The sequence below is a fragment of the Dreissena polymorpha genome, chromosome 2 (genome assembly GCF_020536995.1).
Source record: "Dreissena polymorpha isolate Duluth1 chromosome 2, UMN_Dpol_1.0, whole genome shotgun sequence".
NCBI classification, from domain to species: Eukaryota; Metazoa; Mollusca; class Bivalvia; order Myida; family Dreissenidae; genus Dreissena; species Dreissena polymorpha.
Window position 1 is genome coordinate 85,848,395 of NC_068356.1, and position 288,358 is coordinate 86,136,752.

Below are 288,358 nucleotides of genomic sequence, written 5' to 3' on the forward strand. Positions count from 1 at the left end.
CAATCGAGTGTAGACGCACATAATTAACGTTCTGAATTGTGTTCGTCGTACACTGTATTATAAGTATGTGATTTGTATTTATTTTGTGATTGTACCATTTTTAAATATAATCGTTGTTTATTTATTATTTTTAATCCCAAGCGTGTAAATAGTAAAAGGCATTCTACATTATAATATAAAGAAGTGAAACTCCAGCTGCTGGAGCAGTATTGCATTCTCATTATATACAATTAGTTGGTCCTTTATTTAAGGCAAGTGACCTATTGCCAAAACAGTACAAACAGCACAATACAAAAAAAAACATAAACACATATAAGAATAAAGCTGGGGTCATCTCCTTCGAACGTTCAATGCAAAGCATACAGACTAATAAGAGAAAAGTACATCGTCAATGGCCATCAACCGATTGATGTATTTCAATTCATACATATGAGCCACTCTCTCTGGACAAACGGGGCTTATTGCTTGTGCGTAAAGTGTCGTCCCAGATTAGCCGCAAGGGCTTATCATGACCGACACTTTCCGATTAAACAGGATTTTCGCCATGGAGAGACTTTCCTCAAAAGAAACATAATCAAGACCCGAAAGTGCAAATCCAAATGTGCATGTGCGAACTACATAGGCAAATCTGGGACGACACTTGATGCAAAAGAAATAAGTCCATTTTATTATACACAGAAACTATTGAAATATACAAATATCGTCGTATCAATGTATCTGTATCGACATTTAGATAAATTAGATACCTACGATCCAGGAAACAAGTTGACCCATTTATGCCTGGCGTCTAGAAAAAAAGGCCTTGGCATGATGCGGCGTCTCATCAGGGTCTGCGCTGTTTGCTTAAAAGAATATAAGAAATATTCTAAATATAGAAATCAATATAGTAGATTTCCCTAATTTTGGAAATAAACTAATCCAATTTAGAAGAATGGGAGAGTCCACTAGGCATAAATGGTTTACACGTCTTAATTGGAACACTCGATGATTATCTAACACTGAGCCATATAAACCATGCACAGCAAATATGCATGCAAAGTTTGATGAGAAGCTATTTATAACATAAGAAACACATTTTAGTAAGACCTAATGTTGTTTGTCCGGGTTCTAAAGAGTGTTCTATAGTTTTAAGATCATTAGTTCATGTCGTTTGTCAAGAACGAAATCGCAAATAGTTATTAAGTATCAGCGAGTGGATTATCTAGCAAAAGTGTAGCGTCATTTAGTTTAATAACAATTCTCAATAGTTCTTGATTTTAAAATTGATCTCAATGTTTCAATCAAATATAGATAACTTCTCAAGTACCGGTGCCATTGCACTTGATTAAAAATTGATATCCATGTTTTCAATCACACGTAGACAACTTCTCCAGTACAGCTACACTTATCACGAAACCTTACCTTCGCAACTTGACGCCGTTTATGTGGTCATACAATCCAATAAGTGAGAAACAAAATATTTATATTGACTGTAAATTAACCATTATAATCGCCAAAGGTGTTCCATTAATACAGGATCATATTCGTGTCATAAAAATTTGTGAACGAATGTTCAGCCTCGTAAACACTTTAACGCTATAAAAAGCAGCAGACTATTGTTTATTCTGAAATTAGATACACGATTGTTTTAATTGCTTCATTCAGAATTAATACTGTTTGATAAAATTCGACATCATTAAGGTTTATTTTCAATTTTTAATGGAGATTCGGAGAGATCATTGCTCGGGTAATGTTAACTTTTACAGATATGACACAAGCACGTGGCTAAAGGTGTAACAGGTTATTGAATGCAATTCATTCTACTATATTCTTACAAAACGTAAATCACGTGGTTTCTGTATGCCGTTTCTAAGTTTATGAGGTCCTTACGCGCGCTTAAGTCTAGATTAACTGCGGATCACACCACTTCGACCTAATTCACTTACTAGAACAACGAAAATTTGAACGAATGGTCTTGTGTCTGGTACGGTGTGAGGAGCAGGAGTGTCCCAACAATCCTACTTGTAATGACTTCCTGTAATATGTGTGGCCTTGGTGCTGTGCGAGCAACCCGAGTACCGAGAGGAACCATACCACACATTACCGAAAGGGGACTATCAACTTACTCATGGGAGGTGGATTTAAGCTCGGATTTTGAAGAGTGTACTAACCTCTGCGCTAGCCGGACAGTCGGATGAATTAAGCCCGGGTCGCCGAGGTGTGAAGAACATCTTACCTACCGCACAATCGATGGGTTTAAGGTTGTAACGGACAGACCGACGAACTGAACTGGCGAAGTGAATTCCTTAACTAGCCCATCCGCTTCCGACTGGGAATTAATAAGAAACTTAACAGAAAATCAGACCATACTAGTATATAATGGAAAAAGACTGGTATGTTGTACTCCAAATCTTCCAAACGGAAATAAAACGTGAAAGAATTGCACCAAAATAACATCGATATTTGCAAACACCCCTCAACATATAAACAGACAAGCCTTTCATCCTTAAATTGCACCGCACTCTGGAAAACGGATCTTAACCCTTAAAGCGCTGGAGCTGAATTTTAAAGGCCTTTGCAAACAGATTGGATCCAGATGAGACGCCACAGAACGTGGCGTCTCGTCTGGATCCAAACTGTTTGCTATTCTGATAGTATTCTTTGAAAAAAAATTCGAAGAAAATGCTAATTTTAGAAATTCAGCATAAGACATTTTAGCAGACGACAAATTTCCCAGCATGCAAAGGGTTAATTCATGTACATCAAGTTTCTCCATAGATTAGCCTATACAGACAACGCCGGCTTATCAGGGACAACATACAGACAACGCCGGCTTATCAGGGACAACATACAGACAACGCCGGCTTATCAGGGACAACATACAGACAACGCCGGCTTATCAGGGACGACACATACAGACAACGCCGGCTTATCAGGGACAACATACAGACAACGCCGGCTTATCAGGGACAACATACAGACAACGCCGGCTTATCAGGGACAACATACAGACAACGCCGGCTTATCAGGGACAACATACAGACAACGCCGGCTTATCAGGGACAACATACAGACAACGCCGGCGTATCAGGGACAACATACAGACAACGCCGGCTTATCAGGGACAACATACAGACAACGCCGGCTTATCAGGGACAACACATTCTGCGCAATTTTTGTTTGCTTAGAGACATCCTAAAAACGAAAGATACCTTCAAGTGGAAAGAGTCGTCCCTGAATAACCTGCGCGAGAGAAACAGGCTAATCAGAGAAGACAATCTACGCACGTGCATTAAACCCTGTTTTCCCAAAGCGAAGCTAAAATACGACTATTTCATCGACTATTCCGGACGTACCACGATTGATCCAAGAAAGGAGTCAAAACAAAGACTGACACAATGCATCACATTAACCTTTTAATTTACATTTCAAAAAGAAGAAAAAAATCAAAATTCACAATGTTTTACTCTACCAACTATATCGATATAACAATATCGCTCCAAAAACACAGCATCGAAAAGTCAATATAAATAAATATTATAATATATATTAACACCACGTCAACACGACTGAATGAACACTTAAATATTATCATATACGTATGAAACAGAAGTTAGTAAACACTACGAAACAACATGGTCAGACATTATTAGTTGCCCAGATAAGATTTAAACAAATGTGTATTGTCTCACGTTGGATCGTTGTCATCTTAAGGTTACATATCTGACAAAACATGCACTAATATAACGTTTTGCTAAATTCAACAATGAAGTCAATTCCATTATATTTATTTAAATTTACGTTATGTTTCGAAAACAAGTCATGTTAAGGCCAGTTTTTGTGACTTAACCACTCTGCGTTCAAATGTATTCAAAACCAACACATACTGTAATGATATTAGTATGCCAACAGAATAAAACACGGTTGTAGAATATCAAGAAGTAGTAGCATATATTAAGATTTCGTTGCAAACAATGATATATTTTCACAGGTCCCCTATTTAAATAACAATAAAAACGCATTTTAGAAAATACACAACAATGTTGCATAAAGTATACATATTTGTTCTTCTTTATCAACACATTAGTTTAACAAAATAGTACAGATTCTGATAATTTAAGCTTACTATAAAGTTCTGCTGTATTTTTCGTTCTTAAAATACTTAAATGCACAAACACGGACAAGTTCCATAAAAACACTTTTTAGTTAAATAGCCTCATATTAAGGAATTCTGTTTTTTTTGATACAGCTATTTTCTACCTCACCTTATTTTGACATTCTCTGTATTAAATTGTGTTTATTAGAATGCTATGCAACTTCAATGTTTAAAACATTATAATGGAACTACAAATCGATTTTTTCTTGTACATGTTGCAAACACAATATTTTGATATCAAAGTATTTGAGCAAGACAATTCACACTAAAGTCATGCACATTCTCTCATACATACACATATAATTAACCCATTTAAGCCTAGTGGACTCTCCCATCCTTCTAAATTGGATCAATTTATTTCCAAAATTAGGGATGTTTGGTTTATTTATTTCTATATTTAGAATATTTCTAACAGAAATTCCTTTAAGCAAACAGCACAGTCCCTGATGAGACGCGGCATCATGCAGCGTCTCATCTGGGTCTACGCTGTTTGCCAAGGCCTTTTTTCTAGACGCTAGGCATAAATGGGTTAAAGAAAGCTAATAAACGATACATAATTAACTAATGTTCCTTCACATTTACGTTCCGAACGAATGTCTTTGTAAAGAAAACCTTAAATATACAGACAGAAGTCCAAAATATACAAAATTTACTTTACAATTTCAATATGTACATGCACTGCACAAACACTCTTACTGTTATCCATTAAAAAAAAAATTTGGTTCACTGTTTTTCAGTTTCTTTTCTTTCCAATTCAATTGAATGATTAAGACCTGTACATAAACTGAATAGTTGAATACAGGTAAAACGCCATAAAGATAAAAAAAAAAAGCAACAATCACTTTTACAAAAATCTCTCAATGTATGTCACAATGTAAAACACAACCTTGATTTATAACATAAAGACACTAACTTATATGTAAATCAAATTTTACATTTACTCATTTTGTAAATAAATTATATCAACTGTAAAGTTCACTCACAAAATTAAAAGCAGAGTACAAACTGAAACATCTACAGATGCAATATCAACTGAGATATTCAAGATTTAATTTAAAAAAGTGATTTTCAACAATGTGCTTAAATCTTGGGTATATGGGAGGGGAGCAAACTTGCGATTTCGAGCTGGAATGTTTTATAAGAGAAATCACAAAACCATCTGCTTCAAGACAAACACAAAAGTATTTTACACATGAATGAATATTTTTGAAAGAGCAACAACAGTGCTGGACCAAAATCAATCTTTAAATTGAGAATTTAGATTTGTGCAAATAAGAAAACTGAAAAGCTATATTTTTCCAGTAATAACTCAGCTATTAACTGATCAACAAATCAAAAATAAAAATTACACAAATCATAGCTTAAGCTAGAATAAAAACGTTTCTGTTTGATATGTATAACACCAACAGAAATATCAATGATGCAAAAAAGTTGAATGACCTCAAGGATGTAAACTAATTTCTCTAATCGTTGGTATGAAACCAGAATGATTGTTACTTATAAATACTAGATGCTATCATCAACACATCAATCATTCAATGCATTCAATAAAATCACTATACCATGCATTTGCATGTCAAAGTTAAAAAATTGACCTGCACAAACTGTTTATGTTCAACTCTTTTTTTGATTTGATAAAAATTAATTACAACTTCCCTATTTTCCCACTTTCACCCATTAGATTGCCATTTCTCGGGGATTGCCCAAAATAAAATATATGTATCAATTATTTTAATTGAAAAATGTCACACCATAATTTTAAACAAAGCCCTCACAAATTTGTTGGCTGGCAATAAATTGTTTCAGTGTTTCAGCAAAGGGAAATAACTGTTATAAATACTCAAACAAAATACCGACACTAATCTCCCTTGAACTCATGCAGTTTATAACATTGAAAAAACATAAAAGCCATTCAACAGTAAGTGACTCATACAATTCAGTGCATTAACATCATATTTTAGTTATGAAATTATTGCAAAAACAGTATTGCAAAATGATTATATCTCCCAGTTTAGCTAATTCTAAAACAATTAGCTTATTTGCATAGATAGTATTCGTGAACAAAAATATAGTAATTAATCTCATTATTTTTCACAAGGAATAGTGCCAGTGCATTGTATTTACATCTGCTTATATATTGCTGGAAACGAAGTGAAATGTGCCCAGTTAAAGACAGACAGTTAAAGGGAATAAAACTAAGTTTTAAAAAGTGTATAAATAATTATTATACATAAAGAGAATCCAATAAAGTTTTTATACATTGTTAAAAATGTCAACAATATTATTGATATGCTTATCTAAATATTTAGCAACATGACTAAATTATTTAAGTCACTGAAGACCTCAACAAATGCAGTATTTGTAACATCACTCTACCCTGATATAGATATGAAATCAAAACCATGTCATGCAAATTTTTTAAGCCTAAACAAACCACACATATAAAAACAAATTATTTCAGGTCATGTCACAAAATTATCAAGCAGACTTAATACACTCACACTATATAGCAATATCTAAGGAAACCACGCCAATACAAACTGAGACAAAATCATGACAGACAATTTTCTGCTCTGAGCAAATGTAATTGAATAAATTATGAGTAACCCCATGTAACTGCATCATCAATGTTTGTATTATCCTAGTCTATATGTAACCCCCTACAAAGTCTGAGAAAATTGAAATTTTAAAGTAAGCTGAAATTGAAACAAAAACCATGATAACAATTTTTCTTCCAAGTAGTAAAAGTAGTTTTATGGTGGGTAATATTGTTCACTTAGTAAATAGTTCATTAAGAAATGGTAAATTAATATTTTGTCAAAACTATGAATATTCTAGAAATGATGGTGATAAGACATCTAGTTTTTCATCAAGCTATCAAGAGTTTAATAACTGGTGGTGTAGGTAGATAATATCTTAATCTTATGCCACATATTTTGGTTTGAGACCTTTGTCATGTTGCTTACAGTTATAGAAAATATATAATAGCACTTCTTTTGACACATATATACACTTTGCAAAGACTTAGGCGGATACAATATATTTCATACAAATTTTGTTTTTTGCAATCACAGTTTAAGAGGTCTTTTTTTACCTTATCTGACATACCAAAAATAGTCATGGATGAATTTTACATTACCGTACATAAAAAAATTATATACTGATATATATAAGTCTTTGTCAAATGCATATTTTCTATCAAAATGTGTATACCACACACAGTGAACACACTGACATAAAGAACGATTTTGCATTATTTTTGAATAATTGTGCCTTTTTTCAAAACTTAGCAACATATAAATTGCGTGTGCATAAAAAGCTACAACCAAAGAGTAAGTGCCAAAGTGTCATATCTGCTTTACATCTAAATATCAGATACAACGGTTTGCAACTCAGCCTTTGATAAATGAGAAGATTGTCCATCACTTGAAGGCAGTTTAATTGAAGGCAAAAGATTCTGTAACTATGACCATAACACTGATATTGTTCACTGATATCGGCAAAACGGATTCTTTTTAAAGCATTAAGCATTTTTATTTCCTCCTAGTAGCCTATCCCTGAACATCAATGGCATGTTTTATCCGTATGTTAAACATCATATAACAATAAAAGTACAACGTATTATGCTGTCAGTGTAATACCAACAAAAATGCATTTTGTGTATTTATCTTTGTTCTCAATTGGAATAATTAATATGCAGTTTTAAAGCCTATACATCATGCAAGTAATTAAGCAGTGAAAACAGAACAAAACAGCATTATTATAATATTTCTATATATTGCATAAATATAAGTAATATGTACCAAAAATATAAGTAAATATATTATGCCCATCTGTTTCCTGTTATATTTACAACATTACTGTATCAGAAGTATTTCAAAACTATAAAATATTGTGCATGTTTTCATGGTTATTATTTGTAAAGACGGTCATAAATATGTTTCAATTTTTTAAAACTAAGATGCAACATAAAAGAAGGTAATTACTTGAATTAATCTTAATATTGAGCAAATAACATAATTGTACATGTCTTCCTCCTAAATTCAGTGGCATTAACAGGAATAGAAAAGCTGGATTAAGTGAATAAACTTTTATGATTTCAAAGCATTTAGCAATAGGCATAATTCACATTAATTGCGATGTATATAGTTCCACAATAAGACATTTCTTTACATGGATAGTTCCCTTATGCCGCCAGTACCACAGTTGATTTGGATGATTTGCTGCTCATACATTCATTTATTTTTGCTTTTTCAAAGCTTAAATTTTAGAAAAGAATTCTTACATTTTCCTCTGAACAAATTTTTATCTGTTAGATGTATACTAGTAATAAACGTAACAAAAAGCAAATAATTATGCTTGCAGCCAAACAATTAGACAAAACAGCTTTTATGCAGTTTAATTTTTGTGTGTTATGATTTCTATTGCGAGGAAATGTTTTCTAACCTAAAACTGTGACACCATACATTTATCATACAATGATTACACAACAACAGGCAAGTTTTATAATAGAATAGACAATAATAATAACACAAACTTTGTGGGATACCTCTCCCATATGAACATTTTGAGTATATTTCAAATTATCACTTGAATAAAATAAATATACATGATAATAAACAGGTCAATATCTCAAATAACAACACTCATAAAAAAACTAAAATCAACAACACTTAGTACCTGTTATTCCCCCAATATATTTAGGCCTAAAAAAAAAAATCGTTTGTTTCCACTGACATGGCCAAAAAAATTAGGGTAGGTAGGTAGGCAAATAATTTTATTTTTAAAAATAATTTTTTTTTTAGAAATTGTCGTACATGGTGCATTTTCTTCTCATGTTTTGTGTATTACTGTATGTACAATAAATTTGATGATGTCTGTAATGCTATATGACTATATTTAAATGCTTTTATGAAATAAAAACTTGCTGTTCATTAATATTGAATGTGTTGCTTTCCTTAATTCCGAGTTTAATGTTGACTTCTGGCAATGGCTTAAATATACCATTTTATGACCAATAAAAGGCATAAATATAACAAGTCACAGAGAGCTTGACCCTCAGTGTCTATAGGGATTCAGTGTTGTTATACTTTCTGGTCCTTTGGGTTCATGCAGTGTATTCTATATTATTTATTATTTATAATATATTAAATACCTCAAAAGCAGTGCTACGGGAACGCCAGTGGTGTTGCATTTAACATTATCACCATGGAAAGACCCAATCAAACCGGATGTGCTTTTATATTTCTTGGATGCAGTTAATGTTCCCAAAGGACCACATTTTCAGATTATATTATGTACTGGTGGCGTGGGGTCTATCTACCCATGAATTTCAGGAACAGAACAGAAAATTTATTACGACTTGTATTATATACATACAATTACACACACAAAAATCAATAAACAAGCACAAAATCAAATCACACCAAGCACAGAAAAGCAGACATTTAATGCTTCTTGTATCAAACTATACTTATAAATTTAAACAAGAAATGTGTTTGTTAGAAACACCATGTCCCCTACTGCGCCGCTTTGAAGCTAAATCTTTGACCTTGAAGGATGACCTTGACCTTTCACCACTCAAAATGTGCAGGTCCATGAGATACACATGCATGCCAAGTATGAAGTTGCTATCTTCAATCTTGCAAAAGTAATTGCAAATGTTAAAGTTGGGGCAAACAAACAAACAAACAAATGAACCAACATACAGGGCAAAAACAATATGTCCCCCACTATAGCACTATGACTGTGCTTGCCCTGAAAATGATAACATTTTTACTTATTAAATATAACTAGAATTTTGACATGGACAATTATGCTTGGACAGAGACAAATACACTATATATACAGTAGACGAAATGAAAAATGGCTGAACTGTTTGCAGTCAGAAGTCCTACCATAATGATCATCTTTACATTCAGCTGTGAAAGTTGAAGCAAAATTTGTCAAGCAGAGGAGTTGAACACACACAATTTTGTAATAATAAATTCAAAAGTGAAAAAAAAGACAAAGGACCATAATCCTGCCAGAAATAATTCTAGGCAATATTCATTTCTTGGAGATCCAATGTAACAGTTTAGTAGAGATGCACCCAGTCGTTAAAGAGGATTTTAAAACATGAAATCTTTAAACTTTTTATTCCATTGTGGAAAAAAAATTGCTATCTTGAATTGCCAATTACAAAACCATCCAGCAAGCTATTAAAACAGTCAGTTGCAGACCATTTGAATGACTTAAAATTGTCAAAACGTTGGCAAAGACACAAACTGGTATTACTTTTTCCTTCAACAGTACAGTCAAGTTACCATTACCGGATCAGTAGCGTAATTAAGTTGTGCTGGTGAAAAACAATGAACGGTTTGAGACTTCTTTAACACCAGTTTGATTAAAAATTACCGTTGCTAACTGATTCAGCACATTGTCTTATTTTTACACGCAGACAAAATCTTAAACATGAATCAAAACTGAAATGGACTTTTGCATGCCGAAAGACTACTAAATGGCCTTTAAAATAATGGGTAAACTTCTTACTTTCCAACAGAGTTATAGCAAGTGGCCACAAAAAATGTTCAACCTCGATTTGGAAACGATGCAGAAGTCAACAAAGTCGTATATACATGTCAGCAAAACATACCGAAATGTTTGACAAAGAGACGCTCCAATTACGACTCAATCAATGCGTTTAAATAATAGGCCTTGAAGATGCTATGTGCAAAATATCATCTAACAATATCAACTATTTATCGCAAAACGCAGTCTTGAACATCAAAGTGATCCGCTATGCGTAATGATCCGGTAATGGCGCTGGGCGCCGCCATCTTGTTTATGTTGAAAGTTTAATGTACGGCGCCGATAACGTTGAACGCTTATTGAGCGCGCCGAAAAATACGCGGTCCGATTTTTTTCGAATTTTGGGCTCAAAAAAGATTAGGACCGGCGGCAAAAAATTAGGTAGGGTCGGGCCACCGGAAACAAACAACTTTTTTTGTTACGCCTTATACAAAAGCATTCAAAACAAACACAAAAATGTTCAAAAATTCAAATTGGAGCATACATAGCCAAAGAATTGGCCCATTGTAAAATCTGGCAGCCAATGACATTTAAGTATCCTGATGACATCAGAGACAATGCACACGCAAACTGATGATGTCATGGATGTCATCAATTAGGTTACACCTGCGACATCACAGACAAGGGAGGCGATTGCGCTGGTGATGTCATCATTTCTTCAGGTCTCTTTGTCTGAAATTCCAAATATTCGTCTGTGAAAAGCACAATCTTTACATGACACATGCATAATAAAATATAACATAGTTCTATTGATAGATCATAAATTTATAGTAAATTAGTAAAATTCTACCAAAGAGACACACATATATGTACACTTAGCTACGTAAATAAAAACACACCAGAGATTGTGTTAAAACACACAGTTAAATAGCGATGTATGAAAGGAAACACACCACATTGTATAAGAGGTGCTACACACATTTGATACTAGAAGAAGGGAATTTTTGAGTGACAGAATTACTTCTATTCTAATGACTCGCACAGAGTCACTCTTTTGCACTGTGTTAACAAATGCTTACATTTTAAACCACCACAGTTTGCATTATAATTGAGAATGAATATTTTTCAAAAGCTTAATTAATACTTTTTTAATGACCGAGTCATGGAGAAAATAGTTTTTAACACACAGTTTATACTTCAACATTTTAAAAAGATTATTAGAGCAATTAAGTAAAGGAAATGACTTTTTAACCAAATATATGAGACAGAATTGCAGAATTTAAATAAGTTTGTTAGTATGTCATAGATTGCAAGATGGCTTTAATGACTGTATGTCTAAGTAGAATGTATTTTGGGCAGAAGGCCTATAATCGTGTGTTAAATATACTTATGAATTGACAGTGATCATTTCATGTTATTCACTGATAAGTAAAATAATCTTGATTACATTTTTGCACTGAGAATTTGAACAAAACTTTAAAATATAATAGCAAAAGAAGTTTCTCGGTTGAGGGAGCCAAAACAGGACAAGTTCAACAAGTCAAATACTTTATATTAATTATTTATTAAGAGTGTAAGTCAACCATATAAATGTGAACTTGTACAGATACATTGATTTAATTTATATGAAATTCCTATTAATATAAAATTCATAGATATTTAAAGGAATATAATGAAATAAAAAAAAAAAATACTAAGAAAATTTATTGTTTTCAATTGCTGTGAGATATTAATACTTTAATTAAATATGATGTTAATTATATACAACACATAATAAAATATATACACTATGAAATAGAATAACATTATAAGAGCAATTATTAATATATATAACAATTTATGTGCATTATTATGTGCAACAAAACAATGAACTTAGGACAAAGAATAGGAAAAGTAAAAATATAATAAAACGAAAAATGGAAGTCATCAATTCAATAAAAACGAATTGATAAAACTTCTGAACAAATATGAAGAATGCTTGCAAATAACCAAAAGAAAATTAAATGAAAGCACAAACAATCAAAGCAAAACGGTGGCAAGTCATTGTTGCATAGTTGAAACACAGTACAAAAATGTGACAGATCTCCACATTTTCCCAAAAATACTTGACACCTGTAATTTTGTTGTTATATATTTAACTTAAGTGGTGAAGATATAATCAAAGAAGAAAAATAACTGTAAAGAATATCTTTGTTCAATAAGAAAAAATTGTAAGAAAAATATATTATGATTTTTTTTACACATTATTTAAGAAGGGTATTAAATGCAAAAGTTCTATGTGACAAGGGCAAAAATAAATGTAATACTTAGCAAAAGCTTTATGGCAATGTCTTTTTTTTTCAAAACTAAAAGGTTTATAAATTTCATGGAAAACTTAATATACCATCTGAAATTGATCATAAAAGAGTTCCCATGACAATTTTAAAGAATATCATACTTATTTGTATATGGGCAGAATCATGTTTCTAAACAAAAGGAAAGTCGATTGGGCTGTGCTCTGTTAAAAGGGGGTTTAATGCATGTGTGTAAAGTGTCATCCCAGATTAGCCTGTGCAGTCAGCGCAGGCTAATCAGGGACGACACTTTATGCTTTTATGGTATTTACCGTTTAAAGATAATCTCTTTTTAGCAAAACTTTAGTTTAAGCAGAAAGTGTCATCCCTGATTAGCCTGAGTGGACTGCACAGGCTAATCTGAGAGAACACTTTATGCACATGCATTAAACCCTCTTTTCACAGAGCACCGCTCAATTAAATGACTAAACAGGAAAAGGAAGGCTTTTGACTGCTCTATACTTTGAAAGTTTCAAAGAACCAATAGCAATTAGTTTAACATTTCTTTAAATCAATCATTAACAACACTCAAACCTTATCAAAGTTGAATTTAATTTCAGCTGAAAATATACAGGTGTTAGTATTAAGGGAAAATATGGAGGGATACAATTTGTTTTCTTGTCTAATAATCGATGGTCAAGCATGAAACTGTTGTATCCAATGCAAGATTTGCTAGATAAAACAATCTCGCACTCAACTCTCGGAATAGATTAAGCGAGTGTGGTGCACAATCCAATCACCAGAAAATGAAAGTAGAAGACAATAGATAGTTACATGCCATGTGCGATAGCACGATTTTAAAGTGCAAACTTAAAAACCTGTTGGGGAAGGAAGATTGATTATTCACACATCACACAGGGGTAGAATTTCCACGCCCTTTACTGCCATTAAAAAATTAATTCACGCCCTCAAAGATATGAAACCTGTGTTGTGTTTTACCAAACCGAACCAAGGTAACCTTTTACCACACAAACTTGTTTCACACATCCTCCCCTCCCAAAGATTTGTGACCCATGGTAAGTTTTCACGCCCAATCACAGATTGTCTTTCCCCACCACAGACTGATATTCAAGACTCCAAAGGCCCTATATTCGAAAAGTAACCCTTGCAAAAGTTTTGTACAAGGAGTTTTGTCTTCTTGATAACCTCAAAGACATGCAAAGAAATAGTCGCCACACTTGTGTTCGATTCAACCGAAATGTTCAACACACACCGAGTGAGTTGCTTGCACCAGAATCTCATGAGAGTATCACCTATTAAATCACCACGTCAAATCACATCATATCAAGTCACTAAAAATTCCCTTGCTCTCGATAAAACGTTTTAATCAGAACCAAGAAATTATTGCCATACTGTGTTGTTGTTGTTGTTTTGCTATAATTACCACATGATTGAGTATCTGAATTGCGGCTCGACGGCTATTTTGCAGTTTCATGGGCTAACAACTTCGCCCATTTTATGTTTGGCATACTCGATGCGAATGCCCCCACGATCACTGGACAGAAGCACAAACCCCTGAAGCCTAGACATGGCCTCATTTGCCTGCTTTAATTCCTAGCAACACAAAAATGTCAGCCGTCAGATTTTGGTCAAACACCAGGTAGTCGGAATTGTATGCTTTTTTTATACTGCAATAAATTTAGTTCAAGAGTTGAACTATATTGAACGTCGATTAAATTTGAACTGGCTACTGAAGTATTAATCATGTATGTTTAATATATTTTAAATATTCAAATGTGTATCAGATTTTAGACACTGCAGTAAGAAAGTAAACAATCTTTTTACAATCTTTTATTAAGATTTTATTAAAATGTTGTTGAAACATTGTTCTAAAACGTAGTTACGTTAACTGCTTTGCTTTCTTAAATTCGTATTTGTAGACAATATTAACACCATTCCAATTACCTGGTATTCTACAAAACAGACGGGGGATCCATTCTTATTGTACATTTTTAATCTTGAAAACCCCTGGAAGCTGCAATGTTGAATAGATTTGGGTTTAACATACAAATATCCATGAAATTATTAAATATTGGAAAACTTCATTTATCAAATTAAGATCTCTTTTCTTTTGTATATTGGTTTATTGGTTAGCTCCAAATAAACTTTTTTTTAAATTTGGCTTAGAGGTTAAATCTTGATTAAAGAAAAAACAGGCAATTACAGTTCTGTGCTAAAAACAGATTGCAAATGCTTCCCAACATTCCATGATACATCAATTTATAATATTTGCGTGAAATTCTACATGATGTTATCGTGGCTGCACGCCTAGTAGCCTCCCTTCTGGAAAACCAGGCTTAATGCATGTGCGTAAAGTGTCGCCCAAGATTAGCCTGTGCAGTCTAATCAGAAATGTCTCTTTCCACTAAACTGGTTTATCATTTGGAAAGGAATTCCTCCTTTAAATAAAAATACAATAAAAGCAGAAATTGTTGTCCCTGATTAGCCTATGCGGACAGCACAGGCTCATTTGGGATGAAACTTTACGCACATGCAGTAAGCTCTGTTTTCGCAGAATGAGGCTCATTCAGTGACTGATATCAACAAGGGAGACCACTCTAGTGTGCTAAGCATGTGAAAGTGAACACACTAGTTATTTCTGTTTTTGTTATTCCCCCAAACTATTATTTATTTATTCAAGATCTCTAATTATCCTATTTTAACAGTAACCATTTTATAAATAGGGCTTCTTGTGAAATCCATACATCTTACAATTTTTCCCACCCAAAACAAACTAAGTTTCAGATTTGTGCTCCAAACTGCATAACAAACTATGAAATAATATTATAACAGTTGTGTTCCATACACAAAAAACTAAGGACAATCATTTGTAAAATAAAAGTTAAAAGAAAGGGTTAAAAGAAATTGTGATAAAAATGTGGTCACTATTCTGTAGAAAAATTCTAAGGAGTCAAGACAAATTATCATTACATATTAGACATAATGGGGTAATAATTTAGAATTGATGTTAATTTGTTTTTCTTCTTGTATTGAATATACCTACATGTACTAGAGACAATTTACCATTATATTGACTATAAACTGGTCAGAAAATTTCAAAGATTCCATGATATTATGCTAATAAATATAATTGAATTTAATATCCACATGACATAGTTTTAACTTAAAATTAAAACAATTTGCATTTATCTATTAACGCTTAGCCTAACATGAAGTGAGTATCCAAAAACTGATTTGTTGATATTATCAAGCAGAACAAATTGCCAGCTTTAATTTGAGCTCACACAAAAAAATCAATTATCAAATAAAATAGGTCATTGACATCCTTTTTTCTGACGCCTGAATTTCTTTGCCACATACCAAGAAAGGTAATACATGCAAGACTGAAGTAACACTGAATGTTCTTGATTTGAGGGTTCAGCATTAAACTATTGTATCTCATAAATATATGAAAACTATATAAAATAGTTCAGCGCCTAAGCTCGAAAAAGCATTTACAGCAGTCTTGCATCGTGGCAGCCATACTAACCTCCCAAATAAGTCCTTTAGCTCTTGTTCGGATGCAAACTGCCCTAGGTTGGCAACAAATAGAGTGGAACAGGGTGAGTTATTGACGCTGGGAAGGCCTGGGGAAGTAGCAGACCCAGTCATGGCCTATAGATAACAGAACATAACATGTGTGCCAGTGCTTCTCGGTGATATTTGGTGATACTTTGTAGCGTGATGCTTTCAGTGTGTATGTGTGTGGGGGGAAAGGGGGAGGGGCTAGTATTTAGTAGCTAATTGAACATTGTGCTAAACAACCTTGGCTTAATGCAAGTGCAGTCGGCACAGGCTAGTAAGGGACAATACTTTTCGCTTTTATGGAATTTTTTGTTTCTAGGTTTTTTCTAAACCAACTCCACCAAAGGAGGAAAGTGTCCTTCCTGATAAGCCTGTGCAGACTCTGGGTTGACACTTCATGAATATGCATTCATTCTATTGCCTTATTGTTGTGATGCTTTAAGTTGGGGAGGGGGGCGTGAGCGAGGGAGTATCTAATATCTAAATGATTAATTGGGATTTGACTTTTTCAGGAGAATCTGTTTTAAGCCTAGGGAGACCAGAGCATAAAAAATAGGTGCAAGTGCTGGTGATATTGTGATGTTAATGTACTTTTGTTGACAGGGTAAAAATATCTCCTTAATGCATTTATTGAGATTTTTTGGGTATTGTCATCTCGCCTTACAATAGTTCACTGTGAACAGAACATAAACGAATGTCACATTGCCAGAGCTGGTATTCAGTTTGCATTTTTTGTGGGGTGGGTGGTTTATCTAGTGTTTAAAGGTCTTACTTTACATTTCATTTTATTTCAATTTAGCAGTGGATGTTGTAATGTTTATACAGAAGAACATAAGAAAATTGCGGTTGTGTTTCTATACTACGATGGTAATTTGGTAAAGGTGGTCACAGGCAGTCCTATTCTAAGCCACTGTGGACCACAGTCTGTGGTAAATGGAAAAATCAAATATAATTGGCTTTTTGTTCATTGCAAGAACTTATTTTACAAATGTAAGCATAGTATTTAAAAAAAACACACACACAAAATTAATTTGAAGTTAAAAAAATTAATAATTTGCAGTATTAAGTACTTATATAAAATCAATATCAAGAAGTTGCATACTAAATACAAAAGAACTTTATTTTCAGTATGAATGTCTAAGTGCATATATTTAATAACTAAATTTGCAATATAAATAACTAATTTTGCATTAAGTTTTAATGATAACAAATTTTGCAAGAACTGAAAGCAGTGAGTGTGAAACTTGCAGCAGAACTGCGCAACAATGTTAATTAAAAGTATAAAATAACGGCAAGAAATGATGTGTAATGTAAAACTTGTAACAGATTGGCACACAAAAAGGTAAAGAAATTATGACATTACTACGTTTTTCTCGGTCAATAATAACAGTGTATTCTTTGTTGATTAACATATGATATACCAAGTGGCAAGAGCTAATAAGGACAATGGCGTCTTAAAACAATTCCCTAACATTTCCATGTTCAAAAGTAACCCATAAAAGTGGCATCTAGAATCCTAAAAAAGATGCCCTATTCAATTGCTTATTGCAACACAATGTTTAAACGGTCAAGTTAAATTGCGCTTTCCAGATGCCTTTCTTCTGTTCAGATGAGTTTTTTGGGGCAAATTTTCACTTTAGTCTCATTAATGTTAATATTTTTATTTAAAACAAAATTTGAAAAAACAAAAACAAAAAAACAACAACACAACTCCTTCTAACGCTTGGTGAAGACACATACCACCATATTGTAACAATTTTTTCTTCATTTTCAGTTTAGGAAGAACTTACATATCCATCTAATTAGGGTTCTATAGTTCAAATGGGTTCAACAAGTGATCCATGAGCATTTTCTATGACAAAGGGTCACATTTTGGAAGAACATTACTGCTGACATTTATGACTGTACAAGATGTCTTTTTTTACAGGACGAATACGTATCAGTGATGGTTACAAAAAGGTGCCAAAATTAATGAAATCTGGTTATTATAACATACATCTGTACATAGGGAGCAGTTACTGTTTCATTCATTAAATTAAATTAATTGTTCTTGGGTGGATTTATTGTGTATATTTTAGAAACAATCAAACCAATTACATACCCATTCTCTTGCTTGTAGACTTTTTCATTCTTAATACTTGGCAATACTCATGCCATATTTTTTTAGATTGATACTTCATATTTGAAGAAAAAATAAAAGTCTGAGATTCTGAATGAACATATCAGTAATCATGAGATCCATGTGCCTTAACCCTTTGCATGCTGGGTAATTTGTCGTCTGCTAAAATTTCGTCTGCTGAATTTGTAAAATAAGCATTTTCTTCATTTTTTTTCAAAGAATACTATCAGAATAGCAAACAGTTTGGATCATCTGGATCCAAACTGTTTGCAAAGGCCTTTAAAATTCAGCTCCAGCGCTTTAAGGGTTAAAGGTCTATTGACCACACAGTTTATCTACCAAAAAGTGTCAACAAGTAGAGCAAGATACATTTGTATCTGGTTACTGCTACAGGATGCTACAGATCTATGTCATAATCCAATGTCTGTTTGGAGTTAGATGTTAACATAAGCAGTGATAAGTTACCATTGTATGCAAATATCTGGTACCAGCCTTAACATTTAAGCATCACCAAATCTGGTAACGATGACATCAATAATTGTGCCCTAATTAAACCCGCACACCAATTTTTGAGTAGAATGTGTTTTTCTTTCTTCAGATTTATAGGTTATGATCATATATCATCAAATACACATGGATGTAAACTTTGTTGGGTATTCCTGTTCTGTTAAAAATTTCCATACAAAGTCTTGTTCTTGATTGCATAGTGTACATAATTGCATAGGTAGAACGAGCATTTGCATATAATGGTATTAAATAAGGTCACATGCACTATACAAAATAAGCGAGGGAAATAAATGTTAGAACATAAACAAGTCAACAAAAAATTAATACAAAACAAGGTTCAAACGTAAGCAGAACAACTAAAACTATCCTAAAATGTGTGCAAATATTTATTTAGAAATAAAGCTCTATTCTATATAATCATTATGACACATTCTATATAATCATTATGACACAACAATTTTTTTTTGATACCACCAAAGACAACACAATAAAATTTCAATGAAGCAAATTCAAAATGGATTCTGAACTATTACAGACAAAGAACAGAGCGGCATATGCATCATAAGTTATGCTAACACAAAAAAGGGCATTGGACAATATCTTACACTGAATGTTTGCCCGAGGAGTTCAATCATATACACTAGATGTCTTCTTTAAGTAAGGTGAGAAATTTTTCGGACTTGAACTGTGCTGGTTTCTTACCTTTCCGATGGCAAGTTGCATCTGAAGTGGTAAATATTAACAAAATGATTTGATTGGTTGAGAATATTAGCAAATACGTTTTTGATTGGTTGAGAATATATTTAAAAAAAAGAGAATAAAACACAACAATATTTTATTGGTTAAGGCTTATTGCTGCATCTGAAGATGTAAATATTCACACACAAATTTGATTGGGGGAGCATATTCAAAAACAAATTTGATTGGTTTAGAATACTAGCAAATATAATATTGGATTGATCTTGGTATCAAGTTGCATTTGAAGAAGCAAGTGTTCACAAAGATGTGATTGGTTGACAATATTGGCAACAGAATATGATTGGTTTGAAAGATTACTTTTTGTTTAATCGAAGGTTGTGCTAATTTACCCCTCTGCTTTATGCACTTATCCATATTCCTTCAAATTTCATTAATTTTTTAAAACAAAACAGATATGCAAAAAAAGACAAATTACAAATTTGTTTAAAAAGAAATGACTACAAACTAGTAGTAACAAATACTTGTACAAGTATGCAAAGTATATGATGTGCAATTCTACGGAATTCTCAAATAACAATATTTCAAATACAGAGATACAAAACTGTGAGTTTACAAAAGTAAAAACCCAAAAAGCCCAATTAATGACTACGCTGTCTTATACAGCTAATTCCTAATTGAGCTATGCAGGAAGGGTTTCAGACAAATAATCCCCTGAAAATATGTATATTATAGGGAATGCTTGTTTGTTATGTTTTTCATGTGGAAAGGAACAATATACAAACATTTCTAACTTTACCACACTTGAAATACAAAACATCATACGTTTAAAAGACTTATTAATGGCAGAGGCATGAAACTGGTGTTTATTAGCAAATCAGAAGGAGGACAGTCAAGATATTCAGATCAAACGAGATGTGAAATAATGTAACAAATCAGTGTTTGTTGTATAGGCCTGTGTGGTTAGTGTACTATATATAAATAATATGGTGTTTGTTTACCTGTGTGAAGTTACACACCTGTGGTAGACCCCCCAGGGGGCTAGTGAAGATGGGAGTGGCCCCTAGGGAGGGATGACCCATGGTAGATGCAGTCATCATACCGGGGTGGAACTGAAAATAGAACAAATTGGGCCCATGAGCAAAAGAAAAGAAGGGGCCATGAGCTGTAGGAAAAAATAGGGGCCATGAGCAAAAGAAGTAATAGTGGCCATGAGCAATAAACTAATTGTGGCCATGATTATAAAATTTAATGGAAATGTAGGGGTCATTAGCATACATGAAAAGTTGGGGCCATGAACATAAATGCAAATATTGGGGCCATCAGAATAAATGGAAATGTTGGGGCCATGAGAATAAATGGAATAGTTGGGGCCATGAGAATTAATGGAAATGCCGGGGCCATGAGAATAAATGGAAATGTTGGAGACATGAGAATTAATGGAAAAGTTGGGGCCATGAGAATAAATAGAAATGTTGGGGCCATGAGAATAAATGGAAAAGTTGGGGCCATGAGAATAAATGGAAATGTTGGGGCCATGATAATAACTGGACATGTTGGGGCCATGAGAATTCATGAGAAAGTTAAAGCCATAAGAATAAATGGAAATGTTGGGGCCATGAGAATAAATGGAGATGTTGGAGCCATCACAACTAAGGAATGATGAGCCAAAAATAGAAACAGGAGCCCTGGTTATATATAGACATTATGAATGCATTATGGTAAAGTGCAGAAGCTTTCTTCACTTTTAATTGAAAGTTTTACAATATGTTTTCATATCAAAGGTTTAAATTTAGTTATTATTTTATTGCATTTAGATTTGTTAAATATTGTGAACGTTGTAATGATAAATAAAAGGTATTTTCACTTGTTTGGGTAAAGAAGAACGAAGTACGGTAAAATCTGGCGAGGTCTGATAAATTTAAATTTATCGCACCTCATGTCATGTATGTGGGTTTTTTGTTATTCGCATGGGTTGGATCACAGTTGTCATGACAATGAACAAGAAAGATAAAGGTGTCATGTCATGAAAAAGCAAGATAAAGGTGTTATTATCATGAACAAGAAAGATAAAGATGTCATGATCATGAAAAAGAAAGATAAAGGTGTCATGATAATTAAAAAGAAAGATAAAGGTGTCATGATCATGAACAAGAAAGATAAAGGTGTCATGTCATGAAAAAGCAAGATAAAGGTGTCATTATCATGAACAAGAAAGATAAGAATGTTATGAACATAAAAAGGACATTACAAATAATCCTAAAGAGACAATATCAGGTCCATGATTTTTGGAAAGAAAATAGACAACATTATCATAAACAGGACACTGATCAGGGGGTCAAAAATTGCTAAAGAAAATTAGATACATAATTGCTAATAGAAATAAGGGACATGCTGATAAATAAACAGAATGTGGAGTCCAAGAACATAATCAGAAAATAGCGAATAATCATACATATATTGAATATAGCGGTAACAATCACAGACTAATATAAGATAGGGTCATGATTACTCATTGAAAAAACATCATAGCTATTTTTAATTACAAATCATGAAATTTGAAAAGATGCTGCTGTGAAATAACATTATTTAAAACTGCCTTGATTTTGAAAATTCATGTAACTTAGTATTTTTATAATATTGAAAGAAATTTTAATAATATAACAACGGAGGATTTAAGCATTTCCAGATAATAAAAACATATTTTTAACTTTACAAATTTGTATTACACAATTACAAAATTGTATGTGCAAAGTGGTATCTATACACTAAGGTGCAGTTTAAAGCAAGGTGAGTGCTCTGTTTCTTCAATAATTATAAACTTCGTACAAACATTTTTTCTTTTTGGGAAATAGTTACCAAAAAAATTAGAAATTTCAAGAATATTTTGAATATGTTTCCGCTTGTGGTACCTAATGGGTATAGTTCAATTAACATTAAATGCAAGCAATTTAAGTGTTCTTATATTTTGAAATATTAAACATTGATGAGTTAAATCACAATCATGCTTCAGGATTTTTATGGGATGATCATTTCATGGGGAAAAAAGAAATTTACAAATCAAGAGTCACACTGACAATAATACTGTATGAAACAAGGATTTTTTTTTATATAACTTAAATTCAAACTTAGAATGCTATGCCTACTTGTTTTTAATAAATGCCAACAGAAAGGGAGCTGATATAACCCATGATTACAGAATGATTAAACTGCAAATAAAGGCAATATTAAGAGTAATGTTCTTCCCTTTTGATTTTATATTTGAGTCATGCTCCTTGAAAAGGGAGTTTAATGCATGTGCATAAAGAGACGTCCCAGATTAGCCTGTGCAATGAGCACAGGCTTATCAGAGACAACACTTTACCCTTGTTTGATATTTTCTGATTAAAGAAAGTCTTGTCTTCACAAAAATCCAGTTTAGGCGGAAATTGTCCTCCCTTATTATCACAATGAAATGAAAAATTTCATAAAAGCAGAAATAATCCCAGTCCCTGTTTTGCCTGTGTGGACTGCACATTAAACCTCCTTTTCACAGAGCACGGCCCATTTGTATAATCTTCATGAGATATCAATATAGTTTTCCCAAAAAAATATTTACAAGTTAAATTAGAAAGCCTAGATGTTTTAACATAAATCACAGTTGTGTTTTTACCTAAGTATGCATTATTGTGAATAATATGTAAATTATAAGTTACACATATATATGTAGATTTTTTTTCATACCCCAATATTGTATGCTTATAAATGACATGCATTAACAGAAGAGAAGAATACCCTGTCCTGTCGCAGGTAGTAATATTTAGTAAGTTGTAACAGTTAAATATTGGAACTTGCCGGCATGGCTAGTTATGACTCTAGAGGCATAACCATTACTTGCAATAAGTTCATTGAGAGCCATAAAGTGTAACTAAATATAAAACTCTTGGGCCTTGTCGTTTAAGAGGGAATGATTATTTTGTATGCAAGTCTAAATAATTTGACCCCGAGATGAGTGTTGCCACTTTTGACCACATATACATGATTAATTGTAACTAAGTACAGTACTAATATGAAATGTTACATTCCAAATATGACACATTCGGACATTGCAGTTTCAGTAATGTATATTTTTGCTAAAATAAGTCTATATTAACAATAATAATGTAACAGAAATACAGAATAAAGTTCAAAAGTAACATATCTTTTGCTATTTACCATTATAAGGATCATATAAATCGCACATGCACACCTGCATATCATTAGTAACTATATTTAATCCAAGCGCTCAAATTGCCAGACAGAGTTTCCATGGTGATTACAGTACTCCCACTTTTACTTTGTATCAGGGGAGATAATAATAAAATCTCTCACAGCTTTTATCAACAAAATACATTGCTCAACAGAGAAGTAAAAAGTATATAGTATACATGTATAACAAAGAGGTATTGCCCTTACCTCATAACCAATAGGGCTACCAGTCTGCAAGGCTAGCATATTCATGTCTGCAGCCTATAAACAACAAGAGGGGAGGTAATTTACAACAAAGGGAAGTCATTGAGTGTTGTCCATAATCCTGAGGGCTGAAATTTGTTACGTTTCACAACATTGCAGGAGTTACTTATGTGTTTTCTATATATGTTGCCTAAGTCCAAAGGGAGGTTATTTATAAAGTTTAACAATAAGGAACTTAATTGTTTACCATCACATAAACATTTTTTTTATTTTGAAGATTCACATCACATTGTATTTGTTTATTGATTACTCTTCTCATTATCTTAAAGTTGGTGTTTTTTCCAAATATAAACATAAAGGGAACTAATACAGTCATGAAAATGTTTATCATAAAGGGAGCTAATAGTGTTTTCTGATATACACAATAATACATATTTAGCTAATGAACTGATAGAAAAATAAAGAAGTTGTGAATTATTTCTTTGACCTAGTGATGAAATGACGAGTCTTGCATAGATGATAGAACCAAATATACAATTCCATGTAACAATGTCTTATCATCTCCACTGCAGTAGAATAACCATTCAAAGAGAGGTCATTAAGTACATTTATTCTGATTGTCAAAATTTAATAAGACATGGGCTTTCCAACTAATTCTTTATCTAACCTAAGGATTTGATAATATTAGCTACCTGTCGAACAATGTCGAGAAAAAACAGTCAAAATCAAACAATTGAAACTAAGGGAAAGAATATACAGACCCACAGATAAAGTACAGTGTAAGCTACATGTAAGAAATTTTGTGAAATGAAACAAAGGCAAAAATGTCAGATATAATCCAGCCATCACCAGAATAAAATAATTAATCATGACTAAGTTAACGATAAAACGTTGCACATTTCTGAATAAAAATGTTAAAACTTTGAGAGCAAAAAAACCTATAATATATTTTGATATTTTATTCAAGAAGTTTGTTTCTTGGTCAGTAGAGGAGTTTTGTATATGGTTAAAAAATGAACAAGTGTTGCAAACATGGGGTTGAGTTGAAACAAACAATGGAAACAACCAAGTGAGGATGGCAATGTCGGACATCAACCACTTAAGGAGAAAATATGCATCTATTAACTTAGCCTGATTCTGGAAAAACTTGGCTTAATGCATGTGCATAAAGTGTCATCCCAAATTAGCCTGTGCATTTTGTACAGGCTAATCAGGTACAACACATTTCGCTTCTCTGGAATTTCTTATCTAACCTTTACCCACTCAGAAGCAAAGTGAAAATCGCTATGTGCAAACAGCATAAAACCAGAACAGCCTGCAAGTAACTCACAGTCTGTTCAGGTTTTATGCTGTTTGCTGCTCATCAGTAACTATGGATGTGAGAACTGCACAGGCTAATCGTGGACATCACTTTACACACATGCATTAAGCCCAGTTTTCCCAGAACAAGGCTCAGTTGAACACAGAGGACACCTGAACTTTTGATCAAGACAAACATTTATTCAATTTGACTTGTGACATCGATGAATAAAGGGAGATAACATAATCTTTTAATCAAACCTCATTAGGGAATTAGTTTCACCTACTCATTGAATGAAATAAGGTGTTTAAGTCAACCTTTAGTTTATAAGAAAACAAGGGATTAATGATACCTCAGACTTTAAAAACACACAACATTTTCACACTTGCTTAGTGGCTTAAACCTGTTCCAGATGAATACATGGTATTAAAATGAAAACTGTAAACAATTTAGTTAAAATATGACATATTTGCCAGGAAATTCTCATCAGCAGCCTGATTACCTGTTATAATGTTAAATTAATTTCTATATCTAAATCATGCAGTCCAGTTTATAAATTATAATTTAAAATCAATTCACACTTCATATATATTATATAAAATATTAAGTGATGATTAAAATGGTTATTAAGTGATGCATTCATACACATTTTGTCTGCATTTTAACAAACAATAACAGACATGTGTGCATAAAATATCTGTGTGTTGAGCGGCAGTTCAACAGTTACATAATAGTTGCAGTATGTGTGTGTCAGTTGAGCGGCGGTTCAACAGTACATAATAGTTGCAGTACGTGCTACAAAATAGCTGCTTATGCATATTCAGAAGTGACTCCCCAGTGTGTGTGAAGTTCTCTAAAAAAGTGAGCTCGGTACAAGTGTGATGATCTATTATCATTTCAAAAAGTGTGAAGACCTGCCTTTACTGAGACCGAGTTCGAACCAGAAAAAGAGACGGGGTCAGTGAAAAGTGAGGGGCGGGCATATGCAAATTAGTGTACCAAAACTTGCTTTGAGTGACAAGTAGGCGTGGCTTGATATTTAAATTTATATACATACCAAAAAAAAGAAATGTGCTTTTAAACAGAATCTATGGGTGCAAGATAATTATAACTGTGGCAGAATTCATACTTGCAGCGTATTTCTGCTTTACTTAAAACGGGAAACTGTGGAAGACATACAGTATAACATATGAAATATAAAAGTGACTTGACATAATGAAACAAAATGGCAATAACAGATATAAAGGTGAGCTAAATAATTACATTTGTGTAATATTATGAAAAGTGTAAAAAGTATTCTGGTTTAAAACACCTTATCTCAATTTGATGATGGTAATAACACAATTTCTTCAATGAACAGATATAAAGAATTGTTTTTATAAATATGGAGTAAGGTTATTTGAAATAAAGTTTACCCACTTTGAAACACCGAACAAATGAACTAATAGCACAATATGAGAGATACATTAATGACAGTGGTTAAACTAACATCATACTGAATCAGAAATCAACAATTAAAATGTTTAAAAGATATGTCTATTGAAAAGCAAAATGTTTAAAAGTATGTGAATACTCGGATAAGCTCCTTCTAGGCTTTCAGGGAACTAAAGGTTTCCCATAATGTTATAAGTTGAACCTTTTTTGGTTGGAATTTGATGTAGACCAATAAAAAATGTCTTTGAGACATTACACAATTATGCTGTTGAATAATTTTGATGTACATTTACTCTTGTTTTTTCTCTTCAAAACTGCACTGATCGAAGAAACATGATCTAGCTAATTTGCACGGCAACATTTCCAACACCATAACACTGCAATCACGAGTACAATAACAAGGTCAGAAAGGGATGCTCATTAAATGTAATGTTTTCTTGCATATTTAAATATTTTAGAGATTGAATCTAATAAAAGTTATACGATTACAAGTCCCTGATTAGCCTGTGTAGACTGCACAAGCTAATCTGGGACTACACTTTACACACATGCATTAAACCCCCTTTTCACAGAGCACAGCCCAATAATTTATTTCCTTGCTATACAAGTTTGTATATAAGCATTCTTAAAAGGTCAATGGACATATATTACAAAAGCTTTACAGTTTTATGTTTTCTATACTTAAACAAGACATATAGATATTTAGAATGTAATGAATGAACTCAGCAGTGTTCTGAGAAAACTGGGCATAATGCATGTGCCTAAAGTGTCATCCCAGATTAGCCTATGCAGTCCACACAGGCTAATCAGGGACAACACTTTCCGCTTTTATGACATTTTTCGTTTAACTGAAGACTCTTCTTAGCAAAAATCCAATTGAGGCGGAAAGTGTCGTCCCTGATTAGCCTGTGCGGACTGCACAGGCTAACCTGGGACGACACTTTACGTTCATGCATTATGCCTAGTTTTCTCAGAAGGCGACTCAAATACAAATTAGAGGAATCTTTGCAGAATGTCAAACACTCAAAACACAACCGCAACCGGTGTTTGAAGGAAAGTGACTGTTCAAAGACAATTTTGATAGTTGATTTCTTTGTTTAACATTTCACAGCCATGTACCAACAGAATAATCATTATCAACACAAAGTGTCATATTTTGACGTTTTAAGTTAACACTTATGATAATCCCTTTCCTTCAAACGTCAACAACATCAAAATTCCAAACAACAATAATCTAGTATGGCTTAAGTTAGTTGATGTAAATATATTTTTCGACCATGCCAAGTTTATCATAGGCATCAATTTAGCAAAACCCTTACATTAACACACAATACAAAATTGTGATTGCAATGGCACCTAATATGTTAGAAAACTTTGAATACAAATTTCTTTCTTCGCAATGATAGACTAAACATTGTTTCACTTAAGCTATACCGAAATCTACAAAAAAGTCATTGAAATCTCAAAAACAGTTATTGAAATCTCAAAAACACATTGAAAACAAGTCATAGAAATCTCAAAAACAGTGAATGAAATCTCAATAACATCTTATGGTATTACAAAAAAAGACGTCACTGAAATCTCAAAGACCGTAATCAAACTTAAAAAAACAACAATTATTGAAATCTCACAAACAACGACTGTCATTGAAATCAGCATTTTTGCCAACCATAGCCAGTTTTAATAAAATAAAGTAAAAGGCTAAGTGGCTTATGTGCTTATTTCAAATTTCTGATTGGTCCAATATTCACCAATCCATTCGTAAAATTAAAAATATGCAAAAGAGACAGACTGACATAAAGAAATTCTAATGCGTTTGCAAGAAGATTGATCCAAAATCTGTGGGGAAAGTTAAAATCTCATTCATTTATACAACGAGATATCAGTTTAATTTGTCTCTATCTGTAGAACAAGACCCTGCAAAGTTTGGAACTGAGGGCAATGGCACAATTTAGTTGTGCTCTGTTTTCTCTAGGTCAAGCATTGGAGATCTCAAGTAATATTATTTTTTCTCAACCCTCCCTGTCTTTTAGACACCTGATGCCCTTAATTCACCAAAGATATAACACTTATAGAAAGTGGAAATGAGTCTTATCAAGAATAAAACAAATCTAATGAAACTGACTTTAACCCATTGTCTAAATGACACAATGCTAATTTTTGCGGGTGAATTGGTGAATACGACCTTGGAGTCCTAAATCAAAACCAACACTAACCCGCATTGGAAGATCACCAGTCCAAAAATGGGTCCGAGCCCAATCATGTGGTTCCATGAATTCGGGCCTTTGGCCCTAAAAAAAAAAAGAAGAAAAACAAATCAATTTAGACCCCTTCTGCAAAAACACGGCTAAATATAGTCCACGCAGGCTAATCAGCACATACCTTTCTCTTTTGTCTGGAAAAACACCAGTCTAGGTGGAAAGTGTGGTGCTCTGATGAGCCTGAGCGGACTTCACAGGCTAATCAAGGACTACACTTTATGCACATGCAATAAAACCTGTCTTCCCAGAGCAATGCTCAATGGTAAATCTACTGACGTGAATTTTAGTCCAATGGTAAATCTACTGACGTGAATTTTAGTCCAATGGTAAATCTACTAACGTGAATTTTAGTCCAATGGTAAATCTACTGACGTGAATTTTAGTCCAATGGTAAATCTACTGACGTGAATTTTAGTCCAATGGTAAATCTACTGACGTGAATTTTAGTCCAAATAAGAGGCTGGAAAATATGGGCAAAGGAGCCAAAACAGATAAACCTAAACAAATGGTGGGAGTCTACAAAATACTCATGATACAGTCATAGTCATAAACCAACGAATTTATCCGTAAATAGGTGCTTGCAGCAGTCAAAGAAAACCAACCAATTAAGGCAGATAACAAGTATTTTAAAGTCAAACGAATGGATTGGTGGTTATGGATCCTGAAAACTGAGGCACAACAAAAATAGGTTTGCTTCAGGTTAAATTTCAAAATCATTGAGGATATAGAGGTAAGTTTTTTTCTATTTTGTTGAATGGTAAACTTGAAGATGTACAACTTAACAAATATTCAAAACATCATTCAAATTTCATATTTTTTTATTTGTCTGAGCATAGTTTCAATGGAGGGTTTCATTTAGATGCAGGATGTGGGTTTATCTACCTGCTAATTTGACCCAAATACCAAGTAGCTATTTGTTTCAATTTAAGTAACAATCGACTTAAATTATAGTCCTTCTATATGAAATTCTAAACTGACTATAAAACATAATAAAATCCCATGTCGTGTAAATCGTTAAAACCTGAAAGAAACTTATTTTGTTTGGGCCTAAAGGAGGTACAAAAAAAAGCCCAACAACAAAACATTAAGGCAACTAACCCGCATCGGCAACTGTGTAAGAGGGTGTTGCACGAGTGTCGCGTGGTGCAAGGCGGTGCCGGGTGCAAGTTCGGGGAAGGCCAGTGCGTGAGGTGGCGCCCAGGCCTCCGGGCCCGCTGGGAAAAACGCCGCACCAAGGTCCTCTGTAGAAAAATTGTGGAGAAAAAATCGTGAAGAAAAACTGTGGAGTACGGTATGCAAAACAGTACGTTTTACAATGTGGAAACATGTAAAATATTGTGGAGATAAATTGTGGAATGCACATAATACATTGGAAAATGTTGAACCTTATGCAGAAATTTCGTGGAGAAAAATTGTGGAACATACAAAAAAGAGATTGGCATTTTGAAAAACTTGGAACATTTTGTGTGCTGGATAAAACAGTGAGAAATTTTTTGGGCTGATGGGATACAAACGTAACAAAATGTTCATGTAAAACAAATTTGTAAACTGTGAAATGAGTTGTGTTCAGAAGTGACTTGTATTATGTGTATTGTTTTTAAAGTGACTGGTGGAATATGTTATGTGCAGAAGTGATCAGTGCAGATTGTTGCGTTTAGACGTAACTGGTGAAATGTGTTGTAAAAGCACTGAATTTTAAAATGTGTTGTAAAATGTGTTGTGCTAAGAAATTACATGCAAAATGTGTTGTGTAAAGAAGCAAAATGTAATATATTTTGTGTTAAGAGTGTGCAAGTGTGGAAAGTGCTCAATGGTTTTGAACACTTTGCATGAGTTGCAAATCAGTACTATAAAATAATGAAATGTTGATATTGCAGATGCATCTGATATAACCAAATATGACGATTCTGTATTTTCATAAACTGGCATGTGCTACCAAAATGTGTGAATACAATTTGCATTGTCACACTGGTGTAAATTGCCATTAAGAAAACAAAATAACAAATGTTGCAACAAACTAGCATGTAAAATGAAGAATTTCACAAATATAGTGCCACTAAAAATTAATTTTTTACGTGTGTTTGTGTCTTAGATTGGCATTCCAAATATTTAAAAACTACAAATTAACATTGGTAGATATTTGATTAACTTTACTACGACAGCCATAACAAAGACAACAACAAGTAGTAAACTAATTCTATCCCTCTACTTGTATGCACAATTACATTGCAGTAAAAGGTTTCAGGTAATTTAAGGGTTCTTGAGTCACATCTGGTTTGGAAAAATCAAAAGGCTCCTACCAAAATAACTGTGAAAATGTATAATAAAAAAGTGTAACAACAAATGATACAACTACCATTATATACCGCTAAAAAAGGTAGTTTTACCTGCCAAAAATATCATATCAGAGGTGCCACAAAATACAGAAGGGCTCAAACTATTGGTCCCATTTATATAAAATTGTAGTGCACGAGGTTTATATATGTACATAATTTTACAGTGCAGCCTAATGCAAAATGAAAAATAAAATTACAAGAACATAAATAGTACCAATCAAATTAGTGACCTAGCTGTGAGATGTAAGATCTCTCATCCAGCTTCTTTTATGCTCTAGGAACCTCAAAAGTTAGGCAGCACACTTGTGATGCATACAGATGATACCAAATGTATCAATAGGTAGCAACATTCCTAGTTGAAGAGCCATCACTTTAAGCATTTTTTTAAGGAAAAATCATAAAAATTGCACATGCTTAACTTCATATCATAAAAGAACAATGCATTACATTTTAAAAGCTATTGATTGTAAATTATAAAGCATTTAATCAGTCCAGTTTGTGTTTGCAGACAAACAGACAGACACCGACATACTTCCAGGGTGAATCAAATATTCACCACTCTACTTGGTTATAGGGGGCAAAATAGATGACTACCAAAACAAATGCTGCACCTTTCTTAAACATAATAGCAGGCTACCACAATCAAAAGCTGCATATTACACAAAATAACAGACTAAAAAACAATAGCTGCCACTTATGCAAAATATGGGTAAACCAAAACAAATTCTGCCGATTGTTCAAAGATAGGGAACTACAAAAACAAATGTGCCACTTATGCAAAATATGGGTTAACCAAAACAAATGCTGCCAGTTTTGCAAAATTGGGATCTACCAAAACAAATGCACCCACTTATGCAAAATAGGGGACTACCAAAACAAATGCTTCCACTTATGCGAAATATGGGTAAACCCAAAAAAATTCATTTACTTACGCCCTGTGATGGGGTGTATCAAGGTGGGGTGTGTTGCAGGCTGTGGACTCGGTTGTTTGGGTTTGGTCACCTTTGTGTTGCTCTTGGCAAATTCTAGCCTGAGGGTCTGGGGTAGGTCTGGGTCAAACCTTACACCCTGGAAAATAAATGTTATTATATTTTTATTTTTTTTTATCAAAAATATATCTCAAATAAATATTGTTTTATTACAGTATAAGCAAAAAACATAACATTTCCCCCATAAAACCCCCTGAAATTGTATGTTGAGGCTTGAGATTGACAAAACGACAGCCCTTAGGTGGGTGCCTACCCAGTGTCTATTTTCGTTCAAAATCGGGTCCAGAATTCCAGGGTCCCATTCCCAATGGGAAAAAGTATATAATTTTCCCAAATGGGACCTACACATTCCCAATTGAGGTTTGCTTTTTTTATCTCAACAATTTGTTCATCTCCCATCCAGCTTTATAAGTTCAACCTTAGTAAATATAATACTGAAAACACTCTTATTCTCAATTTGTGAAGCATTTTTTTTAGCAAAACAGCAACACTTATTTCCCAATTTAAGTAAAAAAGCTGCACATTTTCACAATGCAAAGGTACCTGCACCTTTCCCAAAATGGTACAAAAACAACACTGCTACCTGGCAGGTAATTAAGGAGACATTATAAATGTTGACAAATGAAAGGCAAAGCTCAACAAATTAAACTTTTCTCTAAATGGTAAGTTTCATTATTTTAAGAACAATGAAAAAACTATAGTCTGTTTTTAAGTTTGTTTCTACTTGTTCACTTTAGTCCATCCTAAGCAACAAAAAGGCCCAAGGCAGGCACCGAAGGTGTTAAACTGTTTTGAGCATGTAGTGATAACAAGCTTTCACAATACCCATCTAAGTACAACTGCTCCACCACCAGCAGGTATTTTATCTAGAAACTGGAGTCATTTTAGCACCCGGCAAACACAGGTGGTTAGCGTGTGGCTATGATATTAATTAGTGAAAACATCATTTTGAATGATAAAGAATCATATTATAACGAAAAATTAAATTTTATGGAAAAAAAAATTCACTATCAAATATATATATATAACATGGCATGCAACTCAAAATCACCCCAAAACGGGGTGCATCGCTTTGAACAGCCATATCTTCATCAATTGTGCAGCGATTTTCACGTTCTCTGTCTTATTAAACGCAGAAATGAATTTCCTTTCTGGAAATGTATATGTCTTGCAATATTTTTACAAATGCTGGGTCAACTTTTAAGAAATAACACGATACACAACTCGCATGACCCAGTTGACAATGATCATGCAGTCTTTAAGACTGAAATCTTCACGGAGTAAAGGGCATCTTCCCTACAAAGGTCATGTACCTTGATACCATAATTCAACAAGAGCACCGCCTTGCGGGTGCAGACCGCTCATCTATTTTCTTTTTAAAGGTGAAGGGACTCTCAATTTCAATCACAAAGGATGGAGGGGTGGAGTGAAGAGGGGTGTATAGTGTGGGGGTGTGGACATTTATTACATTATCTTCCAAAAATGCGAAAAAATGCGAAAAAAAAAATGCCAAAAATGCAACAAAAAAATTGGGGGTGGGGGGTGGAGGTTGGGGGGGGGGGGGAGGGGATTCTTGGGTGCGATGGCTGGACGGTATTTCAAAACTAAAACAATAAAAATAAATATTTGTGTTTTTTAACCGTTTCAAAAAAAAATTGGGGGGTGGGGTGAGGGGGTATAGTGTGAGGGTGTGGTGGTCATTTGTGAGATGATCTTAAAAAAAAAAAAAAACTATAGGGGGGGGGGGAGAATTCGGGGGGGGGGGGGGGGAGGGGGGGGGCACGGGGGATGGTTTGGGTGGAGTATATTGTGGTATGTCAGGTGAGAGTAGTTTTGTCAAAGTATCAATCAAATCTATTCATAAATAAAGAAGTTATGGCAATTTTAGCAAAATTTAATAATTTGACCTTGAGAGTCAAGGTCATTCAAAGGTTAAGGTAAAATTCAACTTGCCAGGTACAGTAACCTCATGATAGCATGAAAGTATTTGAAGTTTGAAAGCAATAGCCTTGATACTTTAGAAGTAAAGTGGATCGAAACACAAAATTTAACCATATATTCAACCAAATTTTCAATTTTCTAAGTATAAAAGGCCCATAATTCCGTCCAAATGCCAGTCAGAGTTACATAACTTTGCCTGCACAGTCCCCTTATGATAGTTAAGAAGTGTTGCAAGTATGAAAGCAATGGCTTTGATACTGTATGAATAAAGTGGACCTAAACATACAACTTAACCAAATTTTCAATTTTCTAAATATAAAAAGGGCACATAATTCTGTCAAAATGCCAGTCAGAGTTACATAACTTTCCCTTCACAGTCCCCTTATGATAGTTAGTAAGTGTTGCAAGTATGAAAGCAATAGATTTGATACTTAAGGAATAAATTGGACCTAAATACAAAACTTAACTAAAATTTTCAATTTTCTAAGTATAAAAAGGGCACATAATTCTGTCAAAATGCACTCCAGAGTTATCTAACTTTGCCTGCCCAGTCCCCTCATGATAGTAAGTAAGTGTACCAAGTTTGAATGCAATAGCATTGATACTTTCTGAGAAAAGTGGACCTAAACGCAAAACTTAACCGGACGCCAACGCTGACGCCAAGGTGATGACAATAGCTCATAATTTTTTTTTTCAAAAAATAGATGAGCTAATAAAACGTATGAAAAAACATTATTACCGTTCTTGTCATTACATTATGCATCAAGACTAACTGTCCAGCGCCGTTTGAAACCTTTGTTTACATACATTTCAACTAACTGACATTTTAAAGACACGAGTGATTTCATTGGTCCAATGCGGAGGTGTGTCTTTAAAACTGGAGATTTCATTCATAAAGACTGCATGATCATTGTCAACTGGGTTATGCGAGTTGTGTATAGAGTTATTTCTTAAAAGTTGACCCAGCATTTGTAAACATATTGCAAGACAAACACATTTCCAGAAAGGGAATTCATTTCTGCGTTGAATAAGACCAAGATCGTGAAAATCGCTGCACAATTGATGAAGATATGGCTGTTCAAAGCGATGAACCCCGTTTTGGGGTGATTTTGAGTTGCATACCTTGTTATATATATATTTGATAGTGAATTCTTTTTTCAAAAAAGTTAATATTTCGTTAAAATATGATTATTTATCATTCAAAATGATGTTTTCACTAATTAATATCATAGCAACACGCTAACCACCTGTGCCGGCAAAGATATCATATGATGGGAATAAAAATGTGGCTTCTTAGCCATGTTCACAATGTCTCACGTTAGCCATGATAGGAAAAATACACAGGATTGAACAAAATGAGCTAAGTAAAAACATATGCGGTGCATTCTGGGCAAACAGGGTTAAAGGCATGTGCGTGAAGTGTTTTCGCAGACAAGCCAATGAGTGTGCAATCTGCACAGGCTTATCAGTGACAATACTGTCCGCTTGTATGGTACTTTATGAAGCTTCTTCTCAACAAAAATCCAGTTTAAGTGGAAAAGTATTGTCCCTGATAAGCGGACTTATGTGCAGACTGCACAGGCTAACCTGGGATGACACGTAACCCTTTGAGCGCTGGGACCACATTTTGAAGGCCTTTGCAAACAGTTTGGATCCAGATGAGACGCCACAGAACGTGGCGTCTCATCAGGATCCAAACTGTTTGCTATCCTGATAGTGGTTTTAGAAAAAAATCAAAGAAAATGCTAATTTTAGAAATACAGCAGACGACATTTTAGCAGACGACAAATTTCCCAGCATGCAAAGGGTTAAGGCACATGCATTAAGCCCATCTGTCAGAGTGCTGCTCAATTATGAAAACTCGCTCCTTACCTGTAAATCTTGTTTTGCAGCTTCAGCCGCGACTCTTGAGCTAAATGTTACAAATCCTACAGGCTGTAACAAACAAAAAAGACATAATTTAGACACAGGGTTCTAAAATTGGCAACAGAAAAGCTTAATTAAGTAACAAAATTGTCTTGAAATAGTCACGCATGATTTATCAAAATCTAATAATAGCTAAATGTTGATTTATAGCATCACTGTGCAAAAAGTTATTTGTCAAGATCTGTAAAATATTATAAGCTGTGAACAATAATTGAAACTATCATAGTATTTTAATTGTATTATTCAGATAAAGATTTCATGCACAGAAAAAAGGTATAGTAAAAGATAACTTAACATATTGCAGAAACTTTAGACAGATTGGTTGTTGGCATGCATGCAAAGAACAAAATGTAAATTTAAAGATATTAAGATACAAAGAGATGTTTTTATATTTGGAAGAACCGTTAAAGAAATGTATGGATCATTACAATAAATAAACAAGAGTTCCGCGGTCGGAGATGACCGCATTGAAGCCGGATTTTTGATTTAAATGACAGGAAAGTACCTTTCGTGTTTTTGTCAATGCAATACTTAAATTACTGAAATATTGTTCAAAGGTCAAAACTTTAACATTTTTACATTCAAGGTCACAGTGACCTTGACCTTAGAATGAATGACCTTGAAATGTCCAGTGGTCATCTAAGTGTGCTTGCAAACCTTCATGTCAAGTTTGAAGACTCTATGTCCAAGCATACCAAAGTTATAACAATTTTAACATTTTAACATTTAAGGTCACAGTGACCTTGACCTTCAAATGAATGACATTGAAATGACCAGTGGTCATCTTCTAGTACTGGCCAATCTTTATTTCAAGTTTGAAGACTCTAGGTACAAGCATACCAAAGTTATAACATGAAATAAGAACTTTAACATTTTTACATTCAAGGTCACAGTGACCTTGACCTTCAAATGAATGACCTTGAAATGTCCAGTGGTTACTTACTAGTTCTGGCCAACCTTCATGTCAAGTTTCAAGACTCTAGGTCCAAGCATACCAAAGTTATAACAACTTTAACATTTTTACATTCAAGGTCACAGTGACCTTGACCTTCAAATGAATGACCTTGAAATGTCCAGTGGTTACTTACTAGTTCTGGCCAACCTTCATGTCAAGTTTCAAGACTCTAGGTCCAAGCATACCAAAGTTATAACAACTTTAACATTTTTATATTGAAGGTCACAGTGACCTTCACCTTCAAATGAATGACCTTGAAATGACCAGTGGTCATCTGTTAATCCTGGCCAACCTTCATGTCAAGTTTGAAGACTCTAGGTCCAAGCATACCAAAGTTATACCATGAAATAAGAACTTTAACATTTTTACATTCAAGGTCACAGTGACCTTGACCTTCAAATGAATGACCTTGAAATGACCAGTGGTTACTAACTAGTTATGGCCCACCTTCATGTCAAGTTTCAAGACTCTAGGTCCAAGCATACCAAAGTTATAACAACTTTAACATTTTTTATATTGAAGGTCACAGTGACCTTGACCTTCAAATGAATGACCTTGAAATGACCAGTGGTCATCTGTTAATCCTGGCCAACCTTCATGTCAAGTTTGAAGACTCTAGGTCCAAGCATACCAAAGTTATACCATGAAATAAGAACTTTAACATTTTCGAGCACGCCGCCACCCCGCCACCCCGCCCACCCCGCCACCCCGCCCGCCCGCCCGCCCGCCCGCCCGACAACATCAATCTATAAGCCGAGATTTTTTTGAAAAAAATCCGGCTAAATATATTCTAAACAATAAATGTAAATCATATGATACCGAGCTGAAAAGAATGCACATAATTAAAGTGGATGCAATGTTATGGCAAAAATGACAAAAGAAATGCAAATAATTTACAAATGTGGACAAAAATCAAAATAACAAGAACATGTATTGAAATAAAAGAATGTCCCTTAATATCAACACTGAAGACTTTTGACAAAATATACCACAAAACATGAAATCTAGGGGAAAAATGCCTTGTTTAAGAGATCATTTTTAAATTTAAAGATAACTTTCTTATAAAAGTCATTTTTGCCATAACTAAAAGACCTGCGCTAGCTAGCATGTGTTATTTCTCCATATGAGTGAATAAAGAACAGTTTTTATAAAAACTGTAAAACTATTATGTATTTTCATTCATCACCATATTGTACAAAGATATGAGCCAATCTATGGAAAAACCAAGAATGTGCGTTAAGTATCATACCAGATTAGCCTATGCTTATCAGGGACCACACTTTCTGATTTATTTAATTTTTGCGGTAAAAGAATACTCTTCTTAACCCTTTGCATGCTGGGACATTTGTCGTCTGCTAAAATGTTGTATGCTGAATTTCTAAAATTAGCATTTTCTTTGATTTTTTTTCAAAGAATACTATCAGAATAGCAAACAGTTTGGATCCTATTGAGACGCCACTCTGGATCCAAACTAGCTGTTTGCAAAGGCCTTCAAAATTCGGTTCCAGTGCTGTAAGGGTTAACCCTTTGCCACTTGACGCGTTTGTTGACACTTTTAAAGTTAAATTTTATTTAAGACCTTTCTTACTAAATTCAAATTTTAAAGGCTTCATTTCCAAACCTAAGATACTGATGAGCAGCAAACAGCACAAAACCTGAACAGGCTGCGAGATACTTGCAGGCTGTTCTGGTTTTATGCTGTTTGCACATAGCCATTTTCACTCTGCTTCTTAGTGGGATAGGGTTAACAAAAATTCAGTCAACCTGGAAAATGTCATCACTGATAAGCCAGTGCGATAATGAACGCACAATACATTAACCCTTTCAGTGCGGGAACCGAATTTTGAAGGCCTTTGCAAACAGCTTGGATCCAGATGAGACGCCACAGAACGTGGCGTCTCATCAGGATCCAAACTGTTTGCTATTCTGATAATATTCTTTGAAAAAAATAGAAGAAAATGCTAATTTTAGAAATTCAGCAGACGACATTTAAGCAGACGACAAATTTTCCAGCATGCAAAGGGCTAAGCTTGTTTTTTTCCAAAGACAGGCTTAATGCTATTCAAATATGCAAACAATTTTCGCCAAGGTTATTTTTTACACAACCATAATCAATCAACACATCATCTGAACCACCCCCATAACCATAACCACATGTATGATGAACTTATTTTGACATACACACAGCCTTTAAAGGGATCTTTTCACGCTTTGGTAAATTGACAAAATTGAAAAAAGTTGTTTCAGATTCGTAAGTTTTCGTTTTAGTTATGATATTTGTGAGGAAACAGTAATACTGAACATTAACCATGCTCTAATATAGCCATTATATGCATCTTTTGACGATTTTAAAACCTAAAAATTATAAAGCGTTGCAACGCGAAACGATTGAATAATTTGGAGAGTTCTGTTTTTGTCCTTAAATTTTGTGAAACTACGAAGATTGCTTATATAAGGTATAAAATACGTCAAGAATGTGTACTCGGCGGAATAGCTCAGTAGGCTAAAGCGTTTTTACTTCAGGACTCTGGCAGGACTCCAGGGGTCACTGGTTCGAAACCTGCTCCGGGCAATGTTCTTTTCCTTTTTTTATTTTTTTTCTTGATTTTTTACTGGAGCTTTTACGATCCAATGTTTACATTTATCAATATAAAGCATTTAATGAATAAGTTAAAAAAAATGCCAAAATCTGTGAAAAGGCCCCTTTAAGAACTAAGAATTATATAACATCCTATAAATTTTTGTAAAATGCCCTTTTCAGCAATTCACTCTTGATTTTTCTCATACAAAATTGAATTGTTACATCTGAATGAATACATGTTTGCTTAAAAAATGCTTACATTGCGTTTCAATTTATTTATAAATATTAAAAAACTAATTTGAAAGTGGCAATAGCAATTACACTTGTAGGGGAGAAAACTCAGTTTGAATCTGAGAATGATTGCTCCGAAATTGTCTAACTTTATTGTTTTGAATACAAAAGTTAGTTATTAGGTAGGTATAAACTAAACTTAATAAAAAATAAATTACACAAACCACCAAGTCACTGAACTTAAACACAAGTCACCACTATAATCACCATAGATATCACATGAAACGTTTCACAGGCAAACAACATGTTCAAACAAAATTCATCTCTGAAAAAAAAAAATTACTTCTAAACTAATCTATAAGTTTTGGATACTATAAATGTTATATCCTTCTAAAATTAAGCTCTTTTATGTATTACTGAACTTAAATTACCAATATAATTGAATTGAAGGTACATTTTATCTTCTTTTCAACTGTCCCAAAAAGAAATCTTAATAAATACAAGTTAAAGTAAGTTTTTGTCTTTTATAATTTTTCAATAAGCAATATTACAAAAATAAATAATGATAAATAATATTACAAGCATAAAGTGTACAATCACAATTTTCATAATTTACCATTTTTTCCCCAATTGACCAGTTTGCATTTATAAACATTTGTAATCCTCAAGTGCATGCAGAGTCTATCCGACTGTATAAAATTAAAAAGGAAAATAAACTAATTACTATCTAAAATAATTTACTTAACATTACTACTCAATGGAGAAATAACCATCTACAAGAAGACCAAGCGTTAGGGGGTAGGCATTTTGCGTGCATGTTATACTTACTGACGTGTTTTTCCCATTTTTATTTGTAACTTTTAATAGAGAACCTTCATATCCCTGGAAACAAAGGTCAAGGTCAAATGGTGAGAACTATCAACAACACACTGTGAGTGTGAGGATACAGGGTGGCCAATAAGATTCTATAAAACAAATCCTTGGCCTCTAATTTTTTTGAAGATAAATTCTAAAGTGATGTTCATTGAATTACTCTTAAAGTAAAATTGTGCATTTCATTGATTATTCTTGGAAGTTAATTTCACAAGTTTGTGGTAAGTTTATTGGTTTTTGTTTTAAGTTAACTTCACCAATGAATAATTTACTTGCATAAGTGAATTCAATGATATTTCTTTGAAAACTTATTTTTCAATGCCATTAAGATTTTGAAGTATAATTCCTCTTATGGTTCTCTTCTTTTCCCTGAACATAAGTACTTAAATTAAGATGGATTCTAATATCCTTCAAATTGTCTTTGATTTGAAGCTCCCCCCCCCCCCCACCTCCACAAAAATTTAATTCAAATAAATTTTCCCACAAATTTAAAATTAAAGTATGTTTTAATACACGTGGCCACCCTGGAATGTGAACATGCTTGGTTATCATGACACCTGGTTACTATGACAACCAATAGTTAAATATCACAACTTGTCCCTATAAACAACCAGCTGATTTCAATAGGTATTCCATAGCAGCATAGATTACTATCAGTAACTATTCAAAGTAACATGTTCCATTGGTTACTATTTTGAGAATTACACTGTCTTGAAAGTCCAAAATTGGCTAGCATTAGTTACAAAAACAATTAGATTGAAAAAAAAAAATAAAATTAATAGTAACCTATGAAATACATTTATAAATTAATTCACAGCAGAATTGCGCTTATATGAATACATTTATGAAGTTAATGGAAATTCAAAATGCTTTTTTCTGCATATGAGAAACAATGGATTGATTAATAGATAAGATAAGAGTGTCTCAAACTCCATTAAAAAAATTGTTAATGCTCATCTTAATCCATCCAGGTCAGAAACCTTATAACAAACTGAATAACATGAAAATAGAATACAAAATCCCCCCCCCCCCCCCCAAAAAAAAATCCATTGTTTCTCAATTTTCAGCCGCGACAGTCAGCGCATGGAAAGTGGACGCAACATCATCTAAAACATTTCTTGCTGTTATTAGAAGCAAACGGCGCACAAATGACTTCAAGACAGGGACACTCGCAGGTTCTCAGCAACAAAATGCAACCATCTTCAAAATGCAACAATAATACTTAGTATTGTATCAGATTGTGTTACAAAAATCTTATATATATGTCCAGAGCAAAATTATAAATCATGTTGAGTTGTTAGTTTACCCCTTTTCATACTGCATTGATTTTTTTAGAGATATTTTCTTTAATTTTGATAACATAGCAGCACTGAATTTATACAATTTTAAGGCACATGAAAAAGCATGATAAACTGTTCCTTTACATGCTAGAGTTAAACTCAAAGAAGTTTTTAACAAAATAAGTCAGATGAAAAGTAGCTAGTGTACTGTTACTGTCCACCTGACTGAATGTGATTTTGCCCTATAATTTACTAATTCGCAAGTGGTCAGTTCTATTGTACCAATAAACTTTAAAGGGGCCTTTTCACAGATTTTGGCATTTTTTAACTTATTTATTAAATGCTTTATATTGATAAATGTAAACATTGGATCGTAAAAGCTCCAGTAAAAAATCAAGAATAACATTTAAAAAAGGAAAAGAACATTGCCCGGAGCAGGTTTCGAACCAGTGACCCCTGGAGTCCTGCCAGAGTCCTGAAGTAAAAACGCTTTAACCTAATGAGCTATTCCGCCGTGTACACATGCTTGATGTATTTTATACCTTATATAAGCAATCTTCGTAGTTTCACAAAATATAACGGCAAAAACAGAACTTTCCAAATTATTCAATCGTTTCGCGTTGCAACGCTTTATAATTTTTAGGTTTTAAAATCGTCAAAAGATGCATATAATGGCTATATTAGAGCATGGTAAATGTTCAGTATTACTGTTTCCTCACAAATATCATAACTAAAACGAAAATGTGCGAATCTGAAACAACTTTTTTCAATTTTGTCAATTTACCAAAGCGTGAAAAGATCCCTTTAACAAGCCTAATTAGTTAAAATATTCCTCAGTTACAAAATATAAAAGTGAAGATGGTTGCATTTTTTTCAAGTTAACAAATGTTTTAAGCATAACTTGGACAACACATTCTAGATTTTAATAATATCAATACAACAGAAGATAAATATTCACAATTTTGCAAAACCTCTGGAAAAAAGTGTATGAATGACATTATTTAAATTAAATTTGTTGTAACCCAATCAAATCCAATAAGAAACAAGACATGATTGATTGAAAACGGTACGCATGTAATGTAGTATGATTGCTTTTTTTCTAAAACCGATTCTTTTTTTAAACATGAAACAATTCTTAGTCTAATGGTATCTAAATACTGATTAAATAAGTCTTCCAGATGTTTTGAATAATGAATCATGTTAATAAACAGGATGTGATTTGTATCATAGGGAATTGTGACATATTCATAGCAACACCGTGATGTCACATGATGGTGATTGTTACTATAGAAACAGCGTTACTACGGCAACCAGATTTTAAACATGTTGTTGTGTCTTAATATAGAACTGCTTTACATAGTTCTGCAGTTTTACCATTTGATTAATCAAACTGCTGTATATTAATTTCGAATCACCCTTATCTTCACATTGAGCGAACATCTACTTTTAGCATTCAAATCTATATTTAGACACAAGATGACAACCTGGTTGCTATAAATAGATTCTACTTACATTATTATTTTTACCAATTGCTTTGCCCATCATTTTTAAAAGGGCATTTTCATAACCCTGAATAACAAGTTGTTCATATAAAAATGATAATAATGAAATTTCAGAAATTTTTATAAATTGTGCTTTCTGTTTACATGCATTATTGCACATGAATTTGATATGATTTCAATAATATCCAACAATAAGATTTCAGTCATTAATGTAAGGTAAAATTGTACATTAAGAGGAAATATATACCAAAGCATTAACTGGCCATGAGCAGATTCATCATAACTTATCTGACATATTAAAGTAGAAAAATAGTATTCTAACATTAACAATCAATCAGAGAACAACGTATGATTAAAAGGAATGGAAAATAGCAGGGATCAAAGGTTCAAAAAGTGGTCTAGCCCATAGAAATTCTGAGAAAACTTATAACTGTAAAATCATTATATTTCTCTGCATAAATTTTGTGGTTTAAATAAAAGAGACTTGTTGTGGACATAAAATTCATAGATTTCTGATTTTTTTAAAAAAGAGAAGAAGACGAAATTATGAGGGTTGTTTTCAGCCGAGTGTCTGTCAATCCACAAAATCAATGAAAATTTATTCACCACCAATAATAATGATTTAACAGTAATTGTGTCCTCCATACATAATGTATTGAAAGAACAAAAGAGAGTATGGCTGAATTGTTAGTTTTCTAACTGGTTAAGCTTTGTCTCTTAATTGACGTCATTCTCAACAACTGCTCTAAAACTGAACCCAGGCCCTTAACGGAAGACAAAATCATAAATCAAGAAACTGTGAAGACTGCTTCTCAGAACATATTGCCCAAGGTTTGTTGTGTCACATTAATTATTCAAGAAGCTTCCAGTTTACATATTGATTGCATTCACTGGAGAAACAGAAAGTGGAAAATGATGTTGTTTCCTAGCCTGACCGTGGGTAATTACAGGTGTAAATAATGAATAGTCAGTAAAACTTGTTTGACCAATTGTTGTTTTAGTTGGGATGACACAAAGTAGTCCTTCTTAGGCCCATAACAAGTAAAAGCCACAACAATAACAATTCATTTAAATTCATTGCCATTAGTTTTCAATCTAGTAATGTGGCGTTTGATTGACCAGTGGTTTATAGCAATTGTGAGTTTAAACAAGAGATGTGTTTGTCAGAAACACAATGCCCCCTAATGCGCCGTTTTTTTGTTGTTGACTTTTAACCTTCAAGGATGACCTTGACCTTTCACCAATCAAAATGTGCAGCTCCATGAGATACACATGCATGCCAAATATCAAGTTGCTATGTTCAATATTTCAAAAGTTATTGCAAAACTTTACTGTAAGATTAAAGTTTTGGGACAGAATGACGGAATGACAGACAGACAGACAGACAGGCCAAAAACAATATACCCCCAATCATTCGATCAGGGGGCATAAAAAAGGCCCATACAATTGGATCTCATTTGACCATGTCATGAGGTATGCATTTAGCCTATCAAATTATGTGCATTAGAGAAAGATCTTCATTTTCAGTCTTTCTATAGTGGCCCATTCTAAGTGTTTTGTACACTGAAAGAATATACATATTAGACATTATACTAAGTAATATGATTTTGATATGAGGTACCATGATTGAAGGTAACAAAAAATAGACGTTGAACCATTGGCATTTTCTAGAATAATGTACAAGCTAGTCTGAGGTAAAAATGTTTTACAGTCATGCCACCTGGACAATTGATGCAGTTATATGTAGCAGTGAATGTTTATGAGTAGAAACATCCATTATATTCTTTGTGATCATTGGCAGATATTATTGAGTTCATAACACTTTTTTTTGATCTTCCATCCAAAGTGTTTACTGTACCATTATTTTTCTTTGTTAAGTTGAAGACAAAAGTCATTATCAATTACAAGCAAAAATGGTTTATGTTATGGTACAAATTGGCTGTTGATAAAAGGTTGTGCCTTTGAACGAAAGATATATTAGTTTTTACCTGCGTTCGTAATAAAATATTCATGTCATGAGTACACAAGTTAGAGACTTGAAAGCAAACATCATGAATAAATGATCATTGCCAAGGTTTAAAATTGCCTTCCTAAAAGAAGGAAGGACAATTTCATTGTTGTAAAATACTTTACAATTGCACATGAAAGAATATGTTATTCAAACGAAGTTATATACTAAAAAGTTGATTTAGGTGGATTTTTCCACATTTCAACGGCATTCCTGGAGTCCTATCATAGTGGTCTATACATACTTCTCCTGGGTATGCTGGGTGCCCTACTCATATTAGAGGTAAGGGAAGCATATCCCTAGAAATAATTTTAAAGCTTCGCTCTGGAAAAATTGGGCTTTAAGCATGTGAAAGGGTCATCAAAGATTAGCCTGTGCAGTCTGCAAAGGGTCTGCACAGGCTAAGCAGGTATACACTTTTTCTGGTTTAAGTTTTTTTTTGTTGCTAAAAAGGAAGTCTCTTACAACGAAAAATCCAGTCTAGGTGGAAATTGTTATCCCAGTGTATGGGGCGCCACTCCACGCACATGTATCAAGCCCAGTTATCCCAGTGTATGGGGCGCCACTCTAGGCACATGTATCAAGCCCAGTTATCCCAGTGTATGGGGCGCCACTCTAGGCACATGTATCAAGCCCAGTTATCCCAGTGTATGGGGCCCCACTCTAGGCACATGTATCAAGCCCAGTTATCCCAGTGTATGGGGCGCCACTCCACGCACATGTATCAAGCCAAGTTATCCCAGTGTATGGGGCGCCACTCTAGGCACATGTATCAAGCCCAGTTTTCCCAGTGTATGGGGCGCCACTCTACGCACATGTATCAAGCCAAGTTATCCCAGTGTATGGGGCGCCACTCTAGGCACATGTATCAAGCCAAGTTATCCCAGTGTATGGGGCGCCATTCTAGGCACATATATCAAGCCAAGTTATCCCAGTGTATGGGGCGCCACTCTAGGCACATGTATCAAGCCAAGTTATCCCAGTGTATGGGGCGCCACTCTACGCACATGTATCAAGCCCAGTTATCCCAGTGTATGGGGCGCCACTCTACGCACATGTATCAAGCCCAGTTATCCCAGTGTATGGGGCGCCACTCTAGGCATATGTATCAAGCCCAGTTTTCCCAGTGTATGGGGCCCCACTCTAGGCACATGTATCAAGCCCAGTTATCCCAGTGTATGGGGCCCCACTCTAGGCACATGTATCAAGCCCAGTTATCCCAGTGTATGGGGCGCCACTCCACGCACATGTATCAAGCCAAGTTATCCCAGTGTATGGGGCGCCACTCTAGGCACATGTATCAAGCCAAGTTATCCCAGTGTATGGGGCGCCACTCCACGCACATGTATCAAGCCCAGTTATCCCAGTGTATGGGGCGCCACTCTAGGCACATGTATCAAGCCCAGTTATCCCAGTGTATGGGGCGCCACTCTACGCACATGTATCAAGCCAAGTTATCCCAGTGTATGGGGCGCCACTCTAGGCACATGTATCAAGCCAAGTTATCCCAGTGTATGGGGCGCCACTCTAGGCACATGTATCAAGCCCAGTTATCCCAGTGTATGGGGCGCCACTCCACGCACATGTATCAAGCCCAGTTATCCCAGTGTATGGGGCGCCACTCCACGCACATGTATCAAGCCAAGTTATCCCAGTGTATGCGACGCCACTCTAGGCACATGTATCAAGCCCAGTTATCCCAGTGTATGGGGCGCCACTCCACGCACATGTATCAAGCCCAGTTTTCAAAGAAGGAGGCTCATTTGATAAGAAGTACAGGGCTCTACCAACTGAGCTAGCTTGCATTATTCTTGTTGGCAATAAGGCATATGTCCAAATAGCTGCTCAAAAATCAGCCCAAAACAGCCTTGGAGGTATCTTGTTTGACCTTTTGCTATTAGGAATGAAGCCCTAAAGCATCTCTACCATCAGCCTCTAAACTGCCCAGACTTATTAACTTGTAGGACTTTTTGAAATTGAAAATAACTCCTCAAAAAAGTGCATTAAATGCAAAATTAAATTGATCAATATCAACACCATATATAATCCACATTTACAATACATTCTAAGAAGAGACACGAGGGAATAGTGGCTTATGACACAATGACCCATTAAAATAATTCCTGTTAAACTGTAAAATCATTATGATTTGTCATCGTAATATTTGTGGTATTTCAAAAAATGACTTAAATGTCTGATTTTGAAAAAAAGAGAGCAATATGCATCTGTTTTTTCCTATGTGTTTCTATTAAATTTAACAAAACTTAATGACCCACAAATAGTAATGATTTTACAGTTCCATTATCTAAGTTTTTACAATTGAGAACATTACCTAATAATGTCTAAAAAATCAGCCCCTACAAACTGCCCTAACATACCTTGTAGGATCTGAAGAGCAGGTAGAGTTCCCTGGGTTTTGCATCCATAGGCAGTCCACTCACAAACAAGGTCCTCACCTGCAGAGAGATGGAACATGGCCATGAACAGACACTACAATAGTTGTCAAATGAGCTTCAGTCTGCCCGGGAAAAATGGGCTTATTGCATGTGTGTCAAGTGTCATCCCAGATAAGCCTGTGAAGTCCACACAGGCTAATCAGGAATGACACTTTTCCTGTCTGTAGTATTTTTTGTTTAAAAGAAGACTCTTCTTTGCACGTGCATTAAAACTTTGCATGCTGGGAAATTTGTCGTCTGCTAAAATGTCGTCTGTTGAATTTCTAAAATTAGCATTTTCTTCGAATTTTTTTCAAAGAATACTATCAGAATAGCAAACAGTTTGGATCCAGATGAGACGCCACGTTCTGTGGCGTCTCATCTGGATCCAAACTGTTTGCAAAGGCCTTTAAAATTCAGCTCCAGCGCTTTAAGGGTTAAAACCAGTTTTTCCACAATCAGTCGTATATTTATAAATTTCTTCTTTAAGAGAAATCTCAAGGTTTGGAAGTTGTCAAATGTTGTCACATAGATGAAACATGTACTTTTATTTTTTAAAGACACATGAAAAGTTGATAAGTTTTCAAACATTATATCATACCCTTTACCTCTTTGATATGTATTTTCATGCATTTGTAGTCCCTTAGAAAGTTATATTTAACACTGCCATCTCAGAAGCAAATCCCTTTATTACTAAATTTAAGTTTTAAAGGCTTCATTTCCAACTCTTAGATACTGATGAGCAACAAACAGCATAAAACCTGAATTTATGCTGTTTGCACATAGCCATTTTCACTTTTCTTCTGAGTAGGAAAGGGTTAGAGTTATGTCTCAGATGAGACTGTGCAGTCAACACAGGCTAATCAGGGTGCACACTTTCTGCTTTCATGGATTTTTTTGTTTAAAGGATGCCTCTTAACGAACATTAAACACTTTCCCCCATAAGAAGCAAAGTGAAAATGCCTTTTGCAACCAGCATAAAACCAGAACAGCCTGCAAGTAACTCGCAGTCTGTTCAGGTTTTATTCTGTTTGCTGCTCATCAGTAATGAAGCCTTTAAAACTTGAATTTAGTAAGAAAGGTATTTAATTAAATATAACTTTCTAAGGGACTACAAATGCGTTAAAATATGTATCTAAGGGGTAAAGGGTTAAAATAGGTGGATTTTTTTTCTCTGATAAGCCTTTGTGGACTGCACAGGCTAAACTGGGACAACACTTTAGGCACTTCATTGAGCCTGGTTAACCTATACATTTGCTCATATAAATGGCCAGAACAATGCAAATAAAGACAAAATAATGTGATATACTAATATGATAAATTCAATATTTGTAAGAAGCATGTCCATCAGTCTTGCACCTAGGTGAATATTACAGGAAATACCAGAGAAATCAACACCAGCTGAGCACCTAAATCAATTGAGTGGTGCGGGACGTTAGAATCACAGTAATTATTGATATCTAATAAAGCTCTGGGACACATTTCCTAATTTTCCTGTCTCTCACTCACAAGGGTAATTCTCACGTGCTCACAAGATTAACTATTCTCACAGGAAGTGTAACGTATCATAGACAATTTACTGCCACTAGGACTCTTGAAAGTGTAACATATCATAGACAATGTACTGCCACTAGGACTCTTGATAATTCTCCGGAAATGACTATGCACATTTTTTACGACTTTATGGTAGTTCTTGAGTCAGAATATGATATACAAGAATAAAACTATAACTGCTCTACAACAGTTAAATTTGGGGACGCAATTGCCACCAATTGGTACAAGTTAATAACAAGATGTTTAATTTATCTTGTAAACTTTTAAAATAAAGATGAAACAGGCAGCATGTTTGAAATTTTATTTACTATTATGATATAAGGAGTTATCTCCTAGAATCATATTATTTTGCATCAATAACGCCTATATATATGTAATTACATATCATCTGAGTAGTTTTTGTTCATTAAATGTATAATAAAAAATACAAGTACAATTACTAACAGAAATGTATAAGACAAGAAGTAAATTTTCGCACATCTTCATGGCGTCAAATTTCAAAAGTTAAATGTATGACTTGAAAAAAACTTGTTGTCGACAAAAGACGACTGATGATTAGAAAAGTACGCGGTTTTTTTCAGCCATTAATATTGCAATAAATTTGTCCCAAATGGGCAAGCTTTCAGTTGAACACTGATGCTATCACAAGGGAGTCTTCCCTTGGTTGACCAGGCGTATCATACCCTACCGGTGGTACATGTTGATGATGTGGCGTAATTGTCACAAATTTACTTACCGCGCTTCACTGCACATACATCCTGGTGTACTGTGCATAAAATGACACTGCAGAAAATACTTTGGAGAGCAATATGAATAAATTACCTCATTCAGAATACTTTATTTTAATTGCAAGTAATGAAGTGAAAAGTTCAGGTTTGCTATTTTCAAATACTTATTTAGTCACCATTTATCATCCCATATAGGGTCTGTAAGAATCCTTCTTACCTATTATATGGTAATTCACTAAAGAAATTATTGAAAAACAGATTTTTCAGACAATTAGCAACAATTAGTATTCATGTATAGGGATTTAACTAATTTTTTGGCTGATCAACATATCATATAATTGAATTTCTATGATAAAAATTGAGAATTATTTTACTGAATGATTGGTGTAATTGTTGGGAATAAAAAATACTCACTATTTTGTATTACAAAAAGGTAAATTAATGGGAATAATAATGAACTGAAAACCTCTTTTCGTACCCCCTATCAATAAATGCAGCTTAAACAAGCACACCACTTTGTATACTGTGATATGAGAATGATTCACATATAGAAGTTAATGGTGCACGACGTTAAATAGCCTGCGAAAATGCTGTGAACTAAAATGTATCACAACCTACACATTTGCAAAGCGATAATTACTCCACTCCATCTGTGAAAGCTGATTTTATTGCTACCCACTTCAAAAGATGTGAATGTGATTGTATCACATAGAGACACTACTGGTTACTTTAAACAGTCGCAAATAGAAGGCAGGGTTCAAACAACATTATATTAGCCCATTAAACACTTTTCAACACAAAAAAGATATTGACTGGCTACAATATCTACTATCCCACATAGCAAAATTTACAATATTTGGTAAAGAAATCTACACTCAAATAAAGTAAAAAAAGTTTGAAGGCACAACAATAATTTTTGTCATTTGCTTCATAATCTATCAAAAAAATAAGCAATATTAAAGAAACAAGAGCACCGCATAACGGGTGCCAATGCTCGGCTGCAGGTGCAGTTTTGAACAAGGGCTGTTTGTAAAACATGCATGCCCCCCATATGGGCTCTCCGTTGTAGTGACAGCCATTGTGTGAATATGTTTTTTGTCACTGTGACCTTGACCTTTGACTTAGTGACCTGAAAATCAATAGGGGTCATCTGCGAGTCATGATCAATGTACCTATGAAGTTTCATGATCCTAGCCATAAGCGTTCTTGAGTTATCATCTGGAAACCATTTTACTATTTCGGGTCACCGTAACCTTGACCTTTGACCTAGTGACCTCAAAATCAATAGGGGTCACCTGCGAGTCATGATCAATGTACCTATGAAGTTTCATGATCCTAGGCGTAAGCGTTCTTGAGTTATCATCCGGAAACCATCTGGTGGACGGACATATGGAAATACATACGGACGGACAGACGCACAGACCGACCGACATGAGCAAAACTATATACCCCCTCTTCTTCGAAGGGGGGCATTATAAATGAAAGCTTGTCAAAATTTATTTTGTTTAGGTCACAGTGACCTTGAGCTTTGACCTAGTGACACAAAAATGGGTGTGGCGTGTAGAACTCATCAAGGTGCATCTACATATGAAGTTTCAAAGTTGTAGGTGATTTGATTTTAGAGCCAATGTTATGGTTTTAGCACGGCGGACATTGAGCTGGCTATGACAATACCTCGAGTTTTCTCGGAACACAGCCGAGCTAAAAATAACCATTTGTAAAACATAATGAGAACTTCTTTCAAGGAAATAAAATATTATACCTCTACTTAAGTCTTAAAAAGATATTGAATAAGAAAGTCTCATAAGCTCTGCATTTAATTTCCTTGAACTCTATTGTATTTCCTAGAACATAATGTCAATTAAATATTTTTTATCCTATTACCAGTAGAAAATCAATAGTATAACAACGATCGTATAAACTTTACTTTTATACTATCGCTATTTTTAGATCAGATTTGGGGTTTTCCAAAAATTGGAGAATGTGTATTTGTCAACTACGGAAATATAAAATCGTCAAAAAATGCATAATTTCATAATTATGAATGGAAAAAGGGAGGAAATAATAGGATAAATAGAATCGGCAAGCATCACGCTTACATGGTTCTAAGCCTCGCACGATAAACTTGATCTTTATCCAAAACTAACATAACATTCTCTATATAACTCAATACAGGCTGATTTATTGTGTTACAAAATGTAAGTTTATTCCATTAAAACACGTCCAGTGTTGTCTTACAAGAACGCTTGCTTCTTCAATTCTCCTCAGTTCTTTTATGTCTTTTAATGTAACAATTCATGAAGATGATGAATTAGGGAATAGCATGTTTGCCCATTTCTCATCAAAATTGGGTTACCATAGATACATTGTGTTCAAACGAGCAGAGATGGACGTCTCACATGCACAATTACTGAGAATTACCAACATAAATTGTTCTGTGCACTTCCCAAGTTTTTACATTCTACATAATGGTCCTTAAAACTATATAGCAACTTGGATGGAAAAAAAATGCGTAGGGTTGTTGTGACGCTCAGAATTAAGTAATATTGCCAGCAGATGATTAACCAAACCAGGTCTTGTGAACTTGTTTATGCTTTATTTTTAACAGAATGTAATTGTGACTTTATCCAATATTGTGACATGAAGAAATTGGCATTTAAATTCAATACTTCTGACATGAGTTGCCATTTCACACACTATTCTTTTTAACATGGTAAACATTTTGTTAGTAAGGAAAAACCAGGAAATGTTTGAAATTGCGAGACTTTTCTTGATGTTGCAACATCATTTCAGCAAAATATAATAACGCTATTTGTCAGTCAAACAAAAAGTATCCGATGAAAACAGTCAAAAAGCTGTATTACATTATCAAATTTTGTTTAGAATTTAAAATTTATATGTCAAAGATAGCAAGAGGAAGCATGTGATAAATATTATTTTCTATATAGTCCAATTTTTTTTTAACAAACCTTCCTTCTTTACTAAATTGTCTTCATGAATACTTTACCACCAGCGTCTCATAAAACAACACTCTTGGATGCCAATCTCTGTCAAAGAATTATTCTTACCTGAAAATACAAAAGAGCGAAAACATATTTATATGTTTGTAAGGCTACATTTAAACAGTTGTTTACATTAATATTTAATCGTTTTTTTATCATTCAAAATCGGGGCAAAATACTTAAAAAATAATTTTCCCAAATGAGACCTTAAAATTCCCAATGGAAGGTTTAAAAATTTGATCAACATTAAACTAACAGCCAGCTCTAAAAGTTGAATCTTAGTGAATATAACAAAAACAAACTTTAATTCTAGATTTCAAAGCATTTGTTAGCAAAACAACAACAAAACTAATTTCACAATTTTAGTCAAAACATTGAGATTTTTTCCCAATCAAAAGAGACCCCCGCCGGGTTCCATTCCTAAAATGGTGGAAAAAACACAGATTATTTACATTCTTCAGATATCAAACATGATTTCTTTGCCATTTTACTGTTCGTAATTTATTTTTAGAAATATAATACTAGCATTCTTGCTCACCACTCTATAAAGAAAAATGTTGTTTTTGTATGTGTGTACATATCTGTACAGAAAAGTTCCACACTGGCATATTTAAGTTCTGACACATACTTTTAACACAGTTATGTCCCTTTTTGAACAAAATTTAGAATTTTTGAATTACTTAAATATTTTCAGTTTGGAGATTTTTTTTTTAATTTATTCAAACGGTAAATGAAGCCAGAAAAATTAAAGCAAACAGTGCATTTCACAAGTAACAAAGAAACTTGTAAAATGAATACAAAGTAAAATAAGTAAAATCTACTAGCTCAGTAGAAGGTCAAGAAAATGAGTCACTGCCTTGTAAACTGCATCGTCATCATTGAATCGAGTCACACATTGAAAAAAGGGGGCTTAATGCATGTGCATCATAGACTATGGTCCTAGATCAGCCTGAAGTCTGCACAGGCTTATAAGGTACGATACTTTCCACCTAGACTGGATTTTCGTTTCAAAGAGAAACCTTTCAACAAAAAAGAAGCGGAAAGTTTCATCCCTGATTTTGCATGTGCGACTGCACAGGCAAATCTGCAGGGACAACACTTCATGCACATGCATTAGGCCTGGTTGCTCAGAGTTGTCTCACTTTGAGAATGAAAATAAGTGTAACGAGCTCACCTGTAAACTGTACACGACAGAGTTGGCCAGCTGGTCCTCTATACTTGACATTGTCAACAATATATCACAGATCCTTTGTTATATATTACACTATACAACACGTCTAAAATCCACAATAGTGCAGTGAACGTAAGACACTTTAGTTTTGCTTTTTTTGTGTCCTTCAATCTCACATCCATAAATTCATTTTATAAACTATAGAATGCTTTATTATATATTAAGTGTTATAACATAAAACATGTTAAATCCCAGATATTGCGATGTTCATTAGCCACTCTTTGTAGACGTTTTTTTTCCTGACCCTAAATTTTACACCCATATGTTCATTTTCTAGTGTCTAATCTCCATTACAAGTGTACCACTAAATTTCTTCCATCAAATTGTTCTAGACACTAAGCATCTTTTTTTCACACTCTTAAATATTTTTTTCCAGTAAATAAATGTTGAGCTCCGCCTGATGAATTGTAAGTAAAATGTGTCATGTGCTGCTGTTTTTTTTAATTATTATTTGTCAGGTACTATTTTATCACAAAATGAATGTATTGCATTAAATTCAGAAAACATACACCCATTTATATTTTTAAAAATAAATAAAATACCTATATTGTTAAACTTCTACCAGTGTTTAAAAATATTAAAATTAAACATGTGTGGATAAAAATTATACCTCAAATAAAATATGCTACATTGAATTTAAGTGTTTAATACTTTCAATGTAATTTTGCAACTTTTAATGCCGTTTGTATGTTGTTTTTGTATGATTTAAATTAAGATATTTACAACATCCTGTTATTGGACATTCATATAAAGATATTCAAAACAAGATTTAAATGATCTGGGTAATCTACATGTACCAAATAAGAAATATGCAGGTGACAGATTTTCTTGCTATTAAAAAAAAACACAAAAGCTAATAAACGGTCCCCAGACTTGAACACTGCAATAATTGTATTTAAATATCAATTTTTAATATACAAACAAACTTGTAATATTACACAATGTAAATGTGCTTTAAAAAGCATTAACCCACTAATCAAGCCCATACCTGCAATTATTATGTAACAGAAATTAGTCCACACTATTATTATTGAGATCTCTAAAATACCTTACTTTGCATAAATCACAATTTATAACATTATAAATTATAATTATATTATGTTACACCATCACAACAACCAAGTTATATATTGTTTAATTCTGGCTAAATGTCCAATATTTAGGAGCTAAACAAGAGCAATCTTACTGAACAAAGGAATATAAAAAATAAAAATAACTAATTAACACCTTCACTGTAGCAAACGTTTTAAAATGCTATCTAAACGTCCAACATAACTGACTTGAATGCAAACATACAGACAATTATCAATGGAAACTATTGGTGAAATATTGATTGCAAAGGAAGCTGTGTGTAAATAATTAATTTTCTATTTAAAAGGTGAATTGATGACAAATTTGAAACTATTGGACAAAATATTTCACACACCTTGTGGATATTCCATCCTCTTTCATTTTTTCTGTACTGTTAGCAGTTTAAAGTTTGTTATATTTTTAATTTTTTAAACAATTTTGTTTAACTTTTTGGAAATTAGTGTTGAGAAGTCTGTTGTATTCAGGAATAGTTTATATTAACTTAATGTAAACTGTTTAAAAGTTTGTGATCCAGATATTTAATGTTTGCACAGTCATTTATTTTTCACTACAGGTAATATATTTTTGACATTTTACACACACACAAAATTATTTGAAAGATCTTGACATTTATTTAATGTTTTTGAGCTTATTTTGTATCGTTTAGAAACTTTAATTTAGTCCCTTATGTAATGCATTGAAGCTTTTTGCAAGCTGCTCTGGCCATCAAACGATGATTGCATACCAAATATGGGTATTCAATTTCCACATTTTCCTGTCAATATTTCCTACATTGGGATCTGTAATTTTCGGCCTGCATTATAATTAATATCAGAGAGAAATATGCTTGTAATGGTTTCTAGCCAATAGTTGTCTCATTGACGCCAAATTTCCAAGCAATTTTCACACATCTATTGGATTGAAATATTTGCCCACATGTTTGGATGGAGGAAAGGCGGTGTTTTTTTGTTTATGTTTGATATTGTTTCTTGTTGTTTTTGTTAATTTTCTTTGTATGTAACTTTGTTTTAGCTTTGGGAAGCAACTGCATCAACATGATTGGCACCTTAAAACTGCTTTAAAGAATTGGGTACAGGCAAATATTACAACAAATAAAAAATATCTACTTCCACAGAAGAAATAACTTTGCTCTTACACCAAAGTGAAACATATTTTTACATGAGGCAATAACATCATATTAAAACAAAATTCCAATGACAACTTTCAGTAAAATGTGTTTTGCAGTAACTTGATCTTTAAATGTGGTTTACATTATTATAATCTGAACATGACTATGAGGTAAAAATTACAACCATAACATTACATAATAACCATTTAACAAACTCATCGTGAACATTGATATCCAAGTTTATAATAATGATCACTAAACATAGTGTTGGTTGGCATCACTTTTCACACAACAATAAACACCAAAGAATTTAGTTCTTTGCACTGCTTAACATTCCCAAACAAAAACATGTTGTTCTTTTGCACGATTCTTTAAAAACAAACAAAAAGTGTTATTAAGTATAAGTCTTTTTACACTCATAATCTTGGAGCTTAAATCCAAAATATCATTTAAGTCCTGTTTAATCAACTCTTAAAAAAATACACTTTTGTTTTCACTCATGGCAAACTCTAAATTCAAATATTGCCTTTCTTTTCCCAAAACTAATTTTCAACACAATAATAAGAGTTCCTAGTTTTTACACTCGGCTTAAAATCCAAACATTCTGAAATTTGCTGCAATGCCCCACTATTAATCATAAGACTTTCCTAAAGATAATGATTTTCTTTTTCATTTTATCTTTAGACTTTCTTAACAATGTTCCATCCACTTCCTTACTTTATAATAAGATTCTTAAAACGGTTGTTTCCTGTAGTAACAGGTTTGTCACTTAACCATCTTGATATCACAAGACTCTGTTAAACTTTTGTTACCACTTTATCACTTAATTCCAAAGGCAAAAACAAAGTGATATAATCGTGGTATCATTTCCAATACGGAACGTCTTACAGACAATGCCAGTATAACTATTAAACATCGACCCAGACATGGAATTGATATAAACATTAACGGTTATTCAATAACTATACACTGCCTGGAACTATTATTAGTCAATCTATCATCTGTGATGAGCCCGGACACTTTTAATAGAAAATGCTGACACTAAATTAACCAAATTTAATCAAATTTTCTTTGAACAAGCTAATTTGTTTGTTAATTATACAATTGCTCTGTAATTTGAATACTTAATGTGGATATCTAATCCAAATGCTTTCAGGTTTTTTTCTGCCTATTTTGGGAAAAGGAGTCTGACCAAATTGGGAATTTTTTTATCGACAAAATTGGCCATTTTGGGAATTTTTGCTTCGATGAAACAGCTCATAATGGAAAAAATTGTGAATTTATCATGCTTAAATAATTCAGTGGTTTAACAAATAAATTTGTTTTTATTTGTTATTTTGTCTTCTTTATATAAACAGATGCAATATTGTGCATGCTCAACGTTTATTCAAGAACTGCAGTTTTGTTTTTCAGTTAACAGTTACTCTCTGAGATAAGAACTGTACAGTCAAAACCTTATAGCAGATATTTGTGACCACCCCAGCGAAATGTTGTTCATGATTTCATGAACACTTCAAGCCAATCAAGAACTGTTCATGAACGGTTCTGAAAAAGTTCCTTAGCTTGGTTCATGAACTTTTGGACATGAACTGTTCTTAAGACATGTTCATGAACTGTTTATGAATTATTGTTGAACATTTCAAAGTTCATGAACAGTTCTTCATCTAACCATAAATACTTAGTGATGAACATTTCATGCACAAGTATTTCTAATGACTTTTCTGAGACAGACTTTAAGAATCCATCATGAATAATTCATGAATTCCTTTGTGCTAGATGTTTCATACATATTTTTGAAAGTAATATTGAAATGTCTAGCATACAAATCTTGTAGATTTGTGAAACCTGTGAAGTTAGTATGAATATGCACAGTACTTTCACCACTGTAAGTTAGAGTTCTTGACCTGTTCTAGCGAATTTTAAGAACATTTGTACAAGAACTGTTCAAGAACTGCCTTCAGGAACACTTCAATAACTTTTTAAGGACCTTTCCTGTTCTTGAATTATTCTTAAACTATTCTTGAACACTTTAAGAACTTTTTTGAACAACATGTTTCCTTCTGATGTTCTTAAACAGGTCTACACTAGGTTTTTGAACGTATGATGGACTTTTTAAGAATACAATATGTTCTTAAAAGGATCTGTCATTGTTCTTGGAAGACTTAAAAGACAAGTTTAAGAACGTTTTAAGGACATCTTATTTCAAGAACAGTTTAAGATGATATCAAGAACTCAATGTACATTGCATTGCTGTTTTTACAAAGAAAGAATATTGTGTGCACAGGAAGTTGAAACGGAAGGCACATGGTTTATGTTATATTTGAAAATGTAAGTCTTTAATAAATTACCGGCTGAACTGATCAGCCATTGGTTCCATTTCAAGTTCTTTGGCACTGTAAGTGTAACCATTTCAGGGAAACCATTGATTAGTAAATGATTCTTGAACTGAAAATGAGACTATTCATAATCTTTTCAATACATGAATTATTCATGAACATATAGTGCAAAGTTGTATTATGAAATTTAAAGAGTATTATCAAACCACTTGTATCTCAGTTATTAGTGTTATATTTAAATTATTGTTATATGTTGCTATCAATATGTTAAGTGGTAATACAAGACTTGTTTCTTCTTACCCTGACCTGTTTGTTGAGCTTTAGTAACACTTATGATAACCTTTGCATAAATTGACAAATTCTTGTTCATGAATAGTTCATGAACACTTCATGCCACCTCAGTTCATGAACTCTTGAAGAACTATGGTTCATGAACTATTCACTTACAGTTCGTGAACAGAAAATGAGCCATTGAAAATTAGAAGGAAAATGTTCATGAACTGTTCGTGAACAGCAAAACCCTGAAGAAATTTTCAAGAATTGTGTTGTTCATGAACTGTTCAAGAACACTTCATGCCATTGATGTTCATGAATAGTTCGTGAACATTTCATGCCATAATGGTTCAAGAATAGTTCATGAACACTTCATGCCACACGGGTTCAAGAATAGCTCATGAACACTTCATGCCATTAGGTTTCAAGAATATTTCATGAACACTTCATGCCATTAGTGTTCATGAACAGTTCATGAACTAAAATTTCAAGAACTTTTTCACAGACATGGCTCATTTTCTGTTCACGAACTATTCATGAACAATTCATGAACTCAGTTCACGAACAGTTCATGAACTGTTCACGAATTATTCGTGAACTGCAGAACAACATTTCGCAGGGGCAAAACAAATACTGGTTTGTCACACAAGTTATAAGGCACTGCATTCTTCACCCCTGGCTTCTGATACTAAATCCAAATGCTGATAATACTAAATCCAAATGCCATACGTCCCGGATTGTCCAGGATTGTCCCGGAAATGTAGAACGTGTCCTCACTAATCCGTAGCGTCTCCATGGCAATGCCTACCCTAAAAGGTGACTACACTGCGTGTCAAAATCAATCAATTAACAGGGGTCCTGTTATCATATCGATTATCTCACATTCTCAGTCAAACCGAAAAGGTGGCATTGATTAATCTGGTTGTTAATTAGCTTTAATATACTATGTTATAATGTCCTTCTGCGTAAGGGCAAAGGAGTTGTTCACACATCTGAAGTCCAACATCGTTAAGTAGAATTAATTAAAAGCAGGTTATGTTTGCACGTTTAACCGACAAAGAAGTTGAGTAAAAAAATTAAGCATATGTCTTGTTCTAAACCCCCATTAATTATAAAAATACAAATAAAAGTGATTTTGAATTGCGTTCGCAATTGTAAGCACCATTGAGACTTGCCGTTATTGCACTAGATTTTCGGACACTCTTACTTTTCGGACACCCTAAATCGATCCCAGAAAATTTTACTTTTAACTCAAAGTTTTTCTTCCTGCAGATGATGTGACATGTACACAAAAGCAATTTGGTGCTCTTTTCTAACACGAAAAACATGTGCCTTGTATCTAGTAACTGAAGTAGTAATGTTTAATTTGACGATACTAGATCAATTGTATTTCGGATAGGCTTTCAAACTTAGCAATTTATGATGTGAAAAAATAAGCGTACCAAAAACGCATATATGCCTATATTTATCGCTATATGTATACATGTCCCGGAAAAACGGCAAAAGTCCCGGAAAATTTAGCTCAATGTCCCGGAATTGGTCTGAAAATTTATGGCATGTATGCCAAATGCTCTTGAAAATAAATCCGAATGCTGTGCATACTTCAATTCAAACCATTTTTCACCAAGTTGTTTAACCTCCATAACGTATGTTCATGCTTACTAGTAGGATACAAAAATGCACAACTATAGAGATATGTTAGAACAATTCTGTGCTAATCAAATACTAGCTCCCTCTCTTTCACTCAAGGGATGTCATTCTAATCAGCTCTAATCTATATCTTCCTCTATAAAAATGTATTAAAAGATCCTCCAAAGAATATGCAGACATTTGACCCCCAGTTCTCGCTCGTAATTCAATAATTCTGCGCAATAAAGAGATAAGTGATGACCATTTGTTCAAGAAAAATAGCATGATAATGCATCTAGCACTTTTTGGACTATCTGTCTTTTGGTGATATTGATTCACCATTTAGCACAATATTAGCACCTCAATGTGGCAATGGCCAAACTGTGAAATAAGGATGCACTTACGTGCAGTTATATTGTATTTACGCAAACATATTGTTTTTATTGTGTCTACACAAGTCATACTTCACATTAAGTTGCTTGTTTTGTGTCATATACATTACCTTTTCATTATTGTACACTTTATAAGTGACTAAGTATCAAAATGCTTAAAGGTGTTCATCTCCTTTTTTTATTTAATATTTTTATGCATCTTATTTACCTACATTTGTGCTATATGTGGTCTTTTTTATGTAATTTCATTTTTTTTATATCTTAATTAATCTATTTATTGGCACTTCAGATCTTCATTTATTTATTTATGTATTAATGTGATTTATGTACTGATGTTGTATTTATTTGTTAATCAGTATGATTATTGATTTTTGAACCAAACACAAATCATCATAATGAACAAATTCAATGATAAACCTAAAAGTTCTCTCCCTTAGTTCCAATTCGCCCATAAGGTACTTCCCTCATCTAGATTCTACTGTGTTTTCACCGAGTTTTGAAACAAAACAGATGCCACAGAAAACATTGCAACCCTGGGCCAGTAGAACTTTTGATGACCAAACAGGGCAGAATACAGACACATTAATGGCCAGAAAACATCCTGTGCTGTCCCAGTGGACCTTGAGATAATGTTAAGCTAGAGCTTCCTATAAATTGATACCTAGTTTGACCATAGAAAATATTTCCATAAAACCTCCACATTGTATAAATATAGATTGTTAATCCTTTATCACTTAGATGCATATGTATTTAACACTTAACCACTTTAATACGTATTTAACCCTTTAACACTTAGATAAGTATTTAACACTTAAGATATGTATTTGATAGCCAGTTTTATTCTTAGCTATTGATTAATTTTTGTTGTAATATTGGCATTCATGTATTGATTTTGAATGTAAATGATGTTTTTGGCTGCTAATGTTGCCTTGGCTATCGTTTGCATTAGTAAACCAGCATGCAATATCTATACACTTATACATTCTATTGAAATAATATCTCCATCTATTATGTTAAAAATTATTCACACCAGTTTTTTACCTAAAACTTGCACATGGTATTGTTGTATATTATTCCTATATTCCATGTAAAAAGCAAACAGAAAATGATTTTACAAAAACAAAACAAACTTAGATCCAACCCGCGTTACACATCGCTTCATCGACTAAATTTTACTCAAAATGAAACATCAATAGATATATTATTTGTCAGGACTCCATGCTCATTAAACCAATTTATAAACTTCAGCAACAAAACGCATGTTACGTAAAGTGGAATATTTGAGTGAATTGCTATTTTAAATGCAAACAACTTTTTCAATACAAGCTGTATTTAAAATACTTAAATAAGAACATTTTCAAAATGCAACAGACACAAAAAGGGATATAAAACCATGAATTGTGTAATCACAATTTCACAGTGTAGAATGATACAAATAAATCATAAACCATTTGCTAAATGGTGCTCATAAGTTTTCAATATAGAGATTCAAAGCAAAATTTCAATAAAGCAAATTTAAGTGGCTCTACGATAAACTAATAAAATATATATATACAGTATATTACCCGGACCATAATGTACCTTTTTCATTGTTGCGTATCGTTGAGCAAACTATAAACTGCCTAGAGACAGCGTCTTTCCATTAAACCCCGTCAATCGAAACAATTTTACATCTTTAAATCAACCCTACTGCATTGAACATAAAAGCAAACTCCTTTAATTTGAAAAGAGAACATCAAATTTACCCTGCTATGTCTGTAATTTTTCATGCTCATCAAACCATGTACATCTGAATTGAGATGTGTTTTTTTAATTTAAGCTTTCAGGTTCTTGTTTTTTTTAACATTCACTGCTTCATCAATATTAATGGATACATGTGAATGATTTTATTTAGTTTTAAATGTTAATTTATTTTGAAGTTTGAAGTTTGTATACAAACTACTTCAATGAAACTGAAACTTACAGAGCACTTATTATGTATTAACTAGCATTAACATTTACTACAAAAGAGCAATACATAGAGTCATGAGTCACAGTATAAAATAAAAATTCATTTTTTAGATATGTTGTTTTCAGCATTAAGTGTTTCACTTAGTTTAAACTTCATTTGTATTGTTTTGTTTTGTCTGATTTAGCTTTTTACATAAATTGCTTGAACCATCAATGTATCAATTTATAAGGGTAAACATGTAACATGCTTTGAGATTGTTTGTGTGGCAAACCATGAAACGATATCATAAAGAGTGTACAGGAAAATGAAAAAAAATTATAATCATGTTGTACTCTTGAAACTTGTACTTTACATATGTATTAACTTATATTCTCTCATATAAATTTAGTTCATCTTCATTTGAAACTTCCTAGTATCATTTAATAATTTAATAAAAAAAAAATAATTAAAATAACGATTAAATTGGTATGAAAACCAACAATTCACCTCATATGTTAATACTACAGGTAATTAACACATTGTTAACACTTAGTCCATCACTTTTCTTTGCACTTAAACACCCAGTAAACTCTACACTCCTCATTAATCGACAGTGTATCAAAATTCAAAACGTTTTTCAATGTTCGCTTCATTTCAACCGAAAATATAACAACTTCTCGCTGCTATGGTTTTGGTTATGTTATGGTTGAGTGACAATAATATGGATGTTTGATCGACCATCAGCATGTGACTGTGATCTACAAAATGATTACCTGAGTTTAACCCATTTATGCCTAGTGGACGCTCTTATTCTACTAAATTGGATCAATTTATTTCCAAAATTAGGGATGTCTAATAGATTTACATATATATTTAGAATATGTCTTACAGAAATTCCTTTAAGCAAACAGCGCAGACCCTGATGAGACGCCGCATCATGCGGCGTCTCATCTGGGTCTACGCTGTTTGTCAAGGCCTTTTTTTCAGGACGCTAGGCATAAATGGTTTAAAGAGCTTTGAGCAAGTGGTACACTCTTTTTACTTAAGAATTATGAAACTAGCACATTTGATATCTCAACTGGAAACATCAAATCTTTTCAATGCACATGATGTTCAATTTTTCTTTGAACATGATCTGACCAAATAGTTGTGCAAAGGTCTTGTGTCACTTTGATGTTTTTTGTATTTTTCCATTTTCAACAGTATTTCCGTAGTTACATGACTGTCAGTTAATGTATTCACACCTTTCCTGGGTAATCTGTATTAACCAGTACAAAGTGCACTTACTTGTCTCAGTAACTAACTATTATTATTCTTGAAACAGAGGCAGGGTGAGAATGGACATAGAAATTTGTGTAAGCCCAATACATAAACAAGTTCTGCAGGCCAGGTCATGAATCAAATCTTCTATTCTTGGATTTGTTGTCCAGCCCCTACCAAGTGATCCAGAGACTCCCGCATGACTGTTGCTTCTTACCATTTACGCTCTGCACAAAAGTGGGACCACTTTTTGCCGGGTTTATTTGCAAGTTTAAGTACAATTATTGTATTCTTTGTATTGAGGAAAAATATCAGTGAATTATCATGTTGGAATACCATTCACACCATATTCACTTCCGATCTCAAATACATCTCAAAACTAATTATTTTAACCTGACTATCCCAATTAAATCACATAAATTAAATTTGCTTGCACCTTCTCAGGCCAATTTGCTTCAGTTTATCTTAGAAATATAAAAAGACAGAAGCAGTTTCTTGAATAATTCTCAGCTCAGAAGCAGATCCAATATATTTACATCACTGAAGCTCATGGCAGCCCGATTCCCAAGGGAGGTAACTTCTGTAATCAATAACAATTATCTCAATAAAGTTCTTCAATACAAAGGGAGGCAACTAACAGCAATTCCATTTCAAGAACTAATAGGTCTAACATCTCATAGGGGTTGTAACATGAGATACCGAGACATTATGGTTAATTAATAATTATGTTCCCAGACTTAAAAACTATTATTTTAAACTAAATTTGTCAAACTACACGAGATTCAATGCTTAATATGCTACAGACGTCTGTTGTTGTCATCATCATCAACATCATTGTCATCATAATCATCATCATCAATATCAGCAACATTATTATAGTCATCAACATGCACAACTAATATTTTATCATTACAAAATGTCCACCACCACCAGTACAATTGTCATCAGCAACAACAAGACCACAATATCATGAGCATCATAGCCAGCTTCAAGAACCATCATTGCCAAAGCGTGAAACATGAATATTATGTACAAAACCTTTATCATCTCAACATCATCCACCATCACAACCTTAGTACCATATTCATCATCAGATCAATTATAAAAGCAACTACATCAACAACAAGCAAATTAGTTGAATTTATATCCCCGGTCAACTAAATTTTGCTTATGGAAGGGTGCAAATCTCTCTTGATAAATGGTATAGTCCCAAAAAAAAGTGTAGAATAATTGTTTTTATGCATTGAAAGTAGAATCATTTATATCTTTACACCCATGAAGTTTCATGTTGAAATCTTGTCGCTTATCTGAGATAAAGCCTTTAAAATTTATATCATACCAAAACAACAAAGGGCAATAACTATAGACAGTGTAGGGTTATAGTTCTTGCGCATGGCACTCCATTGAAATCTATATACCCATCATGTTGATATCTTATGCAGTGTCTGAAATATAGCCCTTTGTGACAGATGGAATGACAACGACAATTCTCCGCATTTGGTGGGGAATAACAACATAGTGAATACCAACCATGTCCATGACCGTGTTTTGTCATAAGTTCGAACAGCTCAAACCACAACCAGTACCATTATCACCATCAGAACAGTAAAACATGAAAAGTATCATCAGGCAAAACTGGGCCATCTATCTTATTCTATCACAACATGATACGGCAAATTTCCGTCCTGCAATTAAATTACCGAATTTGGTGAGAAACAATACAAGGGGATCACCCGGCCATTTCCATGGAGATTTAAGCAGTTATTGACCCCCAAATTGGCAATATTTCTGTGCCTCAGTGCAAATCCTGCAATTGCAGATGATATGGTTTGCAGTTGAGGGGAGTGTGATAACCAAATGTGTTATGGTTTCATCAACAACAAGGTACAACTGATTGTGTAGCTTAATTGGTTATGATTCATCTTTCAAAAATTATTAAATACAAATACAAATTGCTTGAAATTATAACTGGGGCATGTTATTAACATCATTTATTTTATTTGGATGCTGAAATTAACAAAATATTCAAATTTATTTTCTGTATACATACAATGCAAAGGCAAATTTAAAATCTCGAACAAATTCAGCACCACTTGCCAGACAAAAGATTGATTTGGTTCCATATTCATTTTAGGGCAAAGACTTAGATTACAGACACTCAATAAATTCTAATCCATTTTAATCCAGACTTTTTCCAGGTAATTAACCCAATGGCCTGAAAGTGACCCAAAGCATAATCATTTGAACCCTAAGACAAAATCACGATTTATTGGATTAACCACTTATGAAGGCTTAAACACTCAACGTTATGCAAAATCTTCAATACTAATTTAATATTTTTGAACTTAGTTTGGCAAGTAAGAAATACAACTTTGCTTACATTATTTTTTAAGTTATCCAATTTCTATTGATTATGAGTTACCTTACTAAATAATTTAAGCAATTAAAATCATTAAATGTTAAGATTGTAATTTGCATTTTTTAATTATTGTTTTTTTAACACAAAATTTTATAAATTTAGTTAGTTTGATGTTTTTTAAATAGGATTTGTCAAAGAGAAATAAAAAATGCAAACAAAAGCAATAATATTCTTACTTATTATCTAATTAGCACATGAAATATGTACACATGCACATTGTTCAGAAGTATTACAATGTTGTAAATGCAGGACTTCAATGCATCTTTGAAGTATATGACCTCAAACAACACCATATCAATGTATAACTAAGATTTAAAATAGAATTGATGCCATCATTATGCAATGGAGTGTTTAGTGTAACATTTAATGTACCTTATGAATGTCATATTAATTGTTATATATACTCCAGTTGATTTTGACAAAATCTTATAGGGATATAATCAACTGCTTTATATCCGCCTGCTATTTTATTGCAATAACCAAGAAAAGATACACTAATTCCACAAACAGTGTTACAGAAAAAAGCAATTGTGCATGAAACAAAACTGCATCCTAAAATGTCCTAAATACACAGAATTGCTTTACTCTGCAGTAAATTGCTAACAGTTATCATCCACAATAATGACTTCCATTGTTATTATTATAAAAAAATTGTTTAAACACTAGCAGTTTTGTTCAGGCATTTCCTTATAAAATGTATGACATATTGAAATACATTCTTGTAAATATTCTTAATATACTAATGTGTACCATGGACAAATATGAATTATGTGATAAGACCAAAATCTTAAACTGGGAAATAGTCTTTTCAAAAGGTGCATTTCACAGGTCATTGACTTTTACAAACACTTTCAACAACATTATTTTCACCAAACAATGCCTTATGAACAAATTATCTCATCTTGGCATCAAGTGAAAGGAGCTGGTCTGATGACTTCTCATAAGCTTTCAAACTGCAAGATTTTTATCTTTTTCAAATTGTCAACGGTAAATTGATCTGTGGTAAAGTAGAGTCTTTGCCAACAATTTTAACAGATGACATAAAATTTAAATTGGCTGATGTTAATCTAGCTGAACGGCCAATTGTTTTGGAAACATCCCTTTGTGGGCATCTCAAGACAGTCTTGTCATGGAGCACTAAATGGGAATTTAGATACTGAACTTATATTTTTAATGTTTTCTCAACATTTATTTAATATTAAATGTTTTTGTCCCCCTTTTTAAAAACAAACTTTAAGTGTTTTTTGTGGGGTGGGTGTTGGTTGGGGTAAAACACCAATTATCTGGGATTAAATGACAGCCAACTAAGTCAACAGAAAAATGTAAATGATCATGTTATTAGTTAATAAATATGTATTAAACTATCAGGGTAGGTACAATTGCGTTAAATTATGGCACTAAATTGCTCACACTACTTAATTTACAAGAACAATAAGTACATGAATACAATATTTTACATACTGAAACCGTAACCCTGAAGTTATAAAATAAGTACAAAATTTTATGAAAATATTTTATTTTGCACAAGTTTTAAAAGAAAAGGAAGAAAATACAACTATATGCCGGGCATTTGGAGAAATCTATGATATGTCAAACAATAAATGAGGCATTTTGTTAAAAATTACTCAATCCATTGTCTTTAAAAATAGTCTCAGTCTTTGTTTTTGCCACAATTATGGAAATAAACGCCTCTTTTGAGTTCAACAAACCAAACAATACCCCTAAATTGAGGCACAATTGAGTGAATGGATAAGAAAGGGATAAGAAAAACATGAGTGAACAAGAATTTTAAGAGATATTAGTAAAGCCATTGTCTAAAATAAGGTCTAGTCTTTTAATGGGTCTTTCTTTTCTTGTCATGTTTTTCCGCACTTTGGTGGCAAACAATTTGCGAAATCTTGATAATGAGATCTTGAGATAATCAAAGCACTCAATGGATAAAAAGTTGAAAGCTGATCTAGGGCATGAACATGCAAAAGTATATTACAATACAGTCCATTACAATACAGTCCACCCTTTTGTGTGTTATAGGACTAAAAACAGCAGCTTCCAAATGCACTTTTGAATTATTAACCAAGTAATTAAAAATAATTCAACCTTGAAACACCCACACTCTGTATAGAGCATCATGTATTTGTATTATTTGCTTTGGTTGTTGGGTTTGTTGTTGTTTTTTTTTGTTTATTTTGTATCATCTTACCTGAAACTTCAACATTTTGAGCCGTTTTCATTTGTATCAGGAATCACATTGAAGAGTTTTAGCTTGTCGCCATGGCATAGTGGATACGATGTGTGCCTGGTGAATCAGAGGCCTGAGCTCAATCCCCACAGTGGGAGCATTCTTTAGTTCTTCATTTAATAGACTAAGTACTGGTTCTACCCAAGAAACACACTTCAGAGCATTCAAATAAGTCTTAGTAATTTTATAAGATCGTGCTTAAAGATTAGATCAAATTTAACTACCAGTTTGGAGCAGAAAATTAAAACAAAAATATGTACTTACTTGATTTGCTTGTTTTTACTGCAAGACCTCAGACTTTATGACTGCATGTTTCTAACTGGACCTCAGACTTTATGACTGCATGTTTCTAACTGTTTTACTGCAAGACCTCAGACTTTATGACTGCATGTTTCTAACTGATTTTAGTCAATATCACTAGGATTTGTACACTTCACTTACCTGAAAAGAGATAAAAAACATAGCATGAATCAAAATAAAACTTTACATTTTAAAGAACAATTTTTTGCATTGTCATAAACCATCTTCGAAATAGACTAAACTATCATGAATGGCCACTGCGTTGTACAACTGGCACATGGCTCAAAACCCATGGTTAAAAAAAGTAGGTAACCATGCCTAAGATTTTGAACAAGAACCATGACTAAAACCATGATCATGGCTGCTTATGGTTGACATAATTAAACTAGACGAAGATGGAGGACATGATTGACCAATAGACTCTTTTCTTTGTCAATCATATTTAAATTGGCCTGCAGTATCGTCCAAGCATAGCACTCAGACATCCCTTGTGTTTTGCATTTAATAAATAAAGAATATTTGCATATGTTTGTGATTTTCCATAGTGCACACAGTAGTGTTAGTGATTTCGATACAAGTATTCTTCTCTGAAATGGGGCTAAATGCATGTTTGTAAAGTGTTGTCCAGATTCGCATGTGCAGTCTGCGCAAGGTAATATCAGGAAAAAAACTTTCCGCCTATAATGGATTTTCTCTAAGAATAGACTTCCTTTAAAAGCAAAATACCATAAAGGCAAAGAGTGTTGCCCCTGATTAGCATGTGCACACTGCACGGGCTAATCTGGCATGACACTTAAAACCCATTCATTATGCCCGTTTTGCCAAAGTGATTATTAATTCTTAAACGCTTCTTTTGGAGGAGTTTTAAATGTTCATGGCATTCTCAGAACCGTCTATTACTAACAATTTTGATAATGGTCTCTCAATTTTATCAACTGAATCAAGACCAGTTGAAACAAGAAACCGTCGGAGACGGTGATGCTCCCCAAAGTTTTTTTTTGTCACAATATTGCACTATATATTCAGATAAATGGAAACGTCTTGAGGGGCATAACTTTGGACAAAATAATACGATGGATGGTTTAGCAACTTAAAAATTTCCAAGGGCCATAACTCTCTAAATAAATCATCCAACCAGAAACCACAAATAACATGCGCACCTCCTCAAGGTAGTTAAGCTTTCCATAAAGCTTCATAGAATTCTAGTCAGTAGTTGGGGGGACAAGAATTGCACTATATGTACAGTTAATGGAAAATTTCAAAGGGCCATAACTCTGTGAAAAATCATCCGACCAGAACCGGCTGATAATATGCACATCTCCTCTTGGTAGTGAAGCTTCCCATAAAGTTTAACTGAATTCCGGTCATTAATTGCTGAGAAATAGCCCATACAAAAATTGTGCACGGACGGACGGACGGACACACACAGACAGACGAAGCGGCGACTATATGCTCCCCCCCAAAATGCATAAAAAAATGTAAATGAGCCTCTGAGGAAATGGGATGCATTTCATGGGCGTAGCGTGTCAACCCATTTCATGGGCGTAGCGTGTCAACCCCGAATTGAAATTAAGCAGGTAAATCACCAGACGCTCTCCTGGCAATTTGTATTTAACCCTTCATCACTTACATACGTATTTTGACCCGTTTGTAGTCCCTTAGAAAGTTGAATGTTCTTTAAGACCTTTCTTACTAGGTTCAAGTTTTAAAGGTTTCATCTCCAACCCTTAGATACTTTTGAGCAGCTCCCAAGCTGTTTTGGTTTTAAGCTGGGGGGTTTTAACGTTGCCATGTTTACTTTGCCTCTGAGTGGGAAAGAGTTAACCCTTAAAGCGCTGGAGCCGAATTTTAAAGGCCTTTGCAAACAGTTTGGATCCAGATGAGACGCCACAGGACGTGGCGTCTCATCTGGATCCAAACTGTTTGCTATTCTGATAGTATTCTTTGAAAAAAATGAAGAAAATGCTTATTTTAGAAATTCAGCAGACGACATTTTAGCAGAAGACAAATTACCCAGCATGCAAAGGGTTAAATGAAGTCTCTTCTAAACACAAATCCAGTCTTAGCAGAAAGCACCATCACTGCTGAGCCTGTACAGTCTAGGACACTTTACACACATGCATTAACCCTTTGCATGCTTGGAAAATTTGTCGTCTGCTAAAATGTTGTCTGCTGAACTTTTAAAATTAGCATTTTCTTCGATTTTTTTCAAAGAATACTATCAGAAAAGCAAACAGTTTGGATCCTGATGAGACGCCACGTTCTGTGGCGTCTCATCTGGATCCAAACTGTTTGCAAAGGCTTTCAAATCTCGGTTCCAGCACTGAAAGAGTTAAACTCCATTTTCCCAGAGCAAGCCTTATATTATTTCAGGCAAACATGCACTGTTACAATTCATGGTTAAACAAGGGACAAAATTGTCACAAAACCAGGTTTTCATTGTGAAAAAATTTTTTTAGTCGTGGTGACCTTGACATTGGAGATATTGACGTGATTCTTTCGTGCGACACACCGTCCCATGATGGTGAACAAATGTGCCAAATGATTTTAAAATCTCACAATGAATGACATAGTTATGGCCAGGACAAGCTCATTTATGGCCATTTTTGACCTTTGAACTCAAAGTTTGACCTTGACCTTGGAGATATTGACGTAATTATTTCGCGCCACACACCGTCCAATGATGGTGAACAAATGTGCCAAATGATTTTAAAATCTGACAATGAACGACATAGTTATGGCCCGGACAAGCTTGTTCCGCCCGCCCGCCAGCCCGCCAGCCAGCCAGCCCGCCCGCCCGCATTCGCCAATCTAATAACCAGTTTTTTCCTTTGGAAAACCTGGTTAAAAACCTGGTTAAAAACACTTTCAACGGGAGAAAAATTTTGAATGTGACATCAGTTGCAGCAATAATTATAAGTCATTACAATAGGTTACTGATTTCACATTTATAATGAGAAAACATATGTTACCTCAGAGCTCTGTGAAATGTTTACTGACTAACAGTTTAATAAAGCTATTATTATCAGGTGAAGAAACTCTACACAGTATCATTTAAAACAATTTTTTTTTACTTTCTTTCAATGAAGGGATTTACTTGATATTTTTCTTCATATATTTGTAGTCCTTATTTAAACAACCTAATGTATAGTATTTCCCATAAACATGTCATAAAAAAATCAAATTTTGTCACAAACTGACTTTTTTTAGAAGCAATAATATTTCGATGAACATGTTAAGACAAATATTTGCAATACAATTTGTAATATACATTTCAAGAAGATTTTTACGCACAGATACAAAACCATGCACTTGAATAAAAACTGCTCCACTGCATAACAGATGTGGATAGCCCACAAACGCAGAACAGCACTTCATGTACATTTGATTTTGTTATGCGAAAATTAGACTAAATCTATCCGCCCATTTTTGGGGTTTGAAATAAGTCTTTACTAAACGAGGATACCAGACTAGGGTGAAAGTGTCATCCCTGATAAGCCTGTGCTGACCTCACAGGCTAATCTGGAACAACACTTTCGCAAATGCTTTAAACCCTTTTTTCCCAGAAAGAGGCTAAAATACACTTTTAGTGTTAATACTGCTATATGAGCCGCGTTCTGAGAAAACTGGGCATAAGGCAAGTGCGTTAAGTGTCATCCCAGATTAGCCTGTGCAGTCTGCACAGGCTAATCAGGGACGACACTTAACGCCTTTATTGGATTTTTGCTAAGAGACTTCATTTAAACAAAAAATGTCATAAAAGTGTCGTCCCTGATGAGCCTTTTGACGGCTGTTTACATGCCACTTCAAAGTAAGTTAAGAAACCTCCAATACCTGTATTGTTTGATCAATAATATCCATCACTGGGTTTTCATGCATTCTGTCACACAAATAGTCTCAAAATTATGTCACTGTTTTCCTTTCTTCTACTTAACTCTCTGTCTTATATTTATCTCAAATTAAATCCTAAATAAAATAAACAATTGAAATATATGTTATACCTCACTTTTATATCAAATCATAAATTACAAAATACACTGTTTACAAAAAGCTATTCAAAACCTGAAATAACTATCAACAGCTTTCTACTTTACAATGCAACATTCATGAAGAGCAATACAAGCTGTTGCATTAAATATAGTGCAAAATGTGTAAAGTGAACTTTTATTTAAGTTTTTTGTCAATAATTTACAAACAGGAATGCTTGCATAAAATTTAACCCCAAACAAACTTTCACTAAAGTCAAAACAAAATAAAAGTTTCTACACTAAATATCAGTTGCCAAACCACTAGCTGTGAAGTTAACCACAAAACTGTTTTGAAAATGGGTCTAGATTTCACTTATTTCTTCCCTACGTCCAACGTTGTCAAAACCCTTTAGAAAATCAACGAAGGGTCAAAAGAAAAATTGAATGGACTGCTGGTGCATATCGGTGATTTTAAATAAAGAATCAGATAAACGTTATAAAAAAGCTCTATTGTTTTTAGGCCAGTATGATCAAAAGTGGAAAAACGGTTGTATAGATAGTATTGTCAGTAGTTTAGTACAAATTTTCAAAACAATTCAAAAAAGGAGGCCCGATTTAAATTTTAGTTGCTTCAAAATTTGGAGTTAAAAAAAAAATCATTTATAATTATTTTCACTTAGATAACATTATTCTTAGACTTATTTATTCTTTTCAGTAAATCATTTTTGGCAACAAACATTCTACATTTTGATGTATGATACCGACTTGATTTGGGGGAAAAATGAGAATACATGAGAATACATGGGGTAATAGTGGGTTGTTGCTACATGGGGTAATATTGGGTTGTTGCTACATGGGGTAATATTGGGTTGTTGCTACATTGGGTAATATTGGGTTGTTGCTACATGGGGTAATATATTGGGTTGTTGCTACATGGGGTAATATTGGGTTGTTGCTACATGGGGTATTATTGGGTTGTTGCCTTCATTTCATTCTGGCTCAGAAAAAAGTTCTGGTGCTCAAGTCTCAAATAATGGAGGAATTTTTTTATTAACCCTTTATGACATAGATACCTATTTTGACGCATTTGAAATTTAATTAAATACTAGTACCTTTTTTACTAAAATTCAAGTTCCAAAGCTTCATTTTGAACCATTAGGTACTGATGAGCAGCAAACAGCATAAAACCTGAACAGACTGAGAGTTACTTGCAGGCTGTTCTGGTTTTATGCTGGTTGCTAAAGCCATTTTCACTTCCCTCCTGAGTGGGAAAGGATTTAACACTTTTCAACACCATTTTCACTTTGCTTCTTATGGGGAAAAAGGTTATGGTAGGGTTTGAAGTTTTCATGGGGAATGCAAGATCAAGTGGCTTTAATTGAGATGTGGGAACCCTAATTAACCACAATGATCAAGGAAATTGACAAAGCTTGAAAACAAATATTTTAAAACTCAGTGTCGCACCTCATGGTTTGCAGATCATATCACATGTGAAAGCGAGTAGAGTCCAGTTACTGACAAGTCAATCTAACAACATGCGTCAAAAGGCCTTCTAAACATGCTTAAACGGAGCTTTTGAGTAAAACAGAAAGAAGATATCAGTCCAGATTTAAGAAAACCAATGAACTGGATGGGTGCACAAGAGTGAGATATGAGCCGGGCTTACCTAATGTATGCGAGTAAAGTATTGTCCCACGATAGCCTCGGCAGTCGCACAGGCTAATCAGGGAAGACACTTTCCATTGGGACTAATTTTTGTTTAGAAGAGTTTTCCCTTAAAGGAAAATATTCCATAAAAGCTTCAAGTGTCAGATGATCCTTTACACACATGCATTCAGCCAGGTTTTAACAGAGACCAACTCATATAAATTGCCTTAACTTGTTGACTTATTAGTCCCCTACCGGTTTCACCGGAGGGGACTTATGGTTTGCGCTCTGTGTGTCCGTCAGTCAGTCAGTCAGTCAGTCACACTTTTCTGGATCCTGCGATAACTTTAAAAGTTCTTAATATTTTTTCATGAAACTTGAAACATGGATAGATGGAAATAAGGACATTATGCATGTCATTTAATTTTGTTCCTACGTCAAAAATTCTGGTTGCTAAGGCAACAACAAAAAAATCTGACAATGGTGGAGCCGGTAGGGGACTTTTATTGCTTGGCAATAGTCTTGTTCAAGATAGTTCCAGGTAGCTTTCCTGTTTATTAAAACTGAGCACTTAAAATACTTCATCAACAAAATTAATGAGAATTAATAACCTTAAGTTATTCGGGTTTTTTCGATGTTAATAATTAACATTTCATTACCCTTTTTCACATATAAATAAAAAACAAATATATTTGTATATAATCATTTAATTTATAATAATCTTTACTATATTAACACCCTTTTGGAGCAAATATTATTAAGTTTCAACTTATTACGACATGATCTTTAGCCATTATGTTTCAGCCTGACACATCTGATACAATGCCTCTGTCAGCCTGACACATCTGATAGAATACCTCTGTCAGCCTGACACATCTGATACAATGCCTCTGTTGGGAAGATTAATTGACCACCAAGAAATGACAAAAATAGTATTAATAACGGTCAATGATCAAACAAACAATTTGATTAAATATTAAAATAATTTGATTATTAGAAATCAAATGGCACTTTACCATTGGGGTAAATGTGGCTGGGCCCATTAGATGATAAATTTTAGGAAAACACCAAATTATATTTAACCCTTTACCACATAGATACATATTTTGACGCATTTGTAGTCCTTTAGAAAGAAACATTTAATTAAATTAACAGCATAAAACCTGAACAGACTGCAAGTTACTTGCAGGCTGTTCTGGTTTTATGCTGGTTGCAAAAGCCATTTTCACTTTGCTTCTTATGGGGGAGAGGGTAAGCAGATAAGTATGATTACATCTGCGTAATCTTTTTTTGAAATAAAACATGATTTAACTACTGTGCTACAAAATGGTAAATTTTAATATGAACAAACTGGGTTTTATGGTAAAAGCTGTCATTTTTAAGTTAAGTGCAACTAGCATAGTCAATCTTTGTCTTTAGAGTGGAATTTTAAGAACACTATAGAGATCCATGATAAACCTTTTGAACTGTGGTCAAAAACAGAATTTCTCTTTTTATCTCATAAATTGTCTATGCTTATTTTAAATTCATTTCATTTTTGGACGCCTATTTTTCAAGTGGAACACTTCTTTTGTACAATTTTGGTAAATTATGTAAACAAGTATAGGTTTTGTATAGAACTCATTTTTTATATTATGTAAGGGTGTTAATTCAAGTGATTCATTGTAGCAATGACAATAAGGTTGCCTCCCTTGATGTTAAGAAAAATTATGACATTGACTTGTAACTTAAGTACCTCTGTCCCTTGAAGGAAATCTAACATATTTCATGAAACAATATGTATACAAATTTTATTAATTAATCACAGAAGGTGGAGCTATAAGTGTGTGAGTTTTTAAGTAGCTTTCTGCAATTCATTTGGAAAAAATTGTTGTCAAGTTCATTGGAAGCTTAATTTCAAGCACCATTATAATCTTCATTATAAGCACAACTATCGTGATATAAAATGCAAATGTTTTGTTTTTGAAACTGAATAACAGAGGTTTATAAATATAGGTTAACAATCGGAAACCTATATGCATCAAATAAGCCTTTTTGGTACTTTCAAAGTATTTCAGTTGAGCTTAATTCGGTACAAAGTGATTAAAGTCACAGGATAAAACAGAATATTTGATTATATCGCAATAGGATCTTATTTTATGGTAGGGTTGTGTTTTCTGCCATCCATCAGAGGTTGCATGTCAAACTACAGTAGGGTGTAGTGTTATCTGAAGAGATCTACAAAAACAACAGTCATCACTGCACAAGTAAAGAAGATTCCTAAATCAATTAACCCAGCCGGCCATTCCCACTGCAATCACAAAAAGAACAATACCTCATCAATAATTAAAAGCAGTAACCATGGAAATAGTACAATTACTGGCATTTGGCTGAACACAAAGATGGCTTAAACATAGGTTTGGGGAAAAGTAAGGAAGGGGAGAGGAAATTCAGATCAATTTGGAAATACTGTCTATGATCTTAAGCTCTATTTGCAAATTAGAATATAGGACATATCTGCCCCGAACAATATCTCTCCTAGGATTGTCTTTTCTAGTAAAGCCGAGGACATACCCCCAGCCCTGGTACCCAGACTGTGAAGATTCCCCTGGTTCAGAATTGCAAACATGACACAGGGCTTAACACTAACTTTTTTTTCAACTAGCCCATTCGGGCTTGTAAATGCAGAACCTACTAGCCCTGACCAATCTTTCATGTGCCCTGACCCAAGTTATCAAAACCTTTATATTTATCATTCAACTTGTATTTTCTTGTGCGTAGAGATGCGCAATTATGATTCAATAATTCTTATTTGCGTTACTTATGCTAATGAATTCAATATTCATCTACTTAAGACATCTATTTGTAATCTTCACGCCATTTCGGGAGAAATTTCCTTTTTTTCCTCATACTTTCTCTTACTTTCCTCCTTCCCTTTTCTTTTTCTTATCTGAGAAACCCCCATTCCCACCCTTAAGCCAAACCTTTTTTTACATAGATAAACGCAGATACCGTCTGACAACAAATGGTAATTGAATCTTAGGTTTCGCAAAATAACGTGTTATGGTAGTCCTAACAATTGTACAGGATTAACTCTCTACTAAAAGCTGGGATCGACCATTAATATTAGTTTTGCTAATTGAATTGCGTAAAAAAGATTGTCAAAACACTTCTAATCGATCAAACAAATTACAATTATTTAAAATTGATAAATAACTAATAATTTTATAGTAACTTTGTGTTAATGTCGAGTTGCCTTCATCCACCCCGGACAATCCTGGGCGATCCCAGCTTTTAGATTATAACGTATTTTTATCGAGAAAACACGTCACTACGAGGAAACCAATCAAAAACCATATCTAGCAGAATTCAGTTTAAAAATAGGTACTGACATGTTTTACCAGGAAAGCTGCCAGGGATTTTCTGAATTATCGGCCTCTTTTTGATTGCAATCAGGGGGTTCCAAATCTATTTTGAGATACGATCCGTTTGTTGTCTCCGACTTCACTCTGGGATTTAATTGTCATCTGATCGTACTGTATTAAGATTGTTGCATCTTTGAAAAGCTTATTTAAAATGCAGTTTATTGAAATAGAAAACATAATCCCTCCTAAAATACACACGACCGGTCGGGCATGTTCCTGGGACATTGGCTAGCCCGGACCTAGGTACAGGCAGTGAATGTCGTTCGGACGTGCCTTAGTGTTAAGCCCTGTGACACAATGAAGAAGAAGTCCTTCCCTAACCGGTTCAGGCTTGGATGAGAAAGCATTCATTATTAAATGTAGTGGTTTGGCCAAGTAAATTAAAACACGGCCACTTAAAATTATAATGGTGTTCCTATGAAAAAGAAATGAAATGTGTATAAAACTTTATAACAAAAATCATAAATAGTATAATGAAAATAAATGTGATAGAATTCGACACATTTTCATTCTTGGTGATGGGGAATAATTAATGACTTCAATGTTTAGGCTTAAATAAGACCATGTCTGAGTATTTTTTTTTCATAACAAGTTACCCTAATAGCACTTAAGCAATTATTTAAATTAAACACTGATATGCTCAAAAATACAACAAAAAGGCAACATCGTAAGATATTTTCCAGCAATACTCTTAAAATAATAATTGTTAATGTCCTTATGCTCAGATGACAAAAGAGGAATGTTGCAATTCAATACAAATATGATATAATGATAAATAATAATGATAAAATAATTATTTTAGTTAAAGATGTGTTTGTGAAACACTATGTCCCCCCCCATATATTTGACTGTTGACCTTGAAGGATGACCTTGACCTTTCACCACTCAAAATGTGCAGCTACATGAGATAGACATGCATGCCAAAAAATATCAAGTTGCTAGCTTCAATATTGCAAAAGTTATGGCTTATGTTAAAGTTTGACGCAAACCAACACACAGACAGGGAAAAAACAACATGTCCCCCAGTATAGACTGGGGGACATAACAAAAGCTGTCAGAGGACAGCGGGCTCGACTATTCGAGTGCTTGACAGTATAACGTAAGCCATGATGGGGAAATTGTTCATATTCAATAATTTATTAGACAATCTTTCAAAAATAAAAAAAGGAAAAAATAAAAAATGGGGGGGGGGGGGGGTAGGGGGGTGAGAGGGGGGTTTAAATGTGGGGTGTTGAAATTTATTAGATGTCTAAAAAAAAAATTGGGGTGTGTGTGGGAGGGGGTAGGGGGGTATAATGTGGGGTGTGGTTATTTATAAGATGATGTTTAAAAAAAAAAAATGTTTTTTTGGGGGGTGGGGGTGGGTAGGGCGGGTGGGGGTGAGAGGGGGGTATAATGTGGGGTGGGGTAATTTATTAGATGATGTTTTAAAAAAAACATTGGGGGGGATGGGGGGGGGGTAAGGGGGTGGGGGTAATGTTAGTAAACAAGTATGCAAAATATAAAAGCAATATGTCAAGGGACAATGAAAATAAATGGGGTAGTACGAAAACTTTAACATTTGCTGCATATTCTAAGTGGAAAAGGGGCCATAATTATGACAAAATGCTTGATAGAGTTGTCTGCTCTTGTTTATAGGTTGGGGTCATGTTGGTAAACAAGTATGCAAAATATGAAAGCAATATGTCAAGGGACAATGAAAATAATTGGGGTAGTACGAAAACTTTAACATTTGCACGCTAACGCAGACGGTCATAACGACGCCGGGGTGAGTAAGGTAGCTCCACTATATATATTTCATATATAACAGTCAAGCGAAAAATGAACATGTTGGGGTGATGTCAGGGGGAGGAATAAAATCTGAGGGGGGAATTTGATGTGGGAGATATTGACCCTTAATAATCCTTCTTGTAAATATGTAACGGACATCATTACAAATGCAGCCAGGGTGCAAATATGTCATTGCAGCATAAGTTTATAATAATATTATGCGCTGAATGTTAGAAAAAAAACACTTTTATCTTGTGCTTTAAATTCACTAAAATTAACAGAAAATATTAGTATTGTGAATAAGGGTTTTAAATGATACTTAATTTCATTTTACATTTTATTTTCAAAATATGTTCCAATACTGTTTTTATGTAGAAAACATTTTATATCATAAATCATGATAATCATTTCAAAGAAACTTAAAAAAAAAATGCTCAGAAACTCCTCGGAACACACCTGGTGTTAATGGATCTTTTTTCTTTTGCATATTCTTAGATTAAACCTGAAGAAACAAAGCAACAAACTCATATACAGGAATAACAGTTCTTTGTATTTGTCAGAATTATTGCCCAGTCAATATGAACACAAAGACAAATATGCATGTCTGTTGCTATTTTTTTTGTCTATTTAAGTCGGTTTGTTCTTTATTTTGTATTCCTTCAGTGTTCATGAATGTAACAGCTACCAGAAAATTGTTCATCAATTGATATATGAACAGAGACCTGTAAGAATCAACAGAGCAACAAAAACATTGCATTTATGCCACACCATAAGAATATCCTAATTGCCCACTTATGAATTTCCAAGAATTTATGACCTATGTAGAGTAGGCAAATTTTTAGCACTACATAAACAAGATAAAAGTTACAAGAAACCTCAAGATAACAATGCTTTCAGACAGTTATCATGAAGTTGTGCTATGCAAATTGGATCTTATGCCATATGAGGCCACAATAGCTCCAGCCCAGCCTGCGCATCCGAGTAGTCTGGGGAGGAGCTACCCTGTGGACTCATGAAGTTGACAGTGTAGCTCCTTAACCCTTTCCTTGTCAGAAACAAATTGAAAATGACTTTTGCAACCAACATAAAACCAGAACAGCCTGGGAGTAACTCGCAGTCTGTTCAGGTCTTTTGCTGTTTGCTACATGTACTCATCATTATCTTTGGGTTGAAAATGAAGCCTTTAAAACTTAATTAAATTAAGAAAGAAGTTAGATTTAATTAGATTTTTTTAAGGACTTCAAGTGCATCAAAAGACGTTTATAAGGGGTAACTAGTTAACAGACTAAAGAGAAGCTAATTAGTATGCTGATCGCGCACAGCAAAACACCTATATAACCATGATGCAGCTCATAATAATTTTTTGTATTGTGTATGTACATTACAAAGATTATTCTGCAAGTTGTGTGTTTTGATGCTCTTTACAAAAAAAGTTACAGTTCATTTAAAGGTGGTTTGCTTCTACGCAATTGCCATACATAAATGACTGCAGTGAATATGTATATTTATAACATGTCTGTCCAAAAGTGATCATAATGCCTACAAGTAAAATTTACATTTTATGTTATAAAGTGTAAAATGCAATAAATGTGTTTAAAATTGACTTCAAAATTGTTTGATTACTATATTTACAGAAATACGAACCATACAAACATGACATTTTGTGATAAAAGTTATTGAAAAAATAAAAACACATATAACACTGAAATCTGAACTTGATCTACTGAGACACAAACGAGTGTTAAGTCTACAACAAGCACTTGTCAACATTATTGAGTTCACACTTTCCCAATTAAATCATAACTGTTTGCCCATGTTTGCCACCCAGAAGCCCCTATATTGTATTTATTCCTTACACCATGTTCTCTACAAGAGTGATCAAAACATTGCCATATAGGACACAAAAAAACACAAGGATCCCCCACTGAGAAAGTGTGGCTGTGTCTCGCGTGATAAATTTCATTTACATTGGTTCCCAAGGCAGGACTACATTTTCTTTGATAATTTCCTTCAAGTAACTTGCTGTGCAGTGGATGTCCCAATTGCTGAGGACTTACACACTCTGGGATCAATACACCAGGCAATTACTGCATCATGATTCTGTGAAAAAATACTTATAGAATAATATGGGGCTTTGATTTCGATAAAATCAGAGCTATAAACAATCTACTATTCACTATTAAACAACAGTGAAGACCCCTAAAACGTTTTCTCACATAGTTGGAACCAATACTTGAGACCCAATTCTCTAATAATTTACTTTACTGTTCAGAAACAACGTGCTTTTAATGACTATATTTAATGATTATTCAGTTGTTGTTTTTGTGTGCCTTTTTTGTAATTGACCTTGAATATTGCCAAACCTGGAAACTATCAAATTACATTCACATTATGAGTATAAGTTTATTTAAATGCACAACCACTGTGGAAAGTATTTACATACAAACAAAAAAACTTGATCGTTGAGAAAATGAGAGAACTTATATAGTAACTGATCAAATAACGCAATTGAAAGTATGAAATGTCTTAAAGCAACTTCAGTTGAAACGATGGCACCTTATTCAAATTATCCGATTACTTAGACAGCACGCAGTCTGGCAATTTATAATAAATTGAAAACTTATAAAAGCTATCATGCAGTCATGCCTATAAATTTGATGGACGCTTATCATATGTTCAATTTCACTCAGATATACAATACTCTACTACATTGACATAACAATACATTTTCCCTAATTTTACCGTCATGAAATGTGTCTGGACCATCAAAAGAATTGCCCAGAAAATGTTTGATAATAGCCCAGTATGTCTGGCCAAAGTTTTCTCAATTCTGTACATTTGCACTGACCCGAAAAGACCAAATTATCAAATATTGCCAACTCATTGTTCCGCACCTTACCATGCATATCAAGGTTTGACAGCAAGAATAAATTAACTGCCATTGATTTCGATAAGAGATAGCCCCTTCTGGGGTTCAAGCAACAATACCATCATTTAAGAATAGCCAAACTATGATGGCATTTTTATAGACTAACAGAAATTCAAATAAACTAAATGTGACTGTTTCTTTGTGTTTTGTCCAGCTGTGCTTGAAAATATCTACAAAAATATTAAATATTGTTTACTTTTCAAAGATAAAGTATTTTTCAATTTAGACTTCTTAAAGGGGCCTTTTCACAGATTTTGGCATGAATTGAAGTTTGTCATTAAATGCTTTATATTGATAAATGTTAACATTGGGTCTGAAAATCTCCAGTAAAAAAACAAAAATACAATTAAAGAATTTAAAAAAAGTAACCCTCAACGGGGCTCGAACCACTGACCCCTGGAGCCATGGAGCAAAAGTCTACTGCTCTATCCACTAGACCATCAGCTCTCATACCATGACAAATGTATTTTTTACTTTATATATGCAATCCTCGTAGTATAAAAAAATACAATGACAACAACAGATAATTTTCAAGTTTTTAAATCGTCGAAAGATGCACATAATGGATATTTTAGAGCATGGTAAATGTTCAGTATTACTGTTTCCTCACAAATATCATAACTTCAAGGAAAATTTGCGAATCTGAAAAAACAAGAAACCGTCGGAGACGGGTGATGCTCCCCAAAGTTTTTTTTTGTCACAATATTGCACTATATATTCAGATAAAAGGAAACGTCTTGAGGGCACAGTAGTTGGGGGGACAAGAATTTTCAATAGAAAATTTCAAAGGGCCATAACTCTGTGAAAAATCATCCAACCAGAACCTGCTGATAATATGCACATCTCCTCTTGGTAGTGATCCCCAAACCAAAATCGCAAGCTCTTTTAACATGCTTGCGGCAAGCTTGTCGCAAGCTTGCAGCAAGCTTGCAAAGGATGCTTGCGCAAGCTTAGAATTGGAACCTCGCAGCAAGCTTGCGCGAGCTTGCGCAAGCTTGCTGCTAATTCTTGTTTTGCAAGCTTGCGATTCATTAAGCTTGCGCAAGCTTAGAATTGGAACCTCGCAGCAAGCTTGCGCGTGCTTGCGCAAGCTTGTGCAAGCTTGCTGATGATGTTTATTTGCAAGCTTGCGCAAGCTTGTGCAAGCTTGCAGATTCCATAGAATAGTACTTTCAAGTTTGTTCAACCTTCCAATCAGAAAAAAGTAAAGAGTACAAATGAACAATTTATATTTTACAGTTTGTATAACATAGTATATACATATCTACATAATTAACACATTTGAACATTTCAACAAGTTAGTGCCCTTCTAGCATTTGCACATTTACTGTTAATTATGTCGTTGAAAGCTGAATCGGACAGGCACAGTGTACCATTGTCTTTTTTAAATGCATTTAACACAAAATGTTTCACAGCCTGTGTGGCAACACAAGGCAAACATGTTGTTGATATTAGAGTATTATTGGCCTTCCCAGACCCATTGGCGCTGGACTTTGCAAGTTGTTCCCAGCTGAAAAGGACATCCAGCAGAGCAATTGTTAACTATTGTTGATATAGGCTCAAGCATGCCGTTCTTGTGAAAGTTGCCTCTGAGTAATGTACACTTCGTGTTCTGGATGAAGGTGAACCTTTTAAACACCAGAGCTCTGAAAAAAAGAGAAATCAATACCACTGAAATGTATATAATGTTATTATTTTTTATATCCTTTTATTTCAATAAATGTGACTGCAACCATAATAAGCAGGAAGCAATTTTATGAGTTAAAATATTAAAAGATTAATTGATATGTTTCATAATGATGCTCTGAGGAATCTGCTATTCTGCTTTTTTTATGAAACTCATTGCAAGTTGAAAATTAGCTTTACAGTTCAGAGCTAACAGTTTATTTGTAAAAACAGGGTATAAGCATGTTATAGCATAGTGATATTATTATTTACTTGTGATAAAAGAAAACCTGATAATTTCTACATTACTAGATCATGACATGAAATTGATATGCTACAGAAATCAACAAATATCCGCTTTTAAACAAAAATGTAGGTCAGCTTTGAATTGGTATTTTAACAGATAAGGTCAATGTCATTTGGCAATTTTCAGTTTCAATTTTTTAATATATTCTGTGTGCTTGTTGTTTTACCGTTTCACATTCCTCCCAATGATAAGTCCCTTGCAGACTTTGATCACAGTGGTCCAACTCAAGCCATTAGGTGGAGACTTCATGTTAAACTTATTGGCTTCCACTACACCATATGTAAGCTGTACTGGAGCCGTATTCACCAATGTACGTAAGTCTCAAATCTTAGACTCAGCTCCAGTTTCTCACTCACACTCAGACTCAGCCTTACAAAACTTAATTCACGAAACATAAAATGGTTAGTTTTAGACTCAGACTCAGTAAGATAAGTCTCAAATGCTAAGTCTACAGTGTTTAGACTTACGCCATACAATCATGACGTAACGTCGTTTGAGCGTTTACTTTACAAAATGGCCGCCGCACGAGCTTCTCGCGTAATAATAATAATATTATTGAAATAGTGTATCTAGATCGTACCAACCATTTGGAGATTTATAGGGATATTGAACATTACAGACGGCATCGTTTTACCAGACCAGGAATCGTATTTATTTGCAATATTTGCAAGGAATAGTTTGCAATACGATGCGGAGTCTGCCAGTTCCGGTCGCCCTGGCAGTGTGTATACTTTCCCGAGCAACGTGGCAAGTGGCGACAGTCAAAAATCATAAAAAAGCGACATTTAAAGTTATGGTAGCCAGAACTTTGTACTTGTAGACCTGTGCACAGGTCAATAATATTTTGACAGCTAGAGTGTTGAATTTGTCAAATTTCCAGCTGGTACGACGCCGTTCGTTCGAAACAAGAACTTGGTGCGATCGCTGATACGTGAGTCATTTGCGATGTGTGCATTTTGCAATTGTTCTTATTTATTGTAAACAACTGTCAAATTCATAATTCTCCGCGTTTGTTTGTTTTTTTTTCGTGAAAATAATCTCCAAACTGAATGAACGTGAACATGCACTAATTTTATGGATAATACTTGTTGTTTGAATGAAAAAGTAATAACATATAACTTGCATGTATCATAAACTATAATAATGGATATTCTCTAAATATGGAAACCTATTTGAAAACGTTTACAAGACATTTACTTCGCATAAATTTTGATTTCATTACTATTACAAATCTATTTATAGATGTAGGAATTTACTTATAGATATGTATATGCCTTCAAAAGTTACACTGCCATGACGCAGTTGGTAGCGCATCGGTGCTCCAGATTATATATCACCGACTAGTCGGTGGTTCGAAATTACATCGGGTAATTTTTTTTCTCGCAACATTTTCAATAAAAATTATGACAATTATTTTTTTTATTCTTGGTCTTTAATGTTATGTGAATTAATGTTTATTAATTTAAAAAAAAGGTGCTATAAATAATGTGTATATTATACGCCCTGTTAAGAAGATATAGGGTACACCTGAATCCATATGTGCATCTGTCCTTGTGTCTATCTATGTTGTAATTGAGTTCCAATACAAAATGTATTTTTGCGACAAATGCTGTAGAACGATGACATTAAATTTGATTATCAAGTTGAGACACATCAGCATATTGCATCACTTCTGACATAAGGCAGAACTTTCATTCAATATAATTCACATAAATGCACCGATCACAATCCATTTATATCAATATCTATTTACTTATTAATATCGTAAGTTTTCCAAAAAATGGGTCAATTTTAAAAGATTAACTTTCAAGTTTTCCAAGTACTTTGGGGTGCATTGATTGCACGCATGTGCATATCAAGAAGCCAGTGAACCATGTAGAAGACTACATAGGGCGAAAGGGCATTCCCACCATCAACGATCAGGTATGGCGTTACAGTCAGTTATGTGCAAGTCTAAATGCAATCGCTTTTCTTTGATACTTTATTTTAAACACAAATATTTAATGAAACAACTGTATGTTAATTTTAACAGTTTGCCATTAGCAATATAAGAAACATATCATCAGCATTTTATCAAATACCTAAGAAAAAATGTACAAAAATATGTCTTATTTTGTTAGTGTAATATAACATGTTTTATGTTAACAGGCTGTGTATGACGCCAGCTACAGAATAACGAGCTTCACTCAAGTTCACTGCCAGTTGGCCAGGGCGAAAGTATGATGCCAGGATTTGTTGATGTCTAATTTCAAATTCACATAACTGTATCTATCATTATTCTGGAATTTCATTCAGTTCATTGAATGAAGAATTTTATTATTATTAATGATGTATATCTTGTAAGCAAATAATACCAAGAAGTGTCCCAAGACACCGCATTCAACTAATATTCCTCTTTGAATGTAGAATGTATTTTATCTGTCAGTAACATAATACAATGACCAATGTAATATTTGACCTACATTTCTTCAAGCACACAAATATTGACTGGAATTTTATAAGTACAAAAAGGGACATAATCATATTTTTATCATAGAAATATGAGAATGCCCCTTTTTGATTAAAAAAAAAACTTATTATTTTGTGTGCAACTGCTCCATAACTCTATTATTTCTAATATAGACTTTCTATTTAAGAAATAATAGAGTTTTGAAGTAGTTGCACAAAAAAATAATAAGATCCTTTTAATTACAAAAAGGGGAATAAATCTACTACTAGTATATAACATGTCAGAGTTATAGCACTTGGTCACGTATTGACACTAAACACATCTTTTTCTCCAAATGTATTATTTCAATTTCTACAGTCAACTTTTTTTTTTTTTATTCTATTTTTTCTTAGTCTTTTTCCATCGGTTTCTCTGTAAGTTTTGTTAAGGTATCTCCTTGTGATCTCTTGTCAGTCTTCTTTGTGAGCGCTGCAAAAATGGATAAAAAGTGTGATTTGTATAAATGGACTTGTTCTCATATTATGATCTTCAAAGGTTAAAAAATTAATACATATATATCACATAATCTATGTATGCATTGGTACTATGCATTGGTACTTAGTTTTAACATATTTGATGCTAATTATGTTTCAACCAATGCATGACTTTTGTTGCATATTACATAACAACATATTATACAGTACTCGCTTTGTCAGATGGTATTGTCAGTATAGTTTTAAGAACTGGAATTCCATCCATGCAAGTTAATTATTAACTCTAAATTAATTGTATGCACTGCACTACCCTCCAATTAGAGCTACCTAAGTGATAAGTTTACCAATATTTAAATTTTCAAGATTTGTTCCAGAGAATTTGAAATCTTAATTTAAAGATATCCAAAGCTTACATTCTTTCCACTTCATGCCTCTACTTTCATGACTGGTACACTCTGAAATCACATAAAAATATAGTGTCACTTTAAAAATCTAAATTAATTTAATCCAGTGATGTTTTTAATGCAATAAAATGGACAACTAATGTTAATATACTATACTTAAGTTAATGTATAATAATCCCAGTGTTAACTTTCAAACACAATGTTTAATGTTAATTTAATGCATGTTTTTTTTTCTTTTATTTTGTTTTATATAAGGGTGAATCTCTATTATATTGTATACTGTGTTGAATGTGATGTATACAATATAAGTCATATGGTTTGCATTTTCAATGTTCTATACATATGGTTAATGGTTTGCATATATAGTATTATCTATTTATTTACCATATGTTCTTCTCTGCTGGCTGTTGTGGCACTCTCACTGCTTTGTAACGCATATGAAGAAGCTGCAAAAATAAACCGCAAAAATTAATTCAAACATATAACTTTGTAAAACACTTAGGCACATACGCTTATGCTTATTAATAATAATAACATGTTGCAATTATGCCTAGATTTGATGTATCTGTAACAAAAAAAACAAAAACAGTTAATTCAAAGTTAATTTAGTATGGAACAAGAGATGTGTTTGTTAGAAACAATGCTCCCTACTGCGCCGCTTTGAACATATTTATTTGTTTACCGTTGACCTTGAAGGATGTTACTTTAGGTTTGGCATTTAATGTATTTTGTTACAAAAAAGTGGATTAATTATTATTATTAAAGAGTCGCTATAAATATAAGTCAGTTCAGTGAACATGTTACATTATACTGACTATATATATATTACAAACTCAGAAGCTATAAAATGCTACATAATAAATGCTAAATTATGATAGCCAAAGAAATGTCATTTCAATACAGTCATACACACAGGTATTTTATTACTAGTATATAAAATAAAATAATAATCTACTTGTTGAAGGCTTTGTTAATTTAAAAAATATATATTAATAATAATTTAATATGAACAGACACAAAGACTCTTCCAAAACATATCTCAGATTGGGTGCCGCATTTCTCCGACCTTTTTAATTTCTACATTGGAAGAATAACAAATCATACTGTTTGATTACCAAGAAATACAATGTTTGTATTTGCACTCATTCCTTGAATAAATGAACTCAACAACAAAATTGAAATAGTCAAGAGATTTAAAGTATCTAACAAAAAGGAATAGAAATACTTCCTTAAATGCACAAACTTCATTAGCCGATCTAAAATTAATGATCTTAATGTTTTATTTTAATTGTCCTTATACGGAACCCTGCTATATTTACAACAAACAAAGATTCTGATACAAGTTGCCATTTCATAACATATTTCTGTGAACGAGTTCATGAATATTGTTATTTAGTGTACCTTTGGTGAGCTTACCTACATATTTCCTTGATGGGTTTAATCAATAATCATATGAATTGACAAGTGTCAGATCTTTTTTATAACACTAATTCAATTACGCAAAGACAATTATTATTAAGTTAAATTTAACGAAAAAAAATGAAAATTGTTTTCAATGCGTGACATAGCTGTATATATTCTAGCACCATTTCAGCAAAATAATACAGTATCATAAAACATACATTAACCAATGAAAATGCTCATAAGCTTTTTTACAAATTTTAACAACATAAGTAAGTATTCATTGTGATTATAACACGTAGAAAACACATATTAGGTTCGACATGTAGTAATATTGAAACAAACTAATTGCAATTGATTATAGCTTTCAACAAATTTAATTAAATGAAAGCATAACGAAAAAAAGTAATTTATGACAACTTACACCGAGCCTTGGAATTTTGGTACTTCTTCTGGCACTGTTCACCAGTTTTTGCGACCCCAAATTTTCTGAAAGTTTAATAAAAACAATTGAATGATGTATAGCAGTATTTATGAAACACATTACATTTCATGTTTGCCATAATGACTGTCGATTAGTTTAATATAAACGACATTCAGGGTAATAGTTATCAATGTAAACTTTTAGTAATTGAAAAGTTCGTTTGGAAATGTGCAGATTGTAATCAGATACGAATAAAACACACTTGGGTACGAATCTAACAGGGTACGAGATGAAAACTAAAACAATAGACCTCCTTAAAAGGTAAACTTATCCGTGATATCACAAATATTCATTATTAATACTTAAATAACAATTCACGTGTGCAAATTTTGGAAACAAAGAACATGCAACTGTACCATAAATCATAACAAATGTTTGAAACTAAAACACATTCCACAATCACATCCGAAATCCGTAAGTACAATTTGCTGAGTGGTTATGCCCCTTGTTTACATAGTGCATTATTCGGCGCTAGTAAAAACGACATCGGTAGCAAATCCAACAGTAAGCTATTAAATAAAATATTTCAACTATAAGGCAGATACGATAATAACATATAACTTACACTGATATTCTGCTCGCCACCTCGTCCCATTTTTTTCTTCGAATAACCAAAATCTTTTCGGCACCGATCCCCTTATACTCGCCGATAGAAGGTTCCAGCGGTTCCGAACCAGCGCATTAAAAACAATCTCTGGCTCGGACCAATCTGGACCTTCTGGCGCTTTGTTTCGCTGTCTTCAACTGCCAAACACTCCATTCAATATGTTATATCAAAAATGTCTGCTACTATTTTTGACACTATTTGGCGCGTTTTCCCTACTAGAGAGTTCGCTTAGTCGTGACGTCATAAAAAAACACGATCTTATTGAAGTCTATTTCCAAACGCGTTCGTGAATACCAATCCTGAGTCTGTCTTTAGTAAGTCTAAGTCTGAGTCAAAGTCTGAGTTTGAGTTCAAGTTTGAGTTTATTATTGATGAATACGGCTCCTGTGGTGTTGGTTTGTACACTGTCTGCTTTTGTGCTGCTCTGCTGTTGCAGTCTCCCCTTTTCCCCCCATCCTATGATATGATCTGAAATGTTGTTTTATATAAGTACTAACTATATATTTAATAGCAATATTTGTATTCTTATCTATTATTGTTAGAAATTGTGTTGTTTTTTCTTCAAATTGGCACACAACATTGACTTTCCATGGATCATCCTTTTACATTTCCCACTGGAACACAGTACATCAATATAATTCAAATTATATTATTCAATAATCTAAATTTAAAAAAAATGCAGAAATCAAAATACAAACCTTTTATGCTGTTCTGTAGTATTCCAGCAACACAGGAATTTGGTGAAGAATTCCAAAACACAGTAACCAGCCACTTTGAACCTCTTTTGAAACAAACGTATTGTTCATTTCCACACTGTATTAATTACACAATGTTTTTTCACACAATACTCCCTTGCTATCAGAATTGCATGGCATTTTCTACACTACAATATTGCTTGGAATTATACCTTCAATTTAGGTCAGTCAGTTGTTTAAACACTCTTGATTCAAATACATATAAACAACTTCCTGTGAATTACTAGTAACCAATCCAAAGCCTGTTAACCAGATGGTTTTATAATCCGGTTCTTGTATGAGGGCTCAGCATTGTCAGGGAATATTGGGGCTGCAGAAAACCAGGTCCAGGTCAGCTGGGGGTCAGTGTTTATCTGATTAAACATTGTCATTTATGTATCATTTCATGGAGTTTGAGACTGGAAAAATGTGTTTTAGAAATTTAAACTACTATACATTTCTATTATAGTTTATCATGCATAGAAACTTGATTCATTTTGATAACATAAAAATATAATTAAAATAGTATTGTGTGAAACATTCAAAAGGATGAAAAGCACCAAATCTTGTTATTTATAAAATTTTAAAGAAATAATAATTACAGAAGAACAAAATTAGCAAAAAATAAGATAAATTCAAGGTGAATTGAAATATCAGCAATAACAATGTTTATGTCCCCCAGTCTATACTGGGGGACATACATGTATTGTTTTTGCCCTGTCTGTTGGTTTGTTGATTTGCACAAACTTTAACATTTGGCCATAACTATTGCAATATTGAAGATAGCAACTTGATATTTGGCATGCATGTGTATCTCATGGAGCTGCAATTTTGAGTGGAAAACGGTCAAGGTCATCCTTCCAGGTCAAAGGTCAAATATATAGGTCAAAAGCCTCAAAAGGGGACATAGTGTTTCACAAACACATCACTTGTTTTTACATATATCTTTATTTGTGTCGCATACAATATGGTGGTTATTATTATCCCCCGCCAATGGCAGAGGAATATTGTTTTGGCGTTGTCAGTCCGTCTTTTTGTCTTTCCGTTCGTCCGGCACTTTTGTGTCCGGAGCCATGTCATGGAAGTGCTTTGGTGCATTTTATTGAAACTTGGTATGAGTATATATATGGATATGAGGATGATGCATGCCAAATGGCATTGTACACCATCTGTTATTTACGGAGTTATGGCCCTTTGTATCGTAACACAAATGCTTTTTTAGCTGAGTGTCAAATATAACACTTTTGTGTCCAGAAGCATATTGGCGGGGGATATCAATTCAACGAATTTGCTTGTTAAATATGGAAACATAGCCTTGAATGCAAGTCCTATTTTCAACTTCACCAGACGATGTTGACCCATTTATTGATTTACACAGCAGAGAAACACTGGCCAATTAAGCCTTTGCAAAGAGATCATTTGGAAATCATATCACAGAATGCCTATTCATTTCGAAGGTCAATGTTTCAGGGGGCATTTTCTCGAATTAGCCAAGAGATTGTTTGATGTTATTCATTCAGACATACTGGCGGGACATTTATTTTAAATTTGATTGGCTTCTGAGAAGGTCGTGAAAGGTCAAAATTTATGTCATGATAAACAGCTAGGCCGAAAAAAATGTTTACCTGATTATTAAGATTCTGTGTTTTATGCCATTAAATTTGAATCCCAATATGCTGGGGAAAAAATCACCTTCTTTGCAGTAATGATTTTTGTTAACTTTTTATATTTTTTTGTACTTTGAAATTTTTACTTATTTTCAGCTGACATGCACTACTTTGAAATTTTCAAAGTCCAACAGTTACTAAAAAGCTTGCGCAAGCTTGCATCCAAAAAAGCTTGCGCAAGCTTGCACAAGCTTGCAAAAGCTTGCAGAATTTTGTATTAAAATACTTGCAAGCTTGCGCAAGCTTGCCGCAAGCTTGTACAAAGTAAAATTTAGCTTCGCAAGCTTGCGGCGAGCTTGTCGCAAGCTTGCCGCGAGCTTGCCGCAAGCATTCATTTTGGTTTGGGGAAGCTTCCTATAAAGTTTCAATGAATTTTGGTGATTAGTTGCTGAGAAATAGCCCGGGCAAGAATTGCACTATATGTACAGTTAATGGAAAATTTCAAAGGCCAATACTCTGTGAAAAATGATCCGACCAGAACCCTCTGATAATATGCACATTTCCTCTTGGTAGTGAAGCTTCCCATAAAGTTTCATTGAATTCCGGTCATTAGTTGCTGAGAAACAGCCCGGACAAGAATTGCACTGTATGTACAGTTAATGGAAAATTTCAAAGGGCCATAACTCTGTGAAAAATCATCCGACCAGAACCCACTGATAATATGCACATCTCCTCTTGGTAGTAAAGCTTCCCATAAAGTTTCATTGAATTCCGGTCATTAGTTGCTGAGAAATAGCCCAGACAAGAACTGCACTGTATGTACAGTTAATGGAAAATTTCAAAGGGCCATAACTCTGAAAAATCATCCGACCAGAACCCGCTGATAATATGCACATCTCCTCTTGGTAGTGAAGCTTCCCATAAAGTTTCATTGAATTCCGGTCATTAGTTGCTGAGAAATAGCCAGGACAAAAATTGTGCACGGACGGACGGACGGAAGGACAGACAAAGCGGCAACTAAATGCTCCCTCCAAAATAAATTTTGGGGGAGCATAAAAAATTTCAATTTTGTCAATTTACCAAATCATGAAAAGGTCCCTTTAATACTACATCATGTTACTTATTATGCAGCGTCATGTACAGCTTTTCTCCCAAAATATGAATTGTGAAATGGCTGCTGAGTCTGTCTGACCACATTCAATAGATTGTATTGCTAATGTTAAACCCATTTATGTCTAGTGGACTCTCCCATCCTTATAAATTGGATCAATTTATTTCCAAACTTAGGGATGTCTAGTATATTTATTTCTTTATTTAGAATATTTCTTACAGAAATTCCTTTAAGCAAACAGTGCAGACCCTGATGAGACGCCGCATCATGCGGCGTCTCATCTGGGTCTACGCTGTTTGCCAAGGCCTTTTTGCTAGACGCTAGACAAAAATGGGTTAACATTATAAAATTTGTCTCTGTGTTGTCATTTGGTTTGAAACTTAAGGGTTACATTGCATTACAGTTCTCTAGGGAGAAATGCAAGCCATTTATTTTCCAAAGTTTGAAACCTTTGTCATAAACATATTTACCATATGTTGTCTATCTTGTAAACTATTCCCTAAAAATAGTAATAATTAACAATGGTTGTACCTTGTATTGATTGATGAAAATGCATCTAAATTAATTTTCAAACAACTGGATTACACTTCACTCAATATTTAAGTGTAACCAAATATGAATAACCGGGGTACTCCAGAATGTTGATCTTGTCTCACTCTCAGTAATCACTACATTACTCTCACTCTCAGGAATCACTACATTACTCATGTGTTTTCAGTTTCATCATATGATCGTTATAATCGCCTGTCTCAAAACTTACTTTGATTTCTTCAAAGTGACTTCAAATTAGGATATATGAATCCTTGTTGGGTACTGGTTTTTGAAAATATATCTTTTAACATTGAACATCAAAATTTGTTACACTTTTTTCTAGTGCAATGGTGTGTTTCATCCTCAAGCTACGTTACTGATCCGTTTTGAAAAATTATATTTTAATTAAGTTTTTTTAGTGAAATGACCTTGATCGATTTTTGAATTTTCTGTAGCTAAATTGTAAAATGATTGTCTAAAGCACAGGTGTTGGGCGCGTGGCAAAGTCATTTGAACACTATCAATATGTCATAAAACAACATTTTTTATCATTTTGACAAATAAATAAATTCTAATATAATATGTATTATATTATATCAGATTTTGTTTTTGTCAAAATGATGAAAAATGTTGTTTATTATATCCCTTTAAAAAATATTACTTCCCTTGTAAAAATGATCTGTACCTGCCAAATGAAAAATTATCTTCCTTTAAAGCTTGTTACTTCTCTTGAATTATTTTTTTTTACCTTTGACCTTTAAGGATGACCTTGACCTTTCACCACTCAGAATGTGCAATCAATGAGATACACATGCATGCCTGATATCAAGTTGCTATCTTCAATATTGCAAAAGTTATGGCCAATGTTAAAGTTTACGGACGGACGCACAGACCGACAGAGAGACTGACAGTTCAACTGCTATATGCCACCCTACCGGGGGCATAAAAACTTTAAGATGGACAGATTAAGCTAACAAGAGCTGTCAGAGGACAGCCCGCTCGACTATTCGAGTGCTTGACAGTATAACGTAAGCCATGATGGGGAAATTGTTCATATTCAATAATTTATTAGACGATCTTTCAAAAATAAAAAAAGGAAAAAAAAAAAATAATTTTTTTTTGGGTGGGGGGGTAGGGGGGGTTGAGAGGTAGGGCTGCAACGATTCACCAACAGCTCGATTCGATTTCGATTTCAGACACTCCGATACCGATTTTTTCAATTCGATTCATCTTCAAACCTAGTTTTATCATATATTCACTCTTCTGCCTCAAAATAAACATTTCTGTTCAAAAGTGTCGAATACCTAGATATCTTGTGCATTTGTCAAATTGTGTGTTTGTTTTATATAGTTTGGTTGGTTCAACAGTGTTTTAAAAACTGTTGAAAGTGTGTTAAATTAACATTTGTAAGAAATATTTTGCAAGAAACTGCCAATTGTCTTTCAAACTATGTCAATATTTCAATAAAACACATAAAAAGAATAGCAAATTAGGACTCAATTTTAATATAAAAAACTTCTTACTAGAAGATTGTGTTGAATACACAATAATATAAAATTAAATAAATAATCATAAAAACATCTGGAATCAGTGGAGTGATAGTACTATCACTATTATACTTATATCCAAAACCGCTTCAAGCATGTCTACCATTGTGCCGTGACAGCATCACCTGTTACCTGTAGGACAAAGCACATTCTCTAATAAACTTAACAAATTCCCAACAGAACTACTTTTCTGGCTGGCGACTTGAGTAGTTGCACTTGTGCTAAATCTAAGTCTTGCTAAATCAATGTTATGTTTGCATTCGTGAAGCACAGTTTACACTTTGCTTTATCGGGAGGGCTACCATCCCTAAACCCAAAATACTGCCACACTTTTGATTTTAGCTTCTTAGGCGCATCTGATAATTTCAATTTGTCGGCCACGACTTGTTCAGCCATTTTGACGCTTTTTCCGAAAGTAGACCATAACGCGCTTATTGATTGGATGACTAAAGTAATAAGCAGCCAATCGCACGCGTTGTAATTACAGGTAAAGATAAAACCTACACCTTTCCGTATCAAATAGTCAGAATATAGCGAGCTTTACGTATCTATGTATATATATGTATATATGTTAAAGAATCGAATCGAAACGGTAGGTTTGGTATCGTAATCGAATCGACGCATTTCAAACCGATTTTCGATGCGTCGGATCAAATCGTTGCAGCTCTATTGAGAGGGGGGTATAATGTGGGGTGTGGTCATTTATTAGACGATCTTTCAAAAAATAAAAAAAGGACACAAAATTATTTTTTTTGAGGGGGGGGGGGGGGGGGGTAGGGGGGTTGAGAGGGGGGGGTATAATCACAGGCAGCAGTATCATAAAATAAGCTCGGGGAGGGGGGGGGGCAAATTTATGATACTGCTGCCTGTGGGTATAATGTGGGGTGTGGTCATTTATTAGATGATCTTTCAAAAATAAAAAAGGAAATTTTTTTATTTTTTTTTTGGAGGGGGGGGGGGGCAGGGATTCTGGGTTGGGGCGTGGGGTATTGTTTGGGTGGAATCCATTGTGGTATTCAGGTAAGTGTTGTTTTGTCAAAGTATTTATAAAATCTGATCATAAATAAAGAAGTTATGGCATTTAAGCAAAATGTTCAATAATCTAAGTATAAAAGGGGCCATAATTCTGTCAAAATGCTTGATACAGCTATTTGCTCTTGTTTATAGGTTGGGGTCATGTTGGTAAACAAGTATGCAAAATATGAAAGCAATATGTCAAGGGACATAGGAAATATTTGGGGTAGTACGCAAACTTTAACATAGATTTATCAATAATATGCACATTCTAAGTATAAAAGGGTCAATAATTCTGTCAAAATGCTTGATACAGTTGTCTGCTCTTGTTTATAGGTTGGGGTCATGATGGTAAACAAGTATGCAAAATATAAAAGCAATATGTCAAGGGACTTTGAAAATATTTGGGGAAGTACGCAAAAATGTATGCCCAGTAGTGTTAATCTATACACATTTCTCAAAACAGTTTTTACCTAAAAAGCCGCTGGTTTCTAGCACTGCGTTCGAATCGGCAAATAGTCGGCTTGTCTGTTTTTTTTTCATCTTTTTTTATACAAATAACAGGAATAATTCTTACCTGAAAATAGAAAACATAAAAAAAAACATCAATATGTATACTACTATGAGCATAAACTAACATTTCAAACGCTTCCTACCATATTTTATTTACTGCTAATAAATTGCAGCCTGCACAAGAACCATAAGTTAAATTAGATAATTACCCAAAGAGAGTGGCAATATTATTTAAAAGGGAAGTAACTCATTCTAGGCTCTTATAAAAAGGGATGTTATTAAACTTATGTGCACAATTGTGGCGTAGTGACCCCCCTTGACGCCCGAAATACGCTTAAAACGTCACAATATTCAAATTGAAATTATACGAATGGATTTCATGTCGCATACTAAATAAATGATATGGTGTTTTATGTATTCAGTGCAAACTCGACATCTTCATTTGATCACATCACAACATCCGAAATTGTATAAACCCATCTTTGACATCGCTTAGACGGACCAAGACGTATATAGTCTTTTTTTAATTATAAATACACTGATATATACGATTCGCACATAATAAATGCAGATACGTAAATCTATGCATATATACCCTTATGAAGCGAAAAAAATATCGCATTGATCAAAAATGAAAATATTCTCGGCACTTATTTGAAAGAGAAATCATTAATGGGCCGTGCACATAATACAAACGAACTGAATCAATAGTAATGTGCCGAAACAGGGCATTATAATTCAACATCATTTCTAATTTATAAGCAAATGCGTGACCATACAAATCAAAAATCTAAAATATCATTAAGAATGAAATCAATATACAAGAGCCTCGGTCTATTCACTTCCATTTTAATCTTCAACTCAAAGACGTCCATAGTAGTCACCCCATTTCTTTTCAATATTTTGCTTAATATCGAAATCGATTCAATTCACATTTTCATCATCATAAAAGCATTTGGATTGCACCATGAATTTGGATATTTTTATATATTGCCTTTACAACTGAAATAAAACACGAATTCATGTACAAACAAAACATTTAGAGTAAAATCGAGTATGCTTTAAAACCATATACTTAATTCGATTTCTATAGACTCTGACACCAAATCGAAAAGGCCAACCGAAGCCAATCAACCGGGTGTAATATTTTTATGGGAACAGATTTTTTTGAAAAGCCTGATGCGACACGCAACCATGTCTTATCCAGGTTTTGATAATTCTGTATTTTATTTTGGTGCACGGATGCGTGTGCCGATTTTTGTCTTTAATAAAAATCAGCGTTCTATGGGAAAATGTAGATCTAAGTCTCGTGTACTTTGTTTTCTAATGTGTTTTGTGTGTAGAGCCGTTGCAAGATAAGATTTTTTAGAGTTCGACTGATCGCGCCCATGATCAACAATGAATTGCCATTAATAATCAATTTATTTGTACCGGATATTATATATATATTAATGCCATCTAGTATTATTTTGCGGTTTATTTATTACTGTGCTTACCACCTGATCGACCTCAACATTTCGAAACTATGGCCTTTTTTCATTTTAATTTTTTTCATACGCTTGTGAGACCACACACGTTCAACAATTTTTTTTTTGCATGTTTATAAGTGATTAACACGTGCCGATTATTTGACTTACGGACAAGACAATATGCGTGTGTTTGACTTTCTTAATAATTATGTTTTAATACGGACAACTTCATACATCCGAGTTAATTTAAAAATAATTTATCACCGAGGCGATCCGAAGATGGGTTAATAAAAGCACGATTCTCGAACATCACGATCGGTATCTGCTTTTCCCTGACGATGCGAAAGACTATTACACCCCAATAATGAACAAACAATTTCCCAATGGGGCTATTAAGGTGCTTTATTCCCCGATGTTAAACATGTCTATGTTCAGGAAATACAATATTTGCCCAGCGTTAGCGGATATCGTTTTCTCGGTTCTCTCGTCTGGTCTAAGAATACAGATGGCATGCTTGTTTGCATAGGAACGCAAGTGAATCGATTAAAATCTACGCGTTTCTGAGTTGAGATCAGTTTAATTGTGTAATATTATTCCAATATAATGTATACAGAAGGCTCAAAGACACTCTAAATTAATGTACAGTATCTAATTCCAAATAAATTCCGTTCGTAGTACGTATTATTCTAAAAAGCGACAATTAGGTTTCAACTCAAACTGAATGCAATTTCAATCGTATACAAATCAAATAGGGTGATTGATGTTTCCAAGACAATGCAGTCCGCACAGGCTAATCGGCGACGACACTATTCGCCTAAACTGTTTTATCCGAAAGACGGGACTTCTTTAGACAAACGCGTCCATAAACGCAGAAAGTGTCGTCCCTGATTAGCCTGTTCGGACTGCACAATCTAATCTGGGACTTCACTTTACGCACATGCATTAAATCTAATTTTCCAAGAAGCTCTAAATAACCATACAATAACGACCAGAATTATTCCATTAAATCGAGTCAGTCGTAGCCGACACCTGAAGACAATAATTTTTGTTCAGAATTAGTAGCACAGTTCAGTCGTCAGCATGCCCATTACTATTCAATCGTAGTTTTTCTCTCTCTTTTTTATTTTTTGACTTTGTCAGTAGATATAACGCAGACAAATCCGAGTAAACATCACTGCTGCAGATCTGTCAACTACAAGGGTTTCGAAAAACAGTTAAAATCCATTTATTACTCGTCATGTCTACTAATGTCGCGTAAATCAACCTGTCCTGTTTGTGTGTACAAAGCTTGAAAGTTATGTTTGCCTTCCTACTTGAAATGTTTTTATTTTTGCTTAAATAAATATTGAAAGATATAAACTACAACAGTAGACGGGGGAGGCGTTCAGATGCCTTTATTTCGTAATCGATTAGGGCGAATTTAACACTTCAGCTGTTTTGAACATGGATTTTTGTAGAATATAACTATATATATGTAAAGTTTTTTTCGAAACGCATTGGTAGCGCTTGAATAATGCATAATTTTTAAAAGTAATAATAGTTAAAACACAAATGATTCGGGGAGCATTCTCAGAACATTTGCATACAAAGCAAGTACTGGTTCTTCTCAGGAAACGGACTCAATATTGTCTCAGAAAGCCCTGACGTCATCGATGTCACCTCGTTTTCTTATCGCGCTAAGCAGTTCAACTGCCAAAGTAACAGAGGACAACAAGATGAAATAGCGATAAATGAAGAAAATCAATCGATTTAATAACGTGAATATGTTTGGCGTCGATTTCATTTTCAACCAATGACATTAGTTCAATTGAGATTTTAACGCGATTATCACAATACTACATTTAATTCAGACTTTTTCAGCATGACGTAATATTGTCGAATTCACTTTTTTTAAATCATAATGATGCAATATTGTCGAAGTCACTTAAAAATAATCAGGAATTACCGTGCTCATTCCCGGATAAGGTATATTTTATTAGGAGAAAAAATATGTTCAAAGAATCCCTACGTCTGGTACTCAATTTCGTCTTATTTCGAAAATTCCTGTAAGACCACTTGAAACAAGACAATAATTAGAATCAAGTGTTCCTTACACCAGATACCGACATCCACGTTTAGTTGATCAACTTATCGCGCGATCGGTTGCGCTTCATTTGCAACCAGAATTAACCAGATACCATCCAATGTCATCTGCTATCTCGTCGATTTGAGCAAAGCCAACATTACTGGGAAAATTTTAGTGAAACGAAAACTCTAAACTGGAAATGATAAAAGATAGGAGACGCGCTCTGTGAAAAAGGGGTTTAATGCATGTGCGTAAAGTGTCGTCCCAGATTAGCCTGTGCAGTCCGCCACTTTCCGCATTTATTGTATTTGTCGTTTAAAGGGGCCTTTTCACAGATTTTGGCATTTTTTAACTTATTCATTAAATGCTTTATATTGATAAATGTAAACATTGGATCGTAAAAGCTCCAGTAAAAAATCAAGAATAAAATTAAAAAAAGGAAAAGAACATTGCCCGGAGCAGGTTTCGAACCAGTGACCCCTGGAGTCCTGCCAGAGTCCTGAAGTAAAAACGCTTTAGCCTACTGAGCTATTCCGCCTAGTACACATACTCGACGTATTTTATACCTTATATAAGCAATCTTCGTAGTTTCACAAAATTTAACGACAAAAACAGAACTCTCCAAATTATTAAATCGTTTCGCGTTGCAACGCTTTATAATTTTTAGGTTTTAAAATCGTCAAAAGATGCATATAATGGCTATATTAGACCATGGTAAATGTTCAGTATTACTGTTTCCTCACAAATATCATAACTAAAACGAAAATTTGCGAATCTGAAACAACTTTTTTCAATTTTGTCAATTTACCAAAGCGTGAAAAGATCCCTTTAATGAAGACCGTTCTTGACGAAAATTTAGTTTAAGCGAAAAGTGCCGTCCCTGATTAGCCTGTGCTGACTGCACAAGCAATCTAGGACGACACTTTACGCACATGCATGCAACCCCCTTTTCACAGAACACGGTCCAGATTTATTCTATCAAGTTTACACGATCATCTTAGATTTTTAAACAATAAATTGGTGCAGAACGAACAAAAACGAATGAATAAGCAATACATGCGCGAATCTTACGATAGAATGAAAGCGAGCGATGGATAGATGAACAAATAAATGAATGTTGATGATGACAATAACGACGGGGCACTTTACGATCAAATTAAAAATGTTTTAATTAAAAGGCGGAATTACAGTGGCAATGATATGCAGATCCTTCTGCTGAAGATGATTATTCAAATGATGATGATGATGATTTCGACGATGACGATGGCCGAAATGTCACTAACGCATGTATGATTAAGATGACGATGGAAATTATAGTACGACTATCAAAAAGCGATTAATTCATATATGTACATTTTATTAACGACAAATTAAGTCTTTAATCTGTCAGCGAAGCAATGACGTCGATCACATTTTATTACTTGCAAAAACAAGACAACGACTGAAATGAATGAGTTTGAAACATATATATAATTATTTACATATATATACCACAGCTATGCAAATGGATCTATAGTGATGCATCATCGGATATTTATTTCAAAGGCGTCTCGACATTGTATTCGTAGTCGCAGCTTAATTACTTAATTAGACCTCTCAATCATGACGATGACAAAAACGCTGAATCCTCTTGTCTTACGTAACAAAATCATAAATCGGACAAAACAGCGGACGAAATAATTTTCAATAACGCATACCCAACGTTTTTTGAGCGCCACGTTTTCACGTTTCTGTTTAAAATTGTGAAGACAAAAAGTATTTTCTGGACGCAGGTGTGACAAAAGGCCTTTCATTATTCGCATTTCCCATTTTTTCCCATTTTTCTGTGACCGCATGGAGGTTTAAATAATAGTAAAGTCTGAAGCTCTTATATTTAAGCATTTCTCATAGTTAATTCATTTTTCCTGTTAGATTTTATAGATCAATATTTGTGTTGAACTGATTCGAAGAACGGCAGAGGCGAAACAAACAAAGACGTCGTGGTCGAGGTCGTTAACCCTTTCAGTGAAGGAACCGAATTTTAAAGGCCTTTGCAAACAGTTTGGATCCAGATAAGACGCCACAGAACGTGGCGTCTCATCTGGATCCAAACTGTTTGCTATTCTGATAGTATTCTTTGAAAAAAAAATGAAGAAAATGCTTATTTTACAAATTCAGCAGACGACATTTTAGCAGACGACAAATTTCCCAGCATGCAAAGGGTTAACTATCCGCTAGACTTTGCCCCTGCTCAAAAGATACCACGCGGACGGTTTCAGTTTAAAGTACAGCTTCACTGATAATACTGTTAGTACATTAAATAATCTGACGTTACATATATTATTCCCACGATTGTGGGTACTTGACCAACTCATTTACCTACAGCAGTGAGAATAAATCGCTGCATTAGTTACTTCCCATTCAGTATTATAACATTTTAGATGACGTATATACTATGGTGTTCGTCCACTTCGATCGTGGAGGAAGTGGGATGTTGAATGGTTGTCCTGCTTTGAAGTCCCTGCTCTCTGTTCAGAGTCTTGCAAAAAAAATGGGCAAATACAAAACAAGAGGACGTATAAAAGTGTACTACATGTGTATATTTCACATAACTAACCCATTCTGTTCTATTGATGATAAAAAGACGACTTCCAGTTGGTTGTATAACATTGACAGAATACGGGCTTAGCATAAGTCACTAATAACTATAGTGTAACCTTAATGTATTCGCGGGTGGTTAAATTTGATAACGTCACACCAAAGGCCATAAATGTCCCTTTTCTTAAGGCAGTCGATTCGTATAGTCGCAGCAGAGACATGTAATCAATAGGCAAGCTAGACAAAGCCGATTTTCAGATTTATGCAAGATTACGAAGCAGCTAAACATTTGATCCGTAGACAATACTTTGACGGGATCATGCGGGATTACGGGGTATTAAAACATTTGAACTTTGCAACCAAAAAATATCTGGTCAATTACCGAACTATAAGTATATATTTTTTTGATATCCCTCTAGCCAAACGAGTCAAAACAGTGTGCGTACCAAAGTGTAAACAGTAATGTTAACATCTTTTATAACATTTACCAAACCTATTTTCCAAAAAAAACTAAACATACCTATATCCTGCATGTGTAGATGCAAAAAGTCAAATGCAATCCCTCAAGCATTCCTGAGAAACTGGCTTTCCGACCAACAGTGTGCAATAAAAAACTTTCTCGATAATTGATATAAATGTCAATAAAAGACAACGCACGTTACAATTATTAGAATTTATATCAATTAAGGCTCTTTTGAAGCGCTCTGACATCGTGAAAGATCAACCCGAACTATTCTCCGGAAATTCCCGAGGGAAAATAACGAGCGCGAAAATGTCGTCTGATGCCATGAATGAGCAATAAGGTTAAACAAAGAGACTCAACTGGTAAGAGAAGATATTTGGCTCAATATTTCTCTATGAAATGCCTATAATTCGGCAAGGGAATAGTTTTTGTCAGATGTATGCAAACAGTTTTGCCACTTTCCAACATGATCCTTAAATACGGACACTAAAGATAGGGCGTGAATTATCGCGGATGGGACGAAAAGGCAGACTCCGTTTCGTTGAAGTAACATCATGTTATTTGATGATCGATACACAGTGGCGAAACAGGAAAGTTGGACATTAAACGTTCGATTTTAAAATAATGTTTAGGCAAACTTTAAAGGGACATTTTTACGTTTTGATAAATTGACAAAATTGAATACAAATAATTCAGATTTGCAAATGTTCGTTGAAGTAATGTTTTTCGCTAGGAAATAATAGTACTGATTATCTAAAATACTCTTAAGTATCCATTACAATCATCTTCTAACGATTTAAAATTTGAAAAAAATACAAAGCGAAACGCAAAACGGTTGTATAATTTGGAAAGTTTCTTTTGGTATCGTTATATTTTGTGACATTACGAGGATTGCTTATATTATATATTATATTTATTTTGACCTTGCAGTCAAGAATAACCCATGAAAGTGCAAACACTTATTTCCAATGGGGTCCTTTGGTTTTTGCTGAAGAGACAGCACGAAGAAGAGACAGTAGTGAGATACAAGGAATCCGGGTGCGATGCGAATAGATACCATGGTTCTTTTACGTTCTCCGTGTATAGCACCGATACACGCGAGAATTACATGGGTTTCATACCAGTACATCTCTAGTTGGTTGGGAAATACTTGAAGCATTTTTGAAATTTCCAGTGCCCCGGCCCGGAATTGAACCGGAGACCTCTGAAATGGTAGACCAGTGTGTTACCACTCGACTACCTTATATTACGATTAAAATACAAGCAGTGTGACGTTGACTTTAATGACTTAGTGGTTTAAGCGCTAGACGTTTACTCCAATGGTCAGTGGTTCGAGCCCATGTTTGGTTTACTGTTTTTCTTTCTTTTTGTTAATTTAATGTGTGTTTTCTGCTGGGACTCTTTGTTCCGATGATTGCATTTATCAATTTAAAGCATTTCATAAAAAACTTCAAAACATACCAACATCTGTGAAAATGCCCCTTTAAGGTTATATTTCCGAACAAGTATGCATATTTATGCATGGCAATAAATTCTTCACTTGAAATCCATCAATTTGATTTGATGATAGCTGATTTTAATTTGTTATTTCGTATACACTTCCATCACAAATTTATCACGAGGACTTAAAACAAAGCCTAACATACATAAACAACAACGAAACAACAATCGGATAAACTGTATACATGTGTGTGGCAGAATGCGGACAAAAAACGAATAACGTCAATACTTGTGAAGACCGAATTGCACAATAGATATCTAAACTAAAACCATGCCACATTGCAATTTCGTTTAATTTGCAGAACACGGGCTGAAATTAAAGGTGTCTGATAAAAGATCATCGCATCTTCTGGTTATCAAGACCCTTTGGAGAACATAAAAGCGAGGAAATCGTGTGTGTAATAAGGTTTGTTTCTCTTGAAATTTTACGGAAAATCATGTGAGATATTTTTGTAAAAGGTATCGTCCTCAGTCTTCTCGTCCTTCTTATCATCATCTAAATCATCGTCGCCGTCACCATCATCACCATCACCGTCATCCTCCTCCTCCTCCTCCTCCTCCTCCTCATCATCATCATCATCATCAGCAGCAGCAGCAGCAGCAGCATTTTATCTTCAGAATCCTTACTGTCACATTACTGATTAAAATATTGTGTTTTTTTTTATTTCAGACTCATTGGTGTTCAGACTCTTTATAATGCAAACTGTGTTTAAAGTAGAAAATAGTTATTTCACTAAAAGAAGGTGGCAAAACAACCAAGGGCGTCGAAGTTGTCAAAATTCATACAGGACCGCAAACACATGGAGGAGTCGTGACAAGGCAGTTAAACTTTCCTTTGGTGTGACCGTTTTATTCAAAATATCATTTTTAGTAATTGGACAATTATTTCTTTGGATCAAGCGCAATTTTCTTACACTCAATTGATTCTGTCCTATCCAACAACCATATGTCGATAATTAACAGCAATTTTACCATTATAGAGTGGTTAAATATCTAATTTAATTACATCTAAGACGAACATCGCAATATCTTCTTTATTCCCGCGAATTTCGTCCTGTTAATTTAACAGGTACTTCGGTAGGAACATATGTTTGTAATTGAAGAAACTGAATAATTTATTGCTGTTATCACGACACAAATATATTAACCAGACCACCGCCTCTTAAAAATGGCAGTAGAACATGACGGCATGATTGTTTAATGTCCAGTAACATATGTCTTCGTCGACTTTAACGATCAAAATTTGATTTTTATGCCCTTCTTTCTATTTCGTACATGAATGTATGTACCGTAAATTACACAAGTAGGATTCAAAGGTCAGATAAGGTCTTTATCTATTCGATCTATGAACGTTTATGAACACATTTTGAAATAAGTAAATCAATATATTTAATTAAGTTTTCTTCAAACACCATATCCACTCATTAATATGACGCGTTGACTATAAAATAAATGGTTATACAGTAAAATGCCGAATGAGTAACAGAAACGAAAATATGTCAAAAATAATCGTAAATAAGGCGACCATAACTGACAAGTCATTTAACATACTATATTGCAACTCGAACTATCAATAAAATACCTTCGGTTATGAATTTATGAGCTTATGTAAACAATAGAAGCAAATAATGATGGTTGGAGCCAATACATTCAGACGGATTCGTAAATGAACTGTATAACTGGCAGAGATGTGTTGCCAGATGTATGATCTACAGTCCACTCTCGTTATCTCGAAGTCGGCGGGAACAACAAAAAATATCGAGATAACGAGAGATCGAGATATCCGATTAGGCGTTTTCAAAGAAAAAATGAGACGAAAATTTACCTTGTTTTTAACATCTTAATACCTGCTAAGTTATCTAACTAAAGCCGTCACCGTGTGGCATAATACTCTCTTCCTGATATATACGCGTTTTACGAGGCACGAATAATTTTTCTATTTAAATGCTTAAAATGACGTTTTAAGTATAACAGAATTGCATGAACACATGCAGTTATAATTTTTCTAAACTGTCGAGTGAACGACGGTGTATATACGCAAAAATATTACTCAATGCATTTTGGAATGTTGTTTGTAAAAACAATTAGTCTTTCGGCCTTTCGGCAGGCTTTGTATTAATTGCAGTTAATTGATGTTCAAGTGACACTTAAAGTGACAGGCCTTAATCAAGATTTAATTGCTAACGACATTACACACGTGTGATCATTGATGTAATTAACGGATCGATTTTCTACCGCACAGTATCGGGAGCAGCCGGGCGAAGCGGGACGGTGAAGTATCAAAGAAAAAGTTTCTCACCTTTTGCCGACACTGGGAAAGTTATTCGCACTTCGAGATAAACCACAGTAAATACATGTTAAATCGGGACTCGGGACAAAAATGTATATCGACATATCGAATTATTCGACATAACGAAAATCGAGATAAGCGATGTTTATTTATATAGATAAAGAAGGAAAAAAATGGGACATTGAGCTTACTTCGACATATCGAGAATATCGAGATATCCGATGTCGAGATAACGAGAGTGGACTGTATTTACACATTTTTTTGCATTAGAATATGCCTCATTGTAAAGACTAATCGTGAATATTGTTTACTCTATGGGATTTTATTACGAATAAACAGATGCGTGTTAAGATGTTCCCTTTATACATGTTAGAGCCTCGCTCTGGTAAAACGAGGTTTGATGCATGTGCGAAAAGTGTCGTCCAATATTAGCCCGTGCGGACCGCACAGGCTTATCAGGGACTACACCTTCCGCTGTTAAGGTTGTTTAATTTAAAGGAAGTATCTTGTTAGCGAAAATACACGCAAGACAAGAAGTGTCGTCCCTGATGTTCGGATGTCGTGTTCCCCAGAGCGGTCGTCAACCTCTTTATGTCAAAACGTTACCATGGCGTGCGGTGATTGACCAGCAATAAATCACGTCCTCAACTGTTAATTCACGTACGAAAGTTATAACGTGACCGTAGTAAGGTAGTCGACCCGGTAAAATCCCGCCCTCCGTCGTACACTGAGTACATCAAACGACTGTTAATATGCGAATGCCATCATTAAGGTTTCGCCTCAAACTATACATAAATCGAAAAAGTGTTTATGTTCTCATTGTTTATATGTTAAATTTACTTTACTATTGGAGTTTTTGTATCAGTTATGATTTACTAATAGTGTATACATCTCGCTCTTCTGAAGATCTATGTAGTAAAACAACCCGATGTAAATGTTTTTTATCACTTACAAAATTAATCTCTCCACATATATTTATCCACATCAAAATCCGGCATTTTCAAAAACATTTATCATTTGGAAAAAAACGCATCGTAAAAATGAAACAAAAAGCTTCAACACGTGTTTTCTTTCGGACATCGAACCGAATCGGTGAAACCTCCTGATAAGCCACGCCAGACAGACAAGCAAAACAAACTGTGCAAATGCGCTCAGATAAATCTGACGAGCAACACGGTTCTCCTCTTATCAATCGCTCAGACCAAATAAAACGAAAATCTGTTTTTTTCAGTAACCCGACTTTTGGAATATTTTTAGAGACCACCATTCGTTTTAAAATCTTCACGTATCTAAAGTGATGTTTTTTCCTCAGTTAGTGTATAAAAGTATATTATAATTATAAGGAGTGCACATGTTCGGGCAAAGCTTTCGCACACACGCACAAATCATTCTCGGTAATGCACAGATTTTGGGTTATAGAAGAATATGATATGGACATCCATTGTTTATATACGAACATAACAGGAAAATCTTGTGAGAGTCCATTTATCTTCGAGATGTTCCAATAAGGACATTTGACGGAAATAAACGAACTCACCATGAACTATTTTTAAATTACTGGACACCAGAAAAAAGGCATCGCCTCAAAAATACGTTTACAAAAGTAATGTTATAATTTGTTTATTTGAGTGTGCAACCAATTCAATAATAACCAAATACATCTTTTATATAGTTTACCATGCAATAATGTGATATTCATTTGATTATAACCATGTAATACCAATACCAATAACGTTTTTTATTCAAATCAAATCAATGTCGCCCATGTTCAAATTCAATATTATAATCAAAGTGATGTACTGTTTAATCGACCTCAGAAATCGAGTAAAAACGAAGCATAATCACTGATGTTGTGCTCGAGGCAGTGGTTTATAGCAAGTTTGCACTACACAGAGAAAAGATATCATCATTGACATCACATATCAGATACTAGTCGGAAAGGAGCGGTAGCTACGTGTATTATAATTAATTTTGTGTCGCGTTCTGAGAAAACTGGGCATAATGCATGTGCGTAAAGTGTCGTCCCAGATTAGCCTGTGCAGTCCGCACAGACTAATCAGGGACGACACTTTCAGCTTTTATGACATTTTTCGTTTAAATGAAGTCTCTTCTTAACAAAAATCCAATTGAGGCGGAAAGTGTCGTCCCTGATTCGCCTGTGGACTACACTTTACGCACATGCATTATGCCCAGTTTTCTCAGAACGCGATTTATCTACATTCACAACGAATACGACCATGTTGCAGTACTACTTTATGACACCTATGGGTTGCAGTACTACTTTATGACACCTATGTAAAATAGCGATTTCTTTAAGGAATCTACCGAGCTGGTACAGTAATGCCTTTTTAATACAATTGTTCTGGGTGCAAACAAAAACGGCCATAAGTTAAGCAGATATATTTTTCAAAATGCCATGTGTTGCGGCACAGATCAAAGTTAAATCCTGTTCACTACACGATCATTTCCGGAAATCAACGAAAATGTCCGAATGACATCGATAAAGTATTTGATATGTTATCAAAAATACGAGCTTTTTCTCATCATAAACTCACAAGTATTTACCAGCTTATCTTTAGTGTCTGCTCCATTGCATATATTCATAATCTCGCTTAAACGATATCAAGTACTCATGGTTGGGAATTTTTTTTCTATGTCTATGAAAAATCTGGGCACATTTAAACTATTAAAAGCTTTCTGAACATTCGAAACGCAGATATGTAGCTAGTAAGGTTAGATAAATATATGTGGAACGCATTTGTTAATGTTTTTCATACCATAGTTGTTGCTGCTATACTGATGGCGTAAAACACCTTATTGATTGGTATATGTTGCAATAGTTAATTCATCCGAGCATGATAACGAAGACGAGTATTGTGTTGTTTGTAAAGAAGACGAAGGTGATGATGAGTTAAAACTATTCAGTAAACCAGTATCTTTAAACACGTGTCCGCATTTATCCGACGCACACGCACACACATTCCGTCGCATCTTACCGGGAATTTCAGATCACTGATCAGCGTCCTGTTAAAACAGATCACTATCGATTCGGAAAAAGAACGCGTGTAATTTGCCAACCGAAACTTAAGTCGATTCGGGAAACGGTGCACGGGTTACCCGTGGAAAGTGTGTCGATTTCGCTTCGGTCTAAAGTGCGGATGATACGATATTTATTCCGGTAAAAATCTTTGCTAGGATGACACGACGTTGGAGTAGAATGTGACATTGATATTTGAGGTAGACCGCTAGAATAATGAATTATTTCTAACATATAATCGAAAATGAAATCGCGAAGTTTTTATTTAATTCAATTAACTTTCTGCGTACTTGAAGTTGAGACACGCGTATGATGTCATATTTCTTGTCGTTTGGTCAATGATCATAAAGGCGCTACTGATATTGCTGTTCTTAAAAAAGGACAAAACGACAATGATGATGATGATGATGATTTGGATGATTATGATGAGTTGATGACGATGATGGTGACTTGGACGAACGACGACGACCGCGGTGATGATGATAGCGATGCTGATGATGTTTTATCAACAAAAGTTGTTATTGTTCCTTCATCATTTATCACGCTGTTATAAAATCATTTTATTAATTGTATGCAAGAGGTTGGGAAAACACATAAAATTACCACTTCTATATTCGAGACACAGCTGATTTTTTTATAAATGTATATTAATCCATCATTAACGTGTCCAAAAGAATAGCAATCAACAAAAATGATCTTTAACAAATCATCACAACAAACCAATTAGAAGCATGACTGCCTTTAAACTTTTATAGCGACAATTAAAGATAATTTCATGGAGACGTAACTTGAACGTTACGTAAATTTTTCAGTTCAAGACGTTTACAAATACACACGTTTAACGTTATGAACGTTGACTCAGTGATAATGTCGACTGATAACTAGCGTAAATATATTGAAATATTCATCTAACTTGTTTTCGCAAATTAGCTTGAATTAAGTTTTAACTGTTGGTTTGTGTTAAAGGGCCCTTTTCACAGATTTTGACATGTATTGAAGCTTGTCATTAAATGCTTTATATTGATAAATTAAAACATTGTACCTAAAAATCTCTAGTAAAAAAAGGAAATACAATTAAAAAAGGAAATAAGGTAACCTTCAACTGGGCTCGAACCACTGACTCCTGGAGTCCTGGAGTAAAACGTATCCCGCTTAGACAACTCGACCATCCGTGCTCATGCCTTGAGCGGATGTATTTTTTACTTATCGGCTATAACTACCCCACACTTAAAGGTGGTAAAGAAAAACACCAAAGTGCAGGTGCGTTTTGTTTAACCCATTCATGTCTAACGTCCTGAAAAAAGGACATTGCAAACAGCGTAGACCCAGATGAGACGCCGCATAATGCGGCGTCTCATCCTGGTCTGCGCTGTTTGCTTAAAGGAATTTCTTTATAAAATATTCTAAATATAGAAATAAATATACTTGACATCCCTAATTTTGGAAATAAATTGATCCAATTTAGAAGGATGGGAGAGTCCACTGGGCATAAATGGGTTAAAGGCTGAACTTTCATATCTGTTTCTGTAATTGTTCCGAATAAACAAACCATCTACACAATCCAAGTAATCTCTAGTACTCAGTATTTTATAAATTACGCGAATCCGATTGTTTTCATAGCTTATGTTAGGCAACGAGAGCACATTGTGTTTGGTAAACTTGGTAAAATCGTGATGGCTTCAGAGAAGACCTTTTTTCTGAAACTGATTTTCTAAGCCAAAAAGAAGAGCATATATCCGATTCTGGCAAACCAAAGACAAAATCTGTGTTATCTTGAGTGGCAGTAATTAAAATATTATTCACCCAGTGACAGTTGCATCGATCGATTTTTTTTGGAGTACAAATATACATGAAGTGATTAATTGCGTTAATTGCGTTGCAAGCTTTGTCTGCTGGTGGGATCTTTGTTACTCAAGCTCATTATTTTTTAAATAAATAGAATGTGTATACAAGTAAACACCGTATAGTTATATAATAATTATTTTTTCAGTTAAATCCGCGTTTCTTTATTATCATTATAGACCAAGACAATACTATATTTGCTGGGAATGTCGATATATGACCGAGATAAACAACCACCCTCAATATCTATAGACAAAGGTAACATGTATGTGCATCCATAATTGAACCGCGTTCTGGGAAATCCGGATTTACTGCATGTGCGTCAAGTGTCGTCCCAGATTGGCCTATGCACTCCGCACAGGCTTATCAGCGACTAAACGACACTTTCCGCCTAACTTGGATTTTCGTTTAGAAGAGAATCCATTTAAACACAATATTCTATAAGAGCCTTCGAGCACATGCATTACACACGGTTGTCCCAGAGTGCGGTTCTTATATTTGGGCCGTGCTCGTTGGAAAGGGGGTTTACTGCATGTGCTTAAAGTGTCGACCCAGATTAGCCTGTGCAGTCCGCATAGGCACATCAGGGACGACACTTTACGCCTAAACTGGATTTTTGCGAACAAGAGACTTTCTTTAAACGAAAAATACCATTAATGTGGAAAGTGTCGTCCCTGATTAGCCTGTACGGACTGCACATGCTAATCTGGGACGGCACTTTAAGCACATGCATTAAACCCCGTTTTCACAGAGCACGGCCTATTCATTCTTTCTACTTATTCATGCCATTCGAACTAAAAAACATCTCAAACGTCTGAAGTATTTTGTTTCGCAAAAGCATACTCAATGCTTAAATGTTTGATATAAGAGAAATCGTTTTCCCTTTTATCAAAGAGTAAATCATTTATGAGTGACGAGCGCACGTGTAAAAATACGAGATATAACGGGCAGGATGTGTGCGAGCGCTCGTGTGGTATGTTAGCGTACGTCGTGGAACAAAATGAATATTTAACATTACTTTTTCCGTTGACCTTTTTTAATTCGACTAATTGTTATACCACAAAACAAACCTGGAATCTGTATAGGAAACATATCGTGTAGATAGTTATTTATTAATGTTCCAAAGTTTCATATCCCTGATACTTAGAGTTTACTGCCTCAAAACAGATAGAACATGACAGGTTTGCTTTACAACTTATATTTCGTTGACCTTTTTTAATTCGACTAATTTTTGTACCTCAATACAAACTGTGGAATCTGCATAGGAAACATATCGTGTACATATTTATTTATTCATGTTCCAAATTTTCATATCCCCGAGGACTAGAGTTTACTGCCTCAAAACAGATAAAACAGATCAAACATGACAAGTCTTATTTATATTAGCCTCGTTCTGAGAACACTGGGATAGCACATGCACACGATGTCGTCAATGATTAGCCTGTCCGGTCCACACTGGCTTATCAGGGACAGAGCTTTCCACCTAAACTGTATTTCCTTCAAACGAAAAATACAATATAAGCGGAAAGTGTCGTCCCTGATTAGCCTGTGCGAATTACACAGGCAAATTTGGAACGACACTTAACGCACAGTTTTCACAGAACGAGGATTATATTTATACAAAACGAAACTTGGGAGAAACTTATAATTCCACAGCTGACCATACGGTGTTTTTGGAGAAGTTGAAATCTACTTGTAATTCTCTAAAAGGTAAAATTTTAGTTTCTCGAACTATATACTTATATCGTTAATTCAAACGCTCTACCGCGAAATATGCGATCAAGCCGCTACGAAAACAACAAGAGACTTGGAATGTGTCACAATAGTGAAGAAGAATACCCCCCTCTCCGACGCCTCATGACCTAATATGTAGCATGGCATTATACAATATCTAAGTTGCAAATTGGGCATTACTTTTGTAATATTGAACGAAGGACATTGAAAGCTCTCATGAATAAGACAGGCAGACAGACAGACAGACAGACAGACAGACAGACAGACAGACAGACAGACAGACAGACAGACAGACAGACAGACAGACAGGCAGGCAGGCAGGCAGGCAGACAGACAGACAGACAGGCAGGCACACAGACAGGCAGGCACACAGACAGACAGACAGGAAGGCAGACAGACAGACAGACAGACAGACAGACAGACAGACAGACAGACAGACAGACAGACAGACAGACAGACAGACAGACAGACAGACAGACAGACAGACAGACAGGCAGGCAGGCAGGCAGGCACAGACAGAGAGACAGAAAACACGACGTCAATAGGCATTGCAGTATACGCCACTTTGCTTTGAATAATGAAACTCTATTTATGCAATCAGTAAGTACACGTAATCATGACATAAATAACACTGCAAAATACTTCAAACGAATTGCCATCAAATAAGCCTTTCGGCGGGGAGATACAATACGCGTTATAACGACTGCGATTAATTACGAAAGCAACAAAGATAATTGTAAATTGACCGAATACATCTCTGGAATCGAAATAAATGTCAGGCGTTCCACACGTTTTACAAAGTGCGCCATGCGTCTCTGCGTAATTTCCTCCAGCCGATTCCAGCTTATCAGGTGTAAGAATAAATATTTATATAATTTCTTTCATGCTTTACCTAAATAAATTGTTCTTGTACTTAGCGCTAGAAAGGTTTGCATGGAAATCGCAATAAGTTGGGAAAACTACAATAAGAATATATGAACGGTACAGTATAGAGGAATCTGGTTATGAGATGTTGCGTGCATGATGGTAAATTGTCGAAACCAAGTACGAAGATCATGACGATGATCATGCTGATGACGATGGTGATTTCGATTCTAATGGCGAATATCGATGCGACTGATGCATCGTTTTGCTTAACCCATTTATGCCTAGCGTCTAGAAACAAGGCCTTGGCAAACAGCGTAGACGCGGCGTCTCATTTGAGTCTGCGCTGTTTGCTTAAAGGAATTTTTGTAAGAAATATTTTAAATATAGAAATAAATATACTAGACCTCCCTTATTTTGGAAATAAGTTGATCCAATCTAGAAGTATGGGAGAGTCCAATAGGCATAATTGGGTTAATGCATATTACTGTTGACTGACTATGACGACCATTATTCCTATCGATGTAGTAATTGCCATATAGGACACACGAAAGCACCCCTAGGGCTTTGAATGACAGGAACAACTCGACACCAGTCCAGTAACCACTTGCCAGATAACGTAGCTTAAATTGAACAGCGAGACAAAGGTCTTCACATAGAATTGCATTACATAATTCGCTCTGATACATGCAGTAGTTCATACGTGGTGCACACATACAACCAAGGCTTAACATTCTCGATAGGGGACAACAGGGTTTAATGCAAGTGCTTAAAATGTTGTTCCGGATTAGCCTGTTCAATCCACACAGGCTAATCAGGGACGACACTTCATAAACTGGATTTTCGTTTAGAAGAGACTTCGCGTAAATGAAAAATTCCATAACAATGAAAAGTGTCGTCTACGATTAGCCAGTGCGGACTGCTCATGCTAGTCTGGGACGAACGTTTACGCACATGCATGCAGCTACGTTTTCTCAGAACGCGGCCTTTGATCATTCGCTCTTATACATGTATAAGAGTATATGTGGTGCAATCATACACCTACGACTTTACACTCATATCAATTTCAAATCACTTATATCGCAATCATATCTATGTATCAAAACTTAAACGAATTCAATCCCAAACTTACCGTCCAAATCTGACGGCCCAAACCTGGGATGCGCCTTCACATATCTGATAAACCAATTACCGTAATCGAAGAGCAAACAGCGCGCCAATACATCGACGTTTGAAAGACTGAAATCAAGTGATATTAACTGACATCTCCAGTATTTCTGAAGCGTCGATTTATATTAAAGGCATCGCACAGAGATCTGCGGGTATTATCGCAACTTGGGAAATCATTAATCCGAGGGTACGCGAGTGCGATTTTTGCTACGGTTTTTTTTATAAATATTGATATGCATTTTTTTTATCGTAAGCGATGAGTAATTTTTATCATCGATAGACTCGGTCCGATATATGCGGGCGTCTAGCAAGATGTTTTATAACATATGTATTAGATAGTGGATTATGTTTAGGTGACGTTTGATAATCACTTCTACTGCAATGAACTAACGTAAACAAGACGAAAAAATGCTTGTTTTATGTTACCAGTACTGGCCTAAAATGTCTTATTCATTTGAAAACTAATTTTATAATAAACGCTGCAGTTTTTTTTTGTGTTAACAATGAGCGCTTGTTTGTCATTGTCCAAGCAATCATAGAACTGTTTCGTTAAACATTAACCATTAACATTAACCCATTTATGCCTAGCGTCCTGAAAAAGGACGTTGCAAACAGCGTAGACCCAGATGAGACACAGCGTAGACCCAGATGAGACGCCGCATGATGCGGCGTCTCATCTGGGTCTGCGCTGTTTGCTTAAAGGAATTTCAGTAAGTAATATGCTAAATATAGAAATAAATATACTAGACATCCCTTATTTTGGAAATAAATTGATCCAATTAAGAAGGATGGGAGAGTCCACTCGGCATAAATGGGTTAACACTAAATGGCTTACTGGCTAATCTCCGGACAATTGTTACGTTTTTCATGAGCATGGGATATGAAACATTTCTCTCCCCTCCCCAAAATGATGGGAGTTGCTTTTAAGTAGCCCTAAAAACTTGCTGTACTTAAATCGCCGATCGGTATCTCCAGTTTCCTCCCTCTATCTCCAGTTTCCTCCCTCTATCTCCAGTTTCCTCCCTCTATCTCCAGTTTCCTCCCTCTATCTCCAGTTTCCTCCCTCTATCTCCAGTTTCGTCCCTCTTGTAATGGCAGATTCACGTGCATGCAAAGTGTTTGGGCTAAAGGAACATATTGCGCTTTAAATATCTACACTGAATATTTTAATGAGCCTCGCTTTTTAACAAAAAGGGGCTTAATGCGTGTGCGTAAAATGTCGTCCCATTTTAGCCTATGTAGTATGCTATTCAGGCGAGACTCTTTCTGCCTGCATTGAATATTTATTGAGAAGAGGGTTCCTGTAAACAAAAATCCCATCAATGCGGAAAGTGTCATTCCTGTGCGGACTGCACAGGCTAATCACGGACGACACTTTCCGCACGAGCATTAAGCTAGTTTTCTCCGAGCGAGACTCAAGCGGCCAGTTATAGGCGGGATGTAGAACTAGTTTGATTTCGTTATAGGCGAATAGTTTCAGAAGTCGCAGTAGTGGTGGTGGTGGTGGTGGTGGTGGATATTGCGATGATAAAGAGGATGATTCGGCGATAGTGCATGTAGTAGTTTTTTTAATTAATATGTCTTGGGGATTTCGGAAAAGTAGTCTTATACATTTGTCGTTTGTGTTAATACTGCACTTCAACAGCACACTAAATAAGCGCTTTAACCCATTAATGCCTAGTGGACTCTCCCATCCTTCTAAATTGGATCAATTTATTTCCAAAATTAGAGGTATCTGGTATATTTATTTCTATTTTTAGAATATTTCTTACAGAAATTCCTTTAAGCAAACAGCGCAGACCCAGATGAGACGCCGCATTATGCGGCGTCTCATCTGGGTCTACGCTGTTTGCAATGTCCTTTTTTTCAGGACGCTAGGCTTAAATGGGTTAAATTCAGATTTAGTTGCAAAAATGCATGTTTTTACACATAGTTACATAAGAACGATTGCAAATCTTCATCATTTTAAAATATATGCCGGCAATGTTAGCGATCAAAGTAAGATTTTAACTGCAATTGGATGGTTTTTGCTACTGATAACTCGAATAGACAATGAACCGTGGAAAAATCTACACTATTTGAGAGATTGAAGAAACGTAGTAGATAAAAACAACAACAATCAATTGACAATGACACTTTGAAAACTATATATAAGCTTGAACATTATGAGACAGAAATTTGCTAATAGAGCAATAAACTCGGACACTTCACAGGTTTTACATACTTAAAAAAAAACAGTGCGCCGCAAATGGGAAAGCGTGTAATAGAACAAGTTCAATACAAATTGATTTACAAATACAGAGGTTGTTTCACAAGAACGTAGCAGAAAAAACACACAAAAGTCTTAAAGTCGGGAAACATACTACCATTATCGAAAAGCGACCTTCTTGCTTGTCTTAAATAGCCAATTACCCAAGTCTAGTAGAAATCACCCATCGTGTTTTATAATTGTCTGCCTTTAAAGCAAGAAGGACGTATCAATAGCTTAGGAAAGCTTTCGATAAACGATGTTGCAGCTTAGCTTTAGACAATGACAAGTAAAATTGAAAATGTGTTAAAAACTATAAAGCACTATTGTGTACTGTATTTCACTTCTTAAGAGAAGTTAAGTTTTCGGATATTTATCGGTGTTTGTAGATACGAAAGCATAGATATAGGGGGCAAATTGATATAAAAATTTCAAACGTTGATAAACGATCAACGATTTGTGTTAATGATACCTGAGAAGACGTTGTTTGGTTTTGCTTTAATTTTTGGTATATCAAGACTATGACATAAGTATCAAATGACTTAGCAGTGCTGTTGTTGTTTGTTCATTAAAAATCAGTTCCGGTATTCGGCCCCATTCCCAATTCAAGGTTTCCACAAAAACAAAACATATAATATATATATATATTTATATATATATATATAATTTTTTTAAGATTTCAACATTTTGTTCATCTCCCATCCAGCCAAATCAGTACAACCTTATTAAAAATAATACTGAAAAACACTTCTATTCTCAATTCGAAGCATCTTTTAGCAAAACAGCAACATCACTAATTTCATAATTTTAGTCAAAACACCACGAATTTTCCCAATTCAAAGGGAAGCGGCCCATTCCAAAAATGGTGAAAAAACACTGCTTAATTTCCCTATTTTATATCAAGATAATGACTTATCATGTGTATCAAATGACTACGTTTTCCATTTTTCTTATATCAAGACGGTAACTTTTGATGTTTTCAAATGTCTAAGTTTCTCTTTTTGATATTAAGACAATTCCATAGGGTGTTAATTAAATGATAAACACCCTAGGTTTGTTTCATTCAAAATTTGTCGTGTATCGGGACAATGACTTGTGGTGTATATCAAATGAGCATGCATTCTAACGCTTTATGGCTAATGTTTGACTCGATTTATGTAAATAATATATACGTGTGAATGTCATTAAGAAAACATGTTTATGAGGAATTGGTCATACATTTCGCGGAATCTAACGACAAAGCCAAACATCCGTGCGCGAGAAATGAAAATTGAAATGGTGTAACAATCTGACGACCCAACGAAAGAACCAGTAAACTCAAGATCGGACATCAGCTTATTAATAATTCATTGAACATCTCGCTTTGCCAGGCTAAGAGACACCTCGGTGGCGCGGGAGGGGACATCGTTCTGATTTAGATGGTGAGCCGCGCTCTTTGAAAACGGGGATTAGTGCGCAAAGTGTCGTATTAAATAAGTATGCACAGTCCGCACAGGCAAATCTGGGACGACACTTTCCGCCTAAACTGGAATTTTGTTTAGAAAATAATTTCTTTAAACGACACATTCCATGAAAGCGGAAAGTGTTGTTCCTGATTAGCCTGTGCGGACTGCACATACCACTCTGGGACGAATCTTCACGCATATGCATTAAGCTCGGTTTTCTCAGAGCGCGACTCCTGTTAATTCTCAACGGTCGCTTCCTTTGGTAAATATACTTAGAATCTGAGAGTTGACACTGGACGTTCAACGCAAATAAAACAGGTAAAACAATCAAGACAAAAACAATCAAGACTCAGGTTTACCGTCGTTAGCAAACAATTAATTAAAAAACAAAGTAACGCGATAAAAACAATATCATGCATATTTACTGACTTGATGCTTAGATAAAATACATATTTATAAACGTCAAACTAACATTTTTTAATGCACGTATATGAAGTTGCTGAGGGGACATTTTTCGCGGGCGCGGGGAATAAGCCATCTTCGTGCACTTTACATTTAAATCAATACTGTTTCCATATTCCTATATTTGTGAAATGTCCAATACATTGACAATTCTGCCAAAGTTATTTTAAATTTTAAAATACTGTAATTGATTCTGATAGCTTAATTGCATTTGAAAATGTGTTTTTTGAAGGTTAAACCGCCGCATATAGAGATTGAAAAGTGAAATTCGATAAACAATCGTCCTGCAAGTTTATTGTTAAGAAACGAACAGTTTTAAATGCAATACAGTCCAAATATTGCCGAGTAATGGAAACACGGTGTGGCTTTATTTAAGACCTGTTTTAACTTTTGTCGTTAAATTGTTGCTACTGATGATGAAGATGGTGCTCGTTGTGCTGATAACGACTACGGTGATGATGAAGTAATGATTGCGATGATGATAATGATAATGATTTAGATGAAGATGAGAATAACGATAATAATAGTCATAATCATACGAAGATGTAGACGACGACGCTGTTGATGATTGCGATTACGATGACGATGCTGTTGACGAGATAAATGGGCCACGATAAGGAGAATCAGAAGATACACTTGAAATACGAAGATGATGATTACACTGATGATAAGTATTGTGGTGGTGGTGATGATGATGATTATTATCATTATGATGATAACTACGCGGTGACGAGAAAATAACCATGATAACGAAAAAATATAAGACGGTTCTTTACCCTTGATTTGAAGCAAACCACATGTGTACCAGTTTGCCCTCTGATTGTCAATATCAATTAAATCTTCAACTGTTTGCAAATGCATGTTATACAGGATTATCGATCCATATGACATCGGAATGAAATGCAAGTATTAGACATATACACTGCATTATATCTGTTTGATGTGACGCTTGATCAATTAATATTAAAATGCACCTGTATACGCGCGTGCGGTAGCAGTAAAAGAGAGTTTGAAAACACAACGCGTAGGTGCAAAACATGACTTGTATTATATAAAGCATAAAGTGTATAAAGCAAGACATGAGGTGCACAATACCAAAACATTTAGTGTATAATACAAGCATGTTATATATAATATAAAACATAAACTGTATTATACGAGACATGAAGTGTATAATACAAAACATGGCATGTATGATACAAAACATGGGACATAAAATAACTGTATTTGAAATATACTAGAACTTCGAATAAGAATTCTTTCAATCCTCTACACGGAGTAATCTTTAAAATTTCACGCAAAATACAATCTATGCCAGACATAATAATATTCCTGTCGAGCATTTTGAATGGAACATACGCATAATTGAATTTTAATACAATACCATCTCGGACTGAAAAAATGGAATTGAACGCCAGTCTGTTATAAATACGTTCCGAACAAAAGTTTTTGTCGATATTCAGAAAACCAACTATAAACATCATACAAATGACATCAATTGTTGAGAGCATGGTTCCTATTTAAGAATTTGAAAGAGGTTTAAGCTATTAATTGTTCAAAAATAATTTATGGAAATTAACGCGATTTTCTTATTTCAGCCACGATAACACTGAAAACGGAATACGACTATGGATCGCAGATAACGATTAGTCTATTATCAAAATATACTGACACACAATTTATGAATTTCATTTGACACATTGATGGACAAATTTAGGAAAAATTGGGCGTAAAATATCGTTTTAGATTAGCCTTCGCAGTCCGCACAGGCGAACTAGGGACGACACTTTCCGTCTTAACTGTTAAGAAAATATTTCATTTAAAGGGAAAACATTTTTTAAAGCGGAAAGTATCGTCCATGATAAGCCTGTGCGTACTACACGAACGCACGTGCATTACGCCCCGTTTTCCCAGAGCTTGGCTAATTTACATTAACATGTTGGCGTCCTAAAGATGTGTATGTGGGATCGTGATCACGATGTCGATGAGCTAAGTCCATGGCTAATAATATTAACAATGGATGTAAAAATTGAAAAAAAGGTTTTGATGAATTAATTGATAATGACATTGACGAAGAACTTGATTCGATTAACGAAACGACTATTTTAATGATAACGGTGATATACGTGATGATAATTTTTGATCATACTTATTATAAGGAAAACAATAAGCACCGATGATGATTTTGATGAAGACTATGGCGATGATGATGGTGATTAATATAACGATCGAGCTCATGATGGTGGCGATGGTCATGACGATCGAAATAATTAAGATGGCGGTGCTGATGATGAGCACGACGACGGTTTCGATAAAGGTCCACTCGATGCTCACGAGAAACACACAATACGTGTGTTTTTGCATCGACACGACCGTTATTTGAACAACCTTGCAAACACGCAAAATATAATAAATATTTACAGTACACGTTATTGGGCTACTGAAGGCTTATTTTAAGCCAGACCTGACATGATAAAGACGTTCAAACGCCCAATCATGCATTTTCCAAAGTCCGTTCAGTTAATTTATCATACTTCAAACCTTATCATATATGATTATATGCGGTTGATAACTCGATTTGAAGTTGAAACGTAAAATTCGGTTTAAGAGCGACTACTGAATGCGAAATTTATATCGTGGTTTAGGGCGACGAATTAATATACAACATTGTGCAAGTTTTGAAAACTGCCAGAAGGCATGTATACTTTGAATAGTAAAATGAATAGTGATGTATTAAAGGGATCTTTTCACGCTTTGGTAAATTGACAAAATTGAAAAAAGTTGTTTCAGATTCGTAAGTTTTCGTTTTAGTTATGATATTTGTGAGGAAACAGTAATACTGAACATTAACCATGCTCTAATATAGCCATTATATACATCTTTTGACGATTTTAAAACCTAAAAATTATAAAGCGTTGCAACGCGAAACGATTGAATAATTTGGAGAGTTCTGTTTTTGTCGTTAAATTTTGTGAAACTACGAAGATTGCTTATATAAGGTATAAAATACGTCAAGAATGTGTACTCGGCGGAATAGCTCAGTAGGCTAAAGCGTTTTTACTTCAGGACTCTGGCAGGACTCCAGGGGTCACTGGTTCGAAACCTGCTCCGAGCAATGTTCTTTTCCTTTTTTAAATTTTTTTCTTGATTTTTTACTGGAGCTTTTATGATCCAATGTTTACATTTATCAATATAAAGCATTTAATGAATAAGTTAAAAAAATGCCAAAATCTGTGAAAAGGCCCCTTTAAAGGGTTTATACATTTATACATGTACCTTTAACGTGAGCGAATGATAGTTAAGGTGTGACGTAGTTCGAACTGCTTGTATAGAATCCCACACCTTTGTTTAATGAGTCATTTTTAATTGATGATACGTCAAATCATGCACATAAGTTTAATGTTTAAACCTAATGCTGCCCCTGTACATCTTATGTTGATTATGAAATACCAGCGTCGTAGCAATACCGAGGCACAACGAAGCATCTACCTCGGCTTACATTAACGGATTCTGAAATGTTTTGGTTACATTTAGACTAAATGGCATGGGTCGAATTATTATCAATTTTAATAGGTGTGCCAGCCGTCTTTAAAACGTTCAAACTTATTAAAATTAGTATAATCATATTGCGTATATGAATGAAATAAAGCGTTGTGTGAGCATCGCGATATCAATGGATTCATAAATAAAACTTGCCCTCAAATGCATAATTTGCAATTATTCATATTTTAATATAAACACAATAATGCTTTTATGAAAATACAGGTATATGTATAGAACACGATGATTATATTCTGTTATTGCCACAATGCCGGTTTCAAAATTGGACGCATACGAACAATTGCCGGTGTTGTTAATTAACTCATCCTTACTGATTCAAACATACAACGGATATCCAATTTTTTAAACGCTCATTTGGATGGATTGGCGGCTTAAGTGCAGTAGCGGTATTAATATACAGATATGCATTAATACAGTAATTATTATGCGTCATTTCATGTCCACCCACCCCCCCCCCCACACACACACACTCAACATTAGACTGCCTCTGCTAATATGTGCCTCTGGCTGCGCCAGTGATAACAATAATTTAAATTGAGCCGTGCTCTGTGAAAAGGGGGTTTAATGCATGTGCGTAAAGATAAGCCCGTGCAGTCCGCACAGACAAAATGACAAAATTGATTACAAACAAACCAAACAACAAGCACACAAAAAAAGTATTTAAAAAATACATCCTCATATGTGGTCAAATTAAAGTGTTTGCAAATATTGCCGTTGAAGTAAGGATGGTCAGATAGATGTTTATACCTTTTCCTGACACTTATTTAAAAAAGGTCATTGCATTCATATACCACGCGCATTCTAACGTAAATGAGCAAGAAAGTTTGTTATTGCGAATTTATTATTGCTTGTAAACTTTGTTTTTTTACTCTAACTAGTACAAAGAGAATCAACAACAATAATACTTTAAGGTTTAAGGGGGTACATTGAAGGGTAGATCTGATAGCATGAAACACACATTAGTTAAACTGGGTCTGCTCGAGTCGCACTGCGAGTTCACCGGGGTCCTATGTATTACGCCTAATCGGGGATTAGACGACCAATGCTAAAGAATAAACCTTCTTGTATGAAATACTTGACCACTAACAAGCTAATTGGGAAACTTATACCATCATCTATGCTTGTCAAACTTTGTGAGGCCCGAAACCGTTGGCAATTATCGTTAAATTAATGTTAATAAAATGATACAATTACAAGCAAAAACTCAAGATAAACACAGTTTTGCTCATCCAGAGTACATAACCGTTTGCTTTGAAAATCTATTGCAAACATCAAAATACATATTGAAAACGCCCATAAGCGATAAATAAATTATGCATTAGATATTGTCTTGAACTACATTTCTAAAGAGCGTTATAGTGTGGGTGTGAATAATAACAGTTTGCGTTTTAGCATTCACCCATTTATGCATAGTGGACTCCCCTATCCTTGTAAATTGGATCAATTTATTTCCAAAATTAAGGATGTCTTGTATATTTATTTCTATATTTAGAATATTTCTTACAGAAATTCCTTTCAGCAAACAGCGCAGACCCCGATGAGATGCCGCATCATGCGGCGTCTCATCTGGGTCTACGCTGTTTGCCAAGGCCTTTTTTCTAGACGCTAGGCATTAATGGGTTCAGTTCGTTGCCTAATAATGAATTTAGAAATTGTATGAAATGTTCATCAACTTGAAATTATACATAATCCGATTTATAAAAAAAATGTTGATTTTAATACATATTATGTTCAAATGCACGATTTCAGTGCATTCTGCATGAAACATTTTTTTTAATTTTAAGCAATGTTTTTATGTTGCCTTTTATAGAAATTGTTGTTCCAAACCAGTATGAAGATTTCAATTGATATTTAAATGTCCGATGTATTGGTATTTAAATCTGGCATTGCAAAAGAAAACACGAACATGTTCAACTGCAGTAGTACGCATGACACAAGGAGTATTAAAATAATTACATACATACATGTACTGAAGACATTTCTTCAAATTGTTTCTATCAGTGAACTACCAACGTTGGTAAGTTAACCCATTTATGCCTAGTGGACTCTCCCATCCTTCTAAATTGGATCAATTTATTTCCAAAATTATGGATGTCTAGTATATTTATTTCTTTATTTTGAATATTTCTTACAGAAATTCTTTAAGCAAACAGCGCAGACCCCGATGAGACGCCGCATCATGCGGCGTCTCATTTGGGTCTACTCTGTTTGCCAAGGCTTTTTTCTAGACGCTAGGCATACATGGGTTAACAAAACTATCGCCTTCATCGAGCAAAAAGTTATAACAAAACTGTATTGTGCCGAACACCTATAACGGACACACACGTTGACGAGCACGGTTGATTACGATTACATAAATGTGGATGAGCATTTATACCATGTCTTTCATAATACGAACATGGTTGATGACGATTACATAAATGTGGATGTGCATTTATACCATGTCTTTCATATTACGAACATGGTTGATGACGATTACATAAATGTGGATGTGCATTTATACCATGTCTTTCATAATACGAACATGGTTGCTGACGATTACATAAATGTGGATGTGCATTTATACCATGTCTTTCATAATACGAACATGGTTGATGACGATAACATAAATGTGGATGAACATTTATACCATGACTTTCATAATACGAGTCTTTGAATCACATACGCTTGCTTGGTTGTTTTTGAAGTGCAAAAAGATCGTTTAGTGTACATTCTATGAATACACATTACTTTCATTAAGTTTTTCTTAACTCTTTCAGTGCTGGAACCAAATTTTGAAGGCCTTTGCAAACGGTTTTGATCCAGATGAGACGCCACAAAACGTGGCGTCTCATCAGGATCCAAACTGTTTGCTATTCTGATAGTATTCTTTGAAAAATAATCGAAGAAAATGCAAATTTTAGAAATTCAGCAGATGACATTTTAGCAGACGACAAATTTCCCAGCATGCAAAGGGTTAAGAGCAAACGCAGAGTGCACGGATTTATTGTCGTGATGGACGTCATCTCACCGAGGATTTACCAACCCATTCATTGCAAGCATATATATTAACCCATTTATGCCTAGTGGACTCTCCCATCCTTCTTAATTGGATCAAGTTATTTCCAAAATTAGGGATGTCTGGTATATTTATTTCTATTTTTAGAATATTTCTTACAGAATTTCGTTTAAGCAAACCGTGTAGAACCTGATGAGACGCCGCATTATGCGGCGTCTCATCTGGGTCTACGTTGTTGCCAAGGCCTTTTTCAGGACGCTAGGCATAAATGGGTTAAAGTCCAACCAGTGTACCAAGATTTTATAAATATTTGTAGCAATATGAAAAAAGGATGTATGGCAAATGTTGTCCTTCAAGCATAAAACACAGTCAGGGCATTAAATATGTTAGAAATAATCCAGTTCACATGGGTTTTGAGGAGGCCTGCGTAGCCTTCTAATTTAGGGACGAAATAGCGCTTGGAGAAACGGCATAGTTAGGAGCTACTTTTATTTTAGGGAAAGCAACAAGAATGTAAACATATTTGATGAGTTGCTGTTGTCGGTATATGGCGATAGATATAGAATAAAAATGCCTGGTTCTGGGATAACTTATCTTAATGCATCTGCGTTTAGTCTCATCCCAGATTAGCCAGTGCAGTCCGCACAAACTGATCAGGGACAACCCTATCCGCCTTAATTTAATATTCGATAGAAGACATTGTCAATAAACGAAAAATTTCATACAAGCGGAAAGAGTTGTCCCTGATTAGCCTGTTTGGACTACACAGGCTAATCTGGTACAGCAGCTGCACTTAACGCACGTGCGTTTCGCATAGTTTTCCCAGAGCGCGGCTACAATAAGCTCCGAGTCCACGTACCTCATCCTCTCCGCCAGAATTCACCGAATCCAGCCCCTGATGCATCCCATGTTCAGAGTTCAGTGGGCTGGGTTGCCCACTCGAGCCTAGGGGACTTCCGTTTCCGGTCACAACCGTCGTGTTCAGCTCTCCGTTGTACATGTTCTTCGTTTTGTGTTTTTAGAGTATCTTGTGTTGTTGATATGTGTTGACGTATCTAATGCGACCGTCTTCGAAAAGTTGCTTTGGGTGTCTCGTTTCCGGGCGCTCTTCTGGTTAGTGTATAGGGAAATATATGGGTTAACTAGGTAGTCCGGTTGTATAGCAATTAAGATACGTTACTAAACCTTAACAAATCTTATGTCAGAACTTATAAACTTTACAGACACAAACTTCTCGCTTAGTATTTCTCCGCAAAGTTCTTAACTATGTTGAAATCAAAACAACCCACTACACGTTCATATTCGCGATCGCAAAATCTCTTAAACTCTGATTGTACACAGATATTACAATCCTAATATTACCACAGATATTTTTCTTTAATAAAAATGAACTATGTTACGATTCTTCTAGACATACGTACACTTCTGACAAAAATATCAATAAAAATTATATATGATACGTGCACAATACGTGTTTTAATATCAATTGAACACCAATAAATTAGATAGAAATAATTATAATAAATTACCAAAAGATGTATATATCCAGTTAACGTAGTTAATTAATGACTATACTATTAACGAATATTTATTTCACACAATATCCAAGACTTCTCGACGTTCACTCCTGCACAATTATCACAGTTTTCGGTGTATTACACATTCGTTGATATTCAAATCGCAGTTTATCTCGCATTAAGTTAATATTTGTCTGTTTTATCGATAAACAGCTACGAAGCTCAGCCAAAAATTGTATTTATCAGTTAGATTATAAATTTTACTATCCGAGCTCCTATTTCCCTTTATTGCCTACACGATGTGATGCTCGTTGCATGTACATGCGTATATAAACTATACACGGTTATCACGTGCACGAATATAAAACAGTTAACACAGTTTATGAAACACGTGCTTTGTATGAAACCGTCGGTATCACTATGCGAACTAACTGCTTCTAAATAAAATCCCTGAATGTACGATGTGCGTGCGCTACCTAATGGTGATATACAGTGTACACAAAACTACAATTACGGTGTCCGTGTCCGTTCGTCCATGTGTCTACAAGTGCTAAAACTGAAAGACTTCGGAATGATAATACTTCGTGAAGTAATATTTTTTTCACTAAGTCCGACTCATCTCGTATATCAATTTCCAGACTTATTTTAGTCAGATAAAAACAGATCACGTTTCTGCTATAGCATACAGAATTCCAATGTGCCTTGCCAGCTTTCGACTTTCATTTTTGTTCGGTACTGTTTTCTACTGTTCCATTATTCATTGATGCGGCGCATGTATTAACCAACAAAGCAATCCGATTGGTTTATGCGCGTTAATTGGTCACGCCCCCAATAGATCACATTGTTCAGCTACCGAACTTCTGTCGAAAAAGCGATCGTCTTTGAGACATATGTCACAAGCGCGATAAATATTTAATTCTCAGGCCATATGTAAATAATTACACAGACTGTCCGCGAATTTCCAGTCTATTCCCATGCAGTCAAAACATTCTGTATTGAATCAATTCACCAATATTTATTCTACGTATCGCCAATTTAATTTTTAATCCATTGAAAACCGGGCGATTAGAAAAAGCATTAAATATAAAATCCCGATTAAATGCAGTCAGTCTTCCGTGAACAAATAAAATTAATAGCCAAGTACACTAAATATTTCCCTCAATGATTGAGTATTCAATTTTGTGTAAGCGTCTTGACATATACAAAGAGTTTTTATGAGCATGGCATGAAAAGTTTGATAAAGGGACCGATGTACCGTGACGAACATCGAAAGCCTGTATAGACTGTCTATTGTATAGAAATAACGGGAAATTGGCGTTTTGAGTTTAAATGAGCGCATCTTTTTTGCCCAATACTTATTTGATTTTGCCGTTTTACAGTATATTGAATAGTGAATAGACTACCGCGTTTAAAGGGACTACTTCATGATTGGATTTTGAGCTTTAAAAGGGCGTATGGGTATTTCGTAGCAACGTCGTCATAATTTAAAATTACGATTAAAGCGGCTCAGTGCAATTAAAAAACAACAAAACACCATCCAGACATAATTAGCAACAGAAGCAGCAGCAGCAACCAAAACAGTTCAATATTAAAAAAAATAACAGCATCAAACTATGATTTGTTCCCTTCAACACACAAGGAATCGGAAGTTGTTTTTTTTTAATTTAAATACCGGAAAATTCAGAGAAATATAAAGCTACTAATAAAACAAGAAAGGAAGATTGACAAATTAATAACGGTCATATATCAACCTAAACTTGATTATAAAATAAATTAAGAGACTCGTTCTGCGAAAACGGGGTTTAATGCAAGTGCGAAGGTGTCCAACATTTCCCGATTTAATTAATGGAATTATTCGCTAACAAGACGTCTTTTCTTGGAGAATATCCTGGTGTGAAGTGTCGTCCCTGATTTGCCTTTGCGGATAGCAGAGTGCAATCTGGGAGGACACTCCGTTTACGAAGAGCGAGGCTTATAAATTAAATTATAAAAAATATATATTAAATCCTGACGTATCAATCAAGTTATTGAATTTATAAACTTGATTAAAATTATATCATGTCTGACAAAACATATAGGTGCTTCGTTATTCTAAAGCACCCATTAATTCTTTATTAAAAAATAATCACCGCCGATCGACCATTCCTATGAATCAAGCACGCTAGAGTGATGCCCCTTGAAGCAACAGCTATGGTACAAGAACTACTACGACAAGCGTAGCAATTATTTGTGAGGCATTTAACAATTAACCAATTACACAATATATATATTTATTTATTGACCTGAACGTGTTCAGGGATGGGAAAAGTAGCAGTTTTGCAACTTTTGTTCTCAATTTAAAAAACACTTATTTCACAATAAAACATCGCTCATTACGTTTTGTTTATGTAGAATAATGATTGTACCGGTTTCCGTCAGTCTATACAGCTTATATCGATGTGGTTAATTATACACTGCAGGGGAAAAATATATAAATTTTGAGCAGACGAATATTGTCGAATTTCGGCCCAAAGTAAGCCTTTAAAAAGCACTGGTCTCAAGTGATACTTTTGTTGAAACATTACAAGCTCTTACAGGCAGGTAAAAATGCATTTATAAACAATGTTATGGTATATTGCTCTTTTTTTCCGAAAAAGGCACAGGCTGTAAAATACAAAGCGAAAAAAGCACTGCGTCTTCAACAACTTTACGTGTCGATTTTTACATTTTCCGATATAGTGTGACACAAAGGTTTCGTTTGTACATGTTCATTGAAATTCGCAGCAGTGCCGATAGTAGTTGGAAATATTTTTTGAGAAGTAGTAGTTTCAGTAGTAGTAGCAGCAGCAGTTGTTGTAGTTGTAGGAAATACGTGTTGTATTGAATACAGAAGCTATGATGTTGTTTAACCCATTTATGCCTAGCGTCTAGAAAAAAGGCCTTGGCAAACAGCGTAGACCAAGATGAGACGCCGCATGATGCGGCGTCTCATCAGGGTCTGAGCTGTTTGCTTAAAAGAATATATGTAAAAATAGTCTGAATAGAGAAATAAATATACTAGACATCCCTAATTTTGGAAATAAATTGATCCAATTTAGAAGGATGGTCAGGAGAGTCCACTAGGCATACACGATGATGATGATGGTAATATTTGCATTTTCTATATTTAACAAATAAATGTTTGTGTTGGATGTTTGTTATAAATTAAAATTATAACAGAAAATAATTAATAAATAAAGAAATCGTATTTTTGCAATGCGAATTTTAACGACAAAACACTTCATGCCTTAAACACAAAACAATAAATGAAATGATTAATACATTTTAATTATTAAACGCTTTCCGAAATTATAATTTGATAACAAAACTTAATAAAGGTCAATAAATATCACTCACCAGTTTGTGAACAAAATGTGTACACCTACCTGCAATTATTCGATTATATTTGTTGAACGATCTTTTACGAACCGAAACCGAACATGCACGCTAGAGCAATCGACAATTTCCGGGCATCTCGGGGTAGTTTACGAAACTGGGAGGGTCTTAATTCCCGGAAAGGTGTGGTGCATAAAAGCAGTCAATATTTCGCATTTGAGTAAGAAAGAATCGGTTGCGTTGCTTTGTGTGTTCTGTCCACACAACAATCTAGGTTGTAAAGTGTTTTCAATTTGTATACGATGGAAGGAATAAACATTTTAACATTTTTTTATATAGAAATATATATTATTATATAACGAGTTGTCTTTTCTAGTTTTGATGCTTTTTATATACTTTTGCTACTTTGACAAAAATCGCTGTTGACTTTTTTTTTTTTTTTTTTCTTATCATTTTTTTCAATATCGAAAAAAGCAAGCATGGTTTATGCATGCAAAGGCAAATGCGATAACCGTGCGAATACACGATGTCTACCGCACGTTAAATGTGCGATATCCGTATGAATGTTTAACTTTTGCACCCTTCCCAACAGAGGCATTGCGCCTGGCGTCTTTCTAACGTACGCATCGCGCACGGCGAACGTGCGATGTACGCAGACCACCTAAAACGCTATGAAAAGTACAAACGTGCGTCAAACGTGATGTGACTGTCCGTCGATCGCTCGATGCCCATGCGTACTCAAAAAATTGTCATCAGACGCTTGCGTTTGTCTCGCGATTTTAAAATCGTGCGTCTGGCCTTCGTCTGACGAAGTGAGTTTTGCCCAAAGATCAACATCCAGACAAGGCTCGATCTCAACCCTGTAGCGATGACTTTCGTGAAATATTTGCCAAAACCGTGCGTTGGCATTCCAGCGGACGTGCGTCTGTAAACCCTAGTAGGTGGGACGGCGCTGTATGTTTTGTGCATACAATGATCAGTGTGGCCATACCACGTGGTTTGTGACGTCATTTTGGCTAGCACGCTAAGCAGAAATTTGTCAACATTGGCCCCGCTTAGAAATTTCAAATCCACGTAAGTATCTTATTATTTACTCGTTTTTGACGAAATAAAGCGCAGGCTAAGGGAAAGGTTGAGCACTATTCCCGGTTATATAAATATTTGTCACCAGATGAGTAGTTTAGTCTATCATTCGAGGCGAATTCCTGGTTTTTACGTTACAATGCACGCAAGCACGACAAGCACATTTGAAATCGTCCAAAATATCTGTTTTATATACCTTTTTGCAGTGAACCAATATGTGCGGACGTGATTAATTCCATATAAAATGTGTTTTGTCCGAAAAAATTACCCGAAAACACCACTTTATGACATTTCCAATGTACATCAACACTTTGGCTAATACGACAAGCAACGAAATTCAAGGCAAGCACGGCAAGTCGATATTCGGCTAGCACGACTAGTTGTTATTAGTATAGAATTGGTAACTTCTATGTTGTCAAACAATATCCTTTAATTATTTTAAATGTGTGTGTCCCTTTAATAGTTCGTGTCTATTTTCTGTCTTCGTGTGTTTCTGTGCCCTGTCCTGTGTGCGTTCAGCCGTGTACAATGTATAAAAAGTAAAGTTTTAAGATCTTTAAACAGATCAGATGAACATAATCTGCACGTATAAGAAACTTCTGAATCGAAATTCAGACATAATGTTACCATAAATAAGACTCTTCGTCCGTGAGGGTGAAAGGTCAGTAATTTAATACTTATATTACAGAGAACAGTTTTTGTTAAAACTAATAAACAAGTATGCATTCATATGGAACATAGTTGTGCGAACATAATTATATATGTTTATAGTTAAAGTCACTTAATGGAGATATACTACACTGCCTTTATGCGCTCTACTATCGTAATAATGATTTAAACAAGATAAGATTAGTTTATAACAGTTTTACGTTTCTATGAAAATTTGACTGAAAACTAGATAGAGTATGGTTTAATTTTTACACATACACACTCATGAAAACTTAAAAAAATGCATCAAAACAAAGTTTTTGCGGTTAAGCGAAAACAGTTTTGTATAACCCGACCGATATTGACTTTTGTGCCGACGCCAGCACTTGTGATGTTCCAAGTTGAATTCGCCTTGCAAAAATAGTTCCGTCTATTTTTTTTTCCAATCTACTGTTTCTCAAAAAACACCTTTTCCCAAGTTGTTTTTCATATACAGAAAACATGTTGCCTATATATTTGGAACAATCGCAAAAGTGTCAGTTAAAAATATGGCGACTTACCATGTCTTTTTTTTGCCCCCAACGGGCGGCATATAGTTTTCGTACTGTCCGTCGGTTGGTCGGTCAGACTGTCTGTCTGTCCGTCCGTCACACTTAACATGTTCGCTCTCTAATTCAAGTAGTTCTCATCCGATCCCAACCAGACTTGGTCAGAAGTTGTATCTATATAAAGTCTAGGCCAAGTTCGAACATATATCATGCCGGGCCAAAAAAAGGTCACGGGGTCACTTAGTGCGTTTTAAACATTCAGCATGGTTTCCGCTCTTTATTTCAAGTAGTTTTCATTCGATCTTCGACAAATTTGGTCAGAAGTTGCATCTAGATAATGTCTAGGCCAAGTTCGATCATGAGCCATGCCTGGCCAAAAACTAGGTCACTGGGTCACGTAGTGCGTTTCAAACATTCAGCATGGAGTCTGCTTTCTAATTCGAGTATTTTTCATTCAATTTCACCAAGTTTGGGGCATCCGTGTCGTGTGGACACATTTCTTGTTTGTGATGTAAATACAAAAGATAAATCATAAAATAAACAACAGAAAAAAAAATCAAGTTTATATTTGAACTATGATATTAACTGTATTGTTTTGTTTTCTAACAATAGTTATCTTTCATTTGTAGGAATTATGAGACCAAAAGCGACACTAAAACTCGGAAAGAGAAGCAAACGTACCAAGACGAGACGTCAGCATTTCGAGTGTCAAACGTCGACTTCAAATTGGATAAAAACCGAAGATGAAATTTTCAATCGAGTGAACTATGAACACAAAAATGTTAAATTTTACTCATCACCCAGTCAAATATTTAAAACATTTTTTCAAACTAAATCTACACCAAAGGCATCAACACCAAAGTATAAAACATTTTCTCCATTTAAATCTCCACTTAAGACAACACCAAAGCATAAGAGACTATTAAAAAGAGCAATAACGAGCAAATTCGTAGGTACAGTAGCGTCACTTACAACGCCATCAAAGTCGCCATCCACTAAGAAGGTTCGACGGTCATTATATCATAAAACGGAAGACGGTATTAATCCAAGTTTCGAAAACAATGCGTGTGAGAGCAGTGATTTATTACCGGATGAAATCGACTGCGATGGATTCGAATTACAAAATGAAATAGCTGAGATGTCTGAATTAATACCATCTGTGATGAAAAACCTGGCAGCAGAAGGTTATGACAAACAGTTATATGATTTTTTTAAATTGGTGAGCAGTTCAAACTTCCCTTTGAAAAATATATCTTTTCAGCTGTGGTTGGAAGTTGTGAAATGGTTCAGCTGTGAAAACTCAACTGAAATGCGTTATTCTGAAAATACCAAAAAATTCTGGAAACTAGGATATCGGCTTTTTGGAGGACAATTTTTGCATTTTATGTCGGGTTATAAACATAGAAACAAAGTTGTAATGGAAGAAACGGAGAAAGGTTTATACCCACCAAGACAGTCAGAAATAAATTTTGCGGTTCCGAGCAAAGATATTATCTCTGCATTTACCCCGTACGGACTAGAGCCTAGATCTAACGAAGGTATTGGGAGACAACCAGGATTACTACGAGACATGATTGCAACCGTCGGCCAATCCACAAGCAACAAATCATACTGTTTAACATTCGACGGAAAAAAATTGAAACGTGGACTTACCAGCATATCCGGAGATGTTAATCTCTTAGGATTTGAGCAAGGGCTCTCGCTCACTGAAAGGCAGAAACAACTAGAAGATTTGAAAAAACCAATACAGGAGATGATGAATGTTTTTTTAGAAAGAGATGAATCACAAAATATGAATACGATTATAAACGATGATGAAAGGAAAGAACAAGTTGACAAACTGTTTTTCCAAAGAAAAACTATTTCACTAAACATTCTAAACGCAAGGGAACTGCGCAAAAAGAAGGAGTATGCCAGACAAAAACTAATTGAAAGGGGTGGAGGATCGGACTGGAAAAACGGAAAATATGTATTTGCGATCAGTTCAATGATCGCTTTTGTGCATGATATAGATGAGTATTTGCAACAAAGTATGGCCCTTGTTGATGAAATAACAACATGTATTTGTTGTTTAAAACTTTCAGGAACAAGTACATTGATCACACAGGACGTCATGAATTTGGATAAAAGCCCAAATTATCGAAAAATTGAACACTCCGACAATCCAACAAGCAGACAGGTGAAGCAGAGATCTCTAGAATGGTTTGAACAAAGATCAAAGGCAAGAATAACTGGAAGTACAATGTATGTTGCACTAGGTCTTGATGGTTTGGCCAAACAGAAAGACTATTTTGACGTGACAGTCGGTGGTCTTCATGAAAGAACAAAACCAGAAACTGTTAAGGCAGCAATGGAACATGGGACGCTAAATGAGATTAATGCTGCTGCTACAATGGTTGGAAAAGTGCTTCCCATGATTTGTCCAGAACAAAAAGTGTTTGAAGAAGGATATGTATCCATGGACTCGACGAAATCGAAATCGTTCATGGTAGTATCGCCAGATGGTAGTGTGAGAATAGATGACAACGAAGAAACAACGACTTTTGCCATAGAATATAAATGTCCAATTTATGACGTTCAACACCACTTTCCTGCACGTTATCTGCTTCAGTGCTTATCTGAAATAGAAGCTTTAAACGTGGAAAGTTTGATATACCTATGTTGGCGTCCAGATCTGTCCACTGTGTTCAAAGTTAACAGAAATTCGATGCTATTTAAGAAAGCGTTTGACTTAGCAGTGAATATGTATGATGTGGAAAAGCCAAAACGGCCGACAAAGTTAGCAGACGAGACAAAAATGCTTAAAACTGAAATAAACGAACTATGTAGGACGAATTCGACTGTGGAATTCATTGGGGTCTTTCGATCTCTTACACACAATTCTAGTGCGAACAACATTCACGACGCCGGTAAATTTATTTTACGTCGATTTGATCTCATGTTGACTGAAATGTTATCTAACTACGAGAAATATTATGAATTACAACGAATACCAGCAACTGAAGCGGTTGTGTTTCTATGTTGTGATTTAGATAGAATTTGGGGAAAAGAAACAGTACACAGCGTACCAGTCTGCTGGTTCCCGAAGGGAAGTTCGCTTGATACGTGCACTATGCGGAACATATCGGAGTCAGTTTTAAACACGTGTGCTGAAGCCGGAATTCATATCCCGGCTGTGTCGTTTGATGGACAATGGCATAATATCGCAGTGCGTGATGTAAATGAAAAGCCACTGACTCTATTACAACTACAAAAGGATGTATGGAAAACAGTAGAACGTATGCCGAAAAATGATGTATTGAAAAGTATCGCATCAAAAAATAAGGTTGTGAAAAGGCTAGTTCATACATGGTTCGACGACGAAGGATCCGTGAAACACGCAATTATTTGCACAAATGGTGGAATTGTATTGCCAAAAATATCAGAAAGTGTTTCTTTGCAAAGAGTTAAAGCAAGAAAACAAATCGCATATGCTAGTAATATGCCTGATGAGCAGTTGCAGATTGCTGAAAATAATTTTGTCGAGCCCGACGAACAACCGTTTGAAAACAACGAAAGGATAGAACTGGATGACGGTACCGTAAATAGCGATTCTGTTGACACTGAAGCAATCGGGAAATTAATAATAGAAACGCAAAAACACCAGGCAAAACGCATCTCCTTAACTGAAGTCGACAAAGCCTCTATCTTGACACAATTCAAAGTCGACAAGTATTGCAATGCGAAAGGCCAGTGGGATGATTCCTCTTTGAATAGCCTATCCGTGTACTTCCAGTCAGAACAGACACTTCGAAAGTTTCGTGATACTGAACTACGTGTCATAGTTAGATACATCAACCGAAATTACAACATGAAAATAAAGGAAAGTGAAAAAAAGGAGGCAAAGTTGCAAACACTATGCAACTTACTAAGCATGGAGTACAGTAGCGATCAATCTCATCACCATTCAAAGCGATCAAAAATTCAACAGCCCAAACGTTTGGCAGAACAAGCATTTAAAATAGTGTCAAATCGTTTAAAAAAGAGTGATCTTAATATCATTTACTCTGAGTACCTTTGGCCACAGGAACTACAAATGCGGAATACAGTACACAACACTTCATGCATAGGATTGCAGAAAGAAGAACAATTCTATGTTTCGTCTTTCAGTGAGTCAAGAAAACAATCTGAGGTGAACTGTATAGACTCGTCCCATTTGTTGACAAGAATGAGGCGAAAGAGTGCCAAAGGGGGATTAGACGGCTTGACAAACGAGGCATGGAGAACAGTCGCAAAGTCAAAGAAGACGGCTTTGTCTTTGGGAATGGTTGATTGTATTCTTGAGCCTATGACTGTTTCTGTTGCAAATACGCATTTTAGCCAAGCCGTTGAACATGAAATGCGCCTAAATGGAGATACCAAGGAAGCTGAGCTGTGTGAAGACATCAGAAATTGGTGGTTGGCTGAAGATGAGGCCGGTATTCCGGCTGAACAACGCATTGAGCTCCGCTCTAAACTTCGCTCACGCCTAATGAGTAGTGTGGACTTTTCGAAATTTCCACCTCCGGGAATGTTCATCAATGGATGGCCAACACAGCTATGGGAAGCCGTCATTGCAAGTATCGACGCTAAAAAGATATTGTATAGTCTTGTTCCTACACACAAATACAATGTACGAGCGTTTTCAAGCATGATGGGGGAAACGTTCTTTTCAGAGCTAACGCTTTATGACCGGCGAGGACAGGGCACGGTCACCAGCAGAGAATTCGGCCAGTACATCGATACCACAATCGAAAAACTCCACATGCGTCTTGACCCTGAAAGGTATTTGTGAATGCATTTTATGTGAAATGTTATTTAAATGAGAAAATATAAATATATGTTTACAGGTAATTCATTAGAAATTAAAACTATTAAACATGTTATCATTCCATTATCATATAGTCACTCGCGGATAACAGGCTTATTAGTCGTGTTTATTTCATATTATGCCGTAAATTGACCTCCGATGCATTAAGATTCCAACCCAAACTATTGTTAAAACTTTCAGGCAATTCTTCTATACAACCTCGAAAAAGAATGTGTACAAACTCGTTAGTCAATATAACGTCGATAGCAAAGGTGAAGATGAATCAAAAATCAAGAGCTCTTCCGATATTCGGTAATTTTGTTTGTCCGTAAAGCTTATTTAGTCGTGCACAAACTGTTATTATGGAAATGCATGTCATATGTCCATTCGGAATATTTTTAGTAAAATTAAAAAAAAAAAACATGTTATTTCAACTGTAGTAATGTATTTATTTGTATTTATTTCAATATTAGTGACCACGAGTTTGACAACCCGGGGAGACTGCGTGTGAAACCGAAGGCAAAAGAGGCCAAAATGGACTCGAGTCGAAATGCCGTTGCCAGGGGAACTTTAGGTGTACGGTGGGAATGTGCGAGGAGAAACGAAAGCAAGTTATTGCCTACGTACAGACTTGGACTAGACATGGAAGAAATTTGATAAGAAACCGCCTTTCTGAAGAATTCCGTGTTTTAGTAGCTTGACTTGAGCGAGATATATATAATTATTCATGTGCATAGTGTGTTATTTTTTTCCCGTATTTAAGTTAATTGTGTCGTGTTCTGAGACAACTGGGCATAATGCTTTTGCGCGAATTTGTCATCCCAGATTAGCCTGTGCAGTGCGCACAGACTAATCAGGGACGACATTTTCCGCTTTAATGGAATTTTTTGTTTAAATAATGTCTCTTCTTAGCGAAAATATGGTTTAGGCGGAAAGTGTCGTCCCTGATTAGCCTCTGCTGACTGCACAGACAAATCTGGGGCGACACTACGCGGAAAATGTCGTCCCTTATTAGCCTATGCTGACTTCATAGCCAAATCTGGGACGACATTTTACGCACATGCATTATGCCCAGTTTTCTCAGTACACGACACAATTGTGCTGAATATTTATCTCACTCAAATAAATGCTAATGGTATGTGTTTATTGTCGCCTTTGTGAATCCGATCATAATTGCATGCAAATAATTAATTGAAGCTTTGAACAGCATTGATTCAAACGTTGTTTTAATAACTCTATTTTTGTCCAAAACTGTACAATATTTAAACTGCCCTAATTTAATACTCCATTTTATATTTCGGCATTAAGCATTGTGTGTCACATAGATAATTGAGAAATTTTGGATAAAAGCAAAGTATAATATTACACAAATACTCAGTTGCCTTTGCTTTTTACGTTTGATTTGCTCCATGCAGTTAACGAACAACGAAGATTGTTCAAGATTTTGTTTCAGAAATTAACACAACGCAGTGTATGTTTAATTAATAATTTGAATTAATGAAACAATGTAAAATGGCATCATTGAATCACATGTAAATCACAATCTAAATCACAATTGCTATAATATCAGTAGCGTTAACAAAATAATAAAATACAATAAAAAGAAAAGAAACGCAACAAGTTCACATCGTGGTATAAACATATACGATTTAAATGTTATTTATGCTTGAGAACTGATTATAAAGCATTAATCACAATTATAAAATTACATTTTAATCACAATACAAATCACAACTGCTATAATATAACAGTAGCATTAACAAAACATATAAAAAAAACAATAAAAAGTAAAAAAAACGCAACAAGTAAACATCGTGGTATAAACAGATACGGTTCAAATGTTAATTATGCTTGAGATCTGATGATTATGCTTTTATCGCAACAATTCAATCACGGGTAAATCACAAATAAATCACGGGTAAATCACAAATAAATCACGAACAGGTAAAACCACTGTATACACGTCATTTGTGCTTTTGCCCATAGTGCCTATACAGTGAACTTATATGTTTATAGGCGGCTTTGCACACATGGCAAACGTGTGTTTTTTCCTCGCTGTGTGTTTTGAGATGTTCTCGGAGATGAGCCCGTGTTGTGGCCTTGTGGTTGCATATCTCGCACTCGATCTCTCGAGTGCGCTGTTCCCGGGCCGAGTGGGCATCTAGATCTACTTTCGTTGCGAATTCTTTTCCACAATAAAGGCAAAGATAGTTTTTTCCGTCACCGTGTACATTGCACCTGTAAGCATTCATAAGCATAATAAGCACATGTATCCTACACGTACACTCTTTGCTTCTTATTTACAATAATTTACTAGTTAATGATTTGGGAAATGTGTATCTTATACATCTATAACGCGTTTTGGTTAAGACTGTTTATCACAGCTTTCTAAAGATAATGTTTATGTAGTGAAACTGCAATGTACATAATTCAAAATCTTAAGAATCGCGAGTAAAATAAGACAGCCGACTGTGACTTTTCTAATTACTAAAAGCGCTATATGATAATGACCTGTGTCTTTGTAATTGTCGTCTTGATGAAAACCCAACGCCGCAACAGTTAAAGGGTAACATCCCAGCGTGTGTTCTTTCATGGTAAACCATATTTCGCCTGTGCTTGAACCCTCTGGCGCATATGGCACAAATATATCGCTCTTCGGTCGTCATCATGTGTATCTAAAAACATCAAATATGTTAAATGAAATAAATAATTATGCATTTGTTATTATGTATTCACCGTGCTGTCACCATTAGAGTATTATAATCATATGATGTTTTTGTCATGTGTGTTACCGTTTCAAATATTTCATCTACTTGCAATAAATAATTACAAGACAACGGCGCATTACTAAATCTACATTTTACAACAATTTAAAACATTGTTAACAACAGTATAGTTTATAGGGCTGTCACGATACGCCGTGAGCGTACCGCGGTATATCGTGGTACAGCAACACTGTATCGCGGTACGTACCGCGATATTTTACAGAATATGTATCTGTAAAGAAAACAGTTTACAAACTTAATTAAACACAATAATCAGAAAACACGGGTATCATAGTATGACTAGAAACTGTAAAAGAAACTGTAATAAACTTGATAGAAGTAGTCATTGTTATTGTTATTCGCGTCTTTTTCTAAAATGTCCGCCATGTTGTTTACAATAGCTGTGACTACGACCTGTGTAAATCGAACGCTTCAAGAGCATGTTTACAATGCGGAGTCAGCAGGCCCAGTATTGAAAATCCGTAGCGTTCTGATTCTTCCTCGACTTATTCATAATCTTAAGATAACATGATTTGGAAGTGCCATGCTTTGAACGATCGATATTCTAAAGAAAGAAAATAAGAAATAGAGTAAACATCTTTTGGATAATTATGAACTTATTTGCAAAGGAAATCTAACCCAAATTCAAAAAAAAGGTACGGACCCATACATTGCCGTATTTTAAACGTGAAAGTTAAACATCTACCAGTGGAAGCGCTTGCTTGACCTGGATATTAACGGATTATTTATTTAGCCCTTTTGAATCGCTTCTACAGTTTTCAAAACGATATCTTTATCAAAAGAATTATGTAATGTATTTATATATGTGCTAATATAATAATATTAAAAAAAACCGGTGCGGCAACGCCGTACCGCGGTGCGATTTTTTTCACGACATGCACCGCGATATACCGGTATACCGGTGAATCGTGACAGCCCTAATAGTTTAATCCTTACAATGGCCTTAAAAGTTGGAAAGAACATGGACATAACCTACAGTATGATTAATCGAAAGCCAAGCTAACTGCAACTCAGATCGATATATCACTTGTTATTAATCTATGTGTGCATTGAGTATTGCTTTATCAAAACGAAACGTACATCACTATGCTACTAATCAAATATTACTTATCTAATCCTACCAAAAATACAAGTGCTAATATACGTCAGCATCTGTCACTTAAGGATAAAACGATCAAAGGAACATGTGTTGATATGTTGCGTCAAATGTTGCATTTTATATCAATAAGTTCGGCTCATTGTCGACCTAAAATGGCCCACAAGTCGGCCGGGGGTGACTAGAAGCCTATTCATGTCACCCAGGGCTCGAAATTAACACTCGCACACTCGCAAAATGCGAGTAAAAAATACCGATTGCGAGTTAAGTTTTAAGCCACTAGTATTTTTTTGCGAGTAAATAAATAGTGAAAAGAAATGAGTAGGTATAATGCTGCTCGACATCATGATGGCTAAATCTTTGGTCAATTTATAGAACGGCTGAACGCCCAAGTACCCTTATGCGTAAGCGCGCACCTTGTATGTAGACTGGTATATACAAATACGCGGATGGTATTGGTACAAAGGAAGTGAAACAGTCGACTATTCACACATGTTCATTGAAGCGAAAAAATAACTTGTCACTTTATTCCCACAGACGGAAATAACACAAAATAAACATATTACAAAAGATAAAGCAAAGTTAACCGTTTAGTTAGAAAAAACGGATTTTAAATCCTTCTACGAAAACAGTGAATTAGTGGTAAAAATAACTTAAAATAAGACTAAAACCTGATGTGGGCCGTTATGGTCCAAGGAACATATATCTTTGTATGGTTGCAGAAATAAAATGTGTATACATGTTAAGTACTTTTATTTTGTTTAAATAGTACTAAACTTATGTCCAAGGTTTTTTATGTTTCCATCAAAATTTGCGAGAATGTTTTTGATTTTGCGAGTTGGTATTAAAGCTGCTCTCAATTTTTTGCAAGTAGAAAAAAAAATTAAATGCGAGCCCTGTCACCCTTGGGTGACTTCAAGCCGACACTAGTCATCACCGGGTGACTATAATCGGCTTCATGTCACCCCAGGGTGACATGAATCGGCGTCTAGTCACCCCGGTTGACGAAAGTCGGCTTGAAGTCATCCTAGTGTGACATGAATCGGCTTCTAGTCACCCCCGGATGACTTGTGGGCCATTTCAGGTCGAAAATTACACAATGGGCATCAGTTCGTTTTAACGATACTTGAGTTATTGTGGACCGTTCATCAAAATCAAAAGATTAAATTGAAACCTGACTCGAGAAGGGTGTGTCAGAAATTCGCCACATTTAGTTGGAACTTTTTTAGTATATATACATACAGTATCTCTGTTACATTCCGAGGATTGTTCTCGGTGAAAGTTTCAAATTTGTTTATAGCACTTATGCAAGACAGCATCGCAGTTATTGTCCGACATTATATTTTTGTGTTTTCTGTGCCGGACCAAGAAAATGTTTTGAAATTCTAATTAAATTTGTGTGTATTACCTCAACAATAACATCGCTTCAGAAACATAATTAATAACAACTGGTCGTTCTAGCCGAATATCGACTTGCCGTGCTTGCCTTGAATTTCGTTGCTTGTCGTGTTAGCCAAAGTGTTGATGTACATTAGAAATGTCATTAAGTGGTGTTTTCAGGTAATTTTTTCGGACAAAACACATTTTATATGGAATTAATCACGTCCGCACATATTGGTTCACTGCAAAAAGGTATATAAAACAGATATTTTGGACGATTTCAAATGTGCTTGTCGTGCTTGCGTGCATTGTAACGTAAAAACCAGGAATTTGCCTCGAATGATAGACTAAACTACTCATCTGGTGACAAATATTTATATAACCGGGAATAGTGCTCAACCTTTCCCTTAGCCTGCGCTTTATTTCGTCAAAAACGAGTAAATAATAAGATACTTACGTGGATTTGAAATTTCTAAGCGGGGCCAATGTTGACAAATTTCTGCTTAGCGTGCTAGCCAAAATGACGTCACAAACCACGTGGTATGGCCACACTGAATGATACATCATTTCATTATGTGCCAACGTCGTTATCATGTTCGGATACGTTACACTGGGCAATCAAAGAGAGAGCACCGGTGTGCACTAAAAAAGGTTACATTCCACTAGAAAACGGCCGAAAAAAAAGTTGCAAAAACAGTCGAGTTTGACTTTTGACAAGTTTTTTCTTGGTTCGTACATGACATATCTTTGTTATTGCACAAATCGACTCCGCTTAGAATGGCCTTTAAGAAAAGGTATGGTTATGGGCGTCTCTATGTGCAAAATGTTGCATTTATTTTCGCTCAAAGATGTCGCTTTTACATTGAATTATATAGGGAAACTATTTAGTATATTGTGACCTAACCACGTTTGAAGGCGCTCTCGCAGCTGTTGACCTTAGCTCCATTTTACCGAGATTGATATGCGAAAAAATTGATTTCAAGATAATGAAAGAAATGTCTGATTGTGAATTTAGTAGAATCGGAGTGGAGACCATTGGGGATCGCTCAAGGTTGCGACAAATAGCAACTGGTGGTAGTGATACAGTTCATACAAGCCACAGTAGCACGCCAGCACCATCAGCAACAGGAAATTGTAATCAAGGTTAATTTTACGAAGAAATTTAAATTTGATGTTAAAAAGTTTTTTTTCAATAATTATAATATATGAAAGTTACATCCCTGGTTTTCGTCTAATACTGCCATAATTTGTTACATCCTTTTGTTCTAGTCATTCTCAGGGGCGTAAAAATGCGGTGTGTACACCTAAATACAGCAATGTATACATTTCTACGTAATGTGGCGAAATGAGGCGTAATGCTGTATGAAGAATTTGGGGAAGTTAGTGTAATGTATATATCTGTCAGTTACTGGCCAAGAAATGAAACTAAAGTGATTTCCAACAAATTTATTCATAATCAACGTGCTCATTTCGGTCTCAGATTTTACAATTCATTCTAATGTTCAAGACCTTAGACCTTCTAGATCTACGTAATGTACAAGAAAAAATAACGGATGTCAGTAATTAATTGTTATAAGTTAAGGTATTATTCTTCAAACTTTTAATAGTCCAAATAGATTAATACCTAAATGGTTGTCAATTCATTTTAAGTTAGTTTTTTTCTTTCAAATTTTGATAAGTCCGGGGTTAATTATAGTTAAAGCTACAGCTCCCGCTCCAGCTATCTAAATATATTCATAGAAATATAAAATATATATCACTTATCAGTATAGATCTAGTAGTGCCTTATTAGTATCACACATTTTTCTCATCGTAATATATTTTACTATTTCTACTTTTTCTTGATGAATTGCTTTCACTTTAATTACCTCGATAATAGGCAAAGATTTTACTTTTTTATTTCAATGTGTTATAATGAAATTCATCAGTAGGGGTTATCATATCAATTAAGATAATTGTTTCTATAATATTTGTATAGTTTACAACGTTTTCTTTGCATTTATATTCTGATGAAAATATATTATTCACGGTAGTTTTTTTATAAATTCTATTTACCCGCATGAAAAGTAGCCAACTTGGCTATAGAAAAGGCTTGATAGGGTACATGATATATGTATTGGGATATATACAAGATAGAAAAAAAACTTCTTAACATCAAATTTAAATTTTCTTCGTAAAATTTATCTTGATTACCAAGAAAGAACTTGTCAAAAGTCAAATTCGACTGTTTGTGCAACTTTTTTTCGGCCGTTTTCTAGTGGAATGTAACCTTTTTCAGTGCACACCGGTGTTCTCTCTTTTATTGCCCAGTGTAACGTATCCGAACATGATAACGACGTTGGCACATAATGAAATGATGTATGCACAAAACATAATGTCGTTAGTACAGAACGAAATAGTAAATGCACACAACATAATGGCAAATGCACACAACACAATGACACATGCACACAACATAATGACAAATGCACCCAACATAATGACAACAGGCCCGTACCCAGGCACTGTGCCCAGGGGCCCGGGCCCCCCCAGCTGGCTGTCGAGTTATGATATTTTAATAATGGGTCTACTGCAAATTTTCTCACATGAAAGGGCCCACAGTACACTTCCCTGCAATACAAATGTGCAGATTTGTTTTATTGCCCCTGATACACAAGGGGATTAGCGCTAATTTACTCGCCAGTGGAGATAAGCCCCTAGGCATTGTTTTCTTATCACCTTGTACACACATCCCCGATCTGTCAATTACCCATTGTGCTCAATGCTTCATCTGTTGATGGTGGGTGTAACATGTCTTTTAATTGGACAAGGAAAGAGAAACAGCGAATGGATGGAACTGTTACAGAAGGTCGTAGGTCTGAACGATAATAATGTTTTCTCTTTTGAATTCTAACCTCCTCTAGAGTCATAGCTTATTAAACATTTCTGTGAAAACTGTCTTGTAGATGATAAACATTTTATAATGAATTTACTTTGAAATTTTATATAGAGGAGGTTTGATTTGAAAGAGAAAATACTAGTAGGTTATATGTCAGTTACTGACATATAACCATAGTAGTATTTTCTCTTTCAAATCAAACCTCCTCTACAGTCATACTTTATGTTACATTTCATAATAAAGGTTTTTTAGTTTCAAAGGTTGCTTTTACTTCTTTATAAAGTGTAATACATTTCTGAAATCTAAAGCTTTAAACATGTGTGTGAATTGCACACCAAGGGATCGTTGATAAAGCATGTCACGCTTTTTTTTAAACCATTTTTACCCCGGCATGTCACAAACTGTTACACAATCTTGGACCCCCTTCCCTAAAGTACGTCACAAACTCACACTTTCAAACATTTTTTTAAAATTCATACTTAATTTAAATTTAATCTAAAACTCAATTCACTATTAAACCGTATTAAAATTTCACTTACTGGTAAAAGAACTTTCACATTACAGGCTTTTATAACTGTAGGGTTGTTACGATGAGCAGTATGAATATTTATCCACGTGTTTACCTCTAATAAAAACGAAATTATAATCAAGATTTTCTTTCAACCCTTTACTAACTAAAAATGGAACAGTCCAATTATTTCGTCATTGAAATCTGTGTGGAGGTTGTGCCTATTGAATAAGCCGGCCCAGCCAAGTTGCCTATTAAACATTCGAACAACAGAATCAGGAGATACGCAATTCGTCTTATTTTGACATAAAACTAATTCAAATGTTTCACAAATTTTTGAAAATTATTTTTAAATTCTACTAAAGAAATAATAAATAAATTATACATTTTTTTTTTAAATAAATGTGTGACATCACACATGGCCTGACTCCCCTCCCCCATGTCACAAACTGTCACTTTCTTACTCATCCTCCCCCCACCTGGAGCGTGACATACTTTATGGACGGCCGTAATGGTTAAAGCTTTAGACTTCAGAAAGGTGCTGATTTACTTGTTATATATCCATAAATTTATAACGCAACATATGTTTCTATATGCATTAAAACTCACCTTGAACAGTGCCTAATAAAAAAAAATCTATTCGGGAGGGCCAACCCCTCCCGCACCCTCCCCGTTTGGGCCCCCCCAGTCAACATTTCCTGGGTACGGCCCTGGACAAATGCACACAACATAATGACAAATGCACACAACATAATGACAAATGCACACAACATAATGACAAATGCACACAACATAATTGACCAGTCGCCAAATTATCGATCGCTCCGCCCACATAGTCACGTGGTCAGGTGATTAGAAAACTCCGACAAGCAGATCGCAATTATAGCAGATTACGTGAGGGAAATTCTATATTTGTAATGATGTATTATGCTCTTTTCTATAAAATTAATTATTAAAACCGCACACTAACCTAAACTGCTTTGCAAAACGTTAATACAATCATAAAAACTTTAGAGAGAAATGGCGTAATTAAAATAAATGAGTTAACGGCAGACTGACTATCAGAAACGTTTCTTATACATATTATATAGGGAGGTGATAAAAAAATCAGTTGTAAAAATGAGCATTTATTTCATATTGATTTTGAACTTGTATTCAACCGTCTGACAGTGAACCCGGTGGCTATTCATATATAATTTTGAAAATATTTTTATTAAATGCAAATGACATATCCATATCATGATGTTTTTTTTGTTTATTAAAAATGTTGAGATCTTTGTTTTATTGAGTTATTTTTAAAAAGACACCGATTTTTTTTATTTGGATATAAATTAAATTTTGATTGTAACCATAATTTAATACAGGCCTAATTTCGTGGTTTCATTAACAGATAGTCTAATATGCATTTTATTTCATTAATGTTTAATGCGAACCTGTTACATTTCACTATCAAAAAATGAAATGTTGGTATTACGGTGCTGTTCACGAACATTCGAATTGAATACCTTTAGCATATTATGCATTTGCTTATTTATAACAAGATGACCCTTATATTTTAATTGCAATTTTCACATTTCTCCCCGTATCAATATATGTTGTTTTAGAAATGTTGTTGTTGTATTATAAGCCGTACATTTTACACTTGAAGTCGCTTTAAGCTGGCTAAGCCGCATTGAAATCACCTTTTTGTTGTTTTTACTTTAGTTAAAACAATATTTAAGTTAACAATTTATAATGATTTCCCTTGTTTATGATCCACAGAAAATAAATATATAATTGGAAATCATTTAAGTAATTAAATAGTTTTCTTTTCTTGTGTACAGTACCTAACAATGCCTTAATGTTCCTCCATTCTGAGATCCACGCAACATACTGTTATTTATTAATCATCGACAATTACGCTGAGATTAATAAGCACGTTGGCAATTATTATGTTGCCCAAACTGCTTAATAATATTGTGCATCAATACGGTATAACACGTTTTATAGAACACACACCTGGTGTGGTTAAACTATTTATTGTGTTTGTTTTCTCATTACTCGTTCATATGTTCAAGAAATAAAGATAAAATAATAACCTTTTAAAAAGTATGTATAGCACCTACAATTTTGAATAATGATCGAACAGTAATGATCATGCATTTTTATATAAAATCTGTGTAAACTCTTAAAAATTACGTCCATTCCATATGTACAACACGCTTTGTTTGTCGGACAAAATGGCGGCCAGATAAGCGTTGCTGAAGGGTGTGTGAAAAATCGATATCTGATTGGCTGATCGACAAAATATGGGCGGAGTTGGCGACTGGTCAATTACAAATGTACCCAACATAATGACAAATGCACAGAACATAATGACAAATGCACCCAACACAATGACAAATGCACACAACATAATGACAAATGCACACAACCTAATGACAATTGCACACAACATAATGACAAATGCACACAACATAATGTAATGACAAATGCACACAACATAATGACAAATGCACACAACATAATGACAAATGCACGCAACATAATGACAAATGCACACAACATAATGACAAATGCACAGAACGAAATGATGTTTGCACCTAACAAAATGTCGTTAGTACAACACGGGTTGGTAAATGCACACAACATAATGACGAATGCACAGAACGAAATGATGTATGCACCTAACAAAATGTCGTTAGTACAAAACGATATTGCAAATGCACATAGCATAATAAAAAATGTACAGAACAAAATGATGTTTCTACAGGACAAAATGTAGTTTACACAAAGCAACTTAGTAAATGCACCTAATATAAAGACCAGTGCCATCAGAAGGCAACATTGGCGTTCCATATGTTATCGTCTTAAATTACTTTTCACGATGATCAGTTTGAACATGTTCGTTCGAAAGGCGTGCTGAAGAAAGCGCTGTGTGAACGCCGTATCAAAGTGTTCGGTTGCAAATGAGCGCCGTATCCTCGCCTTGCGATGTGGGTGGTGTTTGTACTTTAAGGGCTAGACGATAGAGGTATGATTTAAAAAAAAAGTCTTCGACTATGCTGAACAAGACTCTGTATCAACCCATGTCATAATTGCGATGGTGTTATTTATAATGGTGATATGCGTGTATTAGCTGCCGTTGGTTGAGAAGATGGTGCCCTTCTCTTTCTGTCTTCCTTTTATTCCGTAAGAACGCCTAATGGGGTTAACTAACGCGATGGGGATTCTGTGAGTACACTGTGTGAGCGCCATGTCATAAAATATTATTTCAAATCACCAGTTTTCACAATGCGTCTTGTTGATACGCTGTCCGGCGCAATAGGTCGTACATCTTAAAACGCCTTGTCTGCAAGAACCAAAATATATGGAATATTGCTAGATATAGGAAACGTCCTGTTTCAGGGACGTCCTCGGCTGTTTAAGTAACCGGTTAATGAATCATGCACACTGTATTTCGATATATTAATGTCTCGTGCGGTAGGATATTTATAAATTGGTCGTAGCGGGGAATCGAACCTTCGATCACTTCATTGTGTATCCATCGGGTTACGCGCGCCCACAAATTGATCGACCTTCTCATCAGATTCATATATCCTTTTATCCGAATGAAATTTGTATGGCAGTCAGTTGCCAAGAATGAAGTGCTTACCACTTTTAGTCCGCGTAATTTTTTACAAACTTTAAGGTTCATTGCGGTTAGCTTGAATATTACTAGAAACAGGTTTTCTCTTGTTGTTTGACCGACTGAAAAGTTATTTATTTGAGAAATGTTTATGTAACGCAATTTAGTCACACAAAAAACAGGTAAGAACCCACAGAAACACTAATAACACAACTTTCTGAAACAGTTCTAATGACCTGAATAAAGTACTATATATTATTTCAAAATGACGGAGACTGTATAGCATAGACGCACGAAACCACCAGCATTTGCGTTGCATTCAGGGTCCATACCACACTCATTATTCTTGTGAATGGGGGTTAATTTTAGTAATTTCTGATAATGTTGGCAATAATTTTTCAAAATAAAATGTAAGACAGTATATTTTGATGTGTTAGAAGTGTATTACCACATAGAACGAAATGTAATTTAATGCAATGTAATTATTAACATTTGACTTTTTTCAGAAAACCCCACTGATTATTTCTAATATAAGACAACTCCATTAAAAACAGATATATCAACTGTTCATTCGATAAACAGGTTTTGATAAATTTTGTATATTATTTTTTATAACTTGCGGAAATGGATAAATGCAGTAGTTTTGAAGAAGCACCATATATGGGCCTCTGGTACAATTGTTTTATAAACGAGGCACTTGAACAAAATGCATTTCTACTTGTTATATCTCTAGAGCGAATTAAAAATTTAAAGCAGCACAATATTGGAACAAGGTGTGTGTAAATCTGTGTGGCAATTGGGGCAGATTTTCTTTCTTGCATTTGATCTACTGCGGAGTGACGCGTAATAAATAATTCAACGATAGCACAAATCTGTCGTAATTGAAATAATTAAATAATCAATATTTCACCTTGATAATTGCTACTATTGTGACCCATCAAATAAATTTGTTGTAATAATAGCTAGTCTCCTGTGTGTCCGCCCGCAATGAAATTAATCAAACAATTAGCGTCTTTGTGTGCTGTTTAAGTGTTCGGCGTAACAAGGTCATGTCATCACGTTTATACCTTATTGTTATGCAATAAACAATATTTTTCAGGCACATGTCATTCCCTCCATAGGACATATATACGACATTTTTAATTAAGTAGTACCATACCGTGTAACCCAGTGGGACTTAAGGTTAAAGCACCTGTTCGTCTGTGTGTATGTCTGTCCTTCCGACTCTTGATGATATGATAATTAAAACGTGGTTACGCTATGTTAATGAAACTAAGTATGCGAATAGAGAGCCGCATTAGGAGAGTTCTAGTTGTTGTTGTTTTTTGTAAGAAAAAATCCAATTTGGATGCAATCAGTACATGTATAGTAAAAAACAAAATTCTGTTTCATATAAGTCCTATAACGAGCGCAGACTACGTTAATGAAACTAATGGGAGTCGTGTTCTTGTTCCGCGAATATTTACCCATTTATGCCCAGTGGACTCTCCCACCCTTCTAAATTGGATCAATTTATTTAAAAAAGTAGGGGTGTCTGGTATATTTATTTCTATATTTAGAATATTTCTTACAGAAATTTCTTTAAGCAAACAGCGTAGACCCAGATGAGACGCCGCATTATGCGGCGTCTCATCTGGGTCTACGCTGTTTGCAATGTCCTTTTTTCAGGACGCTAAGCATGAATGGGTTAACCGATAAGAGACTACTATTTTGTCTGGCTTTTGTTTGTAAAACATCTCTCAATTCGTGAGTTATTTTGTTATTGTACTCATATTTTTGGTTGGAGATACTAATAGATACTTTGGCTAGGTCGATACTTAATGTAACGAATAACTTGGCAATATGTGTATTAATGCGCAATGCAGAAACGTTGATAAATGGAATCTTATAAAAGGAAAAAAACACAATTCGGGTGTTGTCATATGCATGCGTTATTATGTGTTGCTTTGTTTCTTTACACTGCCCTCAAAAACCGGACCATATATTGTTTTAAGAAATATTATCGTGTTACCATTTCGTTAAAATAATTTTCTTTATACAGAACACATTCTGTTGACACTGAGTTTACTTTGATGATGCACGGTATTGTTTTTGGTCTTCATCAAACATATTTCAGATCGATCAATTGCGGTCGCTTTTGGATCCAAAAGGAAAGCACCAGGACATAAGCTTCCACGTTTCATCCATTATTTAAAACTTGCCGATAATGCAATTTTCTATCTGGGAAGGTTTTCGCCAGAACCGGGTACTGAATAATTTATTCTCGAAACATTAACAACGTTATCAGCAACCGATTTGAAAGCACGAACGCTTAAATAATTCATACTCAAGATCTGGTATTGTTAAGTAATGAAGAAGGCGAGGGTTTGGCTAGATGTTCTGTGTGACTGTAGATCACCTGGTAAGATAAATGTGTCTTGAATTTTCCGCGAACTTTCGACTAACATTGTAACAGTGGTAACCGTGTCTTTTTCTAGAATAAACAGTGCGACTTTAGTCAACTACATACCGCATATTGCGTTATTGATAACTATACTACATTGTCTCATCAGATCTTTACAGGACCTTTGCTGTAGTATTATTATACTGACGACTAATCTTCTGTGAACAGTCCTCTTTGTATGTGTATGGTGTCACTGTGAACACTCCTATGTATATATGTATGTGAAGGGCCTCACTGTGAACACTTCTATGTATATGAATGTGTATGGCGCCACTGTGAACACTTCTATGTATATGTATGTGGATGGCGTCACTATGAACACTCCTATGTATATATGTATGTGAAGGGCGTCACTGTGAACACTTCTATGTATATGAATGTGTATGGCGCCACTGTGAACACTTCTATGTATGTGGATGGCGTCACTGTGAACACTCCTGTTTATATATGTATATGTATGGCGTCACTGTGAACACTCCTATGTATATGTATGTGTATGGCGGCACTGTGAACACTTCTATGCATGCATGTATGTGTATAGGGTAACTGTGAACGTTCCTATGTATATGTATGTGTCTGGCGTCACTATGAACACTTCTATGTATGTATTAATGTATGTATGTATGTGTATGGCGTCACTGTGAACACTCCTGTTTATATATGCATGCGTATGGCGTCACTGTGAACATTCCTGTGTATATGTGTATGTGGTCACTGTGAAAACTCATATGTATATATTAATGTGTATGGCGTCAATGTGAACACTTCTATGTATCTATGTATGTATATGTCGTCACCGTGAATACCCCTGTGTATTGATGTTAATGTATGGCGTCACTGTGATCACTCCAATGTATATATGCATGTCTATGAGGTCACTGTAAACACTGCTATGTAGGTAAGGCGTGGATTCTGTCAATACAGCAAACATAGCTAAGAATCAGCCAATTAGGTCTAATTAAAGTTATTGTCAATTATCAATCAGAGCAGATTGTATAAATTGGAGCATATCAACATCACATTAAGCATTTACAGTGTTAGAAGCATCATTAAAAAGATACGTAAGTCTATGTTTAAAGAGCGAAATGCAGATCACTTTCATACGTTTGAAGCGCTGAATATTGGAGACATATCAGTGTAAAGGTGATATACAGACTAAATTCTACTTATACATGATGTATATGCCATCGTCTTTTGAATTTTAGTTTGTACTTGAAACGAGAAGATTTAAAAGAAAAGAAAGAAGTAAATCGAATGTTTGTATTATTCTCATTATACTCAACAGTTGTAAATCTTGAATAGCCCAATCAATAGGGTATTTTGAATTTTCATTCGATAAAGCATCAAAGCATTTCGGCGATTTCAAATGTTTACTATCTACACAAATTACACATTCACGAAGGCCTGTATATACTGAAATGGATTCAATAATGCGATGGTTTTTAATTAATAGTGAAAAGCGCATTGCAAATTAAAGAAATGATTAAATGCATTGAGTACGAATAAATTTCATCGGTGTGAATAGGCGCTTATTGACAGTAAATCGTCAGTCTATTTCAATAATCAGCAATTTCAATAGACGCATTATTTACCCAACGTGTGAACTAGATGTTTTGGACACTATCCATTTATATAATATAATTTTCCGATCTTATTCATAATACAGACCTATGTATGATTAAGTTCGATAGGTATTTTTTATCGATATGCCCAGACAAGACATGCGTGAATGTAGACTGGCTTAATGCTTGTAAACATGTTCAATCGTGTAGGACAAATATAAGAAATAGTCCGAAACTCTTATTGAAATCAATAGCACCTTTCTTCACAACATTGTGTAATTGTTACGCTTTACCGCATACATTGACTTATTATAATACACAAATATAAAGAGGTTTATGCCAATAAAAACGCATTTAAAAATAGAACAGCGGAGCTTTTAATTTAAAACGGTTGGTTATTTTCATCCTTCATTACTGTTTACGTGTTTCTTTTCGACTCATTCAAATAGCTAATTAACCGTGATGAATTCAAGTTAAAAACATGAGCCGTGCTCTATGAAAAAGAGGTTTAATGCATGTGCGTAAAGTGTCGTCCCAGATTAGCCTGTGCAGTACTCACAGGCTAATTAGGGACGACACTTTCCGTCTGTAAAAAATACCATAAAAGCGGAAAGTGTGGTCACATATTAGCCTGTACAGTTCGCACACTTCGACACTTAACGCACATGCATTAAACTCCTTTTTCACAGAGCACGATTCATATAATAGAAAACAGGATTTTTAGGTAGTTTTTGTTAAAAATAAGAGGTGTATTATTATTGTGTATGTTGAATAAAAAAATACATGTTTCAATGAAATACCTAATGCACAGCAATTGTATACACGCAATAAGAGCATGAGTATGTGATCTGAAAATAAAAAGCGTTAAATAAATTGCTTAGTTTCAAAATAATTTTAATTACTTGACCCGAAACAATATAGTAAGACCGTGTAATCATTGTTCTTCAAGCATAATTTCCGATTTATAGTTGTTAATCACCGCGAGTAAGTTTTGGTTCGTACAGACTAATGTTATTCCAGGAAAATAAACTGCTGAAATAATATGGGAAATATAAAGGTCGATCAATATGGACTGTACGTTACTTTTTTTCTTAAAAAAGTTAAGACCGATGCAGTCACTTCTGTAAAAACTTTAATTTATCATTGTCGCGAAACTCTAGTAGATTTACCACAGTTCAAGCAGGTGTTTGGTTTCATATGCCAAAATGCCTAAATCAATTTATTTTTCTTTATAATTTTTCCGTCTTCAACTTTTAATTTTGCTAGTAGCTCAATATCAGTCGAAATGCTTGAACACACAAAATAATCATCACAAAGGTTTAGTTGAATTTAGACCACCATTAAGTGAAGAATAAAAATATATTAAGGAAGAAAACCATTCATTTAGAAACTTATTATTATAATATAATTAGATTTATTAGAATAAATAAAGACATGGAGTAGTATTATTTGTGCCAAAATAAACTTAGATAAATAAGTACACAGTCCGTACTATCAAACATAACATTAAAGCTTCGCTGAAATCATAATGATATTTCTATATGTAACTTTCTATCAGTACAGGACTTTTTGATTTGAGCTCTCCCGGGACGGTAGCATACAGATTTATATTAGTACCTGAACATAAACTACTGAAAAAATATAGGATTGATAAAGGTCGACAAAACGGGACTATCACTAGCAACGTTTCCATGACAACGTTTTGTGAGAGGTCAGAGTACCAAGTACAGAACAGAGAGCGATGTGAGAGCAACACAGTACAATAATTGTGATGAATTATTATTCGTTTAACCCATTTATGCCTAGTGGACTCTCCCATCCTTCTAAATTTGATCAATTTATTTCCAAAATTAGGGATGTCTAGTATCTTTATTTCTATATTTAGAATATTTCATACAGAAATTCCTTTCAGCAAACAGCGCAGACCCTGATGAGACGCCGCATCATGCGGCGTCTCATCTGGTTCTTCGCTGTTTGCTAAGGCCTTTTTTCTAGACGCTAGGCACAAATGGGTTAACCGAAACGACTGCATGAGTCAACTGTACGAAGGAATGAAACCACGACCACATTAGTAATTCGTAAGCCAATCATCTGACCGGCAGAGTTTTTGTCTGATTTACCACACTAAAACGAACATAATCCGAGTGTATGTTATTAAAATGACCTGTCACTATATTTTTGCAATTAAATTTTGAACTGCATTTATTCAGACTGCTTACCGGGCACTTCATCAATTAACCCATTTATGCCTAGTGGACTCTCCCACCCTTCTAAATTGGATCAATTTATTTCAAAAAGTAGGGGTGTCTGGTATATTTATTTCTATATTTAGAATATTTCTTACAGAAATTTCTTTAAGCAAACAGCGCAGACCCAGATGAGACGCCGCATTATGCGGCGTCTCATCTGGGTCTACGCTGTTTGCAATGTCCTTTTTTCAGGACGCTAGGCATGAATGGGTTAATTCTGTGTTTACATCGAGACCACCTACTATATTAGTTTAACAATTGGCTAAACAACAATTATTATAAATATTTAATGAATTGTTGTAAAACCTTTTCATGGCGATGACTGAGATAAACATTCATACATATAAAAGCCAATTTTGCAATTTACATAAAACATATATTTATTGCCTATTTAATCGTTTTACGCTTGCTTTTGCACACAGGTTTTGCACTTTGCAGAGTAGATATTTATTTAAGAATCTCATTGAATTTCTTTTCGGATTTGTATAATTAATTTAAAAGAACGGATTATCATGTTCAATTTCTTGATCAAGATTGCGCACATTCGACTAAATTTAATTAAATGACCCCGTTTGATTATCGATTTAATTAAACTTATGTATTTAACGTTGTAAAGTAAGCAACACGCCAAAACCGTCATATCATTGGGTTCTCTTTACCGCCGTCCCCTTCTCCTCCTCCTCGTCATCGGCGTCTTCGTCTTCTTCGTCGTCGTCATCGCCGCCGTCGTAGTCGTCGTCTTCATCATCATCATCATCATCATCATCATCATCATCATCATCATCATCATCATCATCATCATCATCATCATCATCATCATCATCATCATCATCATCATTTTATTTCTTCTTCTAGACTGTCTACTTAAACTTTATTGAAATAGAAACGTTATATCTAATGATGTTCTGAATATTCATCTTTTTATTTATCGTACATAATATTGAATTGAACGATTGCGTCCCTTCAGAATATTTTGTTTAATGTTAAAATTCTATATATATGTTTCCTTTAATTGTATGGACGCGGTATCATCTAGACTTCGAGTGACGAGAATATCCGAGGATTTAGATTTCTTTTCGTTTTTATTGTGTTTGAATAAATAAAAAAAATGTCTTTATTTCTTTATGGGTGACTTTCTGTTAGCTGAAAAAACACAGGGAAGGGACCGTCATGAATAACTCGGGCATTTTTAACATATTAACTTTAAGGTAAAATGGTTTTGTTGCAAACTTTTCTACTGATGCGATTTCAGTTGATGGCCTAATATTCCGAATAACGGTAATTATACATTTCTTATTGCATAAACTAATAAGTAATTTGTCAAGACGTTGCTGCGGGCGGAAATTATTTCGACGTCAATGTTCGATTCTAACCATATCTAACCGATTTTTTTTACAGCTAACATCGCGTGAGGAATTATGGCTCTATGGTATTATTGAAGTCATTTTCAATGTAAAATTTTGTGTATTTGATGTATGCTAGATCGGATGCTTACATTGACACTAATTGCATCTAACAATGCCATTTTAACATATTTGTGTTGATTCTGTCAAAACAGCAAGATTTGCTCACAATCTTAAAGTCACGTCAAATACCATTAAAGGGGCCTTTTCACGTTTTGGTAAATTGACAAAATTAAAAAAAAAGTTGTTTCAGATTTGCAAATATTCGTTTTAGTTATGATTTTTGTGAGGAAATAGTTATACTGAACATTTATCATGCTCTAAAATATCCATAATATGCATCTTTGACGATTTGAAAACCTTAAAATTTTAAAGCGTTGCAACGCAAAACGATTGAATAATTTAGAAAGTTCTGTTGTTGTCGTTATATTTTGGGAAACTACGAGGTTTGCTTATATAGGTGTAAAAATACATCCGCTCATAGTACGGATGGTCGAGTGGTCTAGGCGGAAGGCTTTTTACTCCAGGACTCCAGGGGTCAGTGGTTTGAGCCCTGTTGAGGGTTACCTTTTTTCCTTTTTTAAATTGTTATCTTGCTTTTTTTACTGGAGATTTTTAGGTCCAATGTTTAAATTTATCAATATAAAGCATTTTATGACAAGCTTCAATACATGCCAAAATCTGTGAAAAGGCTCCTTTAATGTACAAAATGTTAATCCGATAAACAAACAACATCATATGGAAATTAATCTATTCTAAAACATATTAAAATTGAACTTTTTATTATTCATATAAAATATAAGAAATTCTGTTTTTTAAAAGAGCGAATTACAAACAATGTTTGCAAGATTTAGCGATGATGTTTCTGAATACTAAATTCTTGATGGTACACGGCTAATATTTGACTACTAAGGCAACATTTTTAATTGTTCCAATGTAATCATATGTTAGCAGACATTCACAGAGGCACCAACACGTATTGGCTATATACTGTCATGAATGTCATCTTCAAGGTCAAATATTTTATGCATATTCGACCGGTTTCGTTTGTTTTAAAGCCATACGCCGGACAACAATGTCACCCGACAACGGCCTGAGCTAAGGTATTGCATGGCCATATTCCCAGAAAGCATTAACAGTTGCTTGTCTCCGCTTACCCGAACCTCTTTTTTTGGTGCCGACCATAATTTGTTTTTGGTATTCAAGATTGATTTTTCAATCGTTTTACAACATATTTGATGTCATTAAAAACTAGAATTTGTCACAATAGAGTCAAACCATACCGGCCGACGGCGCATGTCTTTATACTTTTGCTTGAAAGGTGTTCTTTTATTTAACGAATTACGCGAAAAATCTCTTTTTCATCCTAAGGAATCATGCCTGCAAGTTCGAATGCTTTGCGTTAAAGGGGCCTTGTCAAGTTTTGGTAAATTGACAAAATTAAAGAAAAGTTGTTTCAGATTCGCACATTTTCGTTTCAGTTATGATATTTGTGAGTAAACAGTAATACTGAACATTTACCATTCTCTAAAATATCCATATATTATATGCCTCTTTTGACGATTTAAAAACCTGAAAACTATAAAGCGTTGCAACGCGAAACGATTGAATAATTAGATAGTTCTGTATTTGTCGTAATATTTTGTGAAACTACGAGGATTGTTTATACACCCATCATTTTACGAGCACGGATGACCGAGTGGTTTAAGTGGTAGACTTTTACTCCAGAACTCCTGGGGTCAGTGGTTCGAGTCTGTTTTTTAAATTTTATTCTTGATTTTTTTACTGGAGCTTTTTAGATCCAATGTTTACATTTATCAATATAAAGCATTTAATGACAAACTTCAATACATGCCAAAATCTGTGAAAAGGCCCTTTTAAATAAAGTAGAAGAACGTCTGCGGACTAGTCTTTGTCAGTAGTTTATTATCCCCGCCGAAATTAAATTTTTGAATGGGATATAGTAATAGTCTCCGTCCGCCCGTCCGTCTGTCCGTCCTTCCGTCCGAAATTTGTACAGAGCATAACTCCAAATCTATTCAATTGATTTACTTTAAACTCAAAATATAAACAGATGGCAAGTAGGAAAAGTGCAGTGACTAAGAACCATAACTCTATCTACCATAGTTTTTGAATTATCTCCCTTTATTTAATTTTAATGTAAATAATTGTCCGGAGCATAACTCTTAATCTATTGAATGGACATAAAATATAAACAGATGGCAAATAGGAGAAGTGCAGTGACCAAGAACCGTAACTCTATCTACCTTAGTTTTTGAAGTATCTCCCTTTATATAAGTTAAAAAAATATTTTTGCCCGGAGCATAACTCTAAATCTACTAAAGGGATTTACTTGAAACTTGTCTTGGAATATAAACAGATTGTAAGTAGGAAAAGTGCAGAGACTAAGTACCATAACTCTATCTACCTTAGTTTTTGAATTATCTCCCTTTATTTATAATTTCAAAGTAATTTTTTATCCGGAGCATAACTATAAATCTACCGAAGGCATTTACTTGAAACTTGAAATATTAACAAATGGCAAGTAGGAGAAGTGCAGTGACTAAGAACAAAAACTCTATCTACCTTAGTTTTTTTTAATTATCTCCCTTTTGTTTAATTTCAAACTTAATTTTTGCCCGGAGCATTACTCTAAATCTACTGAAGGTATTTACTTGAAACTAGGAATATAAACAGATGGCAACTAGGAGAAGTGCAGTGAACATGAACCATAACTCTAAATTATTCCTAATATGAGAAAACCCCATTAATTGCAAACACACACATCAACTGTTCATTCGATATGCAGGTTTTGATCAATTTTCAATATTTTTTGTAACTGGCGGAAATGGATAAATGCATTAGTTTTCGTGATAAAGCACCAGATGTGGACCCCTGTGCAAATTGTTTTATACACAAGGCGTTTAAAGACAATGTAGTTCTACTTTTTTATATCACTAGAACGAATTAAAAATTTAAAGCAGCTCAATATTTAAACAAGGTGAGTGTAAATATGTGTGGAAATTGGGGCAGATTTTCTTTCTTGCACTTGATCTACAGAGGAATGACGCGTAATAAATAATTCAACGATACCACAAATCTGTTGTTATTGAAATAATTAAATAATCAATATAAGCGTCTTTCACCTTGATAAATGCTACTATTGTGACCCATCAAATAAATTTGTTGTAATAATAGCTAGTCTCCTGTGTGCCCGCCCGCAATGAAATTAATCAAACAATCAGCGTCTTTGTGTGATGTTTAAGTGTCCAGCGTAACAAGGTCATATCAACACGTCTATACCTTATTGTTATTCGTGAAGCAATATTTTTCAGGCACATGCCATTCCCTCAATAAGACATACATACTTACTATTCTGTTTTGGTGACTTATAGGCCCATCGGGTCGGGTGCAAAGCATATTTGTATATATATATTAATATGATGTTTTGTTATATTGCACATGTCACGATAATAAACAACTTACTTACTTACTTACATACGATGTTTACTAGAACATTTTATGCGATGACTTATATTTTGAGTATTCCCATACCGTGTATCCCAAAGGGACTTTAGGTTAAAGCACCTGTTCGTCTGTGTGTTCAACTGTCCTTTCAAATCTTGATCAGGTGGTAACTAAATCGTGGTTAAGCAAGGTTAATGAAACCGAGTATGTGAATAGAGAGCCGCACGGGGAGTGTTTCAGTCGTTGTTTTTGTAAGACAAAGCCAATGTTGATTCTACATTTAAAATTGCAAGTCCTTTAACGAGCGTTAACTACGTCAATGAAACAAATAGGAGTCCTGCTCTTATTTCACCAACATTAACCGATAAGAGACTATTATTAACCGATAAGAGATTATTATTTTGTCTGGCTTTTGTTTGTGAAACATCTTTAAATTCTTAAGTTATTTTTTTGTATTCATATTTTTGGTTGGAGATACTTATAAATACTTTGACTGGGCTGATACTTAAATTAACAAATTACGTGAACATATTTTCAATAATGCGAAATGCAGCAACGTAAATTCATGGAACCTTGTGAAGGACAAAACACTCTTCGAATGTTGTGATATACAAGCGTGTACTAAGTGTTGTTTTGTTTCTTTACACCGCCCTCCAAAACCGGATATTATTTTGTTTTAAAAAGTATTCTCGTGTTACCATTTCGTTAAAATAATTTGAGTTATACCAAACACATTATGTTGACACAGAGTTTACTTTCATTTTGCAAGGCATTGTTTTGGTCTTCATCAGAAATATTTTCAGATCGATCAATTGCGGTCGCTTTTGGATCCAAAAGGAAAACACCAGGGCATAAGCTTCCATGTTTCATCCATTATTTAAAACTTGCCGATAATTAAATTTTCTATATGGGAAGGTTTACGCCAGAACCGGGTACTGAATAATTTCTTCTCGAAACATTAACAACGTTATCAGTAACCGATTTGAAAGCACGAACGCTTAAATTATTCATACTCAAGATCTGGTATTGTTAAGTAATTAAGAAGGCGAGAGTCTGTCTATATGTTCTGTGTGACTGTAGATCACCTGGTAAAATAAATGTGTCTTGAATTTTCCGCGAACTTTCGACTAACATTGTAACAGTGGTAACCGTGTCTTTTTCGAGAATTAACAGTTCAACTTAAGTCAACTTCATACCGCTTATTGCGTTATTGATAACTATAGTACATTGTCTCATCAGATCTTTACAGGACCTGACGACTAATCTTCTGTGAACAGTCATCTTTGTATGTGTATGGCGTCACTGCGAACACTCCTATGTATATATGTATATGTATGGAGTGATTGTGAACACTCCTATGTATATATATGTATGTATATGGGGGTCAATGTGAACACTCTTATGTATATATCTATGTGTATGGCGTCACTGTTATCACTCCATGTGTAGGTATGTATGTGTATGGCGTCATTGTGAACACTTTTATGTATATATGTATGTATATGGCGTCACTGTGAAGACTCATATGCATATATGTATATGTATGACGTAAATGTGAACTTTCCTATGTATATATGTATGTGTATGGCGTCACTGTGAACACTTCTATGTGTATGACGTCACTGTGAACACTTATATGTATGTATGCATGTGTATGGCGTCACTGTGAACATTCTCGTGTATATGTGTATGACGTCAATGTGAACACTCCTATGTATATATGTATGTGTATGGCGTCAATGTGAACACTGCTATGCATCTATGTATGTGTATGGCGTCACCCTGAACACTCCTGTGTATATATTATGGCCTCACTGTTAACACTCCAATGTATATATGCATGTCTATGAGATCACTGTAAACACTTCTATGTATGTATGCATGTGTATAAAGTCACTGTGAACATTCTCGTGTATATGTGTATGGCGTCAATGTGAACACTGCTTTGCATCTATGTATGTGTATGGCGTCACCCTGAACACTCCTGTGTATATATTATGGCCTCACTGTTAACACTCCAATGTATATATGCATGTCTATGAGATCACTGTAAACACTTCTATGTATGTATGCATGTGTATAAAGTCACTGTGAACACTCCCATGTATGTAAGACGTGGATTCTGTCAATACAGCAAACATAGCTTAGAATCAACCAATTAGGTCTAATTAAAGTTATTGTCAATTATCAATCAGAGCAGATTGTATAAATTGGAGCATATCAACCTCACATTAAGCATTTACATTGTTAGAATCATCATTAAAAAGATAGTGAGTCTATGTTTAAAGAGCGAAATACAGATCACTTTCATACGTTCGAACCGCTGAATATTGGAGACATTTCAGTGTTAAGGTGATATACAGACTAAATTCTACTTATACATAATATATATGCCATCGTCTTTTGAATTTTAGTTTGTACTTGAAACGAGAAGATTTAAAAGAAAAGAAAGAAGTAAATCGAATGTTTGTATTATTCTCATTATACTTAACAGTTGTAAATCTTGAATAGCCCAATCAATAGGGTATTTTGATTTTCATTCGATAAAGCATCAAAGCATTTCAGCGATTTCAAATGTTTACTATCTACACAAATTACACATTCACGAAGGCCTGTATTTACTGAAATGGATTCAATAATGCGATGGTTTTCAATTAATGGTGAAAAGCGCATTGCAAATTAAAGAAATGATTAAATGCATTGAGTACGAATAAATTTCATCGGTGTGAATAGGCGCTTATTGACAGTAAATCGTCACTCTATTTCAACAATCAGCAATTTCAATAGACGCATTATTTACCCAACGTGTGAACTAGATGTTTTGGACGCTATCCATTTATTTAATATAGTTTTCGGATCTTATTCATAATACAGACCTATGTATGATTAAGTTCGATAGGTAATTTTTTTATCGATATGCCGCACAGGTGGTTAGCGTGTTGCTATGATATTAATTAGTGAAAACATCATTTTGAATGATAAATAATCATATTATAACGAAAAATTAACTTTTCTTTTCTGAAAAAAAATATTTCACTATCAAATATATATATAACAAGGTATGCAACTCAAAATCACCTCAAAACGGGGTGCATCGCTTTGAACAGCCATATCTTTATCAATTTTGCAGCGATTTTCACGATTTCGGTCTTATTCAACGCAGAAATGAATTTCCTTTCTGGAAATGTATATGTCTTGCAATATTTTTACAAATGCTGGGTCAACTTTTAAGAAATAACACGATACACAACACGCATGACCCAGTTGACAGTGATCATGCTATCTTTAAGACTGAAATCTTCACGGAGTAAAGGGCAACTTCCCTATAAAGTTCATGTAGTTCGATACCATAATTCAATAAAACGTATGAAAAAACATTATTACCGTTCTTGTCGTTACATTCTGCATCAAGACTAACTGTCCAGCGCCGTTTGAAACCTTTGTTTACATACATTTCAACTAACTGACATTTTAAACATACGAGTGATTTCATTGGTCCAATGCGGAGGTGTGTCTTTACAACTGGAGATTTCATTCATAAAGAATACATGATCACTGTCAACTGGGTCATGCGTGTTGTGTATCGTGTTATTTCTTAAAAGTTGACCCAGCATTTGTAAAAATATTGCAAGACATATACATTTCCAGAAAGGAAATTCATTTCTGCGTTGAATAAGACCGAAATCGTGAAAATCGCTGCAAAATTGATAAAGATATGGCTGTTCAAAGCGATGCACCCCGTTTTGGGCTGATTTTGAGTTGCATACCTTGTTATATATATATTTGATAGTGAAATATTTTTTTTCAGAAAAGTTAATTTTTCGTTATAATATGATTATTTATCATTCAAAATGATGTTTTCACTAATTAATAGCATAGCCACACGCTAACCACCTGTGATCCGAAGGTAAAGCCTCGTCATTTCGGATGATGACCGAGTGAGGCATATGTAAAACACAACATTGAACTGTATTGAAATACGCACTCGGGCAGGAACGGATTTTTCGAGCGCCCGCAGATGATCATGCCCTCGAAAACGTGTATTATCCCTATATTGAAATCAATACCACCTTTCTTCAATACATTGTGTAATTGTTACGCTTTTCCGCATACATTGACTTATTATAATACACAAATATAAAGAGGTTTATGCCAATAAAAACGCATTTAAAAATAGAACAGCGGAGCTTATACTTTAAAACGGTTGGTTATTTTCATCCTTCATTACTGTTTTAAGTTTTTCTTTTCGACTCATTGAAATAGCTTATTAACCGTGATGAATTGAAGTTAAAAACATGAGCCGTGCTCTATGAAAATGAGGTTACATGCATGTGAGTGTCGTCCAAGATTAGCCTGTGCAGTACTCACAGGCTAATCAGGGACAGCACTTTACGCCTGTAAAAAAAATACCGGAAAGTGTGGTCACATATTAGCCTGTACAGTTCGCACACTTCGACACTTAACGCACGTGCATTCAATTCCTTTTTCACAGAGCACGGTTCATATAATAGAAAACAGGATTTTTAGGTAATTTTTGTTAAAAATAAGAGGTGCATTATTATTTTGTATGTTGAATAAAAAGATAATTGTTTCAATGAAATACGTAATGCACAGCAATTGTATACACGCAATAAGAGCATGAGTATGCGATTTGAAAATAAAAAGCGTTAAATAAATTGCTTGGTTTTATTACAATTTCAATTACTTGACCCGAAACATGATACAAAGACCATGTAATCATTGTGCTTCAAGCATTATTTCCGATGTATAGTTGTTAATCACCGCGAGTAAGTTTTGGTTCGTACAGACTAATGTTATTCCAGGAAAATAAACTGCTGAAATAATATGGGAAATATAAAGGTCGATCAATATGGACTGTACGTTACTTTAAAAAAAAAGTTAGACCGATGCAGTCACTTCTGTAAAAACTTTAATTTATCATTGTCGTCAAATGCGAGTAGATTTACACAAGGGTGTAGCGTTGTCGATTATGTTTTGTGTAAAAGCGATGTACTTAAACTGTTTAAAACATTTGAAATTTACGATCCTAATATTGTGTCCGATCACTGTGTTATCTCGTTTAGTTTAAATATGCACACATTGGATAATTTTGTTGATGTCAAAAATAAAGGGGATCATGTTAAATTGTTATACAAATATAAATGGGATGATAGTAAAAAAGATTTGTACATGAATGTATTAAGCTCGGAAGAAAATACTATACATTTTGAATCTCTTTGTGGAAACATTCTTTTGTCAAACTCACACGAGGATTTGGATTTAAATGTTAAAACTTTTACAGATATATTGGATGGGGTATGTAAGCCTATATTTAAACAAAATTTACATAGTAATTTTTTTTAACCAAAATCACAATAAGGATGGTGTATACTTTGACCATGAGTGTAAAAATTTAAAGAATTATTATTATACTTCTCTTAATTATTACAGAAATAATCCTTGCGATGATACAAGGAGGGACATGGTGGCAGCTAGATCAAATTATAAAAAATGTGTTAGAAATAAAAAATATGATTATGATAAACTGCAAACGCATAAATTGGAATTAGCCAGAAAAAATAATGCAAAGTTATATTGGAAAATGTTAAAAGGATCGGTTGTGGGCAATGCAAGTTCTTTGTCATCAGATGATTTTTTAAATTATTTTAAATCGGTAAATGATCCCGATTCTGTGTTTTTTCAGCCAGATGAAGACATTTTATAATTTAACGAGAGATATCTAGGGGGAGAATTAAACATAATGTTTGAAGAATTGAATAATATTATTACCACGCATGAAATAAAAAAATGTTGTAAAAAACTAAAAAATGGCAAATCGGGTTGTCCAGATAACTTCCTTAACGAATTTTTTAAGTATGGATGTGAAATAGACATGTTCGCGACAGTTCTTTGCACATTATTTAATAAATTTTTTGATTCGGGTTACTTCCCAGAAACATGGTCAGAGGGTTATGTGGTCCCATTGCATAAGAAAGGTGATGTTAATAATACTAATAACTACAGGGGTATTACTTTATTGAGTGCACTAGGCAAATTATTTACAAAAGTTTTAAATGACCGGCTAACAATCTGGGCGGAAAAGTATAATGTTTACATTGAGGCTCATGCAGGATTTAGACAAAACATGGGCACAATAGATAATATTTTTGTATTGCATAACGTAAAACAGCATTTATTATATAAGAAAAAGAAACTATTTGTAGCATTTATAGATTTTACAAAAGCATTTGATTACGTAGTAAGAGATATTCTGTGGTATAAACTGATAAAGCTTGGTATTAGAGGGAAAATATTAAACATTATTCGTTCAATGTATAGTATCGCTAAGTCAATGGTAAAATATGACAATGAGGTTAGCGATAGTTTTACATGCCTGTTAGGGGTACGTCAGGGTGAATCATTGTCTCCATTTTTATTTGCAATGTATTTGAATGACATTGAGGAATATTTGCTGACAAATAATTATGATGGAATAAATCTAGACACCTTAAAATTATTAATGTTATATGCTGACGATATTGTTTTGTTTTCAGAAAGTGAAACTGGCTTACAGATAGGATTAGATTTGTTAAAACAATACTGTGATCGATGGAAGTTAACGGTTAATACACAAAAAACTAAAGTCATGGTTTTTAAAAAAGGAGAAAGACTTAGACAAAATATGAGATTTTTATATAATAAAAATGTATTAGAAATTGTTGATAACTTTACATATTTGGGTTTTGTCTTTTCCTCAGGGGGCTCTTTTTTCAAATCGTTTGATAGTCTGTGTGGACAATCTTTGAAAGCTATTTTTAAGTTAAGACAATATATGTCGAAATTTTATAACATTACAATACAACACAAATTAGAAATATTTGATAAATTAATTTATCCGGTTTTAAGTTATGGGTCCGAAATATGGGGTTTAGAGAGCAATATAAAGATAGAACGAATACATTTAAATTATTGCAAATTATTATTAGGAGTACGAAGGCAAACACAGAATAACTTTATATATGGAGAATTGGTAAGAACGTCTTTATCCGTCAGACATAGCATTAATGTAATTAGATATTGGTTAAAGATAGTAAACACACATGATATTAAATATGTAATACTTGTTTATGATATTATGTTCCGAGAATTAGAAACGTACCCTAATAACAGATCTTGGGCCTACATGGTAAAAAGTCTATTAGATAATTGTGGTTTTAACGATGTGTGGCTGAACCAAGGGGTAGGGGATGTAGAAATATTTTTGAAAATTTTTAGAGTAAGAGTTACAGATATGTTTATACAAAATTGGAAAACCGAATTAAGTGAATCAACTAGAGCAAAAACATACATATTAATATCCGATTTTAAATTTAAATCCTATTTAAGTGATGTAAATATCCCAAAGTACAGAATGGCACTCTCTAGATTAAGAGTCTCTGCACATAAGCTTAAAGTTGAAACGGGTAGATGGCAAAAACCAATAGCTATTCCTTATGAAGAAAGAAAATGTACTTTATGCAATGTCTTAGAAGACGAATACCACTTTGTTATGGAGTTTACATTATATACTGATGTAAGAAAAGCTTATTTAAAACCATGTTATTACGTAAGACCAAATATGTTAAAGTTTATAGATTTATTGACCTCTCAAAATAGCAATATAGTTAACAATTTAGCTATGTTTATTTTTAAAGCATGGGAAATAAAAAATACTTATAATACGTATTATGATTAGGGTAGGACTTTTGTATATACTTATGCACAGCCTCTTGCTGTATATTGTCTTATAAAATATCCAATACTTTGCTTTACATTGTACCGATGTATTTTTGATGTCTATGATTCGAATGACCTGTGACTTTGTGTTTTTGCTTATTGTATTTGATATTTCATGTATACTCATGGGCAAATTGCCTACTGTATTATCTAATAAACTAAAACTAAAACTATTTATCACCGTTCAAGCAGGTGTTTGGTTTGATATGGCAAAATTCCTAAATCAATTTATTTTTCTTTATAATTTTTCCGTCTTCAACTTTTAATTTTGCTAGTAGCTCAATATCAGTCGGAATGCTTGAACACACAAAATAATCACCACAAAGGTTTAGTTGAATTTAGACCATAAATAAGTAAAGAATACAAAAAATATGTTTAGGAGGTAAATCATTCATTGTGAAACTGAATGGAATTATTAGAATAAATAAAGACATAGAGCAGTTTGTTTTTTAACCAAGGTCCTCAGAGAAATAAGAATTCAGTCCCTTTATTTAATTTTACTGTAAATTATTGTCCGGAGCATAACTCTTACTTTATTGAATGGATTTACTTGAAACTTGGAATATAAACAGATGGCAAGTAGGAAAAGTGCAGAGACTAAGTACCATAACTTTATCTACCTTAATTTTTGAATTATCTCCCTTTATTTAATTTCAAACTTAATTTTTCCCCGGAGCATAACTCTAAATCTACTGAAGGTATTTACTTGAAACTAGGAATATAAACAGATGGCAACTAGGAGAAGTGCAGTGAACATGAACCATAACTCTATCGGCCGTAGTTTTTTAATTACCTCCCTTTCTTTCATTTCCATATATTGTATTCTTTACAGCATAACTTTAACACTATATAACTAATTGATCCTTGAAATATAAATAGATGACACAGGTGTCATGTTTTACAAATATTATTCTACTCTCTAAAACAAATGTTCTCATACAAGCAAACACATTTCGGCGGCGATGGCCATGTTAACATCGCTCTTGTTATTATTAGTACTGCATGGACAATGATTTTTCTTAGTTATTTGGAATAGTTAGGATCATGATACGTTATCTTTAAAATAGAAAATGTCAGTTCCTGATGAGCTTTGAATATGGAATGTGGACATGGTTCATTGATTCTTGTTCAGCCGGAAACAATGAACTGGGCTAGCAAAATATTCAATTATGCAGAAATGTGTAAAACAATATGTGGATATAATAATTGAAGTATTTTCCTAATTATTTTGAAACAGGTAAAAGGTCAATTTTAACACTTTTGGAAACTTTATAATATTAAAGATAATTGTTTAAGATGCGGAATAAAACTATTTGCAACAAGTAAGCGTTACGCCTTATGCCATAAATCCCCAGGTAAATTTTCCAATAACGCACCTTTTTCTCAAAGTTGGACTGACTTACCTCCCTTGCTTTGACGTCAGAGCTGTACATCCGCTATTTTTTTAACAGCGTTATTTATGCCGAGACGATCAACTGTATTGCTATTGCATCAATACTTTTATGTTAAATGATGGACTTTTTGACGAATCTGATCATAATGAAGATGGACTGCATGAAATTAGACCGTGTATGTACAGTACACGCTATTTTATCGATTAAAAAAATCCCAATTAGACCAGACTCCTTTTCCCAAAATAGCTGGAAAAAGCCTTAAAGTGTTCGTTTTTTAGATTTTTCATCATCTATCTAAATTATTGTATTCTTTCTTTGTAAATAAATGCAAGTGAAAGAAATCGTATTATTGTAACACATAATTTAACTAATAACAATAATTCTAATCATTTTGCACCCATCAAACGCCTTTCCACACGTAGAGCAAACATAATTCTTTGGCCCATCATGTGCGCTGGCTCTTTGTCGGCGAAGGTGGTAGGCATCCTTAAAACCGGCGAATAAAACTACTTATGTCTTTATTTGTTTAAAATCATGTACTTTCGAACAAGAAGAGTAAATGACCGACAGATCTTAACGTACATTATATGGAAATGCTATTTGTTATTTATAAAATATTTTTATCGCGATCATTTAAACTAACGCGTATGTCATGCGTAATATATATGATAGCTCAATAGGATTTACATAAGAATACATGATTTTCCATAAAAAGTGTTATTGATCCTATTGTCTATAAGTTTTAATAATGCTGTATTATCTTTTTATGCTTATTTAATAGCTATCGTTACGGTCTAATATGTTTACACATTCCTGCTAAAAAACCTGCAACCAGCCGTTCAATAACACTTTTTTATTTTTGTAACAATTATATTCACATGACACCTTGCACAAACAATCCTTACGATTTTGTGTATGAAACACGTGCATTAGTTTGCATTAACAATTCACTGGAAATTCTACATTTTGTAACACTGAATTCTATAAAAACTCACAAGAAAAGGTTTGCCGCAACAGAAATATTTCCCTGTGCGTGCGTGGGTGGCTTTGTGTTTTGAGATCCCCGACTTCGTTTTTACCTCCTTCCCACACTGCTCGCAAACAAATGGCATTCTACAAGTAAGCAAAATATGAACATAAATTATCGACAATCATGATAATTTGGAGTAACATGAACGTCGTGATTATCATATTTTAAGCGCGCAAAACAGTACCAACACGGTTTTATTGACCAACTTTTTCTTTTAGACATACTTAAAATATAATTGACGTTTATGTCAATCTTTCGATTTTCTAGTTTAATTTGTATACCACACATAGCATTTTAAAAATGTGTCCCACACATAGCATCTTTACATTTTAAACACACACACACACACACACACACACACACACACACACACACACACACACACACACACACACACACACACACACACACACACACACACACACACACACACACACACACACACACACACACACACACACACACACACACACACACACACACACACACACACACACACACACACACACACACACACACACACACACACACACACACACACACACACACACACACACACACACACACACACACACACACACACACACTCCGAATCGGATGTATTTGCGCAAAACTACAATGTATGAAGCTTCTCTACGCAGAATTTCAATGTCCGCCCTATTTTTTAAACCTTCGATAATATTATAATGAACGTTTTGGTTGATTGAATAAAAAATATACCACACATAGCATTTCACTTCGTGCGTTTTTAAACACGCGGTTGCACTTTTTGGAAAAAATACTTAATTAATATTGCCCAAACTTAACAAAGTTGTGTAATTCGACAATGACTGGGCACTCATCTTTGTTTTTTTGGAAATGGTTTTGAATTAATAAAGAAATTACCAGAAACGTTACCTGAAGCGATGGTTTGTTTACTATCGGGTGTCCCACACATAGCCGAAAAAGTCACGTGGTTCAGGCACCTTGGTATTGTTAGCAGATATAAACGGAATATATCTTCTTTTCCAAATTTCAACATGTATTTCACACCCATGCACATGCCAGTTTTGTTGTCTTTTTAGACGCCGATGATAAAAGGAAACCGTGCTCGCACCTAGCTGTAGGCTCCCGCGCCTGGATTAGTGATAATTTAATGCTGTTTATGCTTTTCTCAGTTTGTAGCCACGACGAACACATAATTGATTTTAATAATTGCATCATATATGTCTACATGTCGAATTTTAAATGGAAACATAAGGCTGCGACCATTTTGATTTGTCGGTATTTTGTTTCATTTCAGACTCCATGCAGTTCTCAGATCATAATCTCTGTAATTTATAACTCTAACTTGTTCGTTTCTAACCTAGCGTGCTACTGAAAATAGCCAACGGAATTGTGTTTTATGGCCCAAAAGAGCACACAGTGGCTTCGACCCGTGTTTTTGATCCCTATGTAGTGAGTGTGGGAGTGCGGGCACATCATTCAATCAAAGCCGTGGAGGTTTAATTGTATTTATTGACGCTGACCAATATAGCCATGACGGAAAAGACCTTAAAAAAACAATGACACTATTTTACAAACAGAACAAAACGAACGATACTACAAAATATGAATGAAATGAACATCACATAAATTAAACTAATTCACACACATTTCATAATGCAATAATACACAATGTTCGATAAATGAAAACAGTTGAACAGCTCACCAGGTTGGAATATAATGAAGACCACGTGGATGGACTTGCGTCAACTAGACGGTCTTGGCAAATGCGAGCGTGGTCAGTAATTTGATAATAAAATCAACAGGTACAAGTGGATGACCAATGAAAATCATCGGATCAATTCATTATTTTGATTGGACATAGCAATTATTGCATCAGCCTGCATGGGTGAACAAACACGAGAGAGAGGACAGAATTCACACAGAGAAGTAAATGTATGTTATATAAAAAGGGAGATAACAAATTGACCTGTAATACACCTAAATGTAAGATAAGCACGTGCAGTATTAAATATTATGTTGGTCAGTACAAACGGTCTACCGAAAACCGCAGAACGCGTCTTTGTTTTATTGCCCAATCAAGCCCTGACCATCCAATACCCAGTGTATTACGACACACAAACTTTAGATAAGCACGTGCCGTCTGTCAAAACAATGATGTTTATAGATCAGTAAACATATCGAAGTAGCTCACACAGTGAATTCCAGTATATGATCTCGGAAACGAGACTTGCTTAAAACATTTAAAATAACGATATGTATTGTCAAAATAATTTCTAAAAACAAATGACAACCATCCAACATACACCATACACAGACGACACAACGTATAAATAATTTTGACAATTTAAATACAAACAAATGTTTTAATACAGAAACAACTTGTACATGTTATGATATCGAAATATGAATTAAGTTGTTTATTGCTCGTTGCAAAAGAATATGAATTGTACACGATGATTTTTGTTGTGCAATCAGAATACAGTACAATACAAATGTATGCAATTGAAGGTAATTGTTCAATAATGAACGAACTAAAAGAGTGTAACGATAACGATACAGCGTGTTTGATTTTTATTTTATTCAAATGAATTGTCAATGGCAAATAATTCGCGAGATACCCCGGTACTTTAATTGAAATTCACTACGAAACTTTTAATCGAAATATCATCAAATCTTTAAAAAGAAACATATGCCGAAATTCGTTTGATACTTTAGCAAAAATGGAGAAAGTTTGTGTTAATGAAGATGAGCACCGTTTCGTCAATATTTACCAGAATTAATGTTAAAAATGGAAATCGGCCATATACGGAATTATCATAGTTTTGACAGATGACATCCGATGGTAATTGTATGAAGTATGCAGAGAAGCTGGCGAAATGTTAACACAATCGCGCACAAGTAAATATATTGATCAGCGTATTATCTGTATCTGTTTCTAATGTTCGTTAATTTTAAAATTATTCAGCATTTGCTATAGTATACAATAAATATTTGTAAATATTTTTACTCGGGTAGCCGCCGCGTGTAAAGACGCGGCGTGATTCTGCGGATCGATGCCGTGGCAGAAACAGACGCGGCTGTTTGTTTGGAGAAAACTGTGTTTGGAAGCATGGCAAGCAAGACCGATTTTAGTTCACCAAATCTTTTTCAGTGTTTTGTCGTTCGGCAACTGGACAAAAATCACATCATCTTTTCCAGAACGTGATTTACAGCCAAAGGCCGCACAGATAACCATTTTCCATATCAATAAAAACAGAAAAATAAAACCTGAACTCTGAACTATCGCTTATTTTCTAAGCAGACGAGAAAATGCTTGTACAGCTGTGACGTCACAAAACTGGGGAGAACAGGGGAGATAAGCGAATCAACGCTTTGCGAGTTAAGATCATAAAAGTCAACAAAATCATCCTTTTCAGGTTAAACACAACACGCAAACGTTATTTTCCCTATAATTTAATCATATTTCAATGTAAATAGCGTTAACTATAGTGACTTTTGATTTTCTTTGAAATTGACCGTTAAGTGATCTTTTTGGTTAAATAATGACAGTTTCTGAAATAAGGAAATACGGGTCTGGTTCCTTAATTCTTTCCCAGCTGCGAGAAGGGAACGGGGTCACTTATAAATTCAATACGAAACCTATCTAGAACGACAATCATTTTCTGTCTATGTTTTTCATGTCGTTTTTTTTTTTCATCGTATACAGTGTTTGCGTGCTATTAATTTTATTACGGTTTTGGTTACTAACTTACTAATGTGTTTAAAATTATAGAGTATTATAGTGAACTGACATATATAATTGTATAGCCGCCCTAATTATACTTGTAAAATGGTGGGTGATTTGTTTAAAGGTGTTGGCATTATAGGTGAGTGCAAGCCGCTTCAATCCCAGACTCAACAAGAAGAATGCCGAAGCTCGACAAACCGTACAGTGCCATCTTAATTAATAAAAATAAGTCATTTTTGTAGAGCTCAAAAATAGAAAATATAAACGCAAAAGTCCGACAAGAGCCCTTTGGAGCAACACTTTGTTTAATTAATATGAGACCGTTGGCGTAAAATAATTAAAAAATTGAAAGAAACATTAAAACCTTCAAACGTTATATCAAGCATCCCAATTTGAGGACATGTGACATATTTTCATGTAACACGGCAGTTACTTAAAGACTCATCGTCCGAATGGAACGAACTTTAAAATCAGTATCCCGATAGATATGTTACTGTTGTCAATTCGTTCTGGTCCAATGATTTTAAAGGAGTTATTGCGCTGACATTAGAAACTTACTCCACGCCATTATTGCCAGGTCATTTCGTTCCATCCATATAACAGGGAGCGCTCGACCTGTGATTATTTATTAACTCGTTATAATTCCCAAAATATCCATCAACCTTTATAATGACAAAACGCAGTATTGTTGGGCACTCTTCAGAGTTAATTGTATATCTTTGTTGAGAGAAATCTTCTTACAGAAAAATACAGTCCTAGATAACTTGCCAAAGTTCAGACTTGAACTCGACGAAACCTGTGATGTGTTTTTTTTTTCAAATGCAAAAGATAAAACTTATGACATATATTTCGCCGGAGCGAAAACACATTTAATAAGCTGAATTCACGCTAGAAGCACGCACTCATTGCCATAGAAGTGGGGCCTCGGGGGAAATTACGTCGGTGTCTTCTGCTCAGATCGGCCATCTATAATTCAAAGATTCTGTCCAAACTCCACGGTAATTAAATAAGTTCTAAGGAATAATTAAATTGATAAGATGTTCGTAAAGCATTATTTAAATCATGTTGTATTGTACGGTGTGGCTTTTTATGTACCGATATGTATACAAGGATGCGGTCTTATTGGCGAATATTAACCGCTTTACAAATATTACGGAACCAATGCGGGATGGTTTTTTATGCAATTACTTTTGATTGAATTCTTAAATCAGTTTTATCCCCGGTAATTTTGATCTTTGACACGTCATTGATTGGAAGGAACAAAACTAACCATGGGGCTATAAATCAGTGTTTGCAAAGAAATCCCCCAAAACTTGGCATATATTGGGAGTTTATGGTAGAATGCAAAGAAATGAAGATTGGTTAAGATAGAATGAAAACGAAACAGATATTTCATGGGACAATGTTTAATTCCTCTTACAAATCGTGATCCGTGGTGTCCCATAACCAACACCTATCGAAATTGTATCATCATTGACACTCTTTGCTGTATGATGTGACACAAAAAAAAACTACTTCAAAATAGAAGTCTTGGACAACGACACTATTTCAGTCCAATTAAATTAAAAGGTGTATTAAAAGTATGTTTTAGAATTAAAAACAGGTACGCATTTAAAAACATCATGGGCATCTGCGCAGAAGTAATCATTGCTATAAACAAGCTCAGACCAAAAATTAGCGATTGTCTTTGTGGTAAACAATTATTGGAAGAAAATCCATATAGTCTTCGTATGTTCCAAGAGCAAAGACTTCTAACCCCGTAATTATCTCTTAGAGAATAAATCAAGTACTCGGCCACTGGTAATTAAATTACGAAGAGTGTCTAAATAATTGATGAGCGCTCGCGTGAGACAGACTTGAAGATTCGTGCTTCTTCTGGACTATGATTTGTGTTAAATAAAATAAACCGCAGGCGGACTCCGCAAACGTTTAGAAAGGTATAGCGACATCCAAAAATTAAAAGTACGACATAAATTTACTGGATTTGATGTTTATCTCCGTACTAGTAGCTTTCTTAAGCAAAAGAATCAATCAGGACAATCGTTCCAGAACAAATACATTCAGTGGTTAAACAATAGCACACTGCTCATTAAAGGGGCCGTCCAACAGATTTTGGCATGTATTGAAGCATGTCATTAAATCCTTTATATTGATAAATTTACACATTTGACCTTAAAATCTCCAGTAAAAATACAAGAAGACAATTTAAAAAAGGAAAAAAAGTAACATTCAACAGGGCTCGAACCACTGACCGCTGGAGTCCCTGGAGGAAATAGTCTCCCGCCTAGTCCACTCGACAATCCATACTCATGCTTAGAGCGCATGTATTTTTTACCTATATAAGCAATCCTCGTACTTTCCCAAAATATAACTACAACAACAGAACTTTCCAAAGTATTAAATCGTTTCGCGTCGCACGACGTTTTATAATTTTCAGGTTTTCAAATCGTCAAAAGATGCATATAATGGATATTTAAGAGCATGGTAAATGGTCAGTATTACTATTTCCTCAAAAATATAACAAACGAAAATTTGCGAATCTGAAACAACTTTTTTTAATTTTGTCAATTTACCAATCTGTTGGACGGCCCCTTTAAAGGAGCCTTTTCACAGATTTTAGCATTTATTGAAGTATGTCACTAAATGCTTTATAATGATAAGTGTAAACATTGGATCTAAAAAGCTCCAGTAAAAAAAACAAGAATAAAATGAAAGAAAGAAAGAAAAGTTACCTTTAACTGGGCTCGAACCACTGACCGCTGGAGCCCTGGAGTGAAAGACTATCGGTTAGACCACTCGACCATCCGTGCTCATGCCATGACGAACGTATTTTATACTTTATAAAAGCAATCCTCGTAGTATCAAACAATATAAAGACATCAACAGAACTATCCAAATTAGTTAATCGTTTCGCGTTGCAACGTTTTATTATTTTAAAAAGATGCATATAATGGATATTTTAGAGCATGGTAAATGTTCAGTATTACTTTGTCCTCACAAATATCATAACTACACCGAACACTTGAATATGAATTTTTTTTAATTGTGTCAAATAAATCGTAACAACCTACCGGGAGTATACTTGAATAAGGCACACATTTACAGACAATACAAGACAAGAAAGACATTTATTTAAGATTTGCGCGTAGCAAATAATCTTAATACATAATAATCTTACACGCCTTTTGTCACCTTATATCATTTTAACATTTCATTGTACCAAACAATATTTGGTAAACTGAACTAGAATACACTTAAACACGTAAAATAGAGAGTTTTGTGAAAGAAACTATCATGACATGTCACTAAATTAGCATTGAATGATAAGGCCACAACAAATTGATTAAATGTTCGATGGATTTCCCGCACCTAAAAATCGTAAAACGAAATAAAAATATTTTAATTTTTATTTTGCGCCCGCAGCAACAATTTGTGCTCCGCACATATTTGTTCAATGATTTAGTTGAATTTAGCCTACGTATTTTACGATATATACTGTTATAACGGTTGCCGATATTGATTGGGTTATGGTAAAAGAATGGCGGCATCCGTCTGCCTCGTTGTGTCCGCGAAAGATGTTAATGGAAACGTAATTTTTTCGCCAGTTGCAATCAATCATCGCATTACTGATGATTTCTGTGCTTTGTTTCTCGCAGCAGCATCTGCATCGGGATGTCCACTGTGGAACTCTCGATAAATTTGAAAGAGGACGGGAACCAAGCTGCCTTTACCTTGATCAATGATAATCAGCGAGGTTTGCCGATTGAGAAAATTTAGCTTACCCAACCGGACTGGCTCGGGCTTTTACATAGGTCGCAATTGTGAAGAATTTGTTCACGGTATAATAACTTAGACGAGCTGCTTCGCTGAAACAGCATCGTCAAAAACGGATAGGCCGAACTCTATTGACTATTAATTTGATGGTGGTACAGCCAGTTTGATGTTTTTTATTGGTATTTAAACTGGCTTTATGGAGCAGCTTCCCCACCATAGGCCCATTGTAATGTAAACAACAGTTAAAGTTAAGTACAATTCATATTTCTAAAATAATAAAGGTATTTAAGAAACAATTGTTGTAAATATATATTGCATTTTTCAATGCGGAACTATGAACTGTGAACGTCTGACGTTAGTCAATTTCATTGGAAATATTCCAGTGTTGGCTTTTGAATAATGCAATAAAACAAAGTTATTGTAAACTCAAACAAGCTATGTAATTAATATACAGTCATTCAAAACTCACACAATCAATTTAATGTTCTATTATTACACCTTATTTCACGTTCTGTTTAGAAAACACTAACATAATAATTTAAATGATTGCAAAATATAAAAGGCCATTTGATAGTATTTTTTTTTACATAAGTTTGTGTTTAATTAATTTTATTGTTAAAGATAAACTTCATGGCAGTAAATAACAATACAATTATCAAAACAACACTTACAAAAGATGCAAATTTGAGCTGGAGATAGGGATTCTCTTTTAGGAATTTTATTGCGCTACTATTTATTTAGTCTAGAAGATATATTTGTTTGCAGAATGTCTTTTAATAATAGTTTTGCTATTGACAATTCATTTTTGTCCAATCGTAATACGTATAGATAAGATCATCATGCATCTTGTTTAATATTTAACAATAAGCACGCACGTTTGAATTTGTGGCAATTAATGAGAGAAATAAAGTCATGGTTTGATAAATTTATTTTAAAACCCCATTTGAACGACTGATTTTATACATTTAATCACAGCACTGCATACATTTTATGTGTTTCTCCTAAAAACACGTCTGCGTGTTCTTTATTTATTATAAGTTTTTCCATGAGACATATAGTCAAAAACGCGTCCTGCGAAATGTTTGCTATTGTCGCTACATAACTTGTATTCATTTAACAGCTCGTTCTCGTCATGAAGCCATTGTATTAAATCGAGAACTGGCTTGCAGGATTTCGCTTTCTCATCACACTCTATCCAAAAGAGGCGTTCTTCTCCGTTTATGAACTCCTTGACATGTTTTTCTTTCCGAAAGCGCTGTAGAGTAAGGACATCAGTATGTTTTTCAATGGACGACCAATAGTTGTTTGTTTACAAAAAACATGTGGAACATACATTTCTCCACAAGTTGATACCACCTAAGAGGCACCTTGTATCGCCATATTTCTAATATCTTTTCATTTTCCTTTACAATTTCTTGAAAACGATTTAATAAGTTTTCATATGATAAATGTAGTTTATTGTTTTCATAAACAAACAAAAGCTCCTTTCTCCAGTTGCCTCCACTAATGGTGCTGTGTCCAATATTCGATTTCCATTTGCTCCCAAAACCCTGAAATATAGTTATATTTGAGCTATAGCGATCGATAAGATATGGCGATGCGCTATTAAGTTCTTTAAATGTCAGCGGTCAGCATATTAAAGTAAGAAGGTAAACAAATAAAGCGGCAATTGTTGTTAATTTACACAAGTGTTTTGCTTGAGGTGTTTAATGACTTATATATTTTTTGGACGATGAACGCGAAAGGAATTTTTCCAAAACTGGTCACGAGGGTTAACTCATATTCATTTGTTTGCTATATCCTCTATATACAACAGTATGTCAATTTACTTGTTTAGATTCGTCAATATGGTGGAAAAACAACGACAATATCAATATTTTTGCAACAAAGAACACATTGCTAATGTTAAAAACTAAATTTAACTATTTAAATTAAACGCGCGAAACAAAACTGTTAAATATATCGAATTGACATTTAAGAAAAGCTTATTCTTGCTTTAAAAGAAGATAATACGATTTTGTAAAATATTTATAAATATATATCAAATGTGTAAAAAGCTTATAATAAACATATTTCAATATAAATTAAAATAAAAGTTAAGAAGAACATGTGTAGAAAAATGCGAAATAAGCCAGATATTTACTTCTGAAATCGAAAATGTCTGTAAAGTCGAATTTGCCAGCATTTATTTCATGCATGTACGATGTGAATCTAAATTTAGTTTTACGGATCATTTTAATTTCCAGCAACGATATCTATTCATACGACACACGAACACTAACTCCGATCCTAATAAAAAGACGAATGCTTTGGTTATTGTAGGAAAATATGTACGAATTATCATCGCCACAATCAGCTCGGGGCGCTAATTTGTCTTTGCTGCATTTTATGAAATTCGTCTTCAATATATACTTTTTTCTTGCATATTTTGTGTTATTTTAACATATTTTTATCAATATATTACATTTTAACACATGTAAAAATCGTATAATCTCTCTTTGAACTTTTTAATGTAATTTCCCATGTTTATCGACAAAATATGTATATCATTTTAACTTCTAAATATTAAACTTCTGAGCATTACACTTAAATAATAATCTGTTTAGGGAGCAGGTCATTTTTGCGAATACTCATAGAAAGCACATGAAACGATGCAACAACAAAAACAAAACATTTAATTTATTGTCTTTTCAAATTAGGTAAGCGATGTGCAGACGACGTTGTAACATACAACAATAGAACTGCTCTCCTTTTATGACATTGCTAATTGGGAATGGAGGGTACTCGGTAAGATACATTTTTACACGGCTTCAAACGGATACTACACTGTTTCATACAGGGTGGACGTGTTACTAATAATATCTTAAGGCCCAGTCACACAGCGCATTACGGCTTGTAATGCCAGATCATTTACACAAAGTTTTGAAAATCTGTTGAACGTGGTCTTGAGTGTTAATTTCTGGTCAATCTGGTCAATTTTGGCTTGGCTGTGCTTCGGACGTGCTTTGTACTTGGTCGGGTCTTCGGCAGCTGTTCTACTGCTTAAACAATGCTTAAGCACGGCTTAACACTTCCAGCGGCGTGTTAGGTTAGAAAAACGCGGAGAACAAATGCACGCGGCGGCAATATAGCTTCTGGAGCAATGCTGATAACGTGTTTAACACGATCGAAAAACGGGAACTTCACTTCCATTGCACTGTCCAATCACGGCTCGGCCTCGTTAGAAGCACAGCTTGTCACGTATGAAAGCGGCCGCGCACGACTGGTCCTCACAGTTTCCGATCTTTTACAGTCCAAGTTCGTTCGGTGTTCTCAATTTAATAATGCCCACAAAAGGGTTTCCCTGCAATGCCGAAGTCAACGTAGTTTACGAAGATCAATGTCAATATCTTAGCTGGGGATGAGGCTGTTCAAACCTCACAAGCCCAGGTAACGGTTCATGCACAGTCCGAGGTCCATGCATCTCCTAATGATGCTGCCATTCCAAACCCTGGCCCTCTGGCTTGTACTGACCATGCTGCTCCTGTAGAAGAAGAGGCTGCAGTTGATGGTCAGTACATTTTATTGTTATCAATTCACTGTCTTTGCAAATTTAATTTTCGAAGTTTGTATTTAGAAATGAAAATTAGAAGCTAGTAACTAAATAAGTTGTCACCTAATGAACTTATTTTTCATGTTCAGTTGCTAACCCTCCTGCCACTTCCACTGATGCCACCATTACCCCTACCTCTGTTGTCACCCCTGCTGCTGTCCCTGGGGCACACATGGAGCTTGTTGAAGTCACCCTCCAAGCCATTTAGGTGGATGAAACACTCATTGTGGAAAAAGTAATATCGTGTACTCCCCAAGTCGAGGAGGAAGAACCAGTACTCGAACGCAAGGCCGTGGATGGGGAAATGGTAAGGGTAAGACGAAGGCTTCATTAAATGCCCCCAAGAAGGACTGGAGCCTTGACGCTGCTATAGAGCAGGAAGTTCTAGATTGGCGAATGGCTAAATGCTTCCGCTGGATGCGAAGCAAAAAAGGCTACGAACAGAAGAGCGCTGCCTGGAAGATAAAGGCCCAAGAGCTGGGGATCAATGTGGAGCAACTAGAGCAGTGGCTGAAAGGAATAAAGGACTGGTATGTTAGGCTCTCAAAGAAGACCAGTGGTCAGGCGACCAAAATGCTCACGGAGAGGGAGACTTGGGTCCTGAAACACTGTGGCTTCTACAAAGGTCAGTAAATTTTATAAAATGGATTTCCTCTTCCTCTTCTACTTCTCATATCAAGAATATGGCGGGCCTGTATCTGTTGGTTCTGTTGGTGCTGGAGCATAAAGAGGAGAATATCATGGCGTTGAAGGCTGATGCTCACCCCTTGATATCTGGACTGATAAAGTGCAAAAAATCTAAGAAATGTGTTGTATTTATATGCCGAAAATCTGAAGTGATACAGGCGTGATAAGACAGTGAACAATCGTATTTAGCAATTGTTTGAGACATCGTTCAAACGGTCTTTGTGCGCGAAAAACCTTACTTGTCAGTGAAAGTCGCAAAACAAAAGCCATTTACCTTGATACCAACGCGTAACACCCGTCCGATGACTGTGCTCTGCCCGCGACAACCCGCTAAAATGTCGCGTCTGAATGCGTCGTCGAAAGGTGTAATCACTGCCGGAACACGCGTGTTGCATGCGAATGCACGTCTTTACCACGTGTATCACCCGTGGTTTTCCGCGTTATAAAGTTTTGAGCAATTAAAACTGTATACCGCGCCCAACGCCGTTCCGAAATTTCCCCGCGTGCTTCCCCGTTTAAACATTGACATAAACTCGTCATCAACGCGAACAACATCGTCTGCTTCACGGGGATCAATAATTGACGAGTTGTCGCCGTGATTAAGCCGTCAGTCGCTGTGCGACCGGGCCTTAACCTCATACTACAGGGTGCGGTGATGACGAGTTTAAGACTTGCTAATGTCGATGTTCAAACATATTAACTGTTGTTGAATAGTAAGAAAATAAAACAATGTTTTGAGTTACACATTTATTATGCTGTGTGTGGAATACAAACAATGCGACATGCGAGTTTTATCCATCTACGCTAATGTGACTCGTAATTGTTCTTACATGGTATATCTTAATTGTATGATCCTTGCTCAATTCACTGTCACCTTCAAAACAATGAAAACGATCCCATTGGCCGACAAAAGGTGGCATTTAATCGTTTAGAAGAAACCGATTTCTCTCTGTGATTATTAGTCACGCGGTTATTTGCATTATTAATATAATGATATGTGTAGTTTCTTTTAATTTTCTAAATTTTATTACATACATGAAGATGCATTGATCGTTGTATGTTTGGTTTATTTATCTTAGATATATGACACGGCGGAAAACGAACTGCATGCCGAGGAGATATTGTGGTTGGTTGTATTTTTATATTATACATAATGAACTTTTCATTTTAATTTTTTCAAGTATTTAAAGTAGATATTACTCGTAGTTATGAGTAAATTTATTATTCTCTATTCTAAAAATACTTTTACACACTCATCATTATTATCAACCATAATAGCATCATCCTTTCAACATCATTATCATACAAATAATAACCCAAAGACAAATAAGAGTGAGTGCTTGTATTTGACAGGACTTTCGCGCTTAATCTTAAACACAATCCCGTACAATTTTCGCGCTAATCCATTACCATAATCTCTCTTATAAATAACATGTATACAACCATTCTATACCGTATTTATCAAACCGAGAATAATTTGATTAATTTGATAGCCAATGCAAACACAAGCATAAGCGTTTAAATTAGTTTTGCAATAGTACCATGTCAAAATATTTTTTTACTAACAAACATGGTCAATATTTCATATTAATGTTCGAGTCTGGTATTGATGGCTTTAAAGGGGATTTTTAACAGATTTTGACATGTTTTGAAGTTTGTCATTAAATGCTTTATATTGATAAATGTGATTATTAAATTGTAAAAGCTCCAGTAAAAAATCAAAAATAAAATTTAAAAAATGAAAAAAGTAGCCCGCTGCAGGGCTTGAACCAGTGACCCCCGAAATCCTGAAGTAAAAACCCATTAGCCAACTGACCTATCCTGCTAAGCATACATAAGATGCGTATTTTATACGTTATATAAGCAATCTTCGTAGTTTCACAAATTTAAACGACAACAACAGAACTTTCCAAAAGAAATTGCACAGTTTATAACTGTTAGTTTTTAAATCGTCAAAAGATGCATATAATGGCTATATTAGACCATGGCAAATGTTCAGTAATACTGTTACTTCACAAATATCATAACTAAACCGAAAATTTGCGAATCTGAAACATTTTTTTTTCAATTTTGTCAATTTAACAAACCTTGAAAAGATCCCTTTAACATTATGTGGATCATTATTTTGTCTTGCCAATATAATCGCTGACACTGTATGTGTACCTTAGCACACAGTGACTGGGTATGACTTTTCCCGCATATCGTTTCCCCGCGTATCTTTTTCCATTCGGAAGAAAGAGTCGACATCCAAGTTCATTTAATTAGGCAATTATGAGAAAACCTTGGTGGTAAATTTTGCGCAAATATTCTTCATAAGAATCCACATTCTGCGATTTCGAACATGTTAAGATTTCTTTCAGTTATCAAATATACTAATGTGATGAGTTATTTTTGAAACAACAATATTTAGAGTCATATATGTTCGCTATTGAAACCAGTTTGAAATTACGCGATATTCATACTGTATTGTGCATACGAGCTACATAATATTTTTTCTTAATTCAGAATGTGTTCTTTTATTTTTAAATAAAAGAAAGCTGTAAGACTATACTAAGTACCAGCTTATGCATTCTTACAGCTTTCCCAAATTATTGAATCATGCAACAAACTAAGAACGCTGACATAAACCAGCTCAGTGCTAGAACTTAATGTTGAGACAGCACAGAATTCTACGAAACAAAGCAAAACAATTAGCGATGTAGTTTATACGCATGTATAGAACATCTCAGAAATAACACAGTGCTGTAAACTATCAAATACAATGTCTATTCACTTCAAATTCAATTGTTCTGAATAAGCACGGTAACAGTCAGTAGATTGTCAGCAAATAAGTGCATGTTAAATCAAAGTACTGACAGTACTGGTGCATGTTTTTGAAGAGGATTGATATAAAAGCATCAATTTAAGTCTATCTACATCACCACAATTGTGTAGGTGGGTACAAAAATTTGGGTACGAAAACAATTTGGGTACGAAAATTTTGGGTACGAAATACGAAAAAATTATGCCAATAAAAAATTTGGGTACGAAAACAAATTTGGGTACGAAAAAAAAATTGGGTAAGAGAAAAATTTGGGTAGGAATAAAAATGGGTACGAAAAAAAATGTGTACGCAAAAAAATGGAAAAGAACAATTTTAGGTACGAAAATAAATGGGGTTACGGGGAAGTAGTACCCGTGGGGAACTTGACCCATTCGGGAGGCGGGTTACATTCTCGATTAAATCTAAAAATAACTACATTTGGGGTTTTCCCATCGTCACAGCGTTTGAAGTGCCACCTTGCAGGTTAATGTCTGGTTCCTGTCCCGAACCTCTCGATAAATTTAAAACATGACGGGAACCAAGCTGCCTTTACCTTTGTCAATCATAATCAGCGAGATATGCCGATTGAGAAAATTTAGCTAACTCAACCGGACTGGCTCGGTCTTTTACATAGGTCGCCATTGTGAAGATTTTTTTCATGGTATGATAACTTAGACGAGCTGCTTCGCTTAAGCAGCATCGTCAAAAAAGGTGTATGAAAATAACGTGTTATTTCACACATAAAATACCTAATTTGATGTACGCTTGTAGCTTTTTTTTATTCAGAAACAAACTTAGCATAATTAAACGTTTCAGCAAAGGAATTTTTGTTGGAGTTTTTCTCTAAAAAATCGTCCTAAGCTCAACATCTTTAGCAGAGTATTGTTAACTATTTCAATAAAAAGACTCAATATGTAGCATCATATTATTTCAACAGAATGCACAGTTTCAGTTTATGTACAAACAACCAAGTTCAAATTCTTCTCAATAGTAGCTTCTTTTATTGTCCGGAGGCAATGATGAAACGGGTGGTCTTCTGTAAAGTCATGTGCGTACATCAGCTGTGTGAAGTTGGCACACCGCTCAGTAATCGACATCAGCTCAGTAAATTACGAATTCTGATCTGGCATAACACCTGGCTCGACATTTCAGAATAGTGTTCATGTTAAATGTGTTACGGCGAATGTTGAGCCAGTACAACACTCCAGCACGACATTCCAGATCAGCATTCGTTTTAAAAGTGTTAGGGCGAATGCAGAGCCAGCTCAGCACTCCAGCGCGACATTCCAGATCATCATTCGTTTTTAAAGTATTACGGCGAATGCTGAGTCAGCTCAGCACTCAAGCGCGACATTCTAGATCAGCATTCGTTTATTAAGTGTCACTGCGAACGCTGAGCCAGCTCAGCACTCTAGCGCGACATTTCAGATCAGCATTCGTTTTAAAGGTATTACGGCGAATGCTGAGCCAGACTAGCACTCAAGCGCGACATTCCAGATCAGCATTCGTTTTAAAGGTATTACGGCGAATGCTGAGCCAGACTAGCACTCAAGCGCGACATTCTAGATCAGCATTCGTTTATTAAGTGTTACTGCGAATGCTGAGCCAGCTCAGCACTCTAGCGCGACATTCCAGATCAGCATTCGTTTCAAAAGCGTTAAGCTGAATGCTGAGCCAGCTCAGCACTTCAGCGCGACATTTCAGATCAGCATTCGTTTTAAAGGTATATCGGCGAATGCTGAGCCAGACTAGCACTCAAGCGCGACATTCCAGATCAGCATTCGTTTTAAAGGCGTTAGGTTCAATGCTGAGCCAGCTCAACAAGCGCGAATGCTGTGCCAGCTAAGCACTCTAGCGCGACAGTCCAGATCAGCATTCGTTTTAAAAGTATAACGGCGAATGCTGCGCCAGCTTAGCACTCCAGTGCGACATTCTAGATCAGCATTCATTTAAAAAGTGTTGCGGTGAATGCTTAGCCAGCTTAGCATTTTAGCGCGACATTCCAGATCAGCATTCGTTTCAAAAGCGTTAAAACGAATGCTGAGCCAGCTCAGCACCACAGCGCGACATTCCAGATCAGCATTCGTTTCAAAAGCGTTAAAACGAATGCTGAGCCAGCTCAGCACCACAGCGCGACATTCCAGATCAGCATTCGTTTTAAAAGCGTTTCGGCGAATGCTGAGAAAGCTCAGCACCTCAGTGCGACACTCCAGATCCGCATTCGTTTTAAAAGTATAACGGCGAATGCTGAGCCGGCCCAGCAGTCCAGCGCGACATTCCAGATCAGCATTCGTTTCAAAAGCGTTAAGGCAAATGCTGAGCCAGCTCATCACCCCATCGCAACATTTCAGATCAGCATTCGTTTTAAAAGTGTTACGACAAGCGACTAAGCAAGCTCAGCACGCCAAACAACCAAGTTCAACTTCTTCTCTATCGTAGCTTCTTTAATAGTCCGGAGGCAATGATGAAACGGGTGGTCTTCTATAAAGTCTTGTGCGTACATCAGCTGCGTGAATTTGGCACACCGCTCAGTAATCGACATCAGCTCAGCAAAGTACGAATTCTGATCTGGCACAGCACCTGGCTCGACAGTTCAGATCAGTATTCATGTGAAAATTGTAACGGCGAATGCTGAGCCAGTACAACACTCTAGCGCGACATTGCAGAGCAGCATTTGTTTTTAAAGTGTTACGGCGAAAGCTGAGCCAGCTCAGCACTCAAGCGCGACATTCCAGATCAGCATTCGTTTTGAAAGTGTTATGGCGAATGCTGAGTCAGCTCAGCACCCCATCGCGACATTCTAAATCAGCATTCGTTTCAAAAGCGTTGCGGCGAATTCTGAGCCAGCTCAGCACTCCAGCGCGACATTTCAGGCTAGCATTTGTCTTATAAGTGTTACGGCGATTGCTATGACAGCTCAGCACTCCAGCGCGACATTCTAGATCAGCATTCTTCTTATAAGAGTTTTGGCGAATGCTAAGTCAGCTCAGCATTCCAGCGCGACATTCTAGATCAGCATTCGTTTTAAAAGTATTATGGCGAATGTTGGGCCAGCTCAGCACTCCAACGCGACATTTTAGATCGGCATTCGTCTCAACAGCGTTAAGGCCAATGTTGAGCAAGCTCAGCATTTCCAGTGCGAAATTTCAAATAATCATTCGTTTTAAAAGTTTTAAGGCGAATGCTGAGCAAGAACAACACTCTAGAGCGACATTCCAGATCAGATCAGCACCTCAGCGCGACATTCCAGCTCAGCATTCGTCTTATAAGAGTTATGGCTAATGCTTAGCCAGCTCAGCAATCTAGCGCGACATTCTACATCAGCATTCGTTTAAAAAGTGTAACTGCGAATGCTGAGCCAGCACAACACCCCAGCGCGACATTCCAGATCAGCATTCGTCTTATAAGAGTTTTGGCGAATGCTGAGCCAGCTCAGCACTCTAGCGCAACATTCCAGATCAGCATTCGTTTGAAAAGTATTACGTCAAATGCTGAGCTAGATCAGCTCTCCAGCGCGACATTCTAGATCAGCATTATTATTATCAAAATCGGCATTTCTATCAACATTATCACCATATTCATTGTTATAATCATCATAACCATATTCATCAGTATCATATTTATCACTAACATTTTCTTTTTTACCATCATTATTATCAACACCAGCATTATCATTATCATCATCGTCATTATCAACAACGGCATTACCACTATCATTATTATCATTATTATTATCATTAGTATTATCATTACTATTAGCATCATTATCATCATAATTATAATAATCATCATCATTATAATCATCATAATCATTATCATCATTGTCATGTGGCGCTAGAGCTGGCGAAGCATTCACCGTAAACTTTATAAAAGGAATGCTGATCTGGAATGTCGCGCTGGAGTGCTGAGCTGGCTATGCATTCCCCTTAACGTTTATGCAACGAATGCTGATCTAGAATGTCGCGCTGTAGTGCTGATATGGCTCAGCATTCGCCGTGATACTTTTAAAACGAATGCTGTTCTACATTGTCGCGCTGGAGTGCTGAACTGGCTCAGCATTCGCCGCAACACTTTTTAAACGAATGCTGATCTAAAAAGTCTCGCTGGAGTGCTGAGCTGGCTCAGCATTCTCCGTAATACTTTTAAAAAGGAATGATGATCTGGAATGCCGCGCTAAAGAGCTGAGCTGGCTCAGCATTTGCCAAGACTCTTATAAGACGAATGCTGATCTGGAATGTCACGCTGGGGTGTTGAGCTGGCTCAGCATTCAACTGAACGCCTTTAAAACGAATGCTCATCTGAAATGTTGCGCTGGAGTGCTGAGCTGGCTCAGCATTCGCCGTAACACTTTTAAAACGAATGCCCATTTCGAATGTCGCGCTGGAGTGCTGAGCTGTCTCAGCATTTGCCGTAATACTTTTAAAACGAATGCTGATCTGGAATGTCGAGCTAGAGTTCTGAGCCGGCTAAGCATTTGCCGTAACACTTTTAAAACGAATGATGAGCTGGCTCAGCATTCGCCGCAATACATATAATACGAATGCTGATCTGGAATGTCGCGCTGGGGTGTTGAGCTTTCTCAGCATTCAACTGAACGCCTTTAAAACGAATGCTGATTTGGAATTTCGCCCTGGAGTGCTGAGCTGGCTCAGCATTCGCCGTAACACTTTTAAAACGGATGCTTATCTCGAATGTCGCAGTGGAGTGCTGAGCCGGCTAAGCATTCGTCCTAACAGTTTTAAAACGAATGATGAGCTGGCTAGGATTTCGCCGCAATGCATTTTAAAAGAATGCTGATCTAGAATGTCGCGCTGGAGTGCTGAGCTGGCTCAGCATTCGCCGTAAAACGTTTAGAACGAATACTGATCTGGAATGTCGCGCTAGAGTGCTGAGCTGGCTCAGCATTCGCCATAACTCTTATAAGACGAATGCTGATCAACGAATGTTGATCTAGAATGTCGCGCTGGAGTGCTGAGCTGGCTTAGAATTCGCCGTAACATTTATAAGACGAATGCTGATCTGAAATATCGCGCTAGAGTGCAGAGCTGGCTCAGCAATCGCCGCAACGCTTTTAAAACGAATACTAATGTAGAATGTCGCGCTGGGGTGCAGAACTGGCTTTACATTCACCACATCTCTTATAAGACGAATGCTGATCTAGAATGTCGAACTGGAGTGCTGAGCTGGCTCAGCATTCGCCGTCATTCTTTAAAAACGAATGCTGATCTAGCATGTTGCGCTGGAGTGCTGAGATGGCTAAGCATTCAACATAACCCCTTTAAAATGAATGCTGATCTGGAATGTCGCGCTGGAATGCTGAGCTGGCTCAGCATTCGCCAAGACACTTATAAGTCGAATGCTGATCTGAAATGTGGCGCTGGAGTGTTGATCTGGCTCAGTATTCGCCGCGCAACGCCTTTGAAACGAATGCTGATCTAGAATGTCGCGCTGGGGAAGCTGAGCTGGCTCAGAATTCGCCTTAACGCTTTTGAAACGAATGTTGAACTGGAATGTTGCGCGGGAGTGCTGAGCTGGCTCAGCATTCGTCACAACACTTTTTAAACGAATGCTAATCTAGAATGTCGCGCTGGAGTGCTGAGCTGGCTCGGCATTCGCCGTAATAATTTTAAAACGAATGCTGATTTTGAAGGTCGCGCTAGACTGCTGAGCTGGCGCAGCATTGCCATATCTCTTATAAGACGAATGCTGAGCCAGCTCAGCATTCGCCGCAACGCTTCTGAAACGAATGCTGATCTAGAATGTCGCACTGGGATGCTGAGCTGACTCAGCATTCGCCTTAATGCTTTTGAAACGAATGCTGATCAAGAATGTCGCGCTGGGATGCTGAACTGGCGCAGCATCGCCATAACTCTTATAAGAAGAATGCTGAGCTGGCTCAGCGTTCGCCGTAAAACTTATTAGACGAATGCTGATCTGAAATCTCGCGCTGGAGTGCTGAGCTGGCTCAGAATTCGCCGCAACACCTTTTAAACGAATGCTTATCTAGAATGTCGCTCTGGAGTGCTGAGCTAGCTCGGCATTCGCCGTAATAATTTTAAAACGAATTCTGATTTGGAAGGTCGCGCTAGACTGCTGAGCTGGCGCAGCATCGCCATAACTCTTATAAGACAAATGATGAGCTGGCTCAGCATTCGCCGTAAAACTTATAAGACGAATGCTGATCTGAAATCTCGCGGTGGAGTGCTGAGCTGGCTCAGCATTTGCCGCAATGCTTTCGAAACGAATGCTGATTTAGAATGTCGCGCTGGGATGCTGAGCCGACTCAGAATTCGCCTTTACGCTTTTAAAACGAATGCTGATCTAGAATGTCGCGCTGGGATTCTGAGCTTGCGCAGCATCGCCATAACTCTTATAAGACGAATGCTGAGCTGGCTCAGCATTCGCCGTAAAACTTTTAAGACGAATGCTGATCTGAAATCTCGCGCTGGAGTGCTGAGCTGGCTCAGCATTTGCATCAACATTTATTAAACGAATACTGATCTAGAATGTCGCAATGGAATGCTGAGCTGGCTCAGCATTCGCCATAACTCTTATAAGACGAATGCCGATCTGGAATGTTGCGCTGGGGTGTTGAGCTGGCTCAGCATTCATTCGCAGAAACACTTTTAAACGAATGCTATCTAGAATGTCGCGTTGGGGTGCTGACTGACTCAGCATTCGCCGTAATACTTTAAAAACGAATGCTGATCTGAAATGTCGCGCTGGAGTGCTGGGCTCGCTGAGCATTCGCCGCAACACATTATGAGCTGGCTCAGCGTTCGCCGTAAAACTTATTAGACGAATGCTGATCTGAAATCTCGCGCTGGAGTGCTGAGCTGGCTCAGAATTCGCCGCAACACCTTTTAAACGAATGCTTATCTAGAATGTCGCTCTGGAGTGCTGAGCTAGCTCGGCATTCGCCGTAATAATTTTAAAACGAATTCTGATTTGGAAGGTCGCGCTAGACTGCTGAGCTGGCGCAGCATCGCCATAACTCTTATAAGACAAATGATGAGCTGGCTCAGCATTCGCCGTAAAACTTATAAGACGAATGCTGATCTGAAATCTCGCGGTGGAGTGCTGAGCTGGCTCAGCATTTGCCGCAATGCTTTCGAAACGAATGCTGATTTAGAATGTCGCGCTGGGATGCTGAGCCGACTCAGAATTCGCCTTTACGCTTTTAAAACGAATGCTGATCTAGAATGTCGCGCTGGGATTCTGAGCTTGCGCAGCATCGCCATAACTCTTATAAGACGAATGCTGAGCTGGCTCAGCATTCGCCGTAAAACTTTTAAGACGAATGCTGATCTGAAATCTCGCGCTGGAGTGCTGAGCTGGCTCAGCATTTGCATCAACATTTATTAAACGAATACTGATCTAGAATGTCGCAATGGAATGCTGAGCTGGCTCAGCATTCGCCATAACTCTTATAAGACGAATGCCGATCTGGAATGTTGCGCTGGGGTGTTGAGCTGGCTCAGCATTCATTCGCAGAAACACTTTTTAAACGAATGCTATCTAGAATGTCGCGTTGGGGTGCTGAACTGACTCAGCATTCGCCGTAATACTTTAAAAACGAATGCTGATCTGAAATGTCGCGCTGGAGTGCTGGGCTCGCTGAGCATTCGCCGCAACACATTTTAAACGAGCGCTGATCTGGATTGTCGCGCTAGAGTTTTGTGCTGGTTTAGCATTTGCCGTAACACGTTTAACATGAATACTGATCTGAAATGTCGAGGCAGTTGCTGTGCCAGATCAGCATTCTTAATTTGCTTAGCTGATGTCGATTACTAAGCGGTGTGCCAACTTCACGCACCTGCGCACGTCTGCTTATGCTGACTAACAGGTCACGGAAATTCGTCGGTTTGTGATCTGTGTATTGCTGGAGGATGTGTTTTGCGGTTTAGTCGGCTTCTCCGCAGTAGCACTTTGAAAACGAAACTACATGTAAGTGGGATATGTTGCGTTTGCGGTGGTTTAGTCTAATGTGCCCCGTTTGAAGTCGGATTATGATTACATGTTCTAGTATAGTGATGTGAGCTGTCTTCATGCAGTTTCGATCTAAACAGGCACTTGTTGATTGTGTTCATTTATTATAGACGGACTTTGCTCTCCTCTAGCTTGGTGCTCTTCCGCTCTAAGCGCGTTGAAATATGTCTGCACCATCATGTCCATTGTGCAGTGAGATGGGCGCCTCTGTAGAAAGATTCTGAAGCTTTTTTATTTTGTAGAGCTGCCGGCAGATTGTTGTCCATTGCTTATTCGAGGACGGACAAAGACTGTAAGGAAGACTATATTTTTTAAATTTCAAGGCGTAGTTTCTGTGCGGCGTATCGACGCAACTGACTTATTTCACAATCTATCCGGTTTTTAAATATTTATTGACTAAACATAAAGCATGAAAAGTATTTGACCTTTCAGAAGAACATTGACTCCTGAAGAATATTCTAGTTCCAAAGTGACATAGACATGACCGAGTCTTTGACAAGGAAAGAAAGAGACCACTTGTCTGACCTTTTGCAAAATGTATATACAGCAGCGCCAATTTGACACATTTTTCCTACGCTGTTTATATTGCATAATAGGTCAGGTGTAGATGAGGTTTCAATAACTTATCATATCGATGACTTCAACGGTCTTTGGTTCACTTGTTTTTATCTCGGTAATAATAAAATCCAAACGAATTGACATATTCAGATATAAGAATAATTAAACAACAGAAACATTTGATTTAAGTAGAAGATCAACTGAATGTTAGCTCTAATGAGACATTGCCTGATTATTAGAGCGACAAATAATTGATCTAAAGTTACGATTTGATTAAATTGATATCGGATATTGGACTCCATCTCAAATGTATAACTATATCAGACTTAACATTGGGATAATGTGCAGTGACGCGTTTTACATCTATACACTTCTCAGATTGTTGAGATAGTTGAGATTAGTATGAGATTTATTGCAACTAAACGAACACGAAAAATCTAAGCACAAACTTGTATACGAGTTGTTATATGTACGTATGGACACATTTCGTGCTTTTACAAGATTACATGCAAATATTACAATAACAAAATAATTACTGTTTTTCAGCTTACATGTATATGAAAGGTATATTTAACCTAAGAAACTGAATCTGCAAGATAACAAAATTTTATGTAAATGACATAGGAGTCGTATAATAAATGATCTTAAAAATGAATGGAAAAAAGTTCTCCTTATTGAATATACTTAAATGTGTTGTTAAATGTTTTAGAATATTTATATTCTATGATATGACATCCCGTTTTCAATTACAGTTTTTTTGATAATGCTACGTGGTTGAAAAAAGACTTAGCAAAGTCTTTGCAATTGCTAAATATAACATTGTACGTTTTATTTAGTTCGCCTTTTTTATAAAGCCATTCTATGAGTTCATGAATGCTCATTTTCCAATGTCGTCTTTAAGAACTTCCCAGCCGGATTTGCGATTTTTGCGCCTGTAACGATCAATGACGGCCGTTTTGAAATAACTTCGTTGGATCGTAATACCATCAGTATGCTTTTCGATGGACCACCACCACCCATCGGTTTTAAAACAACAAACATATGAAAGAGTAACCGAGGCGACGACTCTGCCTCCAATAGTGGCGCTTTAAATGCCCACAAGTTTATTATTACTTCGTCTACTCCAAAAAGCTTTTTTAGCGTCGTCATGAGGTCATCCTCTTTGATATCATATTTGTCACCATAGTCGACTTCAGCTTCAGGATCTAAGTAGATCCTGTCTTTCCATTTATGCCCGGTGACTGCTTTTGATGGCTCCACGCTTTGTCCATTGGACTGGTAACTAGACAAATTCCCATGAAAAAGACACACGGTGACAAACGTGTGATGTTGGTCAAACGTTGGTATTTAACTGATAAAAACTTTTGTAGAAAACTTCTGACTCTTAATTTTAATCTTCATAAATGTACATGATTCATATTAACAATTAATTTCATATACAACTTTTTTCGGGTGTTATACTTTTCTAAATCTTGTAAAATGTAACACTTTACACTAGAGAAAAGATCAACAACTACATTTTTTCTCAAATATTAAATTTCGTTGCTTATAATGTAGTGAACATATACCATATCAGTGTTTGAAGGCTGTTTCTGTGAGCATAGATGCAACCTGTAAAAGGAACAAGATGTCCATACAAACACAAATATAGAATAGAAATCACTTAAAACGAAGTTTTTACCTAAATAATTCACTATAAATAAAAACGTCATACTATGGCACATCCTGTCTTACCTTAATGTTCGACTACTCAATCAAATAGAGACGTATTAGGAGCCAAATACGTAAAAGTCGCACGAACTTGAACAAACTACTTTATACCGCATGTTTTAATTGACGTGTACAATTGGTTGTGACTCGATACAAACAAATACCAAATCCTACTCGACAGTTAGCTCAATACAAATCTTTTAAAGCTTGCACAGAGTAAAATAAACATACGATCAATGCTCGATTCATGTGTGTACATTTCAAACTTTAATAAACAGCTGCCGTTTTTGTCTTGTTTTAAATACAGATCTCATCAAGGAAGCGTACCAAGGAAGAGTTAAAGAGTTAAAGTGTCTTTTTTTGCAGACTCATACTTAACGCAATCAGTAAAATGTGTCGACCATTAGTCCATACACACACAATTGCATTTCATACACAATTTAGAGTCCACATGATCGAGTTACAATTGAAGATTCTCTATATAAGATGTAACAGTCAATAAAGGATATTCTTGTTATACTTTACTGTTTTTCTTAAACGAGATATGTTATTGGGTTATACCCAAAAAGCAACAACTTCAGTGCATGGTATGGGAAGAGTAACATTGTTTAATAGTTTATTCGATATTTGACAACAGCCACGTTGAGAATGGTATAATTGGTTTGTGGTACAATCGTGTCAATGACATTTACTCGTAGATGATAACAAATAAGGAATGCATAAATCAGGAGCTTTTATAAAAATGTATTGTTCTTATGCGTAACAAATAATTTCGTTAAGTTTAGAAACTTGTAAGCAAACATTGTCAACCAGAACGCAAAATTTAACAAGCTACATACACACTGCTTAAACCAATTCAAGGACACATACAAAACACACGCACAATTAAAATGCTTTTATCATGGGCTCATTTGTCTTAAAATGCTGTGCAAGCTATAGAAAAAAATGTCATTTTATCATGTTTTACAACAAATAATAGGTAACGGTAAACCGGCAGCGACAGTTACTATGGTATAGTATTTTCAAAAACACGTTATAGTCATAGAGTTTTGTTCTTATTGGCTTGCACATAACAGCATGAAAATGTCTTATCTCAATTCAGTTATCGAATATAAAATCTAATCAAATGGTTTGTGTTGGTATATATATATTATATATATCAATACAAACCATTTGATTATATTAACATTAATTATGCAAGCATATATATATGTTTAAGAAATAAAATACATACATTGGTGAAAATCTTGTAATATATTTATTGTTTAGTATTTCAGAAAAATAATTCAAATGACTACCACAACATTGAGTTATGACATACGTATATGGAAACGACCTATATCAAAGCAAGACATGTCTAGTTAAAATATATATAGATTTTCACATTTATACAAAATTAAAAAAAACCTCACCATGGCTATTGAATTGTCTATTTAAGAAAGACCATTGAGGTAATCCGAAGTAATAATTACCTAAATAATTTGATTTGTGTTTGTGTCGAGAAAAGATGGCTCTGCTGTATTAACGAAAACAAGACATACCCTCAGTTCAATAAATGTATGAACAAAATGTTCATTTGACTAACATATTATTCATTTTCAAAAATTCATCGTTTTATTAACAAGTAAATAAGATTATAATGTAAATGTCTACATAGAACTCACTGGCATTTTAAAGGGGAATATCCCTCAATATTCCCTTTTTTCGTTGCAAAATGAAAAAAAAACCATGTATTTATTTCTCATTGTATTCCCCATAAATTTCATTCTGACAAACAGTTGTCGATTTTTGCAAGCACTTCGTAAATTTACGCACTTAATCATCATAAAAACCCTTATCATTTTACATAGAAATCGAAGAACTATGCAAAAGCTATCCCAAGCACTGCGTAGATTTACGAATTAAGTTATAAAAAAAAGTGATGTGGTAGTTTGAATTTCACATATACAATATTGTTTCGAATATCTTTCAACATAAGCTAAACCTTGCGTAAATTTACACACTTATATAAACATCAACATACCAGATAATTTTCCAAACGATTCAAAGTAATACACACAAATTGTCCCTCGCACTGCGTAAATTTACAAACAAATTTATGGCAAAAGATAGCAAACTTTTCAAAATGCAGTTGTCGATTTTTGCAAGCACTGCGTAAATTTACGCACTTAAATCATCATAAAAACCCTTATCATTTTACATATAAGTCGAAGAATTATGCAAAAGCTGTCCCTAGCACTGTGTAAATTTACTAACTATTAAATAAAAGTGATACTTGTTTTTGTCAGCGTTCTAACATACAATATTGTTTATTAAATAAAATTCTCAGTATTGTGGCGCTAATGGTCTTCGAGTAGCCTGTCAACATGTTAGTTGCAATATTTCAACTCTCAGCTCTATAACCAAAAGGGTTGCTGAGAGTTGCAATGCGCTTTCTATTGTCCTAAGGTGCAAAATTTTAACAGCACTACAAGGGCTAAGGAAAAATGATTCTGCAAAAATTTATCAACGTTTACCTGTCTAAAGCACAAACTCATGCAAATGATCTCATTAAACTTAAAGCAAGAAAGAATTGCTCTTTATTTACTTTGTTATTCTTTTGTATTCTCTATCTATTTTACTGGAAAACTGTCGTTAAGTTGCCAACACCAAGTACGTGTGGCTATCACTTAGGTCGCAGTACACCTATCGTTTGCTCATCGTAATTAGATGTAACCTAAGTCGATAACGATGTCGAACAGATGTCGAATATTTACACTGTTCCAAATTTCAACATTAAAATGTCAACAAGAATATTGTTGAAACATCGTCGTGTTTTTTAGGTTGCATGCATAGGATAACATCTAAAGGCTGCCATTCAGGAAAAAAAATAATTCAGGAAAGTATTCCAAACATTGCTTGTTAGTGGGAAAGTGTTAATATTTTTGTCATTTACAAAACATGGGCTCGAACTTATTTCAAGCAAACTAGCGGCAACAACTTTTTAGAACCATTGAAACCTCTTCATTGCAGTGTTAAAAAGGTTCAAATAATGAAATGTATTCGGTTTAAATAATGAATGTATTGATTGTTTTGTTTATAAGCACATAAATTGGCCACAAACAAATCAGGATTCAATAATAAATGCAACAAGGTATGCTCGACCAGGTACCAAAATCCTCTATATTACTACATTGCAAAAATGTTTTTTATCTTCCTTGTGACACTGATATAAGGGCTATTTATGTAACTAAGTAGCATACAACATTATTATGTTCAGCAACAAAATGGCATTCACTAGGTTAACAAAACTCAACATTTTACATCATTACTGTTTTTGTCAAACTTTCAGTTAATTTATGTAAAGAGATTTTCTTCCAATATGTGTGCTCTGGCATTTTTCAGGTTAAAGTTGGAACAAGTTGTTCTCTTCTGGACATGGACAACTACATGAATGATGGAAAGGATACCTGTTTCCATTCTTAAAAAAGTGGTCCACTTTAAAACATATTAAATGGTTTTACATTCGAAATACAAGTATGTAGAAATGTTTGTTTAATTGCTATGTGCTTATTTTATTTTGACTATTGTTACTTTAAGTAACCGTGTATCAATATCTTGCCAAATTGATTTAATGTCTATTTACATACTTTAAGAAATATTTCTGTAGATTAAATATATTAAAAAATGGAAATCAAATTCTTTACAGCCATCATCTTATAAATAATTATTGGCTAAATTGACTTCCTGTTCTGCAAGTTCAGTTGACTATACAGGCCTTTTTCGCCCTATGCCATGGAGCCGATATCGGCCCCATTCCAAATGCAAATCTGGTTGTTTTCCCCATTTGAAAATAAAAATTCCCAATTCTGACTTGATACGATTATCTCAAAAAGTTTTTTTTCGGTCGCTAATAAACGTTTTCGAACAGTATTTTATGACCTTGTTTTAGTAACGAATTTTGTTTACATAGGGTTAATTTTTTGTTGTATTGTTTACATGTGCACCGTAAGATTGGTTATTCAACTTTTATTATGATTCACTCAGCAATGTATCAATATTTTTGTACACCAGTCAGTTAGTTGATCGTGTGCTCTGATTTGGCCATTCCCATTGGCGGACACAGGCTTTGACGCATTGATCAATGTCGCCGCTATTTTGAACGTTGAATTTGACAGGAGAAAGTTGTGTAGATGTTTAACGTTAGCATTCCGATATAATTAGTGGATGTTCAAGTCATCAATGAATGACTGCATTGTAATATTCGTACGTGTTTCGTTTCACTTTAAAACTATTTTACAAAAGCTCTTTCAACTCTGAGTGTCGTCGGAAAGTATGTATCGTTCGACACTTGTTTTCCGTTTATTTCTCGTTAGTATTATCATACCCTTATTAGAAAAACGCACACTTATTTTTGAATATGTTAACACACTGGCTCGGTTCGCAAAACATTGGAACTGCTTTCCAAATAACCAAATTAACAAAACCTAAGTGTCATGCATTGTTTTTAATGTTTGCATCTTGATAAACAATGATTCTATATTGATTTAGTCACTGATTCAATAAGCAATTGAGTAAATGGTCTTTAAGAATTGAGATCTTTTGGAAGTACACTATGTACTTGAGTTAAATATTGATCTGCATGCCAAATTAAATATAAATATTCTTATCATTTTATTCACATAGGTATGGTAATCCTCGAATGTCACAAATAGCTATGTACACAATATTTTTTATAATATTTTAATATTAAAGTAGATCTATTAAATAGTCAAGTGTCACTTTTTTACAAGTCAACAGCATTTTTAGATGTGATATGTTTCACAATTGACCGATTTTTGCGATTATTTTTTCCCAAAATATGAATTATCACGCGAAATTCCCAAAATTCCAGTGTGGCGTTTTCCCAAAATCTAACAAATAAGGTCTGCTATATGCCAGGTAGGGATGCGCTCTTAAATGTTATGTTGTTTATTAACTATGTGTGCTTTTGACGGATAATTTGCTTCTATACTTTTCGCTAAGATAGGTAATTGACTAAGTTTGTGTGTTGACAATACTATTGTTTTGTTGCAATCTTCCACTCTTGACAACTTCCCAAACTGGTTAAGCTGATAAAATTTAAGGGTAATCACATATAGGATTCTGTATAATTGAGGCTAAATTGTCAAATTTTGCATGAAGATTTTTAAGGCGCATGATTTGTATTCATTCAAATAAACTAATATTCATGTCTTTGCGTAACATATCCTGTTATTGCTTCTTTTGTAAACAGAGTCTGCTGTTGTTAAGAACAACATGGTTCTTTCTGACGATGGTGATGTCAAGATGGTTGTGACAGAAGATGACACTGCAAGTTTAGCGTAGCAATTATCTACGCCAGAGAAGCTCTCAAATGTCTGCTCAGAAAAGGACATTGAAATCTGCCAACATTAAAGAGAACTGATATTCACTGCTGTCTACAGCTACAGCATTGATGATGTGGTGGCTACTCAATACTAGCTGTTCTTCCTGGAAAGCAGAAGCGGATCACCTTTGTTGACAAATTTAGATTCGACAGGTTAGGCTTTCCATGCATCTGATATAACAGTGTATAATCGACTTTAGTAAATTATTAATTATTGGAAATAAGTAAAGCCAGCTATTCACTTTGGGGAATTTTGCAATGCAGGTGTAACGTTTTGAGTGTTAAAAATGATAGGAAATTTGTAAAAAGCAAGCATTCTGCTGCGATTATTTTATACCAAGGTAACGTGTTGAGTTAAAGACTGTAAATTCGAAATGAGAAGCAACTTTGAATGCGAGCAATTTACTTTGAGGTGAGATGTTTCAAACTTTGTTACGCTGGCGTAGCAATGTGAGTTTATACAGTAAATCACAAAGTATATTATATTTGTAAAGCTGGCTATTCATTTTGTGTTATTATGTTGAGATTTTTGTGCCGGGATTACGATTTGAGATTGACTTCTATTAATGATAAAGGAATGGATTTTGTTAGCAAATTAACTTTTGAGTTGAAGTCGTTGGAATTTTTCTACTGCAACATTTCATTTTGATTTTGGGTTTGTAAATAAGAAAGATGTTTCATGAGTGATTCACTTTCAGTTGAAATGGGGCCGGCATATCATTTGTAATGATCTGTAAATTTTGAAATGATTGACAATTTGTAATGCAAGTGAATCACTTTCAGTTCAAAAGTGTGGACTTTTGTAAAGACAAGGTTACAATATAAGTTTGGGTGCAAGGAATGAGTAATGATATCAAAATTGTGAGTAATTTACTTTTGTTAAAAGTATTATGCATTGTCTTACATCCTACATCCGCACAACATTTTGAGTTTGGGTCTGCACATAATAAATCATTGGATATGCAAGCTATTCACTTTTCAGTTGAAATGTAAGGAAATTTGTTACACTGGCATAACATTTTGAATTTGAGTTTGAAAAATAAAAATGATAGAATTTAATGCGAGTGATTCACTTTCACTTTAAATGTTTGGAATTGTAGTAACATGGCATTACATTTTAAGATGGGCTGCTGTAAATTTGAAATAATAGAAACTTTGTTAGCTTAAGAAACTTCAGCGTACAGTTTATATAGTATTGACATACTTGTACGCTGAAGCCAACCCAGTATTGAAAGTCAACCAGAGTCGTAACATATTTTGTCACGGTATAAATCAAAGAAAGCTCATTTTCTTGGATACGTTTCTACATATATTGGTGAATGAATATAAATTACTGCATCGGATGATATTTTAATGTTCAAATGTTTCAAATGCATCTTACAATAGATGAAAAAAACTCTCATCAGTCTGAAATTCACAATGTTGACGCCATTGTCGCTTTGTCACGTGACGAGTTTTCATTTGGATATTTTCGAATCGACCTTGACTTTTTTGCTGAAATTGTAAACATTACTTTCGTTTTCTGAAATCTATTATTTGTGATTAACAAATTACGTCATGTGGATTATAAGACTAAATTCAGTGTGAATCAGGTAGTGTAAAATAATATTTACTTTGAGTTTGAAATTATACTACAATTTGTTTACAAAACAAGCCAGACTTATCTAAAATACCGGGAAATGTCATTTTGAATTTGAAAATACTTGAGCACATGGTATGTTACTAAAAATAGAAATAACTTCATATGACCGTGAAATCTCGGGAGATTCGCATTTCAAAAAAGTCTGTCACATCGCTGTTTTTCTCGATATGAAAGAGCAGAAAAGATAAATTTTAAATTTTTAAGATAGTATTTTGTGAAAGAATATATCAGTTAAATGTAAAGAATGTCAATCTGTCCGATCAAGTGGTTGATTTGGGCCAATAATTGCATTTAAAAGCTGTTTTGGACCGGTCTTTGTTAACTGTCAACTTTTCGGGAATTTCTGGTTGACTTTCCTAATGGGGTTGGTCCATAACTATAAAGTCGCATCAGTCAAAAATCATAAAAAGCGACATTTAAAGTTATGGTAGCCAGAACTAAAACTTTGTATGCCAGTCACAGTTTGTTGAAATGTTTCAATTTTGTTAATGTTAGGAAAACTTTTAGAGTTTTAGGCTGTGAATAAGAAACATTTAAAAATGTGAACGATTCAATTTTGAGTTGAAATGTTTTGAATTTTGTTTTGCCGGCGAAAAATTTGAGTTTGGGTCTGTAAATAAGAAATTACTGGAAGTGCAATAGTTTACTTATGAGTTTAAATATTTGAAATTTTGTTACGCCAGCATAGCATTGTGTATTTGTCTGTTAATATGGAATTAATGGAACTTTGTGAGCCATTCACTTTCTGTTGAAATGTTATGAATTTTGTTACTCTTGCATAGCATTTTAGTTTGGGTCTGTAAAGAAGAAATTATTCGAAATGCAAGGGGTTTGCTAGTTGAAGTGTTATGAATTTTGTTACGCAGAGCGTGGCATATGAAGAAAGATAGTTAGAAAATTGTTGTATTTGCAAAATGCAAACTATAACATTACTGTTTTGTTTTACCATGAATTTGTTTGTAAATTTACGCCGTGCTTGGGACAATTGTAGTTTATTATTTTGATAAGTTTGTTAAAAATTTGGTATTTTGATGTTGATTAAAGCGTGTTAAGTTACGAAAGGTTTGGCTAATAAATGTACAAAGCTAGTCAGAAATCTGTTGTTTTTCTGAAATTCAAAGTACAATACAACTCACCTCTTTACAATAGACAAGTTTGTAAAATTACGCACTGCCACTAGAGAAATTGCCAGAGTTTTTATTTTGATTTAAGTGCGTAAATTTACGAAGTGTTGTATATTTGAATTTCAAACTATAATATTGCCATAAAATTGTTGTAAAATTATCATGATTTTAGAGAATGGCATTGTATTTAATGAAACATTAAACTCCTTTCCTGAAAAAGACGGAGTTGGTAAAAAAGGCTGTTCTTTACGTTTGTGTTGAAATTGGTATAATAATTGTGCAAGTTCTATAACCATACGGGGTTGTTCATCACAATTATTGCGGACATAAAAACGTTAAACCAAATTGAATTAAAAATCTATAATTGATATTAAATCTTATCAGCAATACCCATTTTCGGACAACATTAAAAGTGAATGAACAAAAAATGGGCATATAATTCCAACAGAAAGCTTCGATTAAAAGTCCGCTAATGGTGAGTATTTTCTGAACATCTTTTTAGTATTGAAATAAATGATTGGGAATAAAATAGTATGTGCGTGGAATTTAAACTATTTCTTAGGTCAGGAGTCTAAATATGCAAAACATGGTTGATAGTTGTAAATGTTCGGCAGACCGATTTGGATCGCTGATGATTTCGTTTGAAGACCAAGCATCGGGTAATACTTTCTAAAATAAAGCTGATATGGTCACTTTAATGAATGCGAAAAAAAGGTATAATTGTATTACCGTTGCACAATAATTCATCAGAACTACACCTTTAAATAAACGGGCATATCATGTTTATAAACGCACCAAAACGCACACGTTATACTTTACACTAACAAGATAACCAGAATACGGTATATTTCCTCGGCAACATGGTAGTTATATGTTAATTGCATTACCCGCTAATGTTGGTAGTGAAAGAAATATACATAATTTGCCATAAACATTATTACATTAAGCATCACACCACTTTCAAGTCTAAACTATATAAAACATACTTTACAACATTTAATAGATATGTACCTATACAATAGATTATTTGTACAGTGAATACAATAATGTCAATATTTGTTAATGTTACGTGAAATATGTGACCTTTCGATACATGCACAATAAAATGCATGTAAGGACTTCCTCGAGTATTTTTCTGATTTTTATTTATATTTTCGAATTGTCTCCTTTACAGATTATAATTTATTCTAAGAATGTCATTCAATAAATTTTCTGAATAAATTTAAGCATAGGAAGTTAAACCCTTTAACGATTTAGAATAATGACTTTTACACGAGGTTCATTCATTTGCTGGCAAAGCTCGCAATACTAGTGGCAAAACTATATCGTACATTTAAAGCGTTTTTAAACCTTTGTTACGTGACAGTCCGCCTTTCAAGCGGGATCGTCACGGTGAATTGAAAGCATTTTGATGTTAACCGGTTTGACGGCTTGTCGAAAAACAAACTTTCCCTAGACTTAATCACAAATAAAAAGCGCGACTTAATTGATCTCAATCAAAGAAACGTGTGCGCACAGTACAAAAAGAATGCGTAAAAAAGACGTGTACATGTATATGGAACACTGCACATACAATACCAATTAGGAATTATCAACCACTTTTCTTGACATTCCACTAAAATGTGGAAGCATGTCATTGTAGATAGCCTCTATAAGATGAAACTATTCACCTGTCTGTGACATTCCGCCATAAAACTGGCATGTCATAATGGTACCAGGTGTATATAAAGGGTTATGAGACACGTTTCCTTCATAGGTCTTCTTGAAGCTATTAAAGCATTTCTTTTGTTTTCGCAACACGATGGAAAACTGCTCGCGCAAAATGCTTACAATTAGAATACGAATATTGATATTCTTTTTGTAGCTCTTCATTTATCAAAAGCCAGTTTAAGAAATCGTGAACGTTCATTCCACCATCATCTTCATCGATGATTTTTGTTGAACTTATGCTTGTTCCGTTTCTGCAATAATCTTTCACAACAGATTCTTTTTTACTCCGATGAACATTAATCCCTTCTCGATTTTTCTCAATGGACCACCACCATGTTCTTGTCTTGAAGACAACAAACATGTGGAATAAGATAAATTGGGTTATTTGCCACTTAGACAGAGGCCGTTGGTAAGCCCACACTTTATCTATATCCTCGTTATCGCCTACTTTTTCTAGGAGCTCTGTCATTATTCCGCAGTCGCCAACATGACCTCGTATTTTGCCTCCTTCAGTTTCTAGATCGTAAAAGATCTTATAATGCCACTTTCCTCGCTGCTCTACCGTCACGGTTGAGGATGTATTGACTGAATTTTCCTTAAACAAATGCGATATCAATGATTGTTTTGGCATACTTTTTGGCATACCTTTTCAAAATTGGGACATTTTAAAGCATTTGCGTTATGGTTCAAGTTTTGTTTTCGAGGCATGTTTTTGTCACTTGACATAATATAAGGTACTCTAGCTGCTGAACAAGTATTCATCTGCATTGCTGCAGTTTTTTTAAGTCAATTGTAAACTTCAAATGAATAATACAAATCTAATGCATAGATTTTACAAGGTTCCTCGTTATTCCCATGTCAGTGAGAAGTTTCATGTAAATATATTGTCTGTATATGTGTTGACAGGTGAACATAATGTATAGTTATTTTATACATAATTTGAAATAATAAAGATGTATAGGATAAATCCTTCCGAATTTGGACTAGAAGAAAGTTTCTTCTGATACCATTGTTTTCGACTTTATCCATGATATCGTAAATTAATGAAACATTCTATGTTCAGTTTCCCGTTTCGAGACTGCTAAGCTATACTACCATGATCGGCATGTAAAAAATATGAAAATAATAATTATTTTATGAGCTGATCATCATTTACTTATGTTAATAGTTTAACCGGGTAAAATTTGGCAGGAAAGCAGATCCACACGTTATTTTACGTTGACAAACAAAATGTCATTATATTTAAAACAAATGTATGCACAATTTAACGATCTAAAATGGACAATTTTATCATTGTGAGATTCAATTAGAACATGTTTGCTGTATATAATTGAGAATCGATCATGTGTTCATGGGTGATTCCTTTTGCATAGTTCCTTATTCCTTATTCGAATAAGGAATACGGAACTGTTCCTTATTCCTTATTCACGCGTAACATATTTGATATAGCGTTTAAAGAACAATAATGCAAACATTTCTGAAGTAAATAAAAAAATAATTCGAATACATTTACTTTATGTATTACGTTACATATTCATGTTTCTTCTTCGCGCTTGCATAGGATTTCTTGTTTAAACCGAACCGATATTTTCTAATTCGAATACTTCACATCAACAAAACCTAAAGCATATACTATTATTTTACATGTATATGATAAACAAAAATCAAACTTGTACATTTAAACATGTTTGTTTTTATAATCCATTTCTTTATTCGAGGCTGAATAAGGAAAAAGGAACCAGTTCCTTATTCCTTATTCAAGCCGAATAAGGAACTGGCATTTTTTTACTTTAACATCAATAAAATTGACCGAAAATTAACCACATATAAATGAACATATAAATTATTTATATATTGATTATATATGTTAAATTCTAATTGCAATACATTTCTACTAAGTTTTAAGTTATGATTATCCAGTTCCTTATTCAGTGTGAATAACTTGGAAAACATAGTTTGCTCATTAAGATTGCCACTATGTTTGAAGATGATATTATTACAATTAATTGAGGAAACTAAATCCAGAAATCATATAAACATGTGTAATCCGCATATATCATTAAGATTTAACTCAAAATGTGACTAACAGGATTCACAATGTTTTAATATAGACATTTAAATAAACTGCCACCCATTCATGAGAGCCTTGTTTTTAAACAAGCAGGAACTATTTTCAGACTTACCTTGCAAGAAAATGTTAAATGAGAACATCACAAAATCCCATTTAAAACACAAAACTTTGATAATCAAACTAACATTCAATAAACTTTGGGCTTCAAACATGATATATACTCGTATTCATGGTGCCGGACATCAAAGGTCTTTGATGCTGTTTTCAGCTGGGGCCTGTTACACAACCATCACATGGCCATTTCAAAAGGCAACAATAACGAATGCTGTACGAGAACATTACAAACACTGTCATTAGAGTATCAAGTTGCTGATCTTAAATCAGAACAACTTTTCAAGTTGCTGATCTAAAGATAGAATAGATGTGTATTGAGTTTTTTTACTATTTCGACGGTGGGTGAAAAGGATCAGTTGGGGGAAATTTAGAGGGAAGTCATGATTGGTGGTATTACTACATAAAACGTCGAGAATATCTGATCAATTATATACAGATGGCCTTAAACATGTTTGTCACCAACAAACCATCATAATATTGATCATCATCATAATCTTCCTCAGGAAGGAAAAAACATCAACAATTTTGTTATCGCAATTTTACTCTATAATTTTACTCCATATCTTATCAGCGGAATAAATATTAATGCATGCGGGTAATGAATGTCATAATATGCAAACATTTGATCCAGAGCGTATATTAGTAATTTCTTATGAGAGTGTTAACAAGGTAACACTATAGCCACCGTCCCATTTTCAAACTCAACCGAGGTATCATAAGACCAAATGTTCTTTACGATGTTTCATGAAGATTGATCCATACATTTGACTTCTAGAGTGTTACCAAGGTTTTAGAAATGCTTCGCCCCCTGGCGGTCATGTTTTTAAACAGATCGGAATCATTTTTCCGAACTCTTGTAAGATATTATTAGAACACATGTTCTGACCAAATTTAATGAACATTTACTATGAATGTGACTTTAAAGAGTGTTAACACGGTTTTTCTTTGACCGTACAAGGAACAATGCCCCGCCCCCCCCTGGCGGCTATGTTTTTGTTTTTCACCACACCGGAACCATTCTCAAACTCTTTCAAGATATCAATCAAACAAATGAACTGACCAAGTGTCACGAAGATTAGACAATAAATTTGTCCTATAGAGTTTAAACAAGGTTTTACTATAGGCATATTAGCACAACTGCACCGCCCTCTGGTGGCCATGTTTTCAACCAACCGAAACCATTTTGAACCAACAAAGATATCATTGGGACAAATCTTATGACCAAGTTTGATAAAGATTGGACAATAAATGTGGCCTCTATAGTGTTAATATAGTTTTACAATAGCTATATATGGAAAAATGACCCGCTCCCTGGCGGCCCAGTTTTTCAACAGACCGGAACCATTTTCGAACTCTGTCAATATATTATCATAACAAATGTTCTGACAAATTTTCATGAAGAATTTACAATAATTGTGACTTTAAGAGTGATGTAATGGTTTTAATATAGCCATATAAGGAACAATACCCTGCCCCTGGCGGCCATGATTTTCAACAGAACGAAACCATTTTCCAACAACTTTTAGATATCATTTAAACAAATGATCTGACCAAGTCTCATAAAGACAATAAATGTGTATTATAGAGTCTTAACAAGATTTCAATATAGCCATAAATGGCAAACTGACCCGCCCCCCTACCCCATGTTTTTCAACCAACCGGAACCATTTTCAAACTCGTCAATGATATCATTTGGTCATTTCATCTGACCAATTTCATAAAGATTGGAAGATAAATATGGCCTCTATAGTGTTTAGAAAGTTTTATAAAATCCATACAAGGAAAAAACCCCGCCCCCGTGCAGTCATATTTTTTCAACCAACCGGAATCATTTTCGAACTCGGCCAGCTATCATTCGGACGAATTTTCTGTCAAATGTTTCATGAAGTTTAAACAATGAATGTGGCCTCTAGAGTGTAAGAAAGACCAATGTTGACGACGCACGACGGACGATAAACAAAATGTTATCACAAAAGCTCACCATTGAGCACGTTGTGCTCAGGTGAGCTAAAAACATAGATCACTGAGTAACTAACTCAAGTGTTATTTCAACTTTTACTGTTCAAAATTAAATATTATTTGTATAATTCGTCTGCAAAAATACTACGCGTTAAATTGTTCCTTTGTATAAACGTTAATTGTATGATTGTACTCAATGCATGAAGTTAACACTCCTGACATACAATAATATACGGGTTTGCGTATTTCAATAATACTTCACCTCATAAATATATGTATTATGTGTTTTAAACATCAAAATGGTATAAACGTACCATCTCTTGTAATTTATTTATAAACATTTAATAAACGAAAAACCTTGACTTAAGCATTATCCCAATAATTAAAGACAACTTAAACTTAAGTCAAATTAAGAAACAATAATACGTTTCAAAATCAAAATCTAAAAACACAAATTTATATAGACAGTTATTATAAACGATATAATGCCATAAGGTTTACTTACCGAATGTTCTGTTTACAAACCATAACACATTGCGTTACAGTTAAAGTCAGACATAAATCTGTGATTGCAGTACATTGTTATCAATCTAAACGAAATTCAATCACTTGCACGACGGTTACATTACATTCACCTCTGTGTTGGGCTCAGAACGGACTATTGTTATGAAAGCGTCTCATTCATGTCATGATCCAATCTCTTGCATGACGGTCAAATTACATTCACCTCTGTGTTGGGCTCAGAACGGACTGTTGTTATGAAAGCGTCTCATTCATGTCATGATCATTCCAAGCGTTCATCAGTGAGGTTACAGTATACTAAACAATCTCTTGCACGATTTAACTGCATTAAAGAAAACCATCTCATACCATGATATCTTATATCAGTCTTAATAAATTATTATAAAATTGATATGTTTTTTTTTTATGTTAAGAAACCGACATACATAAATACGTCGAAGCAATGCCTAACGTCACTCAATAAAAAATATGTACAATTGTTTACATTTGTGAAGTGCGTGGAATGATTACATCTGTGTAAATGGGCAATAAAATAGTTCCAAAGAGTTGCATTAAAACTCACAAGTTTTTGCACGATTTATCGTACATTCAAAAGTCATATTTCTTAATTAAATGCATGCGATCTTAAATATCCACTCAAATATACATTGTATGCGTTTGTTCGGTTTTAGCTATTTGGTAGACAAAATGGCGTGCTGAGCCTTATGCAGAGTTGTATGTGAGAGCAAGGAACGACAACTCTGCGTGGAGATTGGTCATGATCATACCAAGCGTTCATCATTGAGGTTACAGTATACTAAACAATCTCTTGCACGACGGTTACATTGCATTCACTGCATTAAAGAAAACCATCTCATACCATGATATCTTATATCAGTCTTAAAATTCATTATTATAAAATTGATATGGTTTTTTGTTGTTAAGAAACCAACATACATACACACGTCGAAGCAATTCCTAACATTACTCAATAAACATTATGTTCAATTATTTACATATGTAAAGTGCGTGGAATGATTCCATCTGCGTAAATGGGCAATAAAATAGTTCCAAAGAGTTGCATTAAAACTCGCAAGTATTTGCACGATTTATCGTACATTTAAAAGTCATATTTCTTAATTTAATGCATGCGATCGTAAATATCCAATCAAATATACATTGAATGCGTTTGTTCGGTTTTAGCTATTTTATAGACAAAATGGCGTGCTGAGCCTTTCGCAGAGTTGTATGTGAGAGCAAGGAACGACAACTCTGCGTGGAGATTGAACGCAATTATTGGTTTTGGCAAAGCCATTCAATCTGCATAAGGAACACACTAGCTACTGGTTTTTAAAATACGATCAATAGTGTACAGAAGTTGGTTATGAAATCATTCGTGTTTCCTGATTTAAATCCTACGTATGCATTATCCTGTTCGTGGGTTCAATAACAACAGATTATGATTGAAACTGAATTTTATCAATACCTTATGGGTACTGAATGAAAGAGGTTGAACTCGAAATGTTAGATATAATACAAATTACATATGCACACAAGTTAATCTGATGAACTCGTTGACGTGTACGCCACTGTCTTTGGATTCTATCCACTATGCCATGCATGATGGTCTCGCCAAGGATATGTTGGCAACGTGGTAAATTTAGTTTTTGAACCAGCCGCATCTTTTTTTTGCAACGATTCAAGAATTCAAATACGCTTTAGTTTAATTAAGTGCATGGAAACATAAGACAAAACACACAGTGCTCTTAAATTAATATATTTCTACAAGCTCGTTGAGTCTCAAAATATTCTGCAAACTATGATTACAATGCCATGTTATCACACTTGGCAATAAATAATAGTAGTACGGGTGAACTGGCGTATCAACGGTTACTAAATAATAATATTTACAATTATAGTGATTGCATCTTTAGTTTTATGCAATAAATGCCTAAGATAAAGGTTACAAATAATGAACAATAATTATATGAACTATGTTACATAATTGAAACACTTGACACAACACTTTGTTCAAAATAGTTTTTAATTCTAAATCATTCTCCCATGGCACAGTTAGCTCCATCCGCTTCGCCGCTATAGCACAATGTCGGATCAGAGAGTTGTATGGGCTACTTTCTCGGGAAAAAACAGTGTCTTCCTTATGCCTGTACGGCACTGACCGGTGTCCGGTGGGTCGGACCGGTCATCAACAGATAACAGTCTCCGTTCGGTCACCGGTCACCAGTCCGACCCACCGGTCAACGGAGACCGGTCCGGTCACCGGTCACCGGTCCGACCCACCGGTCAACGGAGACCGGTCCGGTCAACGGAGACCGGTCCGGTCATCGGTCCGAACCACCGGTAACCGGTCAACGGAGACTGGTCCGGTCACCGGTCACAGGTCCGACCCACCGGTCACCGGTCATCTGTAACTGATGGCCGGTCCGACCCACCGGACACCGGTCAGTGCCGTACAGGCATAAGAGAGAAACTGTTTTTTCCCGAGAAAGTAGCCGATACAACTCTCTGATCCGACATTGTGCTATGACCGGTGACCGGTTGGTCGGACCGGTGACCGGACCGGTCCCCGATGGCCGGTGACCGGTCATTGCCCGGACCGGGTCCCCGGTGACCGGTCCGGTACCCGGTGACGTACCGGTCATGACATGACCAGCGTTGTCACCGGATAATGACCGTATGGCGGGTGCCAATTGGTCTGGCATTGGTCGATGTCCTTGACCAATGCCATCAGGCAAAGACCGGCTGACGGTTGTCGCCATATGGTCTGATGTTGATCGACTTTCCGATGTAAAGTACGATCGCCATCTTGCCTGATACCCGGTAACTGATTCTGCAACATGTCATCTGTGGTCTTCAAAGTCACCGGGTATTAAAATCATTATTTGTCCATAATGAAATTAATTAACATTCTCTTATTATTATTGTAAAAGAGAAAGTCAATAGTACCTATAACCTATAATTCGACTGCCGAAGATCGTAATTTAAACAAAGTTTAGTTCAATCAGATGAAAATTCAAATGACCATAATTAAGATTTTCATATGGAAAGTAAAATTGTCATATGGAAAGTAAAATCATTATTGCACACAATGGCAAATGATAAACATTCTGTCAATGTATTAGAAGAACACGCTATGCACGATCTTGTAACACATGAGAAGAATATTTACACAGTACAAATCTTCTCAATTACTTATTGATGAAGATCACGATAAGTACGTGCTCATGTACATAAGCAGGTACAAAACAGACAGCAAAGCTGAAAACAATTAAAGTTATACGCGGTGACTGATGCTGCAATTAATCATCTGACGTCTGCTGTAAAGTCACCGGGAATTCTCATATGATGAAGGTTCATCAGTACGTTTTCTGCTTATAAACGTTCTGCGACGGATTGCTTTCTGCCACGTCGCATCGTCTCACGCACTACAAACAGAGCATTTATGTTCAAATGAACAATTAGTGCATGACAAACAAGTCTTGTGGAAATCCCACGAAGCCTTAATGTGCCCACACGAATCTCTAGTTTGTAAACTCATTCTTATTCTAAAAGTAATAAAAGAAGAGAATCCGCGTAAGAAAACAATGTAAAAAGAACAAAATAACTGAAATAATCAGTTAAACAAAGTATTTACAATGTACAAAATTGTCAATAACTTGTTGACAAAAATCACGAAATCCTCGTGCTCATCCTCGTGCTCAAATCATGAGCACATGGAAAAATCCGGCAAAAAGTCAAAACAATGAATTATCATCAAAATAATACAAGAAAAGGTTTCTGAATGAAGCAGAAACGATAAATACAATTCATCAAGTTCAAACCCAATTCCACTACGCAGAATTGAACTAAAAGTCCAAATTTAAAGCCGATAGAAAGTGGCGATCTGCACGGTGTGTCTCCAGAAAAGTAAGATGAGTTACGGTTCTTGATTTCTGGTTAGGTTACATTGTACTATGTTTAACCTGAATCTGTTTTCAGTGGGAGAGGTGGCCGAATTCCGGCACTTAAAGATTTCTGGAGAAGCTTACCCACCTAGAAAGGTATAGCTAGGGATAGCAGGTATGCATTTATGACATTAAAACTACTGACTTTACATCAATAAACTGTGTGCCATAACAATTTGTGCTCCACTCTTATCAGTCTGAAGGTCTTTGATGTGAGTTCCCAGCTGGGACCTATTTCTAGGGACTAAGGGCTTTTAAGCTGCAAGCCTGTTACATCACATTAACAATTCAGGCACAGTCAATAGAAAATTAATTAGTTGCTGATAAGCGGGTAGATGAATGGGATCAATGGAGAAATAAGAGTGCATTCCTGACAATCCATGCATTCATGATTGGAGGTCAAACAGAATTCCAGTTATATACAGTTGTTTCTCCCCTAAGTAATTTTCTGTGAAATCAATATAACTACTTAAAGTTTTGAGAATATTTAATAAATGGAGATCATGAATATCATAATATGCAAAATTTCATTCAACGTGTACATTGGTAATTTCATAGTAGAGTGTAAACAAGGTTACACTATAAAGCACTTTAAAGCAAAGTTTTTCAACAGACCGCAACCATTAAGGAACTCGGCCTAGATATCATAACAAGATATCCATAAAACCAATGTTAGACCAAGTTTCATGATGATTGGACAAATTATTTGACTTCAAGAGTGTTCTCAAGCTTTTGTTTATTCTGTACAAATATAAGGAAAAAGACTCCCCCCCCCCCTGGCGGCCATGTTTTTTACCGATCCGAACCATTTTTGAACTCAACCGTCACAGTAAGGAAACAAATGTTCCGACCAAATTTCATAAAAATTGGGAAAACAATGTGTCTTATAGACTGTTTACATGTTTTCACTATATACATGTAGAGAAAACTGCCCCACCCCCTGGTGGCCATGTTTTTCAAATGTTCACGACTATTTTCAAACTCGTCCAAGATATTCACATAACCAAAGTTTTGACCAAATTTCATGATGATTAGGCAAAAAATGTGACTTCTTTCTAGAGTGTTCACAAGCTTTTTTACTATATAAATATAAGGAAAAAGACCCCCACGGCGGCCATGATTTTTAACCGTTCCAAACCATTTTCAAACTCAACCGTTGTATCCAGGAAACAAATGTTCTGACCAAATTTCATGAAGATTGGACTAAAAATGTGACTTCTAGAGTGTTCACATGTTTTCACAATAAACATTTTGAGAAAACTGCCCCGCCCCCTGGCGGCCATGTTTTTTCATCATTTTTGAACTCATCCGAGATATCAATGAAGCCAATGTTTTGACCAAGTGATTGGTCATGATGATTGGGAAAAAAGTGTTATTTTAGAGTGTTCACAAGGTTTCTCTACAGCCATATAAGGATTACTGCCCGCCCCCTGGCGGCCATGTTTTTCAACGGACCGGAACAATTTTTGAACTCAACCAACATATCATTAAGACAAACATTTTGACAAAGATACATGAAGATTGGGCATCAAATGTGACTTCTACAGTGTTCACAAGGTTTTTGTTTTGTTTGACATAGTCACCTAGTTTTTGATCCAGCATGACCTAGTTTCGAACTCAGTCGAGGTATCATTGGGACAAATGTTCTGACCAAGTTTCATGAAGATCGGACAATAAATGTGGCATCTAGGGTGTTCACAATGCAAAATGTTGACGACGGACGCACGACGGACGACGGACAAAAGCCGATCTCAAAAGCTTACCATGAGCACGTTGTGCTCAGGTGAGCTAAAAAACTCATTATTGGTAATTAAACTGGCTGAAACAAGATTTTCGAAAAATTATGTCAAACAGGATCTAAAGCATAAGCTGTTAACTTCATACGTTATTGCATACAATAATATATCCAACAATAAAGGAATCGTTGTACAATTTTCAGATGATGTTTCATCAAAATTGAAGACTACTATAAGGGTTTTTGCTATGGATATAGAAGGTACATAAAAGTTTTAGTGTACCTTTATAATGCCTTATTACATGTCTTATACGTTCCAATTACATTGACCCTTGACCTGGTGACCAATCGATAGACTTGTTCCTTTTTTCCTGAAGTAACCACAGTAACCATCACACCATATTGCACAATAGTTGGTCACAAATAATACATACCTGTATAGGTCTACTTTTGTTTTATTCTATCACGTTTACAAATTTAAGTTATTTAATGTTTAATGTCAGCTAAGTACACATTGTTATGTACTCCCCTTTGTGAAGCATGTGGATGAATATGGCATGTGGAACGAACACATGATGCGTGCTTGGATTGAATTTGATAATATTGTCCTTTATGCCTTTGATAATTCAGTCTTAAATAATTAAGAATAAGACATCATTATTTGTTTGAATCTTTAATTCGTGAATCGGTCTACCCAAAAAATATATGAAAATGAATGTCCCATGAATAATAATGGTTTACAGTACATGAGCCCCAGAGCCTGGTGAATACTCACAGATGAGATGATGAAGTTCAGCAGTGCCGTACCGCCCCCAAACACGAGGGAGAGGGTGGAGGTGAACACGGTGATCACGAGGTTCATAATACCCTTCAGCACCGCCCACACTGACTTCAGCACCTGGCAGTGGCAAGAAATACAATAGAACCTGACTCCAGCACTTGGCAGTTGCAAGAAATACAACAGAACCTTACTCCAGCACCTGGCAGTGGCAAGAAATACAATAGAACCTGACTCCAGCACCTGGCAGTGGCAAGAAATACAATAGAACCTGACTCCATCACCTGACAGTTGCAAGAAATACAATTGAACCTGACTCTGGGAAAACATGGGCTTCATGCATGTGCATTAAGGCATTCAGTGTCGTCTCACAGTCATATCAGGGCAACTCTATGGGCATACGAGGAGAGTGCTTTCCATGATTTGCCTGTGCAAACTGCACAGGCTAATCTTGGACAATATTACACACAAACATTAAATCCCCTATTACTAGGATTGATTTTAAATCTTCATTCAGATCCAAACCCCATATAAAGGAATATTAAAAAAAAATTATTAGACCAATAATTTAGATTTTTTGGGCTTCATTTAATGTACTTCCAACCAAAAATTGTGTAGGCTTTCTATGCAATCAAACTAAATGACATTGGTCTAAACTTACCAAAAGTGCAGTGCAATACAATAATAATACTTATGTTGTTGAAAGGAAAACGTTTTTTCTATTTTTAGTAAAATTGATCTTGACCCAACTAGCAATTTTACTTTTTTGAGTTAAAGGAAGCTTGGCTCAACTAGAGTTTTTCTATTTTTAGTTTAAGTGACATTGACCCAACTAGCTCCAAGTACTATCCCAAAAGAGTATTTAAAGTGTCACTAAAAACTGCCAGTTTGACACTGACTGCTCTCCTGCATTCCCTTCCTGAATGCCCTCCCGCCAACCATAACACAATTTATGTACAGAATTGTTTAACTATGCTGAAAACCTGTTTAAAAATATAAACAAAGTGAAACTAAAGGGGAATCAGGCAAAACAGCCTCTATAAAATTGATTTTTATTGACATTTGTTTTGCTCAACATTTAATGTAAAGGCTACTCACAGATATTAAAGTTCCGATGTTTTCCTAAACGAACGTGATAACTGGCATCTCCAAAGTTGAAACCGTCCCCATGGGTGATAACATCCCAAATTGACGACAGGTTAGTTATATCGAACATAACATCTAGGCCTTTCCTTGCCAAGCTTGTGCTTGTAGAGTTCTGAAAATAAAATAAAACCTGCAGTTAATTCAAATGTCAAGTTGTTGTTTTTATTTCAACATCTCCATAATGCCAATGATTATTTACATACAAGTTAACAAAATCAAGTTGCTTGGTGATTTGTAAATGCATATGTTAAACATATCTTTACAAATTAAAACAAAATCTTGACCTTTTTGGCCTGCAAACTAACATATTTATGGGAAAATTATTATTATTATTAACTTAATATTACATGAACAGCAGAATTTGAACTGTTATGTGATCTTAAAAATATTTGAATGTTACTAAATACAGAACCAAGCGTAATACATCTGTCAAACATGTCATAACTACGTATATTGTTGACACAGCTAAAAATGTTGTCACTGCATAAAGACTGTCCCTGCATTAAGTGTAATCATTACGTCTAATGTTGTTGTTGCATTAAGTTTTGTTTTTGGATGTTATAACTTGTCGCTACGTTTAGTTTTGAGGCTTTGTGATCTCTGTGAAAAGTAAAATCACTGCGCAAAATGTGTCACTATGTGATGTGTCATACATAAAGTGTTGTCACAGAGGAGTCTGCCCTTGCTAATCTATAATGACAATTCTATTTAACTTTGCTATAAACAACACTTGTTTAGGCACAGGCTAATCAGGGACGACACTTTCTGCTTTTATGACATTTTTCGTTCAAATGAAGTCTCTGCTAAGCAAAAATCCAATTTAGGCGAAAAGTGTCGTCCCTGATTAGCCTGTGCTGGCTGCAAAGCGTATTTAACGTGTGGTAAGTATCACCTCATGGAAGACTTTTATGTCTGCGCAGGCTCATTTGAAGGACAACACTTGATGCCAAGACTGGATTATCTATTTGTTTACAAGAGACCTCCTTTAAACAAAATTTTAATAAAACCTTAACGTTTTTTCCCAAGATTAGACTGTGTCTAGCACAGGCTTATCTGGGACCTAACAATGCATATGCGCATTAGGCCTGGATTTCTCAAGACGTTCATATATCTTACATTTTTATACAATGAAAGAACATTCTTACATCAGGAAACAGCTGAGCAAAAAGCATTTATTTTACATTTTTAAAATGTAAAAATATGAAATAATCCAAAACAAATCAATGCTGAAATTTAAAGCGTAAGCAGGATGTAAGTGTCATACCTTGCAGAGCATTCGAAATGAAAATCAGGGAAATAATATACACATGTACTCGCAAGGGCATTCAAAAAAGCAATATGTACCAGAATACAGGGGTTGTTATCATATTTAAAAGTGCACATTAATAATAGATAATATGTGTCAAGAGCTGAGGAAAAATAAGATTGAAACCTTTAAATTATATTTTTACAGCCATAGACCATGCAAAGATGTTTCTTGTGCCAAATGCACTCTCGCTGTTTTTGTCAGGAGCTACCCTAACAGCTATAAAGCAAGGTTTTTTTATATCTTAAAGGGACCTTTTCACAGATTTTGGCATGAATTGAAGTTTGTCTTTAAATGCTTTATGTTGAAAAATGAAAACATTGGATCTCAAAAGCTCCCGTAAAAAAACAAGAATAAAACTAAAGAAAGAAAAAAAAGTAACCTGCAACTGGGCTCAAACCACTGATCCCTGGAGTAAAAGTCTAGCGCTAAGACCACTTTGCCATCTGTGCTCATACAATGAGTGATGTATTTTATACTTTATATATGCAATCCTAGTTGTGTCGCAACAATATAACGACAACAACATAACTCTCCAAATAAGTCAATCTTTTCGCCTTGCAACGCTTTATAATTTTCAGGTTTTTCAAACTTCAAAAGATGCATAAACTGGATATTTTAGAGCATGGTAAATGTTCGGTATTAATGTTTCCTCACAAATATCATAACTGCAACGAAAATTTGCGATTCTGAAACATTTTTTTAAATTTTTGTCAATTTACCAAAACATGAAAAGGTCCCTTTAATAGTGGACACGTCTGCTTCTGACCATACTTGACAATTGCGTAGGCTGGTTTGGAGATATGCTAGCCGCATGTGTAATAAGACACATTTTCTGGTCTACAGATATTTGAACCCATCCCAAGCCCATACAAAAGGCAAGAATAAATACTAAAACTATTCCTCTACTGGATTAGACTGCAATTGAAACTATGAAGGCGATCAGGTTAAAGAAATCTCAAAGATTACAGGTCAAGTTATACTAGAATGGCAAGAATGATATCAATGATCACATACATTTATGGGTAAACCAAATGAAGGATATTGAAAATAAAGAAAACAAGGCTGCATGTATTATTAAAAAACATAATTATTTTTGACAAAAGTCCATAAAACTTTGCTAACAGCATACACATGTTGATGTTTTGTATTGAATAAGAGTTTTCAAAGACATAAATAATTCCATATACATATAGTTAAAAAAAACTCTCCAAGATAATACACATGCACATGCTTATTAAGATTGTATGTAGTTTATAATCATCCACTGTGACATGATTTTGTATAATTTCTATCTTGAATTATCAAAAACAGATCAATGTCTGAAACTTTCACATAACATGACAGCCATAGGCTTAAACGGTCTCCAGACCTGTTTCTCATTTCCCGTATTCACATTTAACCATTTTCCCATTTTCCAGACCTTACAATACATACAGACCTACACCAACACACTCAAACACCCATTTTTCATAAATACTTGTTTAATCAATTCCACTTTTAATCACTATCCAATTTAATTGTTCTGTGAACATATTTGTTAAATAAAATCTACACTGTGATTTCAGAGTCACATGTTAGCGTATGAACTGATATGAGCCCAGCTCTGGGAAACTGGGCTAAATGCATGTTCGCACAGTATTGTCCCAGATTAGCCTTTTCAGACTGCACGGACTTATCTGGTATGACAATTTAAGCAAATGCATTAAGCCTAGTTTTACAAGCACAGGGCTGTGATGTGTATGAAACACTCTTTAGAGGATGATGAATACTGACAGCACAGCAAAAATACTCTACCAGAATTTCGGATTCGTTCGAATGCAGCTTTGAACAAGATTAGAACACCACACATTGGTCCGATCCATTTGAATACAGCTTTGAACAAGAATAGAACACGCATGCATATCTAAATTGTATATAACAAAAAATGAACTAACAATAAACAAATGAACCTTACTCTGTGAAAATGGGGTTTAATGCATGTGCGTAAAGATTAGCCTCTGCAATCTGCACAGGCTAATCAGGGACGACACTTTCCGCTCAAACAGTATTTTTGCTAAAAAGAGACTTTCTTTAAACGACACATATCATCAAGCGTTAAGTTTCTTTTCTGATTAGCCTGCGCTGATTTTACGCACATGCCTTACACCCCCATTTCACAAATGCTCATATATAGTCATGCCACAAGTGCACTCATCTTTTGCAGTCCACAAATATAATGAGTTACTCAGATGCATCTATAAATATTAAAAACTATCAAATGAGCGGCACTCTGTGAAAACTGGGCTTAATGCATGTGCGTAAAGTGTCTTCCCAGATTGGCCTGTGCAGTTCACACAGGCTAATCAGGGACTATACTCTCAGCCTAAGCTGGATTTTTCTTAAGCAGAGACATTCATTTAAACAAAAAATAAAATAAAAGCAGAAAGTGTCGTCCCAGAATTACCTGTGCTGACTTTTAATGCACATGTTTTTTAAGCACTGTTTTCCTAGATCAAGTCTCATATCTTTACAGTACAGGACATAAATCAGGCATACAATTAGAACAAAAATAAAAACAAGTGACAATTGACTTCAAATATATGGTGACTGATTTTTGCGACCGATAAACATACTCGTAAGTGTTAAGCCCTTTTTTCGCAGGTACCAGCATAAATCAATCTAAAATGCTATGTGACCATGTCCTATGTTAGGCATGGAGAATAAGAGGTTACTGCCCAATAGATATATCAGGTGTGGCTTAGTAAAACAAGAAAGACAAGAGTTGCCGAACAAGATATATTACACAGGGATAGGGCAGTTAAAATGACAAGAGGGCCAAGATGGCCCTAGTTCGCTCACCTGAGAGGAGTCAGTTCATTCAATCTTTACCAAACATCAAACTTGACCTAGATATTGTCCAGACAAACATCCTGGTCAAGATTAATCATTATTTAACCAAAACTCTGGCATATGGAGTGATTTAGTTTTTTGTAAGATTTGACCTGGTGGCCTATATTTTGAGTTGACCCCCTTACCAAACATCAAACTTTGCTTACAAAAATAAATATTATGACCAAGATTCATAAAATCTGAAACAAAATTGTGACCTCTAGAGTGTTTACAAGGATTTTGTATAATTTGGACAATCTAAGGGCAATAATTATGGCTATAATTATGTGATATATATAAAACCAATCTTTTCACCAAGTTTCATGATGATTGGGCAAAAATTTGACTTCTAGAGTGTTCACAAGCTTTTATATAAATATAAGAAAACTGCCCCCCCCCGCCTTCCATGTTATTCAACTGACCGGAACCATTTTCAAACTCAACTCTCATATCAAAGAAACAAATTTGCTGACCAAATTTTATGAAAATTGGGCCAAAATGTGACTTCTAGAGTGTTCACATGTTTTCACAATATACATAGAGAGAAAAATGCCCCGCCCACTGGCAGCCATGTTTTTTTCACCGATCTGGACCATTTTGAAACACGTCCGAGTTATCAATAAAACCAATGTTTTGACCAACTTTCATGATGATTGGGCAAAAATTGTGACTTCTAGAGTGTTTACAAGGTTTCTCTATAGCCAAATAAGGAAGACTGCCCCCCCCCCCCGGCAGCCATGTTATTCAACTGACCAGAACCATTTTCGAACTCAATTCTCATATCAAGGAAACAAATGTTCTGACTAAATTTCATGAAAATTGGGCCAAAATTCTAGAGTGTTCACATGTTTTCACCATATACATATAGAGACAAGTGCCCCGCCCACTGGCGGCCATGTTTTTCACCGATCTGAACCATTTTCTTACTCGACCGAGATATCAATAAAACCAATGTTTTGACCAGTTTTTATGATGATTGGGCAAAAATTGTGACTTTTAGAGTGTTTACAAGGTTTCGCTATAGCCAAATAAGAAACCCCCCCCCGGCAGCCATGTTATTGAACTAACCGGAACCATTATCGAACTCAACTCTCATATCAAAGAAACAAATGTTCTGACCACATTTCATGAAAATTGGGCCAAACATGTGACTTCTAGAGCGTTCACATGTTTTCACTATATACATAAAAAGAAAAATTCCCCGCCCACTGGCGGCCATGTTTTTTCACAGACCTGGACCATTTTCGATCTCGTCTGAGATATCAATAAAACCAATGTTGTGATAAACTTTCATGATGATTGGGCAAAAATTATGACTTCTAGAGTGTTTACAAGGTTTCTGTATAGCCAAAGAGGGAAAACTGCCACTTTATACATATAGAGAAAATTGCCCAGCCCACTGGCGGACATGTTTTTTTCACCGATCTCGACCATTTTCAAACTCGTCCGAGACATCAATTGAACCAATGTTTAGACCAACTTTCAGGATGATTGGGCAAAAATTGTGACTTCTAGAGTGTTTACAAGGTTTCTCTATAGCCAAATAAGGAAATCTGCTCCTCCCACTGGCGGCCATGTTTTTCAACGGATCGGAGCCACTTTTAAACTCAAACAAGATATCATTAAGACAAACATTATGACAAAGTTACATGAAGATTGGGCATGAAATGTGACTTCTACAGTGTTTACAAGGTTTTTCTCTTTTTTTGACAGAGTGACCTAGTTTTTGAACCGGCACAACCCAGTTTCAAACTCGGCCGAGATTTTATTGGGACAAAGCTTCTGACTAAGTTTCATGAAGATGGGACAAGAAATGTGGCCTCTAGAGTGTTTACGAGCAAATGTAAATGGACGGACATACGACGGACAAAGACCGGTCACAAAAGCTTACCTGAGCAATCAGGTGAGCTGAAAAATGGGGGATCAGGCGGTTTAAGAGGGTGGTATAGTGTGAAGGTGTGGCCATTTATTCGATGATCTTTCAAAAATAAGAAAAAATAGAAAAATAATATACAAAAATTGGGGGGGGGGGGATTCTGTGGGTGGAGTCTATTGTGGTATGTCTGGTAAGTGTAGTTTTGTCAAAGTATGCATCAAATCTGATCATAAATAAAGAAGTTATGGCAATCTTTGCAAAATTTAATAATTTATTTTTAAGAGTCATTAATAGGTCAAGGTCAAATTCAACATGCCAGCTACCGTACCCTCATGATAGTTTGAAAGTATTTGAAGTTTGAAAACAATAGCCTTGATACTTTAGAATTAAAGTAGATCTAAACACAAAATTTAACCAAACATTCAAAGTTACGAAGCCAAAAAGGCCATAATTCCATCAAAATGCTAACCAGAGTTATACAACTTGTAATGTAAAGTCCCCGTATGATAGTTAGCAAGTGTTCCAAGTCTGAAAGCAAAAGCTATGATACTTTAGGAGTAAAGTGGACCAAAACACACAACTTTACGAAATTTTCAATTTTCTAAGTATAAAGGGGCAATACTTCTGTCAAAATGCCAGTCAAGGTTACAAGTCTGAAAGCAAAAGCTATGATACTTTAGGAGTAAAATGGACCTAAACACAAATCTTTACCAAAATTTCAATCTTCTAAGTATAAAAAGGGCACATAATTCTGTCAAAATGCCAGTCAGAGTTATTTAACTTTGCATGCCCAGGCCCCTCATGATAGTAAGTAAGTGTACTAAGTTTGAATGCATTGTAGCTTTGATACTTTATGAGAAAAGTGGACCTAAACACAAAACTTAACCGGACGCCCACGCAGACGCTCAGGTGATGACAAAAGCTCATATTAAAAAAAACACAAGAGCTGCCTCCAAAGGATAACATATGCCCCCATTAAACGCTTTAAGAGAAGTTATTGAAATGCACTAAGTGACCTCGTGACTTAGTTTTTGACGAAGCATGATCCATAACCGAACTTGACCTAGATATTTTCTAGATACAACTTCTGACCAAGTTTGGTAAAGATCGGATGAAAACTATTTGAATTAGAGAGCGGACACGAAAAGTGGTAATTGAAATGCACTAAGTGACCCCGTGGCTAGTTGTTGACCAGGCATGACCCATATTCGAACTTGACCTAGATGTTGTCTAGAAACCACTTCTGACCAAGTTTAGTAAAGATCGGATGAATAATATTTGAATTAGATAGCGGACACGAAAAGTGGTTATTGAAACGCACTAAGTGACCTATTGACCTAGTTTTTGATCCAGCGTGACCCATATTCGAACTTGACCTAGATATTGTCTAGATACAACTTCTGACCAAGGTTAGTAAAGATCGAATGGAAACTATTTAAATTAAAGAGCGGACACGAACAGGGGTTATTGAAATGCACTAAGTGACCCCGTGGCCTAGTTGTTGACCCGGCATGACCCATATTCGAACTTGACTTAGATATTTCTCGATACCACTTCTGACCAAGTTGGGTAAAAATCGGATGAAAACTATTGTAATTAGAGAGCGGACACGAAGTGGTTATTGAAATGCTCTAAGTTACCCAAGGCCTAGTTTTTAACCAGCATGACCCATATTCGAACTTGACCTCGATTTTGTCTTGATACAACTTCTGGCCAATTGGGTAAAGATTGGATGAAAACTATTTAAATTAGAGAGCGGACACGAAAAGTGGTTATTGAAATGCACTAATTGACCCGGTGACCTAGTTTTTGACCTGGCATGACCCATATTCAAACTTGACCTAGATATAGTCTATACAACTTCTGACCAAGTTTGGTAAAGATCAGATATAAAACTATTTGAATTCGAGAGCGGACACGAAAAGTGTGACATACTGACAGACAGACTGACAGACAGACTGACGGACAGTGCGAAAACTATATACCCCCTTTTCTTCAAAGGGGGCATACAAATAAAAAAAAATGTATTCCTGAACATGGCTTGAACCACTGACCCCTGGAGTCCTAAAGTAAAAAGCCTCAAATATAAACCACTCGTAGTTTCACAAAATATAACGACAACAACAGAACTCGCCACATTAATAAATCGTTTGGGTTGCAACGCTTTATAATTTTAAGGTTTTTTAAATTGTCAAAAATGCATATCATGGCAATTTGTTTTTGGTTTTCAGTATTTTATTCTCGAAAAGCATCATATTTTACACAAGTACCGAAATACAGAAATCATATATATTTTGAGATAATATGTAGCTAATAACGTAAGAAGCAAAATAAGGGAATGAAACAAGACCTTAAAAAACATAGTTGAATATTATGGCTATTTTAGAGCATGGTGAATTTTTATTATTACTGTTTCCTCACAAATATTATAACTAAAACGAACATTTGCAAATCTAAAACAACTTTTTGAAATTCTGTAAACTTACCAAAACGTGAAAAATCGTGTTGTCCTTGATTAGCCTGTGCATTCTAGTCAGGTGAATCAGGGATAATACTTTCCATCTTAACTTAATTTTCAATATGAAGGGACTTCCTCTTAAAAGGGAAAATAACATTAAAGTGGAAAGTGTCCTCTCTGAAAAGCTTGTAAGGACTGCACAGGCTTATCTTAAAAACACTCAGTGCACATGCAATAAACCCTGTTTTTCAATAGCGTGTCTCATATAGTATAAGAACTATCTATTCTCCGTCGACAGGTGTCTCATATAGTATAAGAAATATCTATTCCCCGTCTCCAGGTGTCTCATATAGTATAAGAACTATCTATTCCCCGTCTCCAGGTGTCTCATATGGTATAAGAAGTATCCCCATCTTCGGCGTCTCATATAGTATAAGAACTATCTATTCCCATTCCCCAGGTGTCTCATATAGTATAAACTATCTACTCCCCATCCCCAGGTATCTCATATAGTATAAGAACTATCTATTCCCCGTCCCCAGGTGTCTCATATAGTAAAAGAACAATCTATTCCCCGTCCCCAGGTGTCTCATATAGTATAAGAACTGTCTCTATTCCCCGTCCACAGGTGTTTCATATAGTATAAGAACTTTCTCTTTCCCGTCCCCAGGTGTCTCATATAGTACATGAACTATCTATTATTTGTCCACAGGTGTCTCATATAGTATAAGAACTTTCTATTCCCCGACCCTAAGTGTCTCATATAGTATAAAAACTATCTATTCCCCTTCCCCAGGTGTCTCATATAGTATAAGAACTATCTATTCCCCGTCCTCAGGCGTTTTCATACAGTATAAGAACTGTCTATTCCCCGTCCTCAGGTGTTTTATATAGTATAAGAACTATCTATTCCCCGTCCCAAGGTGTCTAATATAGTATAAGAACTATCTATTCCCAGTCCTCACGCGTCTCATATAGTATAAGAACTATGTATTTCCCATCCCCAGGTGTCTCATATAGTATAAGAACTATGTATTTCCCATCCCCAGGTGTCTCATATAGTATACGAACTATCTATTCCCCGTTTCTAGGTGTCTCATATAGTATAGTATAGTATAGTATAAGAACAATCTATTCCCCTTCCCTACGTGTTTCATATAGTATAAGAACTATCTATTCCCCTTCACCAGGTGTCTCATTTAGTATTAGAACTATCTATTCCCTGTCCCCAGGTGTCTTATATAGTATAAGAACTATCTATTCACCGTCCCTAGGTGTCTCATATAGTATAAGAACTATCTATTCCCCGTCCCTAGGTGTCTCATATTGTATAATAACTATCTTTTCCCCGTCCACAGGCGTCTCATATAGTATAAGAACTATCTATTCCCCTTCCCCAGGTGTCTCATTTAGTATAAGAACTATCCATTCCCCGTCCACAGGCGTCTCATATAGTTTAAACTATCTATTCCCCGTCCCTTGGTGTCTCAAATAGTATAAGAACTATCTATTCCCCGTCCCTATGTGTCTCATAGAGTAAACGAACTATCTATTCCCCGTCCCCAGGTGTCTTAAATAGTATAAGAACTATCTATTCCCCGTCCCTATGTGTCTCACTTAGTATAAGAACTATCTATTCCCCGTCCCTTGGTGTCTCATATAGTATAAGAACTGTCTATTCCCCTTCCCAATGCGTCTCATATACTATAAGAACTATATATTCCCCGTCCCCAGGTGTCTCATAGGTTATAAGAACTATCTATTCCCTGTCCCTAGGTGTCTCATTAAGTAAAAGAACTGTCTATTCCCCTTCCCCATGTGTCTATTATAGTATAAGAACTATCTATTCCCATTCCCCAGGTGGCTCATATAGTATAAGAACTATCTATTCCCCTTCCCCAGGTGTCTAATATAGTATAAGAACTATCTATTCCCCGTCTCCAGGTGTCTCATATGGTATAAGAAGTATCCCCATCCTCGGCGTCTCATATAGTATAAGAACTATCTATTCCCCTTCCCCAGGTGTCTCATATAGTACAAACTATCTACTCCCCATCCCCAGGTGTCTCATATAGTATAAGAACTATCTATTCCCCGTCCCCAGGTGTCTCATATAGTAAAAGAACTATCTATTTTCCGTCCCCAGGTGTCTCATATAGTATAAGAACTATCTATTCCCCGTCAACAGGTGTTTCATATAGTATAAGAACTTTCTATTTCCCGTCCCCAGGTGTCTCATATAGTACATGAACTATCTATTCTCTGTCCACAGGTGTCTCATATAGTATAAGAACTTTCTATTCCCCGACCCTAAGTGTCTCATATAGTATAAGAACTATCTTTTACCCGTCCCCAGGTGTCTCATTTAGTATAAAACTATCTATTCCCCTTCCCCAGGTGTCTCATATAGTATAAGAACTATCTATTCCCCGTCCTCAGGCGTTTCATATAGTATAAGAACTATCTATTCCCCGTCCCCAGGTGTTTCATATAGTATAAGAACTATCTATTCCCCGTCCCCAGGTGTCTAATATAGTATAAGAACTATCTATTCCCAGTCCTCACGCGTCTCATATAGTATAAGAACTATGTATTTCCCATCCCCAGGTGTCTCATATAGTATAAGAACTATCTATTCCCCATCCCCAGGTGTCTCATATAGTATACGAACTATCTATTCCCCGTTCCTAGGTGTCTCATATATTATAAGAACAATCTATTCCCCTTCCCTAGGTGTTTTATATAGTATAAGAACTATCTATTCCCCTTCACCAGGTGTCTCATTTAGTATAAGAACTATCTATTCCCTGTCCCCAGGTGTCTTATATAGTATAAGAACTATATATTCACCGTCCCTAGGTGTCTCATATAGTATAAGAACTATCTATTCCCCGTCCCTAGGTGTCTCATATTGTATAAGAACTATCTATTCCCCGTCCACAGGCGTCTCATATAGTAAAAGAACTATCTATTCCCCTTCCCCAGGTGTCTCATTTAGTATAAGAACTATCCATTCCCCGTCCACAGGCGTCTCATATAGTTTAAACTATCTATTCCCCGTCCCTTGGTGTCTCAAATAGTATAAGAACTATCTATTCCCCGTCCCTATGTGTCTCATATAGTAAACGAACTATCTTTTCCCCGTCCCCAGGTGTCTTAAATAGTATAAGAACTATCTATTCCCCGTCCCTAGGTGTCTCACTTAGTATAAGAACTATCTATTCCCCGTCCCTTGGTGTCTCATATAGTATAAGAACTGTATATTCCCCTTCCCAATGCGTCTCATATACTATAAGAACTATATATTCCCCGTCCCCAGGTGTCTTATATGGTATAAGAACTATATATTCCCTGTCCCCAGGTGTCTCATTTAGTAAAAGAACTGTCTATTTCCCTTCCCCATGTGTCTATTATAGTATAAGAACTATCTATTCCCATTCCCCTAGGTGGCTCATATAGTATAAGAACTATCTATTCCCCTTCCCCAGGTGTCTAATATAGTATAAGAAGTATTTATTCCCCTTCCCCATGTGTCTCATATAGTATAAGAACTATCTATTCCCCTTCCCCAGGTGTCTCATATAGTATAAGAACTATCTATTCCCCGTCCCCAGGTTTCTCACATAGTATAAGAACTATCTATTTCCCTTCCCCAGGTGTCTCATATAGTATAAACTATCTATTCCCCGTCACTAGGTGTCTCATAAAGTATAAGAACTATCTATTCCCCGTCCCCAGGTGGTGTCTGATATAGTATAAGAACTATATATTCCCCTTCCCCAGGCGTCTGATATAGTATAAGAACTATCTATTCCCTGTCCCCAGGTGTCTCATAAAGTATAAGAACTATCTATTCCCCATCACCAGGTGTCTGATATAGTATAAGAACTATCTATTCCCCTTCCCCAGGCGTCTGAAATAGTATAAGAACTATCTATTCCCTGTCCCCAGGCGTCTCATATAGTATAAGAACTTTCTATTCCCTGTCCACAGGTGTCTCATATAGTATAAGAACTATCTATTCCCCGTCCCAAGGTGTCTCATATAGTATAAGAACTATCTCTTCCCCGTCCCCAGGTGTCTCATATAGTATAATAACAATCTATTCCCCTTTCCAATGTGTCTCATATAGTATAAACTATCTTTTCCCCGTCCCCAGGTGTCTCATATAGTATAAGAACTATCTATTCCCCGTGCCCAGGTGTCTCATATAGTATAAGAACTTTCTATTCCCTGTCCACAGGTGTCTCATATAGTATAAGAACTATTTATTCCCCGTCCACAGGTGTCTCATTTAGTATAAGAACTATCTATTCCCCGTCCTCAGGTGTCTCATATAGTATAAGAACTATCTATTCCCCTTCCCCAGGTGTCTAATATAGTATAAGAACTATCTATTCCCCGTCCCTAGGTGTCTCATATAGTATAAGAACTATCTATTCAACGTCCACATGCGTCTCATATAGTATAAACTATCTATTTCCCGCCCCCAGGTGTCTCATATAGTATTAGAACTATCTATTCCCCGTCCCCAGGCGTCTCATATAGTATAAGAACTATCTATTCCCCGTCCCTAGGCGTCTCATATAGTATAAGAAATATCTATTTCCCTTCCCCAGGTGTCTCATATAGTATAAGAACTTTCTATTCCTTGTCCACAGGTGTCCCATATAGTATAAGACCTATCTATTCCCCGTCCCCAGGTGTCTCATATAGTATAAGAACTATCTATTCCCTGTCCCCAGGTGTCTCATAAAGTGTACGAATTTTCTATTCCCCATCCCCAGGTGTCTCATATAGTATAAGAACTATCTATTCCCCGTCCCTAGGTGTCTCATATAGTATAAGAACAATCTATTCCCCTTCCCCATGCGTCTCATATAGTATAAGAACTATCTATTTCCCGTCCACAGGCGTCTCATGTAGTATAAACTATCTATTTCCCGTCCCCAGGTGTCTCATATAGTATAAGAACTATCTATTCCCCGTCCCCAGGTGTCTCATAGTATAAGAACTATATATTCCCTGTCCACATGCGTCTCATATAGTATAAGAACTATCTATTTCCCGTCACCAGGTGTCTTATATAGTATAAGAACTGTCTTTTCCCTGTCCCCAGGCTACCAACCTCCCTCCAGCAGTTCTTGATCACTTCCATCTCCTGCTTTGCCTCCGCAATCTTGGGGTTCACCTTCAGTAGATGGTTGAGGTCCTCTATGCCCTCACGGTGCTTCTTCAGTATCTGTCAAACACGATGCAAAATATTTAGAGGGAGCAAGGGCTTAGTCATAACAAGCAAATTTGTTGAATTGATAACCCCTGTCAAATAAATTTTGTTTATTAACAGGCGAAGAATTAAAATAAAAGGTTATTTGAAGGGTTGTAGCATGAATAGATCTTGGCAATCCGCATGAACGTTTGAAAAACCTTTAAAGAATTTATAAAAAATATAAAGTTGCTGTGCAAAACAAACTAATATTTATATGAGCCGTGCTCTATGAAAAGGGGGTTTAATGCATGTGCGTAAAGTGTCGCCCAACACAGGCTAAACTAGATATTTGCTCCGAAGAGACTTTCTTATATATATCTTGTGTCCGTCCGTCCGTCCGAAGTTGGAGCGCCTACTATTCGAGGTTGGGTGTGCGAAAAATAATTTAAAAAATCGATAAAAAAATATTAAAAATATTTCGATTTCAGATTCGTGCTCATAATACATTTCCATTTGCAGAAGATACAAACGTGTATTTGTCTTACAGATTGTCCGTCTGTACGACTTGTACTTGCAGGCTGACGACAAGAACAAGCATGCTTATCATATTGATGACTGTTGAGAATGTCTGTTGATAACTAATAAGCGATGTTTATGTTTTAATAAAAAAAACACATATATAATATATAATATTTTTTTTTAATAAAACATAAACAGTTTATAGTTTTGTTTAAAAGTTTTTTAAATTAAAAAAAGAAGTTAAAATCACTAAATGTTTTGCATTAAGCACCCTTTTGAAAAAAACGTCAAAACAAATTTAAAAAACTACCAGGGGTACAATCGCCTACAATGAGATTCGTTTGTGTTTTGTGCTCTTTTTAAGGTTTAAACTTTGAAGTGACCAAAGTCGGTCATTTGTTGACTTAAATGCTTGAATATTGGCATAATTATTTATATTTGTATGCCGGACCGGAAAAAAATTAAATACTTTGACCTTAATTTTGGCCCGGGGATAGGCTAAGGGGGGGGGGGAATCAAAGTGCCTTACCCTCGAGTGCTATGTCCATTTTTTACCATAATACAATGTACTTTACTATATTTGTCATGTCTAGAGCCGGAATATTTGGTATATTTAGGAAGGTGTAAGCCCGGGGGTAAGGAGGGTAATTAAGCGCGCCACATGCGTTCTTATGGTGTTTTTTGGGCCTAAAAAGGGCATTTTGAGAACATATTTTTATTTAATATTTTTTAAGTAAATGTTGTTGAAATGAAGAATTAATAGAAACAAATATTCAAGAAAAGTTGAAAAATGTTCGATAGGGGTCCTAAAAAAACGATTTTTTAAATAAAATTACATTGTTTGTTAGCCTGTTTCTTATTGAAATATTATTTTAGGCTAGTCAAAGGTGTCTCAAATCTATATGTTCCTGTATTTCAATGTACCACGGACACATTGATGTGCGCATTGGGAGTATAGCTGTGACACGGGGTCGAAATAGGGTGTGTCAAAGTGGGTATCCCTCGTGAAACGTGCTCGTGTCTTAGCTTTTATGTTCTTTTTAAGGTTTAAAGTGACCATAGTCGGGCATTTCTTGACCTTTATGCTTCAAATTTTGAACAAGTATTAATATGTGTATTCTGGAACGGACTAAATAAATACTTCGACCTAAATATTGGCTCGGGGGTAATCTCCTGGGGTCGAAGTGACCTACCCTCGGGCGCTTTGTCCATTTTCTATCATAATACAATATACTGCCCAATATTACTGATGTCTAGGACAGGCCAGAATATTTGGTATATTGATGTAGCCTTTATTGATATCTACCAAGCCCGGGTGTTGGCCCGGGGGTAAGGATGGGTAATAAGCGCACCACGTGCGTTCTTAAGGTGGTTTTGGGGGCCTAAAATGGGAATTTTGAGAAACGTTGGTGGTTTTGTTCTCCAAATATATTATTATATATTAGCATTTGACTTTATGTTGGTGAATGTACGATAAAATCGAACAAATAACGAAGAAAAGATGATCAATAGGGGTCCGAAATACCGATTTTGTACTAAAATTATACTGTTTGTTCGCCTGTTTGTTACTGAAATGGTATGGTAAGCTAGTCACTGGTCTCTAAAATCTATATTTGTCCGTTAGTACAAAGTACCACGGACACAGTGATGTGTGCATTGGGGTATAGTTGTGCCCCGGGGTCGAAATAGGGTTGGTCAAAGTGGGAGCCCTCGTCAAAAATGGGATATGTGAGATGTTTTCTTGCAGGTTGCCGACAAGCCCAATGCACGTAGATGATTTTTGATAGCAAATGGAACAAACCCACATATATTCTATAAACATTTACATCTAATGTCATGTCGAAAACATTAACAGGTTAAATTTTGATATAACAACCTTAATGCAGATTCGCAGGTTCAATCCCTGGCATAATAACCCTTAACGTGGATTCAAATCCCCGCATTGTATCAACAAAGAGATTTGATTCTCGGGATTGAAACTACAGACTACGCTATAATAAGTGACAATAAACTTCATTAATGCATGCCACAAAAAAACAACAGAAAATAAAAAGAAATTCCACAAGTCTTTAACAGTTTTATTTAAATTTCAAAGCATTCAATCTTTATTATATTTTTTTAACAAACTTGTCAGTGCTCTATTGTCCAAAAGTCAAAGTTAAAACCAATGTCTTAGAAGTAGACTTGTTAATGTGAATGTATGAAGTTTACCCAGGGGATGCACTAAAATAAGAATAGGGTAAATTAATGAGGTCATATCCTCCAAACACAAACGTTTTTGCATGTTAAACGTGTCAGATATACTAAACAACAATTAAATCACTTTTCCAGTCTTGAGATCTCAAGTTTAAAAAAATCAATGGAAGTAAGAAGGACATTTTGTAATAAATCACTGGTGTTTGAATGAAAGTCAGACTTAGAAACAATACAAGTAAAATCAGAAACTAACCCTTTTAAAGGATATTCAATCTCGTATCATGGGCTGAATTAGAGTGTAACAGTAGGAATCCTCTAATCAAAACAACATAGATATACAGAAAATAAGAGCACATTTTATTATAATGAATGGTATAGAAATGTTTCAAATTTGTTCATCCTATATTTGACTAAAGAACACAAGGATTCTTCACTTTAAATGAGATCAATCGAATGTACAATGTTTGCAATGCGGATAACTTGAAATACAACAAATTAGTAACAATTATTCCTCATGAAATAACAGCTGAACTTCGGAGAGAAGCACCAATCAATATCGTTTTTTTCTATAGACATCAGATTGAAACTTTAAATGAAAACAATAGAATGGTTAACACACTACCTACCTTGTTTCTACATTGTGTCTTCTAGGGACTTTCAATAGCTCTTACAGCTAGTTGATTCCTTTAAATTTCTTCAATTTTTAGGTCTCCACTCCGGTCTGAATTTTGTTTGTGGTAAATGTCACAAGTTAATAAAATTTGCTTTAATTAATACACGTTTGATATGTCAAATCGCTTATCCAACCATAATTTGTCTTGTTGAGTCTTGAACGAATTTACGGTACGTATGTCACAATGTCTTGTGGTAAGTTGTTCCAAACTGAGACTGTGCGATGTCCAAAAGAATGGAGGCGAACTGACTTATGCGCTTACGGCAAACGTTTTTAGAAGCTAATATTGATACACAGGAATGGCGAGATATATTTACTCTTCCATACAAATACACCACTCATACTGCATTAAGATATTTTCAATGCAAACATATATTTAGACTTATATCAACAAACTAATACCTACAGCTACACATAGCATTGCAGCTTCAAACAACATTTTTCAATGTTTTCCCTATACATGTAAATGTCTATATAAAACTGGTGACCCCATGGCATGGCAAATTTTGTAACAAGGGGCATCATTTAATAAGCATTTTAAACGGCTGCTTGATGATGCTACAAACCAAATATAAAAGCTCTTGGCCTTGAGTTACAGACAAGAAGCTTTTCAAATGAATTTCCCTGAATTATTCTACATTATGCTTAACTAGTGACCCACAGGGCGGAGCTTATTTTGACCGCAGGGAAATTATTTTAAATGAAATGAAACTTAAGGTAGCACAGACAAACTAATGGACGAACTAACGGAAAGTTCAATCATTATATGCTTGGGGGGGGGGGGGGGGAATAATAAATGCTCTAGGCTTTGTTACCTTCTATGATATTAAATTCAATGTTTTTTTTTAAGAACACGAGCTGTCAGAAGAAAGCGCGCTCGACTATTCGAGTGCTTGACAGTATAATGTAAGCCATCCATGGGGAAATTGTTCGTATTCAATAAGGTCAAGGTAATATAGTCATATTCTAACTAGAAGAGGACTATAATTGTTACATATTGATCGCATATGTTTTAAAGAATTTTACATTATAGACGATTCTGAGTTCAGGTATATTTTCCACAATCTATTGAACATTTATAAAGACATAAAACAAACTAATAAGATTTTATTTCAAGTTTGATAGCACTAGCTTGGGTGGGAGGGATGGTTCAAAAATAAAATAATAAAAATAAATATTTTTTGTTTTTTTAACCATGTTTTTAAAAAAATAATTTCTTTTTGGGTGGGAGGGGATGTGATGGTTGTGGAGAGTGGGTATAATGTGGAGGTGTAGTCATTTATTAGATGACCTTTCATAAATAAGAAAAAAAATGAAAACAAATGGGGGGTCCATTGTGATATGTCAGTAAGTATTGTTTTGTCAAAGTATGAATCAAATCTGATCATAAATAAAGAAGTTATGACAATCAAAGCAAAATTTATTAATTTGACCTTGATAGTCAATGTCATTCAAAGGTCAGGGTCAAATTCAACTTGCCAGGTACAGTACCCTAAAAATGGTAAGAAATTATTTGAAGTTTGAAAGAAATAGTGTCGCAAAATTTGAACTTCAATGGTAGTTAATCGAAGCTTAGTTTTGCACAAACATCCTGACTAGAATTTATAATTCAGTCAAGTTTATACGCGACCACCAGTCCATAAATTGGACAAATTCTCTTGTAACTCATTTAACTAGCAGAGCTAGTAAACATTAAATAAAGTCACTCGTTTCTTCTACTACAGTTTATATACACACTTTATTTCCGCATTTCCAACCAAAGTCAAACATTAGACATTTAGAATATGTACATCACGTTAGAAATATGTTAAGTTAAATCTCCTATTGTTTAGTTTTATTTCTCTAATTTCAATTAATTCCAAAAACCACTCTTCTTCAATATAACATCAGGTTTATATACTAAACCCCCTACATGAACCCTCAAGTTAACATGATAAACAGTTATATCACGATTCTTAAACTTGAAGAGTACCTGACATTCTATTTAATCATGGACCTGACCATTCAGTACACAGAAGTGTCAGATCCCCATTGGTAAGCAATTATCCAGAACTGAGCTGATAATGAGAGTTGTAAAATATAGAGTAGCTGAACGCAATTTACATAATACATCGTAATGTACCCGAGGGAACTATTACCTTAGATACCTGCACATATTTTATGTAGTAAAATATTGACACAGTATAGACCCCAAATTAATGAATAATACCTAAAAAATGTGAAGATAATCATTATTGCTATAAAATCATTTAAGATGCAAAATAGTAAAAGAATCACCTATATAGTAGAAAATCTACGATTTTTAAAAACTGTAAGAATATCTGATATATAGACCTGCAAAGTAACATCATACACACATAACAAAGGGCAATGACTTTTGTTTAACAATATATAGGGTTATGGTTTTTGTGCAAGGCATTTCTTCTTATTGATATGTATACACCCACGATGAAGTATCGTGTTGAAATCGTGTTGCTGGTATGTAAGACATATCCCTGAAAAAGCATAATAAAACAAAGGGCAATAATGCTTATTTAAGAAAGTCTATGGTAATGGTTCTTATGCATGACAGTGTTCCACTTTTCAAATCTATACACCCATGCAATTCAATGCTAATATCTTATATAGTTTCTGAGATATAGCCATGACAACTTTGTGACAGACGGACGGACTGAAGGACGGATGACGTCAGTTCTATATATCCCTCCGCCTTTTGTGGTTGATAAAATATTCTTTGTCGATATCAATTCGTTACAATATATATCATGTCTGTCGTTTCTATCAATATTGTGAGTTGCATGCCAAACAATTAGAATTCAACGCGGTAAAACTGTTAATCTTAATTTAGAAATTGACCGTGATCTGTGAAAAGGGGTTTACTTTTTATGTGCGTAAAGTGTCGTCCCAGATTAGCCTGTGTAGTCCACACAGGCTAATCTGGGACGACACTTTCCGCTTTTATGATCTTTTTTGTTTACAGGAAGTCTCTTCTTAGTAAAAACAGTGCAGGCGGAAAGTGCCATCCCTGATTAGCCTGTGCGGACTGTACAGGCTAATCTGGGACGACACTTTACGCACATGAAGTAAACACCCTGTTCATAGAGCACGGCTCGAATATATGATTTTAAAGATCGTGGGAAAAAGATATCAAGAGCACTCATAGTCATTCACAGATTTAAATAAACGATACACGTCTAACACATGGCTTTTATCTACTGTTGTATAATAATCCTAGATATATAGGACAACAACTTTTTATTGGAATAAAAAATAAAACATTTCTATAACAACTTAATACCTGGAAATTGAAGTTAAATTTCAAAATTCGTTCAAACTTTCGGGAGTAAAATAAAGCACATTAGGCAGGTGTGCTGGCGCTCACACCGGATCCTGACATAATGCAGCCTCAGGCGCGGAAGGACCTCATACACTTCACAATACACTATGTATAATATCCAATACATTATTTAAACCGCAATCGTCAAAAGCTTCACAATCTTTGAAACTCGATTGATATCGATATTACAAAGGGCCGATACATTTACCGTGTTTGTATTTAATGCTGTCAATTATAGATATGTAAAATCACCAAAATACAATTTCATGTATCGATTTTTACCTAAAACGCCATAAAACGCCGTATTGCACATTCAGCACACCGCAATACGTTGCAAAAGTGTAGATAAATTCGTACTAAAATCTCTTTGAACTATGAATTATTTACAATTGATCTCGAGGAAACGTAAAACAACTGAAAAAAAAGGTTTCAGGAATTGAATCAAATTTTTTATAATTATGCTTAACATATTCATGCCTATAAGTGATTTTCCAAATAAATATTATTGATTCAAACTAAAGAGACCGGTATAATTAAAAAACTGTTCCTAAATAATTGAAATAATTTACCAGTTCTATTGGTTTACCATCAAACGTCATTTTTGTTTAACCATTTGTTTAACCTACATACACCATAACAAAAAGCTACCAAATCAGTGTTATATCGTTAATATTCAATCCAGATGCATACGTTTGTTTGACCCTGTTATGTAATAGGTTGGATGGATCCATTTTAAATTGATCTCTAGGTATGTTACACATTTTGTGTAATTAATCATTTGTATGATTATTTAAGTTAGATACTGTTCGATAGAAAATTGAAGTAAAATTGTGTGCTTAGTAGCAAACTTGCAAATGTCGAAAGACTATCTGGCTTTCATTGAAGATTGTCTGACAGGCTGTCGACGATCCGACCGTCATATCTTACGAGATACAATGTTTGACGATGCAGTACACAACGTTTGTGCCGTCATGCTGATTTATGAAAAATATTATAATTTATAAATGACTATATGTCAATATGAAACTATATTACATGTTTATTCGTGCGAAAATCATGTACCAAAACAAAAAGGGACGGCAATAATTTCACAATATAAAATATATTTGTGTACAGAATGTAATATGGGCATAATTTTGAAAAATAAGAACACAGCCTCTAGGTATAGACTATCTGTTTAATTTGAAGCAACACGCAACTACTGAGTTGGGTTTGCTGTCTGGTGAGTGCAATGATTGGTACACGCGCATCTCATCCATGCGACTCAGGTTCAATCCATATTCTTGGCGTAGTCCAGTCGACTTGACGGTCATTATACCGGATAAATGTGCTTGATAAAGATCCCGTAAGGTCAAAATCTAGGTTAAACAGCTGCGTCGGTTAATGGTCTTAAAGTTAATAATTCTTTATAAAACTTTTGTGCATACAAAATTCACCAAACAGATGTATAAACAATTCTGCTCCTATCTACATGGCACGACACCTAATACATTTTTCACGAGGAATAGAGGAATTGAGCTTTGCCTATTAAGTACGCGATCACAGGCATTCAAAACATAGTCCACGTCATTTTAAAGAAAATAAAGAAAAGATGGTACATCACGGACCTATAAGAGTTTCCTGTCAGATCGTTGGAGAAATAATTTTATTCAATGAAAAAGGTGGTATATGCTTGGCAAATACCACAAAAAATCCGACACGCTGTGACGGTGATGGGTGTGCTTCTTCTTCAACTGCTGCTGCAGCTTTTTTCGTACTTCTTCTTCCAAATAGCATTAACGTATATACACGTCATTTTATTTAATACATGTGATGCTATTAAACATACATTGAACTCATTTTTAATTGAAGGAGGCTTCATACGAAATTGCACACGTTGGCCATAAAAAGAGTAAATTGTAAGGGAGAAAACACATTTATAAATGTGATTGTTTTATTACGAGTTGCCTCCCATTCCATCACAAAACCAACAATTACTCCATATAATCGTTTGTGGGAGGAATGTATAAAGAGAAATTAATGCATACTTTTGTTCACGATGCATGGCAAAAACATATCTACACTTTAAAGTAACCTCTCCACAGTTTGGTGAATTTACAATTTTCAAAAAACAGGATTAAAAGAATGTTCATTCACTACACTTTAACAAAAACAACACTTGTCTCACAAAGACAGAGTATTAAATGTGCTGCCCTTTATTGATAATCGTCAATCGTGCAATACATTTCTGATGTAATTTAAATTATTATTAAAGCATATTCTTAAATGTATACGCTTAGTTTGTAACTGTATTGTAATAAATGGAATGCAAACAAAAACGTAATATATCAAACATATTGCTGTATTAATACATTTCCAATGACACATACTACACAATATCATACATCGATTATCAAAGAAGAATATTTATCTGTCAACCATCGTCCGTCTATGCTAAGCCGCTATCATAAACATGTAAATGATGTTAGAATATTTAGTACATTCATGTCAACTAAATTTCTTTGAGCCAACCATGTTCCGTTTGTTGGCGCGTGAAAACTGGTTAGCAAATAATAATACAATAATAATAATATATACTTTGGATTTTGTTTATATTTCTTTTAATGGCAATATCACATATCATACTATAAAATACAGTTTTCAATATAATAAATAATGATTATGGGACTTGTCAAAGAACAAACATAATTTATTATATACATGTACATAAAACAGGGGTGTCAATTGTCCCAAATTTGAAAAAAGTTTGAGGGACTGAGGCCGCAGGAACCCAACGGGAATGAATGGCAGAGCCTCCACCCCACACACAGAGCGCTTACTAATTATTCTTTTTATAGTCTCTCCTATTGCAATTTCTGTTGAATATAAAGCGACATATTATAAACAAGACCGTCCGTATCAACGCCTGTGTATTCGTCAAGTTTTTTTAAAGAACGTTTTTCGTTTTCAAATTGCGAAACACTTTTATTGAAACAAAAAGAAAAACATAGAAAACCAGTCCGGGTTAAAGTGGCGGATGTTTTCAACGATTTTTCACGAGATTTTAGCATTTTCGCAAATAAGAATTTTCTTAAGCCAAATTCTCAATATTTTTCCAAATGGCGAACGATCGCGCGAGCCATGGGTGATGTATGGCGATATAAAATACAACATTTATGTAAAAGTATAAGAATAGAAACACAATACATTAAACACTCTCAGCAACTCATAAGTTAATTTACGTACATGCACTGTTTCCTTGAACTGCTTTAAAATCAATGATGTATATGTATCATAAACCGTCCAATGCTTTTATTTGAAAAGTATAACACAGCAAAGTACTATTGCATAAGTAACATAATTGAGCAATTCTGAGTAATAAGCCTTCTCTGGCATAATACATTTAAACAACAACATAAAGAATATCCCATTGATCAATAACAAGATAAACAGGCAATTACATAGATTTATTTATATAACAGAATAGTTTCTACTGTCTAGAATATCACTTTCTGTCATCACACTATTGTTACACAATGGTCACGATACTAAGTTTTTTTGTGTTAAATTGCGGTAAGTTTTTTTTGCATGGACTTGTAATACGTCCACTCGAAGCACTGACTGACATACAGACAAATCTAAATGTGCAAGGGAACAATCATTATCTTGTACATGATAATAACCTAAAAAGTGTTAATATGTAACGATTTCGGATTATTTGCGCATTAGATCTTCATTATTCCATAACGGTCTGCTGTGCTTTGCTTACAGGTAAACATAAACTAACAGTTTCACATTTGTTTAAAAGATCATTTATGTTCGGTACAAGTAAAACAACAGAACCAATATATAAGATAACCATGGCTACTAGTCAAAAGATGTTTCGTAACGTAAGCGAAATGTAACTTTCGATTAACTACATGTCGACTGAACTTTAAAATCTTATTCACAACAACATCATGTGTTGATTGGAGTTGTACTGCGTTAATGATATAACTCTGACAAAACAGACAAACTTCATAAAAAAATATTTTATTTTGTAACACTTGTATGTTTGAGACCTGTAAGTTAGAGGAAAATAATGTTCTCGTTCAATGTTGCACGGGTGTGATATGAATTTACTAAACGGTACACATCGATATTCAGAAAATGTTTCTGTTCTTTGGTGTCAAACATTTAGCCACGGTGTCTAGGAAATACATTATCCAAGCCACGTTATCGTACGTACTTAATTAGATCAGAAAACGTATGACTAAAATGAAAAGAGTTATTGTATAGTACATTTTAATATCATTTATAAGGCATATCACTATAAACGTATGGTTAATTTAAAACTACAGTAATATGTCGATAACATGGTTATGGTTATGGTACAAATAACGAACGTGTTGTATATTTAGAATGAACACAATTTTATTAGTTTGACACCTTGAGATAAAAAAAATAAAATAAATGGCACTTACATATTTTATATTTTATGAATGTGAACAATTTCTCAGTGGATCAAACACGCTTCGTTTTTAAAGCATTACGCTTTTAAGACCAGATCTCTTTCTTTATCGCAGGTCGATATTGTAGCAGAATGCACACTGTATTAAACAGCAGTTTTTGTAGTTGTGTGTATTCATAGTCAGACATTCACACGTGCATTCAGTTCATACCACATATAGCCGTAGTACCAGTGATTCTGATTGAAACAGCGTCGATGTGTTTTATTGACATATATACAACGGATATGTCTTAAACGTTTTCAATAAGACGGAGAGCGACGGTAACATTTGCAACTATGCACGTGAGCGCTAGCCACAGAAAAACCTCTTGAAAATCGAATATTTGTTACTGTGTGAACACATCACAGGTGTGGCATATTTTCGATGTGCCAGTTGTAATGCAATAATTCTCAACATGAAAACTAAATGCGTTTAAAACCCACATGGAATCTCAATTCGTTGTTCAGTTTCAACGAATATGATTTCGCCTGTGGCATAAATGGATCGCAACATAATGTTTTATTGTTTTCATACTTTTACATTTTTTTTGAAGTCTAAAATTGGTACACTTTCGTTTATTAACAGTATGATTGACATCGATATAAGCATTCTGATTTCTTCCTGTGATGGATTACATTTAAAATTGGCAATGTTCAGAACATGTGTCAACAGATTCTTTCTTAGCTAAGCATCATGTTATGTACCTGCTTCACATGATTGACAGAACTGCATTCCTGACACATACGCAACATGACATCTTGCGTGATCGCAAACACACGTTTATATACATAGTATTAGACTCATGATTTTGGAAGATCCATCTCTTCAATTCAATGATCTCCAGTTCAGTCCTCATCTTGCTATACCAAAATAAAGGTTCTGGGTGGGAGACAATTGCTCAGCGTAATTTCGTTTATCGCAGTAGCACCCTTGGACCTTCGTCCATCATACAAGTGATCGATGTAATCAAAGCACGCGGCTGCTCATCATCGATGTCCATTTCGGCCATAAGATTCCTCTCAGGTATCATATAGTAAGGCAGTTGTCTCGTAGATATAGCCGTTCGTAATACATCAAGTCTCGTGAAGCCAATGAAACAGACTTCCTGTATGGAACATTGTCTGTGGGTTGTTTTCTGCCAGCCATAATTCAATATTCAATAATGTATATGATGTAATTTTTTTTGTCTCAGGCTTTAATATCTCATTAATGATCATTTTTAATATTACATATATTTTAATCTGCGTGTCATTTAGATTTTTCACAAGTTCCGTCTCAGCTGTATGAAAGCATATCCTCCATTCAATATGGTTGAATGCGCTTCCTTTATAACCAATAGGAGTAACAAAAGCTCCCATCGAAATCACTTTCTCAACAACCTCCGGTCGGTGGTCAGTGACGAGGTCGATTGGCCCGTGTCTGCAATATGCTTGGACAGTGACAAGGAATGGCTTGTACCATATCACATCTAAATGGACCATGAGGCCATGGCCACGATGGACCAGCACGTGCATGGGTTAAAATTTTTGGGAAACTAACGTTTTGTTTGAATTGTTCTACATACAGTGAACTGCTTTATAGAGTAATACCACGTCTATAATCACATAGTGCATTGAAAATGAACTTCGGAAAAATGGCCGGATCATTGTCCCCCAAGCCGTAGTCTACACTATCCCGCACTGGTCCGTTGCAAATTTATATTAAATATCACGATGTTATCAGGAATTGTGCTTTGGTCAATACCTTCTTCCAGGCATGTAACAGTATTACATATATTTTAATCTGCGTGTCATTTAGATTTTTCACAAGTTCCGTCTCAGCTGTATGAAAGCATATCCTCCATTCAATATGGTTGAATGCGCTTCCCTTATAACCAATAGGAGTACAAAAGCTCCCATCGAAATCACTTTCTCAACAACCTCCGGTGGTGGTCAGTGACGAGGTCGATTGGCCCGTGTCTGCAATATGCTTGGACAGTGACAAGGAATGGCTTGTACCATATCATATCTAAATGGACCATGAGGCCATGGCCACGATGGACCAGCACGTGCATGGGTTAAAAATTTTGGGAAACTAACGTTTTGTTTGAATTGTTCTACATACAGTGAACTGCTTTATAGAGTAATACCACGTCTATAATCACATAGTGCATTGAAAATGAACTTCGGAAAAATGGTCGGATCATGTCTCCCAAGCCGTAGTCTACAATATCCCCTACTGGTCCGTTGCAAATTTATATTTAATATCACGATGTTATCAGGAATTGTGCTTTGGTCAATACCTTCTTCCAGGCATGTAACAGTATTCGATACGACTATCGCGTCTCTATCGCTCTCACAATAACAGGTTAGTCCTTCCGCCTTGCTCCTTGCTATGATGCACAATGCTAGACCATTAATCTGGACACTCTTAAGTCTACCATACTCCATATAGGCGTCTTGGCGTAAACGCCTGATAACGGATCCATGCCCCATAAAATCCACAATATTACTGTTTTTCTTGGATTCATCTTCGTACTCATACTGCAACCAAACAACGAAATTCAAAGAATAACTTTACATAATACAGTTGCATGCAATTGTTTTGTATTTTGTGTTGTTTATATATTTTTTATAATTATCATTATAGAATGCCTGTGTTTTACATATGGCCATACGTGTGAAAAGTGCCATAATTATTGCGATTTTTTCATTAAGGCACGGATTTGATATAAACGTTCTCATAGATTGTACGTATTTGTGAGTTATTTGCTGTAGAATAACATCGTAATCATCAGATTCGATATGTACCGCCAACAACATTATTTATTTATGTATGTGCAAAGTGTTATTAATAATTGACATTTAAATCGACCGGTAAAAGAAACCTATCATTGGTAAACGGTAATTTTATTTAAGACGTATATGGACTTTAATAAAACATATTATTCCAGTGTTCAACTTAAAAGTATGAAATACTCTGACTTATAATAGTACTTTATGGGAAGCTGGCAAAATAAATAAATATGTGACAATATATATTACAGAGAAAGAATACAACTTCAATTTAGCAAAACAACAGTTAAGCAAATGATTCGCAAATGGACAATGTAAGATATAATTGTAGAACATACATGATTGCACAGTATTTTATCACCGTGGTAAATGTACGACTAAGTAGAAGAAGTAATTGTAGCAGAAGTACTTATAAACATAGTTGGAGTTGTTTATGAAGAAAATTTAGTAATATAACACATGTTTAAATTAATGAAATATAGTTGTTATGATACATTTATTTCAACTGTTACCTACCCTTGATCTTCTGATGAGCCTTGGGATCCATTCTGTGTAATGTCGGACACCCCTCTTCTGCCATCTGTGAAATAAGGGAACAACTGTACTAAATGTGAGAGTATAACAGTCTCATTTTTAGAACTAGATAAAACTAGACGGGACTATTAGCCGATCAAAAACTATTGAATATAGCTCTGTTCTGCATAATAAAAATCATCATAAATGTATCTTGGATTGATGATGTAATATATTTGTTCATCACTCAGTAACATAATAAACTTTAAAATGCCTCAGTGTCAATTTGTTATGAAATGGTCACACAGTGCAGCTATATAAATGCGTGCTATTAATGACAGTGTTGTGAAATTCTCATAAATAGGTTGGCCTTAGTTTGATTACCAATGGTAGTGGATTTTCGTTTAGTTGTAACGTATAGATCCGATACACTATAAAGTCAATTCGTGTTTTTGCGTGTTAAAGAAATAACTACCAAAAATGAATCGTTACAAAAATATCAATAGCAGTACAAACAATACAATATATACCATGATTTAAAAAGTAACACACAATTAACAAATACACGTTTCAGATACAAAACATATAAGTATGTTCTTGTTGTTTAAGGTAGTTTCACATAGTACATACGTGTAATATCAGTTACAGTTATTACCGTGGTAAATAATCGAATATAAAGTATATGGAAAAAAAGTATTACATGAGTTGTATTTAATTAATAATTGCCCTACTAGTCCGTATTTCAAATGCCTTATGAATCCCTATTCAGACTGGTCAAGCGAAGAAGTGTTATACATTTTATTGGATAAACAGGGACACAATTACAGCATTCGTTTGAGTGATTATGGTTATGATATTCATGGCACTTGTGTATAATAGTTAATACAAAGCAATATGATGTTAACTTGTTAAACACAATCTGATTAATTCGTTTTAAAAATTTGCTTTATTTATTGATGACTGCTCTACAACAGAGCAGTCATCCATAAATGAAGCAAATTTGTAAAATAATTGCTAAGCAGCCACTAGCACTTTACAGTAATCAATCATATACATATAACATTCTCGTGGTTATTGGTTTGTAAAAAGCAAGTCTTAGGTTAATATTATACGAATATTCGAATAGGAAAATGGCTCTTTTTTGATGCTGATTGGTGGTTTGCAAAATAAACAAAGTCTCTCGTTGACATTCAGGTCTCGGAACCTCAAGATTGCAATCCGCAATTAGCAACCTCCAAGTTTTGATCTTAGCCAGAGACGATCGAAGATTTTTCGAAATGCACATTTTGAGTGATTTTCATATTCATATTGCTGCTTGATTTCCTGTACTATCGGCTATGTTTCGAGGCCCTGCGTTCATTTATTGATATCAATGTTTTGTTGTTTTCAGCAGCCCGGTTAAACAGGCTTACTGAGAGGTCTTGCAGGTTCATGTCGTAAAGTATTATCCGAATGACGGCGTATAATCCTGTGTTGTGAAGAGTGTTCCAATCAAATTATCTTTTTTCGGTAATTGATCACCCGTCGTCTTAACAAGGCTTTGTCAGAAGTGGTGTAGGCACCCGATGTCGTCGTTAATTGCGTGTTTGTGAACTCCGAGAACAGCTGATAGATTAATAGTTTAACATATTGAGTATGATTTGTACCACGCCTCTGCTAAATGGTGAATGACAGGAACGACACTGCTGTTGGATGTGCTAGGTAAATATTAGTCTGTTCATCGCTTTGGCTCCATTTAATGCCCACCGTGCCCGTTTGCTCCGCTCGCCCATTGCGGTAACCAGTTTCAGTTTCAGTTTATTGACAGAATCAGCAAATACATGCCTTTGCCACGTTATTAACAACTATGCAAAAAGACAACCACAGAAAATAAATACAAATAACAATATAAAGAAGTGAAACTCCAGCTACTGGAGCAGTATTGAATTCTTATTATAAACAGTTAGTTAGGTCCTTTATTTAAGGCAAGTGACCGATTGCCCAAACAGTACAAAACAGCACAATACAGCACAATACAAACCAACATAAGCACAACATATGAATAAAGCTGGGGTCACCGCCTTGGAACGGTCAATGCAAAGCATTGGGGGTTTAAACCGGTTATAGAGCGCTCAACCTCATACTTGGCGAAGCAATATTCATAATACATTTAAGTGTAAATACAATTTAACGTCATAGAATTGTAACTCAAATTAAACAAAAATAAAAGGGAATTAAAACGCATTCAATTTATTTACAATTTAATTACTCAATGGTATTGAAGAAACCAGAGCAACAGAGTTACAACTTTTTGACGAACGATCAAATGAAACTACAAACAAGTGTCAACTACAGTCCTTCTTTATAGCAAAAGATTTAAGAATATAGCGTCATTAAGTTAATTTTTCAGATAATCATCGCGCAAATACAGGGAGAAGCAGCAATAATGGGTGTAAAAATTCCATATAACATTGCTTGGTTGTTTATGTGACTGCTAAAAAATAAAATAATAATAATTAAATCAAACAAGAAACGCCTATCAGAGATAAAATATAAATAAAATTGAAAGTTTTAAGTCATAATATATGATGAAATACAAAAATTGCTAACAAGTGAATCATCTTTTTGTAAACAAGACATAAATAAGCCATACATATCAAGGCCAACTCATGCGCAAGACGTTGTTTTAAGTTATACCTAAACGCACGTTCAAGTTGACAAGTCCCTATGTTCTTTTTTAGAGGATATAAGTAACGACACAAATCATGTTGTATCAACAAATATCAGCTATTCTATGAATTGGTTCATTTGACTCACTGAAACCATCCTAGATATAAAACAATATCACATTCCAAGAACTATCAACTGTACTATGAATTGGTAAATTTGACTCATTGAAATCATCCTAGATATAAAACAATATCACATTCCAAGAACTGTCAGCTGTTTCGTGAATTGGTTTATTTGACTCACTGAAATCATCGTAGATATCAAACAATATCACATTCCAAGAACTATCAACTGTACTATGAATTGGTTCATTTGATTCACTGAAATCATCCTAGATATCAAACAATATCACATTCCAAGAACTATCAACTGTACTATGAATTGGTTCATTTGAGACACTGAAATCATCCTAGATATAAAACAATATCACATTCCAAGAACTATCAACTGTACTATGAATTGGTTCATTTGACTCACTGAAATTATCCTAGATATAAAACAATATCACATTCGAGAATTATCAGCTGTACTATAAATTGGTTCATTTGACTCATTGAAATCATCCTCGATACAAAACAATATAACATTCCAAGAACTATCAGCTGTTCAATGAATTGGTATATTTGACTCACTGAAATCATCCTCGATATAAAACAATATCACATTCGAGAATTATCAGCTGTACTATAAATTGGTTCATTTGACTCACTGAAATCATCCTTGATATGAAACAATATCACATTCCAAGAACTATCAACTGTACTATGAATTGGTTCATTTGATTCACTGAAATCATCCTAGATATAAAACAATATCACATTCCAAGAACTATCAACTGTACTATGAATTGGTTCATTTGATTTACTGAAATCATCCTAGATATAAAACAATATCACATTCCAAGAACTATCAACTGTACTATGAATTGGTTCATTTGATTCACTGAAATCATCCTAGATATAAAACAATATCACATTCGAGAATTATCAGCTGTACTATAAATTGGTTCATTTGACTCACTGAAATCATCCTAGATATAAAACAATATCACATTCCAAGAACTATCGGCTGTTCTATGAATTGGTTTATTTGACTCATTAAAATCATCCTAGATATGAAACAATATCACATTCCAAGAACTATCAGCTGTACTATAAATTGGTTCATTTGACTCACTGAAATCATCCTAGATATAAAACAATATCACATTCCAAGAACTGTCAGCTGTTCCGTGAATTGGTTTATTTGACTCACTGAAATCATCCTAGATATGAAACAATATCACATTCCAAGAACTATCAGCTGTACTATAAATTGGTTCATTTGATTCACTGAAATCATCCTAGATATAAAACAATATCACATTCGAGAATTATCAGCTGTACTATAAATTGGTTCATTTGACTCACTGAAATCATCCTAGATATCAAACAATAGCACATTCCAAGAACTATCAACTGTACTTTGATTTGGTTCATTTGACTCATTGAAACCATTCTCGATATAAAACAACATCACATTCCAAGAACTATCAGCTGTTCTATGCATTGGTATATTTGACCTACTGAAATCATCCTAGATATAAAACAACATCACATTCCAAGAACTATCAGCTGTTCTATGAATTGGTTCATTTCACTAACTGTTAGAGAGATTAAATTATTATATTATGACAATGTTTAAGTAAACAACTCTTAATAAAGATATAGAGAATACTTGAATATTGGGAAGCATAAAAAGGGTTAATTTAGAACGTTATCACCACACAAACATGTACAAACATGATTTAAATTTCTAAATTTAGTTTCACGGATCATTTATTTAATTTCATGCAACGATATCTATTCATACGACACACGAACACTAACTCCGATCCTAATAAAAAGACGAATGCTTCGGTTATTGTAGGAAAATATGTTCGAAATATCTTCGTAAAAATCGGCTCGGGGCGCTAATTGTCTTTGCTGCATTTTATGAAATTCGTCTTTAATGTACAATTTTTCTTGCCTATTTTTATCAATATTTAACAATTTCAAACAAATAAAAATCGTGCAGTCCCGCTTTAAGATTATGTGAATATAAAGTTGTACACAAAACCCTGATTAATGAAAAGTTTAATTGAACAATTGCTTTATACAAAATTTAGATGACTACTACATAGGTATTATAAGTTCAACTCATGTTCTTGAGAGATGAGATTTTCACGTATTGTGTCAATGTTCTTGATAAACATGTCGTACGTGGTACTTTTGTTTCGTGAACGTTTAGTCGTTTGTTGTAATATATGTTGAAAATGTAAAAACGTAAACATTCAAATTAATTGCTGTTTTAGAACATAATCACAAGTTTGATGATTTATTAACTTTGAAAACAATACATATGTGTGAACAATAAATTACTTGACTAGTTTATTGATTTTAATTAATATCGCTTTGTATAAATTATGGTATAATTTTAAGTTTATAATAAACTCAATTACCTAAGCCCGTTTGATAGTACCTAGGTTGTCGCTTTTTTTGTGAAATCGTAACCATTGGTGAAGATTTTCTGCAACAATTATTTTCTTCTTTTTTAACTTCCTTATTTTAAAATTAAATGTAAATGTGTTTTATTTTTTGGGTCTATATTGGTTTACATATCTGTACTATCTGCTAACTTTTTCAAAACACGGAATTACAAACCGAACAATTGTTTTCCTATTCGTATAGTTTTATGTACATCAGGAAATTTCCCTTTGTAATATCAGGTTAAAACGGAACACTATAATATGAAGATTTCTTATTGAGAAGCGTTTTGTACTAAAATAATAGACCGTTCCGTAATAATATGTTAAATCTGAGGTTTGATTCTTATTAATAATGTAAAATATAATATACATATACAACTTTATTCGTAGTTTGATTTATGTCATTTGATTCAAAGTAATTGACATTATATCACAAGTACGAGGTTAATACATCTAAAAAAGGACGCGAGATTAAACTGTTTATTGATATAGAGAAACTCGTGGGACAATATTTATGTAAAAAGGGTATGATTTATTCGGAACCATTCAAATATAGTATTGGTACAGAATCATAAGGCATACGAACATAACAGGTATACTAGATAAGCAGTAATATATGGGTGATGATCGAGACTAAGAAATCCAGATCGCTTGGCGGGCACTATATACATGTACATCATCAAACGGAAACGTGTGACATAAAGTCTAGGTGTAGAAAAATGTAGACAAATACAAAAAAAAAATCAACGAGTGCAAACTTATCGAAGTTGCTTTATGCAAACACAGGAAATGATTGCGAACGTTACATGTAAATAATTCTTTTTATACTTTATACATTAAACACGATGTCCTCTTACTTGACCTTCCTCTGTAATACAATATATTCCTCTGTATATTTTGGTAATGTGTCATTAAAAATGAATGAAATAATAATAAGTGCTGTACCGTTGTTTATCAAAGGTTTTAACATGGTTTTTAGTTTAGATGTGTAGGAATTGTACCACAAGGGTGACAGTCTGCGTGGTTTAATTATAAGTGTCTGAAAGACTTTGTCATCCATATTTGACATTTGACCATGTTCAACTTTTATTTTGGCTTTTTTTCAGTTGCTTTTGAAAGCTTTATTAAATCGAAATTTAATCATTAATTCTGCTATAATGTTAGTTTGTTTTCACTTTCTGGAGGTTAATAAGAAAAACATTCATTTTGTGTCCCAAGTGTACATGTACAACATTTAATAACTAACTTCAGGCTAACATTGAAGATTATTGGAGAAACATTTTGATTAAAATTGACATTTATTTGAGAAGAGGAAATGTATTTTTGTAATAATGTTATGGTAAAGTCAAATATACTTCCCACACATTATCATTTATATGCTTATATTGTCTTCTGATGACAAAATATGGAGACATACCCATATAATAAGAGCAGTTCACCCCCAGAGTGAAGAAACCACCTTTTTTTCTTGGAGATTACACCCTTCTGTGTACTTCTTTCCAGAAAATTAGTGCCTTTGTTTATTTTTTAAAAGCTATCACCTGTCCATCAAACATGATAAAAAATTCGTACACTTGGGACAATGCGATATTTGTCTTGCAAAAAAAGTTCACAATGTTTTGGCATCAAATTTTCAGTACATCTAGTGATAAGCATTAATGGTTTGAAGAAAATGATGTAAAACCTTGAAAATTCTATCTTATGAAAAATTTAAAATAACTTTCTTGCAAAATGTACACTTGGGACAGGGACAAATTCTGACCACATTTAGTATTCAGCTGTTCAAATTTACATGAACAAATAATTGTATAAATACCTGTACAAATGTGTAGAAAAAACATGTGACAGGTTAAAAGGACACTTTTTGCCTATAAATATTGAAGCCACCTCTTAATATACTAAAGAGAGTTGAAAATTGTGGCACAAAATTGACAAGAACATCATTGCTTTGAACACTTGCTACAAGAGATATCAACCTAAGTAAGAAGAATTGTTTTATTTTTTTTTAAAGCATATGCATTTTTATATTCATTAAATGATGGCAATACCTAATATTTCTGAAAGTTTTATTGAAGTATAGAATTGAAAATTGCCTTTTACATAAAATGTCACGCAAAACCAGTACACTTGGGGCAATTTTAAGGATATTTTTCAATATATTTTGTTAATGAAGCAAGTTATTGAGAAGAATTTTCACATTTAAGTTAATTACATGGAAACACTTCTGTAAGATAGAAAAAGAACTCAAACATGCTTAATGGTAAGAAAATAAATGCATGTTTTATTTAGGCTTCATTATTTTTTAAATCACCCATAGGATATGATGCGGCATTTGTCTTTACGGATTATAAAAAAAATCGATCATTTTTACCCGGAATTTGGCGCTGTAATAAATTTGCTATTCTGTGTGTTCTTTTACCAAGCTTGATTAGAAAATTTTGAAAACGCGCCATGGAGATTTTTTTTCACCATTAAAAATAAGAGTTCACAGATTCAAACCATAATTCCTGATTAATATGTTGCTACAGTGGATTCCTGTTCTTAGCATACCATGTCAGCAAAAATTATGCTTATAACAGGAATATGCTATTAACAGGAACACACATTTTAGCATAAATATAGCAACTGGGGGCATACAATAAGTCAAATCTGTTAATAATTGATTGTCAAAGTGAAATTTAAATTCAACATTGTATATTATTGATGTTTATGATAACCATTTATCAAATGGAATTGTATTCTAAGGTATTTGCATTTGCATTTGAGCATATGTTTGCAGATTTAAAGCATATTTTCTTGTCATTCTGAGAATGTTCTATGCTATAAAGACTTTAAGTGAATTCTGAATATTGGGGTTAAAAATTATGCTATTAATAGAAGAAAATACATTAAAATTTAAGAATTAATCTGTGCTTTGACATTCTATATGCTAATAACAGAAATATGCTATTATAAGGTATGCTAATAAGTGGAATCCAGAAATTATCCTTCAGTCTGACAGAAATTCGTAGCCTGTCAGACCAAACATCTGACAGATTATTTTACATTTTGCGGTGTCTGACTTGGCTTCTCACTTTTGAGTCCATGATGCTAAATGTTTTAGATTCAACACTAGTTTCCTCAACCTCACGACACCAGAGCGCCTGTGATGCAAATATACTTAAGTGGTATAAAGAGATATTTTTTCTCCCAGCAAATTGCGTTTAGTTCCTCACTTCTGGTTAAAAACAAACCTGTTACCCTCCGATTGACTGTCAATTTAAACAGCAAACTCCAATACATATTCCTGTTTGTATTCTTGTATGAAAATGTCCACAACATATGGGCGTAGTTGTATGGGGACTGAATATTCAAATACATGTAGGTTAAGAAGTACAGTAAATGACATGACAAAATGCTGTAAGGACATATCATCATCCTTAATTCTAAACCAGCCATACATGACATTATTATTAAGAGGGGCATTTCAGAATAAAGATAAAAAGATACAAACGATTCGCAATGGAAAAATTATTTCCTGCAAATATTTTTTATCGAAATTATTTCCGTCAAGACATGTTGTACAATAGCATGCCATGGTTAAAATGAGTGTGTAATACAATGCCTTAACTCTTTCTGCAAAGTTTGGGAAGTCTGCTTTAGGGACATTTCAATGGAAGGACAGATGAAAGGTAACTCATTATAGTGCCACCAATGTAATTATAATGCAATTGTTTCGCAGTTCAGAGCTGAAAATAACATCCCAGAACTTAATTATGCACTGCCAAGTTATTCAATAAATAGTAAATTGTAAACATTTAAATTATGAAAAATTAAACAACTTGTAATTCAGACACAATTCACATTTTACCTGTTGTTAGCTTTGAACAAGCTAATTGGCCTCGGTGAAGAATAATTTACATTGAAATTGAGAAAAGTCCTCGAGAACTCAGTGCCACAGATAATTATTTGGGAAATAGGGTTTTCAACCATTGATTTTGAAAAATAGGGTGATTCCATTCTTCATATAGAGTGAAATGAGTAATAAAAATGCATACCTTAAAATAATTGCTGATTTACTTCCGTTGACGCTGCACACTTGTATTGATTCAATAGAACTGTGAACTATCATCATAAATTCTAATAAACTGATGTTTCGTAATATCTTTAATCCTTGAAACTGTCCATGATATATACTTTAAAAAATGTCGACAATTTCTAACCAATGACATGCCTTTTTATACTTTTGACAGGTTTGTTAAGTCACAGACTTTCCATCATGTTTTTGGATGATGTCAACTCAACTGCTGTATACACAGTTTCTAACAAAATCGATAACACGAATGATTCGGCACTTATTGGCTCTTGCTTTCTTGATTCGAAAAAGTTTGCAATCGGCTGAAATTTTGGCGCAAAAATCTCGGACATCTTTCGACCTCTCTTAGCTATTTTATTTCGCATCATAATAGAAACTGAAAGGACAGACGCTTTACAAATACATGCACAATGAGCGACGAATTCGGTTAGATTGAAAACGCATAGCGTTTGAATAACTATGACCGTTGCTGAGCTTGCTGAATGTAAGCGTCACCGCGTTACGATAATAATTCCAAAGAGAAAATACCTAAAATAAGCAAAGCATTTTTAATCAAGTTTTGTATCGTTAATTTGACGAATTTGCGTAAAAGACAAATAGGTTGCGTTTTCAATACTCATGATATTGTATTTCTTTGCATTTTTAAATATTTTAATAGGGTGAAAGACGCAGATACACAGCTTATCTGGGGCACTGAGAACTGGTTAACAGACATGATATTTTAGATAATTGTAAAAGTTAGGACAGCAGATATACATGTATGGGGAGAACGAGAAACGTAAACAATGTTAACCAGAAAGGCACAATCACAAGCAATCGGCACCTGTGTCGGAAGCAATTATTAAGAATCATTAAGAAAGTAAATCGATAGAAACAGAGAACCTACACTTGCGCACCCATTGAGCAATTCTTATTAGCCATCGTCGTGATTTTCGCAAAAGTTTTAACAGCCGTTAGACATTTATGATCGATTTTCTTATTAAGCGAATGGCAACAATTGTTTGATCGACTAGTTTGCAGCCAAAATATAAAGCACTTACCGCGTGTCAATGTAAAACTTTAAACAGGTCGTCACATAAACTTGCAGAAGATGTGAAAGAGGCACCATCATGGCGGCAGCCATTTTTTCCAAACAAACCAGTTTAGCACCAAATGGCAAATATAACAAGAGTTCTGATTGGCTAATGCCATAATCTAAAAATAAATGGTGGTCGAGCAGGATTTTTCTGCTCGAGCAGAAAAAATGAAATTGGGTCTTCTATAACAGATAAGGACAAGTTATGAAAACTGTTGTGTCGTGGCTTCGTTAAAAAGTCATTATAGTTTTAAGACCAAGTTCTATGGAGGCTATTTAGATCAGTTACGCGGAACCCTACGCTTACGTTTGGTATACGACCATACAAAGAATTATTATAAATTTTCATGAAAATGTGCCAACAATTTGAGAGAAAAAATAAGCATACAAAAAGGAAATTTCTCATTTAAATTCCACCGACCGTATTGTGCAAACAGACAAAATCCAAACAAAAGTACCATAATGAACATGTGTGTAAAATGTCTTTACAAATGAAACCATTCGTTTGGAAAATAGTGGTGTTTTGAGATATTCCACTCTTTATCAATGGCGACCATTTAGTGCTGTGAAGCGGAACCCTCATTGGTAAAGTAATAAAGAAAAAAGTGCATACATACAAAACTTTAACTCAAGCGGCCATTAAATGCAATAGCAGGAATCCGTTTAAATTCGTTTTCAAAGTACCGCTTATTAAATCTTCGCGGGAAAATATTGACAAATCTGTCAAACTTTTACTGCAAACTGCTATTTTGATACATTTTTCAAGCATTTTTGCAGTGAAGCGGAAGCATATGGTTATGTTTAGTAGAAGGCTATACATGGAACATTTTTAAATGTACACGAAGATAAGCCGATATTTGAAAAGAAGATGTTAAAACTATACAAAACTTAAATATGAATTTTCAAACGACGCCGTTAAATATCCTGCCCCGACGACCCTCCCCCCTTTGCGCGTCCGCCATCCTGGACGTTAATGACATTAGTTTAAATTAACTATCTTAACCCGGAGTACTTTTTGTACATAAGCAGCAGAAAACGTAGTTTTAGCTGAGTTTCAAATAAAAAATAATGAACATAAATAGATAAAATTTGATATAAATATCAAATTAAAACTAACTAAATTATTTTGTTAAAATAGTATAAGAGCTTCAAACACGGCAATTGAATAACAGTTTACATTAACACAGGTATTGTATAAGTGATATTGTAAAAGCAAACTTTACAAAAGGTCACGTTAAAATCATTTTCTTCACACCGTTTCTTTACCGTGTTAACGTTCATCATTGATTTATATTGGCTGTGCTTAATCACATTGTATACTGTCTTATATTTCACATTTTCTAAAGTAACTGTAGAGACACATAAGCATGTTCATCGATTGACCTCTTCTGATTCAACTTTCGTAGCCTTATACATTTAATACTTTGTATGGTTTCGTATGGTGGCGTATCATATCTTGAACAGTATTGAATACAATATACGAGTGCACAGGCTTTAAAAAACAGTTTCAATTCAATTGTATGCATAAACTTCACTTTGTCCATTATCTGTACAAATGCATCTTTCACAATCAAATCAAATCCATTGTTTAACCACTAGTACATATTGAAGGGCATACATAATTAACAAATTGGTTTTGATATGTTTCATAATATTATCAGATCTTTTTGATTAACTAGTTAGTTTTTTTACGGACGGACATATATCCAATCTAAATTGTCTTATGATGAAACGTAACTATCCGATGGAGGATTGCACGAAGTCCATGCACGTATCAGTTTTCGCCAAATTCACTATACTTTACAAATAAAATATTGCGTATAAATTTCATCACATGCGATATCGTGCAAATCTCCACGCCACACGTGTAAACATCGGGCGGCTGAGTCGTCGATGATTGTGTGATTGACACATTATCTCCATTCAGCCAAATCCAGTCTAAGCCATCCAGTTTTCAAGCCCCTGTCAAGTACCATTGACCACTTATTTCATTCGATAAAGCCGGAACGAGTTCAGCCAGGTTGAAATTGTTTCTTGCTAGACATCCCCCTAAATCGATGCAATATTTCTGGATTTCTTTCCATGACAAGAACGTCCTGTAGTCTATTTTATAGACAGACGGCGACACTTGTGAATAAAAAATTCTATAATGATGTTAATAACTATTTTAAAAAGAATAACTCAATTGAGAAAATGTATTTATTCATGAATTATGTATTGATTTATTTTGGAGGGTGTCAAGATGCTAGATGCATTTTCAATTCATACAAAAATGAATTTACACGACTGGTGTAGCAACGTGTGAACACATTAGTTTTAGATGACCCAAATAAAATATTGATACTATGTGTTATTTAAATCAATGCATTTTATATTTATTTATGCCGTTCTACGATGCAGTTATGATATGAACAAAATTTGACTTAGCGTCATGACATTTCGTGTATTTTGATATCCTTAATATTACGTCATATAATCACAAACATATCGGTCACCGCTGTAAACAATGCTTCAGTTTATGCATCATTGTCGTTCAATAATATTGTTAAATGACTGTACTAATTTATTTTATGTTGGTAAACAGGTGGAAATTTACCGTTCTGATGAGGTTATGCACATATTGTGAAAAGGAAATGTGAAAAAGGTCCAAACAAACTTTGCAAAATTACCTTTTTGTACACATCAATATAATTGGAATTTCCAGATGCGCAGTTTGTTGTAGTCCCATACTGGAAACGATTACACAACTTACTAATTGCATTAAAGTCGACAAATATGCAGTGACTGCGGCACATCTGGAGGCAGGCAAGTCGACTCTTGCTTGTGCGAGAGTCCAAGAGTTGCATGAAACACTTCGGAAAGCTGGCTGGGTGAAACTGCGTGATGTTAAAAGTGCAAATTCCAGCAATAATTATTGCGAATGCAACAAAACGTTTCATGATTGCTTCAGGTATCCCCGGACATTAAGTTTCAATATTTGTAAATGCCCTGCAAGCAAGACATAATACTTTAATAAAGGTTGTATGGCTGTTTTATCATACCCATTGTAGTGGCGTAGCTCTGAATTGCGTAACTAAGTTCTTTGGTAAATATTAGGCAAAACATTAGAAATAATACGATCGCCAGGCACAATTTAACAAATTCTTTTAAAGAAAAACTATGTTGTGAACTTCTGACAATCTGCGTTCAATTTGTATGGCCTCTTTAGTTATTGTAAGGGATAAAGCCTTTCTAAATATAAGTTACAACGTACATCAGACTAACCTCAAAGCGAACATTTTTCATATGTAACGTAGCAAATGATGGACCTCTAGAAAATACATGTATTTCATTATTAACAAAACCTCGACGTCAAATGATTAACACTGGGATTACAGCATTAGAAACGGTAAACACACTGGGTTTGAACCCGGTTAGAGGTTTATCGAACCTCACACTTACCCCAAAATTAATCGTAAACCAATTCTGCCAATAAAACGATCTCAATCAAATGCTTTTTAATAGACAAACATTGAAAACCTAAATGCCAAACCGGGACGCGTGTGAAAAATATTAACCTACATATGTATCGTGTACAAGGGTCGTGAGAGTCGGATATCTACTGAAACGACCCGGGGATTTATTTTGAGGTGATAACGTTACCAAGAAATAATAAATAATTTCATATTATTGTTAAAATATGATATTATAGCAACAGTTTTGCTGGTGTGCTGTGTTAAATGTTCTCCTTAATGCTTTCTATGTACAGTCCGAGTGAACATTAATCCGGATATTCATTGTAACCACGGAATCACTGCAAAATGCTGAACGTATTGCTTTTAAAGATATTTGAGTGTAACAATTAATATCATAGCACATTATCGTGTTGTTATCCATTTTCGGACATACCACACATTTATAACATACACAAACTTGATACTACATGTTATTATCATAATGATCATCTATAAAGTCTTCATTTTCAAAATTTAAATTGTATGTCTCGCTTATGAGCTTAAGGCCTAGACAAACTGATTGTGCCCGATTCAAATTTTTGGCAATATCCCTTCCTACGCAAATTTGTCAGATTATTAACATTTTATACGATATTTACACCAAAGAAGTGTTTGTTTGCCAACACATGCTCGAACCAGAAATAATTTTGTTCAATTGAAAGGTCTTTGTAGATATTGACAGGGTTATCCAATCGCAGTCAATATACAATATACAATGAGACTCCTGTACATTTCAAATAAACGTCTATATTGAAAGAAATTATGTTTATAATACATAATTTAGCCAAAATATCAAATATGAAATGATTATGATCTATACATATATAAAGTTATGAACGGAAGTTTGTATAGAAAAAAAAATCAATTAAATGGGAAACATCTTATGATGATGATTGCAAAATTAACCTATACCAAACTGTGGAACAGTACACATTTTGTATAATCAAAGCTGAGAATGCTGGTTATATGTTTGTAAATTGTCAGGAAGATTGGCAGGAATATAAAGAAAATATTTCAAATATACCAAACTTTAAATCTAAATTGTCTAACGACGGCGTTACAAGCGCCTACCCGGCCGCCCCCTCCGCTCCCGTGTCAATTTTTATATAAAAAAATAAACGTTATTCACCTTAGTGAAACAACTATCTTAATCCGGGTACCCTGTTTCGGAATAGTATATTTGTTTATGGGATACGTTCACAGCGTTTTAGTTCCACAGTTACAGAGCGTCATCAAACAAACGACACATACAAATCTCGAATGCAATTGGAAAAAACTTCGATAATCTTTAGAAATCAACATGCAGCGCGAATATATGAAGTTAGTTGCTAGTGTTGAGATACACTTACCAGCAATATTATTTGTGAAAGAATGACAAAAGTCATAAAAGTAAACATGTAGATGGTTATTACTATTTTTTGCTTTCACAGTTTCAAAGTGCTTTGCAAAAAGGGGGAGGGGCAGACCAACGTTTACTAATTTGTGTCACATCGTAGCAAATTATTGATATTCGGAACTCAGTCAAAACACTGTCAATTGAATCACTGTTTTCAAAAGCCACATATGTATTATATAAGTCATATTGTTAAAGCAAACTTCACTCAAGGTCACCATCTTATTATTATCTTCTCAACCTTTCTTTAGCATTCAATATTACCACTTTCATAATTGCTTTACTTGGCCCGTGTCTTACACATGATGTAGGTATTGGTCGTGCTTAAAAACAGCGTCGTCCCTAAAATAACAGAAGAGGCACAAACGCATGTTCACATATAGAAATTTTCTCATTCTACTTTAGTAGCCTTAAACAATTACTGCGACATAAAATAATACGTAAATGTATTCGTTCGTCCATAAAGCGTTTGAAAGTAACAACCTTCTAAACGAATGTTTTATCAAATCTATTGATATTCTCTTATCTCATGTATATAATTCGTTTAAAAATATAATAAATTCTGCTTATTTTGGGTCCAGAAGACGGAAGGTATTATTATCAACCTCCATAAAACAGGTTCCTTATCAGCTGTTTATAATTATAGAGGAATTATGTTAGCAATGTGTTTGTCAAATTAGTCACGACTTTTATAAATACCCGTATTATATATCTGTATAAAACATAACATCATTTTGGACGCCCATTTCGGATTTCAGACTCCGATATTGTATTTCGTGATAAGTGTTGTTCTAATCACGCTCAAATGAAGAACGGGAACGGTCACTTTTTGATATACGTCATGTTTTAAAATAAAAACAGGTTGACATTCTCACCATTTTCTTCTAGCCAAATTTTAAGAATCAAGCAATCCTTAGTTCAGCATTTCTCCACTTGACCCATTGACTTACAATGACGTTATATTGCACGACATTCAAGACAGCGTATAATTTATTAAGGACTTTGATGTCCATATCCCAAGTGACTAATTAGAACCTTAAGCACACTTAGTCTAGCTATTTAACAGCCCTCTGTAGCCCTCAGCATGTATTGTATATCTAATGTTAAGGAGTTTACTTGTTTATTCGTATTTTTGTGAATTCACGAGAAACTGGTTAAGTCGAATTCACATACTTGGCATGATCCGAACATATTGACAGTCTATACGATTCCTATTTTAACTAAGCGCGTGTACCAACAACTGCGTTACTCGGACCTTATTCGAGTCAACCAAGTGTTTTAGTATCTATAGGCCAGATTTTCCATTCACAGTCAGACTACGAAGGGACTCCTTTACATTGTTAAAAAAGTTTAGTGATTAAAAGTAACGCTCATAATTTAAAGAAGTATCATAAATAACAATAATAATATACGACTCATGCATAATATTGAAAACAGTTTGAATATGAAATGATAATGATTTTTACAAAGGTATATACTACATTTTGTTTGTATATAACGTAAAGACTATTGAAGACAAATATGTTGATATTTTTGAAGATAAAACAAAGCAAATTATGAAACGTTGCACTGTTTTCAGTATCAAAACTGTGAATTATTCGTTATATTAATATCAATGCGCAATTTATATTTACTTTATTTCGGATAAAGGCAATATAGGACTCTGAGCATCTAAATAATTTTGAAGGGTTCTGCGAGCGATATACAATTAGTTTTTGAGTTAAACCCTTATCAATGCCGTAATTCAAATTGCACTGGTATAGCCATTCATAACCAAATATCATGTTGCTGTTTGTTCATATTTGAGTATCACAGTATTAGTAGACCGCTGGGCAGAACAGTTTTGGCAAATCTCCTTGCATTTTCGAGTGAAAATTGAGTCTATTAAATGAAAAGATATTTATATTTTTTTAAGTTAGCTTAATAATTATTTTTTACGATCGAATGCACTGATGAACCTATAGTTTCCTCTTATAATCCGTAAGAAAATAATATATTGCATAAGCATTGCTATCGTCAGGAAAAATATTTTCAGGAACGGAAATAAAAATGCCAATATGTATCAAGTTACCGCAGTTCAAATAAACAATATATGGCAATACATTTTCCCACAAACGATATGTGAAATATCCCGCTCCATACGTGTGTACGTGAGGCTGTTTTGTGTATGAATCTCATGATGGATATTTGATAGACATATAACGACATTATTCATTACTATCGATAACTTATATCTCAACCGGAATTGTATTACGACATTCTGAACTAATTTACAATGTGTTGATCCCGCTGCGCTGTTTAATGTCGTTTCATGCAGGTATCGATTTCACCATCATGTACTTTTTTCATCACATTCAACGAAAATGCGACTAATTGTGAGGCCCAGAGGACGATTCCTGCTTGTGGTTTAGATTAACAGATGCATGAAACACTGCGGCTGCTGGCTTGGTGAAACTGGCTGATGTCAAACCTATGACAGCCTTGACAAATTGCAAATAAAATGAAGACTTACCATTTTTTAGAATCATTTGTATCAACTTGTTTAGCTTCATTCTTTCCGTTGCTTGCTAGACGCATCGCATTCATGAACAGGTTATGCGGATATATATTTTTATACGTTTTTCAAGGGCTTTTGTCTGAGCCGTCCATACCTAATAAATACTTTTAACCTTATGATTTATTACACTGCTCAGCTACATTATATAACAATAATATAAATTTAATTAATTTACGGTTAAGTGACCTAAATGAAAGAGATATAAGATATTGTTAAATATATTCGTTATTCTGATACTATTATTTATTGTTGGATCATGCAACCTACTTCACCAAGATAAAATTGCGGAAACGGCATTAAAGCAATGTTATATTTTTGTCTTACACAAAATATGTTTAGCTAGCTGGTATTATGTAAAATGGAATGGAGGCTTCTATTACAGCAAAGGACAATGAAAACTATTGTGTCATGACTTTGTTAAAAAGTCATTTTAGTTTTAAGGCAAAGTTCTATGTAAGTTATTTAGTGCAGTGAAGCGGTATACGACCTTACAAGGAATTAGTATAAATTTTCATGAACATGTGCCAACAATTTGAGAAAAAAGGATACTATACAAACAAGAAATTTCTGATTTAAACTCCACCGACCGTAGTGTGCCACGAAGCGAAATCCATTTAATAATCTTGACACAAAATCATATAATGAACATGTGTGTAAAATGTCATTACAAATCAAACCATTCGGTTGGAAAATAGCGGTGTTTGGATATATTCCACTTTTAACCCATGGCGGCCGTATTGTGCCGGTAAGCGAAACCATACGCGCATTGCTGGTCGAAAACGCTTCAAGTAACATGTGGGTAAAAGAAAAGAAAAAAAACATTATTGGTAAATAATTAAGAAAATAGTTCATACAAACACAACGTTAAAGTTCAATATTTAACGCAAGCGGCCATTAAATGCAAAAGAAGGAATTTTTTCAATTTGTTTTCAGACTACCGCCTATTAAATCTTCGCGTGAAAATATTTACAAATCGGCAAGACGTTAACTGTAAACTGCTATTTAGATACATTTCTTTGTTTAGCATTTTTGCAGTGAAGCGAAATCATATGGCTATGTTTGGTAGAAAGCTATATATGGAATATTTTTGTAAATTTACACGAAGATAATAGCTGCGCTGTTTATTGAAAAAAAATCTAAATCTTAGTGATGCAAGCATGAAATTTGGCATAAATTACCTTCAGGTTACCTTTTCTTCAAAAAGCACGTTAGCCTCTTGAAAATTCTAAATGGCGGCATTTTTTCAAGATGACGGCCAATACTATGTTTTTAACAAGAAGTACTAGTAGGGTCAATATATGAAAACAATACCTTCAACCACCAAAAAATTGCTAAAAAGGGTATATTAACTGATCCTGGAAGAGTAGAAGGTCTTTTAAAACAAATCAAAAGTTTACCACAATCGGACCTCCGGAAAAGTGTTTTTTTTTTCAAGATGGCCGCCAAGATGGCCACCAATTACCTATTTATGATCATAACTATGTAACTATACAATCAAATTTGATGAATGTGTTGTCTTTACCTAAGGTTCAATGGGCAAAGAACACATAAAGATCATCAGACATTGTTCAAGTTTACAATAGTACACACAAATTCAACATGGCGTCCAAAATGGCCGCCAAGATTGCCACCAAAACAGATACAGGATCATGACTATGTTAATATCCACTTAAATTTGATTATTTTGGTGGCTATACATAGATTTCAAGGGGGAAAAAACACATTAAGATCATCATACATTATTTAAGTTTATTATATTACACACAAATCCAACATGGCGTCCAAAATGGCTGCCAAGATGGCCACCAAATATATAAATGATCATAAATATGTAACTATTCACTCAAATTTGATGAATTTGGTGTCTATACCTAGGTTTCTAGGGGCAAAGAACACATAAAGATCATCAGAAAGTATTTAAGTTTACAATAATACACACAAATCCAATATGGCGTCTAAAATGGCCGCAAAGATGGCCGCCAAACCCTATTAATGATCATAACTATGCAAATATCCACTCAAATTTGATTATTTTGGTGGCCATACATAGGTTTCAAGGGGCAAAGAACACATAAAAATCAGACATAGTTAAAGTTTATTATATAACACCCAAATCTAACATGGCGTCCACAATGGCCTCCAAGATGGCCACCAAATCTATTAATGATCATAACTTTGTAACTGTCCACTCACAATTAATGATTTTGGTGTCTATACCGAGGTTTCGAGTGGCAAAGAACACATTACGATTGTCAGACATATTTTAAGTGTATTATGTTACACAGAAATCTCACATGGCGTCAAACGACGCAATACGAAAGACCACAAGTCCATTACTTTTGACGTGATGCTTGTTATGTGAAACGCCATAGTTTGGACCTGCCGTGAGTTTTGGATTTTGACAAGAGGATCGATATTTTACAGCTACAGGCAACACTGAATTTGCGGGGAATGATGCGTATCTTGCACCAGAAAATACAGTACCCTAGGCTGCAATTGTCATTCAAATTCTTGCCTATGATTAATATGTACAATGGGGACAATGCGTGCATTCTGTCAACATAAGCCTTAGTTTGCAACCTTGCATCAACCTTCACACCCTTGTATTGAAAGGCTGCCAATATCATCATTGATGAGCCACAAAGTAGTTTAAAGTGTTGATTAGAATTTGGGTTGTTTCATAAACGTATGAACTTGCAATAGAGAAAATGCGCAAAATTGTGCACAGTGTGACACGAAAAACTCTCCCGAGGGCTTCACGGGACCATCTTCTTGCTGAAAAAGTGCATACACAGCCAGCTTACAGCCGAAATGACACAGGAAGATCCAGACATTCAGATACTGCTAAATCATGCAAAGGATTTGTACTCTTCCCTTCTTAGAGGCACTATGACGCTAGCAGATGATATGGTATGCGATATATATCAAACTCGAGAGGCTACAGAGAAGAAGAAACATGAACTTGCCCAGACCTCAAAGACAATCATAGTATGGCTGAATTATCAGCTTATGATTAACAATTCAATGGTGATGATTAAAGCATATCGTACTGGGTGTTGGCTGATGCATTAGCAGGCAGTGCCCGATTGACTATCCATCTTTGCTGCAAATAAGCGACATAGAGGAAATGCACCCAGACGTTTTTCGAAAGTGCTATACTGGGCTAGGACGTGATCTTGTCATTGAGCACACATTGATGATGTGTTTATAGAGTACATGTGGTCTAAGTCGCGGTAGTGAAATGGCCGAGGAAATGCAAACCCCTTGGACACTATCTGCATCATCCGAGCACAACAGTGGGATGCAGGATTACACAGATCTGACCTATACTTCAATTCCGCAACACAAAGATTCAACTGAGGCGTGCATCCAAGGGGATTCTTTTGATCTATAAAAAATGCAGACACATATTACAACCTGCTGTCCATACACAGCTAACCCTACTCTGAGAAACATGGTCAATAAGATAGTGGCTGGGTCAGATGTGAATGTTCATGCAGTTGAGGCGGTTGGGAAAACGATCATAAGAGATATTATAGGAAAGTCGGTCTTTGCTTATAAATTCACGAGAAAATACAGAGCCAAAGCTTTTGGGAATAGCTTGGCTGTTAAGATCGCTTCTGATCGTGCTTTTTATCCTGCTCTTCCGTTCCAGCGTTTCCTGGTGGTGTCAAAATCTGGAGATTCTTCCCTTGCAGTTGTATTGTCTTTTGAACTGAGCTCCCATCCTGCTGCCTTCTTTGAAACTAAGTACATACTGTGTACAGCAGATAAGCCTCAGCTCGCTCAGGCAATTTAAGAGTATGCTATAGACAAAAAGTGTGAGGCTGAGATAAACTGTATTCATGAAACAGATGCATGATGGTGGCACTTTGCTAAATCATTGACCATAAAGAAGGACGACTTATATAGCGCAATAGCCGAGTCCTGTGTAGATTCATAGAAAATGCATTACGGACAAGCGATGGCTACGAAGACGGACATTATTAAAAAGACAACACGCACAGGAGACGATGAAACAAACGTGAATCATATTGTGAGTTTCAGCAAAGAAACAGAATGCTCATGTAAAAAAGGAAGACTTTTTGTCTAGTGACAGAAACAAGGCAGGCATGATTGCCCTGATCAGCACAACTCTGCCTTAAATGGGGTGCTATGTTGTACTGTCTTCAGTGGATGCAGACGTTGAAATTGTTATAGAAACAGTATAACGATCCCGTCGTTGTACCACACAGTTGGTGGGGGAAGATACAGATTTGCTCACCTAGATCCTGCATAACTCCGAAAGGGACAATAAGACCATATACTTCTGCTTTTATGTAAATAAATAGTCAAATGAACACAAAGTGTATAATATTAACCTTTTGGAAGAACTCATGTTTATTCAGGCTGTAATTAATATTCAATGATTTTCAGCAACGGTAAAAAATGAAGTCTACAGACGTTAGTAAAACCTGATCCTATTTTGAAGTCATCAGCTAGTTCATTCTCTCTTCCAAATGTCATAAGTTGGAGTTTATGATTATTAAACTGCTTAATGATAACCTCAACTCGATTAAAGTGTTTCTTGTCTCCTAAACTATGGCGTTTTACATAACAACCATAACTTTTGAGTAAGTAACAAGTTATGGACTTGTGGTCCTTCGTATTGTGTTAATGGCCATTTTGGTCGCCGTATTAGATGTTTGTGTAACATAATTAGCTTACATTTTGTCTGATGATATAAATGTGATATTTATGTGTTCTTTTCTCCCTGACACCTGGGTATAGACACCAAATTCATCAAATTTCAGTGGACAGTTACATAGTCATATTTTATTATCATAAATAGGTTTTGACGGCCATCTTGGCGGCCATTTTGGATATGTGTGATATATAATAAGCTTAAAAAATGTCTGATGACGTTAATATGTTCTTAATGCCCCCTGAAACCTATCTATAGACACACAAATCTAGATCTTAAATTGAGTGGAAAGTAACATAGTTATGTTCATTAATATGTTTTGGCGGCCATCTTTGCAGCCATTTTCGACACCATGTTGGATTTCTGTGTGACATTATTAACTTACACTTTGTCTGACGAAATAAATGTGTTTTTTGTTTGCCCCCTGAAACCTGGGTATAGACACCAAATTCATCAAATTTGAGTGGATAGTTCACATAGCTATGATCATAAATAGGGTTTTGCGGCCATCTTGGTGGCCATTTCTGAAGCCATGTTTGATTTATGTGTACTATATTAAACTTAAACAATGTCTGAATTTAAAGTCAAACTAGTCAAATTGTTGTGTACGAAATCAAAATCAACTTATATTCACAGCAAACCTTTCACATATTTTTTTTTCTTTTTTTTTCATTTTTCAATCCTGACGGCGGCCATCTTGAAAACGGACGCCATTTTGAAATTTTGTATTGGCTAACGTGCTTTATCAAATCTATAGTTACTGAAGAGTAAACGTGCCAAATTTGGTGCTTGCATCACAAAATGAAAGATTTCTGGATATATAGACTTAATCTGCTGAGCTATTAGCCGATATTTGAAAAGAAGATATTACAAATATACAAAACTTAAATATAAATTTTCATATGACGTCGTTTAAATCTTCTCCACTGACTCTTTCACCCGCGAGTCCGCGTCCGCCATCATTGACGGAAGTAACCTTAGTTTAAAACTGCTATCTTAATCCGGGGTACATTTTGTAGGTAAGCAGCAGAAAAAGAAGTTTTAGCTCAGTTTCGAATAACAAATAACATATATAAATAAATGAAATTAAATATAAATATCAAATTAAAACTACCTAAATTATTTTGTTAAAATAGTATAAGAGCTTCAAACACGATCAATTGAATCACAGTTTACATGAACACAGGTATTATATAAGTGATATTGTAAAAGCAAACTTTACTAAAGGTCACGTTTAAATAATTGTCTTCTCGCCGTTTCTTTAGCGTGTTAACGTTCATCATGGCTTTGCTGGACCTTGACAATTGACGTAGATACTGTTTTTGCTTAAAGACATTGTATACTGTCTTTTATTTTTGCACATTTACTAAAGTAAATGAAGAGACACATAAGCATGTTCATCGATTTTGACATCGTCTGATTCTACTTTCGTAGCATTAAACATTTAATAATTTCAATGGCGTATGATATTTCGAACAGTATTGAATACAAGACACGAGTTCACATGCTGTAAAATACAGTATCAATTCATTAGTATGCATTAATTTAACTTTGTCAATTATCTGTACGAAGGTATCTTTTCATAATCAAATCCATTGTTTAATTTATTCAACACTTACCACTAGTAAACATTAAATGGCATATATTATTAACAAATAGTTTTTGACACGTTTCATAATAGTGTCAGATCTTTTTGATAAAATAGTTTATTTGCACAGACGGACATAAATCCAATCTAAATTGTCGTCTGATGAAATATTACTAACCGGTGGACAATGGCACGAAGTCCATGCAAGTATCAGCTGTCGCCAAATTCACCATACTTCACAAATACAATATTGCCATATCTTCTTCCCACCACATGCGATATCGTGAAAATTTCCGTCCCACACGTGTGTACACCGGGCGTCTGATTCGTCGATGATTGGTGTAATGGATACATTATCCCCATTCAGCCAAATCCAGCCTAAGCCATCCAGCTTTCGAGCACCTGTCCAGTACGCTGGACCACTTGTTTGCTGTATTTCGTTAGATACAGCAAGATTTAGTTCAGCCATGTTGCTGTTATTTCCAGCGAGACAGCCACCTATATCGATGCAATACTTCTGGGCTTCATTCCATGACACGAACATTTCGTCGGATATTTTATAAACCTACGACGACACCTATTAAATATAGAACATGGCATATTTGTTGTTGATTATTATTAAAAAGTTCACTCAATTGCAATTCGTTATAGTATGTATGTGTTGCTTTTAGTGTTGGTTTAAACAGTAATTATTTATCTATTCATACACAGCACGTAATCAATATAATACAATTCGACCAATGGTTTGATTCGAAATAGCCAGATTGAGTTCAGCCAGGTTGTTATTATTTCCTGCTAGACATCCACATAAATCGATGCAATATTGCTGGGCTTCTGGCCATGATACGAATGTGACGTTGGATATTTTATAGACAGATTGCGACACCTGTGAATAACAAAGAATAACGCAGTTGTGAAAATGTATGTATCATTGTTTTTATTATGTTTTTATTTATTTTAGGGGCGGGGGGTAAATGCTATAACTCATTTTCAAATCATACAAAACGTATTTACACGACTTTAGCAGCGAGTGAACATAATAGTTTAAGATGACCCAAATGAAATATTGATACCATGTATTCCTAAAATCAATGCATTTTCTTTATATTCATGCCTGTGTACGTGCAGTTATTAAATGAACACAGTTTGATAGAGCGTCTTAACATTTCGTGTATTTTGATGTCCTTAATTTTACGTCATATAATCTCAAAACATATCGGTCACCGCTGCAAACAACGCTTTAGTTTCTGCTTCATTGTCGATCAATATCATTATTTAATTAAATTTTTAATTTATTTTCTTTAGGTCAACAGGTAGAAATTTAGAGTGCTGATAAAGTTATAAACATATTGCGTTAAAAAGTAATAACAAGTCCCAACAAACTTTGAAATAATTACCTTTTTGTACACACTGACATAGTTGGAATTTCCAGCTGCGCAGTTTGATGTAGTCCCATACTGGTAACGATTACACAACCAACTATTTGCAACAAATTCGACAAAAATGCAGCGGCTGCGGCACATCTGGAGGCAGGCAAGTCGACTCTTGCTTGTACCAGAGTCCAACAGATGCATGAAACACTGCGGGAGGCTGGCTCGGTGAAACTGCGTGATGTCGCATGTGTAACATGCAGCAATAATGAATGCGAAGGCACCGAACAGCTTCATGACTGCTGAAAGTATTCCGGGACGTTGAGTTAATGCCACGCACCTTAGAAACACTAGTTAAATTAAGGTTGTTGTGCTGTTATATAATACGTCGAACTTGTTGGAGCTAAAACGACACTTTTAACCATATTCACGTGCAAACTAGTATTTCATTAAACATACGATTGCTCTAGCGCATGGCATTGTATTAATTTAATGGCTTAATCCACATAAAATGGTGGTTTTTGTCAAACAAGGTTTACAAATGCTTTACAGGTCTCAGAGGAAACAATGACATAATCAATAATTCGTTTCATCACTTCCTCGATTATGTTCTTAACAAACCTTTATGCAAATATCGTTTAAATAAGTCGTGAACGTAATTTCCGGTTAGGTACGTGATGAATGTAAAGGCTTTAGGACATTTATGCACTTCGATTATATTTTATTTTATATGTATCTCGAGTAAACATTTTTAGATCTGAATAATATTTGCGCGGACGAATGTGAACTATTGTCATGTTGCTACAACTTCCTCACAGTTAGAAATATGGTTTAATACTATTTATCAGCTGCTTAAAAAGTAAACACAGAATATCCGGTTTGATATTTACTTGTACCGTCGATAAAAAGCCATACAAAGCAAAATATGGAAATTTTGCAAAGAGTGAAGTATAACATTGGTTTTCAAGTATGTTTACAAAATCTCGGACTTATTTCGTTCTTTTTGTTTAAAAATGAGCATTGGTTTTAAGCTAACAATGTTCTAAAGGCGTTTGATTCAATGAAGAGTTACAGATGGCATAAGCGTATCGCTTGCAAATATAATACACTATGTTAATGCCCACTCTCAAAATACAACCAACAGAGCAGCACCAATAAGCCCAACAGCAAAAATGGTACCGGAATGTTATGGATTTGATATTTGAAACATTGTACTACTGATGTAACGTTTTCAAATCCGATTGTGATCACGGTTTCATTCGCGTCGCTTACACTGGTTCCAGATAGAATTCAAACATAGAATTCTAGGCATCGGGGACATAACAAGAAACAAAGTTAAATTCCCATTAAACGGCTTGTTTAAACATTCAATACATAAAAAAGTACAATGAATGTGTTGGCTATCAGTCGCAGTAAACAAATATATTTATAAGCCACATGTACTGACCATACAATATCTTATACCAGGCGATAGAAAACACATCAGCTCATTGCAATATCGTTTGATGCTTTAAAACTTTGGCGGCATGATTTCTTCATTCTCGACGGACACAAAATAAACATAAGTAATATAAATATTTGCAAATACGTTATTATTATTATTTTGATAACAGTAAATCATATATTATTACAAAACAAGAGATGTGTTCGTCAGAAACACAATGCCCCCTATTGCGCCGCTTTGATTTTTGATTTTTTTTTCACCTTTGACCTTGAAGGATGACCTTGACCTTGAACTTCCACCACTCAAAATGTGCATCTGCATGAGATCGCCGTTTAAAAAAAAAAATATTTTTTTAACCCTGGCCTTGAAGGATGACCTTGACCTTGAAGGATGACCTTGACCTTGAACTTCCACCACTAAAATTGTGCAGCTTCATGATAATGCTGCATTGAAATTATTTTTTTTAATTGACCTTTGACCTTGAAGGATGACCTTGACCTTGAAGGATGACCTTGACCATGAACTTCCACCAAAATGTGCACCTTCATGAGAACGCCGCTTTGAAAAAATATTGACCTTTGACCTTGAAGGATTACCTTGACCTTGAAGGATGACCTTGACCTTTCACCACACAAAATGTTCAGCTCCATGAGATACACATGCATGCCAAATAGCATTTTGCTATCTTCAATAGTGAAAAATTTATGGCCAATGTTAAAGTTTTTTTCGGACGGACGGACAGACTGACACACATACACACATACTGACATACACACATACTGACATACTGACTGACGGACAGTTCAACTGCTATATGCCACCCTACCGGGGGCATAAAAAGTTGCCCTATCGTATATCAATTGTGTTTATAACTTGCTAAAAAATATAAGATAACGGCCGACAAATGTTAACTCAATGCTAACATTCAAAATACAACTTGAACATATTAGTAATAATAAATTTAACATATTAACTAGTATTAAGCTTAAAACGACTTGAAAGTATTGCGCGTGAAAGCCAACTACTAACTCTGATAACTCTAATATCTATATATATTACATGATAATTTAACAATAAAATTAATAGAATTGATAATAATAAAGTATTAATGTCGCAATTACTCACAACGAGGATATGGCATCGTTGATGACGTCAATTACTTGAACTTATAGTAGAATAAGTATCATCCTTGCTGATTCATTAATTTGACATGCTTCAACTTATAGTGTTCGCTGTCTTTTGCTCATACTACGAAGAATACAAACTCGACTTGTTGCCCTTTTATTACAAGTGTTGTTGTCAGCGATACCATTTATTATTTTGTATCCATAAGCTTACATATGAAGAAGTAAAACACTTAAATATCATTTACATTGCTTCTTATGTTACCAACATAAGAAGCTATCAATAAAATTGGTTTTAAAATATAAATATGATTCATAAAGATTAAAACTACATAACTAAAAGATTCCGCAGAAACAGTTTTTTCATGCTCAACCCAGACATTTTGGGCTTTCAGCAAGCCTCGTACTTTTCTGTTCCTAAGCCTCGTGTGATAAAATATAACTTGAATTAACACTTAATTAACAAGACGACTGACCGACGGACGGATAGTAAATGCCATAATATGATCAGAACATATGCATAGCAATAATTTAAAAGTGCTATAACGGAAATAACAGTATCATTATTTTATCAGACTTAACTAATACAACACGCAATAGATTCATCCCACAAACAGTTGTCCGTTACATACGTGTTTCCATGCGGCGGTTTCGTCTATGTACATCTTGATGAATAGATGAAAGACGTACAATTAATAAAAAAAAAATATTCATATACATTTTTATACTAAAGTTAACTTTTCATGTAATTATTATACGAATTTTATATATTTAATATCAAAAACGGTTATGTACACATCTAAAAGCTGGTATATCCAGCTATGAAATGTTCCATACGTTAATCGATTACCCAATCCAATATTTTAATCAATTTCGAAAAAGCGTGTGAATTTTTATGTGATGATGATTGTATTTGAGCCGTGCTCTGTGAAAAGGAGGTTTAATGCATGTGCGTAAAGTGTCGTCCCAGATAAGCCCGTGCGGTCCGCACAGGTTAATCAGGGACGACACTGTCCGCTTTTATCATATTTTCTGTTTCAATTAAGTCTCTTCTTAGCAAAAATCCAGTTTATGCGGAAAGTGTCGTCCCTGAGCGTGTGCGGACTGCACAGACTAATCAGGGATAACGCTTTACGCAAATGCATTAAACCCCTTTTTCACCTAGCAAGGCACATTTTTGTACGTGTTGATTATGCGCCGTCGAAAAACCCAAACCTTTTGATTTAATATGTACCTCAGTAACTTAAAATAACAATAAAACACATTTAATTTACGGTTAAGAGTCTTTAATGACATGCACACGAACATGAAATTGTTTCATTATTTCGTATAGCCATTGATTTTTTGCAAACATGAGAAACTATACTTCTTATTTGTTGCATGCGAGCTGTATTGTTTTATGTCAATCATCAACAAGTAAGATATCTCAATAATTATTTTAATAACATCGAAATAACAACAATTACAAACAAATTGACAATGTTTATTTTAACTTCAAATCGCAGCGCCATGCATTAAACCTTGTTATACATGATACATGGCTGTTGGGACACGTTCATCCTTGTAAATGTGGTTCTGATAGCCTTTTTTTAACTGCGTTGAATCCACCATTTTAACATATTGTACCAATTAGTTACTCCTGAGTTGTGATGCTGTTTTCATTTCCAAAACGAATATAATATCAAAGTCGTGTTATTCTTTGACTAGATGGTGAATAAACATACTTTATTCGAGATAAATAGTTATGAGACATCGTGTACAATTATAAATGTGAATTTATTTACTTAATATGCTTCATTAAATATGACACATTAATACAAAGAACGATATATTTAAATAGCAAGGGCCTGCTCCACAGTCGGTAAAAATACATTTCATTGTGTATCTGGCTGGACGCGTGATTCGTTTGCTATTTTTAAGCGCTCTCATTCAAGACCAGAAATAAAACATATGGGTTTTGTTGTTGTGGTGGTTGTATGGCCATGTATTGCATGGGGCAAATGACAGCTTGGCTTAAATACAAAACTAGCGGATGATTACAAAAGTAAAACCCGGAAAAAAGTAGTATCAGTCATGGATAAGAAATGTAATGGCATTCATGTTGTTGTTACCACCATCAGGATTAAACAACATAAACAATATATGTTTATAAGCAGTCGATCATATAGATACACTCATTTTACGTCTGTGAAATCTAACAATTAATAGAAGAAATCATGCAAATACTTAGTATGGTTACTTTGAAAATCCAGTATGGTTAGATTGAAAAGCCAGTATGGTTACATTGAAAAGGCAGTATGGTTACATTGAAAAGCCAGTATGGTTACATTGAAAAGCCAGTATGGTTACATTGAAAAGGCAATATGGTTACATTGAAAAGCCAGTATGGTTACAGTGAAAAGCCAGTATGGTTGCATTGAATAGGCAGTATGGTTACATTGAAAAGGCAGTATGGTTACATTGAAAAGCCAGTATGGTTACAGTAAAAAGCCAGTATGGTTACATTGAAAAGCCATTATGGTTACATTGAAAAGCCAGTATGGTTACATTAAAAATTCAGTATGGTTTCAAGACGCATGTCTGTTTTAGCTATGGTTGTAATCTTGTGTATTGAAGCGGACCATATACACAAGATTGAAAGTGAACCATCTTAAACTCATGTGCGTAAATTTTCATTAATATTAGTGAACCTACAAATGTGTCAATTATACAAACCGTAAACGCAAATTATGTTTTATCTTTGTCCGCCATTAAGTGCAATATATGAATTGTCAATTGATATTAAAACAACTAAATATATGCTGTCAATAGGCGAATAATAAAGTGACACCTGAGGATAAGTTGAGTTAGTTCCAATCACGCTCTAACGGGCGGACATATGTCAAACCTAAAGGTATCCCGGGTGAAAATAAAAATCAAAGGGACGATGGACTGACGTCGAGGCAAGTATCAGCTACTGCCAGGCTTACCACACTTCACAAATACCATATTGCCATAAATTCTTCCCGCCACATACAATATCGTGCAACTGTCAAACCCACGCATGTGTGCAGGTAGCTTCTGGCTCGTCGATCTTTGGTGGGATGGATACCGTATCCCCATTCAGCCAAACCCATTCCAAGCCATTCAGCTTTCGAGCCCCTATCCAGTACGCTGGACCACTTGTTTGCTTTATTTCGTTAGATACAGCCAGATTTAGTTCAGCCATGTTGCTATTATTTCCAGCGAGACAGCCACCTATATCGATGCAATACCTCTGGGCTTCATACCATGACACGAACATTTCGCCGGATATTTAGAAACGTACGACGACACCTATTAAATATAGAAAATGGCATATTTGTTGTTGATTATCATTTAAAAGTTCACTCAATCGCAAAGCGTTATAGTATGTATGTGTTGGTTTTAGTGTTGGTTTAAACAATCATTATTTAGCTATTCATACACAGTATGTAAGCAATACATTTATAATACAATACAAACATACTAGCAATTTTCGACAAAATATGCTAAACATAAGGACCGCATAGTGTACATTGACAGAATAGAGAGAAAAAGCTCAAAGCTTATGCTAAGTGTCTCTTCAGTAAGTGTTGATCGGATTATGTTTTCGTGATTGATAACATAAAACATGTGTTAAGCAATGGTATCGCCATGAGTAAATATTCAATTTGGATTTGACTACTAACGAAATATGATAAGTTCTTACACAGAGATCAACACATTTTTATTTTATATCATGCTCGCAAATTTGCCGCTGTCATGTTTATGGGTGTTTTCGTTTCTACATCCTTGTCGTTGAATTATCATTTATAATAATAATAATTATATAATAATAATTATCATGATTATTATATTTACTGAGATTATTTATTTGTCTTCTTTAAGTCAAATGATCGAATGAATCCAAAAAAAATCCAAGTAAAATGATAAATTACATTAGAATCCACTGCTATTACCCATTCTTTCACCGCCGAAGATATTAAGTTTATGTACTGTGTAGACGGAAGCCATTAATTTCATTACAAATACCTTTTTATACACTTTGACATAGTTGGTATTTCCCGCTGTGCAGGTTGATGTCGTTCCATACTGGCACCAATTGCACAATCCACTATTTGAATCGAAGTCAACAAATATGCAACGATTGCGGCACATCTTAAAGCACGCAAGTCGACTTTTAGTTGTTTCGAAGTCCAAGAGCTGCATAAAACACTGCGGGAGTTTTGTTTGGCGGAACTGAGTAATGTCAAACGTGGAGCATGCAGTTACAAGTAATGCGAACGCAACGAAAAACATCATTATTGCTGAAAGTATCTCCGGACTTTGAGTATCAATACCTTCAAATGTCAAGCACCCAAGACGCAAGTATTAAATCAAGGTTGTGGAACTGTTTATATAATAACTGTTGTAGTGGCGTATCAAGTGGTCGTGTATATAAATTATACATATCCCCAAGTATAATTTCATAAAAGGACAAAAACTAGAATAGTGGTATGCACATCTTAAATTGTGCATGAATCAGTAATAGGTTGTTGCACATGAGTGTTAAAACGTGCCATGCTAGTTATATGTTTGCTCATCCTCGTGCTTCGCTGTTTTATGTGTATTGGGTATTGAAAGTAACATGAATACTAAAAATACAAATAGCTCGTTTTTATTTGTGTGTGGCACAATATATTCCATTTTAATTTCCCGCAACGATATCTATTCATACGACACACGAACACAAACTCTGTACATGAACATGTGTTAAACATATTGTCCAGCAAAAAAAAAGAGCATTTTGTATCTTGTTAAATCTATGTTATCTGGTCACATCTAGCGTTGATAATTCGGTAATTGCGATACGGAACGTTGATTTTTTATGTGTTTACTTTATTGTTTCGAAATATTCCTCGATTTTGAGGGTTTATGTGCTTTTAAATATTGTCCAGCAAAAAAAGAGCGTTTTGTATCTTGTTGAATCTATGTTACCTGACTATATCTAGCGTTGAAATTTCGGCTATTGCTAAAAGGAACTTTGATTTGTTGTTTGTGTTTACTTGATTGATTCGAAATATTGTACGAAATTTTTGTTGATTTTGAGGGTTTATGTGCTTTTAAATATTTTCTTCTTTTTGCAAGCGATACGCTCATGGCGTCTGCAAATCGTTCTGGAATCATAAGTTAAAATGGAATCACAAGTTAAAAAATGTTGGTAATTGAAAACATTCCGCGGATTAATCCGGAAGTAACTTACAATGGAATTAAAGTTGTGTGAAACATCGATCTGATAAAGGCTTTCAAGAAGGAATATTCCATAATGCAAATTAGGACGTGACCTTAATATGCCATTATGCCAGCTCGTATGAGAGCATTGCAGCAGCTCGTTTGTTAATTGAAGTTATCATAAGAGTTGCGTTAAATGGCTTTGGTGTGCTGAAGTCGAGAATCAGACGAGGCCAGTATCTGAATTTTAAAGCTTTTTATGCAATTTCTTCTTTAAATAGTATTTTGCTAGTCACTATATGAAATTATTATAAAGTATCGGAGATAATTGAATGCACGTTTGCTCGAATGATCTTCGCATAGTAATATTCTCTAACCGAATCTCAAGTTGTTTATACAAATTTAACCCACCAAAAATATAATTGACCATTACACTACTGTCATCAAAATTTAAATTGTATATTGACAGATGGGTGTAAGACTCTAACGACGACCACAATTTGAGAACTCGGAATTCGATAAACAAAAAAGTTATTTTGAAATTTTGAAAGTAAACTAACAATGTGCGATCTTTCTGATTGGATGACAAGTCCATACATGACTGCCATTAAGCGAAAGCTAATCTATTAACTCATACGCAGAGTCATACTAATTTGATTGACCAATAATCTTCGGAAATACATGCTGGGTTTATGAACGGTTAATTTGATTTCTATTGAATGTCTTTCAAGATAAGCCGATGTTTTATAATAAGTTTTCTGGTTCTTACATTATCCGTTGCGGGAACGTGTATGTCACTGCGAAGCATTTTACCTTTCAACATGTCTACATAGACATTGAACATGTATTAATCACGTCCGTCTGAAATATAACTAAACAAAATCATATACATACCGTTTAAACAGAAAATGTTACAATTCACATATAAATACGAGAAATTAAGTGTCATTAAGATATTTTTGAAGGAATAGTTTACGTTTTTAGACAAATATCAACTACATGGTGCCTCTGGATACAAAAAAAAACAAACTGTCCAATGGACAATGAAACTATGTCATTGTCAGCTAATTCCAATTTCACCATATTTCACAGATAATGTTGCATTATGTTCCCACCACTACATGCAAAATCGTGCATATCTCCGCTCTACACGTGGGCACATGTGGAGGACGGATCTTCGATGCTTGGAGTGACGGATAAATTCTCCCCATTCAACCAAACCAACCTCAAGCCACCCAGCTTTCGAGTTCCTATCCAATGCGCTGGACCACGTGTTTGGCTATATATAGCATGATTTAGATCAGCCAGGCTGCTATTATTCCCAACGAGGCATCCTCCTAAACCGACGCAGTATTCCTGAGCTTCATACATTGATGCGAACATCCCGACATATATTTTATAGACATACGACGACACCTATTAAAAGAAACAATATAATTGCATAAGTATAAAGAAAGATTGTTATAATGTTTTCCAGTAACAAAGTGAAGTAGAGATATTTATTGGTTTTAATGTAAGATCGCATAATATTGTCATGGTTGGTAACATAAAGCAGTATACTCTGCACAACCGGTGCTGCCATGAGTAAAAATAGAATTTAAATGTGATAACGAATAAAATGAGTGTACGATCTTACATCGAAATCAAAACATTTCCATTGTATTCAATGCTTGTGTACGTTGGCTTTATAGAATGCGTGAAATTTGATCGAGCGTCAGAACATAGCCTGTATTTTCCCGTAATTAATATACGTTTCGGTATCTTTGTCGCTTTATATTAATTGACTGAATTAATTAATAAGTTGTCTACAAAAAAGAGAGAATGTTACACTCACGATGAGTTAATGTACCAACTTTTAAAATGTAATTTTAAAATAGTTCCCAAAAAGCTTCGTACCATGCTAGAGTTACTTGGTCAGGTTAGCATTCACTGTTACCCTACTAATACCCCGCCGTGCACGCAATTAACCCATTTATGCCTAGTGGACTCTCCAATCCTTCAAAATTGGATCAATTTATTTCCAAAATTAAGAATGTCTAGTATATTTATTTCTATATTTTGAACATTTCTTATAGAAATTCCTTTAAGCAAACAGCGCAGACCCTGGTGAGACGCCTCATCATTCGGCGTCTTATCTGGGTCTACGCTGTTTGCAAAGGCCTTTTTCTAGACGCTAGGCATACATGGGTTAAGTTCATGCACTGCGTGCAAGAAAGTAATTGGGATGGGAAAATAGTGATTTTATTTCTGCATCGTTATCGTTGATTATGTATATTCATTTAATTTAGTACTCTATTTTCTATAAGTAAACATGTTGAATTTCAGACTGACGGTAATTTTATATAAATTATTTTTTTAAGTAATTTTAAAATAGTCCCAAAACACTTGACACCAAGCCAAAGTCAAATGATCAGGTCATCATTCACTAGTATTCCCCACTCATTCAACGCGAATATGAAATAAAGTTCATGCATATTACATGTATGTCTTTGATTAAATTACACTTACCATTTTGTACACATTTACATAGTCGGAGTTTGCAGCTGCACAGTTGGATGTAGTTCCATATTGGTAACGATTACATATTCCACTATTTGTATCAACACACCGTGCAATCGACTAACGCATCGTCTGCGGTTCATCTATCGGCTGCGGAAGTGTATACATGTCGACTTGTTTCAATAATGTCAAAGTATAAAATATTTAAAACGAAATCCACTCACCCATCCCATTTTATTTCAAAATACGAATGAAAATCTTAAAACTGTTTTGTGATCAAAATATCTGATAGTTCTATCGAATATGGTCAATAAGTAACGCCCACGTCTCATCATGCCACTTTCATTGCATTAGCCGATGGCTTGAGAATAATTTTTATGTCATGACCATCTAATAAGTAACCGCGGCCGTTGTCTTGAGCCGTTTTTCCAACCCCACTCGATTTTTAACGTTGATAAAAAATTTGTGTGTTCATGTGGGATGCTGTAATTTGGAATAACCGAAGGGAAATTATTAAATATTTCAATAAAATGTTTATCTTATCATATTTATCGTTGGTCTAAATCCTGTGTAATTAGAGTTTGACAGAAAGAGTAGTGAATTTTGTCTAATTTGTGAACACATTCTAACGGATTTCTTTAAAAGTAAGCAGCTATGAAGGTAAGGATTACGTTCACAAAGTCATTCTTATTCAGCCTCTCAACGAACACACGCAAATCTGCTCAATTTAATACGTAAAATATAAAGAATAGGGAAATACTTTCACTCCGCTTTTACCCGACATGTATACACTTCCGCAGCCGATGGATGAACCGCACACGATGCGTTAGTCGATTGCAGGGTGTGATCAAATTCGACGAAAATGCAGTAATTGCGGCACTGCTTGAGGCACGAAAGTCGACTTTTGCTTGTTCCGAAGTCAAAGAGATGCATGAAACACTGCGAGAGTCTTGCTTGGCGGAACTAAGTGATTTCAAATGTGGAACATGCAGCAATAAGTAACGCGAAGGCACCTTAAAGCTTCATAACCGCTGAAAGTATCCCCGCACTAAGAGTTTCAATGAGTGTTAATGCCGCCACGAACGCTAGAAACCATGCTTACATTAATGTTATGTTGATATTACATACAAGTTATTTATTGTAGCGGCGTAACCATGGGTCGGCCATCTGTGTTCTGTTTACAATTTAACACAATACAGGCGTGATATATGATCAAGCATATTTTCTTATAATTATTGTAATAGAAATGTGATGTTTTTTTCTCAACACGCAATTTTTTTAACAAGTGACCGTTTCTGTTCCATTTGTACGGAATCTTACGTGGTTTTAAAGAAAAATGCCTTTCTAAATACGATTAGAAACATACAAGTAAGTAACCTCAGAAACGAAATATGTGTACGTACATAATTAAGTAATATACTGTTTCACTTTAGTGCTAAAACGTGTCATTGTTGTGCAATTTGTGCCGTTAAATGCTTATTCGTGCTGCTTTGTTGGATGTATTCGGAGAGGATGCACTGACATATTACTTTAACTTTGCAAACGATACGCTCATCGCATCTGAAACTCTTTATGTAATTAAAAGCGGGTGAAACATTATTTGCACAAAATAAATGCTGTTGTCAAAATAAATGAACGCAATTCGTTCGTTCACTCAAAACTATACATGTTTGTATGGTGTGGCTTGTTATCTACTATCTGAATAAACATAAATCCGTCCAGTTTGAACAAGATAATTGGTGTTTTTTAACTATGTAAACCCAAGTCTGATTTATTGGAAAATAATTCAAATGTATGGACTTAAAAAGCAGCTGAAAATAGGCCATTATTCCCTGAGCGATGAAATATGTAAACAAATATTTTAAAACGTGTTTGCAGCAATTATTAAGTTCTTGTGCTTTCCAAATGTTTACTCGATATCCATTTAAGCAAAATAAGAATTCAACAACAAAATATGTTTCTAAGCATTTATATTAATCTAGTACCGATCGAAAACCACTCTATTTACAAGATGTCTCCATTAAAATGTGTTTCCGTAAACAATCGAGGAAGATATAAACGATTGTTGAGTTTAATAGGACACATTTGATTAGACACATATCGATATTTCGTGTTTATTACCCGACTCTACTAAAATAATGTTTTACGATTGATCAAACATAATGTATCATTCAAAATATACACTATCTTACACGCGTGCACGGTACAAACTATCAAGAATAGCTGTATTAGACTGAAAACAAAGTTTACATGTAATGTATACACAATATTGCTTCTAAAAAAGCAAGCATTTTCATTTTTTTACAGACGCACTTTTGTGGTAAATCCGACTCGCATTTTTGACGCCGACTCGACAAGAGGTGTTTGATTCAAATTGTTACCATTGTTAAATGTTCGTGGCCGCCTCTGTTTACCTATTTTAAAACTCGGGAAGGATGAGTTGTATTGGGGTGAACAGTTGTTTTATCCTTTTCTACGGCATGTTTAAATACGCAATACACACACTCATAGTGATATACGATCAATTGGCTGACTATCCGTCGCATTTTTTAAATATTGCTTGGCCAAATGTTCTAACCATCAAACATATCAATACGAGACGACAGAACAACAGATGGGCTTTGCACTATATCTGATGAATTTTCAAAAGTCATCTTCATGATTTATTCAAACTTCGAACAAGACATATACCCGTTTACAAACCCTTTATTATTTGATTGTTAATAACCGAAAATCATACATGGTTACAAACAAAACAGTGCTATATAAATAATAAACTATAAACTTGTTGAATAAATTGCAAATACAATTACGTTGACGGCCTTCAATTAATTTCTTGACTGTAAACATTTAGAATACGTATTTGGAATAATGCATAACAAACATAATATTGTCGGGGCAATAGCAAAAAAGGGATCACCGAGTGTAACATCAAAACTATTTTAAAGCGGGTATATACGATTTTTATATGTGTTTAATTGTAATATATTGATACAATATGTTACAAAAACACAAAATAGGCAAGAAAAATTATACATTAAAACCGAATTTCATAAAATGCAGCAAAGACAAATAAGCGCCCCGAGCCGATAGTGACGTACATATTTTCCTACAATAACCGAAGCATTCGTCTTTGTATTAGGATCGGAGTTAAGGCCCGGTCACACCGCCAGAACTTTGCTGGAGCGTACCTTGAACGGTATGAAGAGGGGCCGAATTTCGGCAACGCTCGTCACCGCGCACAAAATGGGGGGAAAAAATCGAAAACACTGGCGTTGCCAAAGCGGTACACCGCTGAAGCCAGCTTTGGTTTAGCGTTGGTTTAACGGTAGCGAGCGTTGGTTTAGCGGTGACGCGAGCGTTGATAGAGCGGCGTTCTGCGCATGCGCGCGTCGGCTCGGCGGGAGTTTAAAGTTGGTATAGCGGCAAACCGCTTCTGGCTACGGAACTGAACGGATCGCTTTGATAGACGTTCTGATCATTTTTGGTAGAAGTCGATAGTTGAAGTTCATCATGCCACGTAGACAAAAGAAGTGGAAGGCTGGAGATGGAGAGGCAGCAGCCTGCAAGAAGATCATTACTGAGCAGGCAGCTGAACCAATGGAGTCAGGTAAATATAGGTAGCCCACTAGTTGTGTCAAGCAATATTCAACAACTGTGAAAAAATACTGTTTTGTATTTTACTTCAACATTTTAAATTTATAATTCATTTGTTATATTTTGCAGAGACCAGTAATGCCACACCAGAATCAATTGCTAGCACAGCCACTATTAACACAGCCAGTGCTGCAACAGCCCAGGCAGGTGCAGCTATTGATGA

General features: G+C 34.9%; 3 protein-coding genes and 2 long non-coding RNA genes across 15 annotated transcripts in view; 2 read left to right on the forward strand and 3 right to left on the reverse strand.

The window, feature by feature from the left end:
- Positions 1-3,382: 3,382 nt before the first annotated feature.
- LOC127867912 (protein couch potato-like) lies at positions 3,383-130,697 on the reverse strand. Of its 11 annotated transcripts, none has more exons than XM_052409420.1 (16): positions 129,621-130,697; positions 128,951-129,201; positions 48,252-48,329; positions 43,876-43,932; positions 36,390-36,452; positions 32,520-32,655; positions 30,350-30,492; positions 29,207-29,281; positions 24,260-24,313; positions 20,845-20,937; positions 19,832-19,852; positions 16,469-16,593; positions 14,884-14,953; positions 14,363-14,532; positions 11,137-11,377; positions 3,383-8,841 (listed from the first exon to the last, which is right to left on the reverse strand). In XM_052409420.1, the coding sequence occupies exons 2-14, from the start codon at positions 129,089-129,091 to the stop codon at positions 14,410-14,412; spliced, it is 1,179 nt and encodes a 392-aa protein (XP_052265380.1). In that variant the 5' UTR covers positions 129,092-129,201; positions 129,621-130,697; the 3' UTR covers positions 3,383-8,841; positions 11,137-11,377; positions 14,363-14,409. The 11 variants fall into 11 exon arrangements, with proteins under 11 accessions (XP_052265380.1, XP_052265377.1, XP_052265379.1 ...); XM_052409417.1 differs by having other exon boundaries at positions 20,827-20,937; positions 129,621-130,672; XM_052409419.1 differs by lacking the exon at positions 43,876-43,932 and adding an exon at positions 41,039-41,092 and having other exon boundaries at positions 20,827-20,937; positions 129,621-130,639.
- On the reverse strand, positions 85,101-91,176 carry LOC127867925 (uncharacterized). Its single transcript, XR_008043804.1, has 6 exons — positions 91,059-91,176; positions 90,643-90,707; positions 89,202-89,263; positions 88,827-88,868; positions 85,658-88,408; positions 85,101-85,165 (listed from the first exon to the last, which is right to left on the reverse strand). It is a non-coding gene; the product is annotated as an uncharacterized LOC127867925 (long non-coding RNA).
- A 7,956-nt stretch (positions 130,698-138,653) lies between the features above and the next one.
- On the forward strand, positions 138,654-141,210 carry LOC127870337 (uncharacterized). Its single transcript, XM_052412966.1, has 3 exons — positions 138,654-140,044; positions 140,271-140,381; positions 140,543-141,210. The coding sequence occupies exons 1-3, from the start codon at positions 138,723-138,725 to the stop codon at positions 140,724-140,726; spliced, it is 1,617 nt and encodes a 538-aa protein (XP_052268926.1). The 5' UTR covers positions 138,654-138,722; the 3' UTR covers positions 140,727-141,210.
- A 455-nt stretch (positions 141,211-141,665) lies between these two features.
- LOC127870338 (uncharacterized) lies at positions 141,666-145,885 on the reverse strand. Its single transcript, XR_008044765.1, has 3 exons — positions 145,789-145,885; positions 142,581-142,744; positions 141,666-142,307 (listed from the first exon to the last, which is right to left on the reverse strand). It is a non-coding gene; the product is annotated as an uncharacterized LOC127870338 (long non-coding RNA).
- A 142,166-nt stretch (positions 145,886-288,051) lies between these two features.
- LOC127869878 (POU domain, class 6, transcription factor 2-like) overlaps positions 288,052-288,358 on the forward strand; it is a 1,608-nt gene continuing 1,301 nt past the window's right edge. The window contains exons 1-2 of the mRNA XM_052412534.1: positions 288,052-288,148; positions 288,265-288,358. The exon at positions 288,265-288,358 is cut by the window's right edge and continues 2 nt beyond it. Coding sequence (XP_052268494.1) covers positions 288,052-288,148; positions 288,265-288,358 — 191 coding nt within the window. The remainder of the gene's footprint in view (positions 288,149-288,264) is intronic.

Excerpts from the sequence above, each read along its gene's own strand:
- LOC127870337 (XM_052412966.1), top strand. The coding sequence starts at position 138,723 with ATGCCTGATGAGCAGTTGCAGATTGCTGAAAATAATTTTGTCGAGCCC. Across the intron at positions 140,045-140,270 it reads ATGCGTCTTGACCCTGAAAG|GCAATTCTTCTATACAACCT; the intron begins GTATTTGTGAAT and ends TAAAACTTTCAG. Across the intron at positions 140,382-140,542 it reads AAGAGCTCTTCCGATATTCG|TGACCACGAGTTTGACAACC; the intron begins GTAATTTTGTTT and ends TTTCAATATTAG.
- LOC127867912 (XM_052409417.1), bottom strand. The coding sequence starts at position 129,091 with ATGTACAACGGAGAGCTGAACACGACGGTTGTGACCGGAAACGGAAGT. Across the intron at positions 48,330-128,950 it reads ATTCTGGCGGAGAGGATGAG|GTGAGGACCTTGTTTGTGAG; the intron begins GTACGTGGACTC and ends ATCTCTCTGCAG. Across the intron at positions 20,938-24,259 it reads GTAGCCCTATTGGTTATGAG|TTCCACCCCGGTATGATGAC; the intron begins GTAAGGGCAATA and ends TTCTATTTTCAG.